Here is a 215,780-nt window from a genome sequence, read left to right as displayed (position 1 = left end):
CTGCCTTACATAATTTTTAATGAGTGAAGTACTTTAAAAAGGACTCTCCTAAGACTAGAAAATAATACAGAGTCTTAAATTAACTAGTTCACTGCAGGGAGAACTACTAACAACAGCACTCCAAGAAAACAGTGGATTTGACTACTGCGACTACATTTTAGCTTCACTTAGGTTGCAGAACTTTTTGCAACATGCAACACAATGCTCAGACTGAATTGTCATAGGCTTTATTCCTTTGCTTTTCAGCTCCAGTCCTAAAGGGCCCTCCCATTTAAACTCAGGCTTATTAAAACCTCTGAAGTAAGGGTCACATTCATCTGAAGGAGACAGCTCTGTCATGAAACATTATGCCCTAAGAACCTGTTTTTGCTGCAACAGGCTAACATGCCAGTCCCTCTGGAAATCATTTTCCCATAGGCAATTTTTTTTCTCATTGACAACAGTTATTTTTAGTAAGTAATTACTCAAGGAATCTTTGGGCATCAAGATTTAATTTCCTTCTTGCACCGAGTTCAGAGTATTATACTTATTTCCAGGATACAGCAATTCTTTTTTCTTTTCTCAAACAAGTCCCAGAAGAGATTTTTGGTTTTTACTTGGAAAAGCCAAGGATCCACTTCCTGAAATGGAGATGAGTATGTTTTCTAAGGGGAAAAAATGTGCATACAGTTACATAAATATATGTAATATAAAGGTGAATGAAGGCAAATCAGTAGGCCATTTGTTGACATTGATGACCAGCTTCAAAAATAATGTCAAAATATTTTCCTGGAAAGTCTGCATGGAATATTTTAGGAATTAGTTTTTACAACTGTCCAGAATTTCAAAATTCAGAATATCCAATTGAAAGTGAGTCATATAGTGTATTCATAAATAGTATAATTATTGATGTAATCAAACGTTAAATGTAACAATTATTTGATCCACCTTCAGCTGTTCTACAACATATCCTTGACTATAGAATCTTCCTGCTACTAGAAACCTCTGTTACTCAATCTGTCATAGAATCATCATTTCATAGGGAAAATAGTTTTAGAGTAGTTTATAGATCTTAAAACTAGGACTTGGTGCTTAGTTATTTTAAACTCTGACGGCATGTTATATGCATTGGCCTTACTCAGCCACCCAGTAAATGGCCTAAGAATAAATCAAGAAAAGTATTATGTAAGTCTCTGTAAAAGTTAGAAAAGAGAAGTATGTTACTCAATGACTCAACAGCATCCACACGGGAAGGGGTAGAAGGCAGAGGAAAGGGCTTTCAGGCACAGGAGGAAGAGCTGCTACCAATGTAATAGATAACAGAAACTTGAGTATGGGGCAGAAATGTAACATGTAAGGGTCTCAGACAAGTGTCTTCTAGAAGTCTGGATGGGAAACAACAGGTTTTGACTCAACCCTGGTAAAACTGAGTGGCTTTCAGTTTGAGGACCACCTGGTTCTAGGAATTTACTATCTTTGGTTGCACTTAACAGTGCACACTCTGGGGGTCCTTCTGGATTTATGACTTCTGCTCAAAGAGGAGGTGATATTTGTGCCTAGAAGGGCTTTTGTACAGCTTTGAGTTGTGCGCCACAAATTGTGGATCAAGAAGCTCTACACTCACTCATTGCTCTAGATGTGGCTGCTTTTGAATTGTATTCAGAAGCTTCAGTTGGTGTAAATGCAGCAGTGTAGACAGTTATGCTCATACTTAGTTCTGTGCATACTACACCTCTGCTCTGTGAGCTGCATTGATTATAGGTCCAATTCAAGGCATTGGTAATAACCTATGAAGCCCTGCATGGCATGCAGACAGCTTATTTGAGAACCATCTCTCCTTAGTGACATCTTCTCATCTCATTAAGTCCAGCAGAAGAAGGCTTCTTGCAAGTTCTGTCCACTAAGTGGTATCATCTGGTGAGGACCAGGAGGAGCACCCTTTTTGTTTGCTGCACTTGCCCTGTGGTACATCATTTTCCTTGAGATCAGGCTGGCCCTGAAATTATGGCTTCTGGAAAGACTGAGCTTTCCTTGTGGTTGTACTATATGACTTAATTGTTTGTTAGAATTAGAGGAGCATAATCTGAGGTTCGGCTAACCTCAGGTTTTTTCTGAGGTTCTAATCTCAGGTTTTTTCTAGTACAATAAAGTTAAAGGAATTACAGGTTCGTAAAAAGGGAATTAAAAATTAAAAATGTGGATTTTAAAAACTTCAATGTTACAGATGCTATATTAAGAATATGGAAGCAATATAAACTCAGGCTGTGCCTGGAAATATCTTTTTTGATTTTAACAAAATAAACATTTTATAGAAAAGAAACAGTGGGTAAAACACTTGGTGCATGTGCAAAAAAGCTAGAAGATTTTAGCTACAATTGCATGCATTGATTCAAAGGATTGTTTGGAATAGATAGGATATTATACAAAAAAAGAGAGTCACGGTATAACTTTAGAAAAAGAAGTAAATCTATAACAGTATAACTGCTGTAAAGAAGATCAGAATCCACTTCTTTTAAAAACATTCTTTTCTATATTCTTGTATTTTTCTTTCCTTTTATTCTTTTTTAATTTCAGCCTTTTCTTTTAACCTTTCCTCCTTTTTCCTTTTTATTCCATTTAATTGAATTAATTTTTTACTCTTGTTTTTAAAACTTTCAGTAAAACTATATCAAAAAAAGATTGTGAGATGTAAAATTGTGTTAGAAAGTTCAATATTTGTGATGCTTAAGTTACTAAAGGTACCTTGCTGGTTTAAATAGTTCATAGCTTTATCAGTTCAACCCTTACAAAACTTCTTTTAAGTCCAGCTTGACGCTTTCAAGAATCCGTTGCTTAAAATTTGCTATTAAGATCTTCTCTTAATACTTGAGGACTAATTTTTGAAAAGAATGTCCAGAATGTTGCCTTGTTCCCAGGAAGGTCAGTGCAGAGTTACAATTTGGACTTCATGGCACAAAATTTACTTTAAGCCAATGAATGAAAAGTGCTTGCCCAAAGCGCTTCTGATCTGTGGTTAATTCAGCACCAGGTCTGTGTGGAATACCACATTAGAAATGCACTATGCAACTCCAAATAAAAATATGGTGATGGTTAGCAAAAGCAAATATCCCTTTCTTTAATTATCTTCCCATAGAAAATAAAATAGTTAGCTCATCCATAAAACATGGAAACACAAAACTTTGGTAAAACTATAAAAAAGATAGTAGGGAATGAAAATAGCTTTTGGAAGCTCTTTTCCTGTTTACCTAGCACCCTTGCTAGGTGATAACATTTAAACAACACATTTAAAAATAATCAATTCAAACAACTCAGCCTTTGTTTATTGTCTTTGTAGTTCGTCCCACGTTGCATACTCTGCTGCAATACTCCATCAAATAACTGCTGCTATATCCAATCATTCTAATTTGCAAATTTTAAATAGAGGGGTCTACAATGCTTTTTAAACACAGGGTAGTTCTGGAAGCCTAAGATTGCTAGTTCTTTTGTTCACACATGCGCAGCACGCTATCCAGTGCACCCAGACTATATATGCCATACATTTTAAAAAAAGAGAAGGATTATATTCCTACCCACTTTTACATTAGCTTCTGCTGTCTCCAGTAATTGTAATAAACAATTTATGCTTTACTGGAATTGTGTGCTCTCTAAGAAAGAAACTCCTTGGAGAAATTTGTGAAAGAGGATTCTCCTACACAACTTGGTTCAATTTGGATTGAACTATTTTACATTTAGCAAAACTGAAACACTTGCTTAGCTGTGCTTTATAAAAGAGTTATGTCAGAGCCTTGACCTCAATTTTAGAGCTCCCCGAAGTTATTTTGCATCTCTGAGTAGGAGAAGTGATAGCCAGAGATATCATCTAAGCCTTTAGTGAAAAGTGGGCGTTTCGTGTCCATGTAAATAGAAATACAGGACCCAAATCTTTGAAGCATGCAGGTTATGTACTCATTGGTGCTGGTGTTTCTTCTTTTCAGTTTACTGAAGCCTAAGGGAAACAGGGAGATATATTAAATACTATTGATAATTATTGTACAAATTTGCCAATTTTTAGCCATGAGCAGTTACTTTATATTAAGAAAAACAGGTATGTTTTCTAATATTTTTTCCCATTTTTCAGCCAAAGTACAATCCAAAGAATTGCAATCTATAAATAAAAATCTAACACAAAAGTTTAAAGGAAGGGAAGGAGTTTTACTGATTTTATTTTTGCTGAATATTATTGTTCCTGATATTAATATTTTTATCTGTTTGCTGTCACTCATGCAGTAATATTTTAATGTTTTAAATAAATAAATTCAATTAGGAGAGGGGAAATAACAATTCAATAATCTGAACCAACAATGGGTTCAGATTATTTATGAAATCCATCAGTTATTAACTGACCAAGTTATTAAATTAGATTATTTAATAAATCTGACCAAGCTATTAAATTATAAGATCAAGCCTTCTTTTTGTTCTCTTTCTGATTGCATTAGCAATGATAGTTTTATCTTTAGGCAGAATAGCTAATTTCATATTTATTGAAATTTACAATCTGGACAGAAATATCTTCATTTCTGCATTCATAAGTCCAAATAAATAATAAATCAGTGGGTCTCAAATCTGAGTTCATATATACATGATTATATGCATATATAATATATTAATAAACAATACCTTAATGTGAATTTTTGAAAAAAAAATTGTAAGAATCATTTCTCCATGGGTATTACACCAATGGACACAATTCTGGCCAAACAACATTATTTTAGTCTCTGCACACAAAATCAACTTGATCAAAAAAGAATCCATGCAGCAGTCCTTCCAGGGAGAGTTGAGGTGCTATAACAATTATATGGGGAAAAAAGGAAACAAAGCCATAGAATGAATAGGTATATTCCCAACCTCTACATTATGTTTGACTCAAGTACTAGAAAAATGCATGGTTAGCTAACAAGTATGCCTCCTCCTGTTTTGACCATTTGTAATCTTCTAATGCAGTTTCTAAAAAATACTTCTTCTGACTGATGAAAGTAATTTGAACCCCTCGAGAATATTCCATAAATCTGGTATGAAATGATTGTGTTTATAAAGCCACTCTGAGAAATTTCTGATGTAAAAAATGGCCAAGGGCTTCAGTGCAGTGGATAATAAGGTGCTAAATGAGACATTTGTTAAGTGAATTTTTCCTCATTTTTACAACCTTTATTGCCACAATTGTTAAGTGAATCACTGCAGTTGATAAGTTAGTAACTTGGCTGCTAAGTGAAACTGACCCCCCCCCAATGACTTTGCTTTTCAGAAGGTCGCAAAAGGTGATCATATGATCTTGGGACACAGCAGCCATAAATCATAAATATGAACCAGTTGTCAAGCATCTGAATTTTGATCACATGATCATGGGAATGCTGCAAAGATCATAACTGAAAAATGGTCATAAATCACATTTTCAGTGCCGTTGTAACTTTGAACAGTTACTAAATGAACTATTGTAAGTTGAGGACTACTTGTAGTCCTGTTGTTATTACGGATGATGTTACTATTATTTCTTCTAGGTCCTCAGTGCTACCTTTTTGAGGCAGGAGGAATGAGCAAAGAACACTGGGAAAGATAGTTTGGTCTAGTGGTGAAGGCATCTAGTTACAAGCCAGGAAATTGTGAGTTCTAGTCCCACTTTAGGCATGAAAGATGGCTAGGTAACTTTGAGCCAGTCACCCTCTCTCAGCCCAATTCACCTCTCAGGTTTCTTATGGGAAAAATAGGGGAAGGAAAGAGTAATAAACATCTTTGCCACCTTGAACTATTTACAAAAAATAACAAAAATGGGATAAGCAAACAAATAAGGCAATGATGTTTGTTTATTTATTTGCTAAATTTATTTGCTACCTATCTTGCCATGGGGTTACTCTAGACAGCTTACAATAATAAACAAGGAAGAAAACGAAAGGAGAGTATAAACAGAAGTAAAATAATAGAACAATAAAATAAACAATGAAAAATAACACATTGAGAATACATCAGTTTGATAACCAAAAAGATGGACAGGTGAAGAGCAGAGCACAAAGTGGAGGAGATGGGATCTACCATCAATCCAGCAGCCACTTCTAGCATGAAATTCCTCCATTTAGTCCCAAGGCCAATCAGCAAAGCAAAGTTCTTGTGCAGAAATAGGCAGGTAGGGCTATATCTTACCTTAGAAGGTAACATGTTCCAAAGGGTGGGTGCTGCCGCAGAGAAAGCTCTTCTTCTGGATGTCAATAGTTAGACTTCTTTGACTGATGTGATCTGAAGTAGGACTTCTCTGCTGGCACAAATTGGATGGGCTTGTGCTAACAGTGCTAACCAGTTCATCAGGTACCCTGGACCTATGCCATTAAGAGCTTTAAAGGCCATAGTCAACACATTGAACTGTACTTGAAAACAGACCAGTAACCAGTGAAGTTTGCAGAGCATAAATGTAATATGGGCCATCCTAGGGACCCCAAAGACTGCTCTGGATAGTAGAATAGCTGCACTTTGCACCAGTTGAAGTTTTCAAATGGATTTCAAAGGTAGTCCTATTGCAGTCCCACTGCTGCATATGGCATTAGGCCAGACAAGAGATGATCAGGGCTTGAGTAACAGCATGCAGGGAGTCATGATCCAGGAAATGTCACAACTGGTACACAAACCAATATATATATTGGCCAGGAAGTAAAAGTTATCCTAACTAAAGCAAGTAGACACCTATATTGGGTAGCAACAAAATAAGCTAATGCTGGAAGCAGATGGTCACTTTAGTGATAACAGGAAATTGTTTTATACTGCATGGAGAAGGCAATGTTTAACCACTCTTGTGTTTTATCAAGATAACAACATGGATATACAAGATAAAATAATTGACTATATAGTGTAGGATTATGAACAGTCAACATGCTGCTGATAATCTTCCTTTATATTAATGGCGTTTAAATTAAAGGAGCCTCTAGTTGCTGATGTTGCTGCTGCACAGAAAAAGTCTGTGGAGATTCTCAGTCATCCAGGTCATAGTTGTCTCAAAGGTGCTTTTCCAAAAGACAACTGGACTGTTTTTTTTCTTTGAGGAAGAACAACAAAATGTTTTGTTTGTCATCCAAGAACCTTCATCAGTTGTAATGGCTGGGAGGATGGAAGGATAGGATTGTCAGTACCTATCCTTCCGTTCCCCTCCCCACATCACAACTGATGAAGTTTCTTGGATGAGAAACAAAATATTTTGTTCTTCCTCCTCAAAGAAAAAACAGTCCAGTTGTCTTTTGAAAAAGTATCTTTCAGATATGAAGAAAAAGAAAATCTGAAACTTCAAAGACAAAATAATAGCATGAAATTGTTATTTAATAAGCCTGAACCTGAAAAAGTTTGACAGAACATAATCAATCATCATCATCATTATTATTACTGCAATCATTTAGAAGAATTGGTAATTTGAAAAATCAGCATGTTCAATAAACAATGAAACACCATTTCTTTCATCTCTTTCCCAACATTGCAGTTAGACTTTGCCCAGATTTCTGTGAAGTTAATTTACATAGTGGTTATCTGGATTTTGAAAGTGTCCTTTTTATCAAAATAAGGACCAGCCATAAACTTTCTCATATTTGACTAAATATTCCATGCCCTGAAATAAAATAGCAAATAACTAGGCTGTTTAGAGTTCATTCTGTGTTACTGAACTGACAAACATTATGCACAAAGAAAATTTAGGAAATATCAGTTGATATGTGTTCACCTGAATTGATTTATTTGTTTTTCAGAGAGACTGCTACAAAGAATTTCCTGAATATGACAAATTGGAGTTGGAATAAATAATGGAGCCTGGAGGATTCAGTTGCTCAATTTCTATGCAGCAATTTTTCACATGCGTCTATATAATTTTTGTTGAAATTTATATCTCGGTGGGAATCCTATTCTCTGAATCAAGACATGTGATAGCTAGATAAAACTGGATTTGAAAATGAGATTCTATAGAAAATAAACTGTTTTTCATGAAGTCTCTTCTCCCCTTCTAAATTAAGACAGTTGCACTCATATTCATTGCCAGTATTTTCTGCTGAAATAATTTACCAGGCAAATGATAGATCTCAGGCAGCCCAAATGGGTATAAGAAGGAACAGTAGCATTTTTTTTTTTTTCAAATCCCTGGTAAAACATGTATAGAGCTTCCCCCCTTTTAATGTTAATTTGAAATTCATTAACTGAAATAACTACACAGCCTTCCATCTGGAATATTAATTTTACTTATGATATCCTATAAATCCTTCTAAAAACCAGGTTTAAAGTGACAAATGAAATTCAGAGTCATGATGGGCAAATGTGGAACTAGCACAGTACATAATTAGTAATGATTTTCCTCACTGCAAACAGCTAAGCCCAAATAAACTTTCAAAAAGCTTAATCATAGTGTAATTGGAAAGTCAGACATTAAGTTAATGAGCGATTCAGAATAGCAGAGATACGCCGATGATAAATTAACAAAGGTAATTACAAATGAATATTATGCAGTTGATTTTAATGCACAAGGTTTCTTCTCAGGGTGAATAATATTTAATATTTCTATCTACAGACTGTTAGCAGAATGCTGGCTATCATAAAACAAATTAATAAATCAAGCAATATTTGGCCATAATTAAGATAAATAATACATTGTGTGTCACTTGTTTTGGTATATTGAGTGAAGCACAGGCAGCTACAAATCAAGCATTGAATACAAAGATAGACTTCATTTCAAAGGTCAAATCTTAAAATTTAAATGTATTCTAACATGCAATTATTGGATATAAATTGACAAATGTTTAAGGGCCAGATAGAAGATGCATATAGATTATTACGGTATTGCAATGGTATGTGGAGAAGACCTTGGGAGACAGGGCAAAGAGATGCTAACTAGGGAATAGTCAGGTAAGGGATACCACAGCAGTGTGCCTTAATGGTAAATCTTAAACAGAGCAGGATAAAATTCTGCTAAATGGAATTTGGCAGCATGATACCGACCCAGAGTCATCCATGTGAGCAAATGGGATTTGTCACAATGACTAAGACAGCTTCTTTCTCTAAAAAAAATATGCACCTGCAATTAATTGCAGTTTGAGAGACTTATTATGGATTTAGGCTTTCCGATGTGACATGTTCTCTCATGAACTAAATGCCATGCTATCTTCTTGTACATATGGTGATTGGGGAGAAACAGGAAACATAGTATGGATGGGCACTGACTTCAGGAACAGTTGAAGAACTGTAAGTAGCATTTTTTCCCTCATGCTCACAATGTCTGAGCAAGAGAGAAAATATAAATATAAATCAAGTGGATTGAAATATAAGCAAACAAACAAAAAGTACTCAAAGAAGGCGAAAGATTGCTATTAATGCTGCATGTTTTTTTTTTTCATTCAGACAAGGCCCTTCTGCAATTTGGCCATACATAAGAAGCAGATGAACAAATGCAATATGAAAATGATTTTAATTTAAAGATAATGTCTCTGGCTAAGGGCACCGGGGATAGAAAAACAATGCTAGATACATCATTTGACTCTAATCCAATGTTTTCAAAAAATACCACTGTCAGCACACTCAATAGACAATTTGCACAAATTAAACAATTTATTTCTTGAAATGTTTTTTGTAAGGATACAGGTTGTGGTCTAAACTAATAACTGATTCTTATTTTTTTCTATCTGGTTCTCTGATGTTATGGGAAGGATGCATGTGGTTGCTTGGGATTGAGCAAGGAGTGCTGTGCAGATCTGGGATGGTCTGGGGAGAGGGCATGGGATAGAAAGGATGTGTGCAGGTGTCACATGGGTCAGAGAAGGTGCACAATGGGGTGGCACAGATCAGATAGGGTACGTGTGGGTGTACCAAAAGTGCTGTGGGCCAGGGAAGGCATGTGGAGCAGCAGCACGAGTTGGAGAAGGCACAGATCTGGAGAGCACATGGTGTGTGGCATGGGCTGGGAAGAGTGCATGGGGGTTCATTCATCCCTGTTCTTCCTTTCCGTCTCTTCCTTTCCCTTTCCAGTAGGCAGGTAAGTGGCTGTTGCTGGATAGGGAAGGGAGCAAGGGAATGGTAGACTGGCTGGGAAATTCTCATGGAACCTTGAAAATGGATCATGTGTCCGCAGCAGCAGCACAGCAACAAATAGTAGCACTGAAGCAGTCATGACATCCCCAAATTTCATTTCTTGGAAGTTATGGGTCCTGATTTTGGACATTTCATTTCTTGGAAGTTATGGGTCCTGATTTTGGACATTCCATAAGTTTTGTCAATTGAGACACCTTAGTTCAAAATTGTTGCCCTGTGATGCACCATTTCATCCAGTTAAATGTCATGACAATGAGAGTTTTAGTAGGAGATAGATTGTTTTGTTTATAAAATGTGCGCAGCCAATGGTGCAGACTAGAAAATTCATATAAATAATAAATAATCCATTAGAGCAATAAACATTTCACAATTCCACTGTTAGAAAAAAGAAAAAGGGATATATGCTCCTCAGAAACGTGTTCAATTTAAAACAAAATCCTTTTTGAGATTTTATGTCAGGGAATAGTTTATGCAAGGCAGGGGTGGGTTCTACTTATCTTTATTACCGGTTCGCATCGTGCCTGCACGATGCGCAGATCACTTTTGATAACGTCCGGGTCAGTGGGCGGAGCCTCCTGCCAATTTTACTACTGGTTCTTGCAAACCAGTCCAAACCGGGGGCAACCCACCACTGATGCAAGGAGAGATTGAGGTGTCTATACTACATACACTTCACCAGTGGCAAGCATTTTGAGGTCTGAAAAAAAGATGCAAATGCAATCCAGCAAAATAAAACAAATCAAAAAAGAAAGAAAACAAGACACAATTTCTCCTGTTAAATGGACCTATTAGGCTTCTTCATTATTTTTGTGATAGAGATCCTTCTGGGGAGAAATTATGCCACGTCAAAAACAAGTTCATTTGATGAAACACACATGCAAACAGAACTGGCTGTGTGTTGGCATGTAAATAGGAAAATTCAATCTTGCAAGTTACCGTAGGAGGAAACATGGAAATGTATATCAAAAGCAGTCTACAATGACTCAATCAGATTTCCCCTTGCAAATTCACAGAGCAAAGTGCAAGAGTTAAATTGTTCAGGAAGAAGAGAAGTCCTATCAATGTTCTTCTGAGAGGCTGAACTTCAAAGAGTCAGACTGGAGATTTCTTTTTCTTTTTTTTGCTTGAGAAACTTTCACCTTACAAAAGCCACTATTTACCGGTAAGTCTTTTACCAAATCTATTTTCAGCCTCCCGTGGTACTGAACATATTTCTTTTATATCAAGCCTTTTTGCAAGAGAAAAGGTGTTGTGTCATTGGTTCCGGTGCATGGAGATTGAAAATATTAATTGCAAATGACGATGCCTCCAGGGGACTCTCGTCAAATAAGAGCGCTATCTCTGTCATGTTTTTAATGACAGGAGTGCTCACCTTGGTTTCCCTTTCTCTTTTCTAGCTCTCATATAATTACAGCACTCCCAGGGAGAAAAAGACACCCACAAACAGGCACCTTTTTATTATTGTTACAAAGAAGGGTTGATGAAAATAGCTTGCTAAGTAGATATGGTTTGCTAAATGCATAAAAGGAGAGGAAGTAAAAACTAGCTCCTAAAAGCTAAGGTCCATTCAAGCGCCAGTAAAATGGCATACTGTTTTCTTAGTCATGCACTTCTGAAAAACCTTTAAAGCTAATTACTATGATGTAGTTTATATGAGGCAACGCCAGAGGAAATTTTTAAAAAGAGGCTTGTAATGTGGCAGCTCTGATTCTCATGCTAAATAATTGGAAGCAAAAAGGGTCATTAATATGAAATTGTGCCAAGAAACCACAATAAGGTAAATTCCAAGGTTGCTTAAAACAAAGCACCATTTGAAAGCTTTGCTTAGAATCGGGTCCTGCCACATGACATATTCGGCCACATAAAAGGACTTCAGCATCATGGGGCACCTGGCTACCCAATAGATTTCCGTAATCTAGTGCCCTCAGAGCATTGGATTTCACTCACTAAAATTCAAAATAGACTTTTGGAATAAGCCATAAATAGAGCTCAATAAAAATAGCAACAAGTCTTCCATATAGCTTAACAGTGTTTAATAATATAAACAAATGTGCAAGTCAAGGCCATTGGCTTTTTTTTTTTTTTTTTTTTTGTAAACAAGTTTTATTAAAATTTTTCTTAGGCCATTGGCTTTTCTGTTAAGACTTACTGATCACAGTCCTTCAGTACTTTAGGCTGCATTTACCAGGTCTTGCCTGGAAATGCTCTGGATTGAACCTGACATTCTCCATCAAATAGCATTAATGTAGCTGATTTACAATATGTATAGTATACAATTTGTTTAGAGATTTTTGTCTGCATTTCCTAGTAAATATCTTACTGTCCAGTTAACTCTCACTTATACTTTTGGGGTTACCATATAAGGAGCTGGATCATCTTTCCTCTCTTTGCTATTTAAGACCACATTTTTGTATCCTTTGAGTCATAAAACATATATATTCCATGAATACTCAAGCAACACTATTATTTCTTGTTCATAAATTCTGAGGTGATGAACAAAGTATAAATCAGTTCTAATAAGATCTAGATTATTGTGCGGAACATTGAAGACTGAAGAATAAATTGACTTATTGAAATTCATTTGATTAAATGGACATAGTGTTAATTTAGCACTTAGCCACAGCCTCACTGATGTTTCCTGTGCTTGGTTTCCCCCTCTTCTCCCCCTCCTCTTTGGAAGAAATATTAGAGCAAAAAACAAAATGGTGAATTCTGGGAGATCATAACTTACAATACTCCCTATAACCATGATGGTGAACCTATGGCATGTGTTCAAGAGGTGGCACGCAGAGCCTTCTCTGTGGGCACGCATGCCGTTGCCAGCTGCTGTTCCGGGTTCCGTCGTGTGCATGCACACTGGCCAGTTAGTTTGGTGTGCATGTGCACCAGCCAGCTAATTTGGTGCGCATGCTCACCGACTAGCTGTTCTCTTCCGGGTTCCAGCATGTGCATGCACTCTGGCTAGCTGGTCTTTAGGGGTTTCTCAAAGATGGCACCTCTGTGTAGAAAAACGTGATCTCCAATGCCTGATGAGCTTCTTCCAAGGGGTGTATCCCTGATTCTAGGGAATGGCATTTTGGGGAAGTAAATTTAGTCTGCTTCTGTTGGTTTACATTATTGTGGTTTATATTTTTCTCCTTTTCCTATTATTTTAAATATCTGTTTCTGCTGAATGCTGCACAGTGCCTTTTAGAGTAGAACAGCATAGAAATATCAGAAATGAATAAATAAGCAAACTGTACTTGAAGAAGCAATTATAGAAAAGAACTGGTATTTTAAGAGAACAGAAAAATAAAATACTTCTGTATCTTGTCCTAAACCAAACAGGATGAATGGTCACAGCAAATTTTTAGGCTGAGCAATCTTATTACTTGCTGTAGAAATCCCAGAAGCCAATGGCTGTTATTCAAATTAAATATCTGTCAGAAGAACAATTTCTCCCCACCAATACCCACACACCCATAAGGTCAGGCCAGAATTATTTACAAATCCTAGTAAATGTCTATGGGAATGTCCAGTGATCAAAGAATGCAATTTATATATAAACACTGGGGATGAGTTTATGTTGTTGATTTTGGGATATTTAGGAATGTAAAAAATAAAGACATGAGAAATAAAGCTTTCATATTATGCTCTAGAACAAAGATTAATTGATATTAATTGCCAGCATTCTATATTTTTTGCAGATACTAGTGGAGTTAGTATATAAAATGATAAACTTTGGATAAAAGTTGATACCATAGGATAAAATGAAATGTTATGCATTTTTTTAAAGGAAGCAAACCAACCACAAATCCATTACATCTAAATAATCTCCTTTAAACTCCCAGGGGAGAATGTTTAGAGCACTCATATGGAAACTTTCTAACTTTGGGACACTGCTGTTTTCCATACCAGCCATCATGTTACTGTGTCCATCCTTGTAGCCAAAAGAACATTGTGTATGCAAAAGAGGCATATATCAGTACAAACTAGAGAAATACCATTTGAATAAATATATTGTAGAACAAAACTTTGTAGAACAAAACTGTAGAACCCCCAAAAGCTTAATGAATGCTTACCCATAGTTGCTCTAGTAGCCCATTTGGTCTAAGGGTTAAAGCACCAGGCTAGAAAGCAGGAAACTGTGAATTCAATTCCTGCCTTAGCTATGAAACCCAGCTGGGTGACCTTGGACCAGTCACTATCTCTTAGCTCAATCCACCTTACAGGATTGTTCTGGGGAAAAAAGAAGGTGGAAGCTGTGTTGGACATATTCACTGCTTTGAGTTATTTGTAAAAATAATAAAGGTGGGACAAAAATTAAAAAAAAATTAAATGAAATAAACTTAAAGAGCAGAGTCAAACCCAATTAAAGCAGGGGTATCAAACTCAATTTCATTGAGGGCCACTTCAGGGTTGTGTTTGAACTCAGGGGAGTGGGTGTGGCCAGGGTGGGTGTGGCCGGCTCAATGTCACTCATGTTGAGGTCGCCTGTGGCGGCCCAAGCGCTCTGCCAGAGAAAACGGGCTCCTGACCTCCGTTTTCACTGGCAGAGGCACCGTGGGCCGGTCCCTCACTGTTTCCAGTGTGGCCGCATGGGCCAGATCTAAGCACCCTGCAGGCTGGATCTGGCCCCCAGGCCTTAAGTTTGACACCCCTGAATTAGAGTATTCCAAACATTTTGTTGCAAGTCCCACTTGTCTGTCAGAAAACAGGCCTTAAAGTGATTTCCAGGATATGTCCTACTGACCAGTGCATGTGAGGTACTGGCCAGTGTTTCTGCAATTAATTCCTGCTCCAGTTGAAAAATACTTACATCTAAAAACTACCAAAATATTATTTCCATTGTTTTCATATATTCTCATTCAATTTCATGGGAAATAAATTTAATTTTCATTATTTTGTTTTAAAGGAAAAAAATAGAAGGAGAAAAGAGTATTGGGTATGTTTGCCAGCTTCAGTTACTTATAAAAATAATAAAGAAGATAGATAGATACATAGGTAGGTAGGCAGACAAACAAAATACATTCTGATTAAAATCTAAAATAGGAGTAGAGTGGAGTTGTGTACTTATCTTAGTTGTAAGATGATCAAGGATGATCTATGATGGTTCATGAACTGGACCGCGCAAGTGGTGGGTGAGCAGGGAAAACTCCATTTCCTCAAGTGATGGGTGCGCACACTCATAAATTTGCCCACTGCTTGTGTGGAGCCATACCCTCTTCCCGCCGCCACCACTGCCGCCGCTGCCGCCGCTGCCACTGATCCACAGACCCAGAAAGGTTGGGTACCACTGATCTATGACATTGTACAATCTTGTGATTCATACTATTATCTTTTTTCCATCTGTCTGCAACTTACCTGATTAAACAATTTTCAATTTAGCCACAAAGGAAAACATCATTAAGAAATTCCTCCATTTAGCTTTTTCAGATTGTGTTGTATGCTTTCCCAGTAGTAGTATAAAGAGATGGAGAGTCATGAAACAACAACAAAAATCTACCTTCAGCATAGCCTAACACCAAGCAATTAATTAAATTCAAAGATACAGAAAGGGAAGGGAAAGGAAGGAAAAGTATTAAACTGAGGATGAAGGATTATAACACCTTTTCATAGGGAATAGAAATGTTCAGGAAAAACACTTTTACTTAAAAATCATATAATGTTTAATATTTATAAATTATAGGAGAAATTTGATAATAAATAGAGCACAACAAACTTTCATTTTGGATAAAAATTCTCCAGCGTTTCTGATGCCTACATTATAATAAAACTTAAGGTACATTGGGACTCCAGAATTATTACAGGAACCTTTTAGGACTTGCTATTTCAGAGCTGTGCAACATTTCAACTGGGTGATTGGATTCAAAACTGATTTAATGGAAATATTGTACTACAATGATCCTACAAAGAATGTTCTTTGTGAGTGCATCAGAACACTCAGATTGCTTCTCTGCTTCTCACTTTGCACAAAAAGCTGACTGAAGCAGATTGGCCTTGACTCAAGGTCTCTTAAGTTCTGAGTATGTAGGCATTGGGCAGTAAAATCTGAAGCACATTTCCTCCTGTATTTCTAGAGCTGGGTTGAACACAGACATCCTGGTTAGAAACACCAGGAACCTCTCAACCCATGTCTTGTTGGGTCATTGCTTCAAAGATATTTTCTTATCTAAATGGGGAAACAGAATGGCAATAGGCCAAAGCAGTGGGAGCAGGAGCAAGTTCTGACTCCCTGTTGGTTGTGGAGGGAAGTGGCAGGGAGTGTTGTAAATCATGATCATGTGACTATGGCTGACCTTGATGGTATGGTGGTGTCAGTACAACTGATCTGAAAATCTTTGAAAATTTCACTTCCACTAGGTTTGAAATAAGTCTAATGGGTCCTGGATTTTGAATGCATTTTTTAAGTTAGCTCATTTGAAGAACCTTGATTCAGAGTTATTGCCCTGTCATGCACCGTTTTGCCCAATTAAAGGTTACAAAGAGACAAGCAGACAGAAAAGTTCTGGTAGTATATAGAGTGGGCAACTCTTGCAAAAGGAATCTGCCAAAGGAGTTTGAATTGTTTTTGTCCTGTTTGAATATTCCTCTTTCTTTGCACAACTACCGGTAGATTTAACCTAGATTTCATATAGAACTAGATTTCATATAGAAGCATATGCACAATCATTGAAGCTAAGTTACTTAAACAGTTCAGACTTTGGCTTGACCATATAATTCATAGATGAGCTTAGTTTATTATTACAAGCCTTCTTCTGTCCCAGATTTACCCTTTTACATGATCTTTTTGCTTTATAATAATACAAAAGACTTGTTTTTGACAAAGTTCATGGGAAAACATCTGGCTTCAGAACAGGATCACAGATACACTTGTACTAAACTGTATAACAGTAGTTGTTGGCAGATAAAGAAAGCAACCTACAATACAGATTTATAGAATTTGTTCCAGTGTATTTTTATTTATAATCTTGTTTACATTCCAAGAACTTGCATTAGAGGTTGCCAAGTTTTGCACTTTAAAAATACTAAATAAGAAATTGTAAATAAAACAAAGTGGATGATTATATTGACATGTGAAAGTCTGTCCCATATTTCAATAGATTTATATAAATTCATTATCAGGAGGCATGTGTCCAATTTTAGAAGAAAAGTATCTTTTAAGATCAGAAAAAAGTTTTGCAAGTATGAGTTAGGTAGCTAGAATCAGAGATATGACCAGAAGCCTAGGGCCAGGGCATCTTCAGTGGAACTTAGCAGTGTCAAAATGGCAGGCTGATCAAATCCCCTCTTTTTTATGTGAGTATGATGCATGTGATGACCATTAAAAGGGTGCAGGGCATTAATCAGCAAGTTCCACCTGCCACTTTGAAATGGTTGACTCCTCAGTTGACTTACCAACTGAGTAACATGTCTGTTGTGAGTGCAGACTAAAAATATAGGAGCCTAGACAAAATTAAATTGTAAATGTATATTTCATTCAAATTAACAGTTAATATGCTTATTTTTTTCCAGTAGTTAATAATTTATCCCTTCTGTCACATTAAAAAGTACAATTCAGCAACCACTTTTAGAGGAACCAGGGTGTCAGAACTTCTACATAGTGCTTACACATTGTGGAATTCAGCTTTACAAGTTATTCTTGAGATTCAAAATACACCACAGAGCAGGGAATAACATAATAGTTAGGGGAAATTGTTTCATAGCATAAAAACATTTGGTAGGCAAATTTTGATCTTTAAGATTTGCTTAAGGACTTCTAGATCGAGGACACAACATTAATTAAATATTACCCAGCCTTTTCTCCAAATCCTAGAAAATTGTTACATAAAATATTAGTGGTGTCTCCACCCAAGCACAGTCTCTTTTTATGTGTTCATACACTATCTTGTTTTTTACTGATCTGCAGACTTTTTACACGTTGCAGACACCAGTGTGAATCCAATGCTCCAATAGTGGAAATGGGAAGAGAATTTTCAGAAAATTTACCAGAATTTTCTTTTTTGCATAAAAACAAAACGATTGAGGTTCACATCACATGCTTGGTTAATTTTGATTAGTGGTTAGGTTATGATTCAATTGAGTTAATTCAGTAAACCATGGTTTAATTATAGCAAGCCCTAGGATGTTGTGCAAATAAACAAATGTGATGTCTTTGGTGCTCTTTGAGCTTCGTTGTTTTCTTGGATACATTTCATTTTATATACTAGTGGCTTGCCCTTTCAGTGTTGGAGAGCGGTTGCTTCTAGATTAGGCTGTCATTTATTGTTAGCTTGTTGGTCTGAGTTGGTAGTTCCTCGATTGTTTGTCTAGAATTAATCTTGGTGTTACTCTCTATTCATTTGGGTGTTGATTTCTGGTGAGGAAGTATTTTGGTCTTTTTGTTTCCTTTTTGGCTTTTTTGATTGTCTCTTTTTGATGGTATATGGCTGTTACCAATGAAGGAAAATATATATGTCCCAAGATAATGATGTGAGATCGAATTTGGATCAGTCACCAGGACCAGAGATTTCTGAGCTTTCGGACTAATGCTGGAGTCCATCTTCAGAGAATTTCTCTCTGCTGAAATATGTGCTTTGGGTTATTCTGTGAGTCGTGTTTATGTGGTGCCTGTGTAGATGTTGTTTATTTCTATGTGCCTGTTGATGATACAGTATATCTGAGTGCCAGGCTTCCAGAACTCTCTAGTGTTTTTTGATTTGGTTGTTTAGGATGTTCACAGTTTCCAGGTTGAAACTATGTTAAGTCTGTCCATGTGTTGTGAAATTAAAGGGTTTCATCATGTCTTCTGACTGCTAATTGGTGTTCATGAATGCATTCTGCTAGTTTTCTGCCTACATAATGGCTGTTACAATCCTTACATTGTATGTTGTAGATGACTCCTTTTTTTTTCTCTTCTAGGGCTGCTAATCCATTACTGGAGCCTAATATTAAGTTTCATGAGATACATAATATAGCTCCAGAAGAATCTAAAAATACCCAAATAAATCAAAATATGCAACCTGAATATGGAATACATCCAGATGAAAATACTGATTTAAAATGCTGCATCTCTGCATGAACTTTTATCTATAATCCCAGTTTTGAAAAAGGCATGTTATGATTATAAGCAGCAACCTCCCACCCAAATTCTTTTTCTGTTTTTTTTTTTTAATGATAATGATGATGATAGTAATGATGATGATTAACATTATCATCATTAGTATTTCTTGACTGGCATCTGTGGGGGGACAATTTTGTATTCTATTTCATAAATAGAACATTGACTAGCTGATTCCAGCCTTAGTTCACATATTTATTTAACTATTCATGTGGATTTATACCTATTTAAAAATTATCAATCTTTTTAATAGATTCAAAGTAAGATTTTAAAAATTTATATATTTTAATCAGGGGTAGGTTCTACTTACCTTTACTATTGGTTCACAATGGGAGTGCGCACATGCGCAGATCATCAATTTTGATGTCCAGGCTGGTGGGTGGAGCCTCCTGCCACTTTTACTACCAGTTCGCAAGAACCGGACAGAACCAGGAGCAACCCACCACTGATTTTAATGGTGGTTTTTGTTAATCTTCTCTCAGATGGGCTCAATTCCTATACTTTCATGGATATATTCATATATTTGTTTTGCAAAAATATGGAAGTGGTTTGTCATTGCGTTCTTCTTTTGGTATGCTTTTTCTCCCCTATTTTATCTGAGAGTCATGTTAGAATCTGAATAAAATAAACAAAATTAGCATTATTTAGTTAGATTTTAAGCCTGCTCTTACACCAGGAATCATTGTGGTTTATAGCCAGATTGCCTTTCATTATCTCTGTAGCAACAATGCTATGAAGTTGATTGAGCTGAGAGAAAGAAACTGACCCTGAGTCATACAGAATGCTTCCATGGCTTTGGGATTCTTTCTATTGCAACTCTAATCTTAATATAACATTTTAAGAATAATATATTATCTTTCTGAAGTATAAAAGTCTTATACTAATAGTTCATAAAAGATATTGATAAAATATTGTTCTTTCATCTGTGATCCTTATGATTTAATTTGTTGAGTGAAGATTGAGATCGACCTTGGTCAATTTATGGTGGATGAATTATAATATAGAACTTGGTTCAGATGGCCTAAATTCAACAACATTTGTTTCACCATTAGGGTGGCACATAACATTCCATGGGTGGTTCTTGAAAGAAAAACATTGCTGAGAACTGAACACCAATACTGTATGCAACCTCTCACTATTGAGAGATTATTGTCTGCAAGAAACTAAGCAAGCTCAGAGAACACCAAGGACCCCACATTTCAACCCTGAGTTACAAATATTCTCCTTCATTGGACCATCTTATTTCTCAGATTAAAAAGTCATTTTCATTTTATAAGGTATCAGGAATCTTGAAGGATTTCGTAACATATAAATTCATTAAATAACAAAATATTTTTCTGGAACTCATGCAAACTCAATGGTTTTCTATTTAAGAGTCAGTAAAAATACTTATATGCCTCATAGAGCAGCCATTAGTTCTTTATTACAAATTGTAGGCCCTTTGATTAGAAATTCCATTTGTAAAAAGTAAATGATTTATTAAGTCAGAAAGTGACAAAATGGACTTAATTAAATATGTAAAATGATAAAAAAAAAAACCTTTCATAGCTTCTCCTGAATAAATAACAGTCATGAAACTTATATTGCTGAAGAATAATTGATTTTCAAGTAGCTTACACAAAATACATGAATATAAACCAATGTAGTGAACATAATTAATTTTGGATAGTCAAAAAGCTATCACTTGATAGTATTAACATTTAGTAGGACTTAAATTTTAAGATGATTTTGTACATTTAGCGGTCCAACTTCTGCTGTCTTTAGTTTTGTGTCATACACTACGCATTGACATATGAATCCAGCCAGTTATGGCTAATTCAACAAACAATAGGTAAACATATCCAAGTTATTGTGATGCATAAACTCAGGCAATAACAATTAATAGATGCCAGTTCTAATAGAGATTATAAAAACCAATATTTGTGAATATGTATAAATATCCAGCTTCAAACTGTATTCACTTATGTTTCCTTTGAGGAACATCTACTTATAGAATAGACAGATTAATTTTGATATTTTGATATTGATAATATTTTGTGCTGTCAGGGTTTGTTTAACTATGGTTTCCTTAATAAACCAGAGTAATTATATATGGTTTTTAAAACACAAACAAGTGATGGGCTGTCTGCTAAAATAAAGAATAGAATAGAATTCTTTATTGGCCAAGTGTGATTGGACACACAAAAAATTTGTCTTGGTGCATATGCTCTCAGTGTACATAAAAGAAAAGATACATCCGTCAAGAATCATAAGATATAACACTTAATGATAGGGTACAAATAAGCAATCAAATCATATTAGGAAACTGTCAATATAAATCGTAAGGATACAAGCAACAAGGGTTACAGTCATACAGTCATAAGTGGGAGGAGATGGGTGATAGGAATTATAAGAAGATTAATAGTAGTCCAGACTTACTGAATAGTTGACAGTGTTGAGGGAATTATTTGTTTAGCAGAGTGATGGCGTTCAGGAAAAAAATGTTCTTGTGTGCAGTGCTCTATAGCGTCGTTTTGAAAGTAAATCAGGAAGCCTGTAATTGTGGAGTGTATCTGGCAAGAACAAAGGATGCTTGTTAACAGGAAATATGCATGTGTAAATCTTGTAACAATTCTGGGTAGTTAGAAAGCTGATAAAAGTAACAAGAGTTAGACAACTTGCAGACTTCAGCTAAAGGTTATGAATAGAGATGGCCTGCAGCCAATAAATTGTGTATTAGATAAGTCCTAGGGCATTCATTAGCCAAGACTTAGGAATAGGGACAGCTAGACACCAATAGAACAAATTGTAGAATTATTACTATGATATTTTTTATTATCTCGCCTTGTCCCAGCTTCTCCTTTAGTGAAAATGTATAAAGCTTACTTAATTCTTTGTTCTTGGTTCCTGGTATTTTGGCCAGGAGCCCTTTTCCTTGGAGTACTCCAATAAAAACAATCAGAAAACCTGCACCTCATGTCTGGCGTCCATCATTGGCTTCGGCACCAGGCTCAGACCCAATTGGGGACAACACACGTGTGTTCTAAAAACCAACAAGTGCCCTAGTATGGTAAAAATCATATTATGGCACTTGATATAAATATACTCTATGGTCAGAAAGAATAATTAAATCCAAGTAACAATGTTAAATGAACCCTATTAAATTTTTTAATTCCAGTATTAAAATTCCAGTGCCAAGGTAAATGTTTCTGTCACTGAACAAGTAGCTTATTAAATAAAAGAGTCTGTTCTGGGTAGGTTTTATCTGAGATAGAGGAAATAGATTCCATAAAGGATCCTTACTTTAAACTGTAAAACATTTTTAAAAGCATTCTTCCTATTGAAAATTTGTGCTAATAGAGCTATTATATCAGTGCTGCAAAACTAAAATGTCCATTAGGTGGAGATAGTTTACTGTCCCTCTTTGCATATATCTACTAGAATGATTAGTTATTTTAAACGAGAACTGCTAGCTTTAGTGTGGGAGCAGGGCTTGGCTTTTTTTTGTCTGCAATTACACACTGCTCTTATTTAAGATATTGTTATGACCAAGTGATGGTAATTCCCTGGATATCCACACAGAGTCTTTAGGGTACAATGTACACTGAAGAACATCATCCTAAGATCTGTTATTTTGTATTGATTTCTTCCCCCTCCAGCTTTCTTCTCAAGAGAGAAAAATGTTATATATAGAAATAGATTTCCTTTTTTAGTTATTTTATCAGAGAGCTTTTATTACACTACATATTTCAAGCTTGGAACAGTAATTTCTATGAGATTTCTCTATGATTAATTAGCCTCCTGTGATTTAAAATACACTGCTCAAGATATATCACGGAATTCTTTGCAGGAAGAAATTGATTAGATTTCTAGACTATAGCCATTTTCCCACTGGTGACTTATAGCAATTTCTAGTGATGCTCAACAACTATTAAGGTCATGTAAAACCTGTTCTCATAATAGTTATACCAACCATCTACAATTCAATGACATTGGAAGATGCTGCAAGTCTCTCCCAGAAAAATGTCCTATGATAGGACTACATTATAGACATTGTAGTGAATGGAACTTTTTATCATTCAGCTTATGCTTTTTATGCATCAAACTTTTCATTGAACAAACCTGGCTGTTTGCAGTCTAATTTTTCTGCAAATCAGAATATTCCAATGAAATAGAATTGTAACTATAGAAAAGAGAAGGTGAAAAGCATTTTAACACCAGGCTTTATTGCCACGATCTGGATTCTTGTGGATTCTGGATTCTCTTCAACTATTTTGGCAGAAAGAGCAGACTGTTAAAATATTCTGGGATTCCTTGGACCTGTAGTTATCACATCTCCTTCATAAATGCACAAATATCAAAAAGGAAAAAAAATTAGAAGGTGGGGAAGGTAGGGAATGGTCAAAAGCCCACTCAACTAATATGAGATATTTCATTTATTACTGAGCTAGCTTTGGTTTTGCTCAAAATAATTTATTAATAATTATTTTTCTGCCAGGCAATGGCAGAACTCAATTAAGAATGGCAAAATATGGTACTTTTTGTAGTATTTCCATATTTGAAGCTTACCTGGTTGGTCATGAAAAAGTTATGATTTTCAGATTCAATTATGGACTGACTATTGAAAGGATGACTTTCTAAATCTCCTATTGTCAAGTTACTTTTCAATCAAATCCAAAAAATCTGCTAGCTAACACACTGAAATCACAAAACATAAACTGAAACTATATATAAACTATATTTATTTGAACCTGTAGTGCAGGGGTGTCAAACTTTATTTCATTGAGGGCCGCATTAGGGTTGTCTTTGACCTTGGGCTGCTGGGGTGGGTGTGGCCAGAGTGGGCATGGCCAGCTCGATGTCACTCGTGTTGGGGGTGCCTGTAGAGGCCCAAGCACTCTGCCAGTGAAAACGGGCTCCCATGCTCTGTTTTTGGCTCCAGTGGCATTCTCCAACCTTCTGCCAGTGAAAACGGAGCTCAGGAGGGCCACACGCAGTTCTCCAGAGCTCCGTTTTCTCTGGCAGAGGCATCACGGGCTGGTACTTTTTTGTTTCCAAGGTGACCCCATGGGCCATATCTAAGCACCCTGCAGGCTGGATCTGGCCTCCAGGCCTTGAGTTCGACACCTCTGCTGTAGTGGATAGTGAAAAAAATCATGCCAAAATGTTCAGATATGCAAGAATAAAGGAAAATGTGAATCTGAATTGCCAATCAAATCTAAACTTGTACACACAGAAAATGGATAGGACCATCAGAGCCTTGAAAGTTAGAAGCACCTGTTTCAGGTGAAACAGCCTTGTTATTAAGGCTCACCTGTTTCAGGTAAGCCTTAATAACAAGACATAAACATTCCATTTTGCCTTTGTTCCTCTTCATTGAACTGGTTCATAACCAATTCCCAGGGATCTGGAAAGCAGCGATCTTAGAACTATATAGCAATCTAATGAGCAGTTCAGCTTCATGTTGTTTAAGATTTTTGATCATCTGCAATTTGGGGAAATGTTCTTTGTTTTACTTTCTTCTTCTGAGTTTTATTTTCTTCTACTCTTGTTCAGTTTGAGCATGTCTAACTGGAGAGCAGGTGGCTGAGAGAAATATCTTCAATTAATTTTTCTATTCTCCATTTTGTTTTTCTTTCTCCTATTGTCTCCCAGCCTCGAAGCAGTTCCTTAATGTAGACATACATAATACTATAAAAGACTTTCATTAACTCAGCACTCTCACTCTGATGAAAAGTTTGTCAATTACCTCCACTCCCCCCCCCCAAAAAAAGGAAAGGTAGAAAGTTAGCACCTACCCCTCCTGGAAGAATTTAATATTTTAGGAAATATTAAAAAGGCAGAATATTATATTCCCCTAAAAGAGAAATAAAAATCTTAAGGGAGACGGAAACTCAGAACTTCAGCTCCCTGTCCTCAGCAGATATTTGGTGCTCATTGAGAAGGACTGGGCCAGCCTATCTACAAAACAAAAGACCTTCAGCTCCAGGGTGATGGGATTAAGACATGACCGTCCAGGACATAATAGGATTATCTAGCAGCAGGGCTCACTGCATTGTGAAATCACCTGGGGACGTTGCATCACCCTCCAGGCTTCAACCAAACTTGATTCTGACAAACTGACCCCACTTGGCCCCATGGGAGTCTGACTACAGCCATTAGAATACATTTCTTGCACAGGAACAGGAAGCTCAAGGGCAAGGCCTAAGTGGGGGTATAAATAACCCTTACTCTCCACTCCATGTGGTCAGCTGCCCGGACCTCAAACCCATGTGGTCCTGTTCATCAATAAACCATTTTTCCAATCAGTCTCCATGTTTCCAGTGTCTTTCTCCCTGCTTGGAATTGAACCAGATGGAATTTTCTTCCAACAGAAGGAAGGAAGGAAGGAAGGAAGGAAGGAAGGAAGGAAGGAAGGAAGGAAGGCAGACAGACAGGCAAGCAAGGCTGGAAGTTTTGACTAATGTGAATGATGGCACCATACTGAATAAGCTTGACGAGGGAGGGAAAGGTGTGGGTGGAGGATCTAGAGCAGGGGTTCCCAATGTGGGGCCCACACCCCACAGGGGGGCAATTTGATTTTTAATGGGGACAATTTGAACCTTGTTTAAACCATGTTAATGGCCTTTTAGGCTTCCTCCGCATGAGTAGAGTTCACTTTTTGAGTAAAGTAAGAATTATATGTCACCGTGGGGGAGGGGAGCATCAGGATTTTAGAGATGCTTAGGCAGGGCATGGCAAAAAAAAGGTTGGGAACCACTGATCTAGAGGCCTTTTGGGAGAATCAGGACGCCCAATCTGCCATTTCTCCAACTGTGTGTGTATGTGTGCAAAGTTGATATCAAATCGTATGAATGATTAATATCCCAATTGGATGGATAGATAGATCAGTAATTTTATTAAAATAATAAATTGAAGAAGTGAAAGAAATGTCAGGGAAAAAAGTATGATAAATCATTTTAACAGTAAACTGTTACAATTCTATATGTATTTAGCTAATGCAAACATTGTACAATGTATTTAATTATGTATATACTTTTAATACACATAACTATTGTTTTGTTAATAATAAAAAAGCAACATAAACAAACATTTCTAACAAATGAATGCCAATGACAGCAAATATGCATTAATGTTAAAGATTTATCTGATAATTTTCAGTAAAAAAAATCAGTGCAACTGAATAAGCCATGGATTGCAATGTACAATTAATCATAAACCTAGCTACTTTTTCCATTTGCATGTAAATGGTTCTTAAATGTACTGATTCCTTAATCTAGTGGTTAGTGTACAGTAATAGTTTTCTGATTGCAGAAGAATTAGCAGTTGTCAAGTTTTCTTTCAAGAGGGTGATGGGAGAAGCAAGATTCCAGCAGCTTCTTCCCAACATAATGAATGGGCCATTTCCCTTGTCATTAATTTCTTTCCTGGAAGGCTGCAGATGCAATTTTTCACAGGTCCTTTGTTTCCTGGCCAGTGGCAGAGGCCAGAATGTGCTTCCCTTCAATTCAGTTCTGCCAGAACAATGTTTCTTAGCAATTTCCCTATTGCCCACTTATGACCATTATAAACTGACAGACTCATATCCGGAAGATGTGTTTACTTAGCCAAAGCCAAAGATCATTTCTATAAATACATTACATAGGGCTGTCAAATGTATTGTGGTCAGCCTCTCTCTAACTTTAGAGGAAATCCATGAGCCTAGATTGCTATGAAAAGACAACAAGAACTGTTAGGGAAAGCACTGAAAAGTATTAGGAAATCAATGGATAAAATATAGACATTGCACTAGTGATGAGAAAGAATTTGGAACAGAGAGGGAAAATAGCATTAAAAACAAAAGCTGTACTGTTGCAGAACAATAGAACAAAAGTGAGCTTATTTATTTTATTTCATCAACTTAGATAGCTGCCCATCTCACATTCATGTCTCTGGGCAGTTTAAAATTAAAACCAAAAAAATGAAACAGCCATACAAATACCACAAATATTAAAAACAACCAATTAAAGGCATGCAATGTAATCAGCAGGAGAGCATAGCTGTTCAAGAGGTGTACAGTAGTCCTCGACTTATGACCACAATTGAATCCAAAATTTCTTGTGCTGAGTTTTGTTAATTGAGTTTTGCCTCATTTCATGACCTTTTTTTGCCAAAGTTGTTAAATAACTCATTGTAGTTGTTAATAATACAGTTGTTAAATGAATCTGGCTTCCCCACTGACTTTGCTAATCAGAAAGTTGTAAACAAGTGATCACATGTCCCCAGGACACTACAACCGTCATAAATATGAGACAGTTGCCAAGTGTCTGAATTTTGATCACATGACCTTGGGGATGCTGCAGCAGTCTTAAGTGTGAAAAACAATAAGTCACTTTTTTCAGTGCCGTTCTAACTTCGAATGGTCACTAAATGAACTGTTGTAAGTCAAAGACTACCTGTTCAGCCATTTAATGGGCTCCATACCATTGTGGGCTTATTCAAGTCCACATTTTTAACCAGGTATGAGCTAACCTAAATTGCAGTTATGGATTCCCCACTGGGTGGATCTAAATCAATGTCTCAACTGCTGCTACCATCACTCTCTTTGCCAAATCCTTCTGTATCCCAGATGTTGCTACCGGAGGATACCCAGCAAGGGGAATCACTGGCACGTAAGTTTCCACAAGACCAGCATACTCTTAGTAGCCTCTTACAGAGCAAACTGAAGAGCTGATTGGGAAGAAATTTAAATGGGGAAGAAGTCGCAGGAGAAAGACATTACCATTTACAATTCTTTCCTTTATACATTGCACACCTCCTCCTCCTCCTTCCAAATCTCAGGATGCAAGGAAGGGATATTTAAATCTTTACTGTTGTTCCCTAAGATAACCAAATATCAGTGTCATGTCCGTCTGTGTAACTGTGCATTTATCTACATGTGTATGAGATGAGTAAATGAATGTGAAGGCTAGAGTATGGATGACCAACTCAGCTCTTGGCTTTTTTCCCCCTTCACCTTGTCCCATTAACTATAAGTAATGAGTTTCAATCCACAGGAAAACAGGCAATCACAAAATAAAATCCTTGGGCTTCTCTCCAGGACTTCTATTCAGCATGGGTACAGTCAGGCCAAAGCTCTTATTAAACAGCATGTAAGCAGACACAGAGTGCTAATTGGATTTAGCTAGGATCCCAATCTCTACTGCCAGAAAATCCAACAGGTACTTTGCCTTCCCTATGGCATACTTAATTAAATTTGAAGTTCCCAAATGCTGGAGGGCCTTTATCTCATATCATGCCCTCCCCTCAGCTAGCCTTGAAGTTTAATACAGGAAGATTGCTTACCCAGAAGGAAAATAAGTTTGTGATTCTGTACAAACAGAAACAACAGAGCACATGCTTCTCCAGTGCCTGTATTATAGATGTACTAGCTTTATCTTACCATTTGTTGTTGTTAGTCAGGAAGTCCTGTCTGACCCATCGCGACCCCATGCACAATGTTCCTCCAGGCCTTCCTGTCCTCTACCATCCTCTGGAGTCCATTTAAGCTCACGCCTACTGCTTCAGTAACTCCATCCAGCCACCTCATTCTCTGTTGGCCCCTTCTTTTGCCCTCAATCTTTCTCAGCATTAGGCTCTTCTCCAGTGAGTCCTTCCTTCACATTAGGTGGCCAAAGTATTTGAGTTTCATCTTACCATTACTGCATAAAAATGAGGGATCACAGAAGACCCATTTCCCTATTGCTTTCAGACACCAATCCTGCTACAACATATAATGTTGCCTTGTTCTAGGCAGCAGCTCTTAAAATTCTTTGATGACCTGTGCTATAAACTAGACTTAATTAGTATCCAGTTAGCCATTCTAGTGTGCTCTGTAATTTTCCACATGCTAACCTTTGTATTCTCATACACCTGATTAATGCTCCTTCCTTCTTCTTTTAGATTCTTTTAGACTCTGATGTGTCTTCCATACTTTTACTCACTGTGCCCCACACTCCTTAAGTTGATCTATGACTGTGATTTGATTTTAGTAAGTGAATTACCGTACAATAGATCAAGGGAGTAGTTCATATTTATTTCATATGTCTGCGTGCATATTTCAGAGTTGTGGGCCATTATTCATTACTGCAACAGAGACTTGTTGATTTAATATTAGCAAAAAAAAAAAAAAAAAAAAGATTAAATATTTATAGCTATGCCTATATGGGATAGCTTACCCACACTTATATTTACAGTTCTTTATGCATAGCTTTGAACACAGAGGGAGTTTATGGCTCAGCATCTCAAGAGCTAACAGCCTTTGCGTGCAAAATATAGATGGAAGCGAGATTCTTGTGGACCATCTAGCAGTCGGCCGAATTTTTGCAGCTCAGATCCGGCAGCCCTATGTGAAAGTAGATTGATCAGATGAGCGTGGGTAACCATTATCATGCAATCGCGAGCCGAGAGATTTATATTGAATATCATATACTGAATATGATAAATTTCCAAAGTAGTCAATTTATATAGTTATCTCCTTTGGGCTTGTGTGTGATTTTAAAAGCCTCTTTGTACAACGCCCAATCTCCTTCTCCCACTTTCGTTTCATTTCTACATTTTCAGTACAGGAAAAAGCGAGAGATTTCATGACCGCATTGCTGAATGTCAGTAGTGGGATTCAAATAATTTAACAACCGGTTCTCTGCCCTAATGATTTCTTCCAACAACCAGTTCACCAACCTGCTCAGAAAGTTAACAACCGGTTCTCCCAAAGTGGTGCGAACTGGCTGAATCCCACCACTGCTGAATGTTGCAAAGAACCTTATCTACACTTATCTATACTTAAGTCAGGGGTCTCTAACCCTGGTAACTTTAAGACTTGTGGATGTCTACTTCCAGAATTCCTCAGCCAGCTTTGCTTTGCAAAGTCCACAAGTCTTAAAGTTGCCACGGTTGGAGACCCCTGACTTAGGTTGTTACAGTGATTGGAGACAGGGATTGCATTATCCTCAACTCTCCTCTCCTCCTTAAAAAGGTAAAGGTTCTCCTCGCACATAGGTGTTAGTCGTTCCCGACTCTAGAGGGCAGTGATCATCTCCGTTTCAAAGCCGTGCTGTCCGAAGACGTCTCCGTGGTCATGTGATTGGCATGACTAAACCCCAAAGGCGCTGTTACCTTCCCTCCAAAGGTGTCCCTATTTTTCTACTTGCATTTTTTACATGCTTTACAACTGCTAGGTTGGCAGAAGCTGGGACAAGTAACGGGAGCACTAGGGATTCGAACCGCCGACCTTTCGATCGACAAGCTCAGCGTCTTAGCCACTGAGCCACCAAGTCTCCTTTAATTTCTTTAGGCTTCCTTTCAGCCCAGATCCAAAGTCCATTCCCACTCCCTTGAATGTTCCATAAGGGATTTGCGAGCCAAAGAAGCAAAGTCTTGAGTTTACTCGGAAGTTCGCAGCCTTGAGAAAGTCTGCTTTAATTTTTCTATGTTCCTCGCCTCAAAATTCCACCGAGGCGGTTCGCTTCAAGGTTCACGGACAACGCGATTGGCTAGAGGTCGGTTTCTTTGCCCGCCTTCTGCTTCCGACTGTGGACGGTCGCCATTGCTCGGTGAATCCGGGAGCGTCCCTGGGATTGGCAGAATGACTCGGGAGGCAGGCTCGGGGTGGAGTGAGCTGTTATTTGCAGCCAGCGTCGGTTGGGGAGGAGGCGCCGGGTTCCGGATTCGTAGTAAAGAGCCGCAGAGGGGTTGGATGTAAACAGTAGACCATGGGGTAAGCGGGAGAGCTTCGGCGCTGGGCCGTTTTGCGTGGGCTGCTCGGAGTCGTTTTTGGTGCTCAAGCGGCAGGTGGAGCAGCAAAGCCGCCTCTTAGGTTTTCTAAGGCTTCGGCCCCGGCCTTTCTCTTACGAGAGGCTGCCAGAGGAAGATGCCCGGGCTCCGTTCGTCCGAGCGGAGGGGGCGTTGGTGCCGGGAGTCCGGCCGCGACTCTCGCCATCCTCAGCCCTAATTTTAAGGCCGAGGTGGAAAGAGCCTCGAACGGTGGCGAAGTGCTTGGACGATGCGGCTGCGGCTGCTCGGTCGCTTTTGCCCTTTGAGCTCGTGAATCCCGATGGGTCGCCGGGCACTCCCACCCTCCGGTCAGGGCGCTGTTTGCACAGGGCGCAGTTGATCAGGGCTCAGGTAGCTCAAGTCCTCTGGATTAGTTCGGTGTTGCAGCGCTCATTTTATACGCGCGATCCTTTGGAAGCGAGGCTGCGCTTGAAAAGATGTGAAGACGGGCCACCCTGGTTTGGTGGAGGGCGAGAGAGAGAGAGGGCGGGGGAGGCGTTGATTGGGCTTATATCCTTAGGACGGAAGCCTTCCGCGTTGTGCTTAATTCGAAAATCATTTACGGTCTCTGCTCCGTTGAGCATATTTCTGGGTGTCTGATTCGGTTCTACAGTGTGTTGGTTTCTTGCAATCAAGCAGTCAGACTTTAAATCACGCTTTTAAAATTTCGGGATTCAAGTCGGTGCCCTTTGGCTAGTTTTGGACCAGATTTCCCATTTTGGCTGGGGTGGATGGAAATTGTAAGCAGCTCCATAAACACTCAGGTCTCCTTAAGCACTTGTCAAAGCAGCAAGTTGCACTTGTCAAAGCAGCAAGTTAAAATACCTGATAGAGTGGAGTATTTCACCTAATTTCTTTTTTTTTTCTTTTTAGAAAAATAATCTGAAATGTGAATTGAGCTATGCAGGTTGTGTATGGAATGGGATGGATATCATGGGGTTTCGATTTCAGTGAAACACAAGTTAATGGAGAAATGAAAGTTCAACATCTGAGCATTTTTGGATTCCTAGTATCTATACAAGAGAGCCAGTTTGGTGTAGTTGTTAAGACATCAGGCTAGAGTCTAGACAGTGGCCATGAGTTCTAATCTCACTTTAGATACAAAGCCAAATTGGATGATCTTGGGCCAGTCACTCTTGCAGTCCTGCAAAGGAGGGAATGGCAAACCACTTTTGAACTCTTGCCAAGGAAACTGCAAGGACTTGCCAGGCAGAGTCAACATTGAACCCATACAAATAGTATCTATATATATATGTAAGATAATATTTCACCCAATTAAAGTTGCTCCCAGATTCCGATAATAATTCTATTTCTTGGTTGGTTTAAGTTGGACAATTGTATTTAATTTTCTTTTAAAATATTTTCTTATACATTGCCACATGTATATGTTTCTGTCCAGAAAGGTCTTTAAGGTGGCCTACACTGGAAAATTTTACAAATTTCAAAGCTTCAGATAAAACAACTATTGAAAGCATAACAAGGAATAATCAAGCAGAAGACAATATTCTTAACCATCATTTTAAACTTAATTGGCATACTAAAAAAAAGATTTGAATGCCATCTTTAAATGAAACTTCACAGCTGTATAGCAATATATTTCAACCATGGTATTTTGTTCTTAGGTAACAGAATACAGTAATATTTTAATTTATTTTCTTCATAGATTAAGCCAAATTTATTGTGGCCATGTGGTCAAGATTTTGTAGCAAATAAATATCTACACTACTATAAGAGGAAAAAATGAATTCTGACAAATAATGGAAGATTTTGCTAAATATAATGGTTTAAAAACAAAACAGGTTTTTCTGGTTTAAAATGGACTTTGGATATCTGGGATAGTGATATCTGGGATCTTGTATGTCTTGTATGTCTTTCAGTTATATCATAATTTCATTTGTGATCTTACAACTTCCCATATATTAGCAGGAAGTAATTAGTCGTTGCGTTCTAAAATGTGTAATATAATTGTAGCAGTGTTTCCTCAAAATATTTATTGGAAAATTTTTATGGCAGGTGTGTTTAAGATTGTAGTATATTTTTAGAGTTGATTTACTATGGGCACTTGCTTTACTTTGCAGTAAACTATTTAATTCAGTGGAATTGTTTGGGATAGAATTGGTTCTTCTGCCTCTTTTGAGATAAAATGCATATTGTTTGAGAAAGGTTGTATTGAATTATAATTATAACAACATACTTCAGAAAGAACTGGCTTCTTTTTATTTGAGAGTAAATGAGACTTCCATGAATTTGAAGTATTCAAATTCATGGTGCTGATGAAGAACAAGGCTTATTCCACTTCAAATTTTTTAATTTTAACTTAAGGTTTTTTAATATACAAAAGACCTTTGATTACTCAAGGTTTTTATTATGAAATATAGGTAGTCCTCAACTTATGATCACAATTGAGTCCAAAATTTCTGTTGCTAAATGAGATATTTGTTAAATGAGTTTTTCCAATTGTACAACCTTTCTTGCAATAGTTCTTAAGTGTAGCTGTTAAGTTACTAACACAGTTGTTAAGTGAATCCCCATTAACTTCCCCATTGACTTTGCTTGTCAGAAGTTTGCAAAGGGTGATCACACGAGCCCAAGACACTGCAACCATTATAAATATGAGTTGGTTGCCAAGCTCTGAATTTTGATCATGTGACCAAGGGGCAGCAGCCAAAAGTGTGAAAAATAGTCATAAGTTACTTTTTTCAGTGCTGTTGTAACTTTGAACAGTCACTAAATGAACAGTCGTAAATTGAGGATTACTGTATGGTATCTAGTTTAGTGTTAGATTTTATAGTTTTGGAAATAGGATCTGGTTTGGGTTGCTGTGGAGATGATTTGATCCACTTTGCTGCTGAGATTCAGAGTAAGATTGGGGAAAACAGTGTTTTATAATCCTAGTATAGCTTAATGAAGGGGGGAATATCTAAGAAAATAAGTATGAGGTTTGGGTTCTTTTTTATTTATGGTTTTAAATTCTGATTTATAAACAAATATTGTAACTCAAAATTTAGATTAGTCCTACATTTTTAACATTTTAGCAAAGTTAGAAATCTGGTTTTTCTGTAGAACATTTGAGGTTTAATATCTTTACTATGCTAGACCATTTTTAATTTTTAACATTGATTTGTGATTTAAATTTTAATTCAATTTTAGTTTTTGTTAATGTTATTGTTGATTTCAATTTATTGTGAAAATGTTATACTATATTAGGTATCTAAAGTTTGTGAAAGTGAGTTGGATATAATTTCATAAATAATAACTTGTATATGTTTTGGGACAGATTGTGATAGTAGCCTGATAGTAGCAGAGGGAACATTCATGACAACTGTAGAAAGATAGACTGAAATATTGTTGTACAAAAGAAAATGGGAGCTCATTTCCTGAATATGGTGAAATTGTTTCCCCCCCCCAGAAAATTTCACATAAATATAAAAATATGAATTTATTAGTTTTATTCTTCATCATTATTTCTGCTGAACATTGACATAGTGAAAAGATAAATATTATTCCAAAGTTATAGAATTATATATCTCAGAATGAAAATAAATCAATGCTGTTCCAAAAATATTGTCATATCACTTATAGAAAAAGAGACTGACAATATTGCAGTGAGGTTCAGCTGTGAGAAACTAATAGTCAATAAGGAATGAGATTTGGATTAATAAGAATTATTGGGAAAAGGTTAGCTTAACCTCACAACTATTTCAGCAAGTACTTTGACATTCCAAAAAGAAATGTCTGTATATATTTCTATATAAGTGCTTTGGAAACAGCTGTTGGACACCTTATTCTGTGAACCAGCTGTCAGATTGTACTACTGATTTAACTCTCAGCATCTCTCTCAAGGACACTTTGATAGAGTGAGCGATGATTAAATTAAATACTCAGTTTACTTTAAGAATAATGCTGTAGCTCATTAAAATCCAGTTATTGATTCCTCTTTACAGTGCTGAATAAGTAAATGATTTAAAGCTTTTTTTTGGCCTGGTTGCTGCCATAATGCCACTTTTTGCAGCTCTCTGAGGAAAAATGGCATGAAACACTGTGATGTTATATGGTTGCCATAGTGCACTTACTGTAGCCAACATTGCAAATGAGTTGAAAAAAAGCAAGAAAAGCTGAATATTTAAAAAGTTTGTACAAACGAGTCTCCCCTTTAAATCAGCTGCATCTTCTATTTATTATTTTATTTATGAAATATATACGCTGGCCTTATCTATCACAATTCTGGTTAGCTTACAGAATCTAACAAAAAAATCTTAGTGCAACTCATCGAAGGTTCATAGTATATTCATAATTTTTCTGGAATCAAAGACAAGCAGAGATGTAGCTGATGCTTTGGTGTTGATTGAATAACTTTGGATAATGAAAGTTCAGGTAAATAAAGTTCTGCACAGAGAATATTTCCACATTGATTAATATTTGAACCACATAGAACTACATTTATAAATGAGATTGTTTTCTTTTGATTTGCACTGTTGGAAAAAGATGGGAATTCTTTACCAATATTCTATTTTTTTATAAATCACATTTGGAGTAAGATAATGAACACAACTCAGAGAAAATTTGTAAGCTGTTCAGAGTCATTTTGGAGTCAGACAGAATTAAAACCCAATAAATAAAAATAAATTTTCCATAGTGTTTTAAAATGTGGTGTATCTTAGCCTTTGATCATACATACTGGCTTTTAAAGTAGTATCTTTTCCAAGATAACTAACTTTATTTTCTCTGCTGTTTCTTGCATAGCTAAGTAGATTTCCTCCCCGTTAAGCTATCTTGATACTGTATGTTCCTGATAGAAAAAGGAAGTAAATGAGATATGTAAATGTCATATAGCCTAAAAACTTCTAAAATAATTTCCTCTACTGAAAGCATAGCTTTAATTAATGTAGACTTTAAAAAAAAAAACCCATGATTTTATTAAATATAAAGGCTGAAAGTAACTTTATAAATATCATTTTAATCTTATTATATTTGGGCTGCTGTGAAAATATCATGTAAAGGTATAAAGCAATTTAAAGCAGGTGTAAAACTATAACAGGAATTATACATTCCAGTGATTATCAATATGGACAATTAATGAGTTGTTACTGAATTCTATACTCCAGTTATGTCAGAATTTAATATCTCAGATTCTTCTCAGTTTGAGATTCTTAATTTTGCCCTCGCCCAAACCCCAGATCTCCTGTTTGCCCTACAGACTCTTCAAGAGGAAGGCAATCAAGCTTTTGCAATCCAAGCCAGCGCTGCTGCTTCTGCTCCCCTTTCCTCCTCCCTGGAGCCGAAGCAGAGAACAAAAGGATGGCTGGGAAGAGTTTAAAAGAGAGAATCCAAGGTGCTCGTTCTCAAGTTATACACCGCTGGGGGGAGGGAGGAAAGGGGAGCAGGAGAAGAAGCCCCGCCTCCCCCTAGCGGTGTGTAACTTGAGAACCAGCACCTTGGATTGAGATCTTGGATTGAGATCTTCCCGTGCTGTTGGCACGGGAAGCAAATTAAAAGCTGCCACGATTGCTGGAGGCAGCAGCCTGAGCGGAACTGGCGAAGCAGCTGGTCGGTGCTCTGGCACCAGTCCTCCTGCAGCGGGCCTATGTTTAGGGGCCTCCTGAACCTGAAAAATAATAAGATCCCCCTCCCCCTGATAATAAGGCCAAGGCCATATTTCGGGGGTCAAAAGAAAATAAGACCCTGTCTTATTTTCGGGGAAACACGGTATTAGAATCTAATCTAGCATATTGTTTTCAAGAAAACAATATTGACAGGAATCTTAAAATCCCCCCCCCCTCCAATATTATAAAATCCTAGTTTGATAGGAATTATAATTGTTTTCTGAATATCCTGCTTAAGTTAATTTGAGCTTTCCTCTCTCATGGCCATTCTATTTTACATGAATTCCCTTATTTTCTTTAAAATGCTACCTGAACTACTGTTGATATTTAAAACTGACTTGGATTTTTCATATAGCATAATGTTTTATTATAAATAAAAAAGAAATATTCTAATATATTATTAGAAATTAATGAAAATTCAGCTGCATTATCCCAAACACATTGATAGATAATACTAATCTCAGGAGCTATGTTGCATTGATGAATTAGAGTTATTTAAAATTAGTATAAGAGAGTTATCAATTACATAAAAGCTTTTGATTGTGTAGAACACAATAAGCTATGGGCAGCTTTGCACAAACTCTCCCAGCCCACCTGATCAGATTTATCAGGTCACTCTACACTAATCAGGCAACACTGAGACCACTTTATGGCGACAGAGACTGGTTCAGAATCAGTAAGGGCGTTAGACAGGCATGTATTTTATCACCTTTTTTGTTCAATCTGTATGCTGAAGTGATCTTAATTAGATCTGGAACTGCCTGATGTTGGAGTGAAGATTGGGGGAAGTACCATAAATAATTTAAGGTATGCAGATGATGTAACACTATTGGTTGAAAATAAGAAAGACCTGGAAAAAATGATCTGGAAAATCAAGGACGAAAGTGGAAAAAGTAGGATTGAGTCTCAACATCAGGAAAACAAAGATACTGACAACAGCTGCAGGTAGACATGAAATATTTAATATGAACATGGAGGAAATTGAATTAGTATGAGAATTTATCTTCCTTGGATCAAAAATTCTTCACGATGGCATTTCTACTCCTGAAATAAAATGCAGGACAACTGCAATGGTTAACATGAATAAGATCTGAAAAAGCAGAGATATTGATATAAATACAAAAACCAGGCTAGTTAGAGCAATAGTCTTGCTCTAGTAAAAGGGGCAAGCAAAGAACACGCCAGCTTGATAACATCAAATCTGATGTACAGCTGAATATACAATTGACAGAAGTTGTGTTTGACAGGGTAGCATGGAAAGCACTTGCCTATCAAGTCACCAAGAGTCGGACACAACTAAATGGTTAAAAACAACAACAAATAAGAGAGTTAAAACTCTAGTACTTACCATAATTAGTTTTCTGAACCATATAAAGTGGATAAAGATTTTGGACCAAACCAAAAATCTTAAATTGTGGTTGGAAATTGATTTAAGAACCTCGTTTACCTGAAGTTGATAATTACACTATTATTATATTACATTACATTACATTACATTACATTACATTACATTACATTACATTACACTACACTACACTACACTACACTACACTACACTACACTACACTACACTACACTACACTACACTACACTACATTACATTACATTACATTACATTACATTACATTATATTATATTATATTATATTATATTATATTATATTATATTATATTTATTATATTATTTTTGAAATGTGAACCATGTTAACATGCATTTCAGAACTGCAGCAGTTGAGATCCAACTGTTGATTCTGAAAGCAAGGTTTTGGGAAAACCCAAGGGGTCGCCAATAGACAGACGATCTCCATATATCTGGAATTATCACCATGCTATGGGTGGTCCTACTAAATTAGTATCAACAGAGTGGCATTGACTAATACACTAGTCTACAGCTGTCCCTACCTTTTTGGCAATGGCCGGTTTTGTGGAAGACAATTTTTCTACCGACTGTGTGTGTGTGTGTGTGTGTGTGCGTGCGCGGTTTCGCTCACTCGCCTGCTGTTTACCTCCAGCTGTGCAGCTGGAGGTAACAGGCCACCTACAAAGCTCTGTGGCCTGGAGGTTGAGGACCCCTGTTTTAGAGTATTCTTTTGCAGGAGAAACTTCACAGTCCTACTTTATCTTGTTTGAAACATTTGTATTGTTTCCTGTTCACAAAAGCTTGTGCCTTAAAAAATGGTGTTAATATTTCATTTACTATTGGATTCTTGAGGTCTGCTGCAGCAGGCTTTGAAGAAATGTGTACTTAAAAATTTATTGTAGTTTTTAATTGAAGAACAGATGGTTTTAGGAAGTGATTTTTGTTTGGGTACGTCAAGGTCCAAAAGAATGTTTTGACCCCAGTCTTGATCAGAGACTCTTAATAGCTGTTATTTTAAAAATGAAAATAAATATATTTAAATATGAAAGGTTATCAAATATTTAATGTAACATGTATTTTAAGTTTAGCAAGGAAATCATTTTCACCTTGTTATTAACTCTTTTTTACTTCAATAAGCTACCATTTCATTTCCTACTGTGTAATATATATTACACTATCACAAAAGCTCTCCTTATGAATCCTACTGAACGAAATAGCATTTCTGCCATCCTATAGTTACTGCTTAAAGGCCATAACATTCATTTTGTGTGTTAATTTTGTGGTTGATCTCTCTTACATATATCTCAAACAAATCACTTCAACAGCACTTTTCAAAATGATACTCCCATTTGTTTTTTCTCTTTTCAGTCATCTAGACCCTGCTGCAATATTCTAAGAATGGACAGAAATATTAATGTTAGCATTGTTCCCAGTATCACTCAGTTGGAAAATTTCCTCACTGAACATAACTCAAATGTTGTTTGGCTCCTTGTTGGTATGTAATATTTGGTTTGTTAAATATTTCTTATGTTTTCCAATATTATATCTAATATCTATTTTATCTCATCTGACATGAAATGTTTGGCAGCAGCTATTTGTTTTAGAAAACATTGATCTTATCCTGGTTGATTTTAAACAATTTAATTACTAATCTCAAAACTGGAGTTAGTGGAATGTTAAATACAATTTCATGCAGTTTATTAATTTTCCATCTTTAAGTTTATTTAAATTCATTTTTATATCAGCTTGCAATTTAAACATTAAAACACATTTTGCTTCATATTTTCTCTTTATATACATTTTATTGTCTTGTTATAGTTTAAATAATTATATCTATATGAATATAGTACACCATTTATTGGATCATGTATAGTGCACAATATAGAACATAGTCAATACCTAGGCAAAAAAAACCCCCAGCATTTGAAATGTAGTGTTATCCGCAATAATCTGGTTAGTATAAAGCTTCCGTTAAGGCAGTAAGCTATTTAAAAAGCATAATTACCAATTGACATTGCCCTTCCAAAATAATACTGTGCAGCTTTATGTGAAACTGTTTTAGAAAGCTATTTGACACATGAGATTGGGGCAAGGAGGGGAGGTAATGATGTGTGTCCTCAACCACTGTGTGCCAATGAGCATATTTGGAATTTTAGGAATAGATCATGAGCAGCCTTGCAAAATGGCTACCGTATGGCTGGTTACAAGAACCCATTTACCATTAAGTAATTTGGTAATATTGCTTCCCATTGAGTGTGTGGCAGTCCATATCTCTCTCACTTCCAAATAGTTTCTGTGTTATGAATGTATCACTTCTGTGTTTTTTAAAAAATAATTTCCATTCCTCTAAATGTATGAATATTTGTTTTGCAGCTACAATTTTGTCCTGTGCCTGGATTATTTACCTAACTTATTACAATTCCCGAAACATTGGCTTTATTTTAACATTGATCCTTAACAGATTACATAAAAATGGCTATATCCATATTGGTAAGTGATCTTGATTTAAATATGAAATGCCAGTATATTCTGAATCACATTCGTAATATTATATTGATAAAAAACCTAGTCAGTGTTACATATTTTATATTCCATTGATTTCAGCAAGAGAAAAATTAAATACGTTCAGTTATTTTATTAACATCAGTGTGATGAAAAGATTAATCCTGTGCTGAGTTTACTTTGCAATGGTGTAGTTAAAATCTGGGCTGCTGTTGCAAATGTGAAATGTCTCCTGTATCCTATATATTGCGAATTTGGGAATATAATTCAAATATGAACCAAAATATTAGATTCATCCATGGCATCCTTTGACTAAACAGGGACTGTGGGCGTACTCATGTCATGCATGGACTCTTAGCAAGGCTTTTTACACTTAAGAATTCTCTTGTGTCACTGTGCATGCAATATAAACTGTATTGGAGGGGAGAATATCGTATTTAAAGAGGTTCGGAGATAAAAGACTTAAGCTTCAACGTCATCTAGCCACAAAATTTAAGTTTCAAAACAAAAAGACCATTAGAGTCCAGAAACATAAACTCCTGGCAATCATCCAGTACTGGGTTGTTTTCCCTCTCTTGTAAGATTTTATTATGTTTTATCTGTATTTTAATGGGAGGAACAGAGCAGGTTTTTCCTGTTTGACTCAGAGCCTGGTGAATGAGGATCAATTCCTGGAAATCTAGGAAATTTAGTGCAATCTAAAAACTTGTATAAGCTTATTGTGAATTAGAAACTTAAATTTTGTTTTATGAAAAATTATTCAAGTTGTTATTTTTTTAGCCATTCTTTGATTTTATTGTCTTGGCTGTATATGCATTATTGGCTAAATGTCAGGCCATTAGTCCACTGAAGTCACACTTTTTTTCTCTCTTTCTTTGACTTCTAACCATTCCCGAAACATTGATATGTGTAACAAAAGGCTTGAATTTCTTAACTAAACTAGCCTTTCACACTGAAAGGACTTTACCTTTAGTACACTCTCCCCAGTTAGATAAACTAGGAAGACCTGGAAATTTTGCCACTTTTTTCTTCATGAATGCATATATGTAGTGAGGGATTCTTCCTTGGAATAAATAGGTAGTTGCAATATACTGAATATGACCTCACCAGTGTTGCATAATGCAGTAGGGAGGAAAAAACTTAGGAGCCTCTGCTTGACGCAGTCAGAGGGATCTCAACCCAATTAATTGCATATCCATGAATGGTAATACATCATGCAAATGGAATAGATAGCTCTGGAGATCAGTAATTTGAACGCTAAATGTTCACTATCCCCTGTACAAATGAGCGCAGGGGAAATTATCTTCCTTAGGATCGTTCTTTGAACCAAGTATTAATTTTGTTTGAGAAAAGGATTTTCCTTCCTTGAGAAGTTTCTTTCCACCAAGTAATCATTTTAAAAGTTTCAATGGTTTTTAAATGTTTTTATTGTTAAATAGGACCAAAGGGGGAGCATAAAAGCACTACAACATCATTTTCTGTAAAACAAAATAAATATTTTAATTCTTACATAGTTTCTGCTAGTTCTTAGATTGTTAGTATTTCCTATATCTCTTACTCCAATTTTGGCTTTGTTATTGCCTGTGAGCAAGAAGAGAAAGAGGCTTCCTTAAGAAAGAAGATACAGCAATTGCAAAATGGAATCCCCCATTCCTTCTCCAGAAGCACTGTTGAAAGAGAGGTTAAAGTTTGTACTTGAGCTTGGAGTTTGAGTTTCTTGGGCTTTGATGATATCCATCCGTTATCTATATTAGAACTGATTGAACTGTACCTTTAATTTTTGTTTATTGTGCTTGAGATGGGATGTTTCTATTACACCCTTCTTGTTAGATCTACTATAGTTTGTTCAGTATCAGTGTTCCAGTACAGAACATTCTTTATTGCTCAGGACAAACAGTAGGGTGACACAAGAGAAATCAGTACCCACATAGTTCTTTGCGTGGTAAGTGCAGCGTTTGTATGTCAGAGATTCAAAATTATTCGAGAAGAGAAAAACTATGGAAGGGGGAGAGAACTGAGGAAAGCACGAATATTTATTTAAGATTGATAGTGGTATATGATTAAGAGTAAGAGTAGTTCAGAAGTTAAGACACTGAGCTTGTCAGCTGAAAAGCCAAAAACAGCCTGGGTTTAAGATCTGAGTGCTTGGTGACAGGGTGAGCTTCAGTTACTTACAGGGTGGATAAAAATTGATGATTTTTTAAAAAATTTTTTTAAAAAGGATTTTTTTTATTTAAATTGGATTTTTTTTTTTTATCAAATTTATTTTAATAAAGTGCTTTTGGAGTAAAAATTTATCTAAATATAGTTTTCTATTTAAGATACATTAATAATTTGGTTCATTCAGCATGAAATGGAGCCTGGTTATGTAGCATGAGGCTGTATATTCTGCAATATTGGGACTGTCGGTGAGTCAACAGCAGGTCAGAGGAGGAGCCTCTGCGGGACAGAGATGACAGTTGCTCTTTAAAAATTATGATTTAAATCAAGTTGATTTAAATCAAGTCTTTTTACTAGTGATTTAAATCATGATTTAAATTGTGATTTAAATTGACTTGATTTAAATCAAATCCACCCTGGTTACTCATCCCAGCTCCTGCCAATCTAGCAGTTCAAAAGCATGCAAGTACAAGTAGATAAAAAGGTACTGTTTTGGTGGGAAGGTTACTGAGTTTCCACATTTTCATGCTGGCCACATGATGACGTAAGTGTCTCTTAGATAATGCAAGCTCCCTCGGCTGAGAATCAGAGATGAGCACTGCCTGCTTGAGTCGGTCCCGACTGGATAGGGGAAACCTTTAAACCTTTAAACTGTTGACCTAGTGATAGGTTCTCTTCCATTTGTGCAGAAGTTAGATATTCATTTTCTGGGATGCTTTAATTGGATTCTTCTGGAAAGTAGGGAAATACAACTTGAGAACTTAAAAGACTCCTTGGTATTCTGTGATTTAACAGAAACCTTTTTATTGCAGGATCCTTTTCATTCTCTGTTCTGTCTGGAAAAATCATGGTTCGTGAAATCTATTATATTACAGAAGATTTCTCCATTAGGTACTTAACTTTTATACTGTTTATTTCACAGTTATGACTTTATTAAATTTTATTCCCATTATAGCATTGCTTATAGATAAAGATAGGCCCTAATATGGTTTAGAATATAACATCTTATTTTGTATTTTCATGATTGGTATAATAAGAAAAATAATTCAAAGAAAAAAGTGTTAGGTACTTATTTTGTGACTATGCAAAAATTTCTAAAAGGGACTATCTCTGTAAATTTAAGGAAATAAGATTTCCCTTATGTAGTAAAATTTGTTATCCTTCTAGAGTTGGATCACAATAATCTAGCACAGTGGTTCTCAACCTTCCTAATGCCCCGACCCTTTAATACAGTTCCTCATATTGTGGTGACCCCCAACCATAAAATTATTCCTAAAACCATTGAAAATATGTGTTTTCCGATGGTTTTAGGCAACCCCTGTGAAAGGATCGTTCGACCCCCAAAGGAGTCGCGACCCACAGGTTGAGAACCACTGATCTAGCAGATCTGTTAAAAGAGTTATGAATAGCAGTGAGTCACAGGAGCTACAGCAGGATGTCTAACCTATGGATATCTTTTGGTCCTTATTTATTAATCATATTTGTTAATGACATTTATATGACCACTTTCACAAAAAGTGATTTCATACAATAGTTAATAAAACAACGATATATAAAATACAAACATAAATATAGAGAATTGTTCTATTTACATTTTTAAATTTAAATTTAATACTTTAATTATTTGAAAACAAAAAAACACTATAGAAAATCTAAAAATTAACCAGAATGGAGCCATCTAAGAATATTTCAATTTCCCTGAAACCATCCCACTCCCAGGCCCAGCATCACAGTCAGGTCTTGAGAGACTTCTGGAATGATAGCAAGGACAACCTGACTTCCTTGCTATTATTCCAGAAGGGATGGGGGGAATGATCCTTAGAGTGGGCATCATGGCAGAGAAGGCTTGGATTCTGGAACCAACCAAATCTAGGTCCCTGGCAAATGGTACCTGCAGCATGCCTTCTCTGTCAGATCTAATGGACTGACTGATGTAATTGGGTAGAGGCAGTCCCTGAGATATGCCATGATATGCCCCAAGCCATGAATGGTTTTAAAAGTAATAACAAATGTTATATGCGCTCTTCTAGGAGCACACATATTTTCCTACACTGCACTGCTGCATTCTGCACCAGCTGAAGCTTCCGGATATTCTCAAGGGCAACCATGTGTAGAGCACATTACAGTAGTACAATCTGGAAGTGATTATGACCTGAGTGACTTGTGAGCCTCCTGATCCAGGAGAAGGTGCAGCTGGCAGACAACATGAAGAATATTTTAGCTTTTACATGAAAAAAATAAGAAAACAAGGCCCACAAAATAGTCTAGATGAGTTAAAAAAACTAATTTTAAAGTTGAGAGAATCTATTTGGAGTGGTTAAAGGTAAAAAACTTTGAGATAACAATAATTTCACATTACTTTACGAAAGTAAAATCTAATAGGCTGTTAAATTGATGTGATCATCTTTTCTGACCTTCTTATAAGCAAAGTCAGTGGGAAAGCCAGGTTCATTTAACAACCATGATACTAACTTAACAACAAGAAAGGGCAAGAAAGATAATAAAATAGAGCAAAATTCATATAACAAACATTTTGCTTGGCAACAGAAATGTGCTCATTTGTCGAAGACTACCTATAAATCCAGGAATTCATGATAGGTGCAGGATCAGCATAGAAAATTCCCTTCTTTCTTACCTTAGTGAAAATTATAAAGATAAATCTTTCTGTGAGCAGATTTGGGTTGAAAAGCTCAGGTCCTTGAACAAATTGCAAAGAAGCATGTATTTTGGTATTTCAGCTCTTTGGTATCTTTTCAGATTCCGAAAACAGGATGATAAATTCACCTTTGTGTTATTTGAAACAATTTCTTATTAATTGTATATAGAATATAGGTACACTTTAACAGCTCTTTTAAATATTTTATTTGTGTAAATACTTTTAGAATCCAAGATGGATTTATTATATTTCGTTGGTGGAAGATGTACAATCCAAAGCAGAAGCAACATGGTAAGTTTCTGCCATTTAGATATTGCTAGATATTGAAGTAAATAAATGATTCCACAGGATATTATTATTTGTAGTTGCAAAAGAAAGTCATTATTTGTAGGTATGCAGTGAAATGGGAAAAAAGTTGTATAAATATATTTTAAAGTCAAATGTTTTGAAATTGCCTAGTGTAGGTATTTAAGCCTATTAGAGAAAGGTGATTGACATTTTCTCATTCAATGTTTCCCTGAATTTGTGATTGCATTATTTCCTACTAGCTAATAAATTAGTGAAGTATCATTTGTAATCTATGCTTTTTGAAGGTACTTGCATTATCTTAGCTTGCAGTGATTTCCAAAGGGCAACATGGGTTTTAAATAGGCATAAATATGGATATAAGGTGCAGGAGACATTAAAAAACAAAATGCCTATTGATAAGGGTTAGTGTAGTTCTATATTACAAATGAAATGCAGGATTATTGTGCTAAAATCACTAGATGTTTTGAAGCTAAAGTACCCTAAGTATGGAGCTATGATAGTTGGAATTCCCATCAGGAAAATTAATACCTCAAAACATTTGAAATCTGGTTGGAAAAAACTGCAGAGGTGATAATCAAGAAAGAAACTAATTGCTCTGAAACTGGTTCTTTGAAAAAAAAAAGAGATTACTTAGATTCCTTATGTTTTAGCCCATTAGACAGCAGACCAATAGCAAGGATAAATTTTCACTGTCATAATTTTTAATTATTTGGATGGCTTAATTTGCTATAAGTTATAAATGCCCTAGAAAGCTAGTTGCTTCGACGTGTTTTTTTAGAAAGGGTGAAAATATTTATTTTTCTTGCTGTATCTCTAAAATTGAAAATGTTACATTCTGAAGATATCTTTCTTCATTGTGTATAGTTAAAAAGTGAATAAATAATTTGCTAAAAGTATTCAATTAAAACTGTTCAAAATGATTTGTGTGCGGTAGTACTCTTATGTGTTTTTAGGGAAAAAGAAAATTTTCTACTACTTTCTGGATAATTATAGAATACATAGAAAACTGCTAGTTATATAATGTAGTTTAAAAGACCCAGTTTATTGAAATATCAAAGGAGTTTATGTCTCTTGAGTAGATAAGTAATAAGGTTGTCTTTAAAGAAAAATAATGAGTTAATTATAACAAAATTATGTTTAATTGGGTCATACTATATGAAGCTAAAAATATGGGAATCACTGATATGCTACTTCATTATTTATAATCATTTACAGTTTTTTAATTTTCTAAGTTTATAACAATTAATTTTTACCATTTAAACATTATGCTGTGTAACAGTGCTTCCTGACCTTTTCATTTAAGTTGATAATTAATATTCTTGAAAACTTTTGGAGAACAACATATAAGATATGGATTACAGCAACATGTATGCCACTGAATTTGTGAATTTCACATTAAATAAAATTAATTACATTGGTTTTAGTAAATAGTAAAAATCTTGTAAGATAAGATGTCAAAATTTCAAAAGATTTGAGTGTATAATGAGATTGTGTCCAGCTTAATCACATAGATACACTCAGCTGTACATCTCCACCCCGGACCACCCCAATGATGCCCTTGAAGTGATGTCCCGGTGCCTGGAGGCTGTGCGGATCTGGATGGGGAGAACAGACTCAGGCTCAACCCATCCAAGACTGAGTGGCTGTGGTTTCCGACATCCCGATATAGTCAGTTGGTGCCATCACTGACTATTGGGGGCGAGTCATTGGCCCCCACCGAGAGGGCTCGCAACCTGAGTGTCCTCCTGGACTCACGGCTGTCTTTGGAAGAGCACTTGACGGCTGTGGCCAGGGGGACTTTTTATCAAGTTCGCCTGATTCACCAGTTGCGTCCCTTTCTGGATCGGGACTCGCTAAATACAGTCACTCATGCTCTCGTTACTTCCCGCCTGGACTACTGCAATGCTCTCTACATGGGGCTCCCCTTGCGGAGCACCCGGAGGCTCCAGCTGGTCCAGAATGCGGCCGCGCGAGTGGTTATGGGAGCGGCGTGGCGCTCCCATGTGACCCCCCTCCTGCGCGAGCTGCACTGGCTCCCGGTGGTCTTCCGGGTGCGCTTCAAGGTTTTGGTTACCACCTTTAGAGTGCTCCATGGCATCAGACCGGGGTATTTACGAGACCACCTTCTGCTACCAATAGCCTCTCACCGACCAGTACGCTCCCATAGAGAGGGGCTTCTCAGGGTGCCGTCGGCCAAACAGTTGTCGACTGGCGGCCCCCAGTGTATATAAGGGTGGGCCTCTGCCTTCCCATTGGGCGCAGTCCTGCTGGCTCAGCTTCCTGAAGTGGAAACTGGAAAGGTTGGGGGGGGGAATGTGTAGTTTCCCTTGGCAAGAAATAGAATAATATGACCCACTGCACTTTGCATGTAGGGACTTGGATGGCCGTAATGGATGGGATGGGAGAAGGCAAATCAGAAGAGTGATTCAGGTGGTCCCTGCAATCTGTTGTCTTCCAGAGGTTCCAAGCTTTTGCAGGGAGCCCCTTGGCTGAATGCTGCGGATTTGTGGCAAGGCTGTGGGTGGGCGGGCAGAGATGCATGGTGCTTCTGAAAGGGAGAGATTGGCTAATAATGGAGTCCTTCCAAGCACATCCAGAAATCAGGAATTTGTTTTCAGTTTCAGGATCAGGCTTCCTGCGTTCTGAAGAATATGTCAGAAAAGTTTACATAATACCTGAAAGACAAGTAGTGCTGAAATTAAAGACAACTTTTCTGTCAGGTTACAAAGAAGAAAAGGAACCTGAAATGAAGTACTTTGGAATTATCAGTTTCAGCCACATTTGCATAACAAAACCCCCAAGGAAGAGGCATAATAAATATGAAGAAACCCTCTCAGAAAAGGAACTGTCAAACCACATCCTGAAAGCTTCTCCAACCGAGCGTGTTCTCTGTAATTGTAGTCAGTGAAAATAAAATGAAAACATTAAAGAAAGTGATTCTCACAGAGAGACAGAGAAAGAAAGAGGGAGAGAGGGGGAAAAAAATCTCAACATCCACTTGCACAGGAAGAACTAGATGAAATGTCATTAGGCATATGAAAATGTCCAGAAAGATGTTTGCAACAAGTGTTGCAATCCCAAACCAATAATCCTGGCCTGTCATACAACTATTCTTCTAGTCAGTATGTTTTCTTTGATCTTATTAGGATAATGTTTCTGGGGGATCAATATCAGGCGTCTTCTTCTCCTTTTCTGCCTTCTCCTTTCTTCCCCCACTACAAATCCCTCCCTCCCAAACAAGATCATCTCTTTTTTAAAAACAAGGACTAGTAGTTCCTCATGCAAGATTAAGTTCTAACTATGTTATAAAACTAAGTGCTTTTCTCTATAATAAAAAGTGCTTAAAGAGTTCACTGCAGCTTTATACAGAATTACAATTTACTTCTTTTTCAGGTGTCCAGACCATAAATAAAATATTCTCAATTCTCCTTATCCTTGTCAGAATTAATGAGATCAGACTCGATCAGGGCAGTGATTGCAATCCCCAAATTATTAGGATTCTGAACACATCACTGTCCTGATGTGATCACTGGAGGGAGGGGGAGAGAAAGGATATGCCTGATACTGAAAATCCACCAGAAATATCAGTCATCTCCTACTCTTCCACCTTCTCTCCCCTGCACCAGTGATCATATCAGGGCAGTGATATATTCAGAGTCTGAATAATTTGGGGATTGCAGTCACTACTCTGATCAAATCTGATCTGATCTCTGCACACAAAGTGCAGCGAATCATATTATTTTGCTCTTTGCCAGGAAAAAACAACACATTTGCTCCTCTATCTTTTCAGTTTCCACTTTGGAAAACCAAACTGGTGGGACTGCATCCAATGGGAAGGCTATGGCCCACCCTCTGGTGCGTGGATTTGCTGCTGGGTCACGCGGCTATTTGTCCCATACTATGAATTGGGCCGAGGTTGCTTGCCTGCCTTGTGTTCACTGTGGCGGGACTGCGGTGAACTGGGTGCAGCCATGTGCCTGTGGCTAATTGCCCCATTCCAGACGGTGTAGTAGCTTTGCAAATAAGAGGTTTAGGGGTGGGCTTCAATTACCTTTACCACCGGTTAGCTGTGCATACACTCGCTTCTCAAGTGCATGCACTGTTCACACATGCGCCCGGCCTTCCGCACATGCGCTTTGCTCGCTTGCGCACCTTCCGCACATGTGCCCAGCCTTGAAAACGTGCCTAAATAGCACAACTTAGAGCCATGGTGGGTGGGGTGGGGTGGGGTGGGCCCACACACGATCGCCACTACCGGTTTGCCCGAATCGGTGTGAACAGGCTGACTACCACCTCTGAAGAGGTTGTAGGTGAAAATGTATACAAAATACATACAAAAGTGACTTTGGGTGCCTTTATTTGCTTCTATTTGTTTGCCCATCCTCCTAGCCATTTAGGATAATGGCATGTTAATGGATAAAAAAGACACAAAAACAAGAGAAAGAGAGAAACATCTTGCTTTTCTATGCAAAAAAATCCAAAGTGTATCTTGGTCAGCAAATATATACCATATTTTATGCACTATAAGACACACTTCACCCCCCCCCCCCCGAAAAGTGGATGGAAATGTCTGTGCGTCTTATGGAGTGAATATTGCTGAAGCCCCACTCACCCACGGCCCCCACAATTGGCCTCTGCACCCGCTGTTTTTGGCCTCCGCATGCCCAGTTTTTGGCCTCTGTATGGGATGCCTGTCGCTGGCTATCGCCGCTGCCATCTATTGTTGCTTCTGCTCACCGCCACCTATCGGCAATTGGATCGGCCTCCCAGAATATAGCTGATCAGTTGTTCCAGATGGTGGGGATCGCTGCCACCACCGCCGCCATTCATGCGGCGAACGGTGGTGGTGATCCCCGCCACCTGGAACAGCTGATCGGCAGTATTCCAGGAGGCTGATAGGCAGCAGTGACGAGTGGCGGCAGTGAGTGGTGGCAATAGCTGGGGAAGCTGGCAGCAGACAGAGAGGAGGCAGCAATAGCACCATTTCTGGTTGGCCAGCCCGCTGATTGGTGGGACTACGGGAGGCTGGGATCCAGCTGTTGCTCAGCTGACCACTGGTGGGCGCAATGGAGTGGAGCCCTGACAAGCCATGTTCTGGGGCTGGGAGGCAGAGGCAGATCTTTTGTTTTCTTGTTTTCCTCCCCAAAAGCTAGGTGTCTCTTATGTTCCAGAGCGTCTTATGGAACAAAAAATACAGTATTCAAAACAAGTCATTTAGACTTCACAGTAACAGCGAGCGCTTTTTGGTTTGCTTCTGTGAGTGTTTGTAAATCTTTCCAATCATTTTATTTGTCTTTGAGAAGAATTCCAGCCATAGCTAAAACCTATTTTGTGTTTAATTATTAATATTTTATTTTCATCTTACTTGCTGGCTACTAGACAAAAGCTACTAACCAGTATTCTCATGAAATAATTGTTATAAGTGTTGTTGTATGTGTGTTGACTGATAATACAAATGATGCGTGTGATTGTTTACAAACTGAATTAGATACATTATTCATGCATATTAGTTGGTTAATTATTTTAGAAGGTCATCCTTGTGTATGTGGCATATAATTAATGATTTTGTGTATAATATACATGCAATTATATGTCTCTACATTTGTTTGTCGACTCTTAAAATCAGTTTGCAAATGAAATATACATCTTGTTTAACTCCATAGATCCTAAAGCAGAAACAAGATTATATATCATGGTGAATGATTATGAATTTCACGTCTACAACCGCTCTTCTATTTATGCACAACTTCAGGAATTATTTGGTTTAGAGCCAACCATAATTCCTCCAAAAACAAAGGATGAAAAAGCACAAGAAAATGGGCAAGAGCAAACACATACAAATCTTGACAGGTAAGGATTATGTTCATTCACATAAGTCTTTGAACATGGTGTTAACTTTACTGCTTTACCAGTAACTTTTGAATAAAATTTACCAGTTAATTTTAAAAAAAACCCGCAACGAATGATTCCTTCCTTTGGTTCTAAGAATTAGATCTCTTACTAGACTACTAACCATTTTAGCCATTCAGTCCTTTATATGATAAATCCGTATTGAAGGAATATCTAATATTTAAGACATTTGAATACAGTACAGAAAGTGGTTTACGCTTAATTTGATCATGTGATTATTTAGCTTGGACCTACTGATTCGTGCACTGGGTTTTTAGAAAGAATTAGCCTGTTCAGTAATATGCTTTACAATTGAGGTATTTATACATTAAGATGGTATCTCCCATTATCTACAACTAAATAGTAAATAAATGCACTCTTTTAAATAAAATATGTCCAGTTATTGGGAGTATTTCCATTAAAATTCTTTTGCTCTTTTGATGGCATTGTATATTTTCGTTTCTTATCTAATCCATGTGCAGGTCTTTCTATCTTGTCTTGTGATGCCAAACATGTATCTTTCCATGCCTCTTTGTGCCACTTATAGCTTTTGTATTGAATTGGAAATGGAAATCCTTATCTTTATGCCCAACAATACATTTTAATTTGTAATGAAATGGAAATGGGCTGGTCACATAGGAAGAACTAATGGCAGATGGACTAAGTGGTATCCATTCCAGTCATAGAATGGATACCACTTGATAAAAAGCATCCACAAAAGAGACCTAAAACAAGATGGAGCGACATCAGTAAATATTGGGGGGCCTAACTGGCAAAGGGAAGCTCAAGACCATATTGGTTGGAAACATGCAGAAGTGGCCTTCATCCTGCAGTGGATAGACAATGGCTAGGATGGTGATGGTGATGATTATAATGATTGGGAGTGTACTTATTTTATCAGTTTTTCCTCCTAGCCAAGTTAAAGTGTGTCCACTAGTTTCCAAGTTGGCAGAAACTATATGAGTATAAAATGTACTACTACTACTACTAGTCCCTGTCCTGACACAGTTATCATGCTGGCAAAAGAGACTATCATAATATATACTACATAGGATCATTGAAACAGATTGGTTGATTGCTCTGGCTATGTTTCTCCCCTCCATCAAATATCACCTCCTCATTGGAAAACTATTTTTTAAGTCAATTTTTTATTTTATTCAAAACATTAAAATACAAACTCCAAAAAAAGAAAAAAATATACAAAAGCAAAAGAAAGCAAAACAAGACTACACCAAAATAAAAGTGCATAAATAGAAGAAACAAAACAGACATATACATAAATTGTCCCCCTTAATTTAATATTGATAAATATATTTCAAAGAAAACTACTCCCTTCTTAAAATCTAGAAAATGCTGAAATGAGGGCTGGGGGAGGATGAAGTTACCGAATCAATCTTGCTAAGGCTGTTGAAAAACCTCTCCTGTAGACTGAAGATACCTTTTGAATGTGTTGGGATTGATGATACCTAGTTTCCGTCCAGCTCCTGTACCATACAACTGCTCAGGGTAATTTTCTGATTCTTGGAAAATCATTTGGAGAATGTTCCCAGGTGGAATAGACATAATCTTTCTGCTTTCTCTTCTTTCTTATCTGGATTGAAGCCAAAATTAATTAAACATTATAGCAATATAGCATTTCAGAATAAGGCAGGGCATTACTTTGAAAGGTTTTGCATAATACAGTTGAAAATATTCTTAAAAGATTACTGGAACTGCCTGCAGTTGTTTTGTTTTACCTCATATTTTAGCCTAATTACAGTAGTTTAAGGCGAGAGCATGTCCAGGGGATTATTGGCCTAAAACAGATGTGGGGAACTATGGCCCCTTTATGAATTGTGGACTTCAACTCCCAGAATTCCTGATTCAGCATTGGCCATAGTTCCCCACCCCTGGCCTAAGAGCTCTTGCAGAAAATTATCTCATTATTCAGCTTTATATAAGACGTCACTATTTTTAGAATCATTGTTTTCTTAAGTGGAAAATCTGTGGGAAAATATTATTACAGCATTTAAAAACATAATTGGTCTAATAATAGGTGCCACTAATACAAGTTTTCTTCCCACATGACACTCTTGAAGTATGAAATTTTCTAATAATGACTTCTTTGTAGATATTTACTGAAGATAATACTAGTATTTTTGATTCATTTGTTATTTTCAGTTCATTCATCAACGTGCTTTGTATTCAGAGGAGGCCTACAGGAAAGGAGATAGGCTTTTGTACAATCAGGCAAGGAATGTATTAACAAGAGAGATCAGGGTACCAAAGAGAAGCTATTCCGAAAAGCTGAGAAATCGGTTCTCAGCTAATGAACCAGCAACTGTGTGGAGAAGCCTGAAGAAGATCATTGGCTACAGCTGACCTCCATCCTTTTGGCTCTGTTTTGGCCAGAAAAGTGCCAGATGAGGCCTGTGCAGGCCAAAATGGTGCATTAGAGGGGCAGGCCCATCTTTCCGAACCTCTGTTTTGGTTGGCAAAGTGCCGGGCGAGGCCTGCACAGGCTAAAACGGAGCACCGGGGGCGCAGAACTGCCCCTCCAAAGTTCCGTTTTGGCTGGCAAAGTGCAGAGTGGAAGGGAATAGGCAGGACAAATGTTACAGAGCCTCTGCTGTTGTTTGTAAGGGTGAACAACTGCCATGGTGCTGCAACATTTGTAGTTTCAGGATTTGTTTGTAAACACTAGGGGGCGCTTATTGCATAAATTCAAACGTTTGCTAAGGGAATGCTCATAACCCAGGGTTATGAGTTTTCCTGTATATTGTGCAGGTCAGAAGGAGGGCTGAGAAAATATCTACAGACCCCTTGCATCCTAGACATGAACTTTCAATTTCTCCCTTGGGATGCATGTCAAAATATATAGGGCTTTGCATGCCAAAGCAACTAGACAGAGGGACAGTTTTTTTCTCTTGTACCAGCCTCTGCTGAATATCTAATTCTCACATGTGGTCTATGTATATTCACCCATGTAATTAGTCTGGCTGTAGTATATTAGTATCCTTCTTGTTATCATCTTTACTACCCCCTCTTATTGCTATTATTATTATTATGATCATTATTCTGTTGCTTTCCATGTACACCAAAAGCTTCTGCCCAGAGACAAATTCCTTGTGTGTCTAATCACATTTGGCCAAATAAAGCTTCCCGTCCATCCTATCCCACACTTATATTAATGTATGTGATTATTAACATAAGGTTAATGCATGGTGGGAAAGGCTGAATGCATGGTGGGAAAGTTTTAAGGTAATTGTCATAAATTATAGCACTGTGTTATATATATTTAGCTTTTTAAATATGTGTGTTGCAAGTATTTTGTTTTTCTGGTCATGAAGTTCTGTTCCATTTTCTTGATACGAGTTGATTTGCATGTAACTTTGGGGCTTCTATTTGAGGCAGAAGAAGATTTCTTTTTCTTCTTTTCCTCACAAAAAAGGTAGGTGCGTCTTATACTCCGGTGCGTCTTATACTCCAAACAATACGGTAATTTGTTTTTTTCCTTCAGTGTCAAAGCAAAAGGTGATTCTTACGACCCCTCATCTTCATGGAGATCTCTTATTCCTGTAATTAAAGTCAATGTTAGCACGGTAAGTAAAACCTGATCATCTGCGTTTTAGATGTTCTATGGTTTTTGAAGATCACCTTCTTCAGTAGTCATTATAATATTTCATTTTGATCTTAGAAGCATTATTTAGTTGACATGATTCAAATATGTGTGTGCATGTGCATATGATTTCATATGTATTTCTACAGGTGATATATATGGTTTGTTTAAAATGATAAGTAAAATTGTTTAAAAAGAACGTCTTGCTACCAAAGAATTAAGAATTAACATGCGGTTGCCTTTCTTTTAAATTAGGGCCGCTTAGCCTTTGGAAATCATTATCTGCCTCAGACTATATGCATTAACTTTGATGATGCTTCCTTAATTTATACCACAAAGCCACCTTCAAGCCATCTGGATCAGTTTATGCACATTTTAAAAGGAAAACTGGAAAATGTGAGAGTTATGCTTGTTCCAAGTCCAAGATATGTTGGTCTTCAAAATGATGAGTAAGTATTATAAGTTAAAACTATAGATGGTTTAATATAGTAGTGGGGTATCCAACCATTTAGGAGTGAAACAATCTTAATAATTTACAATTCCAATGAAGTGTCATGGGTGTTTATATAAAATGACATAGGGGAATGAGATCTGCCTTACTGAGTGCTTACCTATATGCTAGGCATAACTTTTCGATCTCCTAGCAAAACTCACGATTTTGTTCTTTTAATGGTTAATTTCCGGATTATCCCTTTGCAGAGGATAAGTATTAGTTACAACCAAATATTTATTATCATGGCCAGAGCATATTGTTTAAAAGAATAGTGATATGTACTCTCAGAGTACATCTAAGTTCTATTTTAACAGGAAACTATTTATAAGTGACTGAAATATAGGACAGGATAGAACTTTTTTAAAAAAATAAAAATAAACCAACATTTAAATTATACTGTGAAAAATTTTCAATTAAAAATTTAGTTTGGCTACAACAACTTTCTCTACCACAATCCAATAATTTTAGGAAGTTTATCATGTTAAAGTTTAAAAATGTATGCTTTCAAATGATTCGATTAAAATCTTTATTTTGAAATTAATTTAGTTCATACTAGAAAATGTTAATATGTTTATCAATATCTTACTATTGATGAATCAGGCAACAATGTTTTGGATCAGTCCAAGCATGAGAAAAATGCAGATTTTTTATATTGCCTCAAAACCTTTTTAAAGGTTTTCTTAAGTGAGTTAACTAGAAAAACAAAGGCTAAAACTTAACTTTTAATAGTCAGAAATTTTCAATAGAAGTCTTGTGGCAGTTGTCAGGGTTCCAAGTAACACCCCCAATGAAACCAAAACTCAAAGGCAAGCATTTACCTCAAAGTTTGAATTTATTAGAGATGTCATATTGGCACATCTGGGAAAACCCAAATCTGAAAGCTCCAGGGTTTCCCCACCCAAAGTAAATTCAAAGTTCCTTCTCCTACATCCACATGGTCATCATACGGTCCAATCAGGTCACTGTCCCAACTGCAGATGACTCCCAGTGACGCCTCCCCAGGTGCAGGCTGAACATTTTTGACTCCCAAGGGAATAATGTTGTTATGACTATACACCCCACACTGTCTCCAACAACCCCCACCCGTTCCCACAGCTTGCCTATCCACCACTGTGGCAGCCCTGAAGATTCCAATTTAAAGATGGCCCCAGGGCTGATAGGCTGCCCTCCCCCAGCCCATGAATAGCTCCTGAAACTAGCTAAGCGGTTAGTACGGTTGTTCCTAACGATCGCTCCTTCCACAGGGGGACCCTTAGGCTTGCTAGGGAATTTAAAAGACTGACATATGGATTGTAACTTTCCATAGACTAGAGTCCCATTGATAAATGCAGTGTTTACATTTTTCCTTTTCCTTTTTTATTTCTCTTTTATAACAGGCCTCCAAGATTAATGGGAGAAGGCTTTGTTGTGATGCAGTCAAATGATGTTGACATCTATTACTATATGGATGAACCAGGTAAATGTGAATCTTCTCATTTAAGTGTAATAACAATTTTTTCCCAATGTTTTGAACTGGAAATATTCATAGAATAGTTAACCTTTCCCTTTTTACAGAGAGTACGTCTGCCCATTTTGATTCAATTTAGTCTTGCTTTTTAACTTAAGAAATGGCTTAGTTCCTCATCATGGATTGGTACCCAGTTTGACTCTATCCTAAATAGCTATAGAACTATTACTAATGGCCTTTAATTATTGAACAATTAACTTTAAATCATCAAATTATTTGAGTTGCTGCTGTGCAATGACTGTGAGAGTAAGCTGCAAATTTCAAACTTTACTTAGTTTACTAGCTGATCTTTAAGTAAATTAGCTCACCAGCCCAACCCATCAGCTGTTTTTCCCCCCTAAAAAATCAACTCTCTGAAAATTTGTATAATTATGCCATTATCAGATTAGGTATTGTATTTGCTAATATAAAATGGCAGGAATTGTTTGATGAAAATATTAGCAAAAATACATCTGAAATTGGATTGCATGTCCATATTTCCAGACTGTTTAATTGTAGGATTTCTTTGTGTAACAGATCTAGGTTTCAAGAAGAGTGAAATTTGATATAGCTATGAGGCCTCCAGGTTTTTTCTTCTGTGCTATTTTACAATTGGAAAATTCTAACCAATGTAGCAAAGTACTGGATTTAGATAAATGTTGATTCTTGTGATTTCTGGGAAATTCTTAGTTTTACTGACTAAATTCTTAAGTTTCTTAACATTCAAGGTCAGTACAAAATATTTCAACACATTTTGTTAGAATTTTTGGTAGTATTTGTGTATTTCTGATTTTTAATTTTAGCAGGCTTGTAAAATGTCTTTTTAATCCTTTATGTACTTGGTTTTATGAACCATTAATTAAGCCTTCAAGTTACGAGTTAATTGAATATATATTATGGAGGGGACTGTTTCACAAAATACAGGTCTTGTACCAGAAGAAACAGATGAAAGCAATGAGGAAGAGACAAGTAATGAAGATAGCAAATTGCAAGACTTACCACCATGCTGGGGATTAGATATTGTTTGTGGCAAAGGAACAGACTTTAATTATGGACCATGGGCTGACCGGAAAAGGTACTGTTATCATTTTTAAAATGACTATGCTAGAGAAAGTGACGAATGTGGAATAAAGTTCATGTACAGATGTTCTGTTCATTCTTGTATATGTAGAATAGAAAAACAATTATGTTTCTTTAAAAAACATTTCTTCCTGCTGTGCTTAGAAAACTTCTAAAATCATATAATATAATATATAATATAATGGCTTTCTAAAAATAAAATTCACCATTACCAAGTGACAGAACACCTGACAATTATGAAAATACAATCCATTTATTAATGTGGTCTGTATTAATTTTTTTCAACCTTTTTATTTTGGATGAATTCTTAAAATAATGTTCAGTTTTCAGGGAATCCCTGTAGAAAAATAGCAAGAAATAAGAAAGCTTCACAATACAGTTCACTTCTGACATACACAATCCACTTGTTAGGTTTACAACAATAGCAAAGTCGCAGGCCAACAGATGAATTGCAATGAATAAAAATTCCCACTACTATGTTTGTGTTACATAGATTTCATAATTACAAATATTTTTTTTAAAAAAACACAATCTCCTGCGGAAATCTAGGATTTCATGAAAACACTATTGAAAAAGATAGATCTAGATCAGAGGTGTCAAACTCTATTTCATTGAGGGTTGTGTTTGACCTCGGAGGGCCGGGGTGTGTGTGGCTGTGAGTGGTCGTGGGCATGGTCATAGTGGTCGTGGGCATGGTGGGCATTTGACACAGGCTCAAGATTCATTTTCCCCCTTCTCTTCTTTCTTTCCACAGTTCTTTACTATAACCATTTTCTTATCTCTTCTACCAGATATTACTGGCAAACATTTATTACTTATTCTTCATTAAATTTTTTATTTCTCAATTTATATCCAATTGTTTAATAGTAAATTGCTTTTCCAAGCAGAAAAGCTATTTATACTATTATATTTTTATTATTCAACTAATAATAAAAATATGATAACATAAATAACATGATAATACAAGATCTAACAGCAGAGGTAAATTTCCAGAATAGTAAATAGAAATAGCTATCAATTATAGATTGTAGATTAAAATCTGGCATTAAACTTAGTATTAACATAGGATGTTACTTGTTTTCTATCCAGATCAGGCACTTACTTGAGGCCACATAATTGTAATTCAGTCCAATCCAGTCCTCCTGCAGCACTCTGCCAGCCAAAAAGAGGCTGCGGGGGGCCGCGCATGGCTACCCTATGGCCCATTTTGGCCGGCAGAGGCACCACGGACCGGTCCTTTGACATTTCCAGGCCGGCCCCACGGGCCAGATTTAAGCATTCCACAGGCTGGATCCGGTCTGCGGGCCTTGAGTTTGACTCCCCTGATCTAGATGTTAATCTAGGGATAAGGCAAATACATGACTTATATATTTAATAGGCCAGTATGCCTCTTCAAAGATTTTGATTGCAGGATCTCATTAACAATGTAAGGTGATCTTTATGAAGGATCTTGATCCTGAGGTAAATTCATATAAATGTAGAGAATTTGAATCATCAGTGTTGCTCTTGTGTAAATATACTACAGAAAATATTCATAAATGACTGACATTTATTTTAGTGTAATGTTACTCTTTGGATTTTTCTTTTAGGGATTGTTTGTGGAAATTTTTTTTCCCACCCGATTATCAAGTAATGAAAGTTACAGAAGTTCCAATTCCTGGGAAGCTAAGACAGATCCTTGCTTTTGAGCTACGTATGAATATTATTGCAGATGCTACTATTGACTTGCTCTTTACAAAAAATAGGGTAAATAAATATAACTTGGCTAGAAGCTTTGGAAATTAGCACTAGTTGTTGCAGCACATGTATTATTTTCTTTAATAAATACTTTCTTTTTTAATAAATAATATTTCTTATAATTTATTTTTGGAAGTATTGAAAATAGTACAATACAGAAAGCCTTAAGGGAAAAAGTGTAGTTAAGCATTCCTTCATATTTGAATATTATGTTTTTTTTTCATTTTCCAACAAATCTGTATTTTTAATTTTGTGTACCTGGTATATATGTGTGTGTATTTTTCTTGATCTATTGATCAAAAATATTTTTTCTGTACCCGAGATATTGCTTCACATCAAAGTAAACAAACACATAGACACACCAACACACAAACATAAAGAGACATGTCTATTCTCTAGTTTCCTATAATGTTAATCCATATTCTAAAAAAACAAGGTTTTTCTTGAAATGGAGGAAATCTGCCATACTCTAGGAAGAATTCACTTGAGTCAGTTCATTTAAGAATTTTGCTTGTTAAAGGCGAAAGATTTATACGATCTGAAGAGAAACCAGAGTAGGTCCTCTAATATAAGCTGTACTCCAAAAAGGCAGGCGATCCTGGCGGATCTACATGGGCTGCAGGCAAGCCGAGAGATGCGAAGATGAGCCTCCTGTGGCCAGACACCCACTCCATCTCACGTCTCTTGGCTTGCCTGTGGCCCCCATGGCACATCAGGATTATGTGCTTCCTTCCCATTCCTCTGCTGCTGTTTGCTGTTTGGACAGGTAATCAACCTGCGCTGCGCGGGCTGCGCAACCCCAGAATGCGCTGACCAAGGGGCCAGCAGACTGCAGCTGCTGTCAGACAACGTCAGCCCGCACGTTCTTGCCGCCTTTTTTGCATGCACTGAGAGGATGTGACACCCAGCCAGGCTGATCACCTTGAAATCATGTTTCCCTGAAAATAAGCCCTATTTCTTATTTTGAAGCCTTCAAAAATATAATGGTATGGAGACAATAACTTGACACTTTAACACCAATAAGACTAATGAGCTTATAGTGGACTATAGAAGGAATAGATCAGACATCCAGCCTTTGCTTATCAATGGAGACCGAGTGGAGCAAGTGGCCAGTTTTAAGTTTCTGGGTATTATCATAAAAGAGGACCTGACCTGGAGCATCCACATTGCAGCACTGGTCAAAGGGGCCCAGCAGAGAAAGATTATACTACCTGAGACTGCTCTGGAAACAACAACTGAACGAAAAACTGCTGGTGACCTTTTACCGCTGCACCATAGAGAGTATTTTAACTTACTCACTTGTGTATGGCTTGCCAATTGCACAGTGGCGGGTAGGGCAGCGCTCCAGAGGGTTAACATCATTGCCCAGGGGATCATTGGTTGCTCTCTCCCCTCTTTAGAAGAGCTTTATAGTTCCCGCTGCCTTAAGAAAGTTCAAAACATTCTTAAAGATCCATCTCATCCTGGGCACACTTTTTTTTGAACTATTACCATCTGGCAGACGGTACAGGATAATAAAAACAAGGACAAATAGGCTGAAAAACAGCTTCTATCCCAGAGCAGTAACCATATTGAATTCTACTGTATAGTGCAATATTAATGCAATATCGGGGGTTTTCAATTCTATTGTATAGAATGTGAAGGATGTGTGTTTGTGTTTTATTTTTATAGTTATAATGTACACTGAAGATGGCATTTAATTTTGTTGTACAAGGTGCAATGACAATAAAGTAAACTAAAAAAAATAAGACCGGCTCTTATTTTCGGGGAAACACAGTAGACATACTTATACACACACACACACACACACACACACACACACACACACACACACACATACGCGCACACACAGATACATTTAGATTTCTTGGAAGAGTATGGAATGGTTTACTGATGCTTTTTTCTAGATTTTTGTCTGTTTATTCTATTTTACAGCTTTGATATGTACAACTCTGTTATGTACTCAAAAGACACAGTATTTTTTCTCCTTTCTGTTTCTAATTTTTATTTTATTTTTAATTATTTGTACTATATTTGCTTTCTTTAATTTTTACATATGATGGTTATACAGTAACTTGAAACAAGATATGTTAATAAAAGTAATTGAACTAATTCTGAAATTCATTGGCAGGAAACTAATGCAGTGCATGTAAATGTTGGAGCAGGTTCTTACTTGGAAGTTAATATTCCCATGACTGTCACTGAAAATGGTAAGTTGAAGCAAAATTTTTTTTGTATTCTTTGTGGTAAACTATATTGAAGTAGTGACTCTTACATATTGATTAGCATTTCTAAAAATTCAGTGTTTCTTAATATATTTCAACCCCTATTAATGTAGAAAGTTTGTTGTATATTATTTTCTTTTTATATAATTTTTTATAGAATATTAGTCTACCAATGTAGCTAAACTGATTGGATTCAGTTTTTCTGTGCCATATGATAAGCTACATAGTGAATTCTCAAAATATAATTCTAAAAATTTTGATGACTGAAGATGCAACTCTATTTGCCATTCTCTGTTATAGTCCACAAATATTTCTTATTTATTTGTTAAAACTTTCTACAAAGAATTGCATTGACAATGTATCTGTAATATTCACATCACTTTCCTTTATTAAAAATAGACATTTGATCCAAAATGTTTATTTTTAAATTGATTCCGTTCATGTTATATATTTACTACTGATAGTATGCATGAAATAATTTTAGAAATAGGTACTTCCTCAAAATCATGAAGTTGGAAGGGATTTCAAATGATATCCAGTTCTTTACTCAGTACAGATCTGCTAAAACACTTTAGACTGATGGCTACCTTTAAAGATCTCCATTGAAGAGAAACATACCACTGTATAAGACAATTTTTGAAGAGAGGCATAATCCTAAAACAAAGATTTGTTCTGTTTACTAGGTTACTCTCCCACTATTAAAGGACAACTTTTACATATAGATGCTACTAGTAGTATGCAGTTCCGGACTCTCTTAGAAGCTGAAATGTTAGCTGTAAGTAATATGCATACTCTCAGAATAATTTCTGTTGTATTTGCTTTCAATTTACTTCAACAGCAGATCCAAGTGATTGTAGATATCTGAACAATATATGTGATAACAATATATTTTTTTGAATAAGAATCATAAGAAAAAAACACATAAAAGATTAGAAATTTCCCCAAATTTGGCACTTGCATATAAATAGTGTTACTTGATTATGTGGAAGTTTAATATAAAACATCGTTTCCAAATTAAATAAGGTTTGTTTTTAACTCTCAGTAACTCAAACCTGAGGAGGGGCCTGTTGCAGATTTACCTGCAATCTCATCAGGGTAGACTGGAAATGCTATCAGGAGGGCTAATGATTTGGCTCTTCTGCTTTTGGATTTTTGTTTAGTATTCAAGTATAAATACTTCAATGGGACTTTTATTGAGGTACATATTTGGAGACTAAACTTGCAATGTTGGCTGTTACAGTTATTTAGTGCTTCCTGAATAGTCACATATCTTTCATGGATGGAAGTAAAAAAAACTTTATGTGATCACTTCAAAACAGTTTCAATCCTTACAAAATAAAATCACTGTTCAATGAGTTACTTATGGAAGAAAATCTCTGGGACAAAGCTTTCAACATATTTGTTATCAGAGCATTTGACAATTTTCAGCTAAATGGTTTTGTATTTGAGTAATTAACAGAAGAAGGATTTATAAGTTAATAAATAGGCGTTATATGGCTCTCTGTTTTATCTTTGCTGTTATAGTTTTTGGTTGTGAATTATACATTGTTAACAGTATCTATTTTTTTTATATCTATTTTTTAGTTTCACATTAACGCCTTTTATCCCCAAATATGGAACATGCCACAACTTTGGCAGACTGAAGTTGAAGTATATAAAGCTACTTACCATTTCATATATGCTCAAAAAAACTTCTTTACAGGTATTCTGGATCATATATAATTTGTTGTATTCAATTATACCATTGTCAGCATGATAGAATGTACTATCACACATTGAAGTTACATATTCTCTTACTTTTCAGACTTGATTGAAGATTGGTGTGGTGACAGTTCTCCTGATATCTACTCATTTGTTCCCTATACATGGAATTTTAAAGTGATGTTTCATCAGTTTGAAATGATTTGGTCTGCAAATCAGCACAATTGGATTGATTGTTCTACAAAGCAACAGGAAAATGGTGAGAACTCTATGTTGTAAAGTATGCATACTAAATTTCTTCTCAAAGCTATTTGAGCAGCTTAAATTATTATAATTATCCAAAAGATCCAACTGTATTTAAATAAAAACCATGTCACCTGAAGATTATTCCAGATCCTTTTTAATCTTTTTTTGTGTGTGATTGTAATAGGGTAGGAAATGTGCAATGAAAGAACTGTTACTGGCATATACACATATTTCATTTTCAACAATTACTAGATTTGCATTATCAGTGAAGAATATTCTGTAAAGGAAAACATATTTGGCAGCTAAATAAAATTATTATTTTAGTTTAGTTTATTGTCATTGCACCTCGTACAACCAAATTAAATGCCATCTTCAGTGTACATCATACATAAGAAAATTATAAAAATAAGACAAAAACATAAATCCATCACATTCTAAACAATTGAATTGAAAACCCCTGATACTGCATTAGTATTCGTATTCGTATTTAAATTTCCCACATACTGTATCTAGCCCTCAGATAACCATTTTTTCTACTTGCTTTTGTTATTTCCACTGGAAGGAAGGAAACTGGAAGGAAACGTGTTCTGTGGTAGTCTTTTCTGTGAGTGAGAATGCATTCTGGGGATTGATTTTTGTAGGTGGAATAACTTAGTTTTCAAGCAATTCATTTGAGAAGTAATTGTTCAGTTAACCCTAATCATTTTGCCATATGCAGCCAGGGTGAAAGGAAGGAAATCTGCTACATTGATTTGAGTTGGAACTGGCGTCCTGAAGCTTGTCAAGATGATGAAACTGGCCATTGTTTTTCTGTCTAGCTTTTATTAATGGGGTGGTGGTGAAGCATACTAAATTTAGGGTGTCTTCTAGTCAGGTAATCCCCCCCCTCCAAAAAAAGCTGTACATAAGAAAGAACTATAATAATTTAACAATATACAGGATAGCAGTATTTTTTAAAGGGCAATTCTCCTTGTGTATTTTCTAAAGTAAAATTTAAATCAGGATAGTCTGAAGCTGTGAATACAAACTTTTAAATAGGTATTTATTTAAAACATTTTATCACTGACAAAAAGGTTGTTGTAATAACCACAAAGACAATAATGAACTAAAAGGAACATTCTTAAAATATATTACATATATTTGCTTTTAATGTAAATAAAAATAGAAGTGAAACGATTCCCACAAAGACAAAGTCAGACAGAAATGTAGTTTTTGCAGTGTCAGAAGTATTTAATTGGCATACTGTATAATACTGAATGAAACAGAGAACAACTGTCTACAGTATTTCTCTTCACAATGAGAAGAAAATAGCGAGGTCAGTTGGATAGAGAGAAAGACACTGGGTGCTACTCTTAGTCCAGGACCTCATTGTCCCTCTTCCTTCAAATGGACAGAAACAGAAACAAATGTCTAAGATGCCTCTTTCTCATTCTGTAATTCAATGTTTGTACACAACATATTTTTGTTGAGGAGGCACAAGTCTTCATCTATCTACTACAATATGTACAAAGTACACAGATATTGTCTGCCTTACACTTCCCATAATAATAAAGTATTCTTAAATTATATACAATTGCAACTCCTACATAGAAAAATTAAACCAATATTATGAGACGTGGAGGCTAGGGCACAGTCTCATCTTCGTTTCTTGGCCAAGAGAGCTAGTGTTTCCGAAGACAATTTCCATAGTCACGTGGGCAGCATAGCTATATGCCAAAGGCGCACAGAATGCTGTTGCCTTCCACCAAAGTGGTATCTATTAATCTACTTGCATTTCCATGCTTTCCAGCTGCTAGATGGGCAGGATCTGGGGCAAGTAATGGGAGCTCATCCTGTTGTGTGGAGCTTGGGTCTCGAACTCAGCTTTCCAGCTCACAAGCTCAGCATCTTTAACTGCTGAGACATTGGGACTTGATGATGCAATGGCTTAATGACAAAGGAACTGCCAACCAGAAATGGTCTGTACTCCGGCAGTTTGAGCCTGGCTCTGTGAGATGGAATGAACTACTGTCACCTGATCCCTAGTTCCTGCCCACCCAGGAGTTGGCAAGCATGTAATATTGTGAGTAGATAAATGGGTACCCATTTTGGCGAGAAAAACTAGCTTTGTTTGTGTGTGTGGAGAGCAGAAGCTGGCGCTGAACCTGGACCGAGACATTGCAAGGCAAGGTGAGACTGGAACCCGAGTGCTGCTAGATAATAGATGTAAAACTAGATTTAAGGAGCCTGTGGGCTGGATCCAGCCCACAGGCCTTGAGTTTGACACCCTTGCCCTACATTAAATAAATAATAATAGAAAAAAAATCTCTATTATTTTTAACTAAAGCTCCCAAGCTAGTTGTCATTCCATTGCTTCTCAGTTCCAGTACTAACAGAGCGAGGCTTCTCCTGCATTTTTTCCTTAATTTTGCAGGTGAGCATTCTAACACACAATAATTTTTTGAAAATAATTGCAGAGAAATTGTAGAGCTCTCAGTTTTAATAAGTACTTAAGTAGTTTAATATACTTAAGTGTATTAGGAAGCATACTTTAACGGTGCTTATAGAATAGCAAATAGTCTTTATAATGTCATTTTAATAAAAATAAATATTTGTCTGATTAATTTATACAATGTTTTTCTCTTGTTCTCTTTTAGTTTATGTGGCTGCCTGTGGAGAAACATTAAACATAGTTTTCTCTTTGCCTTTTCTTGACTTTGTTCCAGTTACATGCAGTACTAGATTCTCTTTAAGGGTAAGTGGGTACCTTGATCTTCAAAATAAATTGCGTTTGTTTCCATAATAAAACAAAAAACAAATAAATTGGAAAGTAGAAATTTGACAGTATATATTGAAGCAGGACCTGAAGAACATGAACAATGATGTCTAGCAGGAGCATAGAAAATTCTGGCTCAGATATCATTGCTTAATTGTTCATGTCCCGCTTTTGAATACATGCTATCAATTTTCTCTTTTTTTCAATTTTTTAAAATTACTGGACATGTAAGGCGGCACAAATCAAAAATTGATCCTCTTATATTGTCTTTAAAAGTGGTTTTATAAACGATGATAAAAATTTTATGTTAGTTCAGTATTTGTGCCATTAATTTTACCTTTAAATATATAGATACAGTAACATTTGTAATACTGAAATTTGAATCAAATATAAGAGGTTGACATTTGAGACCATACAGTACGTAGTTTATTCTATACTATACAGACAGAGTACTAGTATAATCCTTTTTTGAAAAGGTAGATTCATTTGAAAAATATTTGTTTTTTAATACTGAAATTATTTCAATTGATTTTAGGCTACTTAATTTTATTGTACATTATGCACAATGTACAAAGGGAAAATACTTGATACTTTTTCCCCAAGGCATTGTAATAGCTCCTTCCTTCTATATAAAAATTGAAAATACTTTTGTTATGAATAACTATCTTTCTTATATAAATTTATAATGAATGTTGTCATTTTCCTAGATGTCAACAAAGTCAAATTTGTCATGACTGATTATAAAATTAAAGAAATTTATGATCGTAATTAAAATAAATAATCTGCTTGAGAGATAACTAAAATCCAATAATGTCTTTTAACTTCTAAGAGGTATTAGTTATGTTTCATTTGTTTTTATTATTCACAAGAATAGATGAAGTCATACATCAGAAGGAAAGATTTGCTTTATGGAATAAAGAATGTTGAATGCCATTTACTTGTGTCAGTTTCAATTTATTTCATGACAAATTGGATTCTTTGGGCAAAAAAAATGAGATACAGAAATACTTTGTCCACTTCTATATGTTTTAAATATAATATATTGAAATATGCATTATATTGTATTTTCAGGGAGATGGTCTTGATGTTCACTTACTTCTTCCTGATTGCCATCCTAGTAAATACTCCCTGTTTATGTTGGTGAAAGATTGTCATCCAACTAAATTAAATCCTGAGTCTTGTGCTCCTGCTGATAGTCAGAGTGGTCAGAAGCTAAGCAAGTCCAAATGGAGGAATATGACTCAAGAAGAGTAAGTTTGGTTTCTCTTACTTGAATGTCAAAATATACAAGAAAGTAATGTGTAAATTATTAAAATAATTACTACATAGACCATTTTTTTAAATAGGGCTGGCTGGGTTGAATGCTGGACAATACCAAGTATTATGCTTACAATTGATTATGTTTGGCATCCAATTTATCCTCAGAAGGTTAAGGAACATTTGATCCAATCATGTAAGTTTGTTTCTTTTTATTCAATTGTTTGTTTCTCTTTATTCAATTGTTTTTTTAATTCAATTGTTTATTCAAAAGTGGGCCAGACCAGGCACAGAACAGTTTGCTTATAGAAATTTCTTGGTTTTTTTCCTACCTTCTACTACACCACAGAATGGAGATATCTCTAAGGGGATGATGTTCCAAAAGTAAGGTAGATCCTTCCACCCAAGAATCCACCTCCTGGGAAGCCCAGCTGAGCTGTTTGGGGAGTGAATAATGGCCATTCAATGGAGCACCTCCTGTGGTCTGCCAAAACTGGGCAGCATTAAGTAGAACAAGAGGTGGCTCTGTAGCCACTCATCAAGCTGTGACCCCTTCACAGTCCCCTCTTTGTAGTCAAACTTTTCCTTCCATAAACATACGATAAAAACAGTTTTAAATATGCTTCAGTGTAAAGTACTTTGAAGTGCAATTGCATGAGAAGTATTGTAGAATTGTATCAAACAAACAAAAAAGTTAATATACTGAAAAAATATAAGGAGCAAATTCAAACAGATAAGATCGACTTTTCATTCTTATCATTTCTAAATGTGCCACATGATAAAATTATTTTGTGCCTATTTAAAATGTTGAAAAGAAAAAGCATATAAAACAAATGCCTATCATAGTTTTCCTTAATTTACTATCCTTTTCCTTAATTTACTACCCTAAAATACTGTTATGCTCTTATTGGGCATGTCACTTTGAATTATATATTATTAAAAATAAAACCTTGCATTTAGATCTTCAGGTTAGTTGAGAAATACAATTTAAAATAATACGAAACACCAACAATAAAACAAATTACATAGCTTTTATTTTCTTCAGATTTGTTGAATAATATAAGTCTGATTTTTTTTTTTAAAAAAGTTTACTTTCACTGGTACTCTGGTGAAATGTTATCAGTATTTGCTTAATTGTTCTACTTTTTCATTTATGAAGTGTCAGAAATGGAAGAAACCATATTATCTGCCCAGCGACCATCACAGAAAATGGCAGATAGAGGAACATCTCCTTCAGCTTCTTCCCGTCTTCCTATTGACCCTTCTGAACTTCCGCCTGACAAGCTTCGTGTAGAACTAGAAATTTCCCCAGATTCCCAGATAACTTTATATGGACCACTTTTAAAAGCATTCCTGTCTATAAAGGTATTAGCTCTCCCTGGATTGTAAAATATACATGGGCCTTGTAGTCCTATTAAAAAATGTAGTATTTTGTAATTATAACTTATTCTTCTACATGAAGAAAATCTCCAATCAGCCTTCTATTTTTGGGGGATCCTTCAAATGTGTTAAATCATAATTGTACATTTCTGACTAGCATGAGAACGGAATCAAATGTTTCCAAAATTGCTGTCCATAGAGTGGACAATATTAAAGAGCGTTCCTAGTTTACCAACAACTCAAATATTTGATATGTTCTACTCATCGCCCCCAGCTTTCCAATTACTTAAAATGTTCAGAACCCCTCTTAATCTCTAAAACATTATCAGTATATGTGGTAATCATACAGACTATAATTAAGAAATGAAAATTAATATTTCTAAATGACTTGCTATAGGAAAGCTATACTAAGGTGTGAAGGTTTATTTATTTGTATCCATCTTTATTATTTTTAATAACTCAAGGTAGTGAACATATCTAACATACCTATTAATTTTACATTATTATAGTTATATTTTATACTTATATATATATATATTGTTGTAATCTATATATATATTATACCATTTAATGAATATTGTTAATTCATTTCACTAGGAAAATTATTTTGGTGAAGATGATATGTATACTGATTTTGAAGAAGTCATTTCAAGCCCTGTACTTTCTATGTCAACATCTTCAAGTTCTGGGTGGACAGCAGTTGGAGTGGATGCTGACAAAAAAGAGTGTGATGCATCAATGAAACAAGTTAATCCTCTAACTTTACGCCCATGGGATATTACAGTGCTTGTTAATGTGTACAAAGTTCATGGACGCTTGCCAGTAGTAAGTATTATGAGTACTTTATCCCTGATTTTAGAAAATTGTGCACATAACTAGAAATACAGATTTTCTATAGTTGGCCTATGAATATGCTAGATTTTGTCCTTAAACATGTGAAAGAGGCCTTCATCCTGCAGTGGATAGACCAGTGATGATTAACCTTTTCGGCACCGAGTGCCAAAACTGGAACGCATGCATGCGCATGTGCACATGCATACACCGGAACACTAGAACCCAGAAGAGAGCAACTGGCTGATGCACATGTGCGCTGGACCAGCTGTCCAGCGCGCATGTGCATGATGGAACCCGGAAGAGCAGCTGGGGACAGCTCGCGTGCCCACAGAGAGGGCTCTGTGTGCCACCTCTGGCACATGTGCCATAGGTTCACCATCAAGGGGATAGACAATGGCTGAAATGATGTTCCTTAAAAACACATTACAAATAGTTCTTGCTTAATGACCTTTCTTAGCCTGGTAGTTACACCAGGTCCTAAAAGTTATAGTCATTAATGTACCCCCATGATCACATAATCAAAATGTGGGTGTTTGGAAGCCTGCTTTCACATACCATCACAGGGGTGCCTCATATAGAAGATATATCTTGGTTTGAAACGTAACAACTTCTAAATGAAAAGCATATTGATAAAAATAAGGAAGTTCACAATTTGTTGTGGGGGTTGCTTTTTAAATAGAATTTATTTATGGAATGTCATATATAGCTGTCATTTTTGCTGTCTACATAATGCAGCTTTGGGCTGCTTCCTTCAACTTACTTGAGTGCCTCTTACATATATTGTGCAAGTATCTCATTATAATTTTTATTGTGATGGAATGAAATGGTAGATTACTAATTATGATTAATTTAAGATTAATTTAAATTACATTGGTATTTTAACTTAAAATTAAATTAAATTAAAATGAAATCAAATCCAGGTTTTGCCCTAGTTCTGCTCATTTCTTGGTCTCTTTCCATGCATTCTTGAGACAGAAATAAAATGAATTCTAGGCAAAAGCTATGTTCTGATCTTCTGATATGAAGTTTTATTCTCATTATAACTGAAGTTGGGTAAAAGTAGTTACACAGTAATACTAGTTAGACTGAGATTAACTAGCCTTTAATTCTTGAAGGTAATGCATAGAAACGATATTTTCCTGGTTCTTCTCCAGTCTCAGAACTGTTGTTTTACTGGGTAAGAATAGTTCAAGAGAATTTTTCATGAGCAACTTAGCAATACAATATAAAATAAAGAATGATTCTTAACTTTAATAGTTTTAGAAGAATTACCCACTGATGTTACAAAACGTGATGTTACTTTTTGAAAAAACTGTTATCTTCCAGTGTGACTTTTGCCTTTTTAAAGACTATTTTAAATATTTTCATAATTTAACAATTTGAGAATTATTAACATTTAATTAAATGGTTATTTCTCATTTTAATATTCTGTATTCAGCATTGCACCAGTGATGGCCCAGAATGTCCTACTGGTTTTCTGGAAAGATTATGTTTTGAGATGAAAAAGGGATATAAGGAAACTATGTTGCAACTTGTATTATCACCATTGAATATATTCTTGAGTGACAATTATCAGGTAATATTACTTAAACTTACTTTCCAAGCTAGTTAAATAACTAGGAAAAGTAAACATAAGTAATTACCTTTTTTTTATCATGCTCTAAAGTGCTCCATTTAACACTGTGAACCAATTACAGTTATTCCAATTTGAATGATTTTTCTCCTGATGTTCCCTTATAATCAAATCATCGTTGTTCTAAAACAGAGATGTCAAACTCACAGCCCAGATGCATCATGTGGTGGCCCCGCTCGGTTTAGCGAAGAGAGAAAAAGTCCCTATATGTCATGTGATGCCGCCATGACGATGTGAATTTGACACCCCTGTTCTAGAAAATCTTCCCACTGTCAAGAACAGATTAGTTTGTATGTTGTGACAGCATGACCAACATGATTTTTCTGTGGAATGACACCATTTATCTCAATTTATATACCTGCTTTAGTTACATTTATTGTTCATCTTATACAGATACACCCAAAGGTAGTTCCCTGAATTTACTTTTTTTTAAATGTATATAACTATAGTTTCATGTGACTTTATAATTTGCCAACTTGATTCATTGATAAACAAAACAGGAAGTATAAACAGCTTGTATTTTGCTTTGCATATTAAATGGCATAATGACAATAATATAAAGCTAACAAAAGCATTAGTGTTTACTAGCTATATAGCACTAATCCCTACCCAGCTTGCTTTTTTAACAGAGACCTACTGTGGATGAAGTACTTCGAGAGGGTCATGTAAGCCTTTCAGGTCTGCAGCTACGTGCCCATGCTATGTTTTCAGCAGAAGGTTTGCCTGTGGATAGTGACACTTTGGAATATGCCTGGTTAATTGATATTCAGACTGGGAGCCTGACAGCCAAGGTTACGGTTCCACAGGTTTGTAACTAAGTTTCAGATTAAAATGTGTACATTGCTATTTTAGCATATGTTTTATGTATTAAAGGACAGAAATAGAAAAACAATTAATTAGAATAAATTCTTTGTGGTTTTCTTTACAAATGCAACGTATTTGTGTAAATCAAAGGAGTTCAATAATCTAGATAGGAATTTCAGACTGAAAGAAATTAGAATCCTGCATTTGTGAATATTAAAATCTCATAATACTTATCTATATTTTCAGAATTCATAATTGACTACTTCAAATAACATCAAGGTTAGGATCTTGGTTTACATAGGACTTGTTTGGTTTACATAGGACTTGTTTGGTCTAAATTAGAAAAAAGATGGAACTATTTTTCTGAAAGTGAATCTATTTAAAACTGAAATAATTAGTAAAATATAATATACATGTTTAAAGTACTACTAGCCTTGATTATTCAACTCCAATTTCAGCTCTTATTCCATGAGAAATTTGCATATTCTGGATACTTTTTAAGGGTATAAAAACATATTCAGTAAATTCTAACATTTTTGTTAATTATTATTGCAAGGCCCATGTAATGTTTGAATTCAGAGGAAGAAGGTGCCTCAGAGTGGGCCTGAAGACATGAAGAACTTTTTAGCAACTTAAACAAAGGAGAGAAGCTGTACAATTTTAGAAAGAAACAGCTACTTTTTAGTTTTAATTCCATTTAGTATTCTGTACTTACCTTGCTTTGCCTTTTAACGCATTTCCACAACAATATTTTTATTTCTATCAAAATCTTGCATTATCTGTTTCCTACAATGTTCTATGCCTTTTCTTTTTTACTATGTTCTATGTTTTTCTTTGTATATAAAGTATAAAGAAAAGTTAAAGAAAAATTCATTTTCCCATCCACATTTTGGAGCATTCATTCTCTTCTGTGTGTTTTTTATCCTCATTCATAGTCTCTCTCACTTCATCCTTCCATGAAGCATCCTTTTCATATTTCTCATTAGCATTCCATGTAATGCTTTTTATTTGGTTTCAAGATGATTTCACATCCTTTCTCATGTTCATGTTTGATCCATTCTTTTAAGAGGTTATCTTTTACAAGCATCCTCCACAGTCTTGAATAGATGATACCAATTCATACTTTATGGCATACATTTTTAGCCTTTTCATTTTTAATTACACAATTGTTTCTCTTCCATCAGCTGTACAGGATCAAATCACCTTCATCTTTTCCTTTTCTTTAATTTCATATCTATTTTTTTCATTTCCTTTTTCAATTTACACTATTTGCCATTTATTATTACTTATTTATTAAATTTATATGCTGTTTATTGTGGTTTGGGGCAACTCTGAGCAGCTTACAACATAATAAAATGTATGGATATAAAAACAATTATAAATATACAACAGATTAAAATTACAAAAGATTAAAACAAACTAAAAAACCATGGGTTTGGAGCAGAAAGGTGATAATGGCTTCTCTGTTACTACATTAGCCACCTCCAGCCAACAGCTTCAGGGCATGCCAAGCAGATATAGACAAGTTTTAAGGCATTTCCTGAAAGCCAGGAAAGAGGAGGAAGAAGGAAATGTGTTCTCCACTTTAAAATACTAATTTTCCACTGCCCATATTTTCTATTCTTTTTCTTGTGCGTAATGTAAAGATTGAAAATGCATCCATTCTATTTTCAGAGTTCTAAACACAAAACAATAGAATTAAAGTAATGATTGCACATACAGTAAGTAGATTTTCATCTTGTGAAATGTTAGTTTCATGTAATGTCTTATTCATCAAGTTTCCTTCATATTTTTGCAAATTAGTGGAAGTTGCTCTGTTTCTAATTTCCAAAGTACCCCCTTTTGCTGTTAAAATATACCTCACTGTATTAATTATAAAATATAAAATTTAGTTTAGTTTATAATTTGTTGCAAAAATCAAGAATTGTAATCTTTTCAAAGATCCATATTCCTCTGAGTATATTTGATTTATGTGTAGTCAATAGTCCTTATTTATTTTCAGGTTGCATATCTATTTGAATGGGGACAAACATTTGTGTTTCATGTGGCATGTCGTGAGTTTCAACTGGAAAGACCAAAATCTGTCGTCATATGTCAACATGGAATTGATCGTCGTTTTTGTGAAGCTAAGGTAACATCTTGTAAACTATATAATCTGGCTTTCTGAACAGTGGCTTAATGAGGCTATGCCTTATAAATATACAATTAGCAAGGCATTCTGCTTTTTCAGTTCTGTTCATTGTAGAAGCATATGTACAATATTGTTCTTAATATTTAAACTGATGACAAGGGACCAAATGTTTTTTACCTTGACTTCTGTTATCAGTGTATCCAAGTTTTTATCTGACAGTCTAGAACATTTTACTGTAGTTGTTGTACCGGTGTGCTTTTGTATTTGTATTTTTATATCTTATTACTGTGTGAGCCATAGGCTTAATATTTGATCAGACCAGTAAAGTATTTATTTTACTTTAAACAATATGGAAATACTCATATACTCATAAAACTCATTCAGTTTTAATTGTTGGGTTTTTAATTGAATTATTTTTCTATTTCATTTTATTGTTGTCATTTTATTGTTGTCATTTTATTGTTGTGAGCCGCCCCAAGTCCTTCAGGAGACGGGCGGCATATAAATGTGAATAAAATAAAAATATATATATATACTACCAGTATAATTATATGACTATAGAAGAACAAAATGCTTTCAGCTTCAATAGCCTTAATGTATCACTTCATCTTTTTTTGAAGTAAAATGAATACATGCCAAGGATAACATTTATTACTATCTTCCCCTCCCCCCTCCTCCCCCCCCCCCAAAAAACAAAAAACCACCTTTAGATGAGTTGCATTTCTGGTCCTTGTCTAACATCTGATGAATTAAAATATGCTATGATCCGCCTGGCAGTGGATGGTGCAGATGTACACGTTGTTGATCATGGTTGTGCTACAAATATAAAGGTAGTAGTACTTGTCTTACTTCACATCTTCATTTTTGTATACAGGTAATCCTCAGATTGCATATATATTCTTTGTCTTGAATGTTATTCTTATGTGTAGACATTATTATAGAACTAATTTTGGAGATCTTTGGCATAGGCTATAACAATTTGATTTTTAATAAACATAATTATTAACATTTATGTCTAATTTGAGAAACAAATTGGATTACACACGTATACACTCACACTTATTGCAGAAACATACTGATCTTCATATAGTTTGATTTATTAGCTAAGTATGATTTCATCATATCATGATATCAAGCCTACTTACAGTTTGAATTACCATCTTAATATTAACAATTTTATTACAACTTGTAAATAAGAAATTTAGAATCTCACATTTTTATTACTAGGGAGTAAATAACCTATAGTAATTTGAGTTGGTACTCTTCTAGGATTTCTCCTGATCTTTTACTTGAATTTGATATTTAGATGGGTGCTGTGCGCATTGCTAGTTGCAATCTCCACAATCAGTCAGTCGGTGAAGGTATAAGTGCTGCCATTCAAGACTTCCAAATACAACAGTATATTGAACAAGCAAATAACTGCCGAACTAGTCTTCAACCTGCGATACTACGGAGGGCATATTGGCTAGAAGCAGGATCAATCAATTTTGGCCTTATCACTGCTGATGTTGCTTTAGCAGCTGACCGCTATTCAAAGCATGAAGCACAGAGACATTTTTTGGAAATTCATGATAGCAGAACAAAGAGGTAAGAAAAACAAATAAAAAAATAGGTTAGTAAAAAGATCTGTTAATGAAAAAATGAACATTCATGTTAGATTCTTCAAAAATGTAAAAGTTTTATAAATGTTTGATGCAGAAAATAGATTCCAGAATTTTTGTTATTATTATGCATGTGTGTATCTATATGTATCTATGTGTATGAATTTATTTTAAAAATATTCGTTATTGGCAATGTTTTAATATAGTTTCATTATAATCTAATGATAAAGATCTGACATTTTTTGAAGTTGAAAACTGTTAACAGTGGCAGAATTTTATATTTATTTTATAATATGATCATATCTTTTAAATCTATTTCTGGGAAATAAAATCTATTTAGAATGTTGTATCCCCAACATTTATTTTCCAAAAACTGAATACATTTGTTTTGGAGGATTTGGGTTGTTGTTACTGTTGAATGAATAGAAATCACTGTTGTAACAAACTCTTCTTACCTTTGTCTCACCATTGCAAAAAATTGTAATAGGAAAAAGAGAATAGGAAATATCCCCATATCCTACACAGTTGTAGAAGCTTATGACTAATCTGATGCTTCCACAATGAACTGTGTTTGATTTTTGAAATAGCCGACTTCCATTTCAGTATCTGAGCCAGGTTCCATGTATTTTCTGAAGGATGCAGAGTTATGGTCGAAATGGAACAGAAAAGACTTGTTTGCTTGACCCAGTTATTTGTAATGAAAATTAATTTTTTAAAATGAGGTACAGAGAGTTTTCTCTTAATGACCAATCACTTGAAGACCATTCGAATTTACAAAACACTAAAAAAAAAAATTACTTAGAACTTTGAAGTTTGGGTGCTTTGCAACCAGCTTGCATTTACAACTGGTTGCAACATCCCATGGTCATGTGACTAACATCACATTTTTTGTCATTTTCCATCAGGAAATGGGGAAAAAAACACTCATTGGATAGACTGGATTTGCTTAATTACCACATAACTCACTTAACAATCACAATGACTCACTTTAAGACTTTTGTAAAAATGGTTGTAAAATTGAGTCAGGTCAAATGGTGACCTGCTTAACAACTGCAATGACTTGATGATTAAAATTCCAGGTCCAATTGTGATTCTTAAGTGAGGACCATCTGTATTTCTAAAACAACTTCATTCCTGCTTCATATAGGCTTATGCATTGGTGAGGAATCTGAGTGGATGCATGTTATAGATAATGTCATTAATGATGGTTACCATAGAAATCTCTTAACAATACTTTCACTCCGTGTATTTCAATGAACTCCTTCTTTTTCTACTAGACTATGGTTTTTATGGCCAGATGATAATATAAAGAATAAAAGAAGCAAGAACAAATGTGGTTGTCTTGGTGGCTGTCGTTTTTTTGGTGGCCCTGGGTCAGGATTAGACTTCTTCAAGTTTGAAGAATTGACACCATCAAGTAGCTCTGCTTTTTCAAATGCAAGTGCAGAATCAGATATGTTTTATGGGCAATCTTTACTGCAACCTGGAGAATGGATTATTACTAAAGAACTTCCGAAAATTCCAGATGGTAAAAGATTTGCGTCTGTCTGTCTGTCTGTCTCTATCTGTAAACCTGTAAAAGTTTACCGTTAATTAAACATTAGCACATTTTGAATACACGTATTCAAGTTAAAGAAATTATGCATTTAACAGAAATATTGCAGAAAAAGTGATACTGAGTACAAACTTTTGCTCACACAAATACATACTGTTTAAAACATGCAATTAGAGTTATGGGAAAATTCATGATTACAAATATTCTACTTTAAAAACCAGGCTGGTTTGCTAATGGCTGTCACACTTTTTAGTATCTCTTAAAAGAATATGCTATGTATTTATTCATTTACTTAAAAAAAAAAACAAGAAAAAATATTGGTATCTTTAATATTCATATAATTTAGCACAAAATATATAATTGTTTTTAGGTAAGGCAAATGGTGTAAAGACAAAAGAATGGGAATGCCGAACTGTAGGTACAGAATCTGGAAGAAAATCCCAGCAATTAAATTTGCAAGTACCTCTGCGATCTCATAGTTCTTCATCATCTTCAGAGGAGAATAGTAGTTCTAGTGCCGCGCTTCCCTTGCTTGCAGGTGATCGGGAAAGTCCTTCTTCTGCCATGGAAGACCACTTAGGACAAAAGGCGCTCTTGACAGGTTCAAAAAAAGAAGATGCTCATGGAAGGTGAGATTTACTTCTCAGTAACATCTTATTTCACTATGGAATATCACGTTTACGTGTTTTTTCAAATATTTATTGTTTGCTTTATTTGACTAAACCCTCTATTGTTAAATTATGCTGCTTGGGATTTGGGAGAATTGAAAAACAAAGTAGGGGGTCATGTTTCTTCTAGAGAAAGTATGGGGAGCCAATGACTTTTTGGAGGTTATTTAACTGCATTTCTAATCACTGATTATGGTGGCTAAGGCTAATAGAAGTGGGGTTCTATTAGCCTCAGCTAATAGAATATATTAATATTTATTATATTATATTATATTATATTATATTATATTATATTATATTATATTATATTATATTATATTATATTAATAATATATATTTGTTATATATATGTATATTCTTACTGAAAAACATTATATATATATATATATATATATATATATATATATATATATATATATATATATATATATATTACAAACTATTCTAAAAATATGAGTTCCAGGTATATTAGTAAAGAAAGAAGCAGACATCCTGCGAGTTCCGGAACTTAAAATTTTAAAATAATTAAAATTTTATTTTACTAAGCTTTCGTCAGCCATCTGCTGACATTGTCATAATGAGAGCAATCACCCCATGGCACATAAAATCAGTTGTATTCGGTAGGATAGATACTCATTGTAGTACACCAGCAGCTAAAGCCAAGGAGCGGGCATATCTTTATCAGGTCTGCAAGCTCAACGGATATTCAATGAACTTTATCCAAAGGTGTGCTACACCTAGGGTTCGGCAGCCTATTGAAGGTGCCAGTGGAACTGCTACGTGGAGGCTGCTCCCATATGTACAGGGCGTATCCGAAACTGCTGCATGTATCCTCTCGGCACATGGAGTCAAAATGACGCATAAGCCGGACCAGACACTGAGAATGAGAGTAATGCGCCCAAAGGAAGCATTACCCAAGGAGGAGACATCTTCAATAGTTTACTGCATCAATTGTAGTAATTCTGCAAGCAAGTGGCCAAGCGGTTACGGACCAGAATACACGAACACAATCTGGCTGTCCGACGCAAAGAACAGCGCTCCCAGATCTGGACGCATATGAAGGAGCATAACCACACATTTGATTTTCAAGAAGCTGAGGTTATTGCCCATGATAGGACTAAAGGAGGACACCTATTAAAAGAAGCCTGGTTCTCTAATAAGAATTCCATCAACAGGCATATCGAACTGCCACTGGCCTACCAGGCTTTGAGACACCAAGAAAGACCCTGCAGGATGAGCAGAGACAGCTTTCCATCAGTATTCCATAACCGCTGCACCCTGCCGCAGGGAGGCGGGACCGACCAGGTGGTTCCGCCCCAGGCGCCTGATGGACCCTGATAGGTTCCAGATGGAGCTTGGGCCATTTCCTGAGATTCTGGCTCATGACTCGGCCGAAGACCTGGTGGCCGCCTGGGATAGTGCGGCTGCCGGGGCCTTGGACCGAGTCGTGCCTTTGCGGCCTCTGACCCGGCACCGAACTCACCTAGCTCCTTGGTTTTCCGAGGAGCTTAGGGAGATGAAGCGCCGGAAAAGATGCCTGGAGAGTAGTTGGAGGACCAGCCGCTCCGAACCTGACCGAACACTGGTGAGGTCTCATATTAAGACCTACCTAGTGGCGATAAAAGCGGCGAAAACTAACTATTTTGCCGCTCTTATCGCGTCATCAGATAATCGCCCGGCCGCCCTGTTTAGGGTGACCCGCTCCCTCCTCCATCTGGAAGTGCGGGATGACCCCTTGCAGGGTCGAGCTGAGGATTTTGTGCAGTATCTGTATGACAAAATCGCTCAGATTCGGGAAGGGCTGGCCTCTGACTGGGTATGTCCAGACGGGATGACTGAGGCAGGTCTTGAGAGTGTTATCTGGGGGGAGTTCGATCCTGTGGCTCCCGAGGACATGGACAGGGTCCTGGGACGGCTGAACGCGACCACATGTTTATTGGACCCGTGTCCCTCCTGGTTGGTACTGGCTTCCCGGGAGGTGACACGAGGCTGGCTCCAGAAGATTGTTAACGCTTCTTTGAGTGAGGGGGTCCTGCCGGCCGCTTTGAAAGAAGCGGTGGTGAGGCCCCTCCTCAAGAAGCCTTCTCTGGATCCGGCTGTTTTGGCTAACTATCGTCCAGTCTCCAACCTTCGCTTCATTGCGAAGGTTGTTGAGAGTGTGGTGGCGCAACAGCTTCCCCGGTACCTGGATGAAGCTGTCTATCTAGACCCGCTCCAGTCCGGCTTCCGGCCTGGGCACAGCACGGAAACGGCATTGGTCGCATTGGTGGATGATCTCTGGAGGGCCCGGGATAGGGGTTGCTCCTCTATCCTGGTCCTGTTAGACCTCTCAGCGGCTTTTGATACCATCGACCATGGTATCATGTTGCACCGGTTGGCGGGGTTGGGGGTGAGAGGCGCCGTTTTGCGGTGGTTCTCCTCCTACCTCTCTGACCGGTCGCAATCTGTGTTGACAGGGGGGCAGCGGTTGACCCCGAGGCACCTTGCTTGTGGGGTGCCACAAGGGTCGGTCCTCTCGCCCCTTCTGTTCAACATTTATGTAAAGCCGCTGGGTGAGATCATCCGTGGCTTCGGGGTGGAGTTCCATCAGTACGCTGATGACACCCAGCTGTACATCTCCACCCCAGGCCACCCCAATGATGCCCTTAAAGTGATGTCCCAGTGCCTGGAGGCCGTGCGGGCCTGGATGGGGAGAAACAGGCTCCAACTCAACCCCTCCAAGACCGAGTGGCTGTGGCTTCTGGCGTCCCGATATAGCCAGCTGACGCCATCGCTGGCTATTGGGGGAGAATCACTCGCCCCCATGGAGAGGGCTCGTAACTTGGGCGTCCTCCTGGACGCACGGCTGTCGTTAGAAGATCATTTGGCGGCCGTGGCCAGGGGGGCTTTTTATCAGGTCCGCCTGATACGCCAGTTGCGCCCCTTTCTAGATCGGGACTCCCTACGCACAGTCACTCAGGCACTCGTCACTTCCTGCCTGGACTACTGCAACGCTCTCTACATGGGGCTCCCCCTGGGGTGCACCCGGAGGCTTCAGCTGGTCCAGAACGCGGCCGCGCGGGGGATTTTGGGGGCGACGAGGCGCTCCCACGTGACACCTCTCCTGCGCGAGCTGCACTGGCTCCCGGTGGTCTTCCGGGTGCGCTTCAAGGTGTTGGTGACCACCTTTAAAGCGCTCCATGGCTTAGGGCCGGGGTACTTACGAGACCGCCTTCTGCCACCAATAGCCTCCCACCAGCCAGTACGCTCCCACAGAGTGGGCCTCCTCAGGGTGCCGTCCGCCAGACAATGTCGGCTGGCGACCCCCAGGGGGAGAGCCTTCTCTGTGGCGGCGCCCACCCTCTGGAACAACCTCCCCCCAGAGCTACGTACAATAACAGACCTCCGGATTTTTCGTCGGGCCCTAAAAACCCATTTATTTCAACTAGCTGGGCTGGCTTGAGTCAAATTTTAAACGGATTTTAAATTGGAATGTTTTAATTACGGCCAAAATTATTTAATTATTTTAAACAGATTTTAGATTTTGTATGTTTTGTATGTATGTCTTGTTTTTACTTTGGCTGTTCACCGCCCTGAGTCCTACATTGGAGAAGGGCGGTATAGAAATTTAAACAAATAAAAATAAATAAAGTGAGCAGGGATCAATGGTACCCACCCCCAGTCGAGGATCAGAAGAGCCGAGACCCCCCACCTCTGAGCATGCAGACTCAGCCTGTGAAGGCATAGTCAATCCTGACCAAACACAGAGCAACCTGGCAGGGCTGTCTCAAACTGTAAGAGATAGGATTAATGAGAAACGAACCTGGCCAACCCAAGGTCATGGACAAGGCAGCAAATTGCAATAATTGACAGGTTAACATCATCCCCCACTGATAAGCAAGCTAGGAGGGAGGTAGAAATGTTCTGCCCCAGCTCCAGATTTCCAAGGATATTGACACACACCTACGGTCCTTATCAAATTTATTAAGTAGCAAGAATAAATAAGACCGGCAAAGGTTGGCAACCAGCCCAGAAAACATGATATGATAAACCAAAATACTCTGATAATAAAATGAGTTGTTTCCAGCAGGAATGCACTAGCTGTGTGCGACTTAAATAGGCTAAGGGAATGGCCAATTATCCTCAAGCCCTACTCTCGAGTAGACCTCCTCCTCCTGAGTAGCCACTCCTGCCTTTTGGCAGCCCTGCGTGCTTTAGCATTGAGGACAGGCTCCTCCACTTTGCTCTCTCCACTTGAAGGAGCCTCTGGAGGTTCTGAAGGCCCTGGCTGAGTCTCTGACTCTGGCATCACATCCTCTTCAGCCTCCTTGCTGTCCGACGTGAGCGCCGGCTGTGCAGGCTGCTGGCGCAACCCCACACTAGCCTCCTCGTCGGGATCAGCCACGATCCACGCAGGCCGCTGGCGGGCCACAACAAGAAATTAAGCCTCCATCATCCAGCATGACGACAGCAAAAACAATTTGGCTAATTACAAGTGGGAGACGGCTGGAAAGGCCTATTACACGTGCAATGGCCAAATTGATTAATGACATATAAAGGCAGAGATCTCTGTAATGGTAGTTTAATACTCTGACGATGTCAGCATGGCTGACGAAAGCTTAGAAAAATAAAATTTTAATTATTTTAAAATTTTAAGCTCCGGAGCGGATTGGAGCTGAAAGGTGAAAGGGATGCAGTATGCTCCGTCCCACATGCTGGGTAGACCAGGTTCCTCAAGATCTTTATACAGCCATAGTTCAGTGAAATCTCATTCACTAGTTTTTAGGCTTTATCAGACATCAAAATGCTGGTTTGATGTCTGATAAAGCCTAAAAACTAGTGAATGAGATTTCACTGAACTATGGCTGTATAAAGATCTTGATTTACGTAGGAAAAACCTGGCTGAGAGAATAATACATATGTGTGTGTGTGTGTGTGTGTGTGTGTGTGTGTGTGTATAAATGTTTCTATCATGCATGTTTCCTTTCAAGTTTCTCAGTGTAACTGTGAAAACCTGTGCTCTTTTTTTGTGTTTGAAAGAAATCTACAATCACAGTTTCTATGTCAACCCTGGATAAATGTTATTGAATTCTGTGCAGTTTGCATCACTGTGTATAATTTTTTTTTCTAGTAGTGTAGCAGAAGGATCAGCAAATAGCCCAGTATCTCCTAATCTACAAGAAAAGCCTGTTGGACAATCTCCTCTTAGATCTCCTTTGAAACGGCAAGAGTCAGTATGTTCTGGTCGACTTGGAAGCACCAAAAGTCTTACTGCAGCTTTCTACGGTGATAAGCAGCCTGTTCCAGTTGGTGTACAGTTCAGCAGTGATGTTTCCCGTAGTGATGAAAATGTCTTAGATTCTCCAAAGCAAAGAAGAAGTTTTGGTTCTTTTCCTTATACACCTTCTGCAGACTCAAATTCATTTCATCAGTATCGTTCTATGGACTCTAGCATGTCAATGGCTGATAGTGAAGCCTACTTCTCAGCTGCTGAGGACTTTGAACCCATCAGTAGTGATGAAGGCCCAGGAACCTATCCTGGGAGGAAAAAGAAGAGAAAACAAGCCAAACAAATTGATTATGGGAGGGGATCAATGTATCACAGTGTAGAAGGACCACTTACTACTACCTTTCAGGGAGAAACTACTCAAGATACAAAAACTGTACCAATAAAAATGCATCCCTCGCAAGCTTCGTTTGTTTCTGCTTTGGGAGGAGAGGATGATCTTGTTGAACATATATATATCATAGAAACTGAGAAGGCTCCTGAGAATGAACAAATCACTTCCCAGCAGCCTTTAATGAACTGCTATCAAAGCTACCTCACTCAGTACCAAGTGATTAACTGGTCAGTAAAACATCCAACAAATAAAAGGACCTCCAAATCATCTTTACATAGGCCGTTAGATCTCGACACTCCAACTAGTGAAGAAAGTTCCTCATATTTTGAGCAACTTTCTGTTCCAAGTTTTAAGGTAAAAACCACAATGTATTTATTTGTTGAGCTACCTCTCTACATGTATGTGCAAAAACAAAATGGAAAAAAATCAACAGTAAAAAAACCCCTATCAATTACTTGTGGTAGTCCTAATTCAGATTACCTGGGGGGGCTATAGCTTACTATAGTAACACAAATGTTTACTTGTTTTTGAAACATAACAGAATAGTAGAGGTGGAAGGAATCTTGGAGGTCTTCTAGTCCAATCATCTGCTTTAACACCCACATTAACGGTGGATGCTACATATTTTTAGGGAAAGGTATTTCAAAGAGCGGGGGCTATCCCACAGAAGCCTGTCATCCTGTCTGTCTGTCTGTCTATCTGTCTATCATATGGCATATTACACATGAATTAGCAATATATATAACCTTTCATCTAGATTAGTAAAAAACACAATAAAATAAAATGTTAAAAAGATCAACGTTCAAATACCAATGTCTAGACCATCTAACCATGTGATGTGATATACAGTTTGATGTGGGACCCCACAGTTACACTGAAGGGAGGATACTATGCCCCATTTATACTTTATACAGAGAGACCCAGCAGATTGCGTGGGAGGTGCAAATCCTATTCAGGATTGTCTATTGCTGGCATAGTAACTCAAAGTCTGGCACCTTTTTTGTGGGGTCATTTATATATCTTCTTATGTCTGAGTATTCAGCGACCCATTTGGCTTTCCATTGGGAATCAAAGTTGTTGGACAGATATTATACAAGTGCAAATGGGGGCTTCGTTGATTTGAGTCTTCTAGCTGATAAATGAGGAAAGTCGGCATGTACTGGTAGGAGTGAGTTGTTCATAATTTTTCTGTAGTCATCATTTCTATTTTACATGCACTGCTTGTGGGGAAGGAATTCTTAACATGCCTTTTCTAGATGAGTAGATCAGATAGCAAAGTCAATTCTGGCAAGACTTGGCCTGATCTTTCTTTCTTCTGTATCATGACCAGCACTTTGAATTGGGCCTGGAAGCTTAGTCTCAACTGATACAGTTGCTTTAACATTGATATTATTTCATATGCCACTGTTAATAATTTTATATTAGTTACATCTTATCAGATTTCCAAATGCATCCCCATGTTACTGCAGTTCAATTAGACAATGATCAAAGCATATCAGAGTATTATGATTCTGGTAGAGTTGCATTTGGCATACCAGCCAGAGCTAGGCAAAAGCCCTCCCCCCCTCCCCAGCCTACTTACTGAATAGAAACAAAAAGTCCATGAGAACCCTCACCCCTTTGTGAGGAGTATAATCCCGTTCAGAGTAAGTACTTGGGATTGTGTCACTGCATTCTTCAAATACTTATTGAGAAGTGTTAATGTTCTCTTGGTAGGATTTAATTTCAAGGTTCTTTCACTCCATATAGATCATAACCATTTCCAGTTTAGCATAAGATTTCCATATTGTCTGCAGCTCAGGCTGGGGTATCAGTTTATAATTGAATGTCATCAGCATGCCTCACCCCAAACCAACAAATAACTTCTCCCAGCATTATCATATAAATGTTGAACCACTTCAGAGAGAATCCTGATTGCTGAAGGACTTCACATTGGCATTTTCATGGATTTCAGTGGTTTTATGTTACGATAACTGACTAGAATCATCCATGGATACAGGAGTGGAACCATTCCAAAAGAGTGTCTTCAGTCTTTTCAGTCAATTGTAAAGAATATTATGATCAATTATACAATGCACTAACAAGAAGTCCAATAGGATCAAAAGAGTGCATTCCCTCCCATCTCTTATCTTGAGAAAGGTTATGAACCACAGTGATGAGTGCCATTTCTATTTCATAACTAGGCCTGAATGGAATTAAAAAGGATCTAGATAATTTGTTTCTTCTAGTATTTCACATCACAAATAAATTGTAAATAATGCATTCAAAATAATTTATAATTTCACTGAATCCTTAATGGTGAATTTTTGAAATGTTAAAAAAATATAGAAAAAAATTTCTGTTTCCAAATGAATGAATTTACTCATTTGGAATTTAGCATAGTAAAATCTGTTTGAAATAGGAATTCATTTTGAAAGCTCTCAAAGAGTAATAGCATATTATTTTTTCCAGATTGTTAAACAAGGTCTTAAAGCTAATGCTCTACTGGATCGAGGCATGCAGTTTACAGGATCAACTTCTAAGTGAGTAATAAGTTATGATGCATTTGTAATATGTTGAAAGTTAAATTCTCCTTTTTACATATTACAAAGGTGGTGTCTATATCTATCTATCTATCTATCTATCTATCTATCTATCTATCTATCTATCTATCTATTTATCTACGCAGAAAATTAAAATCTTGGGTGTTTTCCCACGTCATATTAAATAAATTCGTTAAAATGTTTAAAATTCTGGTTAAAATCCTAGCTTAAAATCTTCTAAATATCCTTACAGAGCACTCTGCAAGGATTCACTCCTTACAGGATTTTTAGAAGATTTTAAGATAGGATTTTAACCAGAATTTTAAACATTTTAACTAACTTATTTAATATGACGTGGGAAAACACCCAAGATTTTAATTTTTTGCATCTACACACCCACGAAAACTTAAGAAGACATATATATATATGTGTGTGTGTGTGTGTGTGTGTGTGTGTCTGTGTGTGTCTGTGTGTGTCTGTGTGTGTCTGTGTGTGTACAGTTAATATTTCGGGTTTCTTCCCGTGTAATTGTGAACATATCCCTAAAAGGGTAGAAGCGACGGTTCGACAGAATCTCATCTGCCATCATCAGGCTTATGTGAAGGGTCTTTTGCTGTAACTGCCGTTACTATTTCAAATCTGGTGCCGGTAGTCTGGTACTCCACCTTTTCATTCTGATTGGTTGGGAGTCTCAATTTGTGTTTATTGGCTTGGCTTCGGGTGTATGGTTGGTTTTACTCCACCAGGTGGCAGGGCTTCATCTTTGTGGCTGGCTGGAATGTGATTTGGATGGAACTTGTGTCCATACAGGCCTTTTGATTAACACTTGATCTATGTTTTATATTTTGTGTTAAGATTCGTCTATCTATGAGAGCAGGTTTCCAAATAGTAGGCAGATGTGAAGTGTCATCACGTTTATTCATGCAATATGGTCTTTTCTCTATTTCAATGGCCTCTCTGATTATTCTGCCATTGAGATGTTCTATTTTTGCAATTGTTTTTGTGTTATTAAAAGTAATATTATGTCCTGTTGTATTTATGTGTTGAACTAATGATGATGTGTGTTCTTGCTTTTGTATTGAGTTTTTGTGTTCCTCGATGCGCACACTCATTCTTCTGTTGGTCTGTCCAATGTATGTTGATGGGCAGGAAGCATATACGAAAGCACACGGGAAAGCCTGATGATGGCAGATGAGATTCTGTCAAAACGTCGTTTCTACCCTTTTAGGGATATGTTCACAATTATACGGGAAGAAACCCGAAATATTAACTGTACACACATATATACCTGTGAAAACTTACATAGACAAATATATATATGTATATGTGTGTGTGTGTGTGTGTATGTATATGTATATGTATATGTATATGTATATGTATATGTATATGTATATGTATATGTATATGTATATGTATATATATACATACAGCATTTCATTATATACAGGATTATATACATTATATACAGGAACAATTGTATAAGATACAAATATTCAGAGTGTGTGTGTGTAACAGTCCCCTTCAGTGGTGCTGAATATTTGTATCTTATACTATAATTGTTCCTGTCAAAAGATAATGAAATGCTGCTCATATTTATTTGCACTGAGTTTTCACACTATAGAAGTAGCTTCTAGGTTGTTGATTTTTATAAGCTGAATTTGTTTTCTGACTATTCTGAACATTTTTCAGATTCAGTAATATTTATTAGATTAGCTTTTTTGAAAAGTAAGCTTTTCAAGTTTTTAAAGGAAAGTTAAATTCATATAACGTTATCTAAGAAATTAGGCTTATGCTGTAGGACTTAATTGATATGATGAAATGTATAGTAAGCTGTAGCTTGCTAAGGATAGCACAAACATGATGAAAAGTATTTATGAACACTGTCTTATATTTCCTGTGCATGTCAAATAGTTTCGGTACTATGCTTAAGAAAAACACCTTGCTTTAAAATGTCTTTGGAAGGCAAAAAACTGATGAATTCCTGTTTAATTATTTAAATGTAATTCATATATGATTTGGATATATTTTTATTTATTATTGATTAAGAGGTCTTCATTATATACAGTTTGTTTACAATGATGAACCAACATATATTTTCAAAAAGAGTGACATTTATTTGATGTCAGAAATATTTATCATTTAAGACATTCTAGTATTTGAAGCTTGGTTTTCATAATAATTGTAGAAATATAATGTCTACCACCTTCTTATGCCAAACCGGCTTATTGGAGGATATGTCTTGTAAATATAATATTAGATAATGCATTTATATCTCTGATTCTATTGCTCTGAACTGGTAGGATACATTTTATGTTTTTGTAAAAAAAAAAAAATTAAACTACAGATAGAAAAGTACATTTAAAATTAGTTCAAACCAGTAACTTGAGAAAGCATCAATTCAGTGCTCCGTTCTATTGTCTTCTGGATACTTATCCATGTTATTACTTTGTTTTTGTATGTGAACGCTTATTACTTTTCAAATTAGGAAATTTACACTTTCTTCATTTATTGCACTTATCATACATAGATCATATTCTCCTGAAAAGATGATTAGGTAAATAATCTTTTCCAATAAATTCTATTGTGGCAAGTAATTAGCAAAAAGATACAATTAAAAATTTAATATTTTGTTTTTCACTTATTTATTTAGCACTCCATATACTCCTTTGGAAAAGAAAATCCTAGATAACACAGATGATGAAACAATAACAGAGGAATGGACTCTTGATCATCCAGTTTGTCAGACCAGAACAACAGCTATTGTTGAAGTAAAAGGAACAGTGGATATAGTTCTTAGTCCTCTTGTAGCAGAAGTTTTAGACAGGTATTTCTTTGTTTCAAGAGCTATATGCATATAATATGGTTGTCACATTTCTTCTTGGCCTGGGACAGTACAATGTTGTACTGAAACAGATATGAATAGAGTCTTTTCAATAGTTTTTTTGCCCCGCAGCCTCATGTGCTATATCTTCTTATCTCTCTTCTTGCATTACTGGAAATGTATGGCCATATAAACCAGTATAATAGTAAAGAGACACATGGTCATGTAAGTTATAGAAACTTACTATGTGACTTTGATGTCACCCAGCTCTTTTAACCTAACCCACTTCACCAATTTGCCATTATGTGGCTAAAATGAAATGTGATCACATGTAATCTTTCTTGAGCTCCTGTCTTATATTGGTACTTATAGGCCAAACAAAACCATTATTATGGCTGTACTTGAAGTTCCAGCAAAGAGCTTATTCTAGGGAGATACTAGGAAAAGAACCAAGCCACTACATGGAAAAACATTTCTTCATTTTTTTTTTCATTTTTATCCTGCCTTTTCTCCAAAAGCTCCTATTATTTTCAGCAATGTAAGATAAGTTGAGGTAAGAGAAAGAGACTAGCTTAAATATACTTGAGCTCCTTAATCAAGTATAGACAGACAGAAAGTTATTTTCTGGCTAGGTGGCCATTCAGAATCTAAAAACCAATTTTGTCTAGAAAATATTAGTTGTATAGTAGCAAAATTGTGGAAAAGGTTTCCCCTGTCCAGTCATTTTTGACTCTATGGGTTGGTGCTCATCTCTGTTTCTTACCAAGGGAGCCATTGTCCAAAGACATTTCTGTGGTCATGTAGGCACCGAGATTATGCGCCAAGGACATGAAACGCTGTTAGCCTCCCACTAAAGTGGTACCTATTTATGTACTTACATTTGCATGCTTTTGAACTGCTAGGTGGGCAGGAGCTGGGGCAGTTAACGGGAGCTCACCTTGTCAAGTGGCATTTGCATTTTGAACCTTGTCTGTCAGGTTTCTAGCCAACAAGCTCAGCATCTTTAACCGCTGAGTCAACGCGTCCTCCCCTTATTAATCTGATACACATTAATATATCCCAAACTAATTTGATGTCCTAACACATATAATCTTTTTAAAAATTTCTTATGATTGGTTAAGGTTAAGAGGAACAAAAGAATACAGAGTATACTTTGATAAAACAAAGGAATTGGCATTTTGGATTATACTAGTTCATTGATTGATATAATTCTGTTTTCACAAATTAACTTTTAATGTTTTTTTAAATGTTTTTCATGCGAGCTACCAAAGCCATTGGGAGATCAGGCAGCGGACAAATTTAATAATAAATAAAACTATTGGGCTTCCCTATATTGTCAGATCCTAAATTTTCTGCTAACTGCTTATTTATTTATTAAATTTATATGTTACCCATCTAGCTATCAAGTGAATCTGGATAGCTTACAGATTATTAATAACAATATAGACTGTAAGAAGTTTAAAAATATCAAAACATTGAAATTTAAAACAGAATTTTTAGCTTATGGAAAACTTAATAGCAATAGCACTTAGACTTACAGTATATACTGCTTCACAATGCTTTACAGCCCTCTCTAAGCAGTTTACAGAGTCAGCATATTGCCCCCAACAATCTGGGTCCTCATTTTACCGACCTCAGAAGGATGGAAGGCTAAGTCAACCTTGAGCCAATCAGGATCGAATTGCTGAATTGCTGGCAGCTGGCAATCAGCAGAAGTAACCTGCAGTACTGCATTCTAACCACTGTGCTACCACATGTACAAATGTAATCATTTAAAAAAATAAATTTTACAGATGCATTTATTATAAATATCTTTAAAGTTTTAGACATAAGTTAATTTGGCTATATTTTTCTCAAGCCTTTTATAAAGAGACAAGTAGATAAAATCTTGTTTGAAACCTGCTTTCAACATATATTTTGGACTAACTCTTCCTATAGGTATATAGAAGCAATGGTGTACTGTGCAAGCACACGTCATGCAGCAGCCATTGTGGATGATTTGCATTGTAAGGTTCTCAGAGAAGCTGTCCAGAATAAAAAAACAACATTTTCAGAAAATGTATGTATAATTATCTAATTAAATTTCTTATTATGGCAAAGATTTATTATTTCCATACAGCTTGTTGCCTTCCCCAAATGTGCTTTGGCTTTTTTTTTTCTTATTTGGCTTACTAAACAACAACAGAATAATAATATTGTATATTTAGTCCTCAAAGATAGAGAAAAAGGAAAGTAAACCCTTGCTTCAGGAGATGGGGTGGAAGGGAATATGTATTTACTCCATTTATTTTTTATAAATAAGTATATGCTATAGTACATAAGCAAAGAAAAAATGCTTTACATAAGTAAAGAAAAATATTTTTATATTTTTGGACTTCAGTTCAAAAATTATTTGCTTGAAAATTCAGTTCTCGTCATTCTCTCACCTATTACCAAAAACTTAACTGCCAAAATGGAGAAAGAGTCAAAAATAATATGTGGGTTCCAGAGAGAAAGGGATGGTGGGGAGAGAATATGAAACAAAATGGAAGATTTATGGAATTACATTTAAAATATTCTATTGTCTAAAAGAATTAGGACTTCCTGAATTTGGAGTATATCTGGTGGTGTTTATTTCTACTGATATTGGATGAAAGGGTAGAAGAAAAGACATGATGCTATTCTGAAGCACTGTAACTTTAAATTAAATTAAAGTCCTTTTATATTTTATTGTTCCCTTGCCTACTTTTTGGAACAAGACACGTCAGTTCTAGGCCAAATAAAACACTTGATCCAAAACAGTTAAACATATTTCCTTTAAATCTTAATTGCAATGTGTACTACTTGTTCTTCGGTTTTAAAGCTATCTTCTAAACAGGATGTGAGAGGAACAAAAATTGAAACTCCGGCTACTGGAACAACTCAAGTAAAGACACAAGCCAATGTTTCTCTCAAACAAGATAATGTGACTATTAAAGGCCTACAAGCCAATGTTACAGTACCTAAGGTAATTAACAGTTTGACCGAGTAGCCTTGAAAAATGCACTAGAGCTTAGCAAGAATTGTCTTGAATATAAACAGGTTAGAAGAACCAAAACATCATTTTGTACAGATTTGGGCTAGGTGAAGGATCTAGGTTTCTGGTATCTTCACTATTTAAAAAGATGACTACCTAGTCTGGATCCTAAGAGAAGAACACTAATACGTTGAAGAGAAGCATAGGCATGAAATTATTTGAAGCTATGTATCATGACCTTGTAATTGTACTAGATGTGTCAATGCCAAAACTGGCCAGTGGGAAAATGGTAATCAGCCTCGGTATGGATTCCTTCATTGTCTACAGAAATACAGGTAGTCCTCGTCTTATGACCACAATTGAGCCCAAAATTTCTTTTGTTAAATGAGACATCTGTTAAGTGAGTTTTGCCCCGTTTTACGACCTTTCTTGTCTCAATTTTTAAGTGAATCACTGCAGCTGATACGTTAGTAACCTGTTTCTTAAGTGAATCTGGTTCCCCATTGACTCTGCTTGTCAGAAGGTTGCAAAAGGTGATCACATGACCTTGGGATACAGCATAAATATGAACTAGCTGCCAAGCATCTGAATTTTGATAACATGATCATGGGAATGCTGTAATGGTTGTAACTGTGAAAAACAGTTATAAGTCACTTTTTCAGTGCCATTGTAACTTTCAATGGTCACTAAATGAACTGTTGTTAGTCAAGGACTACCTGTACCACATAATGTATTAGTTGGAACAACAGCTAAATTACTGGTTCATTTAGCCAATTGCAAATGCAGGTAAATTTCCAGGAAAGTGATTATTATGTCACGGTACTACTGGTCCAAAGTAGCACTTACAAAGATTCAAGATGTTTATGAATAAATAAAGAAAATATGGATGAGTCAGGAACATTTTATTTCTAGTAAAGAATAGGGCCATACTGGTTCCATGCAACAGTGTAGAAAAGAATTCCATGGCTGAGATAATTGAACACAGAATGCTGAGGATGTTTTTTTCCAAATACTAGTTGTACTTTCAATAATATATAAATCTCCCATAATATATCAATTGTACTTATCCTAATTCAATGGCAAAATGTGCAACATGAATGTTGATAACATCTCTTTAGATAAAGTGATGTTCATGCTTTCATGAAATTTTGAAAAACATTTGTTGAATGAAATAAAAACACTTGATTTGTATGTCTCTTCTTAAAACTATGGGATAACTTTTCTAGGTAAATTTATGCTTACTTCAAGCATCAATTGAAGAATCATCCGGGACAGCCACAGCCAAAAATGTAACTCATGTTTCTTTAGTGGCTTTGTGCTTTGATAGGATTGCCACACAAGTCCGTATGAACAGGTAAGGTAATGTTTTAAATAAGTCATACCTTAGTTACATTTTTCATAGAAGATTTAACATTGTGACAAAATCATTGCTTCAGGATTCTTCTTCATCTCCATGGGGTCCCTGTAGTCCAGATTTGGTCTGTATAACACATTTTTAAAAATCTTTTTGTTAAATAATATGGGGCAGATTTATAATATAAATGAGTAACAAATGCCTTCAGCTATGCATATGTATTAATAAAAATATTTTGTTAGCAAACAAAAGTATTTAAATTACTGATACAAGAAACTGCATTTCCTGAGATGTCTCAAATATTTATCTTTTTTAATTAAAAGAGGTGTGGTTGAAGAGAATACAAACAGTGCAGAAACTAGGAGAGGTTCTGTAACTTTTGAGAAGTATGTCCATTCCAATAAAATGCAGCCCCAATCCTCTGGCTCTCTACGATCAAATGCTGGAGCAGAAAAAGGAAAAGAAATTGCAGCTAAACTTAATATTCATCGTATTCACGGGCAACTCAGAGGCTTAGATACTTCAGGTAAGCCTTTTTGTAATGCTAATTTGGCAGTGCTTTGCTACAAAAATCTTATTAAGACTAGAATATATCTTATTAAGACTTGAATATATATATGCAAGAATTTCTTTTTCCCCCTATTTTTATTTTAGTTGAGAAAAGTTAAAGTGCAAAACTCCAAAAACAAAAACACACAGAACAAGACATTTTTAAAAGTGCATTAAAGAAGAAAAAAAAGATCCAATATATATACACATATTATCCCCCCTAGTTGAATACTTATTAATAAATTACTAAAATATTTTTTTCTTGTGAAACAGACCCCCCAAAAATTTAAACTACAAGATCTATTTTATTTCATTTTTTTGAATATACATCAATATCAATACATGAACAGTGAGGCATCTGTATATCATTCATTTGGATACAGTAGTAATGATAGTATTAATATTATTTGTTATTTAAATCATGTAATTGTAATAATATTCTTATACATATTTGACTTTAAATATAAGCCTTCATTATTTAATTGTTCAACATTTTAGTCCCCTATTCTAATAACAATAACAGTACCATCTTTGAACCTCTAATCTTCATATTCATATTTCAACCTCTAATCTTCATAAGACGCCTAGAGAGTGGTTGGAGGGCCAGTCGTTCCGAATCCGATCGAACACTAATTAGGTCTCATATTAAGACCTATTTAGTGGCGATAAAAGCGGCAAAGTGTGATTACTTTTCTGCTCTTATTGCATCGGCAGATAATCGCCCAGCTGCCTTGTTTAGAGTGACCCGCTCCCTCCTACATCAGGGAGCGCGGGAGGACCCCTTGCAAGGGTAGGCTGAGGATTTTGCACAGTATCTGCACGATAAAATCACTCAGATTCGGGAAGGCCTGGACTCTGACTGGGTAGATTCCGGCGGGGTGGCTGAGGCGGGTCTTGAGAATGTTATCTGGGACGAGTTCGATCCTGTGACGCCTGAGGACGTGGACAGGATTCTGGGGAGGTTAAACGCAACCACATGTTTACTGGACCCGTGTCCCTCCTGGCTGGTACTGGCTACCCGGGAGGTTACGTGAAGCTGGCTCCAGAGGATTATAAAGGCTTCTTTGGGGAAGGTTTCCTGCCGCCTGCCTTGAAAGAGGCGGTGGTGAGGCCCTTCCTTAAGAAGCCTTCTCTGGACCTGGCTGTTATGGCTAACTATCGTCCTGTCTCCAACGTTCGCTTTATTGCGAAGGTTGTTGAGAGAGTGGTTGCGCAACAGCTCCCGCAGTACCTGGATGAAACCGTCTATCTAGACCCGTGCCAGTCCGGCTTCAGGCCTGGGTACAGCACGGAAACGGCATTGGTCGCGTTGGTTGATGATCTCTGGAGGGCTCAGGACAGGGTTGCTCCTCTGTTCTGGTCCTATTAGATCTCTCAGCGGCTTTTGATACCATCGACCATGGTATCATGCTGCACCGGCTGGAGGGTGGGAGGCACCGTGTTGCGGTGGTTCTCCTCCTATCTCTCCGACCGGTCACAGTCTGTGTTGGCAGGGGGGCAGAGGTCAACCTCGAGGCGCCTTGTTTGTGGGGTGTCACAAGGGTCGGTCCTCTCGCCACTCCTGTTCAACATTTATGTGAAGCCGCTGGGTGAGATCATCCGTGGATTTGGGGTGCGATGCCATCTGTACGCTAATGACACTCAGCTGTACATCTCCACCCCAAATCACCCCAACGATGCCCTTGAAGTGATGTCCCAGTGTCTGGAGGCCGTGCGGGTCTGGATGGGGAGGAACAGGCTTCGACTCAACCCTTCCAAGACCGAGTGGCTGTGGATGCCGGCATCCCGATATAGCCAGCTGGTGCCATCGCTGGCTATTGGGGGCGAGTCATTGACCCCCACAGAGGGGGCTTGCAACTTGGGCATCCTCCTGGACACTGATCTGTCCCCGTACCCACACACACACACACAGCCAGTCGAGGGTTAAGGAAACACTTTGGAACGCACCCAGTTCTTATCTCCCACTTGGCAGCGATAGACACACCGTCTGCCAAGTGACTTTATTTTCAAAGTAAAACAGAAAGACAAATACTCAAGAGTCCAAATGTCCGACACTTTAAATCTTTCTCTCAGCAGCTCCGGACGAGGCTTTAGTGACTATCCAAGGTTTGCTTTGTTCGTCACAAAAATCCTTGACCACCACCCTCTATTATATAGTCTCTGGGGTGTGGTCCAGTGACTCAGTTCTAATCCCTAGCATGCCTCCTAAGCTGCTGCAAACGTTTATCACGCCTTCGGAGGCGTGCGTCCAGGAATGATGTTTCTTTATCACTCTGATCCGAATCAGCTGTCTCTTCTCCCTCGGCCGGCACTTGAGACAATGCCAGAGGGGAGGGGCCTGGAGAGGGAGGCCTGGCTGACTCCTCTTCCTCATGCTCGGAGCTTTCTTCCTCCGATGGGACAGGCTCAGAGGGCGGGGCCACAACAGACACACGGCTGTCTTTAGAAGAGCACATGACGGCCGTGGCCAGGGGGGCTTTTTATCAGGTTCGCCTGATACGCCAGTTGCACCCCTTTCTGAGTTGGGATTCCTTATGCACAGTCACTCATGCTCTCGTCACTTCTCGCCTGGACTATGGCAACGCTCTCTACATGGGGCTCCCCTTGAGGAGCACCCGGAGGCTCCAACTGGTCCAGAATGCGGCCACGTGGGTGATTACGGGAGTGACATGGCGCTCCCATATAACACCTCTCCTGCGCAAGCTGCACTGGCTCCCGGTGGTCTTCCGGGTGCGCGTCAAGGTGTTGGTTCTCACCTTTAAAGCACTCCATGGCTTAGGGCCAGGATATTTACGAGACCGCCTTCTGCTACCGATAACCTCCCACCGGCCAATATGCTCTCACAGAGAGGGCCTCCTCAGGGTGCTGTCGGTCAAGCAATGTCGGCTGGTGGCCCCCAGGGGGAGAGCCTTCTCTGTGGGAGCTCCCGCCCTCTGGAACGAGCTACCTCCCGGAATACGGCTGATTGTGGATCTCCGCACTTTCCGTAAGGCCCTGAAGACGTTTTTATTTCAGCAAGCCGGCCTGGCCTGAATAGGTTTTATGGGTTAGTTTTAATTGTATAGCTAGGGTTTTAAATTGGGAGGCCGTTTAATTTAATTTATTTTTAATTATCTTAACTTTTATATTGTATGTTATTTTAATTCTCGGCTGTTCACCGCCCTGAGTCCCTTCGGGGAGAAGGGTGGGATATAAATTAAAATAAATAAATAATTAAATTAAATTAAATTAAATTAAATTAAATTAAATTAAATTAAATTAAATTAAATTAAATTAATTAAATTAAATTAAATTAAATTAAATTAAATTAAATTAAATTAAATTAAATTAAATTATTAATTAAATTAATAATTAAATTAAATTATTAATTAAATTAAATTAATAATTAAATTAAATTAAATTAATTAAATTATTAAATTAAATTATTAAATTAAATTAAAATAAATAAATAAAATATTTAGCTATTACTTTTAATATATTATATAAAAATATGCATAATAATATTTCCCCTATATCTTGTCTCTATTCTAGCTCCTAGTAAAGCCATTTTTGTGTTACAAAACATTTCCTCTATCAATCATCTCTTGCCCGTTTTAATATTTCAATTCTTATTCGTTTTTTGACTTGCTTCCCAAATTCCTCCCTTGGGTCTTCTTCTCTAGCTATATCTTTCCTGTTTAATTTAAGTATTTCTTCCATCTCTACTATCTTTTGTTGCCAAACCTCCAGAGGATCTGCCCAACTTTCCATTTTCTTTTCAAAGATATCTTTCTGCTTATCTAATATCATTTTTTGGTCTTTTTAGCATGTATTTTCCCTAAATTGCTTCATAAGTTTTTATTACCTTCTCCCTCTTATCTTCTATTTTTTTTTTTTTTAAACAAACTTTATTCGTATTTAAAAAAGAACATTTAAAACAATTATAAGAAAAACTGAACAAGTTTTTCTTAATCAAACACACAAATTACAAGTACATATACTATACATATATAATGCTCAACTTCATCTATCAACTACTTTCTAATGTTATATATACATATATATATATATATATATATATATACACACGGTGACTTATTTCTTTCTATATCTCTCTGACAGTGCAGTTGTTTATTTACATTAATTTCTCCTAACTTTCATCTCTAAACATTCCCTCTCTCTGACTTATCCACTGGTACCAGCCCTCTTATCTTCTTGTTTTGTTTGTTTATTTAGTTCTGTTTTTTCCCCTGGTTTCTCCATTGTCTCCTCTATTTCCTGGGCTTTTTAAATCATTATTCATTATCCCTTGTGTAGCATTTTCTAACTTCCCATTTATGTTATTCATTATCTCTCTATTATCTTCCTATGATTCCTTGTCATAGTATCATGAATGCTTTGAAACATTGCCACCAACTCTTTTTGCAACCCACTTATTTCCCCCTGCTGAAACATCTTGCCTTCTTTCTTGATAAGTCCAAATATCACTCAGTTGTCTGTCAATGTTCTATCACTGCCCCAGAGTCTCAATTATTTTTGCTCTCAGAAAGTTGATTTGGAAACTTTTCAAAGTTCAACTTTCCATGAACTTTGAATTCACTCAGTCCTGATGTTGCTCCTCCGGAAATACAGTAATATGGTTCTTTAGGTCCCACAGTTAGTCAGTTTAGCTTTTTTTAGGTAATCCAAGAAAATTTCCAAATGTCTCCTTAAATCCCCACTATAAGTTCAATCATAGTTCCTGATATTTAAAAGTTACTTTACTTAGATATCTTCCGTTTTTTCAACATTAGAGCTCCAGTAATCATGGAATAGATAAGTATAAAGCAATAGATAGCACAGCAGTCTTCCAGGTGTTATTTCCACTTTCTCCTCTGTCTTATCAGTATTTTTCTCAGGATTGTAGGGATGTAATGTATTCCATTCACCAGTAGATGGTGCCTTCCGTTTAATTTCAACATTGCATAGATTCGAACAAGTTCCGTTTGTATTTATTCAAACAAATAATCAAAATTCTGACAAGTAATTCCAGCATTTTAAAATGTCTTATTGCCAATAAAAATTAGAGATCCAGTCTTTCTGTGTTTTTAAAGATTTTGCACTCTCTTCTTAATATCCTTTTCTTTCGGGTCTGTGATTTTTCTCTCTGTAATTGTTCACCACTTAAACAAACTCTTCAAAGAGTCCCTTTTCCAGAGTTTATTTTCTTTAGGGTAGGTTTCAGGTGTAAAAAAAAAAAAAAAGTCACATCACACAATTTCAATCACTGTTTATCCACTCTGCTCCAGCACAGTCTTTGTTTCTCTGGCTGCCTCAGCTTCACAGCAGCCATAATGGCTGCCTCTTTGTCATCGGCTGGGAGGGAATTAGCCCTGGGTTAAGCAGGAGACTCGCCACTCTCGGTGACCTGCAGGGTACCCCTCCACTCTTCGTCATCCCTACAGGGTGACTAGCCCCCTATGGGGCCCTCCAACGAAGGGATTTGGCGCAAGTTCGTGGAGCTCTGCTTTTCACATCCGATAGTGCTGCAATGTCAAGCGGAAGTCTATTTGCAGATTATTGACCTGTCATCTTTATACTATATTAATGACAAAATAATTAACAGGAAAAACAATAATAATAAAAAAATGTAAAGTTAGTTTTAAAACCAAATAACAAAACTATTATTACAATCAAGTTTTAGAACTTTTAGAAAATTTACCACGGCATTTTATCTATCCCAATTATTCTTAAATCTCATCCTAAGAGTTAAACCAATTTGTCACTTCTCCATTTACTCAGACATCTGCTATTGTAAGAGTGTAGGCTTGAATTTCAAAGAAGTATATGCAATCAGCTCAGTTAGTTCTATGTCTTTATAACCCATATCTCTTTCCAATGAGTCTGTAGCTTTCAAATTACATTACATTTGTGAATCTAATTTATCCAGCACTACATGTATCTGAATATTTTCCACAGCCATTATCAATTTATCAGACTTTTAAAAATGCTTTCAACCAAGAATTGTATGTTACCAAAAAGTTTTTTTTTTCAGATATCACCCACTCTTGCTTGTCATAATTTGATACACTACTCTGTGTAGCTTAGGCTGAGGCAAAGGTATTTTATGGATATTTTGATTCAAGATTAAAAGGATAATTAAGAAAAAGAACTTGAAATGTTTTGCTAATTAAAAAAATGCAAAAAACCTGTGGTGAGAGTCCAGTATTAATGCAAATCAAACGAAAGCATTTTCCCTATCCAAGAACATGCTGTGTTTCCTTATGGGAAAGTGAAACTTATTCAAGACGATAACATAAATCAAAGCGAAATAGAACAAAAAAAGCTAGAGCCCGGCAGGAGGTTGAAATAAATCAGCATTCAGCCAACCAGTGAATTTTTAAAGATAAAAAGCGGAGTAAAACAGAAAATTCAAAAAGTGAAGTTAAAACCCAGGCATACTTAAGAAAATGAACTGCCGAGAGGAAGATGGATGACCGGTGACTTTTCAACCACTTCCAGAAAAACTGGAATCTTCAAGATACCACTGCCCAGATGGGTCCACAACCATCCAAAACCATCTTGGGTCATTCCTCAGGGTTCCCATTCAAATCCAGGGTGCAACACTGCCAGAGAACCAGCTTTTGGCAGCAAAATCAGATGATAATCAGCAAGAGAGATAAAAAAATCCAAGTTTTATTTCTTTGAGAATGTTTTTGGCTTGTCTTTCCAGAACTTGGAAAGGAATTATTTCAATTTACGAGAAGCAATGTTAGAACTTTCCTTGTTGTAGTTCCAGAGCAAATGGAATAGAAATACTCATACCAGATTATGTATTCTGCTGTAGGAAAAAGGTTGTTTCTAGGAAGTCCAGTTTACTGTAGTTTTTTATTGAAAAAATAATCTTTCCAATAAAATTCTCTTATTTTTTACATTGCAGATATGGGAATCTGTGCCATAACAGCCATTCCATTTGAAAAATCAAAAGTTCTTTTCACTTTGGAAGAGTTGGATGATTTTTCTTTTGTAGATGAAACTGATCATCAGGTAGTTCAAGATGTAACACGAATTGGGCCTAGCCAAGAAAAATGGGGCTGGATAATGTTTGAATGTGGAATTGAAAATCTGACAATAAAAGGTAAATGATCTTTCAACATTTTTAATATATGATAACACTGGAAACATTGTAAAGAAACTGATATTTTCTATGTTTGTATATTGACAGGTGGTAGGCAATGTGGTGCTGTATTATATAATGGATTTGGGAATATAAGTAAATCTGTAGCTACCGACAGAGGTGGATTTCTTGCATCGAATAATTCTTCAGATTCTCCAACTGGCAGTGGTTACAATACTGATGTGTCTGAAGAAATTCTCCACTGTGATTGCGCTAGTGCTGGTTCTGATACTCGTTCAAATTCAGTTTCAGATGAGCAAGTAAGACAGTTTTAAAACAGTCTTTGGACCATTGCTACCTGTTACTATTGTGACAATTAAAATATTTTTCAATTTGCTAAATTAAGCTGTTTTTCAATCTGATTCACTTTTCTGAGAAAATATGTAATTTGCATGTTTTGATAAAAAAAGTTATGCCTTTTATTTTTTTGCAGGTAACACAATAAGCTTCCATCTTAAAAACAAATTTAAGAAATCTGACCATCCACTTTGGACCAGGGGTGAAATGCTCCCGGTTCGGACCCGATCGCCTGATCTGGTAGCAATGGCGGCGGGTGATCGTGCGGCTCAGCTGGGATCATCAGAGGCTTTTCAAAGCATTTTTTTCTGCAACCTCTTGGCCGAAGAAGTGGTTAAAAAAATGCTTTGAAAAGTCTCTGACGACCCCAGCTGAGTTGCCTGATCGGCAGAGAGGTAAAAAATATTTCTCTACCATCAGGCAACTCAGCTGGGATTGTCAGAGAGGCTTTTAAAAAAATACCTCTCTGCTGATCAGGCAACTCAGCTGGGATCGTCAGAGAGGTATTTTTTAACAAGCCTCTCTGACGATCCCAGCTGAGTTGCCTGATTGGCAGAGGCTTTTCAAAGCATTAGAAAAAGTGCTTTGAAAAGTTTTTTTTTTAAAAAAGTTGGCCACTCCCACCCAGTCACATTCCCCCCCCAAGCCACGCCCACAGAACCGGTAGTAACAAATTTTACATTTCACTCCTGCTTTGGACTAATCTTGCACTTTTTCATCTTTATTACTCTTGTTTAGGATGAAGGGGTTGAATCTGATGAACTAAAAAAGGATAATCCTTTACGGCCACCCCCACCTGACTCTTGCAGCATGAAATTGACAATCAAAGAAATCTGGTTCAGTTTTGCAGCTCCAACAAATGTTCGTTCACCTGCCCATATATTTTCAAGGTGTGTTGGATTCCATTTCATATTATTTGAACTTTGGTCAATGGACTGTAGTATATTTTATTGTCTAATATATAAAGCATTTAAAATCTACATGGATTTCACATACAAATTCATATAAATTTAATTTATGGAGTTCATTGTGTAGTTTAATCTAGAGTAGATACCAACTTTTTTTTGAGAATGTGCACTAGGCATTTCTACTTAAAATATATTTTATGTACAGACAGGCACATTTTTAGAGTTATAATTTTGTTGCTGAATGAGAACAATAGTAGGTTAAAATTACAAATTGGAATATTTATGTTAATAGATACAGTTTAAATTTTTAAAAATTCTTTATATACTTAAATAGTTCAATCTTTTTTGTGTTTGTTATGATTAGGGTAAAGTTCAGGTATCAGTTCTTTTAAATACTTGAATTATTCAGACTGCTAACTTTTTATTCCAAAGTGTAGAGTGCTATTTTGCCCTAAGATCTCATTATTAATATGTTTCTGTAATTGCAATGAACTCAAATTGTGATACTTTTTCACTGTTTTAAATAGTTTACCTAAACTCTTTTAATCTTAGTTTTGTCTTTGATTGCAATGGTCATAATAGAAATATTGATTTTTATATATATTGTAGTTATCTAGTCTTACTTTTGCTATCCTATATATACAAATGAAAATCAAAAATTGTTATGATTGATATTTCTATGAAAGTATTCAAATTATGCACTGATAATTTTACCTATTTGTAATGAAACATCTGCAAGAAAGCAATCAAGATCAGAGAGCACAAAGGACCCCATGATATTTAAATTAATTCCTTGTACAGTTATGGATTACTATGGATATTATCCTGTTTCCCCTAAAATAAGACATCCTCTGATAATAAGCCCAATCGGGCTTTTGAGCGCATGTGCTAAAAATACCCCCCCCCCGAAAATAAGCCCTCCCTGAAAATATTTAAACACATGCGCAGCCAATCCCCGCTATTTCTTCTGGTTTCCTCCACGTGCCCCAAAATAATAAGACTTCCTGAAAATAAGGCCATGCGCTTATTTCGGGGTTCAAAAAAATATAGGACAGGGTCTTATTTCAGGGAAACACAATAAAGAACATGTATAAAATTATGTAACTGATGTTCAATTTCCCTTGCATACCCAACTGTTTTATAATTCATCTTTTTTCTAATATTGTAGGCAACTGAATCTTCTGAGTACTGCAACTCCAGCCATTGGGGCTTGGCTTGTTCCTATTGATCAAGTAAAGTCTTCTTTAAACAAATTAGAAACAGAGGGAACCTTGCGTGTTTGTGCTGTCATGGGATGTATTATGACAGAAGCCTTAGAAGTAAGTATCTATTAAGAGAAAGAGTTTGGATATATTAGCCAAAGACTTAACTCTTGAGAAGTGTATGATACTGAGAAAAGTGAAGAGAAAGAGAAGATGACCAGCAGACAGATGTAAAAAGATTAAAAAACAATTTAACAAGAAAAAGAATATACCTCTGTAAAATGCATCCAATTATCTCTATAAAGCACAGAATGTTGCTCCCTTTAAACCCCATTTCTTAACCATTAGTTTTGAAAGACACACACAATAACAATATATTATTAGAGGATGATCATAAAAACTAATGAAGTTCTAAATAATTTTGTATTTAGTTTTTCAGTAAAATTAGACTGTTAGCATAGATTGTGTGTATAGATATTAGCCACAATATTAGATTGTGAAAAAATATTCTCTATATAGAACTAATATAGCTAATTGCTTTTATGTATTCAGAATAAAAGTGTACATTTTCCTTTGAGAAGCAAGTACAACAAGCTCACAAGATTATCTCGTTATCTACAAGAAAATCCTTCGTGTCTGCTGTGCAATATACTTCACCATTATCTTCATCAAGCAACTTTTTCCATCATTGAGGAAGCAACCATGGTAAGTTACTGCTTAAGAATATGGTCTAATTAAAAAAATTACTAAATTTTTTTATTGCTAATAACAAACTCTAGAGCATCCAGAGAAAAACAAAAGCCAAAGAAACAAAAACAGAACAGAGACTTAACAAAGAAGCATTGTTAACACGTTCAGAAAATCCCTACGTATGTAAAAATATTTTATTTTATTATATTATTATAAGCACAAAAATGAATATTGTATTGTGTTTTTGATCAACATAACTTTTTAAATTTATTTTATTGTTATATTGTTATACTGTTATTATTTTGATATAGTGGTATTTATGTAGTGTTGACTTCACTCTAATATAGTCAACATTACATAAACACTCCAATGTTTAATTTTTTATTTTTAATGGTCTCAGTTTTATCACTTTTTATTGTGATTTAAAATGTTGATATTAATAAGCATAAGATTAGCTATTACATCCAGGAATTTAACAGCTGCCAAGTATATCAAACTATTTGTTGCGCAATAAAAGCTTCTATTTTAAGGTGATCACTTAATGCTAAGATCTCCAGTGTGTTATACTTGCTGTTTATACAAAAAAGAAAGAAAGAAAATAAAAATAGAGCAAAATAGACAACAACAACTAAAAAGAAAAAAAAAAGGGAAAGGGCTTATCCTTTGAACATTTTAAAAATCTTGAATCTAAATTGTAGGAATAAATAAGAAAACTCAGAGGTATTTATTTGCAAGCAAATTTGGATGTGATGATATGTAAGGGGGCATCCCTTTTGGAGCCTGCATTTTAGAATGTTCTGGGTATGTGTTTGTATTCTAGAGTGATGGCCTCCCTGCTCTGGTGACATTAAAAAAAGGTCTCATTGCATTAGCAAGGCAATGGATGAAGTTCATTGTGGTGACCCCAGCCTTCAAAGGGGTAAGTTTACACAGACCAACTCAGCCACTAAAACTCCAGTCAACTGTACAACAGGAACAAGAGAATGGCTTAGGTTTGGACAATGTGGGAGGACTTCAAAGTGACACAAGTGCTGATGGAGCAGAATTTGAGTTTGATGCAGGTATTGTATTCATTTTCACATACTTTCTTTTTCTCTCCCTCCTCCCTTCCCTCTGTCCCTCCATCCCTCTGTGTGTTCTTAAGATCAGTTTATTTTGCATTCCATCCACATATGGTATTCTTTCCTCTTTAACACATACTTGGAGAGAAATATGTTTTAAAAATTATTTAACCTGGCTCTGTCAGTGCATAAAATGGATTTTCCTTCCAAGTGCAATTATACATTTGTAAAATATTGTAATATTCTAAGCTAATTCACAGGGGAAAATATAGGTGTTTACAGTAGCATAAGCAATATAATTTTAAAATTCATAATCACAATAATTAAAAAGTGGGAGGGAGGCTGAAAAAATGTTATAAATAGAAGAATTTCAAAAAATACTGCTTCAGTTTTACTACTTGCTGTTTTGCTGAGATTATTGAATTACATTATTCAAATATTGCTGTTTCTTTCTTTTCCTTCCTTATCTGTACATAGCAGCTGGTAGCTGATAAATTGATTCCCTTAAATTAATACATAGCTAACAGATACGGAGTTGTAATCCTGGCCTATCACTTAAGCAAAGACCTGTGCTGAGTGGGCATTTTAAGGGGAATTGTAATTTATATATTCAAAAACCAAGATCTGCAATAACCATTTCTTTTTCTTCATGTTTTCTTTTGAGGAAAGAATATTTGGATTTATGAATTCATTTTTCTTTTTGTGTTTCTGTTTAAAATAATTGGATTTTAATTTGTTCAGACAATTGGTGACTGCCTTTCAAGGTAGATTAGATTAGGAAATAGATTCCACAGGAAGCCTAGAATTATATTTTATTGAAATAGGCTAAAAATTAGAATTTTGCAAGTACATATTTTCATTCATCTTCTTTTTATAGCCCAGAAAGTTGGGGGATGGGAATTAGCATGAGTCTTTCTATAATATTTTCCTTCCTCTCTGAGAGTTTTCATAAAGGTAGCCTCAATTTATGACCATTTGTTGAAATGAACGTAAATCGTTGAAATTACAAGGGTGTCAAAAAGAGCAACTATGACCTGTATTCGCACTTATGACTATCACACCAATCGCACAGTCATGTGATTGCAATTCAGACATTGGACAGCCAACTCACATTTACAGTTATTTTTTAAATGTCCTGCGGTCATGTGGTTATGCTTTGCATTTTTTTGCTGATTTCCAGCAAAAAAATTCCCCTTGGGGAAGCTGGATTCACTTAATGACTGCAGTGATTTGCTTAATGACTGCTATAGAAATTGTTGTAAAATCAGGTCCGAGACAAATTACTACTGCAATGATTTAGGATGGAAATTTCCCCAATTGTGGTCATAAGTTGAGGATTATCTATATGTTTCTTCTGCACCTGCTGTTTCTCTAACAGCCTCTGGATTCCTCTACAATTGCTTATCTGACTTATCTTGTATAAGTAGCAATAATTATGCATGGTAATATGCTACCCAGCCTGTTTTACAGACTGAATTTATAAATTTCCACTATAAATAACTGCATATAATGGTATTCCAATCATCTGTAGGATATATACCTTGGTGGTTAGCAAATGCTGGTCTCCCTGTTATGTAGCAAAATCCCTGCCACAATTCCCAGATTCTGTTCCCAGGCTGGTACAAAAAACCATCAAGGCTTATCGCCTCTGGGGATATTAATTTATATTTGGATGGCATTGAGTTAGGACAACTCAGGAGTTCATGTCAGAAAGATGTTCTCCATGTGGGATTTAGTTGTTTAATGTGTGGATTAAGGCTATGAGATACCATTGCAACATCCTCCAGATTGGCTCATAGGTGGTGCATTAAATGGAACTGGGCAGCCATGGCCTACAACTACCTATGGCCTACAACTACCTATGAAGCAGTAGCTGTGGAATGCCCAAATCTGGGCTGGTTGTCCATAAAGAGATAACACCATAACTATTAAAGCACCTTAATAAAAAAGAGGAACAAATACATTTAAGTAACTTTTTAATTGTGTTGAATTACATTTTAATTATTTATTCTGGAAAATATCTAGTAAACAGATACCAAAAATCCTTCGAAGTTTTGAAAATATATATATGTATATATACACACACACACACACACACACACACACAAAATATAACAGCTTTCCAGCTTTGCGAACCAGCAGGTGGAGGGAGAGAAGGGATGGGTCCGTGCTTGCCCACCGCAAGCAGCTCCATTTGTGCAAGTGGAAGACATGCACACCGCTCATGCAAATGGTGCAAACACGCTCTCTCTGCTGCTTGCGCAAGTGAGGATACGTGTGCACTCACTTGCCACTTCCGTGGCCTGGTTTCCAATGGCTCAAGGCTCGATAGTGGGCCACGGCCTGAGGGTTGGGGACCCCTGCAATAAAATGTATGCACTCCAATAAAACTCTTCTAAAGTTTTTCAGTACAGGTAATCTTTGACTTAGAAACATTAGTTTAGCTTCAATGGGGAAAGGTAGATTCACTTAACGACTGTATGACTCAGTTAACAGCTGAATTGATTTGCTTAACTGTGGCAAAAAAGGTGGTAAAATGGGACAAAATTCACTTAATAGCTGCCTTGTTTAGTCAAGGAAATGTCAGGCTCTGTTATGATCATAAATCAAAAACTGTCTGATTAATGTAAATTGGCAGAGAAGTTGTTTAATCAAAAGTACTTGTAAAAAGAGTCCAATATATTTATTGATGCTGAATGAGCTGATTCAAATTTCAGTATTTTTCTTGAATTTTGGATACTCAATATTAATAAGAATTTGTTGTCAGCTAAGCAATATCTATTTTAGTAACTAATTGTCTTGGCTAGATTTATCCTCTTGATAATTTCTCCATTTCTCAAATGTTTTAGCTACTGTCAGTGAACATACGATGCTTCTGGAAGGAAGTGGTACACGCCCCCCACCTGCTGCTGGGCCTGTAACTGGCGCTGAGATTATGAGAAAATTATCAAAGACTCATACTCATAGTGATTCTGGCCTTAAAATAAAGGTAAATCTGTTTTATTCCATATCAGTATGAAATTTTATATCCTATGCATACATATACTTTTTTCTTGAAGAAAAAATACAAAAATATAATTTGTATCTAGATCTTAGTATTCCTTATAATTATAATATGAACAATGCATTTACCACTTTGTCTCCAGGTAGAGTTTTATTCAGGTTAAGTTCTTGTGATCACCAGCTATTTCTTATACTATGAATAAATCTGGGCAGAAAACAGATTGAATTTAGTGGGAATTAGCAATGGATATGTATTGGAGTTGGTTTCTTGTTATCTTATTAACATTCTATGTGTATTTGCTTTTCAGGGTATCCATCCATATCATTCTCTGAGCTATACCAGTGGAGATACAGCTACAGACTCACCAATGCATGTTGGTCGTTCTGGGCTACTTGTTAAAGAAAGTCCAAGAAAAGAGAGTTTACTTAGCTATTTGACTGGAAGTTTTCCTAGCCTACATAATCTTTTGGATGGGACTCCTCAAAAAAATACCACCGCCCCCAAAAGTAGCTCTTTAACAAGAACAGGTAGAAATCATTTCGTTGCTATTGCATTTTATTGATGAAAGCAATGAATGATGGCTTAATATCACACTATTCATTGTTTTCAGTATTACTTCCTTAGAATTCTCAAGATACTATAGCAATTTTCTTTTCACCAAGCACAGGTTCAGATGTAAACTGCATAGCCACTTCTCTAAAACTAAACTTGATTAAAGTGGCAATAAATCAACTGGTATAAACACTGTTACCAAAAGAGATCCATATTACTTTTGGAATATTTTTTTAAATAAAGTGTAATTTATTCTTGTGTCAGTATCTGTGGACTTAAAAACAAAGTGTAAAATATCTCTTCTTGGTCTGTTACTTAGATGTTTGTCTGCTGTCAGCTTATTTATTTAAGCTATATCCTCCTAATAATGACCTAATAAATAAGTAGAAGAATTTGTAGACAATTTTGTAACATATAGAATTCTGTTGTATGCTATGTATATTCTATGTATATGTAATTCCAATAAAGTTTATTATACAGGTTTCAGTTCTATAGAACTTTCATTGGTAACCTATTTTCTCTGTAATTTATAAAAATATGGCCATATGGCTTTTTTTTTTCATTGTGCCTTCTGGTATCTGCCTAGAATCTGTCTAGATTTTTTAAAATCATTTCTACTTTGGGTTTTTATGGTTCGTCACGCACTCAGTCAGATGTTCAGACTAGATTTGATATTTTTGCATGACTATCAAGTCCTTCCCTAGGACCCTGGGATAGGCAGATATTGAAGTTTGATGGTGTTACAGATACCACCGCAGGATGTAAGCTGTTCCAAGTAAAGCTCCCTTTTATAATTGATGAATGTTGAATTTGACATTGCCGATGGTGTGCAAATGTTGCCCCAATGGTTTTGGGATTGTAACCAAGATGCCTATTACTATTACTTTTGCTCTCCTTTGCCACTCTGTATTTCTATTTGCAGTCTTTGTATTTTGTTATTTTCTGCAGATTTTTCTCTTCTATTATTATTACTAAAATGTATTAGTGTCCCAATTCCTTTGGACTCCAGTAGAGATCTAGTTTCTATAGAGATACATAGAATCTAATTTCTATGTATCATTGTACAATTTCATTGTAATAGGGCAAAGAAAGTTCTTCTAGCTTACTTTTTATTAACAAGAAATTGACCAATATTTAATGCTTGGTTGACACTTCATCATCAGTGACAGAAATGTATGTAGAGTACAATTTTTTTGCATAATCTCTTAAAACGAATTTCAAATTGGTTTGAAAAATATATTATCAACATTTGTTTTTAAGGGCTTACAGTATGTAATTATTTTTATTCCTATCTAGCAAACACCATGCAATCTGAAATTCTATCAGAACATCCATTATTATCAGAACCAACTGTGAGTTTTTATAACTGGATGTCAAATGCAGTTGGCAATAGAGGAAATACGGTTCAAGAATCTCCTGTCACCAAAACTGGTCACAACAGTCTTCCAGCAGGTATTCTGAAATTCAGAGTTTGCTTTAATACAATAACTGAATGCCTAAGTAAAATAAAATAAAAGCTGTCTTTAAAAATAATCTACTCTGTGCTTGTTAATTGAAATGAAAAAATTAAAAGAATATACTACTGAACTTAAGGTATTTAAAATAGTAATATAAAATGAATTCTAATGATAAACTTGCCCATTATCCTGTTTCTAATAGCATCATCTAAACATTTTCAAAAATTCATCAAAGAAAATTTTTCTTAGTAACTGTCCCATTGAAGTCAGTTTGGAATATAATGATATATTTATGCCTTTTGACCTTAAGAAAAAAGTCTATATATTATCATTCTCAAAGTCGAAAGTTTGATTACTAATAGTTATCCCAAAGGGGTATGGTCCTGAATTCAAGGCAATGATCTCTCCTCAAGAAATTTTAAAATGAAAAAACTTCCTCTTTCACAATTACTACGTTCTCAGTAAAACTGAGACTGTACTTGGAAAAAAATATATATTCCTTTGAGGTGAATGCAGTATTTGTTTGATGTGCTTTATCTAGTAATGAAAACAATGTAAGATAATTGTGCAGACATTTTAGGCTCTGAAGAGATAAAAACTTTTTGGCTATTTTTCACCTGCTGGAATTCATGATTGTTCTTCATATTCTGTGTCAATAGTGATGTATGTTTGTGTGTGTGCACATATATATACAGACACACACACAAACACACAGATGCTTACATACATCAACTGAAATTGATGTCACACAGAGTGTATTTTCCTCAGGATTGAAGTTTTCTTTTATCTGAATAATTTTTGAGCTTTCTGAATCCTGAATATAGTAGAACTAAGTTTGCTACTAGAAAATTAATACAGGAACTGTTTTATAGGTGTGGCTCCAAATCTTCCAACTATACCGTCAGCATCTGACTTCAATACAGTAATGTCTAGTGACCAAAACACATTGGATGGAACACAGTCACAACATAGTACTAGCCAAGATGATATTGTTGGTATTGAGGAGGCAAACCAGGGACTCCCTGCTGTTCAACTTGCTGATGCACAGGTATATGCTTGTATTTAAAATTGGAGGCCAGGCATGGTAAATAAAGTTTATTGTATAGTGGTTAAGGCACGAGTGTAGAAATCAGGAGACTGTGAATTTTAGTCCTGCCTTAGGCACAAAGCCAAGTTGACTTTGGGGCTATACCAATAATTAGGCTGTTCTGTTGCAGGAAAAAAAAGTATACAGTATATGGAGATTTTCTACTGGAAGATAAAATATTCAAGTTCTATATTTATATATTAGACCTAGGGTTTAAATATGAAGCTTTTTCCACTTGACTTTTCAAATCAACATAATTCTTTTCCAGTTTAAGAATTGTAGACATGCATTTCCTATGTACATAAGTTTTCACTCTACATAGGTTTTCATCTCTCCAACTTCAATTATGTCATTGGCATGAGAATTATAAATACATTGTTCTTCCTTCTTTTTGTTTAATTGCACACTAAATTGAAAGATACACATAGACACTGAATTTATTATGTCAACCTGCAATCTTTCACTGCTTTAAAATATTGGAAGCATTTTCAAAAGTGTAGTAACATTTAATGAATGACAATTTCAATAGTTATGATTTAAGAAAACACCTGACTTTATTTTTTATAGGTTGTTTTCAAACCTCTTCTGAGCCACACAGGAATTCAGCCTCAGGATGTAGTACCATTGTGCTACAGGATGTACTTTGGTGAACATCTCTCATTCTCAGGAACTCTGGATTGCCTTAGGGCAGACATTGTTGATTCAGATACAGCAAAGGAGAGAAGAAGTAAAAGAGCACAAAGGTATGACACTCAAGCTCCAAAAATACATTTCATATTAAAAAATAATAATTTTATTTTCCTCTTTATGAAGTCAGAAATAATGTAGTCCTTAAGAAAATTATGAAATGGCATGCAGCAGGCAAATTAGATAATCATGTAGTTGGGATATCACTTTCTGAAATGTTACCTAAATAATGTAATTTCAGTTGCTTTTATGGTTCTTAATGTAAGAGTAATTCTTGTGTTTTGTTTCCTAGGCAAGGATTAGTAAATCTTCCTCCACTTGAATTCAAACCAGCATTAATGTTGGAAACTTTTAGTATTAGTGCTGTTATAATGGAGAAGTCGGTGAATACACCTCAAAATTCTACCAATGCTCTTTCTTTTCATGACTTTAACAAACGTCATTATAGCACATTTCATTGCAATTTTACAATCTCTTGTCAATCTATAAGCCAGCATGTTGATATGGCACTTGTTCGACTTATTCACCAATTCAGCACCATGATAGATGATATTAAAGCTACACAAACCGACATCAAACTTAGTAGATATACAGCTGGCTCAGCTTCTCCAACACCAACCTTTAAAACTCGGAAACACAGAGACTTCCGTTCTTCTGATTTCAGTCGCAGTTCTCGAGGCAGTCTTAATGGTGTCAACAGAGTGAACAATGCAAAAAATAAACGCTCAAACAGTGAGAACAATAAAAAAGAATCTCGGAATAAAAATTCACTGGGAAGGGCAGAAAGAAGGACTTCTAAAGTATCCAGAAAAGGTTCCAGGGATGTTGTTGACCATGTCACCATTCATATGGATGACTCTGATTCAATTACAGTGTCGGAACAGAGTGAACCTTCTGCAGAGTGCTGGCAAAATATGTATAAACTGTTGAACTTTTATTCTCTTATCTCAGATCCCACAGGGATTTTAGAAAAATCTTCTGAAACATTTTATCCAGCAGGTAAGAAAATCTTTGATGAATTACCATAATTTGCCTCTCTTGGAGAGGGCAAATGAATTACATTCTGCCCCTTATGTTCCTGCATGCAATGTCCCAAAGGACAGAGCTTGCATCATACCTACATTACATATATATACATACATACATACCCACCTTTATTATTTTTAGAAGTAACTCAGGGAGCCAAACTTAACATATTCATTATGTTTTACTGCTTTTTAAGACTAAATAAAATAGCCTACAAGATAAGAAATAGTACAGATATAAAAGTTATTATTATTATTATTATTATTATTTATTATTTATTAGATTTCTATACCGCCCTACTCCCGAAGGACTCAGGGCGGTGCACAGCCAAACAATAAAAACACATACAATACAAAATTTAAAAAATAGAATAAAATCAAATTAAATAATTTTGGCCCCGACAAATTTAAAACCCCAAACTTTTAAAACCAATTTAAAATTGAATATATAAATACTAAAAAATATTTAAAATTTTAAAAATCTTTTATAAAAGAGGGGGAAAATTAGGCCAGGCCGGCCTGGTGAAATAGTAAGGTCTTTAAGGCGCGGCGGAAGGTGCGCAGATCCGGGATCCTCCGTATCTCTGGGGGGAGCTCGTTCCAGATAGTAGGTGCCCCCACAGAGAAGGCTCTCCCCCTGGGGGCCGCCAGTCGGCATTGTTTGGCTGACGGCACCCGGAGGAGCCCCTCTCTATGGGAGCGTACCGGCCGGTGGGAGGCTATTGGTGGTAGTAGGCGGTCCCGCAAGTACCCGGGTCCTAAGCCATGGAGCGCTTTAAAGGTGGTAACCAAAACCTTGAAGCGCACCCGGAAGACCACCGGGAGCCAGTGCAGCTCGCGCAGGAGAGGTGTTACATGGAAACGCCATGTCGCTCCCATTACCACCCGCGCGGCCGCACTCTGCGCCAGTTGGAGCCTCCGGGTGCTCCTCAAGGGGAGCCCCATGTAGAGAGCGTTGCAATAGTCCAGGCGGGAGGTGACAAGGGCATGAGTGACCGTGCGTAAAGAGTCCCGATCCAGAAAGGGACGCAACTGGCGAATCAGGCGAACCTGATGAAAAATCCTCCCGGTCACGGCCGTCAAGTGCTCTTCTAAAGACAGCCGTGAGTCCAGGAGGACGCCCAAGTTGCGAGCCCTCTCCGTGGGGGCCAATGATTCGCCCCCAATAGTCAGTGATGGCGTCAACTGACTATATCGGGACGTCGGAAACCACAGCCACTCAGTCTTGGATGGGTTGAGCCTGAGCCTGTTCCTCCCCATCCAGATCCGTACGGCCTCCAGGCACCGGGACATCACTTCAAGGGCATCGTTGGGGTGATCCGGGGTGGAGATGTACAGCTGGGTGTCGTCAGCGTACTGATGGTACTCCACCCCGAAACCACAGATGATCTCGCCCAGCGGCTTCACATAAATGTTGAACAGGAGAGGCGAGAGGACCGACCCTTGCGGCACCCCACATATGAGGGGCCTCGGGGTCGACCTCTGTCCCCCTGTCAACACAGACTGCGACCGGTCAGAGAGAAAGGAGGAGAACCACCGCAACACAGTGCCTCCCACCCCCAACTCTTCCAACCGGTGCAGCATGATACCATGGTCGATGGTATCAAAAGCCGCTGAGAGATCTAACAGGACCAGGACAGAGGAGCACCCCCTGTCCCGAGCCCTCCAGAGATCATCAACCAACGCGACCAATGCCGTTTCCGTGCTGTACCCGGGCCTGAAGCCCGACTGGAACGGATCCAGAAAGTTAAAGACATATTGAATTCAGCAGGAAACAGTGTTATGTATTGCCTTGTTAAAGTCATACTTGATGGGCATATTTTTATGAAGTAATTATTTCTGAATAAATTATATCAATATTTCTTGGTTTTATTTCCATGTCTTGTAGGAATTCGGAGCCCTACAGAACCTGCATGTAAAGTTGCATTTGAAAATGAACAGGATAGCAGCAGCTTGAGCAGACCCCAGAGAAAACGTAGTTTGGTCACAACTGAACCTCAGCATGTGACTCTAATAATCTTTGGAATTGGCATGGTAAACCGCACACATCTTGAAGCAGATATTGGTGGGCTAACAATGGAATCGGAACTGAAGAGAATCCATGGTAGCTTTACACTCAAAGAAAAAATGAAAGGTAAGAAGTTTTTAATTGAATACATTTGTTTTGATTAATAAAAAGCCGGATATAGAATAAGATATATAATACAACAATATGAGCCAGACTGCTTTTGGAAAAAATGTTTCTCTTATTGAATAATGAAAAGATGATTCTGTTTAGTGTGCTTTAATGTAAAAGTAATTAGGATATTGCTTGGAATCTCAGATTAAAACTGGAGAGATTTGAATTCATACTCTTACTTACCTATATGAAGCTTACTGGGCAACCTTGACTAATACAAATCTTAGCTACCTCATTGGCTTATTTCGGGAATAAAATGAAGTGGTATTATGGATCACTAAGTTAAATGGATAAAATGAAGGGTATAACAGTATTTTGCAAAACCATAAGAAACTGAAAAAGTATATTAGTTGCCTGGCCCAAATTATATTAAAATGTTCTAACTTCAAAATTTGTTATTAAAAATATTCATATAGTCTACTTTCTCCAAACATGTTAGAAAAGTTTATTGTTACAAGGCTATAAGAGCGTTATATTTTGCCTTTTGTATTTCTAATAAGAATTGTGCATGAATGTAAATAATAAATAATTTTTCACTTTAGTTTAAATATCCCTTTTTCTTATTAAAGATATACTGCACCAAAAGATGACCGAGACAAGTGCTACTGCTCATATAGGTGGCGTTAATATTGTTCTCCTGGAAGGGATCACACCAAATATCCAGTGAGTTCAAATAAAAAGTGATATTTGTATTGTTATCTATAAAGACAGAAGGTATGCCCAGTATAAAGATTAGGTCCATTGTTTAAGAAGTAGATAAAGACTCAAGGACCATTTTGATACAACAAGATTTTAATTAAATCATTAAACTATGTTAATCCTGCCACGTTTTAATTTGATGTCTCTAATATATTGTCTTTTGGTCTTTTTCTGTCTCTAGCAATTAGATGTATTTAACCTAACGATAACAATTACGATCAACCTATTACTATTTTCTATGTCATATTTTTTTGTTTCTGATTATCATGCTGCCATTTTTTTCCTGATGATTCTGCCATTATCGAACACTGTAGTTATTTATAGTTATGGAATTTTTGGCAAGAATAATTTAAAAAAGAAAAAGTTATTTTCTTAATATAAATACACTTTCACTGGATTCTTTTTTTGACAAATTTACTAAATTATGTGTAGGATTTCCTAGAAGAACTTTTTTTAAAAAAACGTATTCTTAATTGAAGTAGTTATATTTTTAGAATATGTGTTGCTTGGTAACTAATCATTTAACTTTGATGAGGTTTATTTGATGTTAAAAGAATTGTTTCTCTTTTTGTGCATTTTAGTCCTTGAATATTTTGCTAATATATATATATTTCATTTTCTGCTTCTTGCACACTTGAAAATGTATGGTTGTTACAATTTTATACTTAAACACTTTAACTAGAATAGCAATGTCAGGACACTATAAGTATGTTGGATAGTTCACTTTCACATATTTCATCAAATCTATCTGCAGTCATGTGAAAAAAGAAAGTATACTCTCTTTAAATTCTGTGCTTTTACAAATCAGGACACAGTAAAAATCATCTGGTCCTTAACAGTAATTAAAAGTAGGTAAATAACAACCTCAGATGAACAACCAGACATGACATATTACAGAAAGCCAAAATGAAGAATGGGTGTACTTTCTTTTTCACATGACTGTAGATAATGGATTTTTTTTTCTGTCTGTAAAATATATTAGTTAAGGTTAAGAGAATATGGGATCAACTAATTTTTGGATCAGCTTTTCCCAGGTGCTATATATTTTCATATCAAAGATGTTGAGAGCCTATTAATTCTATAAAATCTTTTTCTGGATAAATTTGCATTTAACAAACTTAAATAAAACATATTAATTATATATTACTTCAAAAGATAGCCATATGTTTTAATGTTGTATAAATGCAGTATTTACAGTAATAAGAATGCTATAACAAAATAAGAATTAATTACAAGACTTCTTATAAATTTGCACCTGTCCTGAGAGTTCAGTGTATGATCCAACAGGTGAAAGAGGTTCTTATCTGATTAAATTTATCCAGTTATTGATCTGATAGAAATTTTGCATGCATATACTTTTGGAGCAGCCAGAAACATTATCAATATAGTATTTATACTGAAATGAATGGCTTGCTTATTATTCTTTGCAGTATTGAGATTCACCAATTGTCACTGCTTATATAATAATATTTCAAGTATTTGAGCATATTTTAAATTAACAATATCTGACTAACTCTTCTGCATGACTCTTTATTCCTTAATTTGCTTTGTTTTGTTTTTGCTTTCATCCAATCTTCACATGTAGGCTGGAGGATTTTCCTACATCACCAACAAGCACAGCCAAACAGGAATTTCTGTATGTCACATTGTCTTTAAATGACTTTCAGATAGAATGTAGTATAGTTGAAGATGTATGTAGTTAAGATGCATTTTTTGTGTATACTTAACTAGTTTTATTATGAAATACAGTACAAATACAATATGAAATTTGAATCAGTATATGTTAGAAGTTTTGAACCATGTGTTTATGCTTTTTATTTATTGACAGAATGGGACTTGGAGATTCTTTTGGTGCCTTCTGGCTAGTGTTGATCTTGGTAACTGCCTGGCCAAGTCTGTAGTTTTCCTGGCAAGATTTCAGAAGTGGTTTGCCATTGCCTCTTTCCTAAAAGCTGAGAATGACTGACTGGCCCAACTGGCTTTGTGCTTAAGGCAGGATTAGAACTCATGTTCCCCTGCTTTCTAGCCTGTTACTTTTAATCGCTACACCAAATTGACACTTTGCAGAATAATTCGTATTTTTAAAGTAAATTTGTAACTTTTCTAAGCTCATTGACATTACGAGAATATTGAGAATACTGACTTTACTCTGTGAGGATAATAAAGGATGATAGTTCTGACCTTGCATTGATTAACAAAGACCCTCCTATTGTTATACTATAGTACTATTATATTAAATACTGTTAAGATGTTGCAACAAAAATTGTTACATATCACAGAAATATTTGATATAAATGCCATCCCAAAAGTGTGCATGGAATTTCTCTTCTAAAGGAGCTTTTCTGTATACAATGTAAGCATTTACAGTATAATATTTTTATGCACATAGCCGTGCTCCTGATAGCACAGGTTCTAAACAGATATTATCATTACATAGCCTGATACTTCTCTTACTGGAATGGGATGGGAGGAAACGGAGGTCTAATCCTAACTAATAATTGTGTGACAGGGTCAGGACTTTTTTGCCATACCTGAATAATCTGCATATATTATTGAGCCGCTTTGACTATTAAATTATTTGGTTAATTATATGCTATGAAGTCCTCATTGACTCATAACAACATAAATTGATTTGCTCCATGATAGTGTATCCCTAACCTGGTCTTTCAGTTCTTCTAATAGTACACCCATCACCAATTTAACTGAATTAATCCATCTCACTACTGGCATCATCTTTTCTTTCCTTCCATCTTCCCAGCATGAGAACCTTTTCTAGAATACTGAATTTTCACATAATGCGTCCAAAGTATGATAATTTGAGCCTTGTTATTTGTGCCTTATGATAAATCTGGATTGATTTGTTTGAAGGTCCATTTGTTTGTTTTCTTGGATGATCACATGAATACTCTTTGCCTTCTGGTTCTTCAAAGTCCAACTTTTGCTTCCATAGACTATTACAGGGAATAAAATTGCTTGCACTACTCTGATATTTGTAAATATAGACACATTGTAATATCTTTTCCAAGGCCTTCATGGCTGCTGTTCCAAATGCTAATTTATGGCATATTATTATGCTTTTACTATTGATTGTTAATCCTAAAAGGCAGAAGGTATCTACTAGATATCTTTATTATCAATTTTAATGTTTTGTTTTCATTAGTTTGGTTTTCTTTATATTTATTGTTAATTCCATTTTTCTCACACTGCTTGGCTTTTATTACTAGACCTTGCAGATAGAGTCACCAACATAGCATCGGTTATTTGATGTTTCTTCCTCCAAAACTATATTCACTGATCCAAATTACCTTAATCTGTATTCAGCACATAGATTAAATAATTAAGGAGTGATTATACACTCTTGTCTAATTCTTTTGCCAAACTGGAGCCAATTTAGTTTTATTTATTTAGTTTTATTTGTTTTGCCATGTTCTGTCCAGACCAGGGGTGGGCAATTAATTTTCCCAAGTGGCCACATGGGAAACTGGGACTGTTATGGAGGGCCAAACTAATAGGGCTGCTGCTGTGGGCCAGACAGGGACAGCCAAAGGACCAGATTTAGCCCGTGGCCGTAGAATGCCTAGGTCTGGTCCAGTCTGTAGATCACAGCTTAATGTGTTCAACACAATCAAATGCCTTCCTATAATCAATTAAGAATAATGGTACTAATTAGGCTCAGCTGAACATTGGCCAAAGGCTGCTAATATTATTTGATAGTACAAAATAGACTCACTAAGGCCACTAAACATATTTTAAATGTTTTTGAAGAAGCTAAGCATGTATTTTCTTTTTAGAACTGTGGTGAAATGTAGTATTGCCAAATCGCAAGCTCTTTATAGTGCCCAAAGAGGAGTGAAAACAAACAATGCTGCCATCTTCAAAGTAGGTGCTATCAGCATCAACATTCCTCAGCATCCAGCTACTCTTCACAGCATGATGGTTCGCAGTTCTCATCAGCTTTCAAAACAAATATCGGATCTCATCAGACAACCATCTGCAGTGTAAGTATTTATTTGTTTATTTATTTAGTAAGCTTACATTCCCTTGCCTAGAGGTATTACAATTGGTACAGTCATCACGTGGAAACCTAGCTCACTATACAACTTTAACTACAGTTCTTTGACCAAAACAATATTACACTGTTTCGAACATATGATAATTGTATGTCCCTTTTGTATAAATAGTACACAACCTCCCAAAGAAGATATTGCAACCCCACTACCTGCAGAAAAAACACCTACAAGTGTAAACCAGACACCGGTGGAAACAAATGAATTTCCGCAATTGCCAGAAGGCTTGGAAAAGAAGCCGATAGTTCTTAAATTCAGTGCCATGATAGATGGAATTGCTATTGGAGCAGCACTCTTGCCTTCATTGAAAGCGGAGTACAAAATGGGAAGAATGCGAAGTCATGGAATGACAGGTAATGAATTTTATTATTATATGAAGCATCTTAAAGTAACAGTCGTAATTCCATTCAACTAAAATTCTAATACATGCCACTGAGATTTGTACAGCTCCTTCAGTGGGATATTTTTCTGCATTTAACAAAGGAATTTTGTCTCCCTGTTTCATGCCTGATTGTAAACTTCTCTGAGGCTCCTCAGTTCAGAATTCTAATACAGAATAATTGATAAGCAAATTCGTGCATTTAAAATAGCCAGTATCGGTAGTTCTTTGGATCCTGTTTCTCTTATGAGATTGACTACAAATTTTAAGAGGCAGAAATTGGAATGGGAATGAAAAATATTGTTAAAACATTAAAAATTTGGATTGTGCAGCATTTTTAATTTTAAGGGAGAAGATACTTCAGAGGTAAGAACATAGCATCTTTCAGCCACCCCTTGAAGTAGTATTTGGATTTTTCCAGGATCAAGGGCTACCCTCTGTAAATCCCCAAGCTAGGTATGCTTGCTGCAAGAGCTTGCAGGCAGATGTATTGTTTATACTCCTGTGTCTTGTATTGCATCTTTTTCATTTGAATTAAATGGCTGCACAAACTTACTAAAAATATTTTCGCACAGAATATATATTATCTATTTTGCAATGTGTTATCTGTAAAAATATGCTCAAAAATCTAATATTGGTTTATTTAAAGCAGGTTTGCTTATTTCCTTAGTGGTCTGTTTGAAACTTGCAAAATTTGAAATGGCTGTCACTAGGCAAGATGTTAGTCACAGTATTTTGAATAAGAATTGCTCTTCTGAATTTTAGGGTACCCCTTACCCAAAAATGTACAAGGATTACATAGTCTTCATGCATTAATTTATAATGTATCTTGGGTTTCTTGGTTTTATGGAAAAATTAATAAAAATTTGAATCCATGTGCATTTGGAAGTAGCTCACTGTACTTAGAAAGTAAACCAGCAGGTGGGAAATTATTTCTATAATCACTGTACTTATAAGAGATTATCACACTGACCTTACATCTTTTTCCTTTCCCAGGTGCACAAACAAGATTTACATTTGAACTCCCAAATCACAAGTTACGATTCACTTCCAAAGTGTCTGCCACTGATATGTCTACCATACCTCCTTCAGCTAGTCTCAACCTCCCTCCTGTGACAATGTCAGGCAAATATATTATGGAGGAACATGATACTTACTCAGATCAAATATGGAGTATAGATGAACTGCCAGCTAAACAGGGCTATTATCTCCAGGGAGACTATTTGCGTTGTGTGGCTGAGGTTTGTATTACAGTTTGCCTTTGCAGATAGTCCTTTACGTATACCCACAATTGAACCCAACGTTTCTGTTACTAAGCAAGACATTTCTTAAGTGAATTTTTCCTCATTTTACGACCTTTCTTGCCACAGTTGTTAAGCACATCATTGCAGTTGTTTAAATTAGTAACACAGTTATTAAGTGAATCTGGCTTTCCCATTGACTTTGCTCATCAGAAGATTGCAAAAGGTGATCACATAACCTTGGGACATAAATATGAACCAGTGGCAGAGTGCCTGAATTTTGATCACCTCACAATAGGGATGCTGCAGTGGTCGTAAGTGTGAAAAATGGTCATAACTCATTTCAGTGCCATTGTAACTTTGAACAGTCACTAAACAAACTGTTTTAAGTCGAGGACTGCCTCTGCTATCTCATTTTTTTATTTTAATTTAAAATTTAATTTAATTTATTATAAGATAAAATACAAATAACAAAAGTCAAGAAAGAGGCAAAGAAAAAGAAAAGGTGCAAAAGTAAAGAAAGAAGAATAAAAAGCAGTAATGTCTGACTTTTCAGTGCAGGAAAGTACAATAGCTTTTCCTTTTGCTTTACATTTATTATTAATTCAGACTGTTTGTATAAATAAGTCAATCTAACCATCAAAACCTTCCATTTTGAAGTCCAGAATATCCCAACTTTTACCTTTTGAGTCCTTTTTAATCTCCGGGTATAGTACCACTGGTTGACCATACCTAGGCTGGCAAAATGAATATGATTGAGTCTGATTAGTTCTTCAGCGGGAGACTTTGAGGAAATACTATGTCCGTAAATGAGATAGGGACATTGAAAAATAACATCCTGATAGATGACAGTGTCAAATCAGTCCTATATGTCTGCAAATAAAATTAAATAGATACAGCAGTCAACACAACTTCAAAGAAAAATTTCCTTTTTCAACATCCAATATAATTCTTAATTTGAATTATTTAACAAAGTCAAAATTACATATCATGAATTAATATTTAACACATTATCTTCTTTCTCCTAGGTTGGATCCTTTGAGCATAACCTTTCAACAGATCTTTTGAACCATTTGGTTTTTGTGCAGAAAGTATTTATGAAAGAAGTCAATGAAGTAATACAGAAAGTCTCAGGTAGTCTAATGGCTTTAAACTTTTATTAAGCCACTTGATGGGCTAACAGGAATGTTTCTTAGGCTATATTAAGCACAAATAATCTATTGTTTTAATACTTTATAAATTCTACAAGTAAAAGCAAGTACTGAGTGTATACTCTTTGTTAAAATATTTTTGAAAATCATGTAGTATTTGATGAGACCAATGAAATTAAAATTGTCCTGGAATAAAATACAATCCCATAAAGGACAGAATTAAGATTTATGACTTCTTGGGTTTATTAATGTTTAAGTCTCAGGAAGGTGTTTAATGTATTGCAACTGAACTGTACATTTTTGTTTTTCCATTTAGAAATGAATATTGAATTTAATGCTGTTTGTTCCTAAATAAATATATGAAGGATTGCAGCTGTAATAGATCCATTCAGTTCTATTAAAATTTTATAAAGCTTTATGTGGACTAACTGAACAATTGTCAATAATTACTGCAAAGACTACAGTATAAAATAAATCATTACATTTGTTTTATAAGTCAAACAAATAGTATTCAGAAATCTGAGCATATTTTAGGATAACACTAAACAGCCAAACACTCGCATTGCATACTTTCAACTATCTTCAATTATCAAAATAAAGTCTCCTTATTTTTGGTTCTAGATAATTACCTTTGGAGTGATTTTTTTATTATAACCTTACATTGTTTTGAAGATTATGGAATTTCTTCATTTCATGAAATAAATTTATTTTAGGAGCAGATTTACCTGGCCTTTTATTCTATTTTTAAAGAGAAATCAGAGTTTATAGCTGGGCTGGAATAGGATGTCAAATATTAGTCCAATGATCAGAAATAAAGATACATTAAGCATAATATAATATTCACCTACTACCACCATGCAGCTCATTGCAATTTTTCTAAAAATAATGGCAGATAATCATGTGTAGTTTGGCACTTAAATATGATATCAAATATTGATTTTAATAACAAGATACAAAGTTATGTGTACAATTCTGTAATTATATTTATAGGAGGGGAACAACCTATTCCTCTATGGAATGAACATGATGGAACAAATGATGGAGAAAAACCAAAAATTCTCCTTTATTCTTTGAGTCTTCAATTTAAGGTATTTTTATTCTATTTGAATCTGGAGATTTGTTTAGGTGTATTCCAACTGGGACAAAGAAATTCTTTAAAAAACAAATTAACTATAGAATGAATTATATGTGTGTATGCAGGTAGGAATGTTATTTATATGTTATTTTATTCAACATCTCAAGTAGTTTCAACACATTTGTAACTTAGTAATTGACCCCTTTTACCTTTTCTTTATTAGGGAATACAGGTAACAGCTACAACACCATCAATGTGGGCTGTACGCTTTGAAACAGGACTGATAGAACTGGAGCTTTCAAATAGAATACAAGCCAAAGCCATGCCTGGTGGCACCAGTTATTTGAAACTTTTTGGGAAATGCCAAGTGGATTTAAATTTGGCTTTAGGACAGATTGTTAAACATCAGGTTAGTGCTTATTATTAGTTTCTGTAATTACAGTTTCATAACCAATTGTAATATATTCTTTTCCCTCCCAAAGGATTAAAAAAACCAAAACATTAAAGCAGAGTGTGTCCAACCTTGGCAACTTTAAGACTTGTGGATTTTAATTTCAAGAATTCCCCAGACAGCATGGCTGATTGGAGAATTCTGGGAATTAAAGTTCACAAGTCTTAAAGTCCCCATGGTTGGACACCTCTGCATTTAAGGCTCAGTCCAAAGAAAGTGAAAAAAAAGAAGAGACTGTTTTTTCTTCAAGTTTTGAAACTGATTTCCACATAATATTAAACAAGTCTCCAATTTTTTTAATGAAAGAAATATAGGTTCTCTTGTATATGTGCTGTTTGTAAGGGAAATTCAAAATCCATGTAAGGGTATAACTGACTGCCCTACTCTTTTCCTTTTTAGTATTATATGAGAAAGCTAAAGCACTTTGTATTTTCTTCATCTGATGGGACTTATAAAGTGTACATCAAAGCATTCCTGCTCTTTGGAATAACATTTCCTTAAAGATTTGAGCCACTCTGATCCTAGAAATTTGGATTTGATCTTAAAGGCATAACTCTTCCCCTAAATTCTGGGATCATGCCCATTGGGTTTGGCTTGGCTATGGCATGTCACTCTCCTGTTATGCACAATTTCATGTTATTTTTCTGTGGGGCCTAGAGTATGGTCTATAACTATACACCATCTAAATAAAGTGATTTACAAGTCTTATTCTTAATTTAGATCTATACATTCAATTATAATATCAATTATAAATGTAAATAATAGTATCAAGTTTGGTTTTTCCTATGTTGTATTCTAACATGAAATATGTTTTGAATATATAAAGGTATATGAAGAAGCTGGCTCCGACTTCCATCAAGTTGCTTACTTTAAAACTAGAATTGGATTAAGAAATGCCCTTAGAGAAGAAATCAGTGGTTCATCAGATCGAGAAGCTGTACTTATTACTCTGAATAGACCAATAGTTTTTGCTCAGCCTGTGGCCTTTGACAGAGGTACTAATGGGACTGAATCTCTTTTTATTTTATAAAGATAAAATAAAGGTGGTATCCATGGCATTCCCAATTTATAAAAATACACCTGAACCTATCTATGGTAAATAACTTTGAACATTCTCAAATTTTGTCATGAATTCTAATATGTCTGTTATTTTGGCCAGAAACAGAAGCACACTTCTGGTTCTTCCTCTACCCAGCCCCATTTCCCAGCAATTCTGATAAGCACCCTTTCTTATGGTTGAAATAAGGGGATTAGCAAAACTATGAGCAGATGCAGTTTGATCAGCTTACTTTCTTGTCCTCTGGATCAAAACTAAATTTTTGCCACCAAAACATAGTATATAAATAGGCTTCATTTAAAAGTTAAGCACTTTTTGAAAGTCCTGTGGTATAAATTCGAATAAATATAAGTAATCAAAACTTTGAAGTTTGTTTCATTATTTGCTCCAAAGGACTGCGAGAAGGAAAGTCTGATCACTGTATATAGTTATCCTGTGCATTGTATTTTGAATGATTTCTCAATCATTTTCCAAGATCCTAGGAATGAACTCCTCAATTTCCATAGGCACAAAGTCTTGTTAACCACAGTGTTGTCACCTCTGTTTGCTTGCTAGAAAGTACCTCCCATCATCAATGAGGCCTATATACAATGATGTGACTATATGGAAAGGAGTCTGTTAATTTACATTAAAAGGCCAGTTGTAGGAATTTTGCGGGTTTGATTTGCTATAATATTTATTTACTTTGTTGTAGAACAGAATTTAGAAAGATTGATATTCTAAGGTTGTGTAGTGTGTTGGATTCAATTCCGAAAAGGTGCTTTAGAACTTAAAGCAGGGGTGTCAAACTCGCAGCCCACAGGCCAGATGCGTCACGTGCTGGCCACTCCCACCCACGGTTTAGCGAAGGGGGAAAAAAAATCATGATACATCACGTGACGACAACGTGATGCCACAAGTTTGACACCCCTGGCTTAAAGGATCTGTTTCCATTATTGCATGCCTGTAGTGGAAATGTCTGTGTGGTACCTATAAATTTTTGGAAAAAAACACAATTATTTTAATGGACAGATGGTATATTTGTACTTCTACCTCTTCCAAAGTCAAATTCTTTCAGGGAGCAGAACTTTTTTTTTTTTTTTTTTTTAATATCCTGGAATCTTTGATCAAGACTCAAAGGTCTAGTAATAGAAGATGGGCTTTTTTTGCCTTTAGTCTTTCATGGAACACATGAAATTTTCCTTTCCAGAGTACCTGTTTTTAGCTGCATCCGAGCAACTGCCCAGCCCTAGTATGTTCCTATAGCTTTTCTACCTTCTCTCTCTCTCTCTCTCTCTCTCTCTCTCTCTCTCTCTCTCTCTCTCTCTCTCTCTCTCTCTCTCTCCCTCCCTCTCTCCCTCCCTCCCTCCCTCCCTCCCTCCCCCCCCTCTCTCTATATATATATTCTATTTTTCTTTCTATTTTTTTCCTGCAATTTCTATTATTTTATTTATTCTTTTATTTTTTAGGTTTGTATTAGTTTTTATTGTAATAAATTGTAATTTTTAATAAAATTTCTATAAAGAAAGAATAATTATAAAAACATGAAATTAACATTCTGTAGTATTTCCTTCTGAAAATAGTAAAAAATATATTTGTTTGTTTATAAAGCTGTGCTCTTTTGGCTGAATTACAAAGCTGCTTATGATAACTGGAATGAACAGAGAATGGCCTTGAATAAAGATGTTCATAGGGCTACAAAGGAAATTGTTGATATGCTACCAGGAATACAGCAGACATCTGCTCAAGCTTTTGGAACCCTTTTCCTCCAACTAACCGTTAACGATTTGGGAATTTGTCTCCCAATTACAAACACACCACAGGTAATACTAAAAATAATAAGAATAAGTACACCTATTTGAGTTGTTAACTTTTGTTCAGATTAACAATTCTTAAAATCCTTGATATTTTATTATTGTGGCAGCAAAATACTTTGGAAATACTGCTGATTTTTAAAAAGAAAAGCAATTAAATTGTCTTGTAGCTAACAATTTGAAATAGTTCTATAAAATGAATGTTGTGTTAGAGATCTTTTTAACTTCTTTGCTGCTTACCAGAATGAAACTCTTATTTGAAAGCTAACGGAACTTTTGTTTAAGATGAATGCTTAGTTTAAAGGTTAAACAGTTTATTAAAAAGCATATTTAGATTTTGTGATAAAATCTTCAGTTTTGAAAATAAATCTTGTTAATCTTTTGAACTTTGCATATAACTTGAATTTTTTCTATGTGACATGCATTACATACATACACAAACATGTATGTCTAGAAAAATCAATATAACATAGGACATAGGTAATATTCCTTTGTATATTTATGTTAGTTTCCAATTTTTCAATTTTTGTTTCTTCTTAAATTTCATGAATTTCCCCCTTCTGTTTAATATAATGTAACTAAATCTTAATAGTGAAATGCTTACATTCATCACTGAGTTCATTTTAGAATTAAAAATGTATTATATAGATTTCTGCTATTGTTTAGCTATTATTGAAAGCCTAATATTTTAAAAATGCTTCTTAAAACATGTTTATTTTTGACTTGCTTGACTTGATAAAGAAGTAGTACTTTTGTTCTAAGAGCAAGTTTTAATAAACTATTTCAAAAATAAATGGTTTGTTAAGCATTGAAAAACATTTATTTTAGAGTAACTCTGAATATGGTGTGTCTAATGAAAAAAGAGACTATAAGGATTGGGAGGAAAATTCTTAACTCTGAAAATTTTGATGTTGAAATAAATTTTACTGCTATAGTTACCTTCTCTTACTGCAGACAACCCACACAACTGACCTGGACACTGGCTCTGCATTAGTCTTGACTATTGAAAGCACTTTAATTACTGCCTGCTCTTCAGAATCCCTGGTCAGCAAAGGTCATTTTAAAAACTTCTGCATCCGCTTTGCTGATGGCTTTGAAACCAGCTGGGATGATTGGAAGCCAGAAATAATAGGAGATCTCGTGATGAATGCTTGTAAGTATTTTTCTTAGTAACTTGACTTTTTAGAATTTTAAATATATATTCTAGGCTATAGTTTAAGTTTACAGAGGTAGTAGAGTTAGTTCTCATGAACTTCTTAATATATTGCATCACAGAAAAATAGCTCTTAGTAAACAACTACAAAACTGGGAATTTCAGTAAGAATTTGCCAAGCATTATATTTGTTCAAATCAATGGCTTATAAGTTTGAGAAGGACAATACATGTCAGGGTTCCAAGTAACACCCTAAACGAAAGAAGACTCCGAGGCTTGAAGTTCCTCAAAGTTCCATTTTATTAGAGATGTCATATTGGCTCATCTGGGAAAACCTGAATCTGAAAGCTTCCAAGTTTTTCCACCCAAAGGAAAGTCCCTGCCTAGCACCTACATGTCCATCACATGGTCCAATCAAAACACTGTCACAACTGGAGATGCCTCCCAGTCACGCCACTCCAGGTGCAGGGCAAGATGTCCTTTACTCTCTGAGAAAGGAATGTTATTATGACTATATCAGTCATGCTCCATACAATCCCCCCTCCCAATTTCCCACAGTAGTAAATGTGGCAGGCCTGAAGGCCCAATGCAAAAGATGGCTTCCAGGCCTGACAATACATTTAATTCAATTTTGTTTAAGTGCTTATACACCTATAATTTAAAATAAATCTTTGGTAAACTGGTATGTTCATTATGTTCTATATTCTTCATTCTTTAGGTGTAGTACCAGATGGCACCTATGAAGTGTGTTCAAGGACAACTGGGCAAGCAGCTGCAGGTAAGATTTAGGCTCCTTTATTGGCAGAATTTTACAACGTTGTCTTAATATTCTTTTTCAAGTCAACTTTGATAACTACGAACAAGTATTTTTTTTCTAGCATGCGCCATCTTATCTCACTGTTTAAATTAAGAGAGTTAAATTCAGCAACAACAAACTGATTGCTATTGCCAGATTTCACACCAGGGTTTGGTAGTAAATTTTAGCTCTCCAGACATTTAATCATTTTGACAGAAGGAAACTCCGATCTGAAGCTTTATTGCAGACAAGAGCTAAGCTTGAAAGATTTGTTTGCCCAACATGATGCGAACAAATTGGAGCCTTTATATACACCCATGCTCCAGAATTTAAACTTTAAATTTTTACTCATGACTTTCCAAGTTAATAGATATTTAACTGGTCTCTGGGTAGCCTGGAAGCAACAAGTACATAATGCTTCCCTGTAGCCTGGGATCCTCAGTTCCTGCCTTGTCAGTCTCAGCTCTTATCTTTTTTTGATTCTTAATAGTAAGTAGTACATATTTTTAAACAAATGAATCAGGACACTAGACTATCTTGGCACATTTTAGCATAATTTCTTTTCAACATATGAGAATGATGTATTATAGAATATGATGTCAACTTGAAGAATAGAGTATTACATTTGCTTTAATTCTCTATTTGAAGGATCTTATAGATCCATCCTTTTCTTTATGGTATTTGTTTCCTGTGTATCAACAAAAAATATTTCGAACTATTATGTGTGATATGGTTTAAAAATTGTTCACATATTCCTTAGCATGTCTAGCGCATAAGATAAAGACTGTCTTAAAAGGATTTATGCAACACCCTATCTTAGTTTTGCATGCTTCAATCTTTAATTTTTGAAAAGCATAATCCTAATACATTTCCCCGATTTCTGTTGAAACAGAGAGTAACAGTGCTGGAACATGGACTCTTAATGTGCTGTGGAAGATGTGTGGCATTGATGTACACATGGATCCTAACATTGGGAAAAGATTAAATGCTTTAGGAAATACTCTCACAACTTTGACAGGGGAAGAAGATTTAGATGACATTGCTGATTTGAACTCCGTTAATATAGCTGACCTATCTGATGAGGATGAAATTGATACAATGTCTCCCACTGTTAGCATGGTAAGTGAACTAATCCTTCCTTCATTTATTGCACTAACAATAAAAACAAGTAATATATTATGCAACTCAGCAATAATATAAAAACAAGTGCACAATTATGCAAACTTTAGGTTGTCGCACTCTTTTCTTCTATATATATGTTATCACAGAATAGTGTTAATCACTAAAGTGCTCATATTTAGCAGTGCTGAAGATGTATTTGTTAGGACTTGGTTTCTTGCTGGTAACTTACATTATTAAAATAGAATCCTTAAAGTTTTGTGTAATAACTTTGCATATACATTCAAATCTTGGAAATTATTACTAGCTTCAAAATATGAACTGATATTTAAGAAAAACAAATCTAAAGTACCCTGGATTTCCAGAACCAGTTTTGCAGTAATTATTTGGTGAAAGATACACATTGTGAACCCAAAGTTAGTTGAAATTATCTCAGTTTGCTTACCCAGAATAGTATAAATTCAAATTGATTGACCATTTTGAATTATGACAAATAGTGGCTGTGATCACAACATAGGAGATGGAAAGCAAGTCACACTGACAACATGTAGTTTGGGAATAGTTAGTAGCGTATTTAGGTAATACCTGAATAAAGTCTAACAAAGATGTTTGAAAGAGTACTACAGGCAGAGAAGGGGCAGACAATAAGAAAAATGGAAGTTTCATTTCCTGAAGTATTAATCTTGCTATTTATTATCATCTAGAGATCAGATGGTGGTTCTTTATATGGAGACATATGCAAGCTCACTTTGGGGCAGCGGATTGTAAATCACCTCTTGGGTTTGAGCCCCAAAAGTCAACGTTACTCTGTTCCTGTAGAATATCTGGTGGGATCAGCATCAAGTTATACGTCTTATTCTAACAGTTCACACTTACAAGTGGGCAGGTCTTGCTCATGGGGACATGTATGTAGCATGTGTAGTATCTCTTTAAACAAATGATGACTATATGGGTATTGGCAAATCAAAAATCATCTGACTTCTTAAACTGATTCTGCATGTATTTTGATTGGTGGTGCTAAACTTCTTCTGTCTTCATCTTAGTCATTAAAACTGCTTGTGGGCAATGAAGTAAATGCTTTCCTTATTTTTTTAAACAGGAGAATGCTGACTATCGGAAGCAGGGATCATCTAACAATCAGCCTGGAGAACAAAGAGGAAGAAAGTATGTGAAGCGCTTAGTTGATATCAGGGAGTTGAATGAACAGGCTAAAGTAATTGATGACTTAAAGTAAGTATGTTGTTTCCAAACAACTTTTGGAAATTATTGTTTATTTTTATTTTACAAAGATTTAATTAAGAGGCTCTCAATCTGTGATTTGATACCCCCTCAGGCAATTTTAAATTGAGGAATTGCAATATTTTTTTTAAAGCTAATCAGAGTTCAATAAGGAAAGTAGGAATGATGTGAAAACTGACTTCCATTTTGCCTGCAAGAACTCTGAGCAAGTCTTAACAGTGTGCCAACTTTACCTGTGTAAGAAGTGGGAGTACTGTCAAAACCTACTCCTGCTTTGCCCACATAATCCCACAGTGCAGTGACCCTAGAAAAATGTAAACACAGTCAAAATTTGCTAGACTCTTTGTTTCACATTTGCATGTGCAAGTCCCAATCATTTTTGCCAGTAGCTAATTCCATGGTATGCACTAGTTTCCCACTAGAGGTTAGTGAGTTTCAATGTGGTGAATAGTAGCGTAATTGTTATTGTAGTGCCCATGGTAGTGTACATTAATGACATTTTTGTTAATTATTTCATATTTCTAGCTTTTCAAAAACCAAAGTTTTGATTGAGGAAAGAAAAATGTCTAAAAACCAATCTCTAGATATCACTGATAAAATAAGCTGAAGTTAAGACATTAAGATAAAGATTCTGTGTATTTTAGAAAGTAATGTATTTGGCTGTTGCCCAGCATTAATTCTAGTTAAATTGTTAAATATATTATTGTTTTTTCCCTCAGAGATTGTGGTGTCGCTCAATTTAAGAACCTGTGCTTTAATTAGTGGTGCCTGACAGAATTCTTTTTTCAATTTATACCCTCTGCTAAAAATTACAGGTCACCAATAAAGGAGAATATTTGTAACCCAGGGTTGAAATGAGGGGTCCTTGATGCTCTCAGCTTGCTTGTTTTCTTGCAGATGTTTCATTACCCTAAGCAGATAACATCATCAGTGCTAGGAAGGATGATGTTACCTAGTTAGGGTAATGAAACATCTCCAAGAAAACAAGCAAGCTCAGAGAGCACCAACTGCTCCTAATTACAGGTCATTATAAATCCCTTAATTTATTTTGGCAAATATATTTTGCCAATTTACTATAGTTCATGGCAATAAGTCAAAGTGCTTTGCATAATTGTTTTCCTTTATGGCCACCTTTCAAGATGAAGAGAAAACCTCGGCAAATGAGCCATCATTCTTAACAAATACTATTGCTATTGAATGATTGATTGCGGGATTTTGTTTATCAATCTTGTCTTTAGGAAACTGGGTGCAAGTGAAGGAACAATAAATCAAGAAATTCAACGATACCAACAATTAGAGTCAGTAGCTGTCAATGACATTCGCCGAGATGTCCGTAAAAAACTACGCAGGTCAAGTATGAGGGTGAGCAATTTTTAAGCTCCTTTTCACTCTCATCAATTTTGTTTTCATATTATTAAAAATAGATAGAACATAGTCACACATGCCAAAAATAAGATTTATAGATACTTTTTTTTTTTTTTTTGAGATATTGGTGGAACGTCATTCAGTACTGGAATTTTTCAAAAAACAAAGTTAAATTTAAATCCACCTCCATCTAACTTGAAGTAATCTCCTTCTCCATCAATCCTTCCTAACATTCTCTAAAGGCTTTTCAAAGGTTGCAAAATATTTCAAGGCAAGAAGAAAAAAGTTAATTCTATCTATTACTGTCTGCTTGCAGAATATTTTGTTTTCAGCTCCCAAGTCTCTAACCTGTTTACAGTATATACTATTTTTATAACTGCTCAGGGATTTATGTAGGTTCATAGAAACCTAAGTCTGCTTATTTCTGGATTGCAACTATTTAGTCTTGTGTGATCGTTAGTATTTTATTTGCCAAATTCCTGAATTATGCAAGAATACTGTCAGATTAAAATGTGAGAATAATATGCTTTGTATATCTCAGGCAGCATCTCTGAAAGATAAATGGGGTTTAGGATATAAACCCAGCTATAGTCGAACTAAAGGTATTTCAGCTTCAGGAAGACCACCTCTGAAGAGAATGGACAGAACAAGGTAAGATGGGATAGGGATCTTTTTTAGATCAGTAATATTTTGATTTTTGAGTATATGCAATGAGAAAACTTATAAAATAGTTGTTATGAAGACTGTGGCCAGTTGTAAGTCATGTATTGTAAGAAAGTAAGTTACATGCTCAGAATGTTTTATATCATCGCATTGAGCCCTTGTGAGCCCAAAGGCTTATTAGAAATAATGATGAAGCTTTGTTTTGCATCATGTCCTCTTTAATTATTTCTGTTTAATGTTATTTATAATTTGTTAAAAAGTGAGGTTTCTGTTAGGCCCCATTGACTATCACTTTGCCAGCTCTAGAGATAACAGTGATTTGAAATATATGCTAATATATGAAAAGAGCCAGCGCCTTTAAACTACATGCTTTCTTTGTAATTTTTTAAAAAATATTTGAATAGTTCCTTAAAGTGTGTTCAGGTTTACATGTATTTAATTTTTCCCATTAGTATGACAATAGCTATAACAGTGAAATGTGGCATTTTGGGGGAATGGAAGGAATCATATTTTGCCTTCTCAAGTAGTAGTAATAAAATATGAGTATTTACAAATATCATAATTCCTTGTTACTGTAATTTTATTGTACAAGGCTTGGGGAAAGTGAAGAAGTTCCAGAAATTTGTGTTGAAGGGCCATCTGCTGGGTCCAGAGTAATTTTCAATCTACAAGATATGGTAAGGCAATACCTAAGAAGTTCACTAATGCTTTGGGTAAACATGTATGCTAAGATTATTTCTTTTTATTTGTGCCAGTGTCATATATTTACACACACACACACACACACACACACACACACACACACACACACACACACTGTAGAATTGGAAGATGCCTCTAGGTCAGTGGTTTCAAACTTGATTTCATTGAGGGCTGCATCAAGATTGTGGTTACCCGCAGGGGGCTGGGTGGGCGTGGCTCGGGTGGTTGCGGCTGTCTGGGTGGGCCTGGTCAGCTGGACGATGCTCGTGTTGGGGGCGCCTGTGGTGGCCTGGGAGGAGCCATTGTCTCCGGCAGAAGGGGTGGGACCAGGGCAGGTGCTGGGGACCTCATCTACCAGAGGAGCCCCGCGAATCCTGCAGCCCAGTCCCGCTTTCCTGGGTGGACTCCTGGCTGCGCTTGCCTCCTTCTCGAGACTGCTGCTGCTGTGCTCAAATTCTTTGCCTGGGCTGGGAAGGGGCTGAGGGGTTGTGTGGCTCCTCCTGGAAGGGTGGCTGCTAGAGGGCGCTGCTGCTGTTGGTGCCGCCGTCGCAAGGTGAAGCAGGTGGAGGGGCATGGGTGGTCTGGCTGCGGGGCCTTAAAGTGCGTGGGTGCAGGGCACATGGGACAGCTCCGGGCTGGGCTTGGGTGGAGCTGGGAGGGGAGTCTCCGCCCTTCCCGTTCGCCAGGGCTGTCAGAGGTGAGGTGGACGGCATGCTCACTGGAGAATGAGGTTGGATGGTGGGGAAAGAGTGCTCAGGAGGAGCACAAAGAGCCCCAGTTCCGCCATCTGGCTTTGTGCGTTGCCGCCGTGGCTGAGTTTGGGCAAGCAGTGGCCGGCAGGCAGCGGCCTGGTGTATACAGCAAACCAGATTGCATGCCTCCCCCCATGCCTTTGCCTCTGCCTGCTGCTTGGGCTGGGCCGGTGGTTCTGGCGCTCAAACTCATCTTTGCTGCATGGGCTACGGAGCCCCGGCTGCTTTTGGGGGATGGGGGCTCCCCACATTTCCTGTTTTCCGGGGCCATCACAGGTGGGTTGGCGGGCGGGTGGCTCGTCCCACGTTTGTGGAGGAGCTGAAGGACGAGGTTGGACGGTGGGGGCTGAGCCTCAGGCAGGTACCAACAGCATGCGGAAGCAGAGGCACGGGGGAACCGTGTGATTCGGCCCATGGGGCAACCATGTGGCCACCTGGCTTGTCCCAGCTGCGACGGCCTTGTGCAAGCAAAGACAGATAGTGGACTGGAGCAGGTGGGCGGGCAGACAGCTGCTCAGTGCATCTGGCAAGCCGGATCACTGCTTCCCTTTGCCCCTCTGCCTCTGCCTGCTGCTTGGAGGGCCAACTCAGTGGTCACAGCGCTCAGATCCACCTGCGCTGCATGGGCTGAGGAACCTCTTGTGCGTGTGCCAAGGAGGGTGCCTAGGTTGGCCTGGGAAGAGGAGGCCGGTCCCTCGCCATCTCTGGGGAAGTCCTGCGGGCCAAATCTGGGCCCATGTCTGCTCTAGGTCATCTACTCTTAAATCGCTGCTTGAATTCACAATCTGCTAAAGCATTTTTGGCAAATATATACCTATTTATTTGAAAATCTATAGTGAAAGCTGACATACTACTTAATGGAGCAGCCTACTCCACTAGGTGATCATTTTTACTGATAATGATATTGAAATGATAATTCATTTCAATATCTAATTGAATCTCCTTTCCTGTAGTCCATCCCTCATGTTAATGGAGAACAAACCTACTTCTGTAGGACAACCCTTTAGCTATATGAAGACTTCTGTCCTGCTTATGTTAGCCTTCTGCTTTGCAGGCTAAACATACCCTCATGGGACTTGGTTTTCCATCCCTTCATTACGTTATAGCCTTTGCTATAATTTCAGTCTAGTTCATTAATCTTTTTTAGATGTCAGTGTGATCTACCAGAATCTTTGGATCATTGTCACATTTACTACTTCTGAGTCAGGATTCACCCATCCTGCACTTGTGTGTCTTTCTATTCACTTTTTAAATGTTAGCAGCTGCAAATTTGGTATTCCTGGATTAAAGGGAATATATTGATAGGAATATCCCGTTCCTTAATCTAGGTCTTTAATAAAAAATATTGAAACAGCAGAGCCCAGGATTATGTACTGTGTTGTTTTAATAATTTCTCTTTTTCGTTTTTAATTAAGTTGAATGGAACAGGTTTGGGGATTGCACAACAATCCAGCTATCCAGGGGAAGGGTATTTTCAGGTATTTGTAAAATCAACAGGTATACTAATTAACTGCATGGAAAATCTGCTTCATTGATCATATCTGCCAGCTAAGCAGCGCACATTATAATACAGTAGGTCACTGTATTATAATACAGTGGAAGTATTATAATAATTCAGTATTACTTGTTATTTTGGAGTGAGAGTATTCATCAGTGTACTGAGGGAATACCCCTTGGCACCATGATAAATACTCTCAACCCAAAACTATTTTTAATAGTTTTTGAATGATAAAACTTTTACACCAAAAACAACTAACTTGTAGAATAGAAGCTCATAGGAAACCTTGTAAAATAATTTTAAAAATCATTATTTTTCAGCCATTTTGGTTGATATAACTTACTGATAGTTCAATAATAGGTGTTACTCACTTTATGCTTTCTAATTGAATTGTCTAGGAATATAAATACAACAAAGAGGGTGTTACTGAAATTAATTCCTTTCAGTTATGAAATTAATTTTAAAATAATTCGGTTGAATCCAGATGTAAAGAGTTGATACTACATTAAGGCATTGTTAATTAAGTTACACATGGTTTATAATCCCTACCCTAGTATACTTGGAACAAAGTCCGTCTAATTTAGTCTGTGTTGACCCCAGTTCTTTTATCAAATACTCCTCCCCTATGCTGTTAGCAAGAGGGGAAATCAGAATATGTGATTACTTGCTTTGAACCTGAATCACAGATTTTATAAAAATCTAAAAATACCATATTTCTTGAGAGAGAATGACTTTCTTCTCCCAAATACTTTACTGTGCGTTAGAGAGAAATAACAAAAGATGCATGAATGAGTGAAAATGCAAGCCATTGATGATGCGAATTATGACAATTATCTTTGAAATATAAATGAATTAATAATCCTTGGGAAAGGTCTGCTATCCTAAATAAGTTAACATTTTCCTAAGGATACCATTCAATTAACTCTTCTCCCACCTTTAACCAATATTATTCCTCATTTTCTTCACCTTCCCTTCCTACCAACATTACCTTTTTCCATTAACCTACCTCTAGTGATCTTTTTCATCATAGTTGTTTTTGATGAAAGGAGGATAGGATAATGTTTTTCTGTGTAGTATGTTTCTCTGTATAGAGGGGTGAATGTATGTGTGAAACCATAGATGCTATCAGCCTTAGATTATAGATCATTTTAAACATTAGCTTCAGTAAATTTTCTTCTTTGTGCTGGCCCCACCCAGTTGTGGTTTGTGACTGCCAACAGAAGGCTGTGTATGTGTGTAGATGTGTAGAGAGATAGACAAAATGTTATGTTTACATATTTATTGGATGGGGAACTCCAGGATTGATTTCAGCTGCAGTAAACATAAATCTTTGTCTCTGTGTGTATGCACACGTACACATGCATACATGCAGAGACACAAAATACAAATAAAATAATCTGTCTTTTTGGAAGACAGTTTTTAGCAGCATGACTTACATATATTAACATTAATAATATTTTATATATGAAGAGCAGGCTTCCAAATAAAGCTTCAATATTATAAGAGCATTTTAGGAATCAAGTCCTGTTACTGGTTTTTCCGGGTAGAAAAGAATGACCTCTAGTAATGGGCATGCTGTAGTTTTCTATTGGACTCTGCAGCCTTACACAGTCTTTGGAGTAGCTCTTTGTACTACTCTGATTCCCATAATCCTTCTCCTTTCCCATGTGCTGCCTCTCTTGATCCTTACCCAAGAGCAGGAGGCAAATTTCTTCCATTACCAAGCTGTTATTACCAATTTCTTGAAAGGATCTGTTTCTGTATAGATCGAATGAGTTTTTCATTATGACAGTTACCTGATAATTGAGTTTATTTAGTGAGAGACTTCCCTAGACACATAGTGATAAAACAGTGCTTTCTGAAAATTGGCAATGACTATAACATGTGGTGAATTATGCCTTAAGACTTCAATAGCCTTTCTCTGCCAATCTCCACATTGATATTGTTGAGTGCAGGAGATTTGCAATACAAGAAAGGCTTACCATAGTGCTTTCATATGAATGTATATGAATATATGCACAAATAAGAGGCTCCTGAATAGTCAACCCAAATCATTTGTGATCCTTAGAACCAAAGAGGTTGTCTATCCTCAAGCTTTCACTGATAAGTGACAGAGCTTCCAAGTTTTCTATCTGGACAAGTATGAAGATATAAATTTCTTCTAGTTTCAGTTAAAGTTGAGCCAACATTAATTTAATCAGTTCATTACAATAAACAGTTTACCATTTATGGTAGTAGATTCCATTTTTACTTTGAATTTATGAGTCGATGCTTAATCATAACTGTTCCCAGATATTCATAGATATTCCAATGTGTACAGTATGCATACAGTATCCAGGTGTGTTAATTTTTGTGGAGCATAAAGATCATTAGAGTCATAAAAGCAAAAGTCTTCAGGTAAAATATAACAACCAAGTACAATCAGCATCTCAGTGCTGCAGGTCATCATCATTGGTTCATTTTGCGCGAAGCACATAGGCAGCAGTGTTGCTGGTAATGAGCAGCAATTGGAAAAGCCAAGCACGGCCATGTTTTTTTCAAGAACATTTAACTCCATTCTATTCCCCTTTCCATCCTTAATTTTTTCCCATAGTTTCTTATCATTCCATACTTACAGAGCATTTTACCCCACCACTTTTTGGGGCTATTTTTCTAAAACTAGTTTTTAAAAAGTTGTGCCTTTGCAAACCTTAAGGGTTTTCCACACCTAATGATATTTTAGATTTACTTGAAACCTGAAGATTTACATCTTAGCTTATTAGGAATCAAAACAACATTCCAGAAATTCCCTTCAGAACATTACTGTCTAAAAATCTAGCTTTTTAAATTAATCATATTTACTACTTTAAAATAAGATAATAGGGTGCATACTGTGCCAGCATTTTGCATGAGCTTCCATTTTCTAATAATTTCTGCTAATTTCTCTTGTTAATTGGAGGCCTATAAGGTTCTTGCTTTTTTATGCTTTATAATGCTTATTTCAATTATTGTAGTAGGATATATTGCAATCTAAGCTGTTGCTATATCTAAATAACATGCATTCACTTTTCTTTTTCTGATATACTTCTTCAAGGCTATTCAATCATCTATTTTTAAAACATATTTCAAGGATGACTTCATTTCTTTGGCCTGTACAAAATGAAACATTTACTGCTTTGCCTTTAAGAATCTGATTTTTCCTCCCCACTCCTTGAGATAGTTGGTAGCTATAACTTGAATATTTTTTTTGTCTCTTTGTAATCAGTTTCCAGAGGAGACAGAATTGGATCTTTTGTCAGTAACTATTGATGGTCTATCCCATAACTCATACACTAGTGAAGGATCATGCTCAGTATTCAATTCACCCCAAACTCCAGCTGTCTTCTCACCAAGCATTCCTTTCCAGCCTGAAGAAGGAAGACGAGATGACAGCTTGTCTTCATCAAGTGAAGATTCAGAAAAAGAGGAAGATCATGACAGAGAGAAGCCATATGTTTATCGGAAAGCACTGTGAGCATATTTGTAAAAACAGAATATTCATTTCAGCATAACCACTCTGAATATGTGCATATTGATGAATATAAAAAAACCTTTGGCTTTCTTTATACAATATTTGGTCTGAACTCTTTATGTTATGCTGATGTTACGAACTATTAAATTTTTAAAATGGCAGGATATTTAATCTGTTCTGATAATTCAGCTAGCAGAGCTAACAAAAAACACTAAATGCAGTTGTCTGTGGCAGAAAATAACCATGACTCTTGGAACTCCTGCCTTGTAACTCAATATTTGACACATCTTTGGATGTTTAGGATGTCAAGTAGCCTGAGAAAGTTTCCTTTCTATTTAAGTATAATGGCAGGTAGCTAGTGCATTACAGATCTGATTTGAATGCAATTAATAAATTATTCATAAATTTCATATAAAAATTGTTCTATATTTCATTAAACAACAATATAACATCAACATATTAGGAACCCAACATTTTCATTTGCACTTCCGGTTCTGTTTTTAAGCTGTAGAAATATAGCATTTGTTGGGAATTTGCTAGTTACTTTGAATGGGATGAGCGTCTGGAACATTTCTTAAAACATTATATGCTGCTATATTAACATTTAATCAGAGCTGCTTTGTGGCTGCATAAATGTTTTTTTTAGTGTAGGGTAGGTTTAAATTAAATAGTGTAAGAACACTGTGAATAAATTATATCTTTTAAATTCTTTTAAAGCAGCAATTTTGACTAGTTTTGGTTTTCTCCCATGATCCATGAATAGAAGAAAAAAACCAATGAAGATTACTATTGTATATTTGTGGATTTTGTTCTCAAAGGTTAAATGTATTTTAGTGAGAAAATGTGATAGATACATTACATTGTAATGGACCTGCCCAATCACAGAATCTCCATACCACTTTCAATGAAAATAAAATACTGGTTATCTCAGATAGTTTAACTATTGAATTCATCAACACTGTTAAAAATATCAAGGGAAATATATTTTAACAAATTGCATGCAGTAAGGTAAGTTTGTCAAATCTACATTTTTAAATATTTTGCAGGACTGCTTCTCGTAAGAAAGCTACAGGTTTTGCTGCCGTTCACCAACTGTTTACTGAACGTTGGCCAACATCTCCAGCCAACAGAAGTATAACTGGAACAACTACTGAGAGGAATATTGACTTTGAACTTGATGTGAGAGTTGAAATTGACTGTGGGAAGTGTGTACTTCATCCAACAACACTCCAGCAAGAACATGATGACATAAGCTTAAGGAGGTAAAATCCTGCAAAAAGCTGAGCAGGTTTACCAAACTACTGTATGTTTAGAGCAGTAGCAACATTTTTATGTTGAAACTTGTATGAAATCTCTAGTGATATTGATCAGCAATCAGTTGCAATATTCCATATGAAGACAATTTGACAACTTGAATAATGTCCCCTTTTTTGTGCCAAGAACTTTGACATAAAAATTGTGTAATCAAAACAGTCCATCTTACTTAAATTGCATATAAAATAGTCATAATCAGGTATGGGACATACTTTGGAAAATGTTGGCCTACTTAAATCTTGTTTAATCAGATTAAACTTAAGCAATTTGTATGACTTAAGCATGATACGTTATTACTGTTAATTCAATAAACATCCAACATTTCTGGCTTTGTTGTGTTATGAATGGAAGACTGAATATGATGCCAGAGGAAATAAATATTTAAATGCAATTAAACACATTACAAATATACAAGTACAATAATGCATTTACAGAAGTAGAAGAATTTGTTTCATTTAAAAATAGGCTTGGCTACAAAATAGACTCTGATCATGGAAGAGATTCTCTTCTCCCACCTCCACATTTGTTTTGGAAGATTCCCCGATGATGTAGTGACGACATCACTACTTCTGTCTACCAGACAGAAGAAGGAGAAATATTTCTCTTTCTGGTAGAAGGAAGAAGGAGAAATATTTTGCTGGTAGATAGAAGAAGGAGAAATATTTTGCTGTTTTAAAAATTTATTCATGGAAATCATGAGTTATTTCATCTTGTCTTATCTTTAAATTTACTGGCTGCCCAACTCCAGTAGACTCTGTATAATGCACAAAACTAGAGAAAATATACAGCTAAAACCATTGAATCACATAGACAAGCCAGACTTTAATTATATTTGTGAAAGTTGAGAAAGTTTCTCAGGACAAGGGTGTTATTTATATCAACAACCAACAGTTATCCAGCTTCAAGGCTAAAACTGTAGAGTAAAAAATCTATTAAGTAGTGAGAAGTGTGGAAGAAAGAAGTGTTGGAATTTTTAAAAAAGTGTATATAAAATTGAATTGGACTGTTGATAGAGGACAATCTAATGCTTTAGTGGCTTCTTCCTAGTTCCCCATTTGTGTCAGAGGGCACCATTTAAGGTGCTTCTGGGTTGAAAGGATTAGCTGGTGACATCAGTGTTTTCAGGGGTGGGGTATGCCTACAGGGGCTCCTTTCATGTCCCTATTAAGGAGCTGGAGCAAATGACAGGAGTTCACCCTGCCATGTAGTGGCACTTAGGTTTCAAGCATGGGCTTGCTAACCTCCAACCCAGTGTCCTAACCAACTGAACTACTACACTCCCTTCTTTCTAGTTGATAAAGATTCTTTCCTACTATGCTGTGTGCCTGAGAGCCTTAAGCCAAATGTAAGCTAGAGCATAATCAAGTCATGCCAAATATTTCTGTTCTCAGTTCTCTGAGGTATTCTCAGTGAGTTTAACTAACAATGACTATTCAGAGCTTTTGAAATGACTTAATATTGCCTTTATGTCCAGGGTAATTAAATAATGACTATGTGTATTTATATATATATATATTTTAGGACCTATGATCGCAGTTCCCGAAGTTTAGATCAAGACTCTCCCTCTAAAAAAAGGAAATTTCAAACTAACTATGCATCAACTACCCACTTACTGGCTGGAAAGAAAGTACCAGCATCTCTTCAAACAAAGTCTACTGATGTGGAAACAACAGTATTTTACATTCCTGGTGTTGATGTTAAGGTAAAAAATAAAAACTTTGACATTTCCTCTATATAATGTGATAAAATAGAATTGCAGTTTCACATTACTTTCCTTAGCCTGTCATGTAATGTAGTTGTTGCTTTGAAACATGTAAATATGCTAGGAAATGCAAGTATTATTTCTGATAAGCATTAAGGCTAATTTAGAGTGCCTCTGTTCAATGCAGAATGTATGATTCATTATATGTCTAGCATGTCCACTTTATTGTCTTCATAATTAAAAAAACATTTTAATATCAAATTCTACAATACCTTTATCCCTGGAAATACTAGTAAGATTGGATGAGTAATTATTTGAAGAATAAGTTTGAGGTAAACCAGTGTGCCACATTGCCAATTCAACAGATCAGTGGCATTGTCAGTCACACAAGAGTTGCTACCATGTTGCCAGTGATAATTTTTATCCTTCTCTCTATGTCTCACTTGTTATTTGATAGCATTATTCTTGTATATATGCACTGCATCCACTTTGGATGTGTGGCACAAACTTATTCTTCAAATACACTACCAAATCAAATATATTTGCATACATAATTCTATCTGAATACGATTTCAGATAGTGAGGCACGGGAATTTTGTGGCGGCAGAGTTTTGAAGAAAAGAGAAAGAAAAATTAGGTGTCTGGTACAGTAGTAAAAAGGGCTGACAAACATTGTATATATTATAGAAAACTTTAAGGCTTTTTCCTAGGCAATTAAAGGCTAGGATAAAGAAATGACAAGTGGGACATATGATGCCAACAAGATCTACATTTTAAAAGTGATTCATGTTATTAAGTTGCTGGTGGAGAAGATAAACATTCATTTTCAGAGAGGGTTATTGCATCTAAATACATTTTGTTTAAAAAGATCTCCTTTCTTTGTCCTTAAAATACATTTCACATTGAAAACATTCTTTTTGCTGTAGTTCTATTGTTTTAAAATGGCAAAGATACTGGGATTCTTTTCAAAAATAATTTCAGGCATCATTTAACAACATTTACAAATGAAATAGATTAATTATATCCAATCAGATAGTTCTACACATTTTATAACTTATTTAATACTGTTGTTCCACATAACTAGGAATAACTGTACATCATATACTGGTAGGCGGTGTCTACACGACCTAACTTTCCAGAACATTTTTTTTAATCTAATTTGGCCCATCAAAATTCTGTCAGTCCCTATATTTTCCATTTCAGTTAATTTATGCTCTTCTATTCTTTACACTGCTCTTTGTCGTCCCCCCCCCCCCCCAGCAGTTTTGGCTATGCAGAAACCTATGGTTTTAATCTTATTTTGTCTTGTTTCAGCTACATTACAATTCTAAGATGTTAAAAACTGATTCGCCAAATACATCTCGAGGCTCATCTCTTCAAAGAACCTTTTCCAAAGAATCAAAGTTGTATAGTATGAAAGATGTTATTCCTCCTACCCGGATCAAGGCTAAAACCTTACTAGCTCCTCAACCCCCACCTATTCCATCAGGTAAACATTTCTTTTTTTCATTGTTTGTCTTTTAACTTTAGTAATCTTTTGTCATAGTGTAGAGGCCAATACTTAGATCAGTATTTGTAACTTAATAAACTACCGTATTTTTCGGACTATATGTCGCACTGGTGTATAAGACGCACCAAGATTTCAAAAAGGTAAATAAGAAAAAAAGGTTTTTGCCCTCCTCAGCCCCCAGGAGCACTCTGCAGGCCTTGCAAACCCTCTGCGCACCCCATTTTTCACAAAAATGGGACGAGCGGGGCTTCGCGAAGCCAAAAATAGCTTTTTTCGGTGTATAAGACGCACCAACATTTCCACCCTCTTTTAGGAGGGAAAAAAGTGTGTCTTATACTCCGAAAAATACAGTATTCTGTTTGATGATGTGATACATTTTTCGACATAATTTTTTTATTTTTAGTACTTCTGATTATTTTATTAGTTTTTCTCTGTTAAATTTTACTTTATCAACTATTATAAATGGTTTTTCTTATATTCTTTAGTCTATTTTTGCTGCATTAATGTGTCAATGTTTGGGGAAACTGGAAATAAAATTTGGATAATTTTCACAATTCCTAAATATGCTTGAAATCCATTATATGTGGAAGACAAGAAATCAGTGATTCTTAATGTAGAATGTTAAATAGAAATCCTTAATTTCAGAATCGTGTCTCTAAGCATATACACATTTTATAATACCTAACTATTTGAATTCTTACTAAATTTTGCTGAAATTTGGATAACAGAGGGGCTATTTTAGGTAGTAGTTTTGATTTTAAAAAAGGACTACATTTGCAAAGATTACTTAGAAGCGTGTAACTCATACATCTTTCATCATTTTAGAAGGCTAAAGAATGGGAATGGGAGTGATTTGTAAATCTTTTCCATTGCCACTCTTAATTCATGCCCCTTAAAACTGTGAAAAATGATAAATACCGGTACTTGAACATGCCTTAACGTCTATTAAATTCTGAATAATTTCTAGCGTTTCAACTTTCGGAACAGTTTAATGGTAAGAAAATTAATGGGAAATTTTTAGGTAACAAATTACACCCATTCCCACTCTTAAGTTCTTAAGCTAAAAATTGTTCCAAAAACGCACTGCCAAAAATTAGCTATTTCAGCAAATACTGGTAACATGATCTTGGGTTACTAGTACTGCAAGCAGACTACATTTTCCATGGGTTGCTCAACTTTGTATATTGATTGTTGTTTCCTTCAAACTAAATGAAGAATGGGGGTGGGGAGTGGGGGAAGTATTGACAATGAAGGGTTGTTGATTTTTTTTGTTTAGCATGAGAAAAACGTTTGAGTTACCGTATTTTCCGGCGTATAAGACGACTTTTTAACCCAGGAAAATCATCTCAAAAGTCGGGGGTCGTCTTATACGCCGGGTACCCGAATCTGAGTTGCTGGCGCTGACCGATGACACTTTGGGAGCGCCGGCAACATTGAGGGGAAGCTGTACTCTAAATTAGTTCCAACCTACAAGAGGTGCCAGGCAGTGCACGGCCCACGAGAAAGGAACGCGTCCCCACTCTACCCCAGAATTCGGGTCACCTTCCTTTCTTTCCCAGGAGTCCACGGTGAAAGCGGCGCCGCGGTCGACCTGGGCCAGCGCCTTGCACACCTGGCTCTGCGTCTCCATTATGAGAAGCTCCATGCGACTTCGCATGTCTCCGCCCCAGTCGCGCAGCTCTCGCAATCCGCTCACCGGAGGAGCCATGAAGTGCTCGCACCGCCTTGCCAGATCTTCCTCGTCCTCCTTTCCCCATGGCTTTTCCCGTTGTAATTGCTGCTGCTGCTGCCACCGAGGCTGCTCCTTCATCTCCGCCCGCCGCACCAGACCCAGCCTGGCCAGCACCGCTGTGGCTCCCGCAGTCCAAGCGGATCGGCACCCAGGCTCGCAGGCGAAGGGTGGGAGTGCACAGCGCACTTTCCTGGCTTGGCGCTGATCCGGACGGCTGCAGAAGGAACTGGGCACCGGCTGTCATGTCTTTTCTGCTGTGCGGGATTCGGCACCTGGGCTCCCGGGGTTTAAGCCTCCGGGCCGGCCCGCGCTGCTCCAGGATGTTTGCTTCGGGCTCCTTGGAATCGCTGCCGGGCAGTTCTTCCCATTGGGGCGATGGTGGGTGGCAGCGATCGGTGTCGCTTGGACTGCGGGAGCCACCCACCATCGCCCCAACGGGAAGAACCGCCTGGCAGCGATTCCAAGGAGCCCGAAGCGAACATCCTGGAGCAGCGCGGGCAGGCCCGGAGGCTTAAACCCCGGGAGCCCAGGTGCCGAATCCCGCACAGGAGAAAAGACATGACAGCCGGTGCCCAGTTCCTTCTGCAGCCGTCCGGATCGGCGCCAAGCCAGAAAAGTGCGCTGTGCACTCCCACCCTTCGCTTGCGAGCCCGGGTGCCGATCCGCTTGGACTGCGGGAGCCACAGCGGTGCTGGCCGGGCTGGGTCTGGTGCGGCGGGCGGAGATGAAGGAGCAGCCTCGGTGGCAGCAGCAGCAACAATTACAACCAGAAAAGCCATGGGGAAAGGAGGAGCAGCGCTAAGTTACCTTCTGGGGTGGAGGGGTGTGTGTGGAAGAATAGGTGAAGCTAAAACGGCTTTCTCGTTCATCCCGATGTCGGGAGAAGTGGCTTGAGGGGCGCCCGAGCTTTTAAGATTTTAACCTGGGCTAATCGGGCGGGGGAAAGAAGTGCTCTAGTCTGCAAACGAGGCAGGGTCTTGGGTTTAAAGGGTGGGAGGGGCAGAGAAACTTTCAAGGCAGTTTTCTCTCAGCCAGAGGTAGAATCTGAATGGGAGAATATGGGTGTCGCTGCATGGATTGCATTATTTCGCTCATTTCTGGAAATATCCCTGCGCCCCTTTTCGCCTCCCGGAATTATGTGGCTCCCACCCACCCCACCCCACAACAGATCTGCGCGAGAGACCAGAAAACTGTGGGTTTCGTGTGTGTGTATGTAACAAAAGGTGCAGATGTCTTTCCCCCCCATTTCTTTCCGGCTGCAGCCTTTCTTCTGAATGGGGTCGGGCTGGATACGCCGCGAAAGAGATCGGCTTGGGGAAAAAAAAACCGGTCTGCCGCCTTTACCACTACCTCCCCTCTCCACAAACACACACTTTTTGTTGTTGTGTGTTGCTGATAACATTCCCCCTCCCCCCCCAATTCCACGGGTTCAAAGCCGCCGAGAGAGAGAGAGAGAGAGAGAGAGAGAGAGAGAGAGGGAAAGAAAGAAAAAAAGAGTTTTGATTCTGCCGGCTTATCGCGAAGGCATTGGAACAAGCAGCCTAAAACTAGGAGGCGTGTAAAGTCGCGGCTTAACGTTGCCGCAATGAGACTTTGGTGCCTGTTTGTGTGGACGGTGTCCATGCTCGCCGCGTCCTCTGTATCGAGACCTCTTTTAAAGCTTCTTTTTGATAAACCCCCCTTGTGCCTCTTCTCCGGGTTTCTTGGTAACTGGGATCTGCTACACATGCAAAACGGAGTCCCGAAATGGCTCTCCCAAGGTTGCCCGCTCTCACCATTACTGCAGCCGTCCGGATTGGCGCCAAGCCAGGAAAGTGCGCTGCGCACTCCCACCCTTCACCTGCGAGCCCGGGTGCCGATCCGCTTGGACTGCGGGAGCCACGGCGATGCTGGCCGGGCTGGGTCTGGTGCGGCGGGCGGAGATGAAGGAGCAGCCTCGGCGGCAGCAGCAACACCAATTACAACCGGAAAAGCCATGGGGAAAGGAGGATGAGGAAGATCAGGCAAGGCGGTGCGAACACTTCATGGCTCCTCCGGTGAGCGGATTGCGAGAGCTGCGCGACTGGGGCAGAGACATGCGAAGTCGCATGGAGCTTCTCATAATGGAGACGCAGAGCCAGGTGTGCAAGGCGCTGGCCCAGGTCGACCGCGGTGCCGCTTTCACCGTGGACCTCCTTGGAATGCTGGAACCAGCTGGTTGCTGCGCGGAGCTTCCCCCAGGCATCCAGGGAGATATTACCGACGCTCTGACTTCCCCAGACCGGTGGGGGTCAGCTGGGGAAGTCGGAGCGTCGGTAATACCCCCCTAGATGCCTGGGAGAAGCTCCGCTCAGCAGCCAGCTGGTTCCAGCATTCAGCAGCATGCAGCCTTGACTAGATTGGCACAGCTTTCTGTCAATGTCATCAGTCAGTGCCAGCAACTCAGATTCATGAAGTGTGCGGATCTCGACAAGGCTGCATGGGTGAAGGAAAAAAACCTGGTACAAAATAGCCCTCTTGCCACTACACGTAGCCCATTACCTTTCTCTACAGTACAGCAACAGTACATACAGTATAGTATACAAATATAACAGTCAAGACCCCATCATGGCTTCACCAGCAAGAAGAAAGAAATATGAAGCCAGTTTTAAACTTAAAGTTTTAAACTTTGCCATGGAACATAATAACTGTGCTGCTGCAAGACAATATGGAGTAACAGAAAAGATGGTTCGGGACTGGAAAGCAAATGTAAAAGCGTTAAAGAGTATGCCAAGGGGTAAGTGTGCATTAAGAAGAGGCACCCCACATTGGCCAGAACTCGAAAAACATGTAGCAGACATGGTGAATGAGCATCGCCAAAACGGTTATGTAGTGACACGAAATAAAATACATTTGTTTGCACTTCAGTGGGCCAAATCTAACCCAGATCACAGCAACAGATTTAAGGCCACTGTATCCTGGTGTACTAGATTCTTGGAAAGGCATAAGCATTTGAATTAAAATTACCATATTGAAATCAAATCTGATGTTTTTTAATTTTTATTTGGTGTGCGTTGGAAGAGGGGTAGTCTTATATGGCGAGTATAGCCCAAACCCTATATTTTAACAGGAAAAGTAGGGGGTTGTCTTATACGCCCAGTCGTCTTATACACCGGAAAATACGGTACATGCTTATTTACAGGATACTTGACATATGCTGAATATGTTCAGACAATGTGGCAAGTCGGGCATGTGTATCTGAAATCTCATGGTTTTAACTAAAAGAATCCAATAGTGATCTTAATCAAATAAGATCATCTTAAAAACTGAGGCATGATTTCGTGCACATGCCTCCTATACGGGTGATACCATATGTAAGAAATAGCAGCTGATATAACTCCAGGCAAGCCTTAAGCCTAGTTTGCCATATTGTCTGACTGCACCCATTCATTCCAGTCTGTACAGGTACATACAGCATCCTTATTTATTTAAGTTAGACCATTTGAGGGCACTCTACACTTGGTTTTTCTCATTTTCCCTATCCACAGTTGGCCACAAGATGAAACTAGAGAATTACTAGTTTGCAGTACTGGTGCTGTAATCATATCTTTTTCTTTTCTTTTCTTGGATAATTATAGCGGAGCTAATCCACACTAGAGTATTTTGTCACAGGAAGTATCCAATGTTTCAATTTACATACATACATACATACATAAATACATAAAGTGTTTTTCTGTTGAAGCACCTGGTCTACCCCAATATAGGAGGGAGCATACTGCTTCCCTTTTGCCTTTCAGCTCCAATCCAGGAGCCCTCGGGCAATCAACTGCCTGAGGGTTTCTGGATTGGAGTTGAAAGATGAAAGGGAAGCAGTATGCTCCCTCCCATATTGGGGTAGACCAGGCTCATCTGATAAAGGGAGGAGAACTTGTGGCTCAGAGGTTATTACAACTGCCTAATATGCAGGCAGCCCAAGTTCGAATCCGAGTGAGGGTATGGCTAGCTGATGAGAGCTAAATAGCTTGAAATAGATCTATACTAGTCTCCCTTTATTTCTTTATCAGCAAATATAAAATTTGATCTATTTATCTATCTAATGGAAATTTCATTTTAAGATTTTAAAAGTGATCTTTTTTAGTTATCCCGATTATAAAATTAGAAGCTTTATTAAACTGTCAATTTAAATGTATTCTTGATGGTTTAAATCAATCTCAATTAAGCCATATCCTCTACAGAAATGCTGAGGATCTGTTGGATTAGCCAGAGATACATTATTGACTTAATAATTTAAGTTATTAAATACCTCAGGAATTGGGTTAAGGATACCTCAGGAATTGGGTTAAGGTAACCTCACCTTTGATCTATCATTAATTTTTCTTACTTTTTTATTTGTGTTCTATTTGATGTTTGTGATCTAGTATTTCACTTTATTTTTCAAATCTTTCAGCCAAAGGTAAAGGAAGTGGTGGCGTAAAAACAGCCAAATTGTATGCTTGGGTTGCACTTCAGTCTTTGCCTGAGGAAATGGTGATTAGCCCTTGCCTGTTGGACTTTCTAGAAAAGGCCCTTGAAACAATACCTATAACTCCAATAGAAAGGAATTATACAGGTATCATACTTTTCTACCATAATTTTTATAACATATTTTTCATTTTTAAGAAGTTATATGTAATCACTTCCTTATTCTTTTAAAGCCATCAGTTCACAAGATGAAGATATTGGGCAATTTGATATGCAAGATCCTTTAGAAGAATCTACAGCTTCCTTAGTATCTTCATCAACATCAGCATATTCTTCTTTTCCTGTTGATGTAGTGGTATATGTAAGAGTTCAGGTGAGCATGGATGTCAACTTAAGTAATACCTTAAAGGCTGTTGTAAATTGGTAGGACTTATTTGTACACAGAGAAATATTTTGTTTTTCAAATGCTAAAATAATGAATTCTATTTTAAATTGGGACTTTTTTCATTTATTCTATAGTTTCTATTTCATCTTCATATGAGAAATACTATTGATACCTTGTAAAGAAAAGTACTTGCTGTGTCTGTTCGCTTATTTATTTATTTATTTGTATTGCTCTTAGAGCATACTTTGCTTTAAATGTTGCACTGTCTGGTAATGAAAACTATGTTATGAATTTAGATATTGTATTCTAACTTTTTCCATGGAATCTAAAGCAACATTTGGTTTCACAACTTCATGAAAGTTGGTTAAGCTAAGATCTGCCTATGGTTTGGCAGTGACTCTTGTAGCCAAATGTAAAATTGAATGTTGCTTGCTTGTATTCCAGACTCAGCAGTCTAATCAGATGGAACAAATTAAAATTCATTGCTAAGATGTTTGCAGCTTATTGACTCAAAGTATACAGAGCCAGGAAATGTGAAACTAGGGGTGATGCTTTTATTAGCCAAGACGTACTAAATTCCACTTGATGTATTTAATTATATAGTTCTTCTCTACAATATACTCTTCTCATGTTCCATATGTGGTGTCATACTCCTTAGAATTTCTTAATACAGTTTTTATGAGCCCCCAAAAAGTCTTGTTTTAAACATTCTGGAGAGGTAACATATGTTACTTTCCTTATTTCCGACCCTAGGTCATCATCTGAACACAATTATCTTCTATAACTTAGGATACTTTCTGGCCCTTCTGTTGTTCTTGAATTCCAATTTATAGTCTATCAGCCTAGACCCAGGAATGAAGGATATTTAGAATTGAATTAAATAACATCTAGATCAGTGATGCCTAACCTTTTTGCCGTCACGTGCCAAAAGCAGGGGGAGCTTGGGGGTTCGCGGGTGCCTGTGCCCACATCCATAATTCAATGCGCCCCGCCCTCCCATGCATGCGCATGTGACCCCCCCACACACACACACTTCCCCTGCTTTTGGCACGTGATGGCACGGTGGGCCCAGTAGGCCTGTTTTTCCCTCTCCTCAGGCTCCAGAGGCTTTCTAGGAGCCTGGGGAAGGCAAAATCAGCCTTCTCCCCCCCCCCAGAGGCCTTCCGGAGGCTGGAAACAGTCAGTTTCCTGACTTCCAGTGGGACCAGAAGGCCTGAAAATCAGTTGGCTGGTGCGCGCATGCGCTCTGGAGCTGAGCTAGAGCAACACTTGCGTGCCGACCAATATGGCTCCGCGTGCCACCTGTGGCACCCGTGCCATAGGTTCGCCATCACGGATCTAGATGGTCACACATTATTTATCTCTCGCATTAAAAATTTATAGTATTCCATCTTTAAAATTGTTCTGTTGCTTGTTGCTTTCTTGTCATTTCAATTCTCCGTGTATGATAAACACTGTTTTTCTTTCCTTTAGCCTTCACAAATCAAGTTCAGCTGCTTACCTGTGTCACGGGTAGAATGCATGTTGAAACTTCCTTCCCTTGATCTTGTATTTTCTTCTAATCGAGGAGAATTAGAAACTTTAGGTTCAACCTGCCCTACAGAAAATTCTTTACAAAGTGGATCAAAGATGCCAGTTAAAACTATCTCGCCAGGTAAAATCCATTTTTATTGAAAAACAATTTCAGTTCTTTTTAAGGGTGTATTCAGGTCTAATATAAAATAAGAGTTTAATCCTGCAAGAATAAATTGTGGATCTTCTGGTTCTCTCAAAAGACAGAAATTAAAATGTGTGCTTACAACGATTACCAGTATGCCTTAACAAAACCAGTGGTTAGTATTAACTTTAAGATCAAATTAGAATTAAAAATTTGAAATCACAATAAAAATTGTGATCTTTCAGACATAATTGCTTGTTTTGTAAATAATGGTTTGATGTATGTCTGAGCTCCATTATCAACTTACCAAACTCCTTTTGATCTTAGCCTAGTATGACATTCTGGTCAGTGATTATAATAATAAACTAGACTACATTGTACTCCCCACTAATTAATTTAGCAGGAGGACAGCTGACACAGAAAAAAATCTTTCACATTTCAAATAATCTAGCATTTATCCATATTAGGCTGCAGAAAGAGATTTCTTTACCAGATCTTATAATGAGACCAGTATGAGGGAAAAGCAGTTCTTTAGATGCATTGATTTAAGCCATTCATGGAATAATGCTGAAAGTTTGTTCAATACCAGTTTGGTCTAGTGATTAAGGCATAAGGCTAGAAAGTGGAAGATCATAACTTCAAGTCCTGCCTTAGGCATGAAAGCAAGCTGGGTCACTTTGGGCTGTTACTCAATCTCTCTCACCCCAAACCACCTCACAGGGTTTTTGTTGTGGGGGAAAAACAAGGAGGAAGATGTGTTGGACATGTTCGCTGCCTTGAGTTATTTGTAAAATGATAAAGATGGGATAGAAATGAATACATAAAAGAAATAAAAAATAAATAATTTGTAAGAGTGTTTCCAGAAGATTCAAGCTTATACTGCTATGAGTTGTCATCTCCAATAATGCATGATTGTAAGAGTCTCATCAAAATATGTTTCTATTTTCTTTTTAAGGAATGTACCTTGGCTGATCTTTGTGATTTTTCTAGAATACATTTCTTTTTCTGCTTTAGGTTCTTCTCTTGGATTAGGCAGCCCTTTTGGCAGAACACGGCATAGTAGCAGCCAATCAGATTTGACAGGTTCTAGCAGCAGCTCTTCAGGTTTGAGTTTCACAGCCTGCATGTCTGATTTCTCCCTTTATGTATTTCATCCGTACGGAGCAGGAAAGCAAAAAACCACTGTGGCTGGCTTATCTTCTGGAACAGGTAACAGAGAATATTGTGGTTCATAGAAATGTATTGGTGATTTTTTTGACTTTTTAGATTAGCCTTTAAAAAGGAAATACAAAATCCCTTTAAAAATGACATTGTTCTGGTTTAACAGAAAGCAAATATTTAAATTTGTATGAAGGTATATTAAAAATATGTTTTGCATTCATATCTCACAATACATCTATATAGTAAGGCAATACAGTAAATGCAGTAAAAATTATTTGTTCAATTGTTTAGAAACAGTATTAAAATTATTACATGATATAGCAATAGCACTTAGACTTATATACCGCTTTATAGTGCTTTACAGCCCTCTCTAAGCAGTTTACAGAGTCCACATATTGCCCCCAACAATTTGGGTCCTCATTTTACCCACCTCGGAAGGATGGAAGGCTGAGTCAACCTTGAGCCTGGTGAGATTTGAACTGCCAGATTGCAGGCAGCCGGCAGGCAGCAGAAGTAGCCTGCAATACTGCACTCTAACCACTGAGTCACCATGGCTCATAATAGCATATAGCAAGCAATAATTTATAAACCATATTTTATACCATCCAAAGTTTACACACACTTTTGTGCAAAGCTCAACATCTGCAGACATTATGTGAGAATAGGTTTCATCCGTTTAGATTAAGCCAAAAAAGCATTTATGTTTTTCATGGTTTCAGGGACTATAGATGAAGAACCCTCATCAGTTACTGGTCGCAAGGATTCATTGAGCATCAACCTTGAGTTTGTAAAAGTTAGCCTTTCAAGAATAAGGCGTTCAGGAGGTGCTACATTTTTTGACAGTCTCTCTGCAAGCAAATCTTCCAACAAGATGGAGACTACATTAATAAACATATCTGGTATTTATCAGTCCTATGAAATAAACTTAATGCAGCATAGAAAATACTACTGCATTACATGTAACAGTAGCAAACTTAACATTTTTTTTCTCCTGTGATATTGTAGGACTTGTAGGTCTTTTGAATGGATGTTGCATAATTGCATTTTAAGCTAATAATAAAACTTGATATATCTTCTCCTCTTCATTTCATTAAACAGAAGATCTTTCTTGATCTTGTCATAGCTCTCTACAGCCAATATACAGATAGTCCTTGATTAATGTTCTCATTCAATGACAGATCGAAGGTACCGCAGCGCTGAATGAGGAGGACTTACAACAAGTCCTTATACTTGTGACCAGCAAATTCCTGCAGTCACATGATTAAAATTTGAGTACTTGGCAACTGGCTAATAATTATGCTATCAATGCATCCCTTGGTCACAGGATCACTATTTGTGACTTTCCTGCTGGCTTCCAATGAACAAAGTCAACAGGAAAGCTAGCTGGAGGTCACAAATGGTGATCACATGACTGCAGGATGCTATGATTGTACAAGATTTGCCAAACAACAGCAACTTGGATTGCTGGAACTGCTATTGTAAATCAGCATGATCACATCACATTGTGCCTTATGATTATGACAGTTAGCAATGGAGTTCCCAGCCTCAATTAGCACCAGTAAGTGAAGATTACCTGCATAACCAAAATAATAGGCAGATCCCTCTAGGAAATATTTGATAAAACATGAATACCACAACTGCTTACTTGACATTGCCCATTCTTCCCTCTATCATGTGGGAATATCACTTTTTGAACTTGCAAACAAAACTAATACTACTGTGAACTTATATTTGTATAATTCTATTTAAAAGCCTTTCAAGCATGTACAGGTCTGGTTCACCATAACACTAAATCAAGCTTTTGATATATTACCATTTTTCAACATCTATTTCTATTTTCCTTGATCCTTTTTTTGAGATGAGATAATAAAATTGTGCCAGAAATTGCTGAAGAAGAGGGAGACATCTCTTCTTATAGCAAGCAATTTCAATATTGAATACATTGGAGTGATACAAACATTTTTGAGCTGACTATTACTGTAGTGAGCCTAGAGTTCAGTGCTACAATGCTAAAAGAGATTAAAAATGATATATAATATAGACAAGTTTCTTCTGAAAAATGAAATGTACTCTAGACTTGCAATCTACAATAGCCATCAAGCATCAAATTGATTGCAGCAGGTTACAAATCAAATAAACAAACATTGATAACCTTGATCATGGGTGGGAGAATCCGTAGCTCTTTCTATGTTGTGCTGAATTAAACTATAGTAGGCCCAGTCAGTTTGATTGATGGTAAAAGATACTAAAGGATACAATCTAAATTAAATTAATTATCCCAATTTTGACTATTTTCATTATAATCTATTAAGCACTTGGTTTTGGTTTATAAATGATGGATGTTACAAGAATGAATAAAATAATGTGAAATGTCAAATATAAACATATTTTTGTAATATTTTGCAGCTGTTTGTGATATAGGATCTGCTTCTTTTAAATATGACATGAGGAGACTGAGTGAGATTCTAGCATTTCCAAGAGCGTGGTACAGAAGGAGTATTGCAAGACGCCTCTTTCTAGGTGATCAAACAATAAATATGCCAGGTAAATAGCCAAAAGAATGTGGAAGACATTTTTTTTCATAATAATCAGTCTTACTGTGATTGACGTTAAAAACATGTTATTTTTTCCATTTTGTGTTAGGAATGCTATGATGAAATAAGAAGCTGGGTAGCAAATGGATTAGAAAATGTTCGTGCTTAAAAGCTGTTTGAATGTCTCCCTTGGTTCCCTTAAAATAGCTGGTTTTAGATTATTTTTAAACAAAGAATCCCCTAGTCACTAAATAAATAACTAGGTGATATTGGAGAATGGCATATTGTAATAATCTTGGTAGATTTGTGTTGAATTAATAACAAGCTAAACAAATCATTTATTTTGTTATATGTGTTCCTAGTAACATCAGGTCCTGGGACCCCAGATTCTGTTGAAGGGCTGAACCAGCACATGTCACCTGAATCATCAAGAAAAGCATATTGTAGGACCTGGGAGCAACCAAGTCAGTCTGCTTCATTTTCCCACGTGGCTCAGTCACCAAGTGTTTTCAATGAGCACAGTACTAATAGCAATATGGCCTGTGGAATAGGGTCTCATAACTTAAAATCCCCTGCTGTTTCAAGATCCAGAAGTGTATCAGATTCTTCAGTCCCTCAGAAAGGTGAAAAGAAGCTTAATTTCACTACTTTTGAATCACACACCACAGTGTAATATGGGCAACTGATCATACATCTACAAAAAAGGTCACCAGCATGTAATCATTTGCCATGTAAAACACTGAAATGGATTAATTCTACATTATTATGAAAACTAGAATACTGACATTGAACCTAAAAGGATACAGTTTGTAGAATTAATCCAAAATTGCTCTGCTTTATGATTTTTTTTCAAACAAAACAGAATTACTAATTTCTTTTCCATAGACTTGTGTATTGCCCTACAAAGTGTATTGCTCTACACAAAATATTAAGGTGATTGAAGGCCTGGAGACTAAAACAAATGAAGAATGTTTGCAAGATTTGGGTTTGGCTAGTCTAAAGTAAAGGACTAGGGGGGACATGATAGCAGTATTCCAGTATTTGAGAGGCTGACACAAAGAGGAGAGAGTCAATTTATTTTCCAAAGCAGCAGAGGGCAGGACAAGAAATAATGGATTGAAACTAATCAAGGAGAGAAGCAACCTGGAATTAAGGAGAAGGTTCCTAACAGCGAGGACAATTAACCAGTGAAACAGTTTGCCTTCAGAAGTTGTGGGTGCTTCATCAATGGAGGTTTTTAAGAAGAGACTGAACAGTCACTTGTCTGAAATGGTGTAGGGTCTCTTGCTTGAGCAGGGGGCTGGACTAGAAGACCTCCAAGGTCCCTTCCAGTTCTATTCTGTTTGATTGAAAATTTCCCTGTATTGCCTTACAAAGTGAGAAGAAACTAATTTTACATGCCTTATGCGTTTTAAACACACACTTATGTAACACAAGGAAGATGCAAATATGTGAAAATGCTTTTATTCAAGTGTGCCTGGAGAACCCATTCTTATTTCATCTCTAAGGGTTGAGGAATACGTACCTTGGAATAGTATGGAGGAAGTCCACTGAAGAACTGAAAATTTAATCAGGCAACACAGGATGGAACAGAGCTTAAAATTTCAATAGTTTCTGGAAAGAAAAAAATAGTAAAAATATTTAGTATATTTCATCAAACTTATCTTGGAAGATTTGGAAAAGAATATTTTCAGTAATCCCAGTTCAGTTGCACAAATGATGTTCTATTCTGTTCTCTGTCAGTTAAACAAAAGTATAATTATTCAGCTGTAAAAAAAACTTTGTTTTTTAATTATTAGAGTTGAAAGGTAAACTTCAGAAATTTTAGCAATATGAAAAGTTCACATTTCTATCCCATATATTTTCTGAGCATCACCGTTGAAAACATTTAAATAATATTTAGATTTAGAAATCTCTGATGTTTAAAAACTCATTCAGTTGTGACAACTACCATGTTAAAATTATCATTCACTGAGAAAAAAGTTCTCAAAGGTTCACAATGTACAAATCTTCTCCCTAGATTAAATTGACCAGGTATTGTGCAAACAGATGAAGATGAAGTTAAGAATCAATCAATATGCTAGTTTCTGTTTGAACTCGGTTATTCTGAGGTATTTTCCAACAAAATCTGCAGAGTGGTATTAATATTTGATTTTTTTCAGTAATTCTTTGCAATATTACATTTACAGTATTTGCTTTGTGTTTAATTCCAGATCTGCTGTCAAAAACATCAACTCCATTTAATAAATCAAATAAAGCTGGAAATCAGCAAGTGACACCATGGGAAACACTGGTTGTATTTGCTATGAACTTGAAACAATTAAATGTACAAATGAATATGAGCAACGTGATGGGAAACACAACGTAAGGAAACCTTTTTAATTAACCATTTTAATTTTTTGTATATTCCAAACAATTTTTTTAAACATGCAAAAGTGTGTGCATGCACATGCAGGTATATTTGAAGAATGCTTTGATTCAGGAAGCATCAATTTTCATTTCAAGTTAGGTTATGTAGAATTGGAGGACTTTGAACAGAGACTTCCTTGAAAATCAGCTGTTGAAGACATTGATTAGCTGCAGAACTAGCTAAATGTTCCACCCTTGTTCTTATCTTACTATACTTACTGATAATATAGAGATGGTCCATTAATATTTTTATTATCAAAAATTTGAGAATTTGTTCCATCTTGTTTTGCTAAATGAGATTGAGAGAATTGTGTCTTTACTACCATGTACATTATGTTAAATGCATTTCACAACTTGCATTTTTGCATGTGAATGGACAAATAAGGTAAACAATATTTTGTTCATATTTTGTGCATGTTTTAGGTGGACTACTAGTGGTCTGAAAAGTCAGGGTCGTTTATCTGTGGGCAGTAACAGGGACCGCGAAATTAGTATGTCAGTAGGACTGGGAAGATCACATTTGGATTCTAGAGGTGGAGTAGTTGGTGGTACCATAGATGTTAATGCCTTGGAGATGGTGGGTAAGTTGAAAATTAGCAAATATTTTTTGTCAATGATTAGTTTTTGTATAGTGAAGACATCAGCTAATTTTGTTTTAATTGAAAAATTAGCATTAACTGAAGTAGCAGGCTACTTCAGCTGACTGCTAGCTGCAGTTCAGCAGTTCAAATCTCACCAGCTCAAGGTTGACTCAGCCTTCCATCCTTCCGAGGTGGGTAAAGTGAGGACCCAGATTGTTGGGGGCAATATGCTGACTCTGTGAACTGCTTAGAGAGGGCTGTAAAAGCACTATGAAACGGTATATAAGTCTAAGTGCTATTGCTGTTTATTCATTACTTTTAAATTGAGTAACTACTAATTGTTGAAAGCATTTTCTGGACATTTTCAACACTATTTGTGTGTGTGTATGTGCACTAATACAAAGAGAGAGAGAGTTTGGAGGCCTTTTGATATTAACTGGAAGCTAGTGTTAGAGAGCCAAAATAAAATATCTTGTTGTTTCCCTTTGCTACTGAACTGATATATAAATGTTTTTCAGTTCATATTTCAGAACATCCTAACCAGCAGCCAAGTCACAAAATTCAGATTACCATGGGCTCTACTGAAGCTCGTGTGGATTACATGGGGTCTAGTATTCTAATGGGTATTTTCAGTAATGCAGACCTTAAACTGCAGGATGAGTGGAAAGTTAATCTCTATAATACTTTGGATTCCAGCATAACTGATAAGAGGTAAAGATTTTTGCTTTATCTAATGTATATAATCTGCGGTTTTAATCAAATCGTCACTAAATATTTTTGTATTAGCTATTCTCTCTTCAAAGCTTAATAAAGCATTATAAATTCATGGAAAACATTAATTTTATATTCCAGTGAGATATTTGTCCATGGTGATTTGAAATGGGATATTTTTCAAGTCATGATTTCCAGATCAACTACACCAGATCTCATCAAAATAGGAATGAAGCTCCAAGAATTCTTTACTCAGCAGTTTGATACAAGCAAGCGAGCTCTATCCACATGGGGGCCTGTTCCGTACTTTCCTTCCAAAACTGTTGCCAATAATATAGAAAAAAGTTCACAACAATGTATGTATAAAACCAGTTTCTTTCATGTCATGAAGCTTTTATCAAAAATATTACATATAGCCTTCCTAATTTCTGAACCCAGAGTACATTTGACTGTTGTTAATACTATGATGGCAGGAGAATATGACCTTTTTTTTTCATTATGACCTTAGTTTAGTATCCATGCATAAAATTCTATTTTTAGCATCTTCTTCTTTAGCAGCATCACAGTGTTTTTTCCAGAATCTATTAAATAACTCTGGAGATGGGCTAGAAAAGAGTACTGTAATAAAAAAAAATGATCTAATCTATATTTAGAACAATAGACAGTGAGGTATCTGGGGGGGAAAATGAGCTGATATCCTAAGACTGAACCTCAAAATCTGAATTTCAGCAAAAATTTTATAACTGAGCATTTTGAAAAATAATAATGTGTGCATTTTACTATGGAAAGACACAAAATGGTGTCCACCATTTCCTTTTAGTCATTATGTCATACAAAACCGAAGCCATTTGAAGCACATACTTCTAAATATTTAATATTGTATTAAGTTATACAAAAAAAAATACAGGTAAACCTCGACACACTAGAATTTCCATCACTAAACAATGCGGTCATAAAATGAGATGTCTTAACAACAGCACTCTCCACTTAAGTCATTAACCAAAAATCATAGGTTGTTAAATGAGTACCCATTTCAAGACACTCCAGGCTTGGTCCTTCCCAGCTCCAAGTCTCACTCCAAGGGCCTTCTTCAACTACCCTCTGTGGCTGCCCTGCTCCCTGCCTTGCAGGACAGTAAGCAGCCCCAGAAAAATGTTGCTCTAGGACTGACTGCCCCTTCTGGGAAGCCTTGGCCACTACCCAGAAAGCATCAGCAAGCATTCATTCACCCAACAGCCTTCTTTGCCAGTTCGCACACTGTAAATACATGCTTGTTGCGAAATGGTTGGATTTTGATCATGTGACCATGGGGATACTATAACTGTCATAAGTGCAAGAACCAGTCATAAGTTACTTTTTTCAATGCCATTGTAACTTTGAAAGGTTGTTAAATAAATGATCATAAATCAGGTATCTACTAGTGGATTCTATGACAGTTTTAAAACCTATTTGCTATATACAGATGAAAATAAGAACAATTATTTGTTCGTCCCTCTCCTAAGCACAAGCATTGAAGTCTAGAAAAAAAATGAAAATTTATTAATGAAATTTCTGTTCATTATTTGTAGCTAAGGCTCATCATTTTTAGAAGGATTTTTTGAATCCATAAAGTTAATTGTAATGCCATTATCCTCCTTTATGTGTGCTCCATTTTCTAGTACTAGATGCAGCACATCATCGCCACTGGCCAGGAGTTTTAAAGGTGATGTCAGGGTGCCACATATCCTTATTTCAGTTTCCCTTACCAGAAGATGGAAAGTTTGGAGGCTCTATGAGTTTGCATGGAAATCACATGACTTTGGCATGTTTTCATGGACCCAATTTTCGTTCAAAATCGTGGGCTCTGTTTCATCTTGAAGAACCTAATATTGCATTTTGGACTGAAGCACAAAAAATATGGCAAGAAGGTATTCAGGCATTTTATGCCTTCTGTTTAATCTTTTCCCATATTAAGTTGTAACCAATACTTAAATAACAAAGACTAAACATTGATTGAATATTTTAATTTTTGTTGTAACCTACATACTAGATTTAATAAAATTCTACACGGGTGTTAAAATGATAGTTTGCCATGGTATCAAGAGATTTACTGAGCTCATGCAAATGATCACAAAGGAAACTGTTCTCGCAGGGGATATTTTCTTAGATTAATTTCACTATATGTAGACTGTGCATACAATGGCAGACTATTGAAGTGATGACTTTAGAAAATACACAAGAATATATTTTTTTTAATTGCTATGCTCAACTTTTCCTAGGATCCAGTGAACAATCTACATACGTTGTGCAAACACTAGACTTCCATTTGGGTCACAATACTATGGTAACGAAACCATGTGGTGCCCTACAAAGTCCCATGGCAACAATTACTAAAATAACAAGGAGACGTCATGAAAATCCACCACATGGAGTTGCAAGTGTAAAGGAATGGTTCAATTATGTTACAGCTACACGAAATGAAGGTAGGAACAAATAAATTTCTCTTTATTGGTCATTTGGAAAACTGGCATAAATTTAAAACAGTTCCAATTAATAGTATGAAAGAATGGCATGTGATGGAAAGATGCCCAAATATTCATTATTTTCTTAGTTTAAATCTTGAAATAATTGTATATTAAAAGGATACACTCAACTTTACAGAAAGAGACATAAAAATAATAGTATTAACATCAGCAAACACCATCTGCCTTCCTAATTCTTAGGAAGAACTCAGTGGGTGGACAAAAATGCCAAATCCAGTTTAAATATATATGCAATGAATCATAATAATAATAATAATGTATTAAACTTATATGCCACCTGACTCTCAATGACTCTGGGCCGCTCACAAGAACCAAAGAAATTACAATAAAATTTAAAACAGAAAAGATAAATATAAAATATGGCAAACACAATGAAATGGGGAGCCCCCACTTTTTTATACCAATATATTATAAAGGTTGTCGATTTTCATTCACTTAAAGATTCACAATGTGACTTATTTTTTACATACCTAAATTTTATTCATTCCCCCCCAGCACAATACACCCACTCACACAAATATCTGAAGAGTCATCATTTCTAAAATGATGTGCAACATCTGCATGTCTTAAAATTGATTCTGTGTAGAAATATAAATTTTGGTAACATGTAATTTCCATAAACTGAAATACTATTAAGTTACCTCATACGAATAATTTATTTAAATGTGTTATCTCAAAAACATTGCTATTTTCTTTCCAGAGTTAAACCTTCTCAGAAATGTTGATGCAAACAACCCAGAGCATACTACAACAGTGAAAAGCTCCAGCTTGTTAAGTGGTTTCAGAGGTGCCTCCAGTTACAATCATGAGACTGAAACAATATTTGCATTACCAAGGATGCAGCTGGATTTCAAATCCATTCATGTTCAACAACCTCAGGAACCTTTATTACATGGTAGCCTGTTCTTTTCTTTATTTTTTATATATATATATATTATATATATATATATATATATATATATATATATATATAAAAAATATGAGATTAACTTTATCTGTGGAATTACAGCATAATTTTATTTAAAAAATGGAAAAATAAATTTAACTCATGACAATTGTGACTCCATACATATCACTATTAAATGAGAATTGAAATAGAATCAGGTAAACTTCTTAACACTGCAATTCTATATTGTCTACTTGAGGGAATGTCCCACTAACTTCAGTTGCATGTAGCACAACCAATATTGTATAATAGTTTAATTATAAAATATGAAAACAAAGTAGAACAAATTTATAGATACCATAGTTGATAGCTGCACTTCCAGCTGTGAGTATAAAATGTTGATTTTTATTACAATTGATTTATTTCACATTGATGTGAAATTACCTGATAGCAAGTGCTTTAAACCAAATATAGTATCGTATAAGAGTTCATTGGTTGTGCACACAATCAAGAGGACTTCATTTTAGAATTGCTTTAAATGAATGCATGTTGCGTGTACAAAGGAATTGTGCATCAGTCAGAGACATTATAAGGCCTTAAGTACAAAAATATTCTGAGGAATTTCATTTCTAATTTATGCTGAAAGAAAATCAATACAGTACATACAATTAGCATTTTTCCCTATTTTGCATTTTAAACTTTTTCATTAAAATGTTTTATTCAGGATATTAATTCATGTAATTACCAGTTTCTCTGAATGATTTATGGAATTATATTACAGATGCCAGTGCCAAGCCAAAGGTAGAATGCAGTGTAGTAACAGAATTCACAGATCACATATGTGTAACTATGGATGCAGAATTAATAATGTTCCTGCATGACTTAGTTTCTGCTTATCTTAAAGAAAAGGAAAAAGGTATGTAAATCAACTAACACTAATCCTGTGGGTTTATATTATGTGCTCTTACTATTCATATAGTAATTAATCTGAGTTTTTTATATATTTTAGTAGTAAAACATTTGACTTTTTTGGGGGGTCTGCCATATTGAATATCAATCTTCTGGAAGTGGTTATAGCTAATGAAGCTTCTTAAAAATAATTACTAAAACCATTTTTCAGGATAAAGGGTCAGGGTTTGTTAAATTCAAAACATCCATGTTATCAATAAACACATTTCCAATTGATGCTCCATTGAAAACTATTGTGAATTTGTAGTAGTATTGTTAATTTAATTGTACCAGAGATTAATTCTGTGTTTTAATCCCAGTTGCTACTCAGTTCTAAAATTTTAAAAATACAAATTCGGCGATAAATTTTTAAATATGATAAGGAAGATCTACTCCTCTCAAAATGCAAAAATAATGATAAATGGTGATATGACAGAACAATTTGAAATATCAAAAAGAGTGAGACAGGGATGTCCCCTATCCCCCTTATTGTTTATAATATCGTTAGAAACGTTATTAAATGAAATCAGGAAAGATAAAGAAATAAAAAGATTGAAAATCAAAAAAGAGGAGTACAAACTTCAAGGCTTCGCTGACAATGTAGTTTTCATCCTAGAACAACCAGCATTAACAGGAACCAAATTGTTAGCAAAAATAGAAGAGTATGGAAGAGTGGCCGGACTTAAAATTAATAAACAAAAAACAAAGGCATTAACGAAGAATCTTACAAAGCTACAGGAAAAAGAATTAGAAGATAAATTAGGAATACAAATGGTAAAAAAAGTAAAATACTTAGGAATCTGGCTCACGAATAAGGGATCATCACTCAGAGAAGATAATTACGATAAATTGACAAAACAGATAAAAAAGGATATAGAAACATGGAGCAATTTACAACTATCATTCCTAGGAAAGATTGCATCTACTCTGTACTATATTTGTTCCAAGTAATCCCGATAAGGCCAGGAAAAAACTTTTTCAAAGATTTTAATAAAATGATTGCAAACTACATTTGGCAGGGGGAGAAGGCAAGAATTAAAATAAGACATCTTCAGGACACACGAGAGAAAGGAGGATTATGACTACCGGATTGAGAAACGTATTATAAAGCGACATCATTGATTTGGATAAAAGATTGGATAGAGCTCAAAAATAAAAGAATATTAACATTAGAAGGTTTTGACTTGCAAAGCGGTTGGCACGCATTTTTGTGGGAGGGGAGAGACATACACCAAAGATACTTTCAACAGCATATTATTAGAGAAGCATTGCTTAAAATGTGGCAAGAGATTAAAAAAGTACACTATGACAAAATCCCAGAATGGCTATTGGCCATGGAGACGCAGATCTATCCCAATGCCAAGGACATGGATAAAATGAAAACTTACAAGGATCTGTTGAACAACAAAGGAGAGCTAAGATCGAGACAAGAACTGAAAGAACAGGGTAGAGACATTGATTGGTGGCCATATTTACAGATAGAATCCAGATACAAGACAGACCTGGTGCAATTCGGATTCCAAAAAGAGCCATATGAATTAGACAAAAGTTTACAAGGAACAAGATGATAAATAACCAAAATCTATAATTACTTATTAAGATATAAATTAGAAGGAGTAGTCAAAGAAAATATAATTTGGGCGAAAAATTTTGGATATAACATTGAATTGGAAAAATGGGAAAAACTATGGAACATAAATTATAAACTAACAATGTCTATACCCTTCAAAGAGAACATATATAAAATATTCTATAGGTGGCATCTCCCCCCTGCGCGTCTATCAAAAATGTTTCCGAATACCTCCCCAATTTGTTGGAAGTGCAAATTGCAAAAAGGAACGTATTACCATATGTGGTGGTCTTGTCAGAAGGCAAAACAGTTTTGGCAAGCAATTAGGATACAAATAGAAGAAATCACAAACCAGAAATTAGAAATGAAGCCAGAAATTTTCTTATTAGGAATAATCACAGGTCATTACGAAAAAGAAATAAAATATTTAATTATCCACATACTAATGGCAGCAAGGATAGTCTTTGCCCAGAACTGGAAACATGAGGACATACCAACAGAAGATAAAATAATCACTAAAATTATGGAATGTGCAGAAATGGACAAACTTACAAAAGAAATACAGGAAAAGGAAGAAACCAATTATTATTTAGTATGGCAGAAATGGTATAACTGGTTGGAGAAAAAGAAAGGAAAATAAAAATAGACACACAAAAGAGAGGTCAAAATACATAGACAAAAATTGGGTACCAATTAAGAAATATAATTAATTAAACATGGAGTTTAAGATACTATTTTGCATGTAAATATATAGATATAGAGATAGGAATATAAATATAGTTTACTAATGTGACAAACTTGAAAAAGAAGTCGCAAGACTTGATTTATGTTTATTTGTTGTGTATGCTGTACTGTTCTGTTTATACTTTTTAATCAATAATTTTTTAAAAAAAAAATTAAAAAAAAGAAAACTATTGTGAATTTGTAGTAGTATTGTTAATTTAATTGTACCAGAGATTAATTCTGTGTTTTAATCCCAGTTGCTACTCAGTTCTTAAATTTTAAAAATACACTTTTTACATTATCTTGTCATATAGTGTGAAACTGAATGTTTCCCTTTACAAGTATGGAAATACTATGAAATATCGTGGGTTAAAATCATGTTGTTTTGAACTATATGGACTCAAATTGTTTTATAGTATAGTACATATAGTATACAATATAAAGTATATCTATGCAAAAATATAATTGAAGTTTTCTGAAAAAAAATAATTTGTGTCACAAATACATGATAAAGGTAAACTTCAGGAATAATGTGCAAATCATTCAACGAGTACAGCGCTACGTTGTTTGTCTGATGGAGGTGCCTTCACATGGGCATACATGCCTAGAAGGCTTGTGGAGGGCTTTAAAGCAACTGACTGAAACTTTAAGTACTTGTGCTAGTTTACAGCTTCACAGAATGCATCTTTACTATTGGCAAAGGTGTGTTGTTTGCACGATCTAGTAGTGGCATTTAATAGTTCTCTTCCTTATAGCTTTTGATATGCAATTTTTATATAGGTAATCAATAGGTTACAATGGCAATTGCAGCCACAATTTCTTTGCTAAGCTATGTGGTCATTAAGCTGGTCGTGACTGCATTCTTAGCGATAGCAATCCTGCAGTCCTGGTTGTTATCAGAACCCCAGCATTATACAGGTCATTAAGCAAGATGAGGTGGGAGACCAAGGTAAGCACACTAGGAGGTATGCAGGTGCTGCAGGTAGATATTCTGGAGCATGGATAGGTGCTGCAAGGTGCTATGGGCAGGTACTCTAGAGTGCAGGTGGCTGAAAAAGCAATGACTTCCAATTTCCTGCTGGCTTCCCCATTGACTTTGCTTGTAGAAAGCTGGCAGGATACATTGAAAATCACAACCACATAACTCTGGTTCACAGTGACATCATAATCACAAGCCAGGACCGAGTACCCAGTTCACGATCACAGCTGTGGAGATGCTACAACAGCTGCACCTTTGAGACCAATCATCAGTCCCTCTTATTCAATGCTCTCGTAACTTTGGTTGATAAACATGTGGTTGTAACTTGAGAACTATGTGCATATTAATTTTTTTTGAAATAGGACTATTCACTTAAAGAAAACTCATTTTTTATTTTGAAATCTTTCCAAATACTATACTACATTAATAACTCTAGATTTTAGTATAGTATGTAAGTATTAAGTAATTTATGGCACCAATGAATTTATGTCATGAAAGTTATGAGAACGTGACAATATAAATCAAATGGCTTGATTTGCTGATAATTTTTAGTTTTGTTTTATTTCACTTATTTTATGGTGGTTATTATCAATAACCATATCCATACTTTTGGTATCAATAATATGTGCAATTCTAATAGTTAGGTCTCAGTATGCAAGTAAACAGTTTTTTTCTAACCAATCAGTATAATTTTGTTATATTAAATGTGCTACAAACCTTAAATTTTTATTTCTGGAATGATTGCAATACTTCTCTATGACCAAAATGAAGTTTATGGCCTAAAACAGAAACATTTCTGTTCTTTTTCTAGCAGTCTTTCCACCTCGTGCTTTGTTTAGTCGGCCAGGACAAAAAAGCCCCATCAGTGTACTTGATGAGAACACTACTGAAAAAGAATTGGAAGAAAGTGCTACTTACACAACTGTGGATTGGAGAGAATTTATCTGTAATACTTGGCATTTGGAGCCCACATTGAGGTAATTAACATTTGTTTTCAATAATCAATTTGATTTTCAGATAATTATTCCACTACTTATTACTACACAGTGAATTGTCATTTAGAAATAATTATTTCTAAATGAAAATTCTAACTAACTGTAAGCAACTCTAATGCCTACAGTTTTCACACAGCTAGGAACTATTTACAAAAATGCATAGAAAAGAAAATTTATACTATGAATATTTTTTCTATATTAATACAGTTTTTAATAATAATAATAATAATAATAATAATAATAATAATAATAATAATAATAATAATAATTTTATTTCTATACCGCCCTTCTCCCGAAGGACTCAGGGCGGTGTACAGCCTATTTAAAAACACAGACAAAACAATGATATAAAATTTAAAATAATTAAATAAGTGGCTCAAATTTAAAACCCCAATAAATTTAAATACCCCAATTTAAAACTATTGTGTTGATAGTCCGGCCTGGCGGAACAACAGGGTCTTCAATGCGCAGCGAAACACCCGGAGGTCGGAGATCTTACGAATTTCCGGGGGCAGTTCATTCCACAGGGCTGGGGCTCCCACAGAGAAAGCCCTCCCCCTGGGCGTCGCCAGCCGACATAACTTGGCTGATGGCACCCTGAGGAGGCCCTCTCTGTGGGAACGAACTGGTCGGTGGGAGGCTATTGGTGGCAGAAGACGGTCTCGGAGGTACCCGGGTCCTATGCCATGGAGCGCTTTAAAAGTGGTAACCAACACCTTGAATCGCACCCGGAAGACCACCGGGAGCCAGTGCAGCTCGCGCAGGAGGGGTGTCACATGGGCATAACGGATTGCGCCCATAACCACCCGCGCGGCCGCATTCTGGACCAGCTGGAGCCTCTGAGTGCTCTTCAAGGGGAGCCCCATGTAGAGAGCATTACAATAGTCCAACCGGGAGGTGACAAGGGCATGAGTGACCGTGCGCAAGGCGTCCCGGTCCAGAAAGGGCTGCAACTGGCGAATCAGGCAAACCTGATAAAAGGCCCCCCTGGCCACGGCCGTCATGTGCTCTTCTAAAGACAGCCGTGCGTCCAGGAGGACACCCAGATTGCGAGCCCTCTCTGTGGGGGGCAAAGATTCACCCCCAATAGTCAGCGATGGCACCTGCTGACTATATCGGGGCGCCGGAAGCCACAGCCACTCGGTCTTGGAGGGGTTGAGTCTGAGCCTGTTCCTCCCCATCCAGACCCGCACGGCCTCCAGGCAGCGGGACATCACATCAAGGGCATCGTTGGGGTGGTCTGGGGTGGAGATGTACAGCTGAGTATCGTCAGCGTACAGATGACACTTCACCCCAAAACCACGGATGATCTCACCCAGCGGCTTCACATAAATGTTGAACAGGAGGGGCGAGAGGACCGACCCTTGCGGCACTCCCCATGCGAGACGCCTCGAGGTCGACCTCTGCCCCCCTGCCAACACGAACTGCGAGCGGTCGGAGAGGAAGGAGGAGAACCACCGCAAAACGGTGCCCCCTATTCCTAACCCCCTCAACCGCTGCAGCATGATACCATGGTCGATGGTATCAAAAGCCGCTGAGAGATCTAATAGGACTAGGACAGAGGAACAACCCCTGTCCTGAGCCCTCCAGAGATCATCCACCAACGCGACCAATGCCGTTTCTGTGCTGTACCCCCGCCTGAAGCCCGACTGGTACGGGTCTAGATAGATAGCTTCATCCAGGTGCCGGGGAAGTTGTCGTGCCACCACGCTCTCAACAACCTTCACCACAAAACGAAGGTTGGAGACTGGACGATAGTTGGCTAATTCAGCTGGGTCCAGGGAAGGCTTCTTGAGGAGGGGCCTCACTACTGCCTCTTTCAAGGCAGCAGGAAAGGCACCCTCACCCAGAGAAGCACCTATAATCCCCTGGAGCCAGCCTCGTGTAACCTCCCGGGAGGCCAGTACCAACCAGGAGGGACACGGGTCCAATAAACACGTGGCGGCACTAATCTTACCCAGGACCCTGTCCACATCCTCGGGAGTCACAGGATCAAACTCCTCCCAGATAACATTCTCAAGACCTGCCCCGGTCTCCTCCCGTGGACTCATCCAATCGGAGTCCAAGCCATCCCGAATCCGAGCGACTTTATCGTGCAGGAATTGCACAAAATCCTCAGCACGACCCTGCAAGGGATCTTCCCGCACTCCCCCCCGAAGAAGGGAGTGGGTCACCCTAAACAGGGCGGCTGGGCGGTTCTCTGCAGATGCGATAAGAGCGGAAAAATGGTTAGATTTTGCCGCTTTTATCGCCACTAGGTAGGTCTTGATATAAGACCTCACCTGTGTCCGGTCGGAATCGGATTGACTAGTCCTCCAAATGCTCTCTAGGCGTCTTTTCCGACGCTTCATCTCTCAGCTCCTCAGAGAACCAAGGAGCTAATTGAGATCGGCATCGGGTCAGAGGCCGCAAAGGCACGACGCGGTCCAAAGCTCCAGCGGCCGCCCTTTCCCAGGCGGCCACCAGCTCTTCAGTCGAGTCGTGTGTTAGAGTCTCAGGAAACGGCCCAAGCTCCGTCAGGAACCTTTCGGGATCCATCAGGCGCCTGGGACGGAACCATCTGGTCGGTTCCGTCTCCCTGCGGTGGGGGCAGGCGGTAGGAAAGTCTAGTTGAAGGAGTGAATGATCTGTCCATGACAAGGGTTTAATATCTAGGTCCCCTCTACCAAGATCATTCAACCACTGACCAGAGATAAAAATCAGGTCCAGAGTGTGTCCCCCTATGTGAGTGGGGCCTTGAACTAACTGGGTCAGGTCCAAGGCCGTCATGGAAGCCATGAACTCCCGAGCCACCTCTGACGCCTCACCTGCGGATGGGAGGTTGAAATCCCCCATGACAATAAGTCTGGGGGTATCGACCGCTACCCCGGCAATGACGTCGAGTAGCTCGGGCAGGGTCGCTGCCACGTGGCAGGGAGCCAGGTACGTAGTCAGCAAACCCATCTGCACCGCACGGCCCCACTTCACACAAAGGGACTCACATCCGGCTATCTGAGGAACAGTGGTCTCCCTCGGACAAAGACTCTCCCTAATGATCACCGCCACTCCCCCACCCCTCCCCTGGGCCCTTGGCTGATGAAATGCACGGAAACCTGGCGGGCACATCTCTACGAGGGGGACCCCCCCCTCTTGGCCCAACCAGGTCTCCGTAATACCTGCCAGGTCTGCACCCCCCTCCAAAATAAGATCACAGATGAGGGGGGCCTTATTAACCACCGACCTGGCATTACATAACATCAGCCGCGGACCCTGGGCCTGAGGCTCTACACAACCCAGGACACGAGTCACACATTGGGGGCCGGAGTGCGCAATCTCTCGGAGACAGCGCGTGCGCACCCCCGACACTTGATATGACCCCCTGCGCCCGTCATACCTGCCCCTCCCACTCATGATTTCAATTACACAGCCCTTTCTATCGTCCCCCTGCCCCCCAGTTAAATTTCCTTTCGCGACCCCTCTGCTGCAGCTAACCAACCAATATATACCACTGAACATATTAAATATTAGTATTTAATATTATTTATATATTGTATATTTTATATATTAGTAATTAACATTAACTGTAATCACTGTGGTGGCATTTGCCACTTAGCTTTTTATTTATTTAGTTTTAAATTTATATTTATATTCTATCTTTAGAAGTTAGAGGCAGTGTTTTATTCTTGCAAATATTTATCATGTGAAACAAATTGCGCTGAGAAATAATGATTGGCCCAATGTCGCTTAGAGAGTGCCATGATTCTGTGGGAATAACTTGGATTTCCTCCAACCAAATCCAACTTCTTAACCAGAGTAGCAAAAATTATCTTTCTATACCTATCACAATTTTTTGTGCTGTATCACATTTTTCTGGAAAAATAAAAAGCTACAGTGGCATTGTTTATGACTTATCTCCTAGCATTTAAACTTTCAAACTCAAAGACATAAAACCATAAGTGCAGCCATCAATGTTCCCCTCCCCCTAAAACAGACTGCATGTGGCCCTGGACAGCTAGTAATGCAACCCCACAGGATCATAAACATTTAACATTATTATATGATCTATATACAGTCAGGTCCAGAAATATTGGGACATCAACACAATTTTAACATCTTTGGCTCTATACACCACCACAATGGAGTTGGAATGAAACAAATACAATGTGCATTAACTGCAGACTGTCAGCTTTAATTTGAGAGTATGTACATCCAACTCAGGTGAACGGTGTAGGACTTACAGCAGTTTGCATATGTGCCTCCCACTTGTTAAGGGACCAAAAGTAATGGGACAATTGGCTTCTCAGCTGTTCCATGGCCAGGTGTGTGATATTCCCTCATTACCCCAATTACAATGTGCAGATAAAAGGCCCAGAGTTCATTTCAAGTGCGCTTTTTGCATTTGGAATCTGTTGCTGTCAACTCTCAAGATGAGATCCAAAGAGCTGTCACTATCAGTGAAGTAAGCCATCATTAGGCTGAAGAAACAAAACAAACCCATCAGAGAGACAGCAAGAACATTAGGCGTGGCCAAAACAACTGTTTGAAACATTCTCAAAAAGAAGGAATGCACCGGTGAGTTCAGCAACACCAAAAGACCTGGGAGACCACGGAAAACAAGTGTGGTGGATGACCGAAGAATTCTTTCCCTGGTGAAGAAAACACCCTTCACAACAGTTGGCTAGATCAAGAACACTCTCCAGGAGGTAGGTGTATGTGTGTCAAAGTCAACAATCAAGAGAAGACTTCACCAGAGTGAATACAGAGGGTTCACCACAAGATGTAAACCATTGGTGAGCCTCAAAAACAGGAAGGCCAGATTAGAGTTTGCCAAACAACATCTAACAAAGCCTTCACAGTTCTGGAACAAGATCCTATGGACAGATGAGACCAAGATCAACTTGTACCAGAGTGATGGGAAGAGAAGAGTATGGAGAAGGAAAGGAACTGCTCATGATCCTAAGCATACCACCTCATCAGTGAAGCATGGTGGTGGTAGTGTCATGGCGTGGGCATGTATGGCTGCCAATGGAACTGGTTCTCTTGTATTTATTGATGATGTGACTGCTGACAAAAGCAGCAGGATGAATTCTGAAGTGTTTGGGGCAATATTATCTGCTCACATTCAGCCAAATGCTGCAGAACTCATTGGATGGCGCTTCACAGTGCAGATGGACAATGACCCAAAGCATACTGCAAAAGCAATCAAAGAGTTTTTGAAGGGACAGAAGTGGAATGTTATGCAATGGCCAAGTCAATCACCTGACCTGAATCCCATTGAGCATGCATTTCACTTGCAGAAGACAAAACTGAAGGGAAAATGCCCCAAGAACAAGCAGGAACTAAAGACAGTTGCAGTAGAGGCCTGGCAGAGCATCACCAGGGATGAAACCCAGCGTCTGGTGATGTCTATGCGTTCCAGACTTCAGGCTGTGATTGACTGCAAAGGATTTGCAACCAAGTATTAAGAAGGGAAAGTTTGATTTATGATTATTATTCTGTCCCATTACTTTTGGTCCCTTAACAAATAGGACGCACGGACTTCCTGCCTGGCTCCGCAGCTTTGAAGACGCTCCTTTTTGAGCGCCCGTTTTCTGGTTCCGTAAAAGCCCCAGAACAGCCGGAAAACTGCTGTCTGGAGGCTTGGAACCCTCTCCCCGGGCAAAGGGGAGAGAGAAGAGTCGACAGGCGGGGGTAGAGCCCCCCCAAGTGCGCTAGGAGAAATCCTGGGGCGCAAAGGGTGTGGGCTCCCTATTGAAGCCTGTCAAGCCACTCCGGACCAGAAACGACTCCGCTGAAGCGGAGCTAGAAGCTGCGACCAGAATCTGCAGAAAAATCAACAGGGGGGATTTTTAACATCTTTACTTCGATCGCAGACGGAGCAAATCAGGAGAAAACAAAAGGAAATTTGCAAGTAACACTTTAACTCCGCTTTAATATGCAGAAAATAGCGCCTGAGGGCGGGAGGAAGAAACTACCAGGGGAAGTGCTCGTTAATGGCTTGTTAACACTTTACAGCTACTGGATTACACCCTAAGAGAAAGTTTTAAATGGAAGCGGCCAGGAAAAGAATTTGGTATTGAGGAAAAGAATTTGGTACTGACTTTAACTAAAATCTGGTCTTTATACTGTGTGGAAAAAAGTTGAATTGTTCTCCTGATAGCTGGATAAATACAAAGTAGCTGAAATATGGCTGACAACAGGGCTGGTGAATCAGCAAATTCCCAAGCCGTGACTGTCCAGGCTTTTCAAGAACTTCTAGACATTTTTACCTCAGCCCTGCTGAATACAATCGAAAGGGCTTTTTCAAAAAATAGCTTGGGAAATTATAAGCAGGAAATTATTCAGAAGAATTTGTTTTTGGAAGATCAGGAAATGGACAGGATTAAGAGATTGGCTGGTACAGCTGAAACAAAGGTTTTGGTGGACGTTTCCATTCCAATGACAGAAAAGCAACAAATGGTTTCTTTATTGCAAGCTGACAATCTTTATGGCAACAAATTTTGGCTATATGGACAAAGAAATGGATTGAATGATTATACAAACCAGAAGAGACGAGATGAGGATTTTAAGTTAGAAAAGCTGACTTCAAGAAGAGAGCGAGTATTTCAGAAACATCAACCTCAAATCACTATTTTAAAAGTTTCCAAAATAAAACTGGGGGGATTGTTGAAAGAATTTATAAAAAAAAAGGATTGGAAAAAATACAAAAAGAAGTGAAGAACAGAAGATTAAGAAAGATATTCTGTGGATTTTGAAATTGGCAACGGGCAAATATGTGTTTTAATGGTATTAAAAGATTTTTAAAATGTTTAACATAAGGTTATATTATTCTACAAGATATATGAGATAAATTGTATAAGCTTTTAGGATGTTTAACCCTTTGAAGCGAAGAGGATTAATGTTAAACTCAGAATTTTATTGTAAACTGATAATTAGTTTTGGATAGTTAAGGGTTGTTCTTTTAAAAAAGTTAGAGGTATTAAGACGGTTAATTGAAAAATTGAAAGATACCCTCCTATAGATTCTGAAATTTATATTTGGTAAATAAGTGTTTTAAAGGTATTAAGAGATTTTTAAAATGCTTAACATTAGACTATATTATTTTAAAAGATATATGAGATAAAATGTGCAAGATTGTAAGATGAAATTTTTTTTTCTGGTATAGAAATGGAATTTATTCATGATTTTTATTGCTTGTAAGACTGCTAAAGTATTGGATTATGCATTAAGAAAAAGGTTTTTTTTTCTTTTTTTTCTATATAAGTAGGATGAATTTAATTTAATTGGTATTGAGAATTTATAAAAGGGAGGTTGTTGAATTGGAGCAAAGGGAGTTAAAGAACATGTGGGAGCTTTGAACTTTATAATTTGTTAGTTTATTTTAGCATATGTTTGTTAGATGCTATACCCTGTTTTTGCTCTGGGAAGTCAGGGGTGGGGTAGGGAGGGGGGGGAAGTGATGAATGTTTTAGCAGAAGAAAGTGTATTCTAGAATATAGGAGTTGCTCAGATACTAAAGGAGGAAAATATTTCACAGCAAAGAAGTTAGAAAGGAGAGAGGAGGAGTGGGTAGGAAGAGGAGAGGGAGGGAGAGGAATGGAAGAAAGGAGAGGAGGAAGGGAAGGGAAGGGAAGGGGACAGGAGTAGGAGTGAAGGCGAGAAGGGGGAAAAGAAGAGAGAAGTGGGGGAAAGGGAAAGGAAGTAGGATGAGGTGGGAGAAGAGGTAGGAGGGAAGAGGAGGGAGGGATGGGAAAGAAAGGAGGAGGAGAAGAGGTTTGTTGTGGAATGAGGGAAGAAGGAGAAGAGCAACTCCGAATATAATTAAAATGTTTTATTTTAATGCTTTCTTTAAGGGAAACATGTATATGGAGGATTTCTTATGTACAAGAAAATGTATAATTTATGTGGGGAAGGGAAAGGGTGGGGGGGAGAAAATTGTTTGTATTTCTTATAAAACTTTTTAATAAAAAAAAAAATAGGACGCACATATGCAAACTGCTATAAGTCCTACACCGTTCACCTGAGTTGGATGTACATACCCTCAAATTAAAGCTGACAGTCTGCAGTTAAAGCACATTGTGTTTGTTTCATTCCAACTCCATTGTGGTGGTGTATAGAGCCAAAGATGTTAGAATTGTGTCGATGTCCCAATATTTCTGGACCTGACTGTACATTAACTATATTTTATATCTTATATGCAGCCCAAGACAATTCCACTTAACTCAGTGCAGCTCAGGCAAGCCAAAAGATTGGACATCCATGCCTTAAAATAAAAAGAGAATAGCAATAGAAAAACATTTACACTATTTGTTCATTTGATTTATGTCTCTCTCTCTCTCCCCCCCCTCCAATTTTATAAAGTTCAGTATTACTACAAAGCTTATGCCTTAGAACTATATAAGAGTGCAACCTGGTGTCTTTAGAAAACTCAAGCTAAGGAACAATATTTTTTAAAAATGCTCATTTTACCCAAAAGCATCAGTATTATTTATTAAATTGGTACAAACATATTTTTCAAATCAGCAAAATAATTTTTAAATAGATCATATAATTCACTTGTATTCACTTTTGTCCTTAGATACTGGCAAATGGAATCTAAGACTGTAATCTCCACAGACAATAAAAAAAAAAAACCAATCCAAGGAAGAGTCCTCCTTCGCATATACAAATAAAAAACAGAAAAGGTTGTATAGTATAGCTGGAAATTAGGGATTGCCAACCATTCCATGCATGGAACAGTTGGTTCTCCTTGATCTGTACCAGAACTGAAACATGTTTTTGATGTTTTGGTTCATAAAACCAACTTCTGAGTAAAGGGAGAGGGAAGGGGAGGGGGAGAGAGCAGAGAAAAATACCAACTATTGGGTAGTGGCAGGAAGATTAGTGGGACAAACAGGCCAGGCGGCAGGGGACAAAATCTGGGACGGCCGAGGACAGGAAAGGCAGGGCCTGGAAAGATGCAGGGAGATGCAAGACCTATAAAATCCCCTTACTGTGGAACCTACATATATGTAGAACTGTAGAAAAATAATTTATTCTTGCTTATTGAAAGTGATATGTTTTAATTTATAGGTTAATCTCTTGGACTGGAAGAAAGATTGATCCTGTTGGTGTGGATTATATTCTTCAGAAGCTTGGTTTCCATCATGCAAGAACCACTATTCCTAAGTGGCTTCAACGTGGAGTCATGGATCCCCTGGATAAAGTTTTGTCAGTTCTCATAAAAAAACTTGGCACTGCATTACAGGATGAAAAAGAAAAGAAAGGAAAAGACAAGGAAGATCACTAAAAATCCTAGAATTAGGATGGCAAACAGAGACTTTTTAATTTAAAATCATTTGTTTTATGGTATGGTCACTGTATAATTTTAAAACAATTTACACTGAAAGAACCTAACGGCTTTTTTTGCTGCTATATTTAAAACTTCATCAATATTATGAATAACTTATTTTGAAAGAGGATTCCATTTTGTGTTCAGTCTAGCACTGCATGACCAATGTTGTGAAGAAAACTATGAAACTATGAACTGTTTTGATATTTACAACTATATTGTGTGCAATATTCTGCATCAGTTGTATCAGTTTGTTATACTTGAAATAAAAATTAATATCAAATGTAACCAAGTTTAATTGATCATTTTTTACAAGGTACATTTATAAATATTAGACGGATATATGGGGAAAGTACTGGATATTGTCAAATAAAAAGCTCCAACACTAATGGCATTATTTACTTTCAGATGAGATTTTAAAACTGTGTATTGTACCCATTGTGTTACTCCCACCAGAATACCAATTTAATAGACAATATCTACATAAATGTAACTATACACCGTCATATATTTTGGAATATCTTGATCACACATTTTTAAGATTTCAGTGAAAAAGATTAAATTGAAGTGCAGTATTCCTTCTAAATTCAATGTAAATTAATAACATACATTAATGGCAGGAATAATCAACATCCCAGATTATAGGTTTAGGATCCAAATACATATTGACAAATATGTATGTGTGTGTACACCAGAGGTGGGTTTCAGCAGGTTCTAACCAGTTCTGGAGAACCGGTAGCGGAAATTTTGAATAGTTCAGAGAACCAATAAATACCACCTCTGACTGGCCCCGCCCCATCCTCTGCCTCCTGAGTCCAAGCTGATTGGGAGGAAATGGGGATTTTGCAGTAACCTTCCCCTGGAGTGGGGAAGGAATGGAGATTTTACAGTATCCTTCCCCTGCTATGCCCACCAAGCCATGCCAGGCCCACAGAACCGGTAGTAAAAAAAATTGAAACTCACCACTGGTGTACACCCTATAATCTGGGGGGTTAGCTATTCCTGCCAGTTTAGTGTAATCTAAAAATTTGATGAATTCCCCTTCTGTTCCCTCATCTAAATTGTTTATGAAGATAATGAGTACTGGGCCTACAAGAGTATCTCGTTGTACCCCACTGCCTACTTCCTTCCATGTAGATGTAAAACCATTAAGGACTTACTCGTTGAGTAGTTTGTCAACCAGTTACAAATCCATCTAGTAGTGCTATCTATCTATCTTATCTATCTTATCTATATATCTATCTAGTCAAGCATGTATTTTATGACAAATACAAGTGTAAACATAACTAGAAATACATGAAAAGGATACGAGTAAAAGAAAAATATTAGGACAGGGAGGATAGGCATGCTGGTGCGCTTATGCACGCCCCTTACTCGCATCTTTCTAATTTATCAAAAGTAGGTTATGGTCTACTTTGCTGAATATCTTACTGAAATCCAGGTATAGTATGTCCATAGCATGTCCACATGTATATTCATTGTTATGTATGGCGGAGGCTGTAAGGTTACATTTGGGCCAGCCAGACTCGGTAATACGGCCAAGCTGAGCCAAGCGGCGCTAGATCCATCAGGTGTAGCTTTTCCCACTAATTCCGCCTCGGAATAAAGACGTTTCAGAAGCTCCCTCTCCCTATTCGTCCAACTCCTTAAAGCGGGCGGCAACCCTCGCTCTTTAAAACGGGCGGCCAGATAAAGCCGTCTTTTCCTTTCCAACTGATCAGGAGGAGGACGCGTGTTCCCACCTCCCTTCCACAGACGCCGCTCCGCTCTTGCAGCGGCCGGGAACGCTCGTTTGTTTCCAAGAGGATTCCCAACCAGCGAGCCGCCGCCCAAGAACGTTAAAGCGTCGGGCGGAGGAGGAGGAGGAGGAGGAGGAGAAGAAGTGTTAACCACGTGACCGGCAGCCTTAAAAGCGGGCGAAGACGGCGCTTTCCCGCGTGGGATTCTAGAACTCCGGAGGTTCGGTCCCGCGCGGTGCGCGCTTTCTTTTCAGCTTCGTGTAGTTTCTCTCGAAGGCGGAGTTTCCGTTGGAGCTCGTTGGGTGGGTTGAGGGTTAGTGAGTGGCCGCCTTCGTTTCCTAAGGGTGGCAAATTCCCCTCCTGCCCCACCTTCCCGCCCATTCTTCTCCTTGGCGCACAAGGAGAGCCGCCTTTATTGACGCCGGAATGCCCTGCTGATAGATAACGCGCTGTTGTTTCGACTTGGTTTTTAGGTGAGAAAAGATGGCAAATGACTGGGCTCAGGTTTCTAGAGTACCTAGTTTTGCTCAAATGTTGAAGAAGAACTTGCCTGCCCAGCCACCCCAACCTTCTGCCCCGTCTTCGTCTCACAGTAGTTTGTTTCGGCAAGCGGAGAATGCTAAACCGATGTTTTTAATCCCAGAAACATCCAGTGTATCAAACTTGGCGTCTAAGGTGACCCCTATTACAGGTATTGGTTTTGAATGATGGCTTTCCCTATTATGTTGTCTACCAACATTAAGGAATTAGGATTTAAAGCATTCTATAAACAATGTAGTAAATGCATATAGGCTAGGACTATGATTAAACTATGGATATGTGCCTAGCCCAATCTTTGGATGGTAGATTCTCATCCTTAAAGGTAATACCTAATATGGTATTAAAAGGTAATACCATAATACAGATGCTGGTGTATAAGTGTAATGAGGCCTGGCTGCTTTTACTTTAATAGATTAACTTGGTTACAATTTAAAGTATTCCTTTTTAAATTATAGTTTAATGTAAATTTTAAACTTTTATTCCACATATTCTCCCATTGTTTAAGCGTTATATTATACTCAAAGTTCCTTGCCCACTGAATCATACAATGCTTTACTTGTTCATTTTCCAGATTTAAATTCAATAACATTTTATAGACTTTAGCAATAATATGTTCATCACTACCACACAATAGAATTTATTTTTGACAAAGTTAAACCCATAATTCTTTTTGTCTACTTTAAATCTTTCTTTCAATTGTAGATATGTAAACCCATGGTAGACATGACCTTCTGAATCTAGCTCCTCCTTAGATTTGAGGGTAGGGTCACCCAAATTGAAAGATTATTTTACCAGAAGTCTTAACAGTTTGGCCTCACCATTTCTTTTCTTTAAAAAGCTTCCAGTGGGGAAACCCAAAGAGGCAGCTTCATGGAAAACCTTGTTTTACATTTATTCCAAACTCTCAAAATGGCAAGTCTGACAAAACGGTTGTTGAAATCAACATTAACTTTCTCATACCATAGGTAACCGTGCCATCCAAATCTTAATTCATGACTTTCCAAGTCCAGTAGCCTCTTATTCTGAAGGTTCACCCATTCTTTTAGCCAAACCAAACAGCAGGCATCAAAGTACAGTTTGAATTTAAAGTATTTCTTGATTATTTTATTCCTTACATTTTTGCAAAATTGTTCTACAGAAGCATTTGATTCAAAAAGTAATAACTAGCAAAAAGTTATCTTTCCAACATTTAATAATGACCATAGTAAAATTAGTATATTGACACTTTTGAGCCTTGGAACAGAATATTAAAAGAAAACAGTATTTGGAGTAAAATACTAGAATTTTGAAAATAATATTGAAAATAACTGGCTGGGAGTTGAAGTCCACACATCTTCAAGTAACCATGATTGAGAACACTGGTATAGTGAGCAAAGCAATATGTAGTTGTAGCATACAACTACAGTATAGTAGTGGAAAACTGTCCACTGTTTTCTTTTTACTGAGGTCAGAATTCAGATATTCCAGTTTCACGTTTGGATCAAATCTTTACAGTCCATTTGAGTCTAAGGCAACCATCAGACTTGTTCCAAGTCATTCTTTTTCATTTAAGGGTGATTTCATGGGCAAGACTAAATTCTCACATTGGATGGGTTTAACTGCTCTTTTTGAAATCAATTCTCTTGAGGCAAGACATTTTTTATTTGGCAGTGTATATGTTTGATATTTTTTAGCTTTTTTAAAAAACTTCATTGGGCTGGAAACCATAAATTTTCTTCATAAGAAACTACTCTTGAAGGCTTAGGAGCCTGGTGGCAACTCTCTCAGATGTTGCAATACACCTCCAACCATATGAAAGACAGTATATTCTTTGCCACTGGCCAGTTTTAAGTCTGCTCCCAATTTTTTCTTGGCATGGTATTCGGCAGTGTCTCATTAAAGCCATTTCCAATTGTTCAAGACGTAGGAATTTTATTGAGAATGGGAGATATTTCCTCCTGTTGATTAGGATGCAAAACGTGTGCTGCCAGATGAGCTGAATTAAAACAAAATTTGGATCTCTCAAAAGACAGTTTTCTTATTTTTCCTTCATTTTTTGTGTTCTGGTGAATTGGACAAAATCTCAAGTGTTAATAAAATTATATACATTAGGAGCATTTGACAGATAAGCCCTATCTCTACGTTTCTTTCTTTCTTTCTTTTTTTTTTTTTGATTTATATGCCGCCCTTCTCCGAAGACTCAGGGTGGCTTACAATGCGTTAAGCAATAACTTTCATACTATTGTATATTTTATACAAAGTCTGCTTATTGCCCCCACAAACGGGGTCCTCATTTTACCTACCTTAGAAAGGATGGAAGGCTGAGTCAACCTTGAGCCTGGTGAGAATTGAACTTGCAGTAATTGCGGGCAGCTGGAAGCTAAATACTACCTTTAACAGTAGCATTAGTCTGCTGCACCACTCAGGCTCCTTTTCTTGATGGATACTAAAATTGGTAGAAACAGATTGAATATCCCAGAGTTGCTTTTTTTTTCCAAAGGTCAATTGAACTTTCTTGGTTTTTTTCCTTTGAAAACTGAAGAAGCTACTTGGATGAGAAGTGGAAAGGAAAAAAAAATAAAATCCAGTTGCATTTTTGGGGAAAAAAATAGCACCTTTGGCATAACCATGACCTGGATGACTGAGAATCTCCATGGACAAGCAAATTGAACGTTACTTGTCATTGGATACAAAACACATCAATAGAAAGAATTGGTTTCTTTACAATGGATTGTAAATTTATACAACATTGTGAGTTGTGACTATCTGTTGTGAGTATCTGTAGAGATACTCACAACAGAGACTTATGTCTTTGCGAAATAAAATCCAATTGTTAGAAAAGATCTCATTTAATGCCTTAAGGAAAAGCCTTATTAAGAATCATTCAAGAATATTTGATCTTGGATGGACCAGAGATAATGATTGCTATGACTTATGGTAGACTAGAAGCCGTTGTGGACTTTCTGTGAATGAAGTACACACTTCTGTGAATGAAGATTGTTAACTGAGGATTTAGAAGTTTAATTCAGCTGTTGAATGTTTTCATATATTAGATAGATGCCAGGTTAAGTGGGTTGGGTAAACAGTATTATAGAAATTGGTCTGCCTGCTTCACAAGGGGGGGAATAGTTATTATTTTTGAAATATATGAGTTATTCAGCTGGGGGGTATAATTTATGTATATGTATGTTTTGTCTTGTTTATGAACTTTTTTGGTTTAGTTTTTTTGTTTTTGTATTTTATCTTTTTGGAATTTGTGTTTTAATGTTTTGAATAAAATAAAAATTGAGTAAAAAAATTTGGTTTTGAATGCTCTGTAATTTGGGATATAAAATCATTTGTTGTAGTACATTGCTAATCATTATTTTAAAAAAAGAAAGATCTGAAAAGGAATGGTAGCTGTATTGCTAGTTTCCTGGCATTAAGCCTGTTTTCCATGATTCTCTTCCTAGAATCTTCAAACTTTAATTAGCAAGATATTAATTGTTGAATAGTTTCACAATAACTATATAGTTTGTTACTATTGTACAGTATTCCCATTTAGGTCTCTTACCAGAGTATGAGATAGACAATACTATACAATTACATTTAATATTTTCACTGCAACTTTCATGTTATTCATTATCAGTTATAAGAGCTGTTGTGAGACCTATATTTTCAGTCTGTACAGTTAGTAATTTGGCTACACATATGCTAGTATGCTAGATTTGGTAGCACTTGCTTCTCCATCATATTGCAAACATAATATTCATTAACAGAGTTCTTTGAATATGATTATCCATCTGACATTAGCTGTTGATACAGCTTGACAAACCTTTGGCACAACTGTTTGAATTGTTCTTAGATGTTGCACCAGTTATACATATTAATGCATTTGTAGTTCAGAATATCCAAGCATTTCATTTTATTATATATATAATTATATAATCTTTCTTACTAGTTACTGATTTTCTCATACAGTATTTATCTTGATAAACTTATAATGGTATTTTTAAAATAACTGTTAAAAGTTCTATCCTTCCCTGTACAGGTTCTTTAAAGGGGCAGATCAAGAATAAAATGGAATAAATGCAGAAAAAGTCTCATTTGTAAATTGACACTAAAGAGGAATTTTTGGAAGAGAAGAAATATAAATAACAACAATGAAGGATTGCTATGTTTCAGATCAAGTAAATGTTGTGATTCACATTAGTTTTTTTGTGCTCTTTACCAATGCGCTTTAGGTCATGACTATCAATATACTAAAACTGTTCCTATAGTTCCAATTACTTCACTTCCCCCCAAGAAAATTCCAAAGGAATTTATTGCAAAATACAAGCGAGGGGAGATCAATCCAGTCTCAGCTTTGCATCAGTTTGCACAAATGCAGCGCGTACAGCTTGAATTAAAGGAAACCGTGGCAACAGGTAATTTTTTTTATTGTAAGTTATCTGCACTGTCCTAATAGCTAGATGTTGAAATAGCCTAGAAAAAGCCTAGGAAACTGGTTTGCTGTAAATAAACTGCATATAGGACTCTATGGCTTGTTACCGTGTGGTTTTTCCTCAGTGTGGTGCAAGAAACTAGCAAACTAAAGTTTTTTTGACACACTGGTGGTGTGTCAAAGGTTCATACGATCTATAATGGGTGTCAAATTCGCGACCCATGGGCTGGATGCGTCACATGCTGGCCATGTCCATCTCCATTTTAGCAAAGGGGGGAAAAGTCACGATATGTCACATGACAACAATGTGACGACACAAGTTTGACACCCCTGATCTATAAGATCCGAAGCCAAACCAGAGTATGAAATTTATATTTATTAGATCCAGCCTTTATTTGTACAACTCAAGGTCTTGAACATAATGTTCCTGCTTTCTATTTTTTCCCCACAACAACAACCTGATGAGGTGGTTTGAGTTAATAAAGATTAGTCCAAAATCACCCAGTCAACTCCCATGCCTAAGGGAGGACTAGAATCCATAGTCTCCCAGTTTCTAATCCAATGTCTTAACAAATGGTGAAAGGGGAAAAATAGAGAAAAAATTAGAGGTGCCTTAAGCTTCTAGAAGGCTTAAAATACTTACTGCATTTTTTAAATTTCCAACAAAAGAAAATAAAAATGTATCCCAACTACTATAGAGGCACTCCTGAATTAACCAGACCTAGTTAACATATTTTCTGAATTAAGCTATAGGAAACACTCTGAAAGCAAATCAAAGATCTTGATCCCAAAACTCAGAAATCCTGGTATAGTATATTTGAGAAATATGTAATGGCTATTCTAAATGCCATCTGTCAAGTATTAATTGTTCTACAGGCTTAGTTGTGAAGTCAGATCCCTTAAATTGCTGTTCCTAATAGTTTACTACGATATTGCATGCCAGACTTAAATAAGATTGTTAAGATACTTCTTATCACCTAGCTAAAATCTAAAATTCTCTTATGTAGAAATCTGATATAACACATTATGCTAGGAACTGGTAAATGGATGCTTACTTCACCCATTTATCTGGAAGAGGGTTTTATTTGGTGGTATGAAACAACTGTCACCAATCAATTTTGGAATATTTAAACATGTATTTCAATTCTGTTACCTTGACAAGAAGATTGCAATGTAATTGCATTTTGGATGAGGACAGAAAATCACTAAAGTGCTAACATGCTTGAGAATAACTTTTATTTTTTATTTTTTCTAAATCGAGGTAGACTAGAGTTTGATATTAGTAAAACATGCTTAAAGCTGGATGAAAACATGTTAATTTTTATAAAACTAGAAATAAATGTTTGCTTTCCTTTTTGCATTTTGAAGGAAATCTCTTGGGAACTTACTTTGCTTTTTGTGCTGTAGTTGATGGCATTCAGTATAAGACTGGATTGGGCCAAAATAAAAAGGAATCAAAATCAAATGCCGCAAAACTTGCTCTTGATGAACTTCTGCAATTGGAAGAGGCAGAACCAAAAGCTTTGGAAAAACCAGGTAAAGCTTTTATCTTGAAACATAAATGGATATTCTCTGTGTGCAATTGGAATTTGAGTGATGGAAGTAATATCGCCCCAACTGTTTAGTGCAGCGTCCCCCAACCTTTTGGGCACCAGGGATCAGTTCCATGGAGAGAGGTTTTTCCAACAACCGGGGGGGGGGGAACGACACATGGTTTCACATCTGCCTGCATCTCGAATATGCGCTGATGGAGCTTCACTCGTTTGCTTGGCCCAGTTTCTGATGCCAGTCCATGGCCCAGAGTTTGGGGAACCCTGAATTAGTGGTATTCTTTATATCTAAAGTTTAGTACTAGGGGCTTTGGAGTAAAGGGCAGATAGAATAATATTTCCTAACCTTGGAGTGGTAGGTAGGTTCTACATTATTGGGATACATTATCAAATGTAAAATAAGAATAGATTTAATATTGGAGTATAACATTTTCTTTAGAACATTTATTTATTTGGTAAATTTATGTAGCTACCCATCTCATATGTAGTATGTGACTGAATAGCGTACATATTTCTTTAAAAAACACAAAACAATACTGCAAAATAAACCACACAAAAGCCAACAAAAATATGAGAACAATAAAAATCATTCAAAACAATCTGCTGGAAAGCACTCAATTTTCCTGCCATATGGGTCTAGATGAAGAGAAGTTGAAATCAAATTGTAGAGTCCTAGATTTAATCTTTATGTAGAAGCTGCTGCCTTAAATAATGTTACATTTTTTTTTTTTAATTTGATTTATATGCCGCCCTTCTCCGAAGACTCAGGGCAGCTTACAGTGCGTTAAGTAATAGCCTTCATACTTTTGTATATTTATACAAAGTCAGCTTATTGCCCCCACAATCTGGGTCCTCATTTCACCTACCTTTGAAAGGATGGAAGGCTGAGTCAACCTTGAGCCTGGCAAGATTCGATCTTACTTTAATTGCAGACAGCTGATGTTAAATTACAGAGCTCTGTCTGTTGAGCTATCCAGGCTCATTTTATAAACCTACCTTGGTAACGTTTTCTCTTCTGCCAATATGATATTATTCTCTCCACATCTTAAATTGCTCTTAAGCATGTGATATTGAAGTGCTGATTTCCCTCTTACTCTGCTGCCATTGAAGAACAGTCCCACTATCTCACAGTTTTGTTAACGATTACCTTGGAAGGAAGTCATTTGACTGAATTAACTGGGAATAGGGTCAATGCAGTCAGGACGGAATAGTAATGAGACAGAAAATTTCATACCAATATATATATATATATTATATATATATTTGGGGGGGTGGGGGGCTCGGCTCAAGGATAGCATTTTACCTTAGTGGTATGGAAGGGTTTTCTCTTTATAACTGCTACTATGTTTGCAGGTCCTGTCAGAAATTTTGCTGAAACTATACATGCAGCCAAACCTCAAATAACAGAAAATATCTATTTTACAAAGATTCATTATGGTAGGAATGTGCTGTTTTATTCTTAAACACCTTTTTGAACATCTAAATAGTTTATCCATTTTATTGATGAAGTAATGCAGTATCTGTGACAGCATTGAATTATCAGTCTGTTAAGTGCCTACTTATCTGTGTTGCAGATAAACACGCCCGCCCCAGCTTTGCAAAGGCAAAAAATGCATCATGATTCGGTCCATGATGCGATCAGGTTTGCCACCCCTGGTCTAGATCGTGGTTGTCCAATCTTTTGTTTGGCTAGGCCACATTGAGTAAAGAGGAATTGTCTTCGGCTATATACAATATATATATTATAATTAAAGTATTTTTTAAAACTTCCATTATTTTTTATATTTTGGGGCAGCATTACTAGCTATGCAGGGATACATTTGAGCCAGGGGTTGGATGTGCCTGATCTAGACCTTAAGGAGCCTTTCCAACCCTCTGGTTCAAGGGAAAATGGATTTGGCCTGGCCTGGATTTGAGACTCATACAGCTCTGGTGATTATGGGCAGAGAAATCTGCATTAGGAGCTAGATGGAGCAATAATACATGCAAGGAAGTCACAAATAGTGATCATGTGACTGCAAAATCTTGCAGTCATAATTATCACTATACAGTATCATTGTAAGTCCAGTCCCTGAATATGGAGTCATTGAGCAAGGACCACCTGTAGTTCAAATGTCTTAAGTTTTGATAGAGGGATAAAGATCACTAGCTACATAATATGTTAAATTTTCTCTAATTGGTTCCAAGTACAATTTTACTTTGGTATTATCAAGATAAATAGAGTCCTACAGATTTCAAGAAAATGATTTTCCACTCTCAAGTTACCCTGTTTATGCACTGAAGAATGCAAACTTTAATGTTCTTTCTTTTCTTGAATAATTATATCAGTATAGCTAAAAAAAACCTATCTTGTTTACTTTTTTAAAAAAATATTTTACTAGAGGGGCAGCATCTCGCACATAGAAAAATTTCTCAAGTTGTCAGAGAAACATTCGATAATTTGGTGGATAAGTATCCTGAGTACCAGAGTTGTAGCAGTTCAGTAGCTGCCTTCATAATTGAAAGAGGTAGGCATGCTTTCCGTAAATAATACCGTTTAGGTGTTGGTTGTCTTTTTAGCCTGAACACAAAAAATTACTCTTTCCCATAGCTACAAAATATGAAGTGGTAGCTGTTGGAACAGGTGAATTTAACTATAGCCAATGCAGTCATCCTGATGGAAGAGTGTTGCATGATAGTCATGCAGTTGTTACTGCAAGGCGCTCTCTACTTAGGTAAGTATATAATGATGCTCCTCCCCCCTACCCCCGCCGCAGTTACATTTATGTAATTCTATGGTGTTGAAGTTCATAGAAATTCAACTGAATTTAATATGGATTTTAAAGATTTGATATCTAATGTCTAAAATGTTAATGTTTCTTTAAAGGTATTTTTATAGACAGCTTTTGCTTTACTACAGTAAAAATCCTGCTATGATGGACAAATCCATATTTTGTACTGAACCAACATCTAACCTGCTTACATTAAAACCAAATATAAAAGTATTTCTCTACATGAATCAGTTGCCAAAAGGATCTGCTCAGATAAAGTCCAAGTTGTAAGTAGTGTTTTTAAAGGTAAAGCAGAATTAATAAAAAAATACACAATTTCCCTCATAAACATGTTCTTGATTATGTATTCCTGAGGCTTTTTGTTTATTTAATTTATATATTTCATTGTGTTTAGAAGCCCAAAGTGGTATAGATAGTGCTGTCTCCTATTTTTTGTTCCCCCAAAGCTACTCTTTGAGGTAGGTTGTCCAAAAGCTATTCATTGAATTCCTGAGACTGAGTGGATTAGAATCTGTGTCTTTGTACTCCTTGTCCAACACCTCATTTGTTATACTGTGATAAAGTATTAGTGCAGAACAATAAAATACTTTTCAATCTAGCTTTTATTTCAGTGTTTTGTATCCTCTTTAAAATATTGTTTTTATTTCTCTTATCTATATGTTTGGGATATATAAGGGCTGAACTCTATCCTTTGTTGTAGACACCTCAATCCAAACTCAGTATCTGCATTTGAAGCTGATGAAGAATTGTGTCTTCATGTGGTTGTTGAAGGCAAGGTTTATCTCACAGCTTTTTGTCCTGCTGAAATTGCCACAATAAGCAGCATGTCTACCAGTGATAAACTGACAAGGTGGGAAGTATTGGGTGTTCAAGGAGCCCTACTAAGTCACTTCATTCAGCCAATTTATGTTAGCACAATAATTCTTGGTAAGTAAATTATTTCTAATTCAGTAGTGCTATATTATAAAGATTACAGTCATGTGAAAAAGAAAGTACAACCTCTTAGAGTTCTATAGTTTTAGTTAGCACATAACTAAAAATCATCTGGTCCTTTGCAGATCTTAAAAGTAGGTAAATATAACATCAGATGAACAACAACGCATGACATATTACATCATGTCATCATTTATTTTACAAAAGAAAAATAAAATGCATATGTGGAAAAACTAGTTACACTCTTACTGCTTCCATAGGTATGAAGCAGCTAAGTAGCGAGGTGGTGCTAATCTACTGCCCTTAATTAATTGATCATTGGCAAATGTGACTACCTTTATAAAAATCAAGATTTTAGAAGATTGCTGATCTCCAGCATAGAAGTGTGTGTTAATACAACACCAAAGAGTAAAGTCATCAGCAGTGATTTTAGAGAAGCAGTTGTTGCTGCCCATCAATCTGGGAAGAGTTATAAAGCCATTTCCAATTTAAATCCCATCATTTTACAGTGAGGAAGATTACTCATAAGTGGACAAACATTCAAGGTAGTTACAAATCATCCCAAAAGTGGATGTCCCAGCAAATTCACTCCAAAGTCAGACCATGGAATGTTCAGAGAAATTGCAGAAAAATCAAAGTTACAGCTCAAGACTCCACAGGCTTCAGTTAGCATGTTAAAGTACATGACAGTAAAATAAGAAAAAGACTGAACAAGTATGGTTTGCTTGGAAGGGTCACAGGAGAAGGCCTCTCTTCTCTCTAAAAAAAGAACATGACAGCATGGCTTAGGTTTACAGAGTTGCATCTAAACAAATCACAAAACTTCTGGAACACTGTCCTTTGGACAGATGAGACTAAAGCGGAGATGTTTGACCATAATGCACAGTGTCACTTTTGGTGAAAACAATGTATATCAGCACAAACATCTCATACCAACTGTCAAACAGGTTGGTGGAGGGGGTGATGTCTTGTTTTGCAGCCACAGGACCTGGGCATTTTACAGTTTTTGAGTCAACCATGAACTTTTCTATATAATAAAATATTCTAAAGTCAAACATGAGGCCATCTGTCCGACAGCTAAAGCTCTCTGGCATTGGGTCATGTAACAGGAAATGATGTCAAGTGCATCAGCATATCTATAACAGAATGGCTGAAAAAAGAACCAAGGATTCCAATGGCCCGGGCAAAATCCAGACCTCAACTCAATTGAAATGTTGTGGTGAGACCTCAAAAGACTTGTGAATAAACAAATGCCCGCAAACCTCAATGAATTGAAGTAATGTAAAGAAGAGTGGGCTAAAATTCCCCCACAATGATGTGAGAAAGTCATACAGAAAACAATTACTTCAAGTTATTACTGCTAAAGGTGGTTCTACAAGCGATTGAATCACAAGGTATATTTAGTTTTTTACAGATGATTTCTCCATTTTGGTTTTATTTTTGTAAAATGATAGTGTAATATGTCATGCATTGTTAATCCGAGATTGTATTTACCCTTTTCACATGTCTCTATTATAAGAGTGAAGTTTATTAGATAAAAAATACAGGTTTAAATCAGTGGTGGGATTCAATTTTTTTAACAACCGGTTCTGTGGGCGTGGCTTAGTTGGGGGTGTGGCTTGGTGGTCATGTGACTAGCTGGTCATGTGACTAGGTGTGGCTAGCTGGTCATGTGACCGGGTGGGCGTGGCTATGTGCATAGCGACTACTCAGAGGGCTGAAAAAAGTCATTTCTGACAGATCCTCGCACTTTTGACCGGTCCTCACACTTATGACCATTTATGTCCGTTGCGGCATTCTTAACAACCGTGTCAGTCATTTCACCACTACTTCTCTTCACCACGGTGACAAGATAGGGTGCAAAAGGTAAAATGTGAGGACAGTCGTAAATTCAAGGACTGGTCAAAAGTGCGAGGACCGGTCAAAAATAATTTTTTCAACCCTCTGAGTAATCCATATGCACATAGGGACTACCCAGAGGGCTGAAAAAAGTAATTTCTGACAGATTCTCGCACTTTTGACCGGTCATCATTTATGCCATCATTTATCTTCTAGTCCAGAGATCTCCAACCTTGGCAACTTTAAGCCTGGCAGACTTCAACTCCCAGAATTCCTCAGCCAGCTATGCTGGCTAGAGAATTCTGGGAGTTGAAGTCCACAAGTCTTAAAGCTGCCAAGCTTGAAGACTTCTGAACTAGGGCTTTGGGGCCAACCTTTTGGGGAGGGGGTCCCATTCGGAGAGACCCCCTGCCTCTCAGGAAGCATCAGGCTCAGGCAGAGAAAGTTGCCAAGATTGGAGATCTCTGGACTAGAAGACCTCCAAAGGTCCCTTCCAACTCTGTAATTCTGATATTGGTAAGCAAGCACAATTAAGCTTCTTAAATCCTCCAGAGCCTTAGAAGATGGTAAAGCAAAGCCCACCCCCGCCCCGGCTTTCCGCCCAGAGCCTTTTCCTCTCTTCCTAAGGCTGAATCTCCCCTAGTTTTGGAGGAACTTCAGTCGCAACACTCACAGCGTGATCTAGATTGGGATCTACCTTGATGTGGTGCAACTTCAGGATCGCCCCCTCTTTCTGCGCCGAGGCAGCAGCTCACGATTGGTGGAGCTGAGCCAGCCTAACTTGGCTCAAATCAGCGGCCCAAGCACAAGTTCTGGCTTCTCGCAAATCGGCGGGCCTGGCTCTCTCCAGAGATTTGCTGCCACGCTTCGATCAATCAATCCAGCCCCACTTTCTCCCTGCCTCTGCGGTGGAGCCAACCCCGACATAGCTTCGGCATCCCTCAGCGTTGCCCCTTACCAGGCAAGGGAATGCCATCGCGCCCCAAGAGAGCCGCAGCAAAACCCAAGGACCGCCCCGATTGTTGCCGCCAGAGGGATTCAGCTTGCCTGCTCCTCCAACCGCCTTAGTAACAGCGTTCCTGCCTTAAAGGGGAAGACAGTGTAGAAAGGGGAAAAACAACAACAACTCTGCCGATGCAAAAGGGGCCAACTCGTAAGCGGCTGCTTTAAATTGGTCAGAGCCAGCAGGAAATTAATTCCCTCTCAGTTTCTGGAATGGGAAGGAAGGAAGGAAAGGAAGACATTTCTCGGGAAATAGCCAGGGGTGCTTATTATATATACTGTAAAACAGAGGTCTTCAAACTTGGCAGCTTTAAGATTTGTGGACTTCAATTCCCAGAATTCTCCAGAATGGGCTAGGCGGGAGTTGAAGTCCACAGGTTGTAAAAGAGCCACAACTGCCCACCCCTGGGCTAGGGTAGGCTGACGCCGCGCGTGTGGAAGGCGGGGCAGGGCTAGGGGCGGGCAAGCCAGCAATTTAACAATTGGTTCGGTGTGCTGCGAGGCCAATAAATTACAAAAAAACCACCAAACCGTTTGTTAAATTACTGGCTCGCTCGCCCCACCCCGCCCCCACTATTTTTTGGCAAGGGGCGGGGTGAGCCAGCAATTTAACAAATGGTTCGGTGTGCTGCGAGGCCAATAAATTACAAAAAAACCCCGAACCGTTTGTTAAATTACTGGCTCACTCGCCCCGCCCCGCCCTCAATATTTTTTGGCAAGGGACGGGGTGAGCCAGCAATTTAACAAACGATTCAGTGTGCTGCGAGGCCAATAAATTACAAAAAAAACACTGAACCGTTTGTTAAATTACTGGCTCGCCCGCCCCACTATTTATTGGCAAGGGGCGGGGCGAGCCAGCAATTTAACACGGTTCGGCCGAACCGCCTAGAACCGGCAGAATCCCACCACTGGTTTAAATGCTACATTTATTTTCAATTAAAAATATGAATTGTTTTGACTTTCTAAACAAGGTATACAAAATTGCAGTGCTGAAATTCTGTGAAATCCTCATTCAGAACTTAAGTATACAGATTTCAGTATGTATTCATAGGCAGTCCTTGGCCTAACTGATGCTTGTTTTATAATGAATGATTTAGGAGATTTATGTATTTAAACTGATATATGAATCTGCTATTTAATTGCAAATGCATTTTAAATAGGACTGAAATAATAAACGCAAATTTTATTGTCAGTATCTGGTTTTCAGTAGCTTTAAATTTTACTGCTCTACATAAGTAAATGTCTACTGTAATTTCACAGAAGTTCATCTTGATATTTATAGTGACAGTGACAATAGAATTAATTTCCAAGTTAATTCTTTGATCTTCTTTTTAATATTTGTGATATGAATCTCAATTTTTTTTAGGGGACGCAAACTGCTCTAGTACAAGAGGATTAGAAATAGCCATCAAACAGCGCATAGATGATGCACTTAGTAAAAAACTTCCCATGTTCTACCTTGTGAATAGACCTCATATTAATTTGGTAACTGCTGCATACGCTGTGCAGATTGACCTGGACCATAGGTCTCTTAGTCTGAATTGGTCACAGGGGGACTTATCCCTGGAGGTGATAGATGGATTAAATGGAAAAATCATTGAAAGGTCAGTGTTGCAATAAACTCCATTAAATAAAATATGAACTAACATACTTGTTCTTTAGAAACATCATAGACATCTTAATTTTATTGAAATAATTTTGACAGGGACTTCTTTCAAAATATTTTTCAAATTTATTACGTAATGATAGTTTACAGTTTTAACCAGTGGTAATTGTTCTTGGAATATGCTCATTATTATTGCTATCTTTTTCAAAATTAGTTCACCCTTCAAAAGTGGTATTTCAATGGCAAGTCGTCTTTGCAAAGCTGCAATGTTAAGTCGCTTTAAGTTAGTGGTTAAAGAATCAAAGAGAGAAGATTTACTTAAAGCAACAACTTACCATGAAGCAAAGGTAACATTAGCTAATATAAATGTGGTCTAGTAAAAGTGTCATAATTTCTAATGTAGAATTATAGCTATTGAACTATTGGCTTCAAAGCTAAGTAATAATCATGGTGTGATTTAAGTATTAGCAAGGAAAAGTGCCATTATTTGAGATTTGTTGGAGAATTGATATTAGATTTGGAAAGTGGATCTGCATGTTTCTTGTCTTAACTTCACAGGATGACTTCATGTTACTGCCAAGTCTATAAGTAGGAATCATATTATCAAAAACAAGCCACTTTTACTTAAGTTAATAGCTGTTTTCAGAATTTCTTCCCATCTTTCTATCCCTTGTTTCTTTTTTACACTTGTAACAAAAGAAGAAAAATTATTGAATATTCTTTCATTGTAGCCTTGAGGAATTTAGGATATGTAAAGAGATAGAAAAATTGGAATTGCCTATACGATCTGCATAGGCTTTTTCCTATTCCCCCAAACTACTACATTAATAGATTGTGGAAAGCAAAAAGTAACGTTCAAGCTCAACTTCATTCTTAGCAACTATAGGACCAGTATACAATCCTAGGATTTATTTAGATCCTCTGTCCAATGAATCCCAATACTGTTTACTGTTTCTGTTCCATATACATGTAGTCCTCAATTTACGACCACAGTTGAACCAAAAGTTTCCATTGCTAAGCGAGCAGTTAAGGGAGTTATACCTCATTTTGCAACCTTTTTTGCTACAGTTGTTACAACGAATCACTACAGTTGTTATGTGAATCATACAGTCATTAAGCAAATCTGGCTTTCCCCATTGTCTTTGCTTGTCAAAAGACGCCTGGGAAGAGTACAAATAATGATCACATGACCTCAGAACAGTGTAACTTATAAATACATGCCAGTTGCCAAGTGCCAGAATTTTGATCACGTAATCATGGTGTCATAAGTGTGGTAATAAGTCACTTTTTTCAATGTTGTTGTAATTTCAGTCGCTAAAAGAAAGGTTGTAAGTTGAGGACTACCTGTAGTGACTTCTGTTCAGATCATTCATGTGTTCGTTCATTCATGTGACAGGTGACATACAGCTCTTCTTTAACTTAAAACAAAATGTAAACAGAATAAAAACAGTCAAAACCATAAAAATCACAGTATAAGATCTAGGAAAAGTTCCAGCTATCCATTATATCAGTTAAAAATCAGAAATAACATGCATTTCTTGAAAAGGGTTATTCTTAGGATTTCTTACCAATTTCTTATCAATTCCTCAGTTTTGTTTTGTTTTTTATTTAGATTATGGCAGAATCTTACCAAGGGACAAAATATTTGCTGAAATCCTATTTGGAGCAACATGGTTATGGGTCTTGGATTGTGAAGTCTCCACACATTGAATATTTCAGCATGTAAAGGTTAATGTACCAGCTCTATGACCTAAAAAATAAGCTTTTGCTCTTCAGAAGAATTTTGTAATTGGTTAATGATTGTGGATCAGTGTTGACCAGTAATATGAGCTGATAGATAAAAAAAATGTGCATAAACATAAGCAAAATAAATATACTATTTAGTTAATATATGCAGGTCTTTTTATTTCTTTGTCAGTGTAAAAATAATAAAAGTTGAATTAGTTTATGCTATGTACTTGGTGCAACCTGCTATCTCAAAGACTGAATTTGAGGAGTACCTTTGGGAAAACATAGTGTGGTTGACAATAGTTTTGATCTGTACCATGTTATACAATAGTAGAACCAGCTATATGTCATTGACTTGCTTTCTGAAAAGTTATGTGCAATTCTGGCATAAAAAGCCACAGTTCACCTTGTTAATCATATTGAAACTTTGTGGGTTTAAATCCCTTTTCAGTTGTGGGACTTAAATTTATCTGCAGGAAACTACACAAATTATGCTTGCATTACAAGAGTAAACGCCTACAAATACATTTTGAACAAAGTGTGTTATCTGTTTGCTGTATATTATGGAATTAATTCTGTAACTTGTAGAACTTTCAAACAATATTTGGCTCATTAATATAAACAACTTAGAAAATGTATTGGGTATCTCAAAATATTTAATTTGTAATTTGATTCCTTTGTTTTTCTTAATACTTAAAGTGAATATGGATACTGCTTTGTATCATAATACTACACTTTATTTCTAGTAAAATAAGCATGATTTGACTAATTTTTGAGAGTATAGTTCATTAATATACTGAAACACTCCAAGCCCATAAAATACTTTTTGCTGGAAAAGGGCAACAAGCAAGAAAACGCAAAACTACAAGCAAAAGAGAATATTCCTTAGAAGTTAAACTATTTTGAGGGTGGGACAACCTTTAGAGTTAAATATTTTCATTGAAATGAAAATTGAAATATTGAACATAGAAAAGTGTTATAGAATGGCCCTATGGAACAGTTAAAACTATTTGAAGGAGTAAATCTTACAACCACTTTAATCGATAATTCACTTTATGGATTTGTCTTTAGTTTAAGAAAGAATCTTCATGATGGTTACTGAAAATGATTGTTTATGCAATTGTACATGAATGCAAAGTATTTGCCTTGTAGAGACCATACCTCTCATAAATGATTTCCTTTTATTTGTGGACCAACCAAACCACAAAGTCAATTTTTTTTTTTTTTTTTTTTTGTGATTAGACTTCCTATGTTTAAATTTGGCATAAGAATTTGTATACAAGCATTTTTACTTTATTTCATTGTGTGTATTGAAATCAATATATAATAAATTTAGCAATATTCAATGTTTATTTCTTTGCTAAATTAATATTTTCCAGTAAAACTAGTCTCTGCTATAAATCAAGAATTGTCTAAATTTCCCTTTTATAAGTAAATGAGCCATTTTCCCTTCCCTGGAGCAATTTTTTTCGAGTAGTATTACAACAGATCTTTGGAGAGATTATTCTTCCCAATCATAAAATCAAGCATTCAACAAGTAATAAGCATATTCTATATGTATCTTGCTGAAAAATTATACAGTCACAAGATTTGCTAGGAATTGTGAAGAAGCGAATGACATTGTCCTTTTTTCAAATCTCATGTCTGTAGACCTATTCACAGAAAAGCACTTGTTCCTAATGGCAAGTATTTATTTGTATGACCCTGTATAGCAGCAGCCTCCAGCTTCTCCAGCATTGCGGACTGATGGGGGGAGGGGATGGTTCCATGCGAGCAGCTCTATTTGTGCAAGCGGCAGGCATGTGCATCTGCTGCTCACAGAAATAGAGCTGTGTGCGCTCACCTCTGCTATGCATGCAAGTGAAACAGCATGCATTTGTGTCCGCCACTTCTGCAGCTTGGTTCTGAATTGTCCGTGGCCCAGGGCATGGAGACCCCTGCTGTATATGATTGAATTTTGCAGGTGGTATACAAACAATCTGCAATTTATCAAAATGCAATCTACAGAAGGAAACAAAGATAATTGCCATAAAGAAAAGTATTTCATGAATTTATGATGATAACCTAATATTAAACTATTGAAATCAAAGCATGGGTGTGGGCTCCTTGAGCCATAGGGCAAATAATGTAGAACTATCTTATTGATGAGGTTGCAAGACTAATCAATTAATAAACTATTCTAATTTAGAGCTGTCATTAAATAGTAATACTTCTTGGTTTTAAGTCCTTTTACATTATATGGCTTAAAGACCCAGGCAGTGTCTCTTGAGATGGATATCTAGATCGGTTGATTTTAATTAGACAGTCCTGGAACAGAGTACTAAGCCTTGTAATATTTAAAACGCTTAAGCGAGCACCTTGAATTGGTCAGAAATTACTGTAGTAACTAATGCAGCAACCTCAATGTATATGTGACACTACCAGATCTGTCACTTCCTGAACCAACTGCAAGTTCTGGGATAGATTCAAAGGAAGCTCCATGTAAAGGATGTCCAACTTTTTGGCTTACCTGGGACACATTGAGTGAAGAGGAATTGTCTTGGGTCACATATACAATATATAGCTAATGTATGTATATAAAAACTTCCTTTTTTAATACATGATGTGGGGCCAGCTGTTCAGGACCACATGTGGCCATCAGTTGGACATACGGGGTCTAAATACAAGGGCATGAGTCACAGTTGCAAGAGAGTTTTGATCGAAAAAGATAGAACATATAGAATAACAGTTGGAAGGGACCAACTCTGGAGGTCTTCTAGTCCAACCCCCTGCTTAGGCAGGAAACCCTACAGCATTTTGGGCAAATGGTCATCCAATCTCTTCTTAAAAACTTCCAGTCTTGGATCATTCACAACTTCTGGAGGCAAGTTGTTCCACTGATTAATTGTTCTCACTCAGGAAATTTCTCCTTAATTCCAGGTTGCTTCTCTCCTTGGTTAGTTTCCACCCATTGCTTCTTGTCCTGCCTTCAGGTGCTTTGGAGAATAGCTTGACGCTCTCTTCTTTGTGGCAACTCCTGAGATATTGGAACACTGCTATCATGTCACTCCTAGTCCTTTTAATCAAACTAGACACCCAGTTCCAGCAACCATTCTTTATGTTTTAGCCTTCAGTCTCCTAATCATCTTTCTTCTTCTCTGCATTCTTCCTAGAGTCTCAACATGTTTTTACATCATGGTGACCAAAACTGGATGCAGTATTCCAAGTGTGGCCTTACCAAATCATCATAAAGTATCCAGTACAAATGGATTCAGAAATGTCCTATTTTGGCAGAAACATACAGTATGTTCTTCAAAGCTGATATGTCCCTCTCTCTCAAATAAACTGATCATTTACCAAATAAAATCTTACCCCACAATTATCTAGCCACTCAAAGAAACCAACCCCTAGGGAATATTATCCACTTCCACAGTTTTTATGAATTCAAAAGAACTTTGATTGCTCTTGGAAACCAGAAGTAAAGTTATAAGATTGCCCCAGTGGCATTTTTAAGTGAATGAAAATAATTTTATCTGCAAATAGCATCAGAAAATTATTATAGCAGCCAATGGATAGATCTTCCATTTCCAAGCAAATTGATAACCCTAGGTAACCCTTAGCAAGGCTCGCAGTATACAGATAGTCCTGGATTTAATACTCCCACCTCTCCTCTTCCTAATGTTGTCAAATCATACAGGTTACTAAAAGGAGCACTGGCTTCCTTGAAAGGCCTATCCTGGAAGAAACTGCTATTTTCTGAATGCCTACATGGAATTATGGCTGCTCCAGGATCACATTGCATGGGTCAGTGTTCTGGCAGCCCAGAAGCAAGCCTCTCCATTGCTGAGTTGCACAGGACAATTCCACAAGCAGGTATCATTCTTTTGAGTGGCTACTTCCAGGATGATTCTCTGCAGCCACAAGCCAAATGGCACGATCCCAGAAGTGGCCACCTGGAAAATTGTGGCCGCATGTGGGATTGCAGTGTAGTGCAGTGTGATCCTAGCAATGGAGAAGCCTCTTGGCTTCACTAATTCGAGCTCTGCAGCATTTTGCTGCTTTGGAATGTTGTGGAATGCTGCAGAGCTCGTGTTAGCTAAACAAGCCTCTTGCTGAGCTGCAAGGTGTGATACTGGAAGTCTCTATCATTTTCCGAGAATCCACAATTCAGTACGGCTGTTTCTTCATTTTTGGTGTTCTTTAGAGAACTAAGGAGACACTATCCCAAAGGTGCTTTTTCAAGAAGCAACTGGACTTTCTGGTTTTTCTTTGAAGACATTTCTCATCCAAGAAGCTTCTTCAGCTCTGGGACTACAGATGTTAATTGGATGCAATCTTGCCTTGTGCTTTACTCTGCATTGAACTCCAGAAAGCAATCAGGTATACTGATTGCTGAGGAAATCCCTAAATGCTCTTAATAAATTATTTGACTCAGTGAAGCACCTGTGTCAAATCAGCTTGCTTGGCCTATCACCCGTGCAGCGGTCGCACAATCTAATAACTGTGAATAAATTAATGATCTGACTATAGCAGTGGATTGATAACAATGTCCTCCAAGTTTAGATCATGCTGCCATTGTACCAAAAATTAGTATATGATCATTTGTTTCAGGACAGATATGATATAGGACAAGATCATGGAAGCTATGGAATCTAAAGTCTGACCAGAACTCATATTCAGGGGATAAAAATCGGAGCCTAGACAACTCCAACACAAATTCTCATTAAGAGTTGCAGCTTTATAGGATTTGGTATAGGATTTGATGGACATACCTTGGACAGGGCCACATTGCCATCTTCATTCAATTTAGTTTATGTGATGCAGTTGTTTGTTTGTTTATTTATTTATTTATTTATTTATTTATTTATTTATTTATTTATTTATTTATTTGATTTCTATACCGTCCTACTCCCGAAGGACTCAGGGCGGTGCACAGCCAAACAATAAAATACATACATACAAAATTTAAAAGTAGAATTAAAATCAAATTAAATAGTTTTGGCCCAGACAAATTAAAACCCCAATCAATTTAAAACCAATTTTAAAATTTGAATATATAAAATACTAAAAGATATTAAAAATTAAAAATCTTTTATAAAAGAGGGAGAAAATTAGGCCAGGCCCGCTTGGTGAAATAATAAGGTCTTTAGAGCACGGCGGAAAGTGCGCAGATCCGGGATCCTCTGTATCTCCGGGGGGAGCTCGTTCCACATAGTAAGTGCCCCCACAGAGAAGGCTCTCCCCCTGGGGGCCGCCAGTCGGCATTGTTTGGCTCTCTATGGGAGCGTACCAGCCGGTGGGAGGCTATTGGTGGTAGTAGGCAGTCCCGCAAGTACCCAGGTCCTGAGCCATGGAGCGCTTTAAAGGTGGTAACCAAAACCTTGAAGTGCACCCGGAAGACCACCAGGAACCAGTGCAGCTCGCGCAGGAGGGGTGTTACATGGGAATGCTATATAGCTCCCATTACCATCCGCGTGGCCGCACTCTGCGCCAGTTGGAGCCTCTGGGTGCTCCTCAAGGGGAGGCCCATGTAGAGAGCGTTGCAGTAGTCCAGGCGGGAAGTGACGAGGGCATGAGTGACTGTGTGTAGGGAGTCCCGATCCAGAAAGGGACGCAACTGGCGAATCAGGCGAACCTGATGAAAAATCCTCCCGGTCACGGCCGTCAAGTGCTCTTCTAAAGACAGCCGTGAATCCAGGAGGACGCCCAAGTTGCGCGCCCTCTCCGTGGGGGCCAATGATTCCCCCCCAATAGTCAGTGATGGCACCAACTGACTATATCGGGACGTCAGAAACCACAGCCACTCGGTCTTGGATGGGTTGAGCCTGAGCCTATTCCTCCCCATCCAGTTCCGCATGGCCTCCAGGCACCGGGACATCACTTCAAGGGCATCGTTGGGGTGGTCTGGGGTGGAGATGTACAGCTGGGTGTCGTCAGCGTACTGGTGGTACTTCACCCCAAAACCTCGGATGATTACTAATAATTATAATAAAATAAAAATAAATACAACCATAATTAAAAACAACAAAATAACAAAAAATAGCAGCCAAGAAAACTCATAAACATTCAAATTACCCATAAAATGGGTTCACCCATAAAATCGGAGCTTTGGGTTAATGGCAAAGCCAGATTTTGGGTGCCTTGTGGAAAGCCAGCAGGGTTGAGAGAAGTCTGATTTTTAGAGATGATGTTCCATAGGATGGATTAAAAGTCTTTCCTTCTGAGTCCTGATAGTGACAATTTTGTGGATGGAATACAGAGCCTGCTTCTACTGCCAGATCTAACCGGATGGGTAGATGGTACTGGGGAGATATTATCTCACAAGTAACACTTTTAGCATCCTGTATTAAAAGAGTGTTCTTTTTGCTGTTATCTGTGCCTTCAGGTGAGGCATTTCATGCCCAGATTCTGATCCTGGCTCTGTAGAAGGAATTGTCATAGACTAGAAGGATGGAAAGTCTGTAATGGGGAAGACAGCAGAAAATTGCAAGAGTGGGAGGAGACATAACCATACAATGTGGCTGCTCTGGGAAGTTACAGCCTGGTCATATTCTGCAATTTGCAGAATCTTGGGAGGAATTTAAGAGAAACGTTGGGGTTTTTTTTAGAGAATACTCCTTCAGCTACTCCACCATTTGATATATCTTCAAAATTAAAGCCAGGTTTCATGAGATTTATTGAAAAATAAGCAAGCCTCTCTTTTCTGTTATAAATACAATTTTTACTCAATGTTTTATATATTTACTGCTTATTTCCACTGAAATAAGTTTATAAAGCGGTGAGCTCTATCATTGCCTTAATTGATATAAAATAATATATTTAACCAATATTAAATATATTAGTTCAAAATTAAAAATTAATTTTGGATTGCTGCTATATTTCTTGCTTAGTCCTAAACAGAATGAAATCATCCATTTTCTCCATGAGGCTACATTGGTCACACAAATTTATTTTAGTATTTTAAGAGGCATTTTAAGAGCATTGCTCTTGGGACTCAACAGCCTTTGCAGTCTTTAAGGCAGAGGTCTTCAAACTTGGCAGCATAGCTTAGTTGGCTGGAGAATTCTAGGAGCTGAAGTCCACAAGTCTTAAAGCTGCCAAGTTTGAAGACCTCTGCTGACCTCTGCTTTAAGGTGATGGTCATCAAACTCTAATAAAGCTAGAGGACCTACTGGACAAGGTAATAGACAACATAAAATGATAGATGGATTATCGAACCATGGGTTCATTTTTGAATGAGCAAAATTCAATGATTTTGTTCAGGCTAGTGATTGGCATTTGGGCATATAAGCACAACGAAAACATTTTTTTCTATCACTGGATGGAAAATACAAGATACAAAGGATTCTGAAGAAATTTATAGTGATTAAAATAGATCCACTTGCAATAAAAATCAACCAGAGATACAACTGAATAGCAGTGAAAAATTGCTCTTGTAGCACACTGCAATTTCAAAAAAAAAAACAAAACCATAAATTTTAGAGTATTGTAAGTAGTGGCAAACAGGGCAAAATAGGGCCCCTTTTGATCTAAGAGGAAATACTATGTTGCCAAGGAGACCTGACAACTTGATGACAAATAAGGCTCCTAACACAAGTTTGTAACTTGTTTGTACTCCAGAAATCTTTTTTTTTTTTTTTGAGCCCCTGGTTCCCTTAAGGCTTAGGGTTCAATGACTCACTTATAAATATAGCAAAAGGATCGGATCCTCTCCAATTATTTTTGCTAAGTTCATTGGTTCTATTTAGTTAGTTAGTTAGTTAGTTTGTCAAACGTACGAGATAACAGATATAAATATAAACATGGATATGAACACAGGAAATGGGTACGAATAAATGGGGACAGTAGGCACGCTGGTGCGCTTATGCACGCCCCTTACAGACCTCTTAGGAATGGGATGAGGTCCACAGTAGACAGTTTAAGGTTCAAGTTTTGGGGGTTTGATGAAGTAACAACAGAGTCAGATAGTTCACTCCAGGCATTGATCACTCTGTTGCTGAAGTCATATTTTCTGCAGTCAAGTTTGGGGCGGTTTACCTTGAGTTTGTATCTATTGTTTGTTCGTGTATTATTGTGGTTGAAGCTGAAGTAGTCATTGACAGGTAGGACGTTGTAGGTCTTCTTTTTAAAAAAGGGTGCTTCTATCACCTTTTATTGACAGTGTAAACAAGATGGAAGTTCTTAGAGTGTGGGGGAATAGATAGAGAGGGAGGCCATGACTATTTCAGGTTTTGGAAAGGGCCTTTTTTAAAATTCTAAGTCATATTTTCTTTTAAGCTCCTTAATGAATTAGTTTTTAGTTTTTATTTCTTTTGCTGTGCTGAGTTTTCTTTTTCCTTGTTGAGGAAGGTGCTTATCAATTTCATTGGAAAGTGTGGAACACTGACATTATTCTTCAGGAAGATCACCAATTTGCATATTGAACTACCAAGGTCAGATAGCTCTTTTCTATTTCATTATTTCCTGCAGCAGAAAGAGGATGATGTAGAAAATTGAGATGATGTAGAAATTAAGACAGTGCCTTGGGGAGAGTTTATTTATTAGCAAATATTTTGAAAAATTTTGAAAATTTTGGAGAGAAAAAGGGGCAAGCTCTGTGCTTTATTTACAAAATTGGTATGGTATGTACCAACAGGTAACAGTCTCCAACTTCCACATATTGGCACATTCAATTTAAAGCACTTAAGTTACATGTGCATTAACTGAAGGCTTGGGACTGATATGTTGTCAGCCTTACAAGCAAGATCAGTTTAAGAAAATGTCTCCACAGGAAACTTAGAATTATACTTTACTAAAAGTCCAGGCTTCAAATACACCCTCATACATACATAGTTGCTATGGAACTTAGCAGTTTATTCAAGGTCAAGAAAATAACAAATAATGCAAACCAAAACAGAATCTCAGAAAGTAGCTTGCACAAGTGGTTTTGCTTTTAATGGGAGCACACAGAAAAAAAGTCAAAACCCAGTCCAAGATATTAAAAGCCAGGTCAAGGTTGTCAACCAGTTCAGAGTCAGAATTCCAAGAGCAAAATCCACAAGAATCTCATGCAACAGCTGGATATCAGACAGTTGATTCCAACAAAGAACCATGGGTTAGGGCTATCTCTTAAATCAGTCTGCAGTCAATTGTCTTTAATCAAGAGATTTACTTCCCTGCTTGGCAAGGAGCCTTATAGAATACTAGCTGGATACCTGTGCTTCGCTATGAAACTATGTGATCGGGCTTGATAAATTGACATATATCTGGAGAAATGAAGGTTGCTGCTGAGGCCCTGCCATGATACTCCCTATACTGTGGTAGACCTGCCCCTGCCCTTTGAAGGTTGGCATAAAATTTTCCTCCTTCTCTTCTCTGGCTCCAAAAGACATAATTTGGAAGCATCTGTTGTACTTCCGGGCAGCGGAAAGAAAGTGCTCTGCCATTGGATGCTGGTAGGTGAGAAAGGGTTCAGGGTAGGGATCAAGGATAATCAATCTGAGGTTCATATTTAAAACCAGACAAATACTTATTAGTCCAAGGCATTGATCTGATTTGTGATATCTTTTCATTGTATTTAGCTGTAGCTCAGTGGTGGGTTCCGCCCGGTTCCGCCGAGCCGGTATCTATGACAATATGACATCACCGAACCGGTTCTTTACCCCCCGCTCGCCCCCGCCACTCCCACGTTATTCTTACCTTTTATTTGGCCCCACCCCCAATCTATTGCTGCCTCACGAGTCCCAGCTGATGACTAGAGGGAAAAAAACTGTTTAAACTCTTGCCGCAGGGCTTCAAAGGGCCGCCCTACAGATGATCAGTGTTAAAAGAAAACAATTGAGTAGACAGGTGCCTGCAAAAATAAATGGGTAGACCAGTGCCTGCAAAAATACATGAGTAGATCAGTGCCTGCAAAAGTAAATGGGTAGATCGGTCAGCTCTGCAAGCAGTAGACCAGTACCTCTGCTAAATCCTAAATAATTGTCACATGACCATCAAGCCACGCCCATGAAATAAGCCACACCCACAGAACCGGTAGTAAAAAATTTTAGAACCCACTCCTGCTGTAGCTGCCTGATTAATGTAGGGGTTATTAGATGTATACTTTTTTACAGCCTCTCTATTGACTTCGGCATGACTTTGACGATACTTTTTTGCAGCTTCCCTTACTTACTTCCCAAAATTTCTGGTGCGAGACAGTTGTTAAGTGAGTTTTTTGCCCCATTTTATGTTCTTTGTTGCCACAGATGTTAAGTGAATTACTTCAATTGTTAAATTAATATTACAGTTGTTAAGTGAGTCTGACTTCCCCACTGACTTTGCTTATCAGAAAGTTGCAAAACATGACTGAAGGACACTGCAACCGTCATAAATATGAATCAGTTGCCAAGTGTCTGAATTTTGATCATGTGACCATGGGATACTTCAATTGTCATAAGTGTGAAAAATGGTATAAGTCCCTTTCTTTCAATGCCATTGTAATGTTGAATGGTCACTAAACAAAATGTTGTAAATTGAAGACTACCTGTATTTGAAAGACAGTAGCTTAGATGAAGATAATGTAACTATTTATGAATCGTTGGTAAAAACATTGGTCATTTTCCCATATACATATATGTTAAATATATTTTTATGCATAGAGATAATATTTGAACTGTTAAATTCTGCTATACCACTTATGCTATATTAAGCAATGCAAAAATAATAAATTAAATTTTAAATAATTCAAGTTATATTTTAAATAAACAAGCAGATTTTTTTCATTGAAATGTATAGTGTTTTCAAAATCCAGTTTGATATGCAAACTGTAGAAATTCAATCAGGTGTTTAAGAAAAACTTTCGAATGCTGTGCTTCATACATTTCACACCGAGGACAGGTATTTTCTTGGTTAATATTTTGTAGATCTTCTCTCTGCAATTAAAGATATGAGACTACAATTATTTCATCTAAAGGAAAAATGAGAGAGGAGTCTTTCTTGTCATAAATATGATTTATATTGCTAACAAGATAATAATATTAAGAAAAAATAGCCACAGCAAGTTTGTTAGTCTGTACAGTTTGTTTCTGATGCCAACCTGCCCAACAGTATATGTGTTTAATCTCTTCACATAAATAAATATAACTAAGTTCATACTGAAAATGGAGAAACTTATCTGTATTTTTCTACACATAATTGCTAACATACTGAAAAGAGAAAGAATTCAACAACCCAAGTTTTTATAACAGGATTAAGTTTCCCATATGAATTCCATTCCCAATTTTCACCTTATTACCAATTCCTAATACAAAATGTGGCAGGATTATGTCTTGTTAGTCACAATTTTAATTGTAGATTAACAGATATTATTTCTTTTGGCATAAACTGTTGACTTCAATGTATACATTCTTCTTGAGAACAGCAACCAAAATGTAGCTTCCTATGTTTTCCTAGATGACATTTCATTAAAGATGTAAATGATAAAAGATTTAATTTTATTTTGTGGACTGCATAAAAAAGATTGTCTTTAGATCTCATGCAGTTTACAAGAGTAATGAGAATTAGGCTGTAGTCATTTGAGTTCCTACATTTTTCAAGACTTAGGTTATTTACAGATTTTGGCTTTTAAATATGTAAATGCTTAAAAATACTTACCCAAATATCATCGATATTTCTTTGAATACGATAAATAATATTAGTAATGTTTTCGTTATCTTGATTTTCCTCTTTTAAAACTTCAACTTCTTTCATAAAGCATTTTATGGCCATTCTTGTACAATTCACCTTAAATAAGTAATGTGTCATATGTTACAAAAGGAAGTAAAACATGTGCATGAATAATATAAATTCATTAACTGCAAACAATCTTAAGAAATATTTTTTTATGGAATGCTTCCACCGATTTTTCTTTCCTTTCATTCATGTTCAAGTTGGATGGATGGATATCTTTATGTACAATTTCAGAGATTTTACCAATAGTGCTCTGCATACATATTTGGAAATAAATCCTATTGAATCAGTGGCTTTTCTGAATACACACACACTAGAATTGAAACGTGTACGGTAATATATGAAGGAGAAGTTCAACATTGTCATCCTCAAATTTCAGTTTTGTTTAGCTTTGGGAAAACACACTTTGAATATCTTTGCATTTCCCAAATTTTCACTTTACTCACTACATGATTGGCTTGGTGCTTGTAGCGATAGAGTTGGTGGTAGTCTTGGAAAAGACATTTCAATAAAAAATAGGTGATTTTTGTAAAAGTCACCTTGGTGTTTATGTCCTTCTGCTGTTATAGAACAGCAAGAATATGTGGAAATACATAGGTTGCAATGATCAAAGAGAAAAGAAGGAACCATATGAAAAGTAATGGGTTCATCTCAAAAATACTATAAAAAATGGAGCTAAAGTAAGTTTAGGTTCATTCAGGGGAGCTCTTGGTAATCCAGACTTCTTCAGGTGTTTGCCTGAACATATGATGACTTGAATATTGGGGAAAGAAAACAGGTTTGCATGCTTAACTAGCCCCCTTCTTATTCCAGCCTTGAAACATTAAGCTGTGAGGTCTCATGAAGAGTCACATATAAGAGATTGTGGCAATATATAAGAAAAAGGCAATGAGTTTGCTTCTAAACTGTTGGAGTTGGAGAGAAACTTGATTAAATTTGCAAAGGCTTTCTTTTTGTAGGTTGCCAATTGAAATACTTAATAGGAAAGTAAAGTAGCATAAAGAAAAATATTTTTTAAAAAGCATTTGATTCAGAAAAATCCAAAAGACTGAATGAAATAGAAAATGTATCTGCACTATTTGTATGAAAGTACAGATACATCATTTTATTATCATTGCAATTTTTATTATCAAACCATGCAATCCAGTCTAATCAGGGGTGAAATGCTCCCGGTTCGGACCGGATCACCTGATCCGGTAGCGATGGTGGGTGGTTTGGAGAACCAGTAGCAAAAATCCCTGCCCCCCCCATGCCCAGCTGAGCCACACGGTCATCAGAGGCTTTTTTTTTTTTACTTTTAAAAAGCATTTTTTCTACAACCTCTTTGGCCAAAAAAATGCTTTTAAAAGTAAAAAAAAAAAAAGCCTCTGATGATTGTGCGGCTCAGCTGGGATCGTCAGAAGCTTCTAAAAGCATTTTTTTCTGCAACCTCTTTGGCCGAAAAAGTTGTAGAAAAAAAAATTCCTTTAAAAACCTCTGGCGATCCCAGCTGAGTTGCCTGATCGTCAGAGGCTTTTAAAAGCATTTTTTTTCCTGCAACCTCTTAAGGTTGTAGAAAAAAATGCTTTTAAAAGTAAAAAAAAAAAAAGTTGGCCATGCCCACCCAGTCACATTACGCCCTCCATCAAGCCACGCCCATAGAACGGGTAATAACAAATTTTACATTTCACCACTGAGCCTAATCCAAACTGTATGGTCCATTTTGTTTTCAAGCCCTCACAAATTTCAGGTCTTTAGTTTACTATATCTGATACTCTAACTTCTTTTCAAAAACTAGGAAAAGTGAAACCTAAAAGTCAACATAACAAACCATGTACTCCAGCCCAAACCAAACTGCATGGTCTTTCCCCCCCCCAAGCTCTCATAAATTTAAGTGAATGTCTAAAGTAGTCTGTATGTAAACCATCCTTGTGACCTGCGCAACTTTACTTCCTTTTGATTGCTTTCATTCCTTGTGACCAAAGCATTATTTTAATTATAGAGGGATCATAAAGCTCTCTTGCCTTTGTCAATCTGGTATTTGATAAGAAAAAACACAATTGATGGCAGTCTGAATAAATTTCTTGCTGAGTAAAATGAATGGGGTCAAATACAGAGGACTGAAATATAAATAGTAAAAAGGGACCTTTAAACCATATCTCAAAAGTACAATTTAAGATACTCAATTATTTTATAATTCATCATTTTATATTAGGTACATGTTCACATTTCAAACTTATTTGGCCACAGTAAAAGATAAATACCCTGTGACACTCTAGGAAAGCAAAAGTTGGACTTTAAAGGAGCAGGATAGGAAGAGTAGTGATATCTTTGGCAGCCAATGGATTATCAAAAAAATCAAGCCATAATTTTCTCTCAAGGCACAAATGACCAGGCTCAAATTATCCTACTTCAGACACATTATGTGAAGACTTAGATCTCTGGAAAAGGCACTAATTCTGGAAAAGATGGAAGAAAAGAAGAGGAAGATCAATAGCAAGATGGATGGAGTCAGTAACAGTGACAATGAGTGCACCATTGGGTGATTTGAAAGAACAGGTTAGGAATAGATTGTTATGGAGAAATTCTGAATGCTAAGAGTTGAAAACTACTTATGACCCATTATCAATAAAAATATGAATATGAATATTGAAATTCAAGAGAATTGCATGCTGAAATTTTGCAGTATAAAAAAGTTTTGATTTCAGCATTATATATTATATTATATTATATTATATTATATTATATTATGTTATGTTATGTTATATTATATTATATTATATTATATTATTATATTATTATATTATTATATTATAACATTGCATTGCATTACATTATTATTATTATTATTATTATTATTATTATTATTATTATTATTATTATTATTTACTTTGAAAAAGGATTAAAAGGCAAGACAAGAAACAATGGTTGGAAACTAACCAAGAAAAGAAGCAATCTAGAATGGTGAGAGCAATCAACTAATGGAACAGCTTGCCTTCAGAAATTGTGGGTACTCCATCACTGGAAGCTTTCAAAAAGAGACTGAACAACCATTTGTCTGAAATGGTATAGGTCAGTGATGGCTAACCTTTTCCGAACAGAGTGCCCAAAACATGTGCGTGCGCATGCCTGAACCCCCAAAATGCAATGTGCTTGCCCTGTGCATGCACTCCATCCCATGCATGCACGCCCCCGCCTCCACACATGCATGCCCCCATGTATGTGCCCCACCCCTGTGCATGCGCGCACGGCCTCCCACATGCGACCTGCCCCCTGTACATGCATGCACGTGCCCTGTACGCCCCCATCCCCTGCGCACGTGCACCCCTGCATGCACCCTGCCTATGCGCCCCACCCATGTGCATGCCCTCTGCACGCCCGTGCCCCCCCACGCCCATGTGTGCAGCAGAGACCCGATGACTTGCTGTCTGGTGGGAGGCGCGCAGGCATGCCTGGCAGAGCTGAACTGGGGCAACGGCTCACGTACCCACAGAGAGGGTGCTTCAGGCTACCTCTGGCACGCGTGCCAAAGGTTCGCCATCACGGGTATAGGTTCTCCTGCTCAAGCAGGGGGTTGGGCTAGGAGACTTCCAAGGTCCTTTCCAACTCTATTATTCTATGTTCTGTCTTCTGTCTAGAGTTTAAAGATATCTCTTGAATGAAATATAATGCTTGACATGTCCCTTTATACTCTACTTGTCCAAGTCATTCAGTTTATAATTTAATATAAATTTATGAGTTAGCAGATAGGACACAAAACAGGGATGGGCTCAGGAAGACACTCCACCTGCTTTCACTGGAAGAATAAGGCAATCAAGTAAGCCATTCCTCAGTATCCTCTACTATGCTTTTTCCAAAACTATTCCTGATGGTACTGAGATTGTGCAAGGGAAGAGACAAATCCAATTCTCCTCAACAACGTCCTTCCCTAGCATAACAATCAACAGGACTTTGAGAAGATTAAATAAAACCTCACTCTGCCTCACCTATTCTCTTCAATATTGCTATTCCCTAGTAATTGAAGCAGCATGAAACTATTCTCCTGACAGCTTAGTTGAAAATGTTGTGAAAAGGTAGAAACTTTCCTTTGAATTGAAACAATATTAGGAGAACTATACAATACCTATTAATACAAAATTAATTACTTTTAGATAGTGCCACCTACATCTTTCATGTGTTAGCTGACATCATGCATTAAACCAAAACTTGGATTTTCATGCAGACCCGGGTACATGAAATTCAAGTCACATCATTTCTGGTATTTTGTTTATACATATCTACGCTAACTTGCAAAGCAGAACACAGCCACTTTATTCAATATATTTATATATTAAAACTAATAACTATGTAGGAAACACTGGATATGTAGGGATAAGCTTAAGCCTGTAAAATTTTACTTTTCAACTGAAATCACTGGGATTTTAAAATAATCGTTGAAGACCTGGAGTCTCTAACATTTTGATTTAGAGGCACTCATACAAAACTCCATTATTTGATTAAAAGGCAGAACGTGCATGCATGCATTCCACTTACCCCTATATTCTTTGGTGTGTATAATTTATCTCCATTGGACTGTAAAAGAAATAAAATAGATTTAGCATATAACAAACTCAGTGCATCAAATAATAACTTCATATACTTACTGGCAAAATAGGTAGAAGCATGCTGATATCAGCCAATATTGCATCTATACCAGCTTGATTGGTTAAATGTATTCCATCTACAAAAACTAAGATTTGTACAATAGCACATAACTGTAATCTTTCATACATTGTGCAATTGTTTGAGTAGAGTTAACTAATTGATATGTGTCAATGTAGCTCTCTCTATCTAGACACACACAGTATAAATTTTGGAAAGAAAGAAAAAAAAATCTGGGTGACACAAGTTTTAAATTCTGACTAGGAAATATTTTTTTCCTTCCATTGATGACACTTTGGAATTTCTATTCTGAAGGAATACAGACAAACTTGCAACAGAAACCTGCCAATAAACTATCTATACTTTTTCCTTTCAAGGTTTTCCCCACCTTCTCACTTTACTTAGACAGGGACAAGCACTTGAGTAGTGAGCTATGTAAAACCCTATGAACCATGTAGGTGGGGGGCGGGACACTGTTCCACTGTTAAGCAGCCTATTTTTTTTAATTGATTATGTCATTTTTATTTACAAATTCCCTGGGTACATTATTTTCCTGAGATAAAATTTTAATATAATATTTTAATAAGTTGGGGAAGCAACAAAAGTTTATCTAAAAATCATAACCTTGTAGTTTAAAGAAAGAAAGACTGCTTCATATATAAATAGGATTTCTTAAAAAAAACAAACACTTACTATTTCCACAAACAATGAATTAAGCCTAGCATATAAATCTGGACACTGTACTGCTTCTTGCCAAATAAGCTATTTTATTTAATTATTTAAAACATTTATATAGCCAAAATGTTTTATGGAGAAATGCATAGTCTCAAATTGTCTTTCAGCTCTCCCATCCCAACCCCAAATTAGTGGCCAGAGCTAAAAAAAGAAAAAAAGGAAGCATTCATATTTAAGATTCCCTCTTCTCAGAAAACAATAAAGCAAATATTTTCTAGAGGTTTCTAGATCAGTGATCCTAACATACTGGCAACCTTTTATTTTGAACATAATATAATGCTTATCATGTAATCCTGGATAGCCTTCTCATCCATGAATTAATGACAAATATTGCTATAACTAATGGTAGCACATTCCACCGTTTTCTCACCATTTGTTGTTTTGTCCTGCATCTCTCACCGTGTAGTTTCAAACGGTGACTCAGATCCTAAAATTATGATAAAGGGAAAACCACTTTCTCATAAAAAAACAACAAATGGTGTGATAATGATGGAATGAGCTATTAGTTATTTCTCATAAAAAAGCAAGTTTCTCATACAGAAATTGTTTGCTCATCCAGAAGGATCTTGACAGATATGAACTCTGGGCCCTATCTAACAAAATGAAATTCAGTGACAGGAAAAGTAAGGCTCTACATTTAGGCAAGAAAAACCAAATGCACATGTATAGAATAGGTGGCACCTGGCTCAATAGTAGTAACTGTGAGAAGGATGTTGGAGTCCTAGTTGACAATCACTTAAATAAGAGCCAGCAGTGTGCTGCAGCCACCAAAAAAAAAAAAAAAAAAAAAAACCAGCACAGTCCTAGGCTGCATTAATAGTGGGATAGAATCAAGATCACATGAAGTGTTCTTACTATTGTATAAAGACTTGGTAAGAACCTACTTGGAATATTGCATCCAGGTTTGGTTTCCATGATACAAAAATGATGTTGAGACATCTTTCATAATAAAAAGGACCAACTAGAGAACACCCACGAAACTATCGACATTTTCTTTTCTGGATATCCTTATTAGGCATTGCAGAGAGTGCAATGGCAAACTAGAAAACCAAGTCCACCAAAAAAACACCCACATCAATCAAGTATTCAACTACCAAAGTAACCCAACTCCCACAAGAGAAGATGTGTAGATAACTATTTAGATGAACACAAACAGAAATGGTTATCTATGCAACTTCACCAAAAACTGCCTGACCACACAACCCAATATAGCACAACTAACACAAGCTGTGAGAAGGATAACAATGCCATATGTCAACCATATCTCATAAACCACCAACAGACTATTACAGCCATATGGCATCAGCTTAGCACACAAGCCAACTAAAGGCCTCCAAAACATCCTAAGTAAATCAAAAGACCCAGCAACTTCCAAAGAAAAAATAGGAGTCACCTACAGCATACAATGGAGACTGCAGCAGCCCCTAGGTAGGATAAACAGGCAGAAGACAAGCAGAATGCATCCATAATACCAGCTAGCAATCAGAAGTCATAATGAAAATGCTTTAATTTCACAACACATGGACAGACTTAACCATAGTTTCAGTTGGGAAACTGTGACCATCCTAGACCAAGCCAAGTCCAAAAACACAAGGGAATTCTTGGAAGCCTGGAATCCTTACAAATCGACCATCAATAGACTCATAGACATAAACAACATCTATATACCATTCAAAAGAGTCAACCAACAAGACAAAAAGGGAACAAAAAGACCACAACATCACCCTCCCAGCAATCAATTCCCAGATAAGCTTGATTAACATCAGATCAACAGTCAAGAAGGAGACAATACCCCAATCAAGGAACTGCCAAACAAGTTAACAGTAACAGCATAACCAAGGAACCACTAAGACCAGGGGTGAAATGCTCCCGTTTCGGACCGGATCGCCCCATCCGGTAGCAATGGTGGCGGGTGGTTCGGAGAACTGGTAGCAAAAATCCCTGTGCCCCCCCCCCCCCATGCTCAGCTGAGTCGCACGATCATCAGAGGCTTTTTTTTTACTTTTAAAAGCATTTTTTCTACAACTTCTTCCAACGAAAAAATGCTTTTAAAAGTAAAAAAAAAACCAAAGTTGACCATGCCCACCCAGTCACATTACCACCCCCCACCAAGCCACGCCCACAGAACCGGTAGTAACACATTTTACATTTCACCCCTGACTAAGACCACTCCCACAAACAATGGCAGGACAAGCCATTAGAATATAAATTGAGAGCCAACC

General features: G+C 36.9%; 2 protein-coding genes across 22 annotated transcripts; both read left to right on the top strand.

Moving 5' to 3' along the window:
- Positions 1 to 30,604: 30,604 nt before the first annotated feature.
- BLTP1 (bridge-like lipid transfer protein family member 1) lies at positions 30,605 to 178,714 on the top strand. Of its 17 annotated transcripts, none has more exons than XM_034401468.2 (87): positions 30,605 to 30,845; positions 39,232 to 39,358; positions 40,237 to 40,353; positions 43,338 to 43,416; positions 45,408 to 45,472; positions 51,154 to 51,340; positions 54,879 to 54,960; positions 55,233 to 55,426; positions 56,847 to 56,926; positions 57,881 to 58,031; positions 59,626 to 59,782; positions 61,905 to 61,983; positions 62,682 to 62,773; positions 63,583 to 63,700; positions 63,803 to 63,958; positions 66,582 to 66,679; positions 67,772 to 67,950; positions 68,047 to 68,153; positions 69,117 to 69,322; positions 69,935 to 70,162; positions 71,610 to 71,747; positions 72,434 to 72,610; positions 74,611 to 74,739; positions 75,450 to 75,569; positions 76,046 to 76,326; positions 77,618 to 77,868; positions 78,266 to 78,524; positions 83,677 to 84,517; positions 86,615 to 86,685; positions 89,336 to 89,509; positions 91,445 to 91,565; positions 92,349 to 92,492; positions 93,728 to 93,855; positions 94,179 to 94,381; positions 101,303 to 101,500; positions 101,588 to 101,799; positions 102,575 to 102,726; positions 103,913 to 104,063; positions 104,499 to 104,651; positions 105,457 to 105,697; positions 108,547 to 108,686; positions 109,009 to 109,228; positions 110,550 to 110,705; positions 111,583 to 111,758; positions 112,365 to 112,540; positions 112,777 to 113,483; positions 115,398 to 115,643; positions 116,258 to 116,351; positions 117,973 to 118,023; positions 120,179 to 120,385; positions 120,569 to 120,807; positions 121,830 to 122,074; positions 123,103 to 123,208; positions 124,216 to 124,313; positions 124,524 to 124,709; positions 125,578 to 125,746; positions 127,399 to 127,610; positions 128,556 to 128,754; positions 129,473 to 129,532; positions 130,443 to 130,669; positions 131,374 to 131,574; positions 131,769 to 131,899; positions 133,147 to 133,270; positions 133,815 to 133,924; positions 134,529 to 134,613; positions 136,806 to 136,868; positions 140,133 to 140,377; positions 141,425 to 141,640; positions 143,214 to 143,394; positions 144,709 to 144,883; positions 151,042 to 151,203; positions 151,289 to 151,428; positions 152,914 to 153,094; positions 154,112 to 154,306; positions 154,978 to 155,157; positions 156,665 to 156,802; positions 157,155 to 157,415; positions 159,006 to 159,156; positions 159,625 to 159,782; positions 160,301 to 160,493; positions 160,635 to 160,849; positions 162,152 to 162,400; positions 162,752 to 162,955; positions 163,716 to 163,910; positions 164,683 to 164,817; positions 168,933 to 169,098; positions 178,168 to 178,714. In XM_034401468.2, the coding sequence occupies exons 2-87, from the start codon at positions 39,262 to 39,264 to the stop codon at positions 178,382 to 178,384; spliced, it is 15,201 nt and encodes a 5,066-aa protein (XP_034257359.2). In that variant the 5' UTR covers positions 30,605 to 30,845; positions 39,232 to 39,261; the 3' UTR covers positions 178,385 to 178,714. The 17 variants fall into 17 exon arrangements, with proteins under 17 accessions (XP_034257359.2, XP_034257363.2, XP_034257360.2 ...); XM_034401472.2 differs by having other exon boundaries at positions 83,674 to 84,517; positions 140,274 to 140,377; XM_034401469.2 differs by having other exon boundaries at positions 83,674 to 84,517; positions 168,936 to 169,098.
- A 1,366-nt stretch (positions 178,715 to 180,080) lies between these two features.
- ADAD1 (adenosine deaminase domain containing 1) lies at positions 180,081 to 197,886 on the top strand. Of its 5 annotated transcripts, none has more exons than XM_087874614.1 (12): positions 180,081 to 180,385; positions 180,639 to 180,856; positions 184,908 to 185,090; positions 186,476 to 186,643; positions 188,011 to 188,094; positions 189,039 to 189,164; positions 189,248 to 189,371; positions 189,524 to 189,694; positions 190,129 to 190,355; positions 194,569 to 194,806; positions 195,023 to 195,155; positions 196,421 to 197,886. In XM_087874614.1, the coding sequence occupies exons 2-12, from the start codon at positions 180,649 to 180,651 to the stop codon at positions 196,532 to 196,534; spliced, it is 1,776 nt and encodes a 591-aa protein (XP_087730740.1). In that variant the 5' UTR covers positions 180,081 to 180,385; positions 180,639 to 180,648; the 3' UTR covers positions 196,535 to 197,886. The 5 variants fall into 5 exon arrangements, with proteins under 5 accessions (XP_087730740.1, XP_087730741.1, XP_034257369.1 ...); XM_087874615.1 differs by having other exon boundaries at positions 180,267 to 180,385; positions 186,515 to 186,643; XM_034401478.2 differs by having other exon boundaries at positions 180,289 to 180,467.
- The last annotated feature ends 17,894 nt before the right edge of the window (positions 197,887 to 215,780 follow it).

Source organism: Pantherophis guttatus, chromosome 8, assembly GCF_059756535.1.
Source record: "Pantherophis guttatus breed Tessera chromosome 8, ASM5975653v1, whole genome shotgun sequence".
NCBI classification, from domain to species: domain Eukaryota; kingdom Metazoa; phylum Chordata; class Lepidosauria; order Squamata; family Colubridae; genus Pantherophis; species Pantherophis guttatus.
Note: the sequence above shows the minus strand (reverse complement) of the source record. Positions and strands in the feature narration are given on the sequence as shown.

Excerpts from the sequence above, each read along its gene's own strand:
- ADAD1 (XM_087874614.1), top strand. The coding sequence starts at position 180,649 with ATGGCAAATGACTGGGCTCAGGTTTCTAGAGTACCTAGTTTTGCTCAA. Across the intron at positions 185,091-186,475 it reads AAAGGAAACCGTGGCAACAG|GAAATCTCTTGGGAACTTAC; the intron begins GTAATTTTTTTT and ends TGCATTTTGAAG. Across the intron at positions 195,156-196,420 it reads CAACTTACCATGAAGCAAAG|ATTATGGCAGAATCTTACCA; the intron begins GTAACATTAGCT and ends TTTTTTATTTAG.
- BLTP1 (XM_034401466.2), top strand. The coding sequence starts at position 39,262 with ATGGACAGAAATATTAATGTTAGCATTGTTCCCAGTATCACTCAGTTG. Across the intron at positions 72,611-74,610 it reads CCAAGGTTACGGTTCCACAG|GTTGCATATCTATTTGAATG; the intron begins GTTTGTAACTAA and ends ATTTATTTTCAG. Across the intron at positions 112,541-112,776 it reads AGAAGTAAAAGAGCACAAAG|GCAAGGATTAGTAAATCTTC; the intron begins GTATGACACTCA and ends TTTGTTTCCTAG.